The 243,793-nt window shown below is 37.3% G+C and overlaps 1 protein-coding gene across 1 annotated transcript; it reads right to left on the bottom strand.

Moving 5' to 3' along the window:
• Nucleotides 1-568: 568 nt before the first annotated feature.
• ADAMTS19 (ADAM metallopeptidase with thrombospondin type 1 motif 19) lies at nucleotides 569-142,160 on the bottom strand. The gene is made up of 23 exons (XM_032676746.1): nucleotides 142,076-142,160; nucleotides 140,473-141,083; nucleotides 116,455-116,620; nucleotides 106,958-107,130; nucleotides 105,972-106,055; nucleotides 103,674-103,831; nucleotides 92,970-93,013; nucleotides 67,786-67,891; nucleotides 53,658-53,798; nucleotides 52,280-52,430; nucleotides 46,165-46,266; nucleotides 45,073-45,203; nucleotides 43,377-43,546; nucleotides 40,263-40,390; nucleotides 38,214-38,334; nucleotides 36,490-36,570; nucleotides 29,437-29,594; nucleotides 28,570-28,723; nucleotides 25,532-25,667; nucleotides 22,075-22,279; nucleotides 20,018-20,170; nucleotides 3,779-3,956; nucleotides 569-1,819 (listed from the first exon to the last, which is right to left on the bottom strand). Exons 1-23 carry the CDS (start codon nucleotides 142,158-142,160, stop codon nucleotides 1,668-1,670), a joined length of 3,588 nt encoding a protein of 1,195 aa, XP_032532637.1. The 3' UTR covers nucleotides 569-1,667.
• Between the last annotated feature and the right edge of the window lie 101,633 nt (nucleotides 142,161-243,793).

The raw sequence follows: 243,793 nt of genomic DNA, 5'->3' as shown, positions 1-243,793 counted from the left end.
CAAGTGCGTGCAGAAGTATGAGGAAGATTGGGTGCTAAATATGAAGAAAATTTAAAATAATGATTGTTTCTTTTGCTTGCCAACTACAATAATTCTATTAGACTTTAGGAGTGATGCCCAAGAGCAAGTGAATTTTCTGTACATTGAAGCTTTTTAATTATACAAAATATAGTATCACATTCCATGATGTCAGTGTTATTTTCCTTTCCTTCTTTATTTTTTTAAAACCAGAAGATGTTTTATTTAAAATCATAAATTAGCACCTCATTAAAGTCGCAGTTTTTGAATTCACAGTAGTAAGATGCCAAACCGAAGATTTTGATAGTACAGCTATTTTAAAGCACATACGTTGATTTCAGCAGGAGTTAAGACTGAATCTAAGTATTTGAGTAGAAAATATGATGCCTTTCTGGCTTATTTCTCCAGCTGTCTTTAGGTTTTGCTCTCCTACATGTTTTCACAGCATAACTAAAGGCTTGCATTACAGAATGGGGGCCGAAGACCCACCAAGTTCAGTGGTGGATTCGTCTACCAGACACGGATACCCAAAAGAGGAAAAATTCAAATAACAAAAGGAGCTTTGCTTTTTATTGAAAATGTAAAAATCATGTGAATCATGTACAATATTTTCTCATAAGGAAAATCTTAGCTGTTTCATAATGTTTCACAAAACTGTAAAACATTTAATTTTTATAAAGACTTTTTCATTAAACAAAGATAAAACTAAAGTAGAATTACAAAGCTATTTTCTAAATCATCTACAGAGAACTGAGAATGTTTAACAGATTAATTCATAAAAGTGGCAAAAGAAAGGATTCTTCCATTTGTAAATCTGCAAGAGGACACACAAAGGTATAGAGGGGCATGGTTTTTTTTTTTTTCAAAATGTTTAAACTCAAGTGATGTGTTAAAACAGTACAGACATGGATTCATAGGATGGTATAAGTTCTAGGACTGTATTTCTCTACACTACCTCAAACAGTGCAACAGTGATTCAGTGTAAATCTCTACAGTGTTTCATTGATTCAATACTTGTGTTCAAGTATGTGTCCATGAGAATGATCAAAATCTCTACTTAAGCTATCTTAATTTTCTTGTTTATAATATGTTATAAGTTACAGTAGAATATCCCCTTCAGTATGTTTCTAAATCAAATGAACTAATTTCACAATACATTCTGTAATAAACTGTTCAATAATGTTAGCTTACTCACCTCAACATCTGTTGCAAAATACACAAGATCATTCTGACTCTGAATGTCAAAAATATAATAAAATTAAAAAGGGCTTTACTTCCATATACAACAAAACTATTCAGCTAAATTAAAATAAATTCAAGATAACATGACTTTTCTTTTTGCAACAGAGATGACCCTACTGAAAATAAACATTTAAAATACTAGTTACTATTTTTTTAGAAATTCTGATAATGCATTCAAATGTGTTCATATAAAAATTAATTATGAAAATGTCAGAGGATAAAACATGTTGGCTGTCTAACCAAAACCATTAAGGATGTCTGGCAGGCAAAAATAAATTAATTTGATTAAATTATATGTCATCTGATAATATTTGGTCTGAAAAAGCGTGTGTGTGTGTGTGTGTGTGTGTGTGTGTTTATAAATAATAATATTGCAAAGAGCTGAGAGCCAGCCAGCCTGACAGAGGTCAACTCTTTTGTTGCATTTTTTGCGCATAAAAGTCCCTGCACGTCTCACAGCATCGCTGATACCACCTCATGTCTTGACAGAGGTTCTTCTCTCTTATCACTCTGCAGTACACAGGCCACTGGTCTCCCAGGCACTTGAATGTTAAAGCAGCTGTGAAACAACAACCAGAAAATCAAATATACATTGCTGTTGCATTTATTAGTGAAGAATCAGGTAGCAAAGGAGACAAGGACAAAAGAAGTGTATCTGGAGAAGAGAAAGGGTAACGGATGTAGATATTAAATAAAAGAAACAACACCATCACCCCCCCTCCCTCGTCCTGTTGTCAATATGTTCAGCATCAAAATTTTTTAAGGCCAGCTTAATTTACAAATTAGATTAAGTTGCATTGAACTTAATTAGTTTAATGTCATGCAGCTATCTCCTCATGAATGAGCGAAGCCCATCTTCCTGCCCTGTTTCACTTATGGAAGCCTCTCAGAGAGCTTAGCATAGAAGGACTGTAGTACCAAATTTGGAACCTTGAACATTTAGTTTTTCAGGCTGTAGCACGTACATGGAATTAAAATGGAAAACCACTGAAAAATAGGGCAAAAGAACGAGATATCATCCAAAATCCATCATGAACACTGAACTGAAAAAAGAAATCAGTCTCAGATTTGAGCCACTCTCCTGTTTTAATAGAAGAGAAACCGAGAGTGCACTTGTGGAAGAGCTGGTGGTGCAACCCCTAACAGCTTTTGTTATCTCTACCCTCAAATCCGAAGGATCTCTGCTGTATAATATGAGTGGAACTGGAGGCCAAAATTATCAATATGTTGAAGAGAAACATTACATTATTTATTTTGGAGATGTTAATGTTTCTGTTGGATTGGATTCTGGCTCCATGCTGGATGACACTGACCTGTAGATTACTAATATCAGTGGTACCTAATCCATTCCATGAGTGCAAATTAGCCCAATCTTTTTTTGTGTGCTTCCCATCAAGTCAAATTTTAATGAATCTGACACTGTATTTTTTCTGTGAATCTTCCTGATTCACTTTACTTCATGACACAAAGCTGCTTATACCTCACCAGAGAGAAAGTTGCAGTGATGGAGTGATGGCCTCTTGCTTCTGAGAGATCAGTTGAGCAAAGAAAGATAAAGTACAAAGAAGAACTTTACAACAGTGAGAGGAGAAGGCCATGAGCTACAGCTGCCATCCCATCCAGCAAACTGAAACGTCTACTACACAGAAATGTTTAAAGGCTAAAAACTTCAAAGAGAAATACCCTTCACTGACTGAAATGCTGGACTTGTTCTCCATGCAGGAGAAACCTATTAGACAGGAAGGTTTATCTTAAAAAGAGCTCTGGAAAATCAGCTGGAAAGGGTATGCTGTCATACAGCAGGCCTTTGAATATTCCCCAGTCATGGTCAAATGCAGAAGAATGATTTGGGGAGCTAATGGTAGTCACCATCAACAGTGCACTAGAAAATAACAACAGAATTAACAGTTCTGTAATTATGCAATAATGTAATTTCTTTAAGAACAAAAGAGAATCTGAGTTCCTCCAGGAACAGCAAATCTCTTTGTGTTAGTAATTTTCCTTCACATATCCTAATAGATCAGGCATAGATTGTGGACATTTGAACTAAAGGCAAGTGGTAAGACCTGTCTGCATCTGAGGAATAAATAAGGGCCTCCTTGGTCTCACAAATATCAAGAGAACATAGTTAGCAGGGATTTTAAAGAGAAAGGAAGGTATTTTCTTAGTTTAGAAATGTTTGATAAAATTGAGTGGATGAACATATATAAAACCAAATATGTTTACAGTGTCTCTAAAATAAAAATATTTTCACGTAGGATATTTTGTGGCCACAATATCATACGGTCTCATAATATATTCCTTGGTTAACAAAAACCCTTCACCACTCTGAGGTACAGTCTGTGGCATACCCACTGGAAAACTGAGGCAGTGACAGGAGTCTCTGCATAGAATTTACATCTCCTGAGTATCTCCTGAGTCCTTGCCTTCTGTTTTTAAGCTGAGAGCATCATTAATCTACGGAGAGAAAGAACTGAAAAGGCATTTCCAGTGGTAACGTGCCATTTTGACTGCTTACCTAGCCTGGGTGATGTTATTGTGTTAACATTAATTTTCTCGTTGCAGGGGTGGAGATGACAGGGTCTGTAGGCTGCAGGCTTTTCTGAAGAGAAGCATTCATTGCCATGCCTCCCTGTGATCTTGTGCATGCACTGGATGACTCGGGACTGCATCCCTTTGCCACAGGTAACGGAGCACTGGAAGACACAAGAAGACACATTCATTGGAAAGGTATTTTTGCCTCTCATAATCGTGAAGATGAAATGCCAGTCCAGGTGATGTCAGTGGCTGCTCCTTCAGATGTCAGCATTCCAAGATTTCTGAATTCTCTTTGGTTAGCTAAATGAAAATCGATTAAAAAAGCACAAATAAATTTGCAGTATTAAGTGAAGGACTGATTCCAGCATCCTGTTGCTGTCAATGTCCATTTTGTAGAGCCTGTGATGAAACTGAAACAGCAATGTACCTGAAGGGAGCAGAAGCTGGTCTCCTGTATCTATATCCTAATTTATTAGAGGTGAAAGTGATGGGAAAAAAAATTGTTCACAGACTCTAACAGAGAATAGAATTTTTAAGTAAGACATTAATTAACAACTGCAAAAGTACTCTTTCTACTGAGCAGAGTGTATGCCTCCTCTCTTTGCATCACATCTTCATGTTTTCAGGTGTCCCACAAATGAAACACACTGTGTGAGACATGATGCCTAGTTTTTAATCAACCCTTCCAGCTTGTTGCCACAGAGAATGAGGTAAGGAAGTAAAAAAGCTGAGCACTGTAACACCAGTAACTTTCTACTCCTATCACAGCAATATAATAAATTAGAATGAAGACTTGGGCAGTGCTGTACAGATACATACAAAACCTATTCCAAACAAAAAAAACCCCCAAACCATGCTTTCCTCTTCACTGACTTTTTGTGGACAATTCACTGACTTTCTTAGGACATGAATTACTTTTGTGCCCATTGACACACATTCTATTGCTTTAACTACAAATCTGTTAAAAAAAAATTATATATTGCAATTTTCTTCTATCCTCTCATGATTTTGACTCAATTACCCAGACATTTCAGTAAGTTTTGGAGGAATGTACTACAGAGGACATCTTCAAACACTAATCAATTTCTTGCAATGAGTGATAAGAGCTCTGGCTGAAAATTTTTGCTTCTTAGTCCTGAAAATATTTTTATTCTGAAAAATCTTAATTACGTAAATATCCAGAATACATTTCTTTGTGAGGCTTCAAGAAGCATCTGAAAAAAAAACTTAAATGAGAGAGGAAGACAAGGAGAGGATGCTATAACAAAAGATGTTTTGCAACCATCCTGTCTCAAGATTGAGATGAAGAAGTATAGTTTTCTGCAAAGAATGAATAAATTTTCAGTGTAGGAAACACTGGAGGAGCTTTTACCCCTTAGTTTTGTTATCTATGTGCTTTTAAGTGACATTTTAAACACTGTTAATGGGAGAAGAGGTTTACATGTGCTAAAGAGGAAACAGAGAGCTTGCACCCAAATATGTACATCTAGAAGAGTGGGACTCCTACCTTTTGGACTCTTGTACCAAGAGAGGTACAAGAGACTAGGATATACTTGAAGGGTGTTTTCACATGGGACAGAACAAGTCCAAACCACACTTCCCCTTCTAGCCACATGAAATCAAACACTGGCATTCTATAAAGGCAGCAAGTGGACTTGATTTTGCTTCTGTTCTCAGTGATGTACATCGGGAGTAACTCTCACAGAGTCAATGTCTTGCTAAGTTAATCAGATACAGCCTGCTTGAGCCAACATATGTAAAGATATCAAATTACAAATAGATAGTTGTCTGTTCAATATCAACCACAGTTTAACATATGAACAAATATGCTGTTTGCAGGAGGGAAATCAGTTAGTACTGAAGCATTTTTGAAGTAGAAGTCTGTCATCAACTTTGAATTTAGATTACTGCTTTAAAACTGCATGAGAAAAAGCCTCTCAACAGAATTCCTTTTCCTGAATTCTCTGTGTTTCCTCTGTGCAGCTTAAAATAATCTGAATTCCTATAATGGCCAACATTATGCACATAGTCAACATGAATAATCACACATATACCTACACAATTTTTTTTAATAATAACAGCCAGAACACTGATCTTAATGTTGCCAAAATTCTAGCCACTTCTTGAATTCCTCTCACCGTAATTTCAGAGAGATTTATTTTTGTAATATATTAACGAAATTAAAATTGAAACAATGGAATATCAAAGTTAGTAAAAAAAAGGAAAAAGTCAAAACCTAAACTACAACAGAAAAAGAAAAGAAATATGAGAATGAAGGAAAGATGAAGGCAATATGATGAAGCTAGTATGCTGAAGATGTCTAATAAGATGAAGATAATATTTAAATATTAATATAGTGATCTTAATTTAGAGTAATATTGCACACAATGTTACATTTCTTCGCTTCAGTAAAACTCTTGCATGTTTATTAACCCAAGTTAGAGTATGTGTGAGCTTGCAGTATGTATGTATCTTCTTTTATCAGCTACAGAGGAGGAGGACACAGGCAGGTGGACCTGGTACATAAGATTCCTAACAATAATTTATCTGTCCTTAAACTTTGGTTATTCTAGGATGAGTAGGTGCAACCTAGACATTTGGAGTACTGGGGAGGGAAATGGGATTTGAAAACACTACACTTCTACTAACAAAATGGGCTTTAGTGGTTTATCTGCTAGCTAGTAATGACCAACAATTCATGTAGGCAGATGCCTTTGTGGAGAGCACTCTGTTAGCAGTCACATCATCTCTACATCAAATGAGTTCTGGCCTGAAAGGTTCTTGTGACTGCAACTGACACAATATGCAACAAACAGACAGATCTCCCTCTCAGCTCATCAGGGTTTAGGCCCTGAGTTTCTATGCAGAATCTGGCAAGATTTTGGCATTAAAATGGTAATTGGTGAATTAATACCCTTTTAATAACTGAGCCTCCACTGGCCTTTGTGAGATATTTCAAAGTGTGTTATGAAGGATTAAAATGGAGTTTTCTATCCAAAGATGTACAGAGCTTGAAAACAAAATTAGTTTTAGTCTTGCTTGACCTACTTATTAACATCACAACTTTAGACAAAGAAACTGATATCAAATGATGGTTAAATGAAATGTCTCAGTTCATACAGGAAATAAAGAAATTTGTCTTCTGTTCTGTCTTCTTTTCTTTTCACAGAAATGTACTAGATTTTAACAGTGTATTTATTCTTATTTTTAAAAACTTGGAACTCATTACTAAGTCTCGTAAGATGTTTGGGTAAACTGTGAAGAGGCAGGGCTACCACAGTGATTTGCAATCCAAAGCTTTCAAAACCAATCTGGTCAGTTTACAAGTAAAGCGAGATTTTTCTAAACCATTAGGGTTTTAAAATCAGTGAGGGATCTAATAGGCAAGTTGTGCTCTTCCATGTTCACAGAGCAGCAGCAGCAGCTGCAGCGGTCTGACTTCAGAATTAAGAATTTTACTGACTGGAAGCCTTTTTACCATATCTATATTATCCCATATCTACATTATCTTATATTCTAAGTAATTTGAAATAGTATGAAATAGGGAAACCATACATGAGGTGTGGCATTTAGCAGCGGACTTGATACCTACACAGACAAACAGTGAGGTTTCTGTCTCCATGAAGTGACCTTAAACCAAATTTGTCCTGCAAACACATCCACAAAGTGCTGCCACTGAATATGGGAGGATAAAAAGCCTTCAAAACATTTTTCTTCTTTACCCTGCAAAACTATGGACTTGGTCTGATTTCACTGGGAGACACCTCAACCTCTGCAAATCAGCTGGATACACTTTGGAGTAACAACTATGACCCTCATTTTGATACTCATTTTACTGTATATGTGCATTCTGGCTGAAGCAGACTCTTGCAAAACTGCTTCCCAACCTTGCCTCACCTTCAGATTTCTCTCACTGAAAATATTCAACCTGAGGTAAATACCTCTCACTGGATGTGCAGCTGTCACTTTTAGGTAGTGCTTATGGTATGTAGATAAAGCTGTACAGGTTCTGCATATTTGTGGAATTTACATGTTTAAAACTGTAACAAAACTTTCAATTTACAGGAAATAGAAAATATTTTCACTTTAATGTATTAAGCAGTTAAGAAAAACTGCTTGCAATTTTTATGTTTATATATGTATTAACATAAAGCTTACATGCATAAGTTACAGAAAATGCCCACTCCAAAGTAATATGTAGAATTTTCATTACTTTAGAAGATCTCAGATTAATTTAAACTCACAGTTTTTATTATTAGTGAATGAAGAATACATTTCTATATTTCTTCCTCGCAGCCCATCTACCTCCCAGATGTCAGTCTTGAATATGTGATATTTTATTTTTGTGGGAGGTTAATTGCATTTTACTTCTGACTGTTCAGATGACCTACACTTTAAGGCCATGTAGCTGATTAGCAAAAATTCCCGTAGGACAACTGTATTTGTAGGTTTAGACTAAATGTTCTAATACACAGCCAGAAGTTTTTTTATGTGGCTGTTAATCTGTGCATTTTGGACACAGTCCTAAATGTACTGTAAAATCATTCAAGCAGCAAGACATGTAAAACATTCCTGCTAAAGATTAGAAAAAAAATCCTGGGTAAAGGTACTTAACAGCTATTTTTTTTTTTTAAGTTATTCTTTCTTTAAAAAAAAAAAATCTACCCACCCTGTTTGAATTTTGTCCTACTTTTGAACTTCTTTTAGACATAATTTCAAGGACAGAAACTAGGCGTTAAATATAACAATCCTTTCACTTGGCATGCACACCCGTTACCCAAGATTCCTTCTTTCTGCTCCCTGCCAAGGATATATATTCTGGAGAGAATACATATTCCCAAGGCCAACAGCTGAGGAAGTTGCTGTAATGCATTAGCTGCTTCCAGCTGGCCTTTATAAGAAGTAGGAATTCCTAAATTAAGGGAAAAATTGTCACTGGCAGACAGTAACGGTCAAAATGCATCTTTTTGCCAAGACAACAGGCAATCACTGCAGAGGCTGATACAATCCGCAATGAAAAAGACAATCTGTGACAGTGTTAACAGAATTGACTCGGACAATTTATTTTCAAAAATAAATGGACAGTTCAATAAAAGGGTTTTACAAGTCTAAGTAGCATTCAGAGCAGAGGCTGACGTGCTCACAAGGAAACTCAGTGATGAGTTTTACTGGAAATTATTAGCAGAGCATTCCTAATCATTTATGTATAGGTTCATCAGTTCCAGCATTTAAGCGGTTTCAAACTTTTCATAAAGTGAGTGTGAAACAAGAATAGAAAGCAATCAGAATTTAGCAGCAGGATTCATATTTGCTGACATGCTTGCAAAATCTTTTTGTGTTTTATTTTTCTACAAAGTTTGCTTTTGAAGACAGGTTGTAGATAAAGCGGTGCATTTGTTTGCCACAAAGGCTTTTTATTGAGTCTGGCAATATTCTTAAAGGTTATCTAAATAAAGAAAATAATCTGCAATTTACTGAAGTACTTTTTTTTAACATAAAGGCATTTGTGAATAGTGTAACTAGTAGAAAAAGAAGGACTGATGGTTACAAGCATAAGATGGAGTCTGAGTTCTCCCATGCATCATTTCCAGGAAGGTCTTTGTGCCTCTCTCATTTCTGACACACCCAACACCTCAGAATGCCAAATTTAAAATTCAGAACTTGTGCTAAGTTTAGCTGAACAAATTCTGTTGTTGGTCTCTTCTAAGTTTAGCAAGTTTGAGGTGTCCCTACTTATTTTATTTTTATTTTTTCTTTTTTTTCCCCTTCTTCTGCACTTTACCCTGCCCCCCCTCCATTTTTTTTCTTTCTAGCTCTTCTTTCTGAAGTAAGAACTTGCACTGTGTAACTGTTCAAAAGAGATAAGATTTTAAATTAAGACAGACAGAACCCCAGCTCACCTTTGATAAGCTAGAGATAGGGTTCATATGGAGGAAGCCTTCATCACCTCATCTCAAGAATCTGGACCTTTCTTCCTTTTTTTTTTTTTTCCCTTCCCTTCCCTTTTTTTTTTTTTTTTAATCCTTTTTAGGCTCCCATGCAGAACAGTTCGATTGTTTGGCTAAGAAGGCAAAACTGCCTTTGGTATCAAGACAAGAAGCAGCAAAAAACAACTCATTTTTTCTAGGTCAGTATATACACGTCTATTCTTCAGAATATCACTACCCATCTACTCTGAATCAGTAGTGGGGTTTGACAGGCTTGAATCTGAACGGGCTCTCTGGACTGGGCTGAGAAGTAGCAAATTCTTTGTCTACGTTTGAAACCCAGGTTCTGTTCCCCAACTTCTTTCTCAGATGAACTAATGAAACACAATAATCCACTTCATCATTTAAAAATCTTGACTGTCCCAGTGACACTGGTTTGTTTTGTTAAAGGTATGACAACCTGGAGTCCAATTTCATTAAAAAAACCCATTCATTTAAAAATGCCTCTCATTTCCCCCCCAAGTATCATGGAAGGTATCAGCATTTTTCTCTCAGCACTAATGACTTTTTGAACTTTAGGAGGAAGTTCTTTGCAGAAAGAGTGATTGGGCATTGGAATGGGCTGCCCAGGGAGGTGGATCCTCTAGCAAGAAGTGGGTTTAATGGCACCTGCATCTCTATTTTTGTACCTCTGCCCGTATTCTGCTTTGGGAATGTCCCCTTAGTGAGGAAACAGAAGTAAACCTACTTTTTGTGTTTTAGCCATGGATTTGTGGTTGTCCCGGATGCCTGCCTGTGCTGACTCACACACGTATATATCATTGCCATTCGTGCTTAGTGATGAACAAGTCTTATTATATTTCAAACTTTCATATCTGATACATCATTCCATGGTGTTTTGGCAGAAGGTGACTTTCCATTCCTAAGTATCACACATGCAAACAAGAATCTGGAAGCAGTTAGATTTGATGGCATAATTACCTTTATCTTTCTGGTGAAATTATTTGGGAGTATGCTATTTGGGACTGATGCAAATGAACTCTTCAAAACAATCTGAAATATTAGCCTTTGAGTGCATAATTATATTAATATCCACAGCCTTTCCCTCATCCATTAGGCAGATCACCGTGTCATAGCAGATCAGGTTAGTCAAGCCTCTCATAAGCCCACGTGCTGACTGGGCCTGTACGTGCCATGGGATGTCACTCAGGATGATCTGCTCCACGACCTTCCCCAGCACTGAGGTCAGGCTGACAGGCCTGGATCCTCCTTTCAGCTCCCTCAGGACGCTTATGTGGATTTCCTCCAGCCCCGTGGACGTTTCCATGTCTAAGTGATGGAGCAGGTTAATGACCATTTGTCCCTTTGATTATGGGAGCTTGGTTCTACTTCTACTCCCTGTGTGTCAGCTCAGGCAGCTGCAAACCCACAGAACAACTGGTCTTACTATTAAAGACTGAGGCAAAGAAGGCATTAAGTACCTCAGGCTTTTCCTCATCCTTTGTCACTAGGTTTCCCACTGCATCCAATAAAGGATGGAGATTCTCCTTAGCCCTTGTTTATTGTTAGTCATGTATTCATAGAAGCATTTTTTTTATTGTCTTTTATGGCAGTAGGCAGGTTAAGTTCTAGTTGTGCTTTGGCCCTTCTAATTTTCTCCCTGCATTACCTCACAACAGTGTAGTGCTTGTACTGCTCCTGAGTTGCCTGCTCCTTCTTCCAAAGGTCATAAACTCCTTTTTTCCCCAGGTTCCAGCCAAAGCTCTCTATTCAGCCAGGCCTGTCAGCTCATCTTTCAGCATATGGGGACAGCCTGCTCCTGCACCTTTAGGATTTCCTTCTTGAAGAATGTCCAGCCTTCTTGGACTCCTTCACCATTCAGGACTGCCTCCCAAGGGACTCAGTCAACCAATCTTCTAAACAGGCCAAAGTCTACCCTCTGGAAGTCCAAGGTGGCAGTTCTGTTGTCCCCTCTCCTTACAGCTTTGAAAACTGAAAACTCTACTGCTTCATGGTTTTTGTGCTCAAGAGAGCCTCTGAAACAATTATTTCAGAAGAAACTTTCAAGATTCAGTTATATATATATTTTAAGTATTTTCATTTTACCACTAGTTATAAGCTAGTAGAAAACAGTGAGAATCACACAAGTTAAAAGTAATAAAAGTAACAAAAAAAACCTAATAAATAATTTTTAGACAAAATGAGTATTTCATAGAAGATCAAGTTTATCACAAGATTAAACTCCCGAGGCAGTATTTTCTTTAGCTGCATGAAATATAGGATAAAAAAAAACATGAAAGAAAAACATTTTCGAACAAAAAAAAAAAATCAGCTATATCACATGAGAGTAGATGGATTACATAAATTCTAACAGAACCCAAGTGAACCACCTGAAGGAGTTATGCATTGGCAGATGATACAGTCAGAGATGCTGAGGAAAACATTTGGAAAGGGAGAGAGATGATCTTAGAGGTGTAGATACAACAAGCAAAAGAACATCTAGTGGACTGAGTCTCAGCACTAGAATGAGTAATTGAATTTTCCTGTACACACTAAACACTTTGGAATGACTTGTCAGCTATCAGAGAAAAAAAAATAAATAAACCTAGGCATTATCATGAACACTGATGAAATGAATTCCCCAATGTGTATCACTAAACAAAAGCAAGAAAGACCATTAAAACAGAAATTACTGAGCATGCAGCAAATGTCTACACTGAAAAGATAAAAAAATATGTGATTCAAAATGTCAGGGAATTGGTGTTCTACTCCAAATTGTGGGACCAGCCACAAAAAGTCAGACAAACTGCAGTGTTTTCCAGCTTGTATACTGTCTCACAATGCAGAGTCAAGTACTGCAGAGTCCCAGGAGACAAGGGGATAATGTGTGTATCCCAAACACCAATAGCTGGTTGGCTCTGGAGCCAACCAAGGATTGCTGGTAATACCAGACAAGGATTGTTGATAATAACCAAGGAGTGTTGGTAGTAACATGCCATGGGAAAGAACAACATGTGGCTGGGGACAGGGGCCATGCAGAGGTACGGCAGCACTTTCCTGGGACAAACATCTTTGTTTTAGTTCCTGGAGATAAAAATAATGCAGTACCATGCAAGCGCAGGGATGAGACCAAGAAGTGCTCATGGACTGTAGGGGGGTGAATCAAGACCACCCAAGGTCCCCAAAGCCCTCCAAACCATTTCCAGAAAGGTCTCCCACCCCTCTTTTTCTGTCCAACGTTACTTCTAATTCCACTGGCTCCTTTCTTACTTACTTACTTATGATGTTGTGTGATGGTGTTTTTTTGCACATAAATTCAGCATAGCTCCTCGACACTGAAATTCTGGTAGTCAGTGTAGTCCTTATCTTATAAAATCTCTTGAGAATAACCTTTTCAGACCAAGCCTGATTAAGCAAGAATTAAGTGTCAGAACACGGACACTGATGGGATGCTCAGATACTACTCTTCCTCATTCAGAAGAGTGTTCTGGGATATGCATCCTGCTAGTTGGGCTATAAAGCTGTGCATTGTACTGGTTGCAGAGTAGAATGTTAAGAGTAAAGATTTCATTGGAAAAGCACCATTATCTACCTGCTGAATCACGCATCAGCCTTCCAGAAGACTCAATTCAAACATCCCAGCACCCTCAACAACAATTGGTGGGCACCTCTAGGAAAGCACATAGCAGATACAGGACAGTGCTTCTATTCAGCAATTACCAAGAATGTTTTTCTTTATTTGTATCAACGATTATATGCATTTATGTGCATATGTAAATCTCCTGCAGCAGTAATGCGTGGCCTAGCACTGTAAGACTCACAAGCAGAAAAGTCAGGAAATTTGTATCTGCCTGGATCTAGACTGCACTAGAATGGCTTGGAAGACATCAGCAGTGCCAAAGGAGGTGATGGCAAGCTGCCTGTGCTATCCTCTGTGACTTCTGCATTTGTAGCTGGATGACACATCCTCCTGCTAGGTGTGAATCTGTCTCCTTTGCCTGGCCTTCCAAGAGATCACTACATCCACAAGCCAAAAGCCAGCACAGAGCAAGCCTCGGCAGAAGCAAGTGGGCTCCTGCTATCTTCGTGAAGATTTTCAGTAAATTGCATGATATTTAACAGTTTAACCAAACTTTCTCCCTGAAGAGTTATACCTTTGTATTATTCTGTAAAATTTCAATAAGTCTTTCACATAGTTGTTCCAAAAAAAGCTATTCTAAGAAGTTATCCAGGTAACAGCGTCTTATTCGACCAACCTACTTCTCAAGAAAACATCAGCACTTTTCAGGCTACCAAGGAACAAGCCACAGTGTCGCTTTTCAGTAAGGCTGTAGGAAGAGCAATTTCTTCAAACACAGTCATTTTTACAGAAAGAAACCTGTCAGATTACAAAGCTCCATGGACACCCTGGATCTTTGAATCCAGTGTATAACTAAAATATCTATTCCAGCTACCTATTCTTTTGGTCAGTGCTAGTTTGCCAAATCTGTCAATTCAATAAACAGAGAAGCTCTCAGTATGAAAGGTAATTACAGAAGGTAGAGGGACAGTTAGTTGTCAGCATTAGAAAACAGCAAAATAGGGGTCACATGTAGAGTGTGGATACTAACAGTCTATTCAATTTAAGATAAAATGGGTTCCATTGTATAGTGAAAAGCTTTTTAAAATTCATGCCAACTGACATAGCAATTTCTGCCTCACATGAAATAAAATTCCACTTTGATGATGTAGACCCATCTTTCTCACACCTGTAAGTCAGAGCCCAGTCAATCACACTTGTCAGCTTCAAGTAGTGCCATAAGAGGGTACAGGAAGTAGCAGCCACACTGCTTTGCTTAAAGCAGTGGTTTCAGTCTTTAAGTAGAACCACAGAGGATATGCCTCGAAGGAACACCCAGAAAATTTGTAGAGCTGCCCAAAAGTTCAAAGTCAACAACTGCATACTAATACTAACAATATTTAGTTCTGAAATATTGCTGGGCATAAGTGGAAGAAAACAATTTATTTATAATGTTATCAATTATATATTTTGGTAGCATTTTTATAATTTTGCTTCTACTACCCCACCTTGTTCAACTGTATTTCAGATTTCCTTTTCTTCTGGAATTTCCTAGATTTCTTCTAACTGTTCACATCTATCAAGGTGACTTGGAAGTCAATCCTTTCACCACTGATTTGTGTCTCCAGCAGGCACCTCAGCCTGCCTCCCTGAAACCCACTTTTTTAAAATCAGGAGAATCCGAAACAATTTCATACAATTGCTGAAATTTATCAGCGTTACCCTTTTCTCTCTCTGACGAGTAACAACAGCGGCTGTGTGAGTGAATCTCCTCTTTCCCCACACCACTCTCTCAGGTGGCACCATGCTGTGGTTGTAAGCATGGGGCTTGCAACCCATTCAAGCACGGAGCTGTATTTGCCTCTGCTATGTGCTGCCATCTTCCAGGCATCATCCTCTGCCCATGAGGGTTGGCTTTCTGCACCTGTTCCCATTCTTTCTGCAATATACCATCTGTTGTGATCCATGGGAAGGTCGTTGTGGGCACGTACTTGTTCACTTCTTGATGGAAATTTTAAAAATTAATATATAAAGGTGGTACCTTCTGCTTCAGACCTACTTTCAGGACACATAGGCAAAAATAGAGTAGCTGTTATCAGGTTTGGATTAAAAATATTTTTTTCTTTCTTTATCTATTTGATTAGATAGTTCTCCCCCTACCATGTCACTTGTCAGATAAGACTGGAAGCATCTTTCAGCAGGAACTGTTAGCTTCTTTTACACTTGTTTCTTCTTGCTTTGTTTTTCTATAGGGCCTAGGATGGTTCAATTCTGATGTTAACTATTAAGATGTACCGCAAATTAATTATTTTCTAATATACCCCACTTACAGATAATGCAACTCAAGAGACAACACAACACCCATTCATAATTAACTTTTGATTCCAATTTGGTGTTCTGAAAAACTTTGTTATCTTAAAGATGCTGGTAGCAGAAAATCAACAGATGTCCTAGTAGATCAAACTGTAATACAGATACTGAATTTCCCATTTATGTCTGACTTCTTGTGTGTGCAAAATGAGTAATGTCTACTTCTAAAATCTTTTTCAGTTTTATTAAGGATGGTCTTGTTCTGTTTTTCTAGAACTTAACATGACATTTATTCCGGACAAAATACCACAGTATATTGAACTAAAAACCCCACTTTACCCAAAACAAAAGATGTTAATATTTTCGATATTACAGGACCAGTTAGAAACATGCAAAAACCTACCATTCTCATTTCTTTATATTGGCATCTACCATATTATTTTCCCATGTTTCATTTCTGAAACAAAGACATACCTAATTTGCTGGAAAATAACTATAATTAAGTCAATATAAAAGTGATTAACTTGATGCCAGTATTATTTTGGCTTCTATTATTTCACAAAAGTCATGTAATTTGTTTGTCTGTAAATCTATTGATGGTGTCATATTTTGATGCATGGCCAGACCTATTCCATTCCCAGATTCTAAAAGAACTTAACAATTTTGGATGGAGATCCAAGGAATAAAACCAAAGCTAATTACCTTGTCAGTAAAAAGTAAAATTGTAACATTAATATTATCCAAATTCTATTTTTTTTAATTGAAGGAGATTAAATCAGCTGAGTTTGTTTGCTGTGGAAATTTAGGGACTGTCCAAATGTTTAAGCACACAGTTTAAAGGTTGAATGTCCCATGCTCTTGAATAGTTGCGTAAAAAAGAGGTTTGTTTTTGGTTTTTTTTTTTCTTCTCTCTATTTTCACACGTTCTTTGATTGGACAGAAGATAACCTTCATCACTGACACCTGCTTTCTGTACCACTCAATTAGCAAATCTCTCAGTGACTCTGTCTCCCCCCAACAGTTGGAGACTTGAGTTCTTCTCTGTACACACACACATTTTCTAGGGGGCACTGCATATATTTTCTGAAATAAATAATTCAGAATAGGCCACGAATTCTGGGACTTATTGGTGTAAAAACCAAGGATTGCTTCAGATGCCCTTTCAGACTCAGTAGAAAAAAATGTAACAGATGAACCTTTGCTTCACATTTTTCTTGTTCAGGCTATAGACAAAGTGAACTCCATCTCAGCTATTGGGACCACTATTCCAGATGTCATGTTTGACTTGCTTTCATCTCTGGTCTAACATATAGATACTATTTAGAAATTCTACCACTGCTCCTTCTTTACTTTCTACAGAATGGGTGCTCTTTCCAGTCTTTTTACAACTTATGCCACATTATCTTCTCTGGTCAACTATGCACACATGCTTTATATTTTTTCATCTCTACAAATGGCTGCTCCTACAGTCTACTTCTTTTTCCAGTCTTTTGATCCTGTTATCCCTTGCTGAGTATCTCCAAAAGTTTCTGGTATAATAGCATATCAAAATTAGATTTTTAATTATTATTTTCAAAACCCACTCTCCAGATTATTCTCTGCTCCAAAATTCATCCTGCCTCTCATGCTGCATTTATTCCAACAATGTTCTGAAGAGTCTAGATAATAGAATCAAAAAATATACACAGCTTCCTACATAAAGTACCCTGGAGATGACCTTTGAGCATCCTACGCTGTTGATATATAAGTCTTTTTTGGAGGATGACTTCTACAATTATGTGATCTCTAGTAAACCAGGTAGATGTACAAACATGCAATTCATGTGTATTTTATTTCACCTCTTCCCTGCCTACTTGTTTATCCTCAGGCGATGAATTCCTCGGAGCGTGACCCTCTCCTCATATGGCTTTGAGATGGGCAGTCAGAGGGCAGCTTAGTAAAGGACACTGCTGCTAATAACACCTCACCCTAACTGGTGCTGGAATAGCTGTGAGCTATGAGCATTCCCCATTTGAAGGTAAATCTCACATGGTTAAGAGGGGTATTCCAAGGACGGCATTCACTGGGAAAATACAACGTAACTGTGGTAATATTACTGGAATAATATTAAAAGCTCAGTTTGAGCTTTTATTCTTTGCTTTCTCGTCATACCCATATTCCACATGAGGGTGAGCACAGAGCCCAACTGAAGTTAAGAATAGTGATGTTTAGTGTATTGACACACCTTCCAGACTTAAAAGCCATTACAGATTTTAATACTGTGTACAGGCCAGGTTACACTGATTTCTTTTACATTGAGTTTTAGAAGGATTACTGTGTTTATTGACCTATTGGAGCTTGGAATTTTGATCAAATTTTCTTTGATCCTGGTATTATTGTTAAAACATTTGATCTCTTATGTGACTATACCTCTAAAGCAAATTAATTCCGTTACGGCACTACTGTGATTATTAATCATGTTATCTTTTCAGTAATACAGCAATTTAAGATTCATTTAAAATTATGCTTTAGGAGTTCAAGGGAAGCAGCAAATCCAATAAGGATCACATTAAGTGTCTTGTTTCAATGTGTGAGAAGGGTCATTTAAATTTTTCAAGCCAAGTCTTGGCATTAGCTTGGGGGAACTTGGCTCTGCTCAAAGGAACAGCCTTCTGTCAATGTCAAGAACAATCCTAAAGAGTAAAAACAGTGAACACAGAAGGCTACACTGAACCTCTGGGTTAGAAACAAACAGTGAGCAAAGATTAACATTTATCTGAGCTTTCCATTTGTTTCCCCCGTTGCAGACATATTAACATGTATGCCATGACTTCATGTTGCTATGTACTCTTGCAATGGAACAGAAGAGTAACAGAAAAAAAAGGAAATCCAAGTGTATTTTAAATTGAACTTGTGACTCTTGAGAAATTAAAGTGTCTATTTTTTGGTATAAGTCTTGGAAAATCTCTGCTGCACAAGTCACAGTCAGTCTGTACATTAACTATTAAAAAGATTTTGTTAATTCCATATGAAATATTTCCTCATGTCCTAATTTTGAAGTTTAAAGCACAATTTAGGTGATGGGGTTGCAGCTTTGACCACAGGAGGAAAACAGAAAATACAAGACTGTCAGTAAATATTGAACGGGAAGACACAAGTTCTTGTACATTCGTCTTTGACATGTTTGTGAAAAGTACTGAATTAGAGACTAAAGTTCTTCTTTTCTCCAGAGGGCACTGGGAACACAGTGTAACTGTCTGAGCATCCCTGTATTGCCTCAGCAACCCCAATTTGAATGACTGCTTCAATTAAGAAAGCAGATGGTAATTTCTCCATGGTTTACTTACTATTGGTGCTAGTGCTAAATGATGTGGGTTTTAACTGCAGTTATGAGATATAGAAATGCAAATACTAAACTTTATTGCTGAATGTATCTTTGTGTAAAAGTAACACTGCTACTGTAAGTAGCTGTTAGTTGCTTCTGTTGCTTAAAAAATGAATGGTTATTCTATGTGCTTTTGAAGTAGCTGGTTACTCACAGAGTACTTGCAGCTAATTCTTGGAAGGCTGGCTAGTCATACACTGCTGGCTTTAGTCCTTCTTTCCAGCTCCTACAGCACATGAAAGACAACTAAAAATACATTAAATACTTCTCCATACAAGCAAGTTAGAAAAACTCTGCAATAATTTTAGGTGCTAAAAGTTATGAAAAGAAGCAAAGGAAAAACAAAAAGAGATCACAATCTTTCTGCTTAAGTGTGGTCTGTGATACAGCAAGAGAAAATCTTGACAAGGTTAAATTTCAGAATTTCAGCATGTTTTGGATATTCAAATCTGCATCAGATGTTCAAGGTAGCAGTCCAATAATACACTTGATCACGGGTCCAACCAATATCGTTTGTTAAAATCTGGCCTATGCTTATGGATCTCACTAAAATCAAAACCCATGCCAAGGAAATAATGTACTGACAGTTATGTCAAGTTTCCAGAATAGACAGTAATAGATGCTTCCTAGACGTTAAATGGTCTCTGTGGAAATTTAATAGGCTAAAGGTGCTTCCTTATAAGGCTGGAGGGTGTAGCTTGTTGGAAACATAAATAAAATATGCAAACATAAAGTAATGAAATACGCAAACTGTAAGGTTGGAGTAAGCTGCAGTTTCTGGAGTTGTTTGCCTGCCTGCTGAAAAAACCAACAAATTTATACCAGATTTGCATTATTATATTGAATATTCATCTCACTTCACCTTCTTCATATTTCTGATTTTTATTTATACTGTGGCCTCACTGTGACTACCAGTTCCAGGTTGGGTTTGTTCCTTTTCAGCCTTATTGTTCCCTCAGCTTGGGAGACCTGTACACTTCCGATAAAAGCAATTCTTACAAAGAACTCAGCTTGCAAAATATATTATGCTACGGGGCACTACTATCGAGGATTACTCACCTTAGACCAGTCTCCCATTCTCCAGACGTAGCACTTAGAGTAGTCCTCACAGTCCTCTGCTTCTTTAGGTCTTGTGGACAAAACACATTTCTTGCGTGGGTTGGTGCATCTCACAGTTCGATGTCGTACTCCCCTACCACACTTTACAGAGCACTGTTGGAAAAAGATGATTTTCAGGACTTACCCCCTTTTTTTATCCCCTTATAGTGACCTCTGCCAGGCCAACAGAAGTATTTCACGGCTTCAGTGATTTCCTGACTTCCAACCCTCAATTGCATCGACACCAGATTTGTTAAAAGCTAAAAACGGAGCAATAACTCCTTATGAGGCATTAGGATAATTGTTTCATTTTCAGCTAAAATTATATAATTGGATAAAAAATTATTTGCTAAAGGAAAAAAATAAGCTTTTGAGTATGGAAACATCTAAAAATTTATGATTAAGTGAATGCAAAATGTTATACTAAAAATATTTGGCAATCTTCTATAAATAAAGGAAATACAATGAAAGAAAGTCAAAATAGTGTTCATAAGAATAAGATATGAAGGCACTTCAGAAAAGCTCTGCTAGTATCTAACAGAATTTTTTGAGGGGAGGAGAAAAAATTAAAATGGAAAAGTAAATATTCTAAAACTGTGCAAGAATCCAGACTGAACTTCAAAATTCAAAGTCACTGTATAGACAGCATGTGAAAACTCTCCTCAAGTTGCACAGGAGGTCCTAATCTATGGTTTTTTCCACGATTCCCACTTACACTGCCAAAATTATGCCATTTTCTTCTCCAAACATTATCACTGCTTTTGATCATCCCACTGCTTGCAGTTCAAAACTCTCTTTTGCCAAGCTGATTACTGCAGGAAGCAGTATATATAATGGTGATAGTAGGAATGGGCCATGGGAAATACCTCACTCTTCAAAATATATTTTTTGCTTCCAACAAAAACATGTTCACCCATTTCTCATCTCTGAAGTAAAACAAATGGACCAAACAGTCCGTGTGTCTCTTTTTCTCACCTCTGTAATTGAATGCCACTCTTCTCACAACCAGCCCTTGCCTTATAAACCTCTGTGTACCAAACCAGGAGCTGCTGCTATTTACTTCTCTACCTTAATATCTGCTTTTCATCCTTCAAAACATTCCCTATTTCCTAGCTCTTTCTTGCTTGGGGATCAAGTGGGGCTGCTGAGTAGAGCAGTCCAAAGAAGGGACTGCACCCACATTCAGAAACTGCTACTTGTATTTTGATCAGGGATGGATTCATAGCACAGCTTCTAACATGGAAGGCAATCAGAGTTGCCTCTAATCTTCCAGTGAAGGCAGAAGTTCCAAATAACCCCTTTATCTTGTCCAGATGGCAGTGGTAACAACACCTTTCTTCCTCCGTGGTCAGTTACTTTTAGAAGTAGTATAGAATTTTAGAAGAAGAAAACAAAGTTGAAGAAGAAAATGAAGATGAAGAAAGCCAAATGGACAAGCACATTAAAAATCTTAAATTAATAACGTTTTGTTGAACAATAAATGCGTTCTACAGCAATCCTTCAGGATGCAATATATGTGAAATTGTGTTATTTACAAGCCCTTTAGCCTACTGGTGTTATCTTGGAAAAAGAGGTGAGAAGAGAGAGGAAGGGAAGGAAATGCCTTTCTTTACCAGCAGCTTCCCTTTAAGCCTCTATGAAGCAGGATGGCATCAATATCCCTTGGTACAAAAGTACATCAGAGATGTTGCCACTCTGAATCCAATGTCTTGTAACTGATAAGTGATGCCTTAATTCTATTTGCCCCCAGTTACCCACTTCCAGAGACAGGACATACTTGATTATACGTGCTTCAAAACCGGCCAAAAGAAACTGTTCCAGAACATTGACTAGGTAAAATGTAGTAGTTCTACACAGTTGGTTTTCCTAGTCCCTGAACCCTTTGCCAAATCATTGCATGAGGACCGTGAAAATCATTAGGCTGAGCTGTGCCACTCGATGATGAAAAAATATTATTCCCAGAAAATATTAAGGCACAAATAACCACTATGGACTATTTGTATAAATAAATGCAGCACCTCAGACCAGACTCCCGCCTCCCACACAGTCATGCAATCCTGGCCTTCACAGCGCTGTGCAGAAGCAGGCTTTGGTCCAAGACAATCCCTCTCTCTAGCTCTGATCAGGGTCCCATTCCTGAGCTGCTGTGTGCAGGCTACTTGTCTGTTCTGGGTCCCTTTTCCACATGTCCTTGAACATGGTGTCCATTCTGTCATCATCCACCTGCAAAGAAATACAGGCAATGTAGAATCAAGAAAACAGGAAGGGGAAAGTACCACCACATTGTCTTACTGTCTTGCTCACCGGTGCACACACCCAAGACATACTTCCAAATTTTCAGCTGCCTTTAAATTTCCCTTTGCTAATGGACATAATCTAACATATTTTACATTAAATATGGTGTTAACGCTAATTCCCCAGCCCACTGTCCCTATGTTTTCAAAGTACTTTCCTCTAATTTATTCCAATATAAAAAGTTCCGAAACACACGTACATTTTAGAGATGATGAATCACTGATCTGCCTGCCTGTTATTCTCTGTCTGCATGGCCATCTATGTCAAATGCATGCCATGCATGTAAAGTCCAACATTCCTTGAAAATTCTCCATTGCAAGAAAGAATCACTCCAGTGTGAAAAGCTCATTGCTCTGGAGAAAGTATAAAAGCTCAGAATTCTTCACGTTCTTTACGGTCAGGCCTAACTCAGGGTGCATGGTTTAAATCACAGCAGCAAAGAAGGCTGATGCAGTTTGGCAGAGCCCACATATTTGGAGAGCAATCATTCTAGAACATAATTTTCCCCAGATGTTCTGTAGATCCAGACTATGGCTATGTGCCCTTAAAAATCAAACAGCTCTGCCCTTATGTAGTACACGAGTGTATTCCAGGAGACTTAGCTTGCAAGGAGAGTTTTTTGGAAACTGAGATTTAACAAATGTGTTTCAACCTTCTGTCATGCATTTGTAGCAAGAAAATAAAACACTTAACTAAGGGGGTTTTTTGTTATCAGTCCAGATACATAATTTACAAACCACAGCCTGTCAAGATAATGCAATAGTTTAAGATACTTCTTCAAGTGCCAATAACAAATAAGTAGTTATGCAAGCATATGCTTTAGTTACACTGTTGAAAGCTAACAATTTTTATTTTGTAATGATCACTTACACTGTATTAGAAATTGGATCATCAAGAATACATTTCTCAGCACAGCATCTCTGAGTATCAATTAGCAATATTTAAGCAATTTCATTTAATAAGCTGGAAAAGCACACAATGTTGAAAACTGATAGTTGACAATGCCTCAGAAAAAGATCAGACTATTCAATTTCTATACAATAAGTGCACAGTGATGTTAATAAAATAAAATCTGCTCAAATATGCATATAATGAAACATAAATAATCCCTCCAAACTGTTATGCCCTAGTCTGGGGAAGTCCAAATGTCAGTGCTTTTGTCCTACTTAAAATGTATCATACCTTGCCTTTTATCAATTTCAGTACTTTATCCTTTCCAAGAAAGCTATGCCTTCCAGTTCACTTTGCATACTTTCTTCAACAATGTTTGCATTTTATTTACTTTGCATTGTTTTGTTTAAAAATACCCTCTACCTGTCCTCCGGATGACTGCAGTAGACTGATCCCAGTGTTTCTCCTGGGGATGCTAGCCAGGTACTGCTAGCTGTTCCCCCCTCCCTTGAAAGGTGGCAGACACTTAAAACAATTCCACACGATACTTGAGGATCTCCTTAGCCATAACTCTTAGCTACTATACGGAACCTGGATGGCAAACTCTGAAATGTGTTGCTGTGCTGGCCTGGCCAACCAGTGAGAGGAGCAGGCTGCCAGTTCAGCTGCAGGGACACCAAGTGGGTGGTGGGTGCACACTGCAGCTGCCTCCTGCTTCTTCCAACATTCAGCTGTCAGAGTCTAGTTCAGCCCATTGATCTCTGTACAAAGGGACGGGGTGAGAGGGAAGAGAGGAGTGAGGGGAAGGCTTTCTATACGTCAAGTTGCATAAATGTAGAAAACATGATTATAAGGGGTTTATTTATTTATTTATTTATTTATTTACTCTTTAGTGTACCTAGAGCTCATAGAGAGCTTTTAAAGAATCATAGAATTGTAGAGTCAGCTGGGTTGGAAAGGACCTCTGAGATCATCAAGTCCAACCCCACCATGGTTACCAGACCATGGCACTGATGCCACATCCAGTCTCATCTTAAACACCTCCAGGGATGGTGAATCCACCACTTCTCTGGGCAGCCCATTCCAATGCCTGATTACCCTCTCTAGAAAGAATTTCTTCCTAATATCCAACCTAAACCTCCCCTGGCAGAGTTTAAGACCATGCTCTCTTGTCTTACTGATCACTGCCTGGGAGAAGGGACCAACCCCCACCTGGCTCCCCCCTCCTGTCAGGGAGTTGCAGAGAGTGAGGAGGTCTCCCCTGAGCCTCCTCTTCTCCAGGCTGAACAGCCCCAGCTCCCTCAGCCTCTCCTCACAGCACTTGTGCTCCAGTCCCTTCCCCAGCCTTGTTACTCTTCTCTGGACCTGCTCCAGCCCCTCAATGTCCTTCCTGAATTGAGGGGCCCAGAACTGGACACAGCACTCCAGGGGTGGCCTCACCAGCCCTGAGTATAGGGGCAGAATCACTTTCCTGCTCCTGCTGCCACATTGTTCCTGATCCAGGCCAGGATGCCATTGGCCTTCTTGGCCACCTGGGCACACTGCTGGCTCATGTTCAGCTTCCTGTCAGTCCACACTCCCAGGTCCCTTCCTGCCTGGCTGCTCTCCAGGCACTCTGTCCCAGCCCGTGGGGCTGCAGGGGGTTGTTGTGGCCAAAGTGCAGGACCCGGCACTTGGCCTGGTTGAACCTCATCCCGTTGGAATCAGCCCAACTCTCCAGCCTGTCCAGGTCCCTCTGCAGAGCCCTCCTGCCTTCCAGCTGATTGACACTGCCCCCCAACTTAGTGTCATCTACAAATTTGCTGATGATGGACTCAATCCCCTCATCTAAATCATCAATAAAGATATTAAACAGAACTGGGCTGATCCCTGGGGGACACCATTAGTGACTGGCCACCAACAGGATACAGCACCATTCACCACCAGAGGAGAAGCCTTGATTGAAAGAAAAAAACCCACTAAAATATATCATTAATTAAAAACATGGGATTAAATCCCATAAATATCTTTATATAAGGAGCATTTAAATTTCAATTTTGCAGCACAGATCAGCTGGTGAGAACACTTCCTGAGGAAATGAACTGCTTTATTGAATAAGAATTGATTTAGGCAAGGGCACTCTTTCATTAAAACTCAGGGGAAACTACAGCCAGTGTTTCTGTTTTCACTATATTTTGCATTACACCATTTTGGATGCATGTATTTACAGCATATTCATTGCCAGAGGCAGTCAACTCTACGATTTTTACATCGAGATATTATAGTTTAATTTAACCAAATCATTATTACCTGGTCTGGCATGGCTGTTCATTGCACTTGCGGATCTGTGGTTCAGGTTTTGTTAAATATTTGCACTTCTTGTTGTCCACCAGACTGATATTCTTGTTCATAATCTTTGTGCAAGAGACTGTTGTCTTTCTTTCACCTAGTAAAAAATGAAGCAGGTAGAATAAAGAAGAAACCGGGAAGATGTAACGTGGTTAAAGGAAAGACACAGATATAGCTATCTCATGTACAGTTTGGCTAAAAGAACTGCAAAATTGGTATTAGAAGTTCAAAGGTAGCAGAGAGCCTAAGAGAGATATTGCAGTTTGTATGGAACACTGATTTCCTAATCCAGTCTTTGTGTACCACTGTCAATAGAGTTTTGCTGCTTTATTCCTGTAACTAGTCATAGGCCAAACCCTTAGTCTTACTGGAATAATTTTCTTTCCCAACTACTGAAACCTCAGCACTGAGCAAAGTTTGCAGAAAAACTACAAAGAAGAGAATGCTTGTTAATTATTATATAAAATGAGGAAAGGAATGACAAGTTGTGGCTGGCACCCAGATAAAGGGAATCAGTACATGCAACTTTCAGTAGCTTGCACTATTTCCCATGAACTAAAGAGGACACATGGCCTGATCTGTAGGGTAATCATTTAGGAATCTGGGTACTGCCTGGAGAGACCCAGTGCACGCTGTGTACAGAATCCTTGCCTGGATGGATGACCAGATCCCGGCATCTCTTGAAAATGGAAGAATTAGAAATAAGAATTCAGTGTAATACCTACCACAAGCAGTAACTTGTAATTAGACTGGAAACTAATTTTTCGAAAACTAGCAATCCCTGAACTGAAGATTTCAGTAAGTACAATTTAGGCTCATACCCATTTGTTCCTACAGTTACTTTTTAACACTCTGTATGGAAGTTTACTGACAAAGAGGGTGCGTGCACGAGCAGGGCAGACTTAAGCACACGCATGTTCACCAGAAGTCAAAAATGAGTCTGCGGATGGAGCACTTAAGTTATAAATGCACATTATGTGCGTGACCACAGCTGACATTTTAGACGGCGCTTGTGTATGTGAGAGCACATTCAACTAATCTATCATATCACAGCGTTTGAAATGTTTGACAGTTCTTTCTGCATTTATATATACAATCTGTGTATTCATATTCTCTCCCACACCAAGAAGCTTTTCTTCAACACATGAGGTCACAGACCAGTTACATATATAAACATACACGAAGCCACAGCGCTTCATCAATAGTTTCATCCTGACAAACACTTTGAGCATTTAAGAAAAACTCTTGATAATAGTTAATTATTTATTCAGATTAATCAAAATATTGATATTAAATTTGAATCACAAATATTTAGATAGGGTACAAGCTGCATCATTTCAATTTCATTATTGCTTGATATTTAAGCCAAGAACTGAAAGAACAGTTAAAATAGTTTTGTCTAAAGTAAGAAAAAATCTTTTGCTTGTATTTCGGAACATTTGCAGTAAAAATACCTTTTATGGAACTTTGTATTAGCTCAGCTATTTTTCACAATAACATAAAATGAAGGCCAGTTACAACAGAAAAATATGATAAACATCACATTAAAACATTTAAATATTTATTTAAGCATTAATGTAGAATAAATTACCAACATACTGCATTTTAAGACTTCTGCAGATGAGAGGTAAGTTTAGAAATATTTGAGGCACTAATGACAGACTGCGGTAGCATTAAAATTATTCTAAAAATACTTCAGGAAACTGTAAAAAGCATGAATTCACAAGAGAATAGGAATGCACTATTAAGAATCAGAGGATGCTACTAGCACCACTTACAAAATACCTTCTAGGGAAGAAGCTTTCTTACCAAACCACAAAAAGCATGTTTATGGAAACTACAGCAATCTTTCATGACACCAAGGATTGTTCACAGAGTCAAAGGAGCTAGAACAGTGTGTTCCTTATGCTGCTGTTACGAGAAAGTAAAGCATTTCCAGGCCTTCCTATTCAATCACAAGGTGCACAGCAGTTCTCAGAACTGCTGATCAGAGCAATCACGACTGTCAAGGTTGTAAGCAGGAAAGACAGGTATCAAAAATCAATAGAGTGTTCATATCTGGCTAATTTGCACAAGGTATGAACACTTCAGTGTAAGTTGCATTCATTAAAAAAATTTCTGAAGTGTTTTTTCAGTGTAGTTATCTATTTGAATAACATCTTCTAGACAGCAGTTTTGAAGACTTTTGTTACATCAGTACTGTTCATGTTCCAATATTTGTTTTCACAATCATACTTTGTTCTTCCAAAATCGCATTTTTTATGGTTAATAAACATAGGAAAAATATCACATCAGCATACTAATATCTGCTGTTGAAATATTTGTTCCATATGTTTCTGGATCATCCTCAACTCATGTTACTAACTGTACATATTTGATCTGAACCTGGGATTCAGCTTTTCTGTGGTTTGAAATGTCTCTTACAGATCGTTTATCTTCAGTAGTTCCAAAAACAGAGTGGAATGTGTATGAACTTTCTATTCTTGTTCTAGCTCTTGCATTTGTATTTCTTCTTGGAAACTGTGTCCTGAATTTGCTTTCTGGTCTAGATTTTGTTCCTTCATCACCATCTTTTGCTACTTACTTTATTTAGTTTGAAACTTTTCCTACAGTTATCACAGATTTTTAATACAAACAGAAGGCATGAGACTGACATACATCCACATTGTGTGGTGTCATACAAGCCACAATGTTAAATATATTTACTATATACTATTAATACATAAATTGTATATTAAATATTAATTTAATATTTAATATTAAAATTATATATTTTAATGTTACTACTAAATTAATAGCTGTAATTACTATTATGGATATTACTATTAAATATATAACACTGATCATCAGTCTTAAATATGTATACACAAGGCATATACATATAGATGCATATTTTATACACACATTTGCACTGTGTATACACATGCATATTGTATATGCATACTCATTTTTAATACATGGGTGTGTTTGTGTGTTAGCACGTTTTCCTCATATTTTACCTCCTCCACATACAGCATCACAGTCCTCCCAGGTAGAATGTGTCCACATGAAAAGAGGCTCCGGTACTTTAGAGCTCTGATTTTCAGGAAGGGGATCCAGTGGGATTGTGTACTCATAGTGTAGACCATAGCTCTGGTCATGGAAGAGCAGCACCTGCAAGACACAGAGAAGGAAAACTTTTCCATGTACACAGGCACTGTGGAAGACAAACTCCAAGGAGGAGATAATCTTGAAAAGCACAGAAGGATGACTTGATGCTCCGCTGCCTTTCAATCCTCTTAATGGATATGGTAGAACAAATTAATGAGAGCATACAAATCAAGCCAATGGGAAAAAATATTTTGCTTTACCAAGAAAAGGTCTTGCACTTGAAGGATTTGAATTATGAAGTACTCTCTCATCATCTCTCCCTCTTTCTGGTGGCTATTAACTTTTCCCCTGCTACACTGAAATGCATCAAGACTCTACTTCTTCATGGAGAACTTGGTGACTGAAATTCTGAAATGGTGATGCTGTGCTATAGTCAGCCAGGACTAAAAACATCTGATTTAATTTGAATCACTCTCCTTAACTGGCACATTGGCTTTTTATGACATTTGTAGGAATTCTAAGACCTTCAATCCTGCCTCAACAACGTAAAGATTGTTCTTGGATTTAAATGCATTGTTTACAAGCCTGCTGACATATATATATATATTTGTGTATACATATATATATTTTTATATATACCTGATTTTGTACATGCATATATAATCACAAAAGCAGAGGTATCTTACATAGATCTCATTATCTTCAGGAGCCTGAAAAAAAGTATTAGTTAACATGCTATATGATGGGAATCAAGAAAAAATCCCAAATTTTCATACCAGTAAATGTAAAGGTGACGTTGTGGGACCTTTGGCTGATATTTTCTCCCAGAGGCCTCTCCGAACATAATGGACAGTGGTCCCAGCGATATTGAATGTTCCAGAATGCTCTATCTTCCAGTCACTATTGATTGACTGTTTTCCAGCATCCCGAAGAGCTGCAAAATATACAAAAAAAAAGACCAATATAGAAGGCGTCTTTTCGGTAGTGATTTGGTTCTCTTTTCACTCTCTGCTTGGATAATTTAACAAGTAGGTGAAAACACCTAACTCTGACTGCAAAGATATTTCTGGATCCTACTGTACATGAACACCAATTGGAACATGCCTCAGAAACACTTTCTAGAGGGAATGCTTGGCAAAACCATGTGTATTTAACATCAGTTGAAGTTAATATCGGTGTTTTAATGCCTGAAGAGACTGACAGACTCCAGCATAATTTGTAACTTGAACACTGAGTTAACTTAAGGCAAAAGACCCCCAGGGGGGTCATTTCTATAATCCACAAAGGCATGGGAAACACAACTTTCACAACAGGCTCTTCAAGATTTTTGGAACAAGGCTAAAACCTTACAAAAAAATCTAGTTCAGAATTTTTTCCCCTCTAATAACTACATTTGCCTTTTTCTCCATCTCAGAATGTGATAATACTTTATACACCTCCACGTAATTGGATGTTGCTGACAAATACGAAAAGCTCGTTCTTTTTGGCTGAATCATTCCTCATGTTGACCTATTTTATATTTAAAAACAGCATCAAGTCAGGTAAGATACATTGGATACACTGAGAACAGAGGATTTTACTTTAGTTTGCTGCAGTAAACAGAATAGATTCTTCTGTAAATTATTTGTAATTTTATTTTGTTTTACTTCATTTTATTTTGTCCCAGTCAGGTGTGAAGTAGAATATACTTGAAGTCACCTTCTGGACAAGAAGTTTTACACGTTTGTCTTCATTGAAAATATATGTTTGGCATCAGTTTGTTGTAAGAGAACCTCTACATGTTCCAAAATTTCCCTTTTTAAAGTTGTAAGTTAATGTGAGTCACTTCTGTAATCATCTCCTCTCCTATTCGTATTTATACTGTTATGTTTTGTTTCTATGGGAAACAATGGCAACACTCCTATGGACTGGCACAAACTCAATTGAATAAAACACCACTGATGTGTACCACTGCAGCACTGTGCAGTAAATGTTAAGACTATAAAAGCCATTAACACTATAGAACAGTGCTGTACCAAAAATAACCACTGATTTTACAAGATTTAAAAATGGGCAATTTAGTTTTAAGCATTCTATTATTAATGGTAATTTAGTCTTCAATCTGGAGGGGATAATCCTCTTCTCGGTGGAGAAATTTAAAAAAAATTGTATTTGAAAGTGCCAAGGTCCAGCCGGGTCATGCTGCTCAGATGGAGCAGCATCCTCTCCCCAGAGAGCAGCAGACATCATTTTGTCCTGTCTTTAAAATGAATGCATGTGCCATAGTATGCAGACAAGTGCAGGAAACTGGAATCCTAGTTCCAGAATACAGATATATGCATTTTCTGCTTTCAGATTCCTCACTTGAGTCACTGGTGTTAGAGAAAGTACAAAAGGGTATCCTCGAGCACTAAATTTGGACTTGGAACTCAGGTAGTCCAGCTTCTATTCTTGACTCTGTCACACCCCATAGGGTAAGAAAGTTCACTGAGTTTTATTCCCCACCACACGTATTCCTATCCTTAGCTTTTGACAGAGGACATTGTCCTGTACAAAGTAACCCTCTCAGGCAATTCAAGCAATACATCTACAACTAAAAAGACAGCCAAAGCTAACTTGGGACTGGGAATCCCTACAGCAACTGTAACCATGACCACAATGTCAGTGTTAAACCAAGGTGGGTAATTACAAGCGTATCTTTCTAAAGAAACTATAAAAATAAAATCTGAAATTCAATTCTAAATGAGACCACAGGCAGTGATATATTTTGCCAAGGAAGTAATTGTTCCACTTCCATTCAGGTTATCAGGTGTCCCTTCAAGCCATCTTAACAACATTAAGGCTTAAGATTTGAGTAACTTTTTGAAAATTTCAGCTGACATAAGGCTACCAGTAGGTAGTTCCCAGGACCCTCTTTAGTATCCTTTTCAAAAATAGTGCAATATTCCCTTCTCTCCAGTCCCTGGGGACTTGACCTGACTGCCACAACTTTTTAAATATGCTTGAGAGTGGCTTGGCAACTACATCAGCCAGTTCCCTCAGGACCACGGGATGCATGTCATTAGGTCCCATATACTCATGTATGTCCAGGTTCCTCAGGTAGCCTCAGATCTGGTCCATTGATGGGAGGAATTTAATTCTGCCATTCTCTGATTATCAGGGACTTGAAAGATGTGTTTTACCATTGAAGCTGAGGCGAAAAAACCTGCTAAGCACTTCAGCCTTCTCCATGCCCATAGTCATTAGTTCTCCTATCTTACTTTCCAGAATGTGTGTGTGTGTGTGTGTGTGTGTGTGTGTGTGTGTGCACATTGACTTTAAAACTTCTTTTCTGATTAAAAACCTGTAGAAACCCCTTGCACTGCTTGCCAAATTCAGCTCCAACTGTGTTCTAGTTTTCCTGATCCTATCCATACACATTTGAGCAGCATCCCAGGATATTTCCTGAGCATATTTCCCAGGATATGTGTCCCTGGTTCCACTGCTTATGCATTCCCTTCTCACACTTCAGTTTGACCAGCAGGTCTTTACGCATGCTGGTCACCCTGCCCTCCTTGCTTGACTTCTTATATGTTGGAATCGAGAGCTCTGGCAATCTAGGAAATATTATTATCCTTAATCCTTATTAAAACTATTATTCCAGATCCTTAAAGAGCTGCCAGCTTCGTTTTGCTCCTGTATACCCAAGAACAGTTTCCCAGGGATCCCATCCATTAACTCCTTCCACAAATGAAGGTTTGCTCTCATAACATTCAGAGCCCTGCCTTTAGTCTTCCCCTAGCCCATATCCCTCAAAATCATGAGTTCTGCCAGAGCATGATCACTGCAGTCTGGGCTGTTACCAATCTCGATCTCTCTTAGCAGTTCATCTGCATTGGTAAGCAACCAACAAGGTCCAGTAACTCTATGACTGTAGTTGGGCCATCTGTCACCTGGATTAAGAAATTCTCTCCATTATATTCCAAGAGTCTCCTGGTCTGTTTACAGCTTGCTGTGCTGTTTCCCCAGCAGATAACAGGTTATTGAAATTCCCAAGCCAGACCAGAGACTGCAAGAGTGATGCTTCCTGTAGTTGAAGTAAGAACGCTTGATCAACAGACTCCCCTTGGCTGGGCAGCCTGTTGTAACCCCAGCCACGAAATTTCCTGTGTTGGCCTGGCCTGTAATTTTTACCCAAAGACACTCAACCTGCAAAGGCTGCCCTGTGAAGTCAATCAATTTTTTTATATAGAAGGCATTTGTCTAATCTTGATGTAAAATGATTCCAAAAGGTGTTACTTGTTAACCATTTTCTATAGTCCTCTACATTTGAAAGGAAAACAAGTTTAGTCTCAGTGGACTGTGGTCTCTCCTTTGGTTTTGGGGGTTTGGGCTGAGGTTCTTACTGGCTTCCCTTGAAATCTGAAATTACACAGCCTACACAGATTACACAGTTTTGGTTCAAGGTATTTTAAAACTATTAACATTGTTAGAAACTAGGGATTCAAAATTTTGTACTATTTGGCAGAAACCATCTGCCTTCGTACACCCTCCTCTCTCAAAATGTGGCCCAATATGTTTTTTTTTTTAAACCAGGGGAGAATTTCATACAGAAATTCACACAGAACACAATACACCTGTAGGCTGGATGCCTATAAGAGCATTGGCAATTACAATGTCATGCTGTGTTACATGGGGCAGATTCAAAGGGTCTACAACCCTGAGGCAGCTTGATCACATATTTGAGAATAATGACACAGGTAATCCACTTCTTTAGTTCAGCTGAAAACAAAGAATTTCTCTCACTTCCGATTAACACAGAAAAAATCCAGGGTTTAGATTGTAAGTCATTTCTATGGTTATATACTACTAATCAGTCACATTAATTCATTAGAGGAGCTGGAACTGTCATGCCATTATATGTGTCACATGAATGAGCTCTCTGATTTCAAAGCCTAGTATATCTCAGACAGAAATATTTTAATTTTCCTTTCTGTATCCTGCATTAAGAACCTTTTTCGAAAAAAGCTTGTAACACTTGCCAAATATAAATGAAAATTTAGCAATAGAAAAGGCATTACCTTAGACTATAGGAAGCTAGAAAATGCTTGAAGTAACTTTTTTATAGCATTCTTATAATATTTTTTTTAAGTATCTGACAGTGAACCAAGTCTCAAAGATGGTTATAAACAGACTATTATCCCTGCTAGTTTATTCTTTAAAAATAAATCACAAAATTACTTCTTAAAATAACGACTTTAATACAAATATTCATAAGTGTATTCTTCAGGAAATATTCTCAACTTAAAGAAACACTCCCCTCCCTCTGTATGCTACAAATAATTCCTAAAAGAAGGATCACGAACTCTTATACTTTTTCCAAGACAATTTCAGCAAAGTGGAATGCTTAATGTTTGGCTGTATCACTGCTCCTACTTCTTTACAGGTGAGAAGAGACAGGACAGTCATTGACAGGTCAATTGGTTCAGCAAATGCAGTTGCAAGTTACACTTTATCTTCTGGGATGCCAGAGCTCCTGTTACTGTGGTGTATGTTGATATATTTCCGATAAAGAAGATATCTGGGGTGTTAAAGTACAACATCTCTGAAGATTTGCTTCAACAGCACAATCACCCAACGATGCAACTGGTTTGGGCTGTACCTTTATTAATTAATTTAGCAAAATCATTGCACTTTCCAGATCATAGTGATTCTGTTTTCTGACCACCAAGTAAATCCAGAGAAGTGCATTGTATTTTGACCCCACCTGTATTTGACCTGTGCTGTTCAACAAGGATCAAATCTTCCTTAGGTTTAAACTATCTTCTACTTTCTAAGCAACAGCTATTAGTGTAAACTGGATTAAAATTGTGTTTACAGATGTATCTCCAATTATACAATTATTAATTGTATAGTGAGTGATATTATTTTAAAACCTTAATCTTAAAATGTGTGTAAGACAAATAGCAAAACAGAAATAGTGTTGGCCTGTATTGATTAATTTCAAGTACAGAAATGCAGAGAACAAAGTATGGTGTCACCTAAAATTAGCATACAGAACTGTAAGATAGAAAACCAATCAGAAACACATTTTACAGAAGCTAATCTGTAATACATTTTACATTTTTAACAACAGCATTTTGAAGATTATTGTCTCTAAGATCAAGGACTTAAACTTTCTCCCCAAAACCTTCATTATGTTACGTTTTTTCAGATTTTGATGCTTTCAGAATACATCGCCTATAAATGAAGAAAGTTTAAATACTTTACATTAGCAAAAAAAAAAAAACCAAACAAAAAAAACCCAACAAGCCAAAACTAAAAAACAAAAATGTGCAACGACAGAGGTTTTAACTCAAAATATGGCAGTGGACCTGTTCCTGATTCTCCATTAAGGCAAAAGGGCTTAATAAAAAAAATATTGCAGAGAAGTACTGGCTGATCCTCATTTAAACCTAAATCAGTGAAATTAAGAAAAGTAAAAATCAAAGTAACAAGCAATTAAGAGCTAATCAGCAACTTCCACAAATGAGCAGCATGACTGACATTATTTCATGGCCATAAAAGACATTTAATTCTTTTTGTCTTTTGTAGGGTAAGGGATAAAACAGTTTGCTACTCATGAAAAAGGAATAAATTTTGCTAAATATAATTCCAACATTTATTTATTTTTTGCTTTATTAAAAAAAAAAATAGTATTTCTGTTGCCTACATGACCCTGAGATTATTTCAGTTGGTTAAAGCATAGTGCTACTAATGCCAAGGTTGTTGGCTCAATTCCTGTATGGGCCATTCACTTAGGAGTTGGACTTGGTGATCCTTGTGGGTCCCTTCCAACTCAGAATATTCTGTGATTCTGTGGTATGTTAACACAGTAGACAAATTTCAATTACTGTTTTGGCACTCTTACATATCCATGCCTGTGGTCCATTGGAGAACAATTAAATAACCCAGATCTCTAAACCTCCTGTGATATCTTACTAGGGCAAGTGCAGACCTCATGATAAACCAGCAATAACCCACTGATAACCTAACTTCTCATAGTTAAGATTCACCATCCTCAAAGTTCTCTCAACTCAAGTACTGAGAACACTCAGGTAAAAAGTTTCTTAAAATGTAGATATTACTTATGAACATAACTAAGAATAGTGATCAAACCACGGAAATTTTCATTTCTTTTTTCTATTTCTCATACTGTATCTCTCTCAAATTTAAGCATTGCACAGAACACCACCAATTACAATAATTTCATATATTCACTTAAACACTGTAACATGGTAACAAACTCTCCTATATGATATCTATAGACCTCATTAAAAGAGAAAAACTTTTTTGTCAATGAAAGACAATTTCACATAAATAGAAAAAATAAGAGAAAAAAAATCATTCTGATTAAGTTTGTTCACTAAAACATTCAGATAATTCAAAATAGTGCAAAGGAATACCTTTCTGCTTTTTTAGTCTTATTTTAGAACTTCTCTTTGACTTTGTTGGTGAACTACTATATGAGTTTCAGTGTGTGTTTTGTTGTTGTCTGAGCACAAATTATTCCATGTTTGAGCATAAAACTCTTTTCACTAGTTTTAATGTGCTTCCCATAAGAAAAATTGAAAATGGGTGAGTATGCAGAAATTTTCTTAAATCATCTAAACACATTCTTTGAAATACTCTCTAAACAAGACAAAAGATGAAAGTTCAAAATAAAACCTATATGAAAAATGGTCTATAACCATTCTTTTATTTCTTTAGATAAGTTCTTCACAGATCTATTTTTCCACTCAGAGTTTTGTTCAATCACAAAAGCACGTTGAGCTAGCACTTTTCAGTGTTGACCAAAACAGGACATTAACAGTAAAACATACAACATTTACCTAAATAACTATGAGCGGGTTTTTCTTCCACAACTTTGATTCTCCTTGCTCCTGCAGGTATCACCAAAGCTTCCACATAACCTAAACATGAAACCAGATGTCCCCAGTTAAATAGGAAAGCATAGAAAAGTCCATCTTATATGTTTATTAATTTCTTCTCCCCTATTTTGCTTTTTAAATATATCAAGTTATAATTTATAAGCACTACCTGAGGATTCTTGCAAAATACTGAAACAAGTTATGAAACTGTGCATTGTGTGTAATACATATACAGTGATACACAATTAAAAGAGTACAGCACAGGAAAACATAACAAGAACAACTGAGACTGGGCAGATTGGGGCTGGAGCAGAGGAAGTTATCTGTGGTTAAGTAGTTCAATGTCATCATCACCACCAGATGACCAAAAAGGAATTCCAGCTTCAGTCAGCATGTAAAGACAAATGATACGGCATTAAAATCCAAGCATCCTCCTTGCTTTGTTTTTGTTTTGTTTTACATATTTTATGCTCCATTTCCTTCTTGCTTTAACAAATTCAAACCCTGTTATGACTGGTTTTTTGTTTGAAATCTGCTTATTAATTATTTGCTTCAAATTAAGATTGCTTTCTGATCATGTGGGACTAAGAGGATGTTGAGCAATTTGCTTTAAGTAAAATGGGTTGAAAAGGCAATGGAAGTGGAAAATACTGTGTAAGCAAGAATGTTACAAATCAATAAAAACATATTTTAAATTATCAAGATGAATATCATAAAAGCAGCAATATACCAAACTTTTCTTATGTGTAGCTATGTGATGTCCTACAAAAAAATACTGAGCTTTTACAACACCTTTTCAATAGTCCTGAAACATGAAAATTAAGTTTTTGCAAAGCAACAATCTTTCATTTCCTTATGAGCTAATAACACTTTCTAAGTCTTGCTCACAGATTCTTGAGAAGGATAATAATTTATGCAGTTAAGATGACAGTACCACAATATTGAGGACTGACACAGAACACTGAAAAATCTTGAAAATGTGTGGATATAGCAATAGAAGAGAGCTGACATAATGTGATTTTACTGGCAGGCACCTTCTTCGCAGTTTTTTTATCATGTAGCCCTCCAGACTCATCTGGGGTTTGTGATCCTTGCTTTATTCTCATTTGAAGTACAGATCACACCACTATTTGGTAATCTCATGTTCATTCTGCATCAGAAAATCTATTTGCTTTTTATAATATATAATTAGTAGTATAAAACAATGAATAATGAAGAGATACTAGATTTTTTTCTCACATTCGGCTTTATGATCTCTCACTGCCTGTCTTAGTTTAATAACATTAACTCTAGGTAATGGATCATAATTTGGGTACTTATTTTGAAGAACACTAAATGAATCTAAAGGCTACAAGAATTTACAGATCATTTATTTGCTAAAATTATAAATTTCATTTCTCATATTTCTTAAAAATCAGGCTCTTCTATGAAATGAAATAGCACGTGTCTTAATGGAAGATATTTCCTTAATTTTGTGCTTGAAATATTGTGCAATAATTTCACAATAAATTTGAAAATACGCATTCTTATCTTAAATGTCTTATCGTCTTAAAAAAAGCTTGATCTGAAGTTTTTGTGAGGAACAGCATAATTTTATGAAATACAGCTTTCTAAATTTCCCAACGCTCAAAGTAATCAATAAGCTACTGGTTTCCTGAGTATTTGAAATAAACAAATAGGCTTACCTGCTCCTCTGGTGTGGTTAAAATCACCTTTAATAACTTTGCATGACTTTCCATTACCGTTGCACACACCACAATGATCTTCACGAGCCAGAGATCCTAATATGCCATCACAGCCAAATTTCTGTGGGAGAAGAAAATAAAGCTGTTGAGACACAGGCCATGTTTTTCATAAAGCTGCCTTTAGTATCAGGCGTCTCACCCTTCTGCAAGATGCCTAACCCACATGACCTAGCCCTGCTCACTATGAGGGCTGCACTAGCTCATGTGCAGAGATTCCTCCCATAGTCAATTTTCACGTGATTTTATGTAGATTCTGGCGTCCACTCTTACTGTATGGTTAGCTAACTCCACCAGCTGCTCTCCAACAGAAACATAACTGCATTCCCACCTCCTGGTGAGGCCTGTGCCTCTGCAGAGCCACTGTGCAACACCCAACCTCAGGTCTTCCAGCTAAGTGGCTGCAACGTCTCCACCACTTTTTACTCAAAACATGGGAGGTCCTTTGCCACACACACAGTGATAAAATGCTGATTAGGACATAAACACATCTAGAGTATGTAAATATAAAGGGCATTTGTGTTTTGCTAAAAATCATCCAGTTTAAAAACAATTATGTTTACTCAAGCAACTCCATATTACTATGTTAAACACATATCTATGAATTATTGTTAGTGGTAACTTGACAAAAGCAATAAAGTTAATATCATATGCTGGCCTGACATGAAATAAAAGCCTTTCTAGGTATAGCAAAGTCATCATAGGGTAATCTTGTGCACTATATAATTGCATTTGGTAAAACCAATTATACTTCAAAACTATTTTATAAATAATGAAGATGAAAACTAAGTTAGGGAGAAACTAAAGGGTTTTTTAAGAACAGAAATCATGGTCTATTAAGGAGTCATTAATTTCCAAGGACATTAGGATTGTTCCTTTACTTTATGAATGGGATTTTTATTAGAGTTCTTCTACCTAAAAAAGCAATACAGATTTCCAAATACTAATTGAAAGTATTTGATTGAGCTGTGTATCCGTTATGGCACATCTACAAGATATAAATCTCTAACTCTTCAGCTGTAGTCCACAAGTTCTTAAGAACTTTCAAATCTGATTAGCACCTATCTCTCTGAACTCTGATATGCCCAGAAGTCAACTCAATCTTAGTGAGGTGGGTTTAGTTTGAGGCTTTTTTTTGATTTTTCTCTGTCAGTTGTGAAAAGTGAAGGATAAAAACAAGGACACTTTTTCAAGAAAAATGGGCTATATATCATCTTTGTGGTTAAACATGTAATTGCTGCATGGTGAATGCAAATCAGAGAAGTATTTATGTGTATTTTTTCTGCACACACTCAGGTACTTGTGAAAGGATAACTGTATGTGCATATATGCATCTATAAGTTAATTTGTTGAAGTTATGACAGTATCTAGCAATATTGCTTGTGTGTTAAAGGCTGGGTTTTCTACTGAATTCAGTGTTTTAAATGAGAAGCAGACAAAAGAAAAACCCCAAGCCTTATATAGAAGAGTTTCCATATGAGGCAGTATAAAAGTGACAAAAGAACTTCTATGAACCAAACGAATTCTTAAAATCAGGAATAGCATAAGCACTCATCTGTGCTTATTGTAACTGTGTGTTATTCTGCATATTTGCTCTTGGTTTATTTAGGTGCAAAATTGTGCACTGTTGAAAAAGGCAGAGTAATTCATGTGGACATTCACCTGACAGCAAAATTTCTCAACCTGTTGAAAGCTTTTCCCTCAGAAAATGAAATCAATTACAGTAATTATCTGCTCTGCAGGAGTTTGTTATAAGCATCCTTATCATTACAGATACACATTCCCCAAACCAAACCTTCTGCTGCTTCACATGTTGTGCTGCACTGCGTGAAATTAGCCTAAAGTATTCTAATGTGATACAAAAAAGGAGTCATTCACTCTTGGCCATGCAAACTGCAACAGGCTGTCAGAGAAATAACACGCACGTGTAACAAATGTACGCTCTTGCATACCTGTGTCTGAATATCTAGGTCTGAAACAAGTAATTCGTACCTGGCATCTACCATCTGCACAGATATCTAGTCCATGCTGGCCACAAGAAGTCCCATCCATCACCTTTTCTGTTAGAAGAATGGGCTGATCCTTTCCAGCCGGTGAACAGAACAAGGCGCAAGGTTTTTCTGTAGTAGCAATGATGGAAAAACCCACGAAATCGGTAAAAGGTCACTTCAGAAACACCAAATTATCATCAACATTATTGTTAAAACTGATGTTTATTTATCTATGTAGTAGGAATTTACGTTAGCATAAGAAGTTAGATACAGTGAAAGCAAAAAGATTTTGATCTATTTCTCAGCTGTCTGAAAAACTCAAGGTTTTTTCCTTCTTAGAGCATGCTGTTGCTACAAACGGCCTACGTAGTACTCATGTCATGTTCATTGTTGCAATTAAGAGTATACACATTACAGCTGTTGGAATATTTTGGTCCTAATCTATACTTTCACTCTCCTATATTTTTGGCAGAACATAAATATTGGTTTAAAAAGAAACTTAACACTTTCCAGATTTCATAACTATGCAGGTCAAAGAGAAAAAAAATGAAGTAACTGAGTTACCCTGGGAAAAAATATAAGAATTTACAAAGTACACATTAAAAAACCAAGAAACCACAAAACCCCTGGAAGCATTCTTTCTAACATCTTTACCAAGTTCAAGGAACTTTCTACTAAATTTCTAAAACATTCTGCAAATAATTTCTGATATTGAAAGACAATAAAAACGTAGTAACATCCTGGTATTCATGGTCATCACTCATAAACAATGAAGTTTGTTTCACCATTGTGAAAGTGACAGCAAATAAAATAAACTAAAGTCTCTTCTCAGTGGTTAACTGAGCACAAAATTACATGATTTTTTCATACCTTTGTTCACAAACGTACTGACTCAGAACTTCTTCCCAAATCTGTTGCAGATTTTTGAAAGAATAAAGTCAATCCTGAACCTGAAACCGATTTCACTTGGACACAGTCTATGCCACTCTGACTTCATACTGACTTCTAGATTCCTGGAGTGCGTTTTTATTAGTAAATTAAACAGTTCCAGGAAACATTCATGGGCACTGGAATCCTACTGTCTATACAGCTGAACTGTAAAACAGTCTACACCACATTTTTTTGCGTGTGCTAACTAGCACTAGCTCAGTCTAGACTGGAAATTGCCATCTGCAAAGGACTGTTTTCAGAAAAGCAATTTTAGCATGCAAAAGAGTAGAAAAGCACAGACAGACAAAGTCAGTGCCAGCTGACTTACACATCAGAGAGTGGTCTGGGCACATTTAATTTACCGAAATGGACAAGCCTCTGGGTATCACTAGAGGACCAGTGCAAACAGATGTGATCTCTTCTGCCAACATGTGAAGCTAGTCAGACACAAGCATCCCCAGCTAAGAAGCTGCCTGTATTTGTGCCCTCCAGATTCCTGTTACACTCCTTAAATAGTAACCTCAAAGTTCCCTGGGGGCTTTAAGCATGCATCAGCCTTTTTAAAGGAATACAAGATTTAAATTACCTAAACATTATTTTAAAGACACTGAACTCAAAGAGGCAGCAACTCAACAACATCAGACAACTTCAACAGACTATAGGAGCACTCATTCAAACACAGCAACTGTTTTGGACATGGTGCACAGTCTGTGTCCACTAACGGCTAAGAGAGCAAACAATTAAGGATTTGGGAACAACTTATACTTGAATACTGGAACTCTTTGGCTGGTATCCACTTATGCTTCTCCTAAGGGACACCTCAAGACAATAGGATCATTCAGAACAAAGTTAGATGAAAGCCACCATCCACACTCCTTTACATGGGGCAGGAGAGTGCCAAGATTTTTCATCTGAATAAAATCAAATTATTCCAAGTCAGACCTTTAAATCCCTTAGGATATAAATCCTGTGTTCCTGTGCTAAAATGAAATTCAGTAAAACAAACCAAAATGAATTGACTTGATATAACAATTGGAGAGAATTCTTCTTACTATGAAATGAGCTAACATACAATAATATCACAAGTTTTCACTTTGGCACCTTGAGGAAAGGCTTAGAGGAAAAAAAAAAGCCCTTATTCATCTAGGCATATATTAAAGCATGTGTACAACAAAATAGTTTTCTTAAAATCTATGCTTTCTAATGGTTTCTGATAATTTGTTTCAAGAGTTAAAAATCAATTACAGTAATGAAGTATTTAAAATTTAGTAACACATACTTACAGTACTCCTGTGACATTCCAGGGTTGTCTTTATTAAGAGTTGCTATGATTTTGTTAATTTATCAAATTAACTGTTTTAATAACTGATGTATTTTTGTGGTTTTTTTTGTTTTTGTTTTTGCTTTTAATTTAAATAAATTTAAACACAAAATTTTAAACAGAAAATTCAGTGGAATGGGAACTATTGTTCACATTTAGAGGAATTTATCCTCTAGTCACTGATGTTTTACACCAACATTATCGTTGCAGATACTGTAAATTTGACTTCACTATACTTCCACTTGAGCATTCTCATAATAATATGATAGGTAAAGAAGTTTTTTGCATGGAAGTATGCATACAATATGCCAGGACTTTGCATTAGGTAGCTGTTAGGATTTAGAAAAATCTTATGTAAGTTTGTAGTATATATTAGATATGGATTTCTGCCAAAATCAAACACTGCTATGTGAAATACTCACAGTGTTAAGCTAGAAGTGCTCTCTCCTTCCTCAGAAACAGAAGCTCACAATATCTGCATTGTCTTTTTGGCTTTGTAGACAAAAATATAACTGATATATGCATACTTAATGATGTAACATTAGTCTAGAAATCTGTATTTCTCAGTCACTTCATACTACATTTCTTATTAAATAAAACAAAACTGACACTGAACTTTCATTCAAACATAGTCTTTACTTATTAAGAAGGACAAATTAAATAGGAATAAACGAAGAAACATTCCAGGGCATATGAAAATACCACTAGATCTTGCCTATTGAATTCAAATTATTCACCAAAAATATGGGGCTTGGTTTTGTTTGTTTGCTTTAGTTTTTACCATACCTTTCCTAATCAACAACATCAACAAGCTACAAGCTATGTAAGCAGATGATAAGAACCTGGGAGGTGGTCTTTGCTTACCATCATCAATGACAGCTTGCCACTGGTGCACGTGCTTCTGATACGAAGATCTGACACTGAAAGCTTGGCACTGCCAGTCCCTGAAGGCAGGCACACCAGCAGGACAAGAGGGATTTTCACATACCCTATACTGCATTGTGGGCCCGTGACACTCTCCTTCAAGGCCTGAACTAGAAAAGATGGCATAAACATAACCCTTTACTGTTGGTAATGTTTTGTTCAACTTACAGCACAGTTTACTTACGCCAGGCACAAATTCGATTTAAACAGCGGGTTTTTTGTTGGCACATAACATCAAAAAAACCACCCATGAAAAAAATCAAAGTCTCAGAGCAAAACACGTTTCCCTTCTCTTTGTACTGGTCACATTACATGTAAAGTGTGGTTGGTGCTAAACCATAATTTACACTTGGCCACAAGGAAGCACTAGGACTAGAGAACCTCAACTACAGTGTTGATGTAGTTGAGATGATTTTTCTCTACCTGGACTTGGTCAAACATGCTACAGAAAGGAAGTAACACCTGCAGATTGTTTACCTCTCCTTTTCTTAAAAGTAGGGTGTTACAATGTTCAGAAAAATGCTTTGTTTCTTTCTAGTCACTGCATCTGCGCTTGCAGTTCCTAATGAAAAAAATGCAAAAGAAGAGTGGAATGCATAAACTGGAGCTAATTATTTGGAATCTTGCCTGTAAAAATTAATTAATGAGAGTGAAATTGAAACATCCTTAAATTCAAGAAATAGCTTTTAGGTATACAGCTGAAAGTGGTGTTTACATGGCATGAAATATGAAAGCATTCTGCATATCTAAGTTGTCTGTTAAACTACCATGCTTTTGCATAGCCATATCCAACTTCTCCTCAAAATTCTTTATGCAAATTTATTATTTTTAATCACTATCTTTCCTATCATCATATTTTGCCCCCCCCCCCCAATCTACTATATTGTCTTCCATCTTTCTTTATTTCTCTCCTTTCTTTTTTTATTTTCCTAAACCATTGACTTGACTCTATTCCACTCTGGTTTAATCTTCTCTATACTTGTCTTCATTACTCAGCTTTATTCTGTTCCCACTCCTATGCCTATTTATTCTCTTTCACTTGGTGTATAAATGATCCACAAAAAGAGACATGGTACTGAGTAATTAAAAGGAAAGCACCTTTTGGCTGATCACTGAGATAGAGTGAAACAAACCTCAGTCAAGTCAAAAGTAAAAATCTTTTTATCCTCAATGGCAGAAGGTTTGCATTTGAACAAGATATGGAATCTAAATACTGTTTACAGATAGTCTATCTAAATGTTTGTGAAACTGGCAGAAAGATCTCTTTGTAATAGTTGCAATTCCTTAGCTCTCCAGATGAGACAGAAATCAGCTTTCTCCAGTAAAAAAACTGAAAGAGTAGAATTACAATGCTCTGCAAGTCAGAAAGTATGAATTTTAAGTTTCTGTTGCTTCTTCAGGTAAAGCTTAAGAAGAGAATTTATTCTCCTATTAGTATTACTTAAGCTATTGACAAAAGCAGAAAAGATGAAAAGAGTGTTGCCACGCAACAAAAAACCCCCCTGAAATTATCTTATTCTCCTAAGTGATTCTCAGTGTTCATGAAAGATGAATTGCTTAATGGGTTTCCCCACTCAAGCAAACTTTACTCAGAAATTCTGGTGAACACCAAGGGAAACCTGAACTTGTTTTTTACCCAGGGCATTTGCGCTGTCGACTGCTGATTCCAGTGTTGCAGGTACGGCTGCAGGTGCTCCAGGCGCTCCACTCCCCCTCCGCGCGCTCCGCAAAAGAGGTCCGGTTGATGCACTCTCCAGCCTTACACCACTAGGTGAAAATTCAGCTCTTAGGTAAATAAATCAAGGCATATGAAAAACAACTCACTGGTCCACAGCACACGGGAAGCAAAACACGAACATTTGGTTCAATACAGAGGTTTTTTTCGTATATTTTTTTTTCATATATTCTGAAAATATATTTTCAGATATATTTTTTGTTGCCCGTTGTTCCCCAAACGTTTTTTTTTTTTTCTGTCCTAGTGAATGCAAAAGCCAGGGACCTTTCTCTGGTTCAGCAGTCAAGGAGCAGGTGCAATTCCTGTCCACAGCCTCCAGCACAAGTTAATTCCCAATAAAGGACGCCTCCTAGAAATGGTCCCCAGACCTTGCTGTCCTATTCGTTTCAGACTGGGCATTGCCTAGGAAAGCATTTTTGGGCCCAGGGATCAACCAGCTGAACTGTGCAGATCACAGCACAGTGTCCAGGGCTGTCCTCAGGACTTGTTTCTTTCGCATTACAGTTCCCATCAGGGACTGCATTATCTCTGATTATTCAGTGACAATTTCAATTGAAAGATATAAAATCTTTCCCTATAAAACTTATCCTGAAAGTTTTTCATACAAATCTGTATCAATTTCTTCAATGAGACTATTTCTAAACCTCAGATCATAGCTGAACTCTGTATCTTTGAAAGCTTATGTTGCTATTTACAGTTAGAAGTGCAATAACGGCATTCCATTCATAGATAGGATACAAAATGAGAAAGAATTTGAAATAAAACAGTGTAAACATTAAAACATCTGCAGTTTTGGCTTTTTTAGGAAAATGTTCTTTTTCATATCTCTATAATATAGTGTATGACACATAATACATTCCATTATACATAGATTATTTTAATGATAATTGAGGTAAAGAGGAACTGAAAACAAGTGCAAAGACTGATTCAGCTTGTTTCCTTAACTGTTATATGTTCAGTGTAATTGATACTGCTTTTACACCAGAAGCATACCTTTCCAGTGTCACAGTCTGTTCCATCCATTGGTGGATCCAGTTTAGTTTTGCATTCCTTCTCACTCTCCACCTTACACCACAACCCAGTGCAAATGACATGCTGAAAACCAAACACAGAAGTAAGCACAAATTCCACCTTATGCATGCAGCCCACTAGTGTTGTCACAAAGTTACCAGTTTGATGGTACTAAAGTATGCTTAAAGACAGGTTAAACATGCACAAAAACCAAAGTGGAAAGAATCTGCTTGGACTCCTACTAATCATGCTTCTCTAGGTCTTCCAGATCCCTGGTGTCCATGACAACCCAATGACTGCTGTCTTATGCTCTTCCAATGATTCCTAATTCCTCTAGAATTCATCTATTCCTCTAGGAAAAAAAAAAAAAAATCTCAAGAGGCATCCAACCTGATATCCACAGAGGAGACACAAAGTAACCTGACAAAGGAGGATGAAATGTTTTTGCTGCAAAGAACAGAAGGGAGATGACAGGGGGGGCTAGTCTGTAGTGAATTTTAGAGTGGGAAAGAAAAGCTCCTTATTCTGTCCCTCTGAAGGACCAGAACAAAGCAATTTTTATCTTATTTAAGAGGAAGTACAACCTTGTGGAATGCTGGCTCCTGTTTCCCCAAATTTCCCTGGCAGTTTTCCCTATTTTTCTCTAGAAAGTTCTCCTTCTCCCATGGTTTTCAGTCATGACTTCATTCTCCTTGCTGTCTGTTCCTCCTCTTAAGAATTAAACCATGTGGAAGTGAACTGAGGACACGTGGGGCTCAGTTGTGTGTCCTGAATATTATTGTGTATGCACAGTGATTCCCCCTCAACACATGTATCACCCAGAGAGGGGCAAGAAGGATCAGGAGAGAGGAATGAGATGCAGAGGGGATAAAAGATAAAGGGCAGCTGGAGTTTTTTTTAAAACAGGGTTGCCAAAAGACATACTTTTTCTGGAGGAAATTATTTGCTATATTGCTACACCCAATAAGAGTCTCTGTGCCTTTTATACTACACATGAATAACTTGTGATAAATCTTACACTACCTTGAAAAAAGACTTATGGCACAGGAAATGTCATTTAACAAAAGATTATGTCTCAACCAAGGAACAGGACAGTTCTAGTGGGAGTCTTGCACATAAAAATGACTGTAACATCAGTGACCAAAAAGAGTCAAAGATTGTAGAGGTCTGAAACATTGCACAAAAACAAGAGACAAGGATGGTAGCAGTCAGACTCACTCCTGATTCATCCTGTAACAGTTTTGTGCTGAAGCTGAACTAAAAAGACAACAGCAAGCTCATGCATGTCCTAAAAAACCAGCTACAGAAGTCCTATCCTGCTTGTGAACAATTTTAATAAGCATTTTTCAAATATCAAACTGCAATTTCCGTTAGTTTTCATTGTTTTTCAAACAATGTAGATGAACACAATAGTAGATGAGACAGAATGTCAATGTTCATGACAAAGTGCTTCCATACCAACTATGAAATGAGAGACATACTGTTGGAACTACTCAATAAAAATACATGTTAGTTTAATATTCCTAAATAATATATTTTTTCTTATCTTCAAATCTTCATTTACCAATTACTACAATGGAGGAAAAGCCATCCAAATTTCTCCAAGTTTTGAAAAAGTAGGCAAATTTTCCTTCATGTCATCACATTTTTAAGTACGTGATCCCTTTTTTTCCCTAAACACTATGATCTTATGCTTAATTTCCCTTGCATATGATTGCAGAATGGCTTACAACAAACCCACAGTTCCTTACAAAGTCAGAAACAATTCTCCTCAGTATTGAAAGGCATTAAGTCAGCTTTACAAGGATTTGGGTACCTGAACACACAGGTGAACTCGAGCTCTGTAAACTAAATTAAGTAAATCAAATCAAGACACTTCACTTGCTAATGCGCATTTTATTGCTTCTACAAATACTTGTATACCACCTCCCTATGAACCATGAGCCTCACTTCCCCAGGTAGAAACTACTTCGAGCCTTAAGTCGCTCCATAATCAGACCACTAATTTCTAAACCAGAAATCTACTCCTCTGGGGAGAAAGTTTTATTCAATCAAAATCAGGATAGCTAAGCTTATATTCACAAAGGTTTACTAGTTGAACAGCCATTGCAGCTTTTTAGACTAGCCAAAGGAAGTTAGTGGAGATTAAAAATTTATGATATTGGATTATTCACAATCTGTAAATTATTTCTCTGTGTGTACATTGGAAAACAAAGTACTGCCAAGCATACAAAAAGGATTTTTTTTTTCTGAATGAATGTGTTAATCATGAGTTTTTTACAGCAAAACCTTGTAAAATACAACATGAAAGTCACAGTGTACTAGAGAAATAGCAGAGGTCACTACAGCTTTTGGGTTTTGTTTAGTTTGGGGGTTTTTTGAAAGAAAATAGTGAGGTGGGTCTGTGAGGGTCAGCAGGGTGCATTTCCAATTATATAAGCATATGGAAATAAGATCCAGTTGGGAGGAAAGACCAGAGACAAAAGGGGCATTTTAGAACAGTACTTGTGCAAAGTCAAGACTCTTTAAAATGTGGTGGTAGAGATGAGGTCAGATATTTCACCAGGGCTGTAATATTTCCATGCCTTTTTGTTCTTTTCATTGTGATCATTCCCTGAAATGCCTTAAAAATCACCAGGAAATATAACCAGTCTCCTACTTCTTTGCAAAGATCACAGCTGTGTTATGACAAGAATTGTTTTAGTGGAACTGACTAGATAGCATTCGCATCCTGGACTTTAATCTTAAAAGTCAACATTTAATAGTTCAACAATTATATTAAATTGTCAAGCTCTACAATCACATTTAAACATCAAGAACTACTTCTGGGCCATGATCTCACTATCTGTTATGTGAAACAATGTTAGGAACTAATTGATTCTTGTGTGAGACATCATGGGCATAAAAGCAAACTTGGCTCCCTTACAAGATAAGCACAGAGACACAGTATAAATCTTGAACCTGGAGATCCACTCACACTTTTCTCAGGTTCCATAAATTTTGCCTGGAATATGAAAAAAAAAGTCTTTGAAATAAAGATGAAAGGGAAAAAAATAAAGTCTGGATGCCATTCATGAAAGAGGATGGGAAGGGCTCACTTAGGAAAATACGGGAGTAAGACCTCAATGGTTCCTTCAGTCCTTTGCTTCAGTCATTGCATTATAAAGAGGAATTCTTGATAGCAAGTGAAAATCATTTACACCTGTTTCTCAGAGGTTGCCATGTAACATGACTTTATTATCTTTAAGTGCTGCTCAGTAACAGCACTTGTAAAAACTTTGTCTCAGCAGAAATGCATTATTGATTGTAACACTGATATTTGTAGAATTAGAAAGTTGTGTACCATCATTACTCGTTTGATTTCTTAGTTCAATAGATGTTATATATTAAAAATAGTTGCTTAATGTAGAAGATTGCATGGAACTCTGCTCATCAAGTTATCTTCCAGTCACAAAAAATGTAAGACAGTGACATAAGTTCATAATTTATCTTTTACACAGTTATACTGAAGTGCATGAACTGTTCAGCAAGTAGAGTGTGTCCAAGAAATCCTGGGCTATAAATTGCTGGATTTACTGATTTTTAAATGAACCTTAGAGGAGTATGTTTCTCTCATTTCCTGGCTTGTGGACAACATGTATAACCATAATAAACTGCCAGTTACTGGCAGAGTAGGAGAGAGTATACAGAGACTAAAGGAAGTAGTATGGATATCACAGAATATTCAGTGGTCATCTATGTATAATTAAATGATTATTTAAATTAATATATTAATGAAATACTGTATTCAATTTAGGAAGGTCTTCTAAATGTTCACTTCTCCAGTGGCAGCCACAATAATCTGCACAATTAACACAGAGAATTTTGAATCACCTTCATAATAAGTAAAATGCAATTATTTGGAAGGTTAAAATCAGCAGAGTCATTATTTGCATCTAAAATCCTTGCATTTCTGAAGGAGATGATATGATAAAATTAGCTACTAACAGCCCGTCACGGTATACAGTATACTAGTATACAGTAAACTTTTGTGAGGGAAGAGATAAATTTAAGACACAGAGCACAGAGCACAAGGAGGAGATCTGAATATAGTGTCTAAGCTTGCTGTAACTAGCTCTTCAGGGCTACAAACCAAGGATTAAGTCTCTTGGATTTTTTTGCTGGGAGGAAGATGAGAGTGAAAATTTATCTTCCAAAGAAAAGAAAGCAGACGAAAACCAGCAAGGTGACTTTACAGAGGTTGGCAGGGAAGCTTCGGAAAACTCTTCTACCTCAATACCCTCTCCATGTTTTCTCAATTCTGTCCTTAGTGTCATTTATTCATTTATATGACATTTTTAATAGATCCAAAGTTCTTAAAAATTCATTACAACAATTTTTTTTGCTTCAGTATTTGACTGTATGGTTTCCAGTTCAGGGTTGCCAGTTTTGCAGAGGATTTTGGAGAAACTGCAGAAGGTTCTTCCCCTTTTTCTCTTTGCAGAAACTCTTACTGGGCTCTGTTTTTCTAGTTGTTTAGATCATAAGGTTATCAAGCAACACAGTTTTATGAAGAGAACTAAAACTACTTTGCAATTGATCAGGAAAAAAGAATAGTGGAAAAGACTACCGGCCTTTTGTATTGTCTTGCATCACTACTATGTTCTTTCTTCACAGCAAATCCACATCATCTTTTCAGTTACAATGTCATGTTAATATGAATATTTAATATGAATTTTCAGAAACTGGTGATTTTAATGTAAATATAAATATTCAATACAAATATAATGATCCCGTTAGTGGGAAAAAGCAGAAGGATTTATTTAGATGAAGATCAGTGATTTAGCTGAATCATACATACAAAATGCCAGAAGAGGGGAACATGATTGAGGATGACTAGAAATGGACAATTAGCTACCAGCACCAAGAGCCTGTGCAAATAGTTGAACACCACCTGGTTAATATGCACTAAATTTAACTGACATTGACTTCTACTCCTCATGTCTGGAGTGAAAATGTTTCCACAAACAATAAGACAGCTAAAACAGGGGTCTTTTTTTTTTTTTCTTCTCAGCTGTACCACTCCCAGCACGTGTTAGTCATACATGTATTGCAATGTTTCCTTCAAGAACTTTTAGATAAAAATTAGGCTCAGTGAAAGCCTCTAAAGAAATAGTACTATGTCCAAGCTGAAAAGAGGGAGAGAACTAAAGAACTAAAGGAGAAAGCAATTATGCTTTCATACTAAGTACTCCTAACCTTTCCAGGCTATCAGACCCCTGATTATGATGAAATTTTATTTCACAGTTCCTCCTAGTCCCTGTTCTATCAGCCCATACTCCGTGTTCTTTATACATTTGTAATATCATCTCCCCATCTTGTCTTAGTTATCATCTCAAGGGCATCCAACATGTTTAGTCTGTCCTGTTGGTTTAAAGAAGGTTGATTTTTTTGTTAAAACCATTCTTAAACTGCTTCTTCAGTCAGATGTTTAATATTTATTAATAAATATTGATTTCTGTTTCATTATGAAGACCTCTTCAGTTTTGCTAATCGGTGTTTTTAAAATTTATATATAGTGACACTGCTTCACACAATGGCATGAAGCAATGTCAGGAAACTCAGTTTTTGGAACTCCTGCTGTCATGGCACTGTACAGGTCTGCCTGGGCTCACAGGAGACTGCTGGGAGGCAGGGTACACTCAGCAGTGCAGAAAGCCCAGCTAACATCACTATTCTTCTGAAGGTCAGATATGGAGGTTCAAGGACCCAAAACATAATAAAATGGAACCTACGCACAAAATCTGGTCCCAGTGGAATAAATTGCAAATGTTCCATTTGCTGCAACAAGATATTTTAACACGTCTTCTATTCCTAAAGTACAAAGAAGGTATCAATGGCACGATATGTTAAAACATGTTTCAGGATATTTGGAGGCCCAAAGCAAGCCTTACAAGATAAATCAATGAAAATGTGCACAATAACTTTGGAGAGCGAGTGTCAACTTCTTACTTCAAAGGTGCTATGCTCTCTTTCTATCTAACACATGTACAAAAGTCTCTCTCACACAAAAAATTATCTGGTAGGTGTACTTTCTGCAGTACACACACAGTCTTACCTGCATTTCTTGGCAAAAGGAAGCAGTTGGTCCAAAAAGAATCTGACACTGTTCATCTGCAGTGTAGGTCATTCCTGGGAGCTTGGAGGGAATAATCACAGAATTGAGGCTCTGAGGATTCGTCTGTACCAGACAGTTACTGGCCTTTGACCTGGTAATATGCAGAGATTCATATGCTGAGCAATCCTAAAGAATCTGATTGTCACACTGACTTGATCCTGTGTACAATGTTAGAAATATGTGGACTCTTAAGAGCTTTTTATTCATCAGCATTGTCTGTCATTCACACATAAATTAACATGGCTTACTTGTTCTAAGTTAATGGTATGTGCTGCTGTTGCAGCACATCTGCAGAAAGGCAATATAATTTATCAGCTATTAAAGGCATTTCAGGAAAGCACTGGTCAGCATTTTAGTTTAAAATTTACTTAATGGATTAAGATTTAAACAATTAAAAAAAATAGAAAAATTATAATGCATAGAAAAAAATCACGTAGCTTAGTTTTCACATCCAGGTGGACTTCAAATTAATAATTTCAAATTATTTATATATATATACAAACACACACACACACACATATATATATGCATTTAAAAATACATATGTTTCCGAGCTGGTAGCCGAAAATTTAACTTTTCTCAAAAATTGAAGAAAAAAATATTTGAAAATTAAGCCTGTTAAAGCACCAAGTCATGATTCTGATTTCTGTCTAGATTCAGTACAAATGTATCATACTGACTTACGTAAGCTACACTGACTATTCTATTATCCTAGAGCAGACCTTCTTAACTGCTGCAAGTAAACTGGCAACTATATATATCTATATATATAGATATAGATATATCTATAAACTTTATAAAGGAACAGAACTCTACGGAACAGATACAATTTCAGAAACTCAGAGTGAAACTAAATGTTTCATTTTCTAGGTATACTATTCTCTATTAAGTATCTCATAGTAAATTTGTATTTAAAAATTAACAAAATGTAATTATAGTGCAAGGTTTTATATTGAATGGCACAACGTGGATCAGAGAATCTACAGTGTTCATGTATCATTCACTGACCAACACTTCAGTACACAACATATTAATATACTGTAAACATATTTACATATATAAAATGTGTATATAAGTATATAAAATTATAATCATGTGCATTAACACACAAAAATATAAAAATAAATATAATTGCTGAAAACTGATTTTAATAAATCTGTCAAATATTAGATTATGAGATTTCAAATATTTTGATGGATTATGCAGTGCCAAATCTCTGATAGAATTAAAAAATATTGAAAACTTATGATTTCAGGATATTTATTGTAGCTATTTGTAAACGACATACAGTAAGAGTTCTTTTTCTTGAATTATATACCTGAGAAATCTTTCCAGATCTTCCCTGCTGCACTGAGACCATGAAACATCCCCAAGATTCTGCCCTTTAATCCACTCCCCAGACATGATATGGACGCCATCTGCACAGGATGGGTGGTCGTTGTCGTGGTTTATCCCCATGCTGAATTTTGAAGTTATTAAAAATAAAACAGAGCACAATAAAATAACAAGTTATTTTCAGCATGTTTGTAAGCTAAAACTCTTGCAAGAGGCTACAAAAAACTCATATATACCATGTGCAGGAAATATTTTCTGAAATTTTCCATTATATCCTTCACAGAAGTACATGGAACCATGTGTAGAGGACAATTCTTCAGTGAAAGATGAAAGTGAGGCTGCATTTATTTGATGGGAAATATGACATTTCTAATCAGTTCAATACATACACTGGACAACTTTTTGAATGTTCAGAATTGCACAGCTAATGGAAGTTTAATTAATGCTACTTCTCTTGTTAACAGGCAACAAAAATACTGAAAATTTACTTCTGGAGGTTAGTGAATATTTTGGTAGTGATTCTACCTTCATTCTATAGGGAACTGGTGGGTTGAAATTTTATAGAATAGTAAAATGATTACTAGTGTAGTGTGTAATGATTTTATCTAAAGAAAAATCACCTAAATACATTCTCAAGTTCTATTGTTAGAAATAACAGTGAAGAGGAAATTAAATTGATTTTGATTTTAATGACTTAGCATCCATATGCATCCCAGTGAATTCTCACACTAAATGCACTGCAATGAAAAATTCTACTAAATGTCTGCTTGAAGCTGCTGTTTTAACTGAAGGCTCACTGTCACTCTAATTCACAATAATCAAACAGAGAGGAAGAAGACAGACTTTAATAAAACTATGACTTTTAAAATTAGCTAAGTCGATACATGCTTGACTAGCATTACAAGAAAGAAATTTAATGCTTTCAGCTGTTTTTGAATATTTGCAAATGAGTATGAGACTACTCTCCAGAGCACTGGACTTAAAGTAGTGCTGGAATTTTGCAGCACAGTCTGCCCTGCAAAAAAGCAAAATTTCAGGATTAATAAAGCTCTATACCTTGTATTGATTCTTTCAGCCAAAGAGTACCCAAATCACTTACAGACTGCAGAGACAGAATAAGTTTGCTCTTTCTGTAGAAAAACTAGATTACATCATGCTTCTCCATATTTCACCACACCACAGTGCCAAATGGCAAAAAAGGCCTGCCTCCCATCATTTAAAAACATCAGCTCACTTTTCTTCTACATTCCATCCCAAAACCCCTGCATGACTAGATCAAATTTTATATAATTTTGCAAGCTATTTTACCTTGTGCTTACTAATGAAAGTAATTGAAATATCATGTAAGGCTTTGCGTGGCTGATAGGAGTGCTCAGTCTCATACACTGATTTGTACATCCCACAATTTGGAACTCTATAACAGCTGCTTCTGCATAAACTGGATAATGTTGCTAGCTGTAAACAGTATAACTGAGGTAAACAAACCTGTCTGACTTTCATCTTAGCCTCTGTCTTTTCCTGAACTGCCTGAATGGGAAAGTGCCTCTGCACTTGCCCTATATTCTTCTTGCATGCCTCATGCAGAATTTGAGATGTCTCTGTCTCCAGAGATATTTACATCTACTGGAACTAAGGAAGAAGACACAGAAAATCTAATGAGACTTTACTTTGCTGACTGCATGAGAATTAAATTTTGCTTAGAGCTCTTTGAGTTATGTACTTCCTCAGTGCAAAAGTACTCATTTATCAGTATCATATACACACTATGATTTGAAATAAAAAAATTTACAACATAAAGGTACATAAAATCTTGATAAAATTTATACAGAATTGATGGCTCCCATCTATACAAAGTGAAATCAACACAATTATATGTTATTTAAATCATTTATTTAAATGAAAAATTAAAAATCCCTTAGTTTCTGGTTACTATTATTTCCCATTCACTCTGAAGAGCAATTCTTGAAGCCAGACTTTGTCACAAAATATTCCGTAAAATCACCCAGAAAAGTGTGTGCTGAGCTGAACCATGATCTTCACTGTTCCAAAAAGCAATTATACTGTTGCTGTCTTCTATAGCATGGTAATGACTGCATATTTTTATCTGACCTAGTATCAACTACAAGGCCACATAAAAGTCAATGCGCAGTAGAACCAATTTCTGATTTCTTTCCTCACATCACATTATACGTGTGTGGTAAAAGGAAGAAGCTGCACAGTCATTGCTGCCTTCCTATTCAACAAGAGAGGAAGCAATGGAAGCAAGTATACCTGCTTCTTTATTAACAACCAAGAATGCAACAATATTCAATGCTCACAGTGGTATTATAGTGGTATCATAGTATTATACATGATGCTACACAGCATGTAATTGCAGTTTGTAAATTCACTGCAATTACTATCCTATATTTTCTTCTATTCTGTAAAATAAATCACAAACATAATGAACTCTATTACCTTAAAAAATAAAAATAACTTTAAAAATATTATTAATTACAAAATTTTATCTTCCTTATTATTTCCACTGTTTTCTTTTTTGTCATAATTTTGTGTAATACTATGCTAAAATTATCAAAACTTCCAAAATTATGGACTCAGAAATTTCAAAGTTTAAAAGCTTATATGGCATTTAATAGTACAATGATTTTCAAAACAATTTATCTAATCTGAAATTTTGCGTATCTCCGTATTACAAGGATGAATTGTTTAAGTGAAAACAGCACCACTTATTTGATTATCACAGACAGGGAGACAATAGCTGCACTACTCTCTCAGTACTTGTATTGCACCTTTTCAACAAAATATTTTATCACACTGCTATCTTTATAGAGAAAAATATATACCCCTCCAAACTTAGTAGGTTTCTATAAGTTATTTTAAAGAATTAATGCAAAAATACATATTACTGTATGTTGGCTTGTTGGGTTTTTTTAAAATCCCAATAATAGTAAATGCTGTATGATTTTTTATATGTGTTTAAAACATATGAAGGCTTCACAGATCATTGCATAAATGGGATAAGACACATTTCTACCAGTAAATAAATTATTTAGCCTAAAGTGAATTGAAAGGCAATTGACCCAGCCACAGAAAAACTATGATGCTAGAAGGTAAAAGATGATTTCTTTTGGAAAGAATTTATCTTCAAATGAAAATCTACTGAACAAGGAAATCTCAGTCTTCCTGTTAATAACTAGATGATCAGAAAAAGTAAAAAATAAGTATCTTTACACAGTTACTATTTCTCTTTTGTGAATCATTACCTGTTCTGCACAATGTTGGCAGCTCAGGTCACTTTTTCAGTCTGAAAACAATTGTGCAAAAAGTACAACATGCATATTGGGATACAGACACTAACATATACTGCTTGCTGCTGTCCAGCTGACTTTGTAACTTCTGCTCAACAGCTACTTTCCCCTCTACCACGCCAATACTTCTACCACTGTACTTCACGATGGACCCAGACAAACCACAGAGTGATGGCCCTTTGATTTAAGTATACAAATAATTTAAAGCTTTGCTGTGACAGATGTATTTAGCGCCATTAACATGAAAACACATATTGCCCCTTGCTGAAGGTTTTTTACAGATATTATATAATACAGGGGGAAGCATTTGCTTCTGCCAAATACAACACCCATGCCACATTCTGCAAGCTTCAGTATTTCAAGATAGACAATTCTGTCTATCGCTTATGACTATAATTTTACACCGTATTGACATATAAAATTTCTTCAAACTGAAGAAAATATGTAATCGGGAAAAAGACTTTTAGCCATCACGTACTCAGACACAAAAAAAATAAGATCATTCTGTGACTGCAACTGGAGTATGCAAAACTATTTTTTTTTCATGTTTTTATGTCACCATATAAATTTTGAGTAACCGTAAGCAGAAAGTATGTAACTAACTTCATTCTTTTCTGTCATCTGTAATGATAAGTGTATTTTGTTGGACCACTTCCAGGCCACTGGGAAGTTTTGTATTATACACCCCTCTGCCCAATAAGATCCTAGGCTGATTAAATTTTAAGTATATGACTGTGGAACACAGATGTCCACTTTACATGGATGGAGGGGGACAAGAGACTATCAATTTTTAAGGAAATTACCCACTAAACCATGAAAACTGAACGACAGAATCTAAGGTGATCTCGAGGACTTCATGACTGCTTTTCTTGGGAAAATGCTATTTTTGCCACTACTTTATATATGCTATCATTGAAGGGGTATCACACGCCCTGCTTGCATCGTCGAACATCTAATACATAATTTGAACTTCATTAGAGTAGTTTAAAAAAAAAAAAAGATAGTATTAAAAAAAAAATGGAGCAATTTAATTTAAAAAAAAAAGGAAAATTTTTTAAAGACCAGTCACTGCACTGTGAGTTTTTTAACTGCGATGGTTTAATAAAGTTACCTCAGGGATTCTTTTCCTAGTCTATCTGAAAAAAAAGGCAGTGATGAAAATACTGGCGTGATTCTGTTGTAAATTTTGTTTGAAATAGAGAATATGAAATGCTGAAATGCAATATAAAGTGAAAGCCTCCTATTACTTTTTATTGAATCAATAAAGCAAGTAGAAAGGAAAAAGGAAAGCATTGTACCTTCCTTGTGAAGAGTAAATTTAAGAAAAGCAAGTTATTAAGTAAGTACTGTGTTTTATAGATAAATTTCCCTGTAAATTTTCATTTTTTTCAACAGAGAGGATAGAAAATTTCACAGATACCAAAACAATACAAAAGTAATATAAAAATCATAGAATCATAGAATGGTTTGCATTGAAAGGGACATTGAAGATCATGAGCTCCAACTCCCTGCCATGGACAGGACACCTTCCACTAGACCAGGTTGCTCAGAGCCCCATCCAGCCTGGTCTTGAAAAACTCCAGAGATGGGAAGTCCACAACCTCTCTGAGCAATCTGCTCTGGTGCCTCGCCACCCTCACAGTAAAGAACTTATTCCTTACATTTTATCTAAACCTACTCAATTTCAGTTTAAAACCATTCCCCTATGTTGTAGCACTACATGCCCTTGTAAAAGGGGTGCTCTTGTAGGCCCCCTTTAAATACTGCAAGGTGCTACAAGACCTTCCCAGAGCCTTCCCTTCTCCAGGCATGCCTATGTTTTATGTAGCTATCCACAAAATTCAGAGAACTATAGCCATTTTTCTGTAAAGCTGTCAATAACACAAACACATTCACGGGAAAAAAGACTGCTTATACTTTGTTGTGCATTACAATCATTACAAAGTCCAATTTTGCAAACAGCAGCTGTGCTTTTCAAACTGTTGGGCTCCCCTGTCTACACTTCAGTTGGCTTTATTTTGAACAAAAATCTCAGTGATAACGAAAACTAGTCAAAATATTCAAAGCTCAACATCTCTGACAGTCAGGCTGCTTCCATATCCAACTACCTGAATATATGGATATTTCTGTCCCTACAGATAGGGACAATATCCATATCTATGGGGTGGGAGGAAATTCATGTGGCCAAAGCTCAACTGGAGTTGAAGCTGGCCAGAAGCTGGGGGGACAATAAAAAGAGTTTTTTCAAATATATTAATGGCATAGGCAGCAGAGAAATATAATTTGTTACAGGATGAGGATGGTCACCTCATAAACAGAGACAGAGACAAGGCAGAGGTGTTTAATGCTTTCTTTGTCTCTGTCTTCAACACGGATGATGGACCAAGGGGGTCTCAGTGCCCTGAGCTGGAGGACCACAACTGTGAGAATGATCAACTCCCAGTCAACCCCAAAATTGTAAGGATCTGCTGCTCCAGCTGGATCCTTGCAAATCTGTGGGGCCTCAAAGAGCTGGCTGATGTCATTGCACAACTTCTCCCAATGAGTTTTGAGTGGTCTTGGGAACCCAGAAAGGTCCCAGCTGACTGGAAGCTGGTGAACATTGTCCCGATTTTCAGAAAGGGCAGGAAGAAGGACCCTGGAAACTACAGGCCTGTCAGTCTCACTTCAGTACCTGGTAAAGTTATGGAGAAGATTATCGTGGGAAGTATTGAAAAACACCAGAAAGACAATGCAGCCATTGGTCACAGCCAGCATGGCTTTGTGAGAGGAAAGTCCTGTTTATAAAACTCAATTTCCTTTTATGAAAAGGTAACCCACCCAGCAGACCAAGGGAAGTCAGTTGATGTCTTTCACAGGATCCTGCTGGACGAAATGCCCAGCCCACAGCTGGATAAACACACCACGTGGTGGGTGAGCAATTGGTTCACAGGTTGGGCAATAGTGAATGGGGTCACATCAGACTGGAGACCTGTCACTAGTGAGGTTCCACAGGGCTCCATCTTGGGCCCTGTGCTCTTCAACATCTTCGTAAGTAACTTGGACACAGGATTTGGAAGTGATATTAAGCAAGCTTGCAGATGATACAAAACTGGGAGGAGCTGTTGACTCCCTGAAAGGCAGGGAGGCCCTGCAGAGAGACCAAGACAAAGGAGAGAACTGGGCAATCACCAACCATAGGATGTTCAACAAGGGGAAGTGCTGGATTCTGCACCTGGGATGGGGCAACCCTGGATGTTCAAACGGATCGGGGAATGAGAGGTTGGAAAGTAGAGCCCTGGAAAGGGCCATGGGGGTCCTGGTCGATGGCAAGTTGAATCTGAGCCAGCAGTGCCCTGGCAGCCAGGAGGGCCAACCCTGTCCTGGGGGCATCAGGCAAAGCATCACTAGCTGGATGAGGGAGGGGATTGTCCTGCTCTGCTCTGACCTGGGACAGCCTCACCTTCAATACTGTGTGCAGTTTGGGGCACTGCAATATAAGAATGATACTAAGCTGTTAGAGAGTCCAAAGGAGGCAACGAAGGTGAAGAGCCTTGAGGGGAAGCCGTGTGAGGAGCAGCTGATGGCACTTGGTGTGTTCAATCTGGAGAAGAGACTGAGGGGAGAGCTCATTGCAGTTACAACTTCCTTGTGAGGGGAAGAGGAGGGGCAGCCACTGATCTCTGCTCTGTGGTGACCAGTGACAGGACCCAAGGGAATGGCCTGAAACTGTGTCAGGAAAGGTTTAGGTTGGATATTAGAAAAAGGTTCTTCCCCCAGAGGGTGGTTGGGCACTGAACAGGCTCCCCAGGGCAGTGGGCACAGCACCAAGCCTGGCAGAGTTCAAGAAGCATTTGGATGATACTCTCAGGCACATGGTGTGACTCTTGGGGTGTCCTGTGCAGAGCTAAGAGTTGGACATGATGATCCTAATGGATCCCTTCCAGCTCAGCATATTCTGTGATTCTGTGAGAAACCCAGCTTTAGACCATTAGCCAAAAAGGACAGAAAAATTAAGGAAAGAAGCAAAGGGGGGAAAATGAGAGACTGTGTGCAGCTGGAAGGAGGCCACAATGACAAGCATTTCCCCTCCACCTTCTATCCAATGCTCTTGTAGCCCATGGGGATTTTTGGGAGAGAGAAGGATGCAAGTAGATTATTTGGGAATAGGTTACCAGCACAGCCTCCAGCAACACAACAGCTCTGCAGCAGCTTCTCTCTTTTCCAGTAGTCAATGCCACAGGAATGCCTGACATTGTAGGACCACAAGATAATCTGCATGAAGATGCTGGGAAGCAAAAGGCCCTGAGACTAAGGGACTTCAGAGTGATATTATGGCCACTACTGAATAAAGTGTAATTATCAATAAATGGAGTAACTATCCTAACATGTCAGATCAATATATATACCCTTGGTTAAGTAACCTGCACTTTGCAAACATATTTAAAGTCATTAATTATTTTAACAAGTCAGGTTGGCTTAATACATGACATCATGGTATCTCTCTTATGCAGATCTACTTTAAGAGAAATGTTATGCATGGCATATAAAAGACAGATATACCTAGAGATTCATTTATACTTTCTAGAAATTTAGTCACTTGTTTTTTATGCTTATAACCATGAAGGAATTTTCTCACAATAGAATGTTCCAGTGCTTGGAATGATAGGGTCCAAAAATTTTGCTAGCCTGTCTCCTTCATGCTAGCATATGGATTATACAAAAAACAAGAAAAATATCAGCTAGCATATGAATTATACAAAAAACAAGAAAAATATCAGCAATTTTAAGAGGATGCATTTCAGTTTGAAGGCATTTGTCTCTCTGTACAGCAACTACAGAAGAGCATAACCTGAAATAAGAAGGTCTTACCAACTGTAAAGCTGGTGCTTTAATGCCAAAACTAAAAAAAAAAAAGAGAGAAAAAGAAAGAGCCTTTTGTGGGTGGGAAGAAATCAAATTTCCCTGCCTCCTAGACCAATAAATTCAGAAATGCTATTGGCTCTTAAGTTTATAATTACAAAAAAATGAATTAGTCAGTGTTATTGAGGGAAAAAAAAAGTCTAAGGCTTAAAAATTCTATTATTTTAGAAGAGAAGGCCTGAAGCTGCGGAAAAATAATTAAAACCACTAATAAAGTAAAATCTAGTCACATTGAAGTTAATAATTTTGTATTTTCATTCTTTCACTCAAATCAAAAATATGAGTAAAAGGCTGCAGGACTAACTTGGGAAACACACTCTTCCATTTAAGGCATTTGCAACGGACTAGCACTTGTATCAAAACATTTCTGAAACCCAAGAACTACAAAAAAACACCTTCAGTTTGGTTTTTTTTTTTCCAAACTTAGTCTTAAACTTACTACATCCTGCAGTTATTCCTGCAGAAAACAGCTTTTCAATTTCAAAAATTGCTTACCTCATAATTTCATACTGTGGTCTACTGTCCTGAGATCATATATTAGTTCATTAATGGTTCAGTTCTAAATCAATTAAAAAGTTCTCAGCATTCATAAAACTTGATTTGGTTGCCTTCTCAGATCAGAAAACTGCACTCAGTTACAGGTCATTTTTCTTCCTTTGTGGTAAACCAGCATTTAAGTGTCACATCTTTTCTTTCTGATTTATTCTTAAAAAAAAAGCACCTGACAACAACAACAACAAAAAAACCCCTCATCCTACATTCTGGAATGTAAAATAATTAAATTATTCAAATAAGAACAGTACAATCTGCTGCATGGATAGAAGTTACCTAACTCATGTAAGGAGACAAAGGCCCTGTAGAAGCAGGTAATTTCAGCAGTATGATTCAAATCATGGCTTGTTCATCTAAAGTCTGTTTTCAGGAATGAAAACTGCAACCAGTCAACACAGATACCAACAGTTACAGTTCTAATATGGATAGGTTTCAAAAGCAAGCCACACTTATCATGAGTCAGTAGGAAATACAAACTCTGCCTTTGAAGTCTGTCCCAGAAAAGGGGAAGACCCATGGAAGGGGAGATGCTCTTTCATCTTTCATAAAAAAGGCTGCTGCCACTGACCAAGTACTCAAAGAGTTTTCTTCTTCTATTTTTTTTTTTTTCCAAATGAATCTCCAAATCCCTGTCCTGATGAAGCCAGCCTCTGAGAAGTTCCTGGACTAAGAGGTAAGACACTCAAAATTCTTGGTTTACCCCCGAGATACGTATTTACAGAAGAGGAAAACAGTGTACTAACCTGTAAAATCTCTCTACACTTTTTTCTCAAGATAGTAAAGTAATTAAAATGTAAACAGTGGGTGGTCTGTCTGCATATCCACCCAATTATGAAGTAAGGTCTCATTCATTGACAGCCAAACAATAAGGGATCAAAATAAATGCTAAACAAATACTTTGAATTAACATCTGAGACAAACTGTCATGTGTCAAATGCTTTAATGTTCTTTACTAAAATGAACCTTATTGTTCACAGTTTTATCAGCAGAAGTGACCACTACTGCTTCTGAAATTTCTTATTATATTGGATGATTTTCAAGATGTAAGAAGATCTTCTACCATCTAACTAATTAATATCTTTACATTCTCTGTACTAATCTTGTTCCTCATCTAAACACAAGTTCAACTGTATAATTCTACTTTAATCTTATAAATATCCACACAGCTCTTCTTTCAGCTACTTTAATGGTATTTCTTACTCCACATTAGTATCCCATTCACGAAGACTGGTAGACTCTTGCTTTTATTACTCTTGTTGATTTTATTGTATTCTGCAATCATATTTTGCACTGTGATGAGAAAAATGCGTAGAGCAACTGACTCTCCATTAGCATTTTCTTATCTCCCATTCAAAACTATCTTGAAGTTTCACTAAATTTCATACAACTGTAAATATATGCTGTTTGCTTACAAACAGCTAAGTAGGTGATTCAGAAATTTCACAGACTCCCTGTTTGGAACTACAAAATTACCTGGTAGAATATCCTGAATTTTAATAACAGGTACATTTAATATTTCATAAAATGCTTACCAGGAAAAGAAGGAGGATTTGTATAAAATTGATTCTGAGAAATTCCACCAGTGTCTCTCTCCACTAGCTGACATGACTTTTAAAGTGCATTTAGAGTAATTAATTTTGAGATACAGCAGTTGACACCAATTTTTTATTTCTCCACACATCAGAAGGAGCCATATCCCACAGAAAGCCATCATGTAAGTAAAATGACAGTGTGCTATTGATAACCATAACAACAGCATTCTCACTCTTCTCTCTGTTCTCCACATGGAGACAATGTCTTTTAATTCATTGTTGTTAATTTTATTCTGTCATATGACCTCATTATACAATTATCTAATAGCTTATTAAATTTAATAAATAGGATTTTTTTAATAAAACCATGTTATAGTTTCTAATCTCTGATTACAGAGATGGAGCTCAAAAATCAATTGTTGACGTACAACGTTAATTTCTCAGTGTTGTTAAAGTATCATCTGCTTTCAGATACACATGGATAGAACAAAGACATTTCATATTGCAAAGAAAGGTTTAGTTTGCCGTTGTATTTAATCATGAATACTTCTGCTTTAATTGGAAAAACTAAAAATTCAACAACACAACACTTAAGAAACATCCATGTAGCAGAAGTATTCAATATAATGATCTCTTCTCCCAGGCAACTAATGGCAGGACAAGAGGACATAGCCTTAAGCTGTTCCAGGGGATATTCAGGTTGGACATCAGGAAGAAGTTTTTCACTGAAAGTCTGGTTAAGCATTGGAATTTTTATATTAATCGATACAATGGCAACTGGGAATGTATTTGGTTTTGCTCTCAGGCTGACCAATAAAAATCTATATTGCAGAAGTTTTGAGTCTATTTGAATGACAATTTATGGGCAAGAATAATATTTGCTGTACAGAAGGAGAAAATAAAAAGTTTTTTTTTCTTTATATTTTGAGAAGTAAAGTCTTTGAGAGAGTTTTTACTTTCTCTCTGTTGCTGAACTGGACCCTTTCCATAAGAGCAGCTAGAATGATTAAAGACATTACACACACAAAAAAAGTAGGTAATAGTTAAATGACTTTAAGATTCAAAAAGAATTTGTGAAAATTGTCTAGAAAAGATGATGTGTTGAAAGAAGAAAAGATTTATGGCTGATCTTTATCATGATCATTTAACCTGCATTTCTGAGACTGTTAAGAATGGGCAAGACAAATCTCTATGAGAAATACTCAAGATATATTTGAATCTACTGAGGTCCTTTTCAATAGGATCTCCATTTAAATGTTTGTCTTCCAGTATTTTTATGTTGTCTCTCTGCAAAGGATCAAGTACTTCTAGTGTTTTCTTTGCCATTGCCAGGGATGACATGGCAGACAGTCATGCAGAAAAAACCAAATGTCTCTAAAACATCACCTTATGCTCTTTGGTGCAAGACCACTGTACCTCAGATTGCAACAGATTGCAACAGCTGAGGACTCTGATTCCATAATGAAGCAAGGATCAAGCTGAAAGCCTCTGTGTCTTTTGCAGTGGAGGCTGGCTTTCTTTTTTCGTGGCCACTGCTTGTGTATCTCAGGCTACCTATCCTTTCACTTTTGAGGTAGTCTGCCTTTTTTCAATGTGGTTTGTTACTAGACTGGATGAGGTTGAATTTCTTGAGGAAATGTGCGGTTCAAACGACACCTTGTCTTTTATTATGACACAAGATTAGATTTATTCTTTATTTCCACTGTTCTAAAATGTCTACTACAGAACCTGCAGAGAATTGTGAGTATATCTCTAAGGACATCAAAATGCCATTATTACTGTAAGAAAATGATGGTTGGGATACTATAAGAATTTATTTTTTCCTAATTTATTTGAATTAATATGAAGCAATTTGAAAGTTCTGAAATTTCATGGTGTAGCCTTTTCACATTTTTTTTTCCCCAGGATTCATATATCAGCAATTTAAATTTTATGTCCCTGTAGGAAGATCATGAGAAATCCATTCTCCATTGTAATTCAAAAGCAATGAAAAGCCATGAAGATATTTCAAGTTCACAAACAAATGCAACAAGGGTTAAAGAGCCTGGCCTATGCAGCAGTCTTGGAAGAACTGCTGGCAGCAACAGTGAGCTTCTCTGTCTACCTTGTTCCGTATACTGCTTGGCGTCTAGCGGACCTTAGGATGTCAAAGCTGGGTTTGACTTGTTTGCTGCAAGACAAAAACTTTATAACTATAGGAACATTATGAGGTCAGTATCCTGTGTTCTCAAATTTGCCATTCCACAACCAACACACCACCCGTAATTTTCCAAGAATTTTATATATCACCATTTCTCAGGAACAATAAGGTGTTACATGTCTTGTTGATCAAGATGTCTCTTTATTCAAACCTGGTAATTCTACTGCCAAGGTTTTTATTCTCTAAGCACATTTTTACTGTGCTGGGCATAAAACAGCACTTATATCCGTTATTACCATACCTGTCTCAAACTATTTGCTAATTAACTCAATCAGTGAACTTGTCTGTGGATCATATTCAATTATTGTTTCTTTCCCCTTACTTTTGGTCATAAGAACAAGTGTACAGAAAATAAGTCTTCCACTATCCATTCCCACTTCCAAAACCAGCAAACACTACCGTGAAAAATAGAAATAGAATGGCACGTGGCTACAAAATACAAATAAATTTTCCTTTTGAAGGCTTTCCTTTACTGTATATTTCACTCAAACAGGCTGGCTTATATTAACCTGGGGTTGGTTTTTGCAGTTACGAAAATGAAAAAAAAAAAAAAAGAAAAAAACAGAAAAGAACAATTTCATGCAGCAATTTATACTTGTGACAATTTTCATAAAATTGCTTCATATTTACTTAAATTGCATCCAGAAAAAAATTTCAATAGAAATATTTTAGGTTCCAATTTTTTCCTGTCAGCTTCATGTTTCAACATTAGATGCTACAAATTCCATTCTCAGACAGCTTTGACCAAATTTAAACCAAATCACTTTCAGTTCAAAGTGTTTGTCCTCAAATACCTAACCACAACATTCAGAGGTACAAAGGATTTACTAAAACATCCCTCTCTGTTGTCACTCTGAAGCTGGTGCTCTAACATGAATACACAGATAGCTGGAGCAGACACTGCAGGCAAAAATGACAGATTAATACATACCTCTCTTTTATTTTATTTCATTTAAAAATAAGACTTCTCCTATTTCGTTTTCTTTACAACTACTGAAGCCAAGAATCAAATTCAACTTTTATTAGTAAATTTTATTAGTGCAAAATGAGAATTTTTCACTCTTGGTTCAAAATATTTGCCATTGAACGAGTAAAAACATCCAACCCAATTGTGAAAGACAGTTACCTTCACCTTCATTTTGCCAACTTTTTCTACTACAAGGAAGAAAACCAATAGTAATGTTGTAATGGTCAATGACTACTATACACTTTAATGGGACCTGAGAAAGCCAGATTAAATAAGGGCTCTTCAAACTCATGATCTCAGTAAAATGTCTGTTGGCAACAGCAGTTAGAGCTGGATCTGATACACAATATCACAACCTGAAAAGAAAACACATTTAAGGGGCACCTGTTTGTCCTCTAGACAATGTCAGTCTTTCCAATTAATCTATTTATTTTGCAGCTTTAAAGATTTCTGGTTTACTTTAAAGTGTAGATATTTTCTTAACTTATACACTATATATCAATACAAGTTGTTATCAGCAGAAGCACTGTCTTCCAAATTATTCCTTCCTAATAGAAAAAAAGAAAAAACTGAAGCACACAATCAGAGTAGTCAAATCATAGCAGCATTGCATGCAAATGGGTAGTAGGCTTTGTTGTCCACATACTTACTTATGACCCATTTCATGGGCAATTGTAAAAGCGAGATTCAGACCATTGTCCTCTGCAATTATACATTTTCGTTTTTCACTGCACATTCCACTCAGATATGCTATACCTAGGAAACACAATCACCACATTCAATTATTTTGTTATTACTAACTGTATATATTACGGCATAATTGACCCCAAACACGACTGAAAATTTATTATGGTCAGAGCCATCCAAATATATAAACAGACATCAGATAAAGGTTTACTTACTTGAACAATTGACTTTAGCACAAAATTGTATCAAAGACAGCAAATAAATTGTATTCAGTGGTAATATTACCTCACAGTAATGATTACATAGATTGTCATGTAAGGAAATGCAGTCTTTAAAAGCATTTCTAGGTACCTTAATGAGATGCAATAGAACACATGCATGATTATTAACACTGTTGTAAATGAAAATAGATGTCTGCAACAATAGGGCACAAGTCTGAACCAGTATTTTCTCTGACAGACTCAGAAGAAGTGAGTGCAAAGCACAGACCCATGCCCCTACATTTATCACTGCTAAGTACTGATAAAGAGTTCAGCATGTTAATGATTTTAAAAATGTAAAGAGTCAGATTTCATAGAAGAGTTCATAGGAGACTGCAGCCTGACAAACACATTCATTGTAGAGGCTATAATGCCTCTACTATATAGTACCTTAGTTTGGGGGATTTTTTGGGTTGGTTTTTTTTTTTAAGAAGTTCTAAGCGTAAGGTTTTGAGTTCAAGTTCAATTCAGCTTCTAAAAAGCAGAATGCCTGTAACTGTAAAAGCTTGAGGAACAGGCAGTTTAATTTGTGTAATGGCAAATTTTTTCAGAGCACAAATACATTTGTTGGGGACCTATCATCATCAGTCATTTGAAAATTCAGAGGAAGCAGTCAAAACACCGTTTCAAGTGTTTGGCCCTCTTCCTTTTGATGGAATGATTCCCTGTGGTTCAACACGTTTGCTGGATGCTTGCATGTAAAGGTCAAAGTTGAAATGTTTGACAGTATTTGAAATTTAGTCATAATTATCATTCTGAGTTAAAAAGATAAAAGTCATTCTTCTTACAGTCCAAGTGTTTGTCAGTCTGTGAGCACAACGCCTCATCCACAGCATTAAATTCGAGTAGCAACCCCATCACTATTCTGGTGGGGTTGGCCTTAACAGAACTGGCTGAAAGCTGTTGGACACAGAACTTTAGACAAAAAGTGTTGCTCAGGCCTGAACAGAACACTCATAAAATGAATAAGGCAGAATATTTCAAATTTTACTCTTTGTTTCCAAAAAAGGAAGAAAAATTGAGTGGGGATAATAGTCAGCTGGGATACAAAAAAGGGTGGCAAGCAATTGTTTTCGTTTGCATTACTTGTCTTTTTTGGCTTTCATTTATCTCTCCCTGTTATTTTCCTTTTCATTATTATCATTATTAGTATTATTTTTATTTTAATTAGGAGACTGTTTTTATCCAAACCCATGACTTTCCTCACTTTTACCCTTGCAATTCTTTCCTCCCATTCCACTGTGCAAGGAGAGAGTAGGCAGCTGTGTGGTGTTTTGTTGTCAGCTGGGGTTCAATCATGACACTTACTGATGATGGCCATTCGCAGTTGGATAAAATTTTCTTGCTGGGATCTACAGAAAGAGAATTCCCAAACCTCTATCTGCCTGTTGATTCTCAGTACTAACTGAAAACTACTATATTCTTTAGTCTTTTAAAAGGAAAAGGAGTCCCCTAATGTTAAATTAGATTTCTAATTCTAGAAATGCCCAAAAGCATCAAAAGCAATTAATGCTTTATGACTTTTCCCTTATTAAACAAAGCCAAGCTCGTATGTGCAAGCCACACTCAACAGCAGCTACTAGATGCAAATCAGCCAGTAAATCAGGAAATAGCTGTTAACTCATTTCACATCTTGTCCTTGATTATGAATTTCACATGTAGTGAAAAAGAAATTGACTCCAGTGAGCAGCTGCTCTTGCTTAGTAGTCTATGAATTAGGTAAGAGAAGGAATTTCTTCTTCAAACATATTTATAATCACTGCAGCTTCCTGTGGCTTATTAGCACAGCTCAAACTGCTCCAAGGTTAAATCCACATGAAAAAACCGAAAACCAACCCCAAAACAAAAGCAATGAACAATTCCTCCCTTGTTAAGGTATTCCTAGTGAACCCTGTAACACACTGCTTCAAATAAAACACTTGGTATCTGAAAAGTCTTGGACAGAAAGCAGTAATGTCATCTCACTGACAATTTAAGGAAGGATCCTATTATTTAACTATAAAGAAAGCTGCTTTGAAACAAACAAACAAACAAACAAAAAAACCCCAAACCTGGATTGAATACATGTCAAATGTAAAATATTCAAACTACTTCCCTCTGTGAATAACTGTTTCTCAAGTTAATTCAGAAGAAAATACATGCCACATAAATTTAGAGAGTAAAGCTTTACCATTGTGTCTTAGAAGAATCACATAAGGGACTACATTTTCTTATCAAAAATGTAAATATTCAAATGAAATACAGGCTGTTTCGGGAAAGTACAACTTTTCCCAGTCATAGCAGTTGTTTCTTACTACTACCATTACTGCTACCTGTAGACATCATCATTTCATTCTACATACTGTGTTAATTTTCTGGTTTATTAATGAACGTCCTCATCAAATCACCAAACTATTTATTCTTTCAAAGCAGGCACACCTTTACAACTTCTCTGTTATAAAGCAGTAGTTCAGCTGACAGGGATGTTACACAAAATACATCACCAACTAAAGTATCCAAGCAAGTCCGTCAGCTTTAACTATAACATGCAGGTATGACTTGAATATGTCTGGATGTGTAATAGTGCATTCTAAAAGGTTATAGAATGGTTATTATTTTTCCTCTTGCAGTGATCTAATGAAATAGAGTTAATATTCTAAAAGTCTGAATCAAACAAATGAATTACCTAGGCAATTTAAATTTCTTTTCCTCCGAACTTCCTTAGTTTCACAACTCATTCAATGTTGGTTTGCCATGCTATTACTGTGTGCTTATTCTGAATCCCAGACCTCATACCTGCTCCAAAATCTACTCGCTAATTTTAGATGCTGTTAAAACAAAAGAGACCCTTCCACATGCCACCAGTTTAATCTGTTGATCACCTGGATATCACCTCTATGCCTTCCTGAGCTATTTCACAGCTCTTCTGTACTGGGAACAGTAATGTTCTGCCCAACATAATTTGTTTTTTCTAGATTATAAGGTAATAATGACCATAAAAATTACAGAACAATGTTCTTGTAACATATTCTGTGATGAAGAGGGATAGGTGATCACCCAGATATCCCTTGTACTACTGATAAAAATCAGAGTCTACCTGAATTTCCAGTCTGTATGAAATAAAAATTTAATAAAAAACAGACATGTATGTTCTGTTTCCAACACTTGAAAACACAAGCTGAAAGAACTGAAAAGTGCATAGACTTGTATAGCAGAGTTCATGAAAAAAAAAAAATCCATTTTAAAGCATTTTTTAATGAAGAAGTATGTTATAATCTCAGGAACATAGGGATAGCATACTCCTTGATGTTCTATCTATCCATCAGAGAATAAAAATTGTCGAATTTGATCAAGATGAAAAACAGTAAAACTGCCCAGATTCCCAGCATCTACTGCACTTCCTGTTGTCTAGGTAAAATAATAAAGCATACTATTACTGTTGAATGCACATTAAATATACTTTCAAGAATATTGAAAATGCTCATGAATGATGAATCTATTTTTATTAAATTATTATGCATACAACTGATATTGTTCAAACACATACTATGAATAAAAGTAATATTTATGTATGGAATTTTCTTCTGAAGTTTCTACACCAAGTTCCATAAACAACAGTACAAACCACTAATGAAATATAGATAATCCTGAAATGGATAGAAAACATGCAGAGAAACTCATGATGATTTGAATCATACAGTGTCAAAAATAATCCTCAGCCTTCAGAAGGTATCATGCAGTGACACACTCCTGAAAGCATGACCTTAATTTGAATTATTGATGACACACAGAATTAGCAAGCCACTGCATTAGAAACATAATTTAATGCCCTAATACATCTGGCTTTTGATTCAAGCATAAGTATTTTTCAAGTAAAAAGTACTTTAAAAACGTATTTAAAAGAACTGGTAAATCAGTGAGCCAGTGAGTATAAAGGACAGTATTTAACTGCACTTGATTACTAATCTAACAAATTACTTTTTAGCAGACCAGATGATTTTCTTAAGCAGGAGAAAAAAATTTTCCAACGAGGTGACACTTAAAAGTTTAATTAGCACAAGCTGTTCTGAAGAGAGTCACAGATGACTTCCAGGAAAAACAAGTCTTGTCAGTTGTCAGTGAATGAGCAGCTCTTAAACATGGCAGTAATCAAAACAAGACAGTTAACAAACAGGAATCTCAAATGCAAAAAGAAAAACCTGGGATAATTTCTTTTTCTCAAGTGAGAGATATCGACAGTGAGAATAAATATATCTATACATGTGTGTGTATAACAATACAAATACAAATCAATGCAAGACATCAGAAAAAATAATGGGATAAAACTAAATCAGTTTATGTTGGATTTTACCCAAAGGTAAGTCAATTTTTTTCATGTCTTTTGTTAAGTTTATAATCTATCTACATATTAGAAAATCCAGTGCTTCTCTAGAAAAATATGTTATCAATAAGTACACTTACATATATAATATATAAATATATATATATACTTGCATATATAATATAAAAAAATGTTATCAATAAGTATACTTATTGATACATAGTAATGTGGTTTTATGGTTCAGAATAGACTACTAAGCTTACTTTTCTGCCTTGAAACAATCTACTGCACTCTAATCTTTAGAGCAGGGAAAAATTCTAAAAATGGAAAGGGCATAGGTATGCCATAGATGCAAAAATAAATTTTTAATGTGTGCTTCTACACAGATTTAGGTGCTTAGTTCTTGCATCTTCTGAAGAGTCCACAGACATCTAAGAAGTTATTATAGGGATGGTAGAACTGCTAGGAAATACTAATTTTCTTCTAAAATGCAGCCCACGTGGAAAACATTCCTCCCAAGATGAATACACAGATGAGACAATAAGTGAATTTTCTCCACTGTCCATTCCTGGCCTTTGCTGGAAATTCATGCAGGGATCGTGTGAGCTAAAGCTGCATCCACACTCTCATCTTTTAACAGTCACCAAAGTATTTATTCTCCACATTTGAGTATTCTTTCTTCACATGCATCAGTTTGTGTCCATAACATGCGACGGCAAATAACTCCAGAGTGTAACTGTGTACAACAGTACATGTTTCTCTTTCTATGAAGATTGCAAAGGGGATATTCTAACTCAAATTCCAACTCTATTCATCTGCTCAAAGCAGTGGTTTTCTTCCTAGATCTCTGTCAACTGCAATGGCAGACTGAGAAGCTCTAGCAAATTTAGCAACTCCTCAGGCAGAAGCCAACTATATCCATTTGGCATCTCTGCATACCTTACCTACTCTTGTTCTTTTTGTCAGTCTTTCTGACTGACACAGGTGTACCATGGTTAATTGAAGAGCAGCATTACAACTTTTCCATGGTTCTCCATTCTTTCCTTGTTGATTCTAACAGTCACTTTACTTAGGTGATCGGGAGGGCCAGTGGTGTCCTGGGGTGCACTGGGAAGAGTGTGACCAGCAGGTTGAGGGAGCTGATCCTCCCCCTCTACTCAGCCCTGGTGAGGCCACATCTGGAGTGCTGGGCTCTTCTGTACAAGAAAGACAAGGAGCTACTGGAAAGGGTCCAAAAGAGGGCCACAAAGATGATCTGGGGTCTGGAGCATCTCTCTTGTAAGTAGAGACTGGGAAATGGACCTGTTTAGTCTAAAGAAGACTGAGAGGAGATCTCATTAATGACTATCAATATCTCTCAAAGGCAGAAGCCAAGAGGATGGTGCCAGACTCTTTTCAGTGGTATCCAGCAACAGGATGAGGAGCAATGGCCATAAAAAGAAGCAGAAGAAGTTCCACCCCAACAAGAGAAAGAACTTCTTCACATTGAGGATGGCAGAGCACTGGAACAGGCTGCCCAGGGAGGTCATGCAATCTCCCTCTCTGGCAACATTCAAACCCACCTGGATGAGTTCCTGTGTAACCTCCTCTAGGTGACTCTCGGCAGGGGGTTGACTCATGATCTCCAGAAGTCCCTTCCAACCCTAACAATTCTGTGATTTTCAGAGAATTGTCTACTATCATTCTCTGATCTCTTTCCTGAGTGGTAACAAAGCCTATGGTTTCACACATATAAGCTAAAGACTAAATTGTTTTTCTTAATATGCATTACTTTGTTTTTGTCAACACTTCATCTTCTCTTTCATTTCCTTTTCAGTATCATGATGTCCATTAACAATTCTTCTTCTCAGCTTTATACTGAACTATCCAGATGGCTTCAAACTGTATGAAAGCACACACAGGCCACCACTATTCGAAATACTTTAGGAGGCAAGGCAGCTCTGAATTCAAGCATAAAAACTGACAAATAATTCCCATGTCTTGTTTTTTAACTTCTTAGCCACGTATAAAAAACTTATTAAAAATTAAAAGGAAAATATCTAAAGCAATAATGCACTGTAACATTGCAGCTGAATACAGCCGGTATAATTTTAAAATATTTTAATTGCCTTTTTTTGTTTGTTTTCTAAAGGCAACATCACCAAGTGGAAAACTTGTCCATAGAAATATGAATAAACAGGAAAAGACTCAGATGGAAAAGAAAACTGCATACTGTAAAATGAAAAGAGCCATAAATTGAGAAAGAGAAGTTACAACTTCCTTTTCTCCTCGTTTAACCTTGTTTTGCATCTGTAATCCAGGAAGATAAAAAACCCCAATACTTGATTAGCTTGCATATAATTGGAGTTGGAGAGGTCCTAAGTCATTCTGCTCAAAAGAAAATATGAAAAATAACAGTGTATGGAGTAATATGTAATAAAAATTTTCTTTGCTTCATATTTTCTCATACTATTAATATGAAAGAAAAAACAAATGTAACCTTTCTAAGAAATAACTTAATCTTCTAAGAAGTTGAACTAGTTTGATCCATTACTTTAACTTCCTCATGGCATGGTTTTCATGAACAATTTTTCTAGATGTTTGTTTTACCTGGCATAGAAAATTATTAGGAATCTCGATCCACATTTATAAATTAAACTTTTGGACAGAAGTAGAAAAGTCTATTTTTAGGACTTACACAATAAAGGCTTTCGGTCTTTAAATTACATGGGTAAATTATAAGAGTGCCTTATGAAAGCTTCATAGAACTCTGCTGTATACAATCAAATCAGATCTGACTTTGAAAAGGAGACACCTTACTGCTTTGGCAGCAAAACTAAATGGGGCTTTCCAAGTAGAGGAGAAGCTTATTACTTAAAAAGCCAAGACCAGGTTTCAAGCTGATCACCAGCCGTTTCAGAACAGCTCTCACCAAATACATGCATAAATAAATTAATCTTTAGGTTATGCTTTTCACTGATGCATTGGACAGACATGACAGATACACAGCTCACTTTGAATGAGTACCACATACCTCAGATCATGAGCTGGGGCCTGCATCCTACTCTGTACATTGACAAAAGTCTTTGTTATTCTACGGACAAGATGGTGAGATGATGACAATGAACACTGTGGTACACCACAGGAACATATTTTAACAACTCAGACTTGCTTTCTGTGTTTTCCAACTTGTTCTACAGCTACATTTCCCCTAAAAGTGGGCAATGTGACAATGTTGTTTTGCAACCTTTCAGGCCGTACTTGTACCTTTCTCTATCAATCCCTTCTGGAGTTCACATTTTTATCTCGGGCAAAAACAAAGAGTGAAAGTTATTTTTGTGAACTAGCCATTTCTAGTCCTCATGTTATCTAAAAATCTGGCACTTCTGATCCTGCCATGAGCTGTAGCAAAACAGGAATTAGAATTTACTCCTCACACAGAATTTTTTATCATTGTCCATTACTGTCTTATATATATAGCATATATATACATACAACATTAAAAAGACCATTAGGAAGAAATATCTTTTAAAAAATTATTCTGGATAAAAAAGAGAGCTAGACTTACACTTTTCTTTGACAGAATGAGCCCTAAACCAGAAGCTAAGGAAAACTGCTATTAATGGATCATGATAATGACTAGGAAATACAAAACCTAAAGCATACATTTCCCTTTTACTTCTTTACCTTTGTGACCAGATACACCACTATTCCATACTGGCACCTGTATAGTGCTACACCTGTATAGTGTTACAAGGTACACATGATATGAAGGCTGTGTCTATTCATTTGACTAATTGCCTCTACATTTCTCTGTAAACAAATGCACGTTTTTCTTTTTCCAGTCTTTTGATCTTTATTTAGTCAACCTTTCATTTTTATTTTCCACACCCACTTTTCTTAAATAAACCTGTTTATTAAAAAAAAACCCCAAACCTAAATAAATAAATTAAAAATTACCTTTTAGTTTCTGGTCAATAAATCCCTAAAACACGAGTTAGGCAAGGGTCATGGGCTTATGAAGCTGAGGGAAGAGCATAGGGGCTGACCACAGCTGTTGCAAAGAAAACTGAACTTAACACAGAAGGGATTGGAGGGTTAGTTTTAGATAAATGCTTCTATCAGTTCAGTGGATTAACTGATTGTACAAATGTGTATTCTTGAGTTAATCAAAGGATTGCGAATGGCTTCTTGAATCAGCCAGCCCAGCAAGGGAAATGTGCATATGTTGCTCAGCCCCACTGAGAGTATAAAACTGAATAACTCACAAAATGAATTTTGAAAAGATAATGGGCTTGAGCTGACTTTAACTCACATATTCCTTCCTGGTACCAGCATTGTCCAGCATCACGACAGTGAGGATATGAAGACCAGTAGTGAGGATCAGATTGGTACTGTGATCCCACTGTACATTGCAGTGGCTATAGCTGCTTGATTTCAGCATGTTGCCGTATCACTCTGCTAAATAAAAATCCCACATAACATCAAATGTCTTCAGATGAGTAAATTTCATTTTAAACACCAAAACCTCCTCATAGTGAAACACCTGATAGAGCCTGGCCAGACAATTCTGACCCTCTTGCATTTCATTGCTCCCCACAGGGGATATTCCTTCAAAGGATGGAAGAAAAAGTAATACTGATCTATACAGTATCCATACAGAATTAGCCTTCTCTAAAATACATTTTTTTCTCGATTGCTTTCTTTTTGAGTCAAGTTCTGTTCAGTTGCTGGCAACTAATCTCATGTCAGAGCATATAGTAGCTCTTGAAAGTGTCAGGAAGCAAGCAGAACCACTGTGAACATCTGGAATATGTAAGTGGCTATCTGTGTTTAATAATCCTACACAAAAGCTTGAGGGTAGAGGCACTCTTGAAAGTGGAAATTCTCTGTGAAATTCTTTAAAGAGACGAATTATTCTTCAGATCATTTAAAAATAAATGCCCAATTGTAAGAACAGATAACAGGAGAAAAGTACTACCAGGCCTACATTTCTCCTTCTAGAACAATTTTTTAGAAATTAAACACCTGATTCATGGCAACAAATCTTCAACGCTTAAACAGACTGATTACTATTGGATGACTCACATCTGGTATTTGTCCATTCAAAAATCTGTAAGAGTTAGATGGCATAGATTTACCAGGGCAAGTATTTTAAAAGAGTGAACTTTCATAGAAAGAGAGAACAAGTTCATTTTCCAGTCCAGTATAAATATTTCATGCAAAATGTTTCAGAGGCTTGCAAACTGAAGTTACTGCCAGGGTATGACTTTAAAAGGAAAAGCAGGAATAAGAGATTCGAATATGAATTCAAAGGGAGGTACCTTATCTAAAAGGGTAAGTGAAATTTTAATTTGCCAAGAATATCACAGTGTAAGAAATTACAATATGAATATTTGCTAGTATTTACACAGACTGACCTCATTTAATGAAGATAACTCTTTCTAATAATTTAGCACACCTTTCCTATCAGACACTTTCTTGCTGCTGCCAACTGTTTAAATTACTTTTTTTTAAAAAAAAATGTAATCGCTATTTTAAACATACATTTACAAAAATAACATAAAGAAAGGCTTGGTCAATTTAAAAATATTTTAAATGTCTGGAATACATTAAAACACTCAAACATTTTCTTTTAAAGTACTTTTTTAGAAAGCCTCATCATTTAATGTCAAGGGCCCTGGCCCAAGGGAATAGGAAGCACAGTGCACAGAAACAGCATGCTTATGAAAACACTGATGTAAGGGTAGGTTCAGACTTCCAGGAGAGCTACACATGTATCACATGAGTTACCCTAAAAGTTACCCTAGTTTTCAAGACCAATTTTGAGGTAGCCTTTGTTTTTTAAATGGAATTTTGACATGATTTCTGTAACCTTAAGAAAATTCTGGTGACCTTAACTCTTGAGTGTATATGTCATTTTAAGAAGATTTAATGTTTTCTGTTATTCATTAAAAAAAACCAAATCAGAACATACTTATCGCACCCCTGTTTTAATACAAATGCTGTGTTTTTAAAACTGTCTCTGATTCTGGGACAATTTGACTCTTCATGAGAAATGTGATGACTACATGTTATCCTGGAACATAAGATGGTCCAATTAATTGTTAGAACTCACTCCAGTGCTGTGAAGTGTGAGTTTGCTTTAAGATATTTTAAAATATTATAAGCCCACAACTCTGTACACTTGGATCAGAATATATTAGCATCACAGAGTAAAATATATAGTACAGATAAGTAAGAATTATGTCACTATATCCAAATACTGAAAATATTCACTCAGGTGTTTATCTCGCATCTTGCCTTCCTGACATCTGGGCTTCATTTCTCGCATTCGTACAATGTGCAGCTGCTAAAGTTGCCCCCATGTTCTGTACATCTACACACATTGCAGTGCCTTTGAATTCACCTCCTGTCTCATTCCATCATATCATTTTTTAGCTGAACATGCTCCCAAGCCTTGTGTAACATCAATTCCCCTTCCCAGTTTGATGTATTTCTAATACATTAGCAATGTTTTCCCTGGTCTTACAAAGATTCCAGTCTTGATACCCTACTAAGTTGATTCTCCTGTAATTTAGTTTTTGGTGCCTTTTTCCCAGAAGAGAGTTGGTACCATCCCCTATGCAACAAGCAGGTGTGAAATTGCTCATGAGACCATATTATTTGCATTCTAACACACATTCTTTAGACCTACTTTTATTTCTGCAACAAAATAGTAAGAACACAAGACTGTCTTGCTTTCTTTTGCCATTTATTTTATCATACCCATTATTATACACATGCCATGGAAATGATACCGTGTGATAGGAAGATAAAACTGTTCCTTGACTAACAGGGCTTCAGCACAGTAATACATTTCCTCATTTTCTGCAACCTCGGTGATTTCTGTAAAATATTTCTCATGTTTTTATGACATAATCAAGTTAAAATTGATTATTCTACTGTTGCTGAGGTCCCACTTAAAGAAAATATTTAGGAAGTTTTTTCCTTTTTTTAAAGCATGGTGTAATTTGCTCTCTTTTTTATGTGGGACGAGGGGCAGCTAAGGAAATTGAAAGAGGTCATCTGGATTTGTTTGTTTGTTTGTTTTTAGAATAGTGTACTACTCTATTGCCAAAGTTTTGCCGTTTGTGACCTTTAAGATTTTTGTGTGAAGAAATTATACTTTGTTTCACTATTGCATATTTCATTACTTTGTGTTTGCATATTTTATTTATGTTTCCAATAAGCTTCACCCTCCAGCCTTATAAGGAAGTACCTTTAGCCTATTAAATTTTCACAGAGACCATTTAACATCTAGGAAGCATCTATTACTGTCTGTTCTGGAAACCTGACATAACTGTCAGTACATTATTTCCTTGGCATGGGTTTTGATTTTAGTGAGATCCATAAGCATCTTTCTCTTGTTTCACTAAGAGAAAGATGCACTATGAGAAAATGACAGATCTTGGAACTACTTATAGAATACACTAGTAGCACATCTTCTAGGAAATGTGAATTAAATAGCTAATTGTTCCTTTATACAGAAAACACTGACTAGATGTGGATGCATAGCTTAGCTAGTGTCTTTTGACAAATGAGAACAAAGAAAAAACTATCTTGAGGATAGTCTTCCATCACACCTCTTTTCAGACAAAATTATTTCATTTAAAATTACTGTGGTTATGTGCAGATACTCATCCTGTATTTCATCTTCATTAGTATAACTAAGAATACATTGTTTCATGATGAAAGTGATTATGCTGCCTAAGAGTCAATGTAAACTGATCAGTGGCACAAGTTTCTTAAAGTTCATATCTCAATGTTCTTGCAAACTGTTCCCAGTTCATAAACTCTTTGAGTTTGTTGGGATTAATCTCAAAAAGTTTAAACTCAATGAAAGACAGCTGAAAAGGCTGAGTATCAGGTCTTTCTTCTTGCAGGGCACCTATTATCCAAAATAACCTTTGCAAAGTCTGCAAAATGTAAGGGAATCAAGAACCAGAGGAGGCTCCTGTATCACTCATGTACAGCACTAGTCCCCCCTTGAGCAGGCTGAGTAAATGATGTTTTGTTCAGGGTAGGGTACCATAATCCTCAGAACATAAAAACTTCAGTACAGACTCAAAACAGAAATACAAAAGAACATGCTGCCATTTAAATGTCACAAAAGGGAGCTACGAAATGGATTCGAACGTAAGATCTTCCCCCAGGCATTTAAATGAAGAGTGAGACTTGGCCCTGTCGCTCTGTTCCTTTCTGCTGGCATTCGTGGAGCACTTTTCTTTGTGTTTTGACAAGTTAGATGCAGTTGTATAGATAATCTGCAGTTCTCTCCACAAATATGGAGGTCATTTTGTTTCCTCCTCACTTAAAGGACCCATGTACCACTGACTACTGATCCCATTGTTCAAAATGAAGGAAAAAAAAATGCGTTAATGCATTTTTTACAATCTAATTCCATCACACTGACATTTTTTTTCCATTATATAGCTAGTATGGCCAGTCTTCGCGAACGAAGATTTGGGAAGGGTCTTTACCCTTCGAGCCTGCGCAGTGGATTTTTTAGGTGAGACACAGTGTGCGCTGAGCTGAGCCCACCCTTTAATCCTGAGGTTCATCTGCCGGGGCCGAGCGAGCTTGGACGGTGGCAGTGAGGTCCTCAGGACGTAGGTTTGTTTAGAGTGACCTTCTCTTAGATGGATGGCCTTACAGGGCTAACGAGCTCCATCTACCCGGGGGACTGGTCTAGTGGTTAGGATGCGGCGCTTTCACCGCCGCGGCCCGGATTCGTTTCCCATTATATAGCTACAGGACACAAAAATTGTGCATTAGTCACAAGGAGCTACCTGTCTCTTGTCTTCTGAAAACACTTCCACTGAAAAACAGTGGGATTTTCCAGTGCAAAACACTATACAGGATTGTCTATTCATACAAAACTTTGCAAATGTTTCTTTCAAAAGGATAAAAACACTACACAAAAGCATCTCTACCAAGAGCTAAACACAAGACTAATGTGAGCAAAATGGCTGGCTAGCTAGGAATAGTATTTTACAGCCATCTATTTTGAATGTCTTTAATTTGTAATGTTTGACACCACACTTTATTTTTCAGTTTTAAAATTTAATTGCAAGCATGATTCTTGAAGTGAAGAGCAATTCTTCATACAAACTAATCCAGAGTGCATATTGGTATTATAGCACACAGAGTAAATTATTACTAATGCATGATTATTTACAGCTGCCAATGCACATGATTTTATTATGAATGTACACAAGATTCATCTAAATGTTTTTCACATAAAAACAACCTATAAAAGATGAGTAGTGAAGTTGTAAAATCCAGGAGACAATGAAAGATATTTTTAAGTGCTCACAGCTGCTTGGACCTCGTTCAGTTTTTCAACAATTTGGATGAACAAAGTGACGCAGAACATAATTCACTGTTTAATGCAGTGAGAGAGTCATTAAATCACTCATTCATTTATCTCTTGCAATCCAACTAGCAAAAATGGTAAATTTTCTCCTAGTGAAAGAATTTTAGCCTAAGCTTAGTTAAGCCATGCCCAGTTTTGTCCTCTGTTTTGTGTCTCAGCACCCCTCCATGTCCTTGGCAGTACTGCCCCGAGGCTTCACTGATCTTTCACTTTTGAATCCAGTATGGCTAACTGAAGGATTCACACATGAAGTTAGAAAGTACACACTATTCACAAGACAAACACAAATTATAATGATAACTAACTTGCTAGTTGCTTCTGTTTTCTTTAACATATAGTAAATATGCATTCTATAATATTAGGGATTCTTTTGTCCTTACTTTGGAATGCCCTTTGCCTGATGGCCACAGAAGTTTTGGCTATGAAAGAAATTAAAGTTCCAGTTCAAAACATAAATATTGTAAATGCTATTCAATGTAATGTTAAAATTCTTATATATAGTAAGTCTCTCTATATTTTAAATCCTTTTAATACAGGATTTTAAATACCTCTGGTAAGTTCAAACTAAATACAGAAAACACTAAAAAATAAAATAAAAAGTATACGTAGAGATGAACCAATATAATGTGTAGAAAATGACTGTCTTATTGCATTTTCACAGAAGAGATATGAAATTTTGAGGATGGATGGATGGCACTGTGGTGCATTATAGGACCACTTACTCAAGTCAAGAACTAAATTCAGACATTGAGCTTGTAGCTGAATCTGCTCAGATTTAAATGTATGTTAAGAGCAATCATCACATGCCACCTAAGTGAAAAAGAGCACAACTAAATGTGTCCAAACTGGAATGCACAACAAGAATTAGATATGTAATAGTTATTATTAGAATGTAAGAAATATTGTTAACCTCAGAGATATTTCGAGATAACCACAATATCTGAAAGAGTTGATTTCTTTAGTAAATGAGGAATGATTGCACATTTAATGCTATCTTAACTCCACCGTATTTATTTTTTATTTATAACTATTATACAAATAAATAATATTAAAGACAACCGTAAATACCAACACTATCAACAACACACAAAATTATCCTGCACATCAAATGAGCAACGTTTCAAAAATTATTATTCCTTGACATCCAGAGGCTAATGGAAGTTCAGTACAGAATGCCATAGATTTTCTGAGCTCTATTGAAAATTTACTTATGGATTTCATAGTAAACTTTCAAAACTGGATGCAGACATGAAAATTAACCTTCCTCTCTTCCTACAATCAGTTAAAGGCCCTACTGCTTCCTAAGACAGACTGTTAACACATACTTAGTAAGAAAGCAGTAAGTGACCTCTGTAGTATAATCTGAGAAACAAAACAGAAAATATCTTTTTTCCATTACTTTCAGCTCTCTAAATGCATTGGCTAACTACTTCAAAGTAAAGTAACATAAAATAAAGAAAACGGAGTTGCCTGAAGGGGTAAGTCCTTGATCAATTGTTTAAGGAGGAAAAGACTTGGTTTTTAAGTATGGTAAGTGTTAGTAATTAAAAGCTCAGTGATTATGAAATTGCCATCAGGAGTCCATTCAGAGAGATTTATTCAGTGTTACCCTACTACTGTTGAGATTAATTAAGCTTTAAACACTTAAAATAAAACACTGGAAAATAAAACAATCTGTTGTGTTGTAACCTTGTTATTTTGTGTCCGAGTTACAACACAGCTTGAAAACAAAGGTTTGCATGTCTTGATGTGAAAACTTATGTCTCTGGTCTCATTGGAGCCTTAACATTTAGTCCAACTCAGTAAAACAAGAGGCAAGGTAAGATGGGACTGGATTTTAAAAGTTCTTCTGGAAACATGAAGTTTAATAATTTTTAGAACTAAATTTAATAAAAGAAAAATAAAGTTGAGGCTTGTAACAGCAATGCCTGGATTTGATGACTGAGCACATGTGTTGTAGTCCTACATTCTGCTTTCCTGAGAAACTTCACCAGGCATGCATAATTCATTTGACATTTCATGACACGAGGTAGACTAAATTCTATTTATTTTTCTTTGGTTTTTTTTTTTACATTTATTGGAATTCATATCTAATTAGGTTCTGTTTTACCGTACTTACATGTAACTCAACAACAAAAGCAAATTTTATTCTGCAGGCTGTAGCAGTCAAAATTTTCCTGATGATTTAAAAAAAAAAAATCTGGTGTTTTAGAGGTTTCTGTATATTAGATACACTGGACTATCATATGGATATCACTTCCTAGGGAACTTCTGCATTTCTACAGGAGAAAATCAATGTTCAGAAGCCACATGTGAAAAATCTAGCTACTGAGGCATTTGTAGCTACTGACCACACATCTGGGCTACAGTACTTTAAAAAAAAATACCCCAAAGTTCATTAAGTGAAATTGAGTGAGATTTCTGTGGTAGCTTTTCCACAAAAGCATTTAAAAGATGGTCCTGTTCTCACTGTATGAGATGTTCCTCTGTATGCAGGTCAGAGAATTTATTATCATGATCTTGCTGTAAAAGAACATGTTGTAAGAACGGAAAATTGTACATATTCTAAAGTTATGTGAATGGCTTAGATTAGGCTACACTTTGGAAATCTCCACAGGAAATCTAGAGAAGATTAAATGGTGAGCTCAGTTCTCTGAATGTCAGCAATGTTACTGAAAAAAAAATCTTTACGTAGGATACGTTTAGAGTATCTTTTTTTTCAGTGGGGCCAATAAATTCACACAGCAAAAACTCAAATCTTATAAGGTTCTTGCTGGTTTTGCCAATTTTGTGTAGCAACAAGCTTGGAGATGTGTCAGAGATCATTTCTGACCTAGGAAATTTTACAGACTGTAGCTATGCCTTCACTGGGAGAAACATTGTAGTTGTTTCTCATCATCCAGTCTGTCCATTCTGCTCTCTGAATTCCCATGGCACCCAGACCAGTGACATTTACAACAAAACAATGAAAATTAATTACACTACTGATGAATATCAGAAAAAACTTCTGGTCACAGAGGTCAGCCAGAGGGCTAGGTGTACATCTCTCCAGCTATGGGTAACCTCAGTCAACAGCATTTTAAAATGGTAACCTCAAAACATAACACTTTTCACCAACATCCAACTGGACTGTGCAATGCTGAAATGTTCAAAACCCCAGATGTATGCAAACACCTTAAAAAACTTATCTTTCTAACCTCTCCTGATTTCATCCTCCTACATTTCTTTCTGCAAGACTGGAAGGATCACTGTGTAGTAGTTATGCACCTATATATAGGTTCTATGTTCTATTCTATGAAGAAGTAGTTCTTGCCTAAACCCTACTTTCAGCTTTATCTGACTTGTGGGGAAAAACCTGTTCCCAAACTTTCAGACATACCATAAATGACAAGCTTCAGGATTTATGGATTCCCATCAGCCTTCACTGAGAAGAAAACCTCTCTTGGCCCCTGCAAGTGACAGCACCTGGACAGCTTACAGTGTTGATTTGGAGCTGCATTTGGAAGCACATTTATTCTGTAGTTGTGTCTCCTCAAAAGGGAAACAAACAAAAAGAAAGACCAGCAGAAAGTCTAACGCTGCTGACATGGCTTGCGTCACAAGGGCTCCTATTCTGCAGCCCGTGGGCACTTGATCTAGCTGTAAATTATTAGCAGCACCAAGTGCCTGCAGGAGTCCAGGCACAGCAGCACACAGCTCAGCAGGAGGGAGTTCACTCTGATTCTCAGCAAACTCTTACCATCCAGTTAGGCTAAGGGCAGCTATGCAAGACTACAACTGAGGGATTTTCTGGATTAGAGGAGGGACACCAGATGGATGAATCAGAAGAAGATGCAGAGGGAAACAGAGTTCTTAACTTTACTTCTGCTGTGCTGTTGCCTGTGTTCTGTGTAAGTTCCTGGGCTGCTTGCCTGTTGGTAACTGGCCCTAAGCATTTAGCTTCACTATTTCCAAAATTAACCCTCACTGGACATGGATAGTCTGTCCAATTCCCTGTTTTTGATGTATCTCTTAATGTGTAGGACTGATCTAAATCTTTGTCTCTGGGGGTAAAGTTTGCAGGAAAAGTCCAAGTCCTTAGCATTGAAGATCAACAGCTTTCATATTAGAAAAGTAAATAAATCTATCTTTGGCATTTTTCTAAGTTGGATGAAAGATGTGTTCTTTCACTTCATTTTGGTTTGTGGTCTTTATTATGTAGATGTTTGTCTGATTCCTTACCAGGCATCATTTAGATCCTTTGCAACTGTACAAAGACCTGATGGTGCCTTAATTTTCTGCTATTGTTTCTGTATATGTAACACTAGCTTTACCAAGTTTAGATTATTTTAATATACTGTACCTGTACCAACCCCCCAAAACAATCTGACAAGAGTTTTTAAGGGAATTCTGTTTACAGATTGCAACGTCAGTGTTTTATTGGAAAACGCTCTCTAGAAAACAGTTTAGATGAAAATACACGTTCTTATGTTGCTGTTTTAACTAAAAATGATACAGCATGTAGTTTAAAAAAAAAAAAAAGTATTTTTAAGGGAACCCTGCTCTTTTGGGATATCATAATTTGCCCCAAAATTTGATTTTTTTACCCAGCATGCAACAAGCCAATAACTAAACACCCGAGACAGACGCGGGTTATTTGTGTCAGAGCTGTGCGAGCCTGGGCGCTCGGTGGTACTGCACAAATCGAGCACAACCACCGGACTTCTCCTGCCATTATTCACACAGAGCAATTCAGAGTCAGTGACTTCCCAAGTGCAGCCCCTCTGGTACAACTGGACAGTAAATTTCCATGCGAGTTACGTAACCCACGTCAGGGGAAGGGTCTTCCCCTGGCCAGGGCTCTTTTTGAGCTCTAGGCGTGAGTTTAAGTTTCATAATGAACATAGTTCAGCTACAGGACACATGGACCGTGAGCATTTTGCCAAGTTAGCAAGGTATACACGGACACACATCAACACCTTGGTTTACTGCATCCTTAAAACTTGTGGGTTCCCGGATGTCCCGGATTAGGGAATGCTGGCTGCTCCCTGTTCCACCGATTAGGTCTCCTCTCTTGCCTATTAGGCTTGAAAGTATACAGAGATCTCACACCAAAGCACATCCTGATTTAGTATAATCTTGACATGGTCCACATTTGCAACAATAAGATACAAAATATTGACTGAAAAGAGCATTTCATCACTTTCTCTCCAAGAGACCACAATTAGAACATTGCACCTGCACTCCTCTGAGATGAGTGAAGTGCTGAAAACCTTGTCTTTCATAAAGCCCCACTTACTATACCTGAAACATTCTACTGCTTGGTAATTTTTACCGGGACTAGGAGTATGAGCATGTTTGTACAGAATAATACAGGTGTGTCAGTAGAAGATGTATTTATAAAAAAGAAGCCTCTCCCTGCCGCAGTAAGAAGACAGTAATGAAAAAATCAGCCTAGGTCACTATTTAAGGCAAAAGCTACCTTCAAATGACTCATAATTCTGACATATTAGGTCAAATGGAACTCGATTCAGACATGCTGAGAAAGTTCCTGACCTTCCTTTGACAGAGGCATCTTTTTTTACTAAGTGCAGTATAAGACTTATGGTAACTGAATCTGGAACTACTACTTTTTGTTTTCCATTTTGTTGCAATCAGTGTTACTAGGACATTTTACTGGCTATCATAAATCTTTCAAAACATTAAACATGGTCACAATTTTTTACAGAGCACATGTGTTGTACACCTGCAGATTTTGACCAGGGATGAGAGAAATATTACCTGAAGAATCATATAGTGTAGGACAATACACTATAATACAAGGATTCAGGTGCTTAGTGTCTGATATTCTGATATCTGGAATGGTCTATCTTCAATAAAGACTTTGGAAAAAAACAACTACCAGCGGGAACTGCATTATACTCACTATAGGATAGCATTACTAAAGCAACAGCTTTCAAATAGTAGAATTTTTTTTTTGTCTGCAAATTGTTTTCAATTTCTACATGTTCTTTAAGGATGAATTTACTTGTAGCTTTACAACTTACAGCAATATGACAGCACACCAACACTTCAGATTTTTTAAAAGCCATGTCATAGGCACTAGAAATGTAGACAATGTAACAGGCTGAATGGAGAGGAAGAACATGCTGGGTTCCCCTCTTGATTCTCTCACTTGCTAATTCATTGGTCTTGTGCTGGGCATTCAGCCTGTCAGTATTTCCAACTGCAGCAATTATGCTCATTGCTACACCTTTTGATAACCATTTTGAGATGAACAACTCTCAGCATCCCTGAACACTTGAGAAGCTCTCAAGCATTCCTGCTAGAATCTATCTTTCAATCTAACCTACAGCTTTGACACAAATAGGGAGCTGCATGGAAGCCACAAACAAAATTTTACAGTTAGTTAAGTAAACAATCACAATGTTCACTAAAGACAACTGCAAGTTTGTGCTAAGACTTGCTGAGCCATTTTGCTGGCACAAGGAAGGACTGCAAAAGGAGGCAGAGGGATGCTAAAACAAGGCAGTGAGCAGTCTCAAAGCAGGGCAGTCCCAGAAATGTCACTAACTCTCTTAGAAAAATCACTACCTCAGTTTCTGCAGATTACAAGGCTCCAACACAAGGCAAGTGTTGTGATGCCAACAATCTGCCCACGCCTGTAACACTGCACACCAAGAACTCTATTACAGTGTTTCCACAAAAGACACTAACTAGCAGTAAACAGCAAATCTAACCCAAAAGAAATACGCCTCAGAAACTCAGAATCTTAATTGCTAAAGTGGAAATGCAAACAAGAGGAACAGAAATTCAAATGTGCATACACTTGCTTCAAGAAATAGTCTTCATGTGTTTACTTGTTAGCCTAATTCTTGACAAAATATCTGTTTATTTCCATCTGGTGGTACTAAGGTTTGTGCAATACCCCACCAACAAGTTGCCCTATGAGTCACTGCTCATCTCAGTTACTTAAATATGATAATACCAGAAGATTCACACACAAGAACAACAGAGCATGTGCAATCCCACAGTTCACATTTTGTTCTGTTACTATGGACTTAATTTTCTGAAAATTGGTAATTGAATTATTTATTAGATTTTTCAGAAATCCACTGGAACATCCACACTCATAATTTTACCTGTCATCAGCACAGGAAAAAGAACAACACTCCAAATTACAACAAATTCAAAAGCTAGTTCTCTCTGACTAAGATAACAAAGCCTTTTCAGAGGAGAGACATGCCATGATCCTAAAAGTCAGTTGTCTTCTGGAGGAAAAGAATCTTAGACAATTACAAATCTAATTTTTCATTAGCTAAACTAAAGTTATATATAAACATCTTCATATTCTTCCACCCTCAGAAAAGTCATCTGTTCCAATCATAATATGTCCCTAATGATTGTACTGTAAAGCAATGTTTGAAACCTCTGTTTAAGCTACAGAACTGTGAGAACCAGTGGTGGAGAAAGAGGATCTCAGTTCTATGCAGAATAGGAGACAGTGAGAATATACATGAGCAGAACAGGAGGGAAAACAGAATAAAATAAATAAAAAAAAAGAAAAGAGTGCTGCAGCCAATCAACCAGAGGAAGCTCAAGAACACTTAGGTCTGGTCAATTTTGAGCCTAAAACAGTTGCTTTGTGGTTCTCCACCCAGGAAGAATTTGACAGGGGCTGCAACAATTGACAATGCTGAAATCAGAATAGCCTAGCTGAAATCAGTTGATCTGGGCTGACTGATACCACGTGAGAGTCTAGCTTGATGTTTTACAGAAAAGTGGGATTAGACAAGTATGGCATTAATTTGAGTTACTCTGGATTTACATTATGAAGTAAGAAAGCAGCCTCACAACTCCCCTGCCTACAGTAGAGACTTCCAAACATTTCTAGCAATAGTACAATACTTAATATTGAAAGGCATAGAATAAATACATTCTCCTTTCTAAACTTCAACACACTTTGGGGAATCAAATAAAATTCCTGAATTAATTCTTGTCTTTCTGACTACTTTGCAGAACTATAACATATGAAGTATTAATATGTTTTAGAATTGTCCTGTCACTATCTGCCTGCATAAAAAGTCCCTCTCCCTCCTTTAAGTACTGGAAGGCCACCATGAGGTCTTGCCAAAGCCTTTGCTTCTCCATGATACACAATTTTTGCGCTTGAACACCAAGATAGACAGGTTTTTTTTCCTGATTAAGAATTTAAAATTCTGACAATCAATCCAAGTCATGTTTTCTATAATTATGGGAAAAAAATCTCATATTTATCCACCTTAAATGTTTTTGTGGAGGAATATTTAGATTATTACCACATATTTTGTTCAATATCATTAATGAAATACATTTTCGTATATTTCTAGGGAGGTTTCATACATGGTTTTGATTTGGAGTAAACATTTTTTTCTGATTGAGTTCTCAGGTTAATTATACCTTTAAACGATTAAATCTTAATATAAATCAGTGTTATTTTAAGAGACAATGAAAAGGTTCTAATTGAAGAGTGCATAAGCTCTGTACTTTGTTTAGAAGAAGACTGGAAGGACAAAAAATGCATTATTTGCCACCTAAATCACGAAAACTTTGTCTGTATAACAAAATACTGGTACTTACTGTATCTGGCTTAAGCGGATACTCATGTCCAATCTGAAAACTGTGAGACTAGGTATTTAATGACTAAACAATAAATCCAGTATTTGTCTGCTTAGTGTCCAGCACTAGGAAGAACTATTATCCAATAGTTCCAATAAAAGGGTCTGTCCTGTACATGCCCCCTTCTCATGACTTCCATTTCTGGATTGTGTAAATTGCTTAAGCTCATCTCGACTGCCTCACATACATGTAGAGTTATATCAATATTTCACAGAGCATTGCTTTATTCCACTCTTTATGGTAGACAAAAGTCTGTATCGTGGTGCATTCTTCTGGGTTTTATTGGGGAGAAGGTGAAGCAAGCTCTGGACATCTGGGAGTTGTAAAGTGCATTAGCACTTCTCATTTACTGTCTTTGGCAAATTCTGTAATTTACAGAATGTTATACATCCCTGGAATGCACTGTCTCCTTTTGCCTATAAACTTGTTGCATGAATATCTACAGTAAGATCGAATTGCCCTTCATTTCCTCTCAACAAACTTTCACTCATGATCTAACCTAAAATCACCCTTTTGGTTTTCCTGGGGTAATCAAGAAAAGATACCAAAATGAAAACACCTTCTATCTACATGTACTTTCAACAATTTGGCATTATAGGCCTGCTATCCTAAAAAACATTAATACATCGATAATAATATATTCATGATATATGAATATGTAACATGAGTGGTGGTGGACAAGATGGTGGTGGACAGGAGCCTCAGAAAATTTTCTTCTTAACAGTGAGCATGGACTCACAGTACTGTAAATGGGCATGGAAGAAATTACTCACTGAATTTATGGGAAGGTGCTGTATTCATCTGGGAAACTAATGATTCAATTCACCTAATAAACAATGAAACATCAGGAAAAGAACGACCTTAGATTTGCTGCACAATCGTACCTACATGGAAAGAACCACACACACAAACTATATTTCAATTCCTGAAGAAACCTCTCAACAACAATATGGAGTGTGGGAAAGTCCACAACAGCCATTCCATGAAGTGCCACATCAGACGGTCAAGGTCTCTACTTCATTTTTTTTTAATCAATATATTAAGACTGCAAACTCTTTACTTCCTGTGCACTTACAATCAATGCACTGCCTCATTTTCAAGTTTTGTTAAAGCTTCTTCATGACAGAAATGTGAATGACCAGTACTTGAGTCAGTTCAATCTTATCCCATTTAAAATTCCATGGACAAATTCAGAGACAAATAGTCCCTCTATTACCTCCAAGGTTCAAGCACAGAGGAAACATTGTTCATCATTCAAATCCTTGAATACATTCACTTCATCTGTGAAATCCAGACAGCAGCCTATCCTGATTTAGATATACTAGGAGTACTCCAGACTTAATCTTCAGTTTAGATCAACATAAAATGCTGAAGACTTCTTGTCACATTGCTTCCTCTTTCAGCTGGAAGGAAACATATTCCCACTAACAGGTCAAAAATAAATGCCCCTGAGCACCAAACACTCATACAAAATTCACTTAAGACCAATATACCAATTAGTGAAAGAATATGATGAATTCTTAATCTTTAACTGCTGCTCCTTCATTTAGAAGGATTTAATTGATATCCATCCCACAGGCACACTCACATACACTTGGGATACAGCAGCAAAAGAAAAAAAGACTATCAAGTAGTGAGGTAATACAGTTGACATAAGAATTCTCTCCAAACTCTTGCAACTGAAATGAAACAGGAAAAGAAAAATCTACTTCTCCTCTACCCATGAGGGAGCATAAGCAGGACAATAGTTAATAGTCCATTACTATATCCTAATTCTGAAAAAAAAAAAAAAAAAAAGGTTCTGAAGCCTTGTATTTACATGTAGAACTGGTAAGACTTCTCTTAGCCAGTTGAAATTCTAGGGTAAAAACATGCCATGACATCCTTCATTTAGGGTCATGGCATGTTTTCACTCAGAATTCAAACTGAACAGAACAACTGCTACTTTTTGCTACCTTTTCCACCAGACCTTTACACTGAAAAACTGTCTTCCCAAAAGTATGTGAACTGTATCAATGACTGGTGATAGAAAAACTCAGTTCAGCTAGCACTCAGTTTAATTGAAGATGTCAGAAGATGCCTTTCACAATAGCTCACATCCTGTATTCTTCTGAAGTTACATAGTTCATAAACTCTGTATCACTCTACTATATTACATTGGAAACTTCTTTTATACGTTGTAAATATATTCTCACCAAAGATAAATCCATGCCACAAAAAAAAAAAAAAAAAATCATAAACACAATTTTTTAGCTTCAGAACTTAGAATAGTAAAACAATTTTTTATTAGTTAGTCAGGGAGATTAAAAAGAAAATAGTTTTAGAAGTCTTTTCTGTGAAAGAGATGAGAATATTGTACTTAAAGGCAGTACTTTGCTAGAAGCATACATAAATCTAACAGTATTATTAGCATTTAAGATGTATTTTGCATTTTATCTAGTTACTGCCTTCCGTCACCAATTCTGCTGCCACTTTTTAGCTTCACATTTGTATTTACATAACACGTACTTTATTAAGCAGTTTATATACAGTCTCTTACATTTATTTACTTACCAACAGTATCACAGGGTTCATCTTTATGTACACAGAAATCCTTCCTAGAATTGAGGGGGGAAAGGAAAAAAGTTAAGCGCGTCAAGCTTTCAGAGGGTAACAACTGTGTGACCTATTTACAAACATTTTGTACAGCTCAATTAATAAACACAGAACACCATTATCTCAACAAAGAGCAGGGGGAAGCAAAGGCTAGGATTACACAAGCACTGAAACTCCAGTTTATTTTCAGAACAAATTAAAGAGGAGTCAGGTGACAAAACAGGTACCGTATATTCAAATTGCATTGTGCCTAATTTCTGTGTTCTGTTGTTTTGCTGTTTTTGTTCGGGTTTTTTTTCTTTTTCTGTAAGCATCTTGAAAAGTAACAAGTCTAAAATTAGGGGGTTTTTCATTTGAAACGAAAATATTTTCAGTGTTTAACACCCTATTCAAATGTAGCACTGTAATCCAGCATTTAGACCAGTGACAGAGTCAGCGAGCTTTTGTGCTAGCAGGTCAGTGGTCAAAATCACTAATAGGAATATATTCTGGAGAAGCTTTTCTGCTAGAACATCCCATTACAACAGAGTTATAAATTAATTCACAGGGAGAAGACCACTCTATCTCCATCACATATTTTAATCCAGTCATAGCTCTATAAATAAGACTGTTCTGTTGCATAAAGTAGGATAAATACTTCAACTCTGTGTTAAACAACACCTGCATCTGAGATTCATTTTAGTTTCATACCCATTTCACTTGTTCTCAGGGATACAACAAAGTTACCAAAAGAGCAAAGGGAAAGCTGCTTTTTTACTGAAGTATTTGGAATTCATATTAATTTATTATTTTAAGTAAAAAAAGGGCTGCTGAAGTATGCATGAACTGGAGAGACTGGGAGGGAACCAATGAGGAAGTAACAACATGTTTAGCAAATTCACAAATAAAGAAGTTCTGTTTTTAGCTGTGCCACGGAGTAATGGTCTCTGTTTTTAGAAAGAGACCATATGGATCAGAGAAATTTAATTTTTATATTCTGTATATGGAGGTACCTAGATATACACATAGATTGATAAGGATAAAGATACACACATAGAGAAACACCAGTTTTCCAAAATTCTTGGATTCTTGATATATAAGATGCCGATACTTATCATTCCTACGAATGTAACTACTCCAAAAGCTGTTTGTTTGTTTGTTTGTTTGTTTCCCAGAAACGATTCCTACAGAGTGATTTAGACCCAAAAGCAATCTCAAGAGGCTGGCAAAGTTCTGACACTTGTTAAAGGCTACAACAGATAGATACATGAGGTTATATAGCTTTTGATTAACCAGTCATCACTGCCAGATAATTACAGAGTAGAGAAGAAAAACAGCAGTGCTGTAAACTGATGAAGTTGTGAGTAAAACTGATAAAGTAGCTCTGAGAATACACTCAAAGACGTCCTGGAAACTGAGCAAAAGGTGGTGAACAAGAAACTGTAATCAGACACAGAAGAAAGTTATTTTTTCAGACCTGAAAGAAACTGATGAAAATAAAGCACCGGGTTGTAACACAATTCTTTGTTTTTTGCTATGTGACACAAGGGACTTATTGTCTTGTTAAGCAACATGACAGAACAATTAGAAATATGGGACTTTTGGTGAAGCAAGAGAACATGTGTAAAGACAATCTAAGGACATAGACTGCCTTCGACACACACCCATCCAACCACCATAAATATTAACTGATGTAATAATAAGTAAAAAAACAAACAAAAAAAAATAGAGCATACCTTCAAGTGTAAAAGAATACCATCTGACATTTTAAAACTGCCAATATCCAAGAGGTTTCTGCTTATGTAATAGCTTTGTTCTCGTATACTTACTGAGCTGTTTTTGTTTTGTTTTTCCTTCTTGGCTGAATCTGGCTGTGGTTATGCTATGTATCCAGGGTTTCGTTATGGGACTTGGGGGAAATGGTACTGCTATGATTTGGCAAGAGGGAAATACAGTAAACCATTCTTAGTTCCTGATTTACATTGAAAGAATGTAATACCTCCTTTAATTTCCAAGAAAATGAATGCATTACATACATTTGAGACTATGCTCCTTAGTAAAGATTTACAGTTCTATCTAAACCTACCAGTGACTCCCACAAAAACTTCTCTCTAATTCCCACATGGTAAGTTACATATTCCATCATAACTACATTCCTGTATGTATATATAAAATACATATATATATATATATGCACAACTGTACACTTTATATATATATATATATATGAAATTGGCATACTGAAGCTATACAAAATAGAGGATACAGACTCTTCCAAGTACGAGGAGGTATAAAATCAAGTAGTGAAGCACTGTGCAAAGTCCTCAGACAATTTGCCTTTGTCCTTTTCATCCTTCCTCTTAGTAAAACAGGACGAAAATATTGGCATTACCATTAGTGCATATAGAAGCTTTTTGTGGCACAAGTTAGTAACTGAGTCTGTCATTGAAAGCAAGAAACTGGTTAAAGCACATTGAGGTCCTCCTCTATCCAGTACACAGCACACCACGTTCATTATTCTAAGAGGTGACCCTACACACACACTGAAAACAGATCCTTATTTGACCAAGGGAAAAGAGGAGCCTTCATGAGACTTGAGACTGAATTCTGCACTTGAATGAGCTGACAAACTCTAGAAGAGAATTCTAAGCAAGGATTAGTAACCACTAATCCATTGTTTCAGAAAATTATATTTAGTTAGTACATTTCAATTGACTACATATAGCACTATGAAAGACCTTCACAGCAAACAAAGGCTAACTAATTTCTAAATATAAGGTATCGCTGTACATTCTCGTTGTTAAAATAAATCCTGATGTGTAGGTGGGATGTACAACAAAAGACATCAAGAACAACAGAAGACTAAAGAAAAATCCAGTCTTTTCTTCATGAATAATTTGCAGCACCTTGTCATTTTAGATAAATTTAACACTTGTTTTAAGCAAGTCAAAATAGTCAAAAGGTCTTGTCCAAGCTGGTATATAATTTCTTTCCATATGCTAGATTGGAGAAAAGAAGAAACAGAAGAGGACACCAAATGGATTTCACCCATCTACCAAATCTTCCTTCTGGCTTCATTCTACTCTTAATTTCACAATTTCTTTAATGTTTGTAATTTTGAGAAACGTAGCATAGGCTTGAAACTGCAGTCTAACTCTTGCTATTATCAATGCTGGGACTTACAACATTTAAAGGCACATTTGGGGCTTATTGCCCAAGAAACAAGCTTTTATAAAGAATGGTTGCAATTAGTCGCCCTTGTGGCAAGTGACATTATCCTCGAATTACAAATGCCTTCATTTGCACTGTGCTAAGTGAATAATGACAACACTGAAGAAGTTCTTGTCTCTTCACATAACAGGAATTTCTGAAATTATTCTCACGTATAAAGTAAGCACATATGTACTAATAGATGCACATTTAATGAAAATAATTAAATTTAAAACTATTTTGTTGTTAATGAACTACAAGAAAAATTACATATTTAATATTTAGTTGAGAATTTAAATAAATGGACAATGTTACTAGCAGAAATGCTATTTCAGAAACTGTTTATTATTTTGAGGGTAAATGCACCAGTATGAATTGGTCAGTGTATTATAGCAAAAAAAGGAAATACTATATTTAAATATTTAAAATAGCTAACAAATCACTCAGGCTCTGTAAAGTTGAACTGAGATTAAAAAGGATAATACAAATAGGCCTTCTAAAGTTCATGTTTCAGTCAAAGTGAAAAACAACAATTCATAAATATAGCAAGTGAATAACTGAACTGAAGGTGCAATTAACATATCAAAATAGATATGGAATAGTTAGGAAGCCAGGGAAGGCATTTTTGAGTGGAGTCCAAAAGAATCTAGACTCAGTATTAGCATTAAACAATGAAGTAGAAGAAAATAAAAGAACATTACTGGTGAAGTTTAAAAATTAAATTAGGTCTGATAGAATTGAGACAAAGCAAATTTTAAAGATGACTCATCTGAGTAAATTTTCTTTTAATGTAGCCAAAAATGGACCCTCAGACTTGACAAGACACAACAACAATGTGACAACATTAATAAAAAACCAAACAAAAATCCAAACAAACAAACAAAACACACACACACAAAAAAGAGAATTTGAAAATAGGCAGTAAAAGGGCACAGCATCCTTGGATGAAGATTGAGGAAAATATAGGAACAGCACCACTACAACTGTTCCCACAATACTGTGTCCAGTTTTGGTGCTTATGCTTGAAAAAATAACTTTGTAAAGAGGAAAAGGTCTGGAAAGAGCTGAGATAATAATTACATAGAGTAATCTCTGTAAATTACTGTAAAAGAAAGAAGAGTTGTGACTTGAGCACAGCCTACAAGTATTTCCATAGAGAGGAGCTTTTGAACAGTAGCAAAGGGTACAAAGAGACCCATGGATGAAAACTGAAGCAACAAAAATTAGAAATGAGACCAACTGTCCATTCTGAAAGTAAATAACCCTGCCAATAATCTGCTGCAGAACACATTTAATATTAATTTCTTTTAAATCTTTGTTGCAAGACTGTCTAGCTTTCTTATTCACCAGACAATTTAAAATGTAAAAGTAACTGTCTAAATTTTATGTAAGGGTCTTGCACTAGATAATCAGAGATATTAAATTCACTTTAGGCCCCTGTAATCCTACGGAACAGATCTGTACTAGTGAATGGAACATATGTAGCCTAATTACCAAAGTTTAAAAGAATAAGCTGACAGAAACAAGCAGGTTCATGAAGTTTTTCCCCAGATGTATTACTACAAGCATTACCACTTCACAGACTCAAATACCTTGAACATAGAGAAGAAAAAAACAAAACAGAATGTGATGACTTGAAAGTAGTGTGATTTTTAAAACACACAAGATAAAATACATGTCTTAAAATTCAAGTGATAAATACAGGAGATAGAGGCTTTTCTAAAAAAAAAAATATCTTTTTATTCTAAAAATCTTTATATTCTAAAACAAACTTTTTTAACATTTCCCTGCTTCTTTCTGCATTTACAACCCTATTACAAAATAATTAATAGTAAGGCCATGCAAGATTCTCATGAACTTCCTTGGTGTTTGCTGGTGGTGTCAAAAAAAAAAAAAGAAACCAGTGAACAGTGTACAAAAACATCAAGAGATTTGGCAGCATGGAAATTACACTCATGAAGACAAAATTAAGAATAATCTCATCTCTCACCATTCTTATTTGCAAGAACCCACTTTTCCAGAGCTGAAATTCATTAGGAGTTTAAGAACAGCAATAGCAGCTTAATAACCAAAATCTCTATCCCAATACATATCAGCAGATTGAAACTGCCAAACACTGCAGCCTTTTGGGGTGACCCTGTGATGTCAGTTTTAATCATGCAGGGATCATTCACAGTCTTCTTCCTCTGACTTTCTTGAGGAGGTATTTTTGGTTCAGAAAGGTAGTAAAAAGAGAAGAGAGAAAAAGAACTGTACTTTTTCTTGTATGTATTGGAAGGTAATAGCAATGCTTAAAAAATACTTGACCAAGCATTGGGGACAGTTCTGGAGAGTGGGAATTATTAGAAATTAAACAGTATCTATCAAATCCAGGTGCTGTTTATGCCACTGTGTACTTTTATAGAATGGGACACTTTCTTATAGTGACAGTGTCCCACAGCACTGTTTCAGTTATGTGTCATCCAGAGTACAGAGATTTCAGATGCTGAAGGTCAGTATGAATAAATGGCTGATGTACACAGCCAACATGATGAACATGGAATATCACTGTCTATCTGAAGAATATTGAGAAAATCAGAGATCTACTTTCTGTCACAAGCACACGTGAAAATATCAGTTCTGAGAAAGAGAATAAAGAATTTGGGGGTTTTTTATATATATTATTCTTTTTATACATACTTGTTTTTCTAAAAACCACTGTGACACAAAAGACTGATTAATGCACTGGAAAAGCAAAATGATGCAAAATTTTCAAGTGAAGATAGATTTTGCCTCCCTCTTGTATACACATTTTTTTTATACACTCCAAAGCTTTCATTACCTTGTTTGCAATAGAGGTAACATAAGAACTTCAGTATCATCAAAGAACAAAGGGGGATGAGCCTTTTCCTGCCTTACTTTCAGTTACCTCATTCAGGTCAAGCAACCTATCAGCAACTGGCAATGTCTTCTCAGTGCCCATCAAAACTGGGGCTTGTCTTTGGGCATTCACACTGTAACTTAAAAGGCAAGGAGGATGTTGATGCAACATACTGTGTCCTGTCCTCAGAGAAAAGTAGTTCCTGATAATGTCTATTTCTAAAGTAACAATGCTAATTTATAACTGTGGATACAGTAAAACTTATCTGATAAAACAGGTTGTTTTATAAAGAAAGTCCTTAAAATTATTTCTGTCTTTATCACATTCTCTTTATATCTAACTTCCACAGGGATCTTTTCTAAATACACTACAAACTCTTTCTGCCTTCCCTTTACTTTATGGCACTATATTTTATACATTTGTACATTTTATACATTACTTCACTGAAATAAGCCAATTTAAAGGGAAACTAAACAAAAACTCAAAGGCTGAATTAAAACCAAAATAAAGTGAAATTAACAACTTGGTAGCAGATTCACATGTATCATTACAGACTATCTGGGCAGCAGAGAAGGCTGTGGGGAGAAGCTGGTCTTGCTTTCGTTTTTACAAGACAGATGCAAAAATAAGTTTTGAAAAGTACCTTTTTCATGAAAAGGCTATGACAGCTCGTTGACTGTTCAACAACAGTCTCTATAATGTCCGAATTATTGTCTTTGTATTTAGGCATTAAAAATCAGCTCTGCAGAACACTCAATACTTAATTTCTAACTCTTTTGGTTACTACACACAACAGGCATGTGAAAGCACAGGAAAGGTTTTAAAATGCACTCTTGCTGTTCTATTATTATGCAAGACAAATGAGGAGGTGTGGTAAGTTTTAGGAAGTCTGCCACAGAATGTGCTGGATAACCGAAACTTTGCATTTTAACTCAAAAAACACAGTCTGTGTTCATCTGCCTAAACAAAATTATTTCTCTCAATAAAGCAGATCTGCTGTCCAAAGCTCTTTGGAAGTTGTGACAAAGGAGTTTGTTCTGTGTTTGCAAAACAGAATGAGATTCAGAATTAACAAAACACACAAGTAGAGCCACACATGGGGTTAGCTATATCATAAACCTGATGATGTGCAGAGGGAGCCTGGATTAGCAAAACATTCCCACAGTCAGCAAACCACACCAGTATGATTTATTAGCAGCTAAAGCAGCTCTAAGGTGGGAGGCAGTACAGGCTAGAGAATAATACCACTGAAAAAATAAAAATGTCAGAAGAACAGATCTTTAATTTCTGGCTCCAGCACTGACTTACTGTCTGACATCTAACCAATCACTTCCCTGCTCCCTACTTCAATTTCCTCAACACTAATCAGAGATTTAATTAAAAAAAAAATTGTATTTAAACTTACAGGTAAAAAAATTGTAGATGATGCCGGAGCAAGTCCAGAGGAGGGCCATGAAGGTGACCTGAGGGCTGGAGCACTTCTCCACCGGAGACAGGCTGAGCTGGGGTTGATGAGTCTGCAGAAGGGAAGGCTCTGGGCCGACCTTACTGAAGCCTTACAGTACCTGAAGGGGGCCTACAAGAAGGCTGGAGAGGGATTTTTTGCAAGGGCATGTAGTGACAGGACAAGGAAGGATGGCTTTAAACAGAAAAAAACTAGGTTTATATTAGATATAGGGAAGAAATTCTTTACTGTAGTTATGAGACACTGCAACAGGTTGCCAGAGAAGATGTAAATGCCCCATTCTTGAAAGTTTCCAAGGGCAGGTTGGATGGGGCTTTGAGAAATCTTCTCTAGTGCGAAGTGTCCTTGCCCATAGCAGGGGTTTGGAACTAGACAATCTTTAAGGTCCCTTCCAACCAAATCATTCTATGATTCTGTGAAATCAGAATATCATTATTTACAAAGCACTTCAGAAAAGCACATCTTAACATACAACTAGCGTTTTGCAAAGGTTTTTTACCATTCAGAATCACAGAATTGTTGGGGCTGGAAGGGACCTCTGAGGCTCATCTAGTCCAACCCCTCAGCAGTCATGGTGTCCTAGAGCAGGTTAACAGGAATGTGCCCAGGAGGGTTTTTGAATGTCTCCAGAGAGGGGGACTACATGACCTCCCTGGGCAACCTGTTCCAGTGCTCTCCCACCCTCAATATAAAGAAATTCTTCCTCATATTGAGGTGAAACTTCCTGCATTTTAATTTATGATCATTGCTTCTCATCCTGTTGCAGGACACTGCTGAAAAGAGTCTGGCACTGTCCTCTTTACAACTGCCTTTGAGATATTGATATGCACTAATAAGATCCCCTCTCAGTCTTCTTTAGGACTAAATAGGCCCATCTCCCGCAATCTCTCCTCACAAGAGAGATGCTCCAGACCCCAAATCAGCTTTGTGGCCCTCTGCTGGACCCTCTCCAGTACCTCTGTGTTTTTCTTGTACTGAAAAGCCCAGAACAGGACACAGGACTGCAGATGTGACCTCACTAGAGCCAAGCAGAGGGGGAGGATCACCTCCCTCAACCTACTGGCCACACTCATCCCAATGCACCCCTATCACTGGCCCTCCTGGCCACAAAGGCACATTGACAGCTCATAGTAAATTTATAATCCAGCAAGACTCCCGGAATGCTGCATTAAATTCAGAAAGCTGTGTGGCCAAATCCACCAACTGCTGAAGATATCTCCAGACCGCTGCCTCTTGACTACTTAACTAATGCCTTGCTTGCATCTGTTCAGAACGCCTCTGTCTCTTCCCATGGAGGCTGATTAAGGTGGAGATGAAAAAATGAGAGGGAAAAGTTTTTACATGCTTTATTTTATAGTACCTTACAAGTATACACCTCACAAGCTGAAGAATGCAGCCCTAGGCTCACTCTTGTGGCAGATACAGGCTTGAAACATTCAATACTCCCTCAAACTGCTGCAGCTATTGCAGATACTGCTGGCTGCCTCAGCTGCCTCAAATAACAGAGCCCAGGTATAGGCAACAGGTCACTCAACAACCTTACATTTCCAGCAAACAAGCAGGTTGCAGTTGCTCATTATCCTTGGACAGTCAAAAAGTACAACTAGATGTAAGAACATGCATCCCCCCTTAGCCATGCTTATTAACTCAATGCCACATGATAGTCAGCCATCCTTTATGCCTTGGCTGAAGTTTACTCCTTTCTACTCCTCACTTCTTTCCTTCTCCATCTAGACTTTTCTCCCATCAACACAGTCACTACTACTAAAATCAATTTTGGATCTTAATCGGAAAAAATTATTTTTAGTCTGTCCTTACAAGTATGAGCTGATGAAAATCATTGATGAGCTAATGAAAATTTGTTGCAGAGAACATTTTTTCTCATGTCTTCCACTGCAGTGGAGAGGAGCTGGTGGAAAGGATTGCTGCTTAGTCAATGTATAAATGTGTAACAAAAACTAATCCTCCCCCTCAAAGCCTCAACAATCCACAGAACAGATATACACATTAAATAGAGGAGGATGGCACAGGGGTTTTTCTAAGAAAAGATAAGGGACTTAACAGCAAAAGTAGCAACAAGGCTGTCATCACAGACAATTCAGACTTCTTAATTTTGGCTTCCAGTGTGTGATTGGCTCTTAAAACTAGGAAAATTTAGGGCAGTGTTTTTCTACCTCAGAAAACTGAAATACACTCTAGATACTGGAGTACTCAGAATGTAACTAGTTAAAAAAAAAAAAAAAGCATATAGTTCCTAGTGAAAGTGCCCTGAATAAGTGGTGTAAGACTATACATAAGGGTAAATATTACACATGATTTTAGGATACCACGTCACCACCCAGCATGGAACTGAACAATGATATTATGATACAGCCAATCACAGGAATTTTCTTTGGAAAGGAACACTGAAGATTATCCAGTCCAAGGTCCACCTCAAAATTGTACTAAGTCCCACCCTAGTCTGGCTGAACCATCATTCTGTCCTTTCCTTTTGATTGTGTCTGTATGTTTTCTGAACATCCAGATGCACCCCCCTGTGCACCACTTACAGCCAAAACCATACCAGTGTCTGCTTGGAAAGACAGAGCTGAGCCGGGGGCCCATTTCCTACTCAGTGTGTGAAATACCTGACACTTCAGAGTTACAAGGAACTGCAGATCTGGAATCATAGCCCTGTGGCTGCAGAGTACATACTAACGGTGTACACGAGGTGCACACAGTGAAACACATTAGCTCTAGATCCATAAGAGGGAAGCATAACTCAGTAATGTGCCTAATGCTGATCCAGCCCTGAGTGGTTTAAATATGGGTTTGTGTTTTGAATGAAAGTGTCTACAGGTCTGCATGTGCTGCCTCTTTTAAATGAAGGCTCATGGAGGAAAGCATCCAACCTTACCTATATGTCTAAGGCCTCAGCCCTATAGACAAAGAAGAAATAAGAGAGTAACCCATTCATCATTTCAGATGTTTACCATCTGGTAACTACTGCCTGAACTACTGTTCTGAACTATCACTTTACCACCACCTTTGAGTTCAGGAAAGACGCCTCAAGTTGCACACTTCCTGGGTTAGTCATCTATCAAGTCCTTTGAACTATGTTCATATTAGGCTGTTGCCTATTTTTAATGCTCATCTTTTATTATTTTACCTTGTGATCAGTATGGCTGCATCAATTGAAGACATGTCTTCTCCCCAGCTTGTTGACATTTCTAAGTGTATATCATTCTTCTTGCCAAATTCTTCATGTTGCCATTTACAAAAGCTTTCCAGCATTTTTTCCCCATGATGTCCAATATACATATCTGCCTGGAAATTAAAAAAAAATTAATGTTATTAAAATTATGATTCTCTAAATAGAATTCAGATGCTTCTTTGACTGAGTTAGTAAAAATATTCTGCCTTTTATGGCATAATATATTCAAAGTGAAACAACTCAAACTTCAGGATCAGAGACCACCTTTTTCTCATATCAAAGATACAAATGGAGACAGTGCACTGAGAAGTGTACATGAGTCTCTTCACATGAACTCTTATCTTATTTATTTTCTGATCTTTCATTATCCACAGTGAACAAAAGAATAAAGGTGTGAAGATCCAGAATTTGATCACTAAATGAGATTTCTTCAACTGCTGAGAGGAACTGAAGAAAGAAATACTTACTTCTTCAATGGAAAAATACAATATTTTAAAATTAGAACCATAAATAAGGGAATCTCTTTTTCTTATGAACTAAGTAAAGTATGAAAGGATTTGCATAAGATTTTGTAGAAAAGAAACCAAACAAGCAATCAAGTTGACATTGTCCTGAAATAAGATATAAAACCCACAGGTTAATGGAAAATTTCAGTCAGGGTATCCACTGACTTGTCTTTCTTCAGAAAAAAGAACAATATTTGCGATGATGTCTGAAAAGGGTAAAAGAAGTGCTTTATCTTGTCACTTTTTGTTTGTCTAGGGATTAGCTAACGAAGAACGTCGGTACTCCTTCTACTGCCCACTTGGTTTAAGGGGGATGACTTTTGTATTGAACCATACAAGGGCACAAAAGGCAGAGCAGAGGCAGACTTTGTTAAGATCCACCTGATTTCCACAAGGAAACTTTGATTGACTTTTAACTGCAAAAACAGTCTCAATATATCATCATCATGGCTGGGCTTCGTGAATGAAGATTTGGGAAGGGCTCTACCCACGTTTGTTGCAAGCATGTTGGTGGCTAAAAAGGCCAATACGAGACAGGCATGACCGGTTGCAAAAGGCACAGCAGAAAGACTCCTTAGGTGGTAAATTCTGCAGGATACGATTCTTTCTGCGTTGCCTTTTCTCCTCAAGGGTGATCCTGCTGCGTTCCCAAAGGCATCAGCAGCGTTATAGATGGTGTGTCTCCAGACCTCCTGACTGGAGCCCAGAGTAGACCAGTTATGTTGATCAATATGGCCAAGGCTGAGATGTTGTTTCAGGGAGTCCTTGTGTCTTCTCTTTGGGGCTCCTCTCTTGCTGCAGCTGGTGGCAAGTTCACCATAGAGCAGGATCTTAGGGAGGCGGTGGTTGGTCCTTCATCCTGGAGACATGCCCTGCCCAGCACAGCTGTGTTCTCAGCAACATGGCCTCAATGCTTGTGACTGCTGCCTGTTCTAGAACAGATGTATTGGTCACATAATCTGACCAGTGGATGTTTAGGATTGTACGGAGGCAGCGCTGATGGAAGCGTTCGAGGAGTCGCAGGTGGTGGCGGTAGATGACCCATGATTCAGATCCATATGAGAGAGTAGACAGCACTATGGCTCTGTAAACACTGATCTTGGTACTTTTCTTCAGGTGTTTATTACGCCATACTCTTTAGTGGAGTTTTCCAAAAGCACTATATGCCTTTGCTAACCTGTTGTCTATCTCCCCATCAATCTCACCATCCCAGGAGATGAGGCTGCCCAGGTAATTAAACTGTTGGACTGATTTGAGCTCTGATTGGCCAGTGGTGATGTGGGGATGATGGGGGACTTCCTGAGGTGCAGGTTCATAGAGAACTTCTGTCTTCTTTAAGCTGACTTCCAGCCCAAAGAGCTCAGCAGCATCTGCAAAGCAGGATGTTAAACGCTGCAGAGCTGCTTCTGTGTGGGCAACAAGGGCGGCGTCATCAGCATAAAGCAGCACATAAATTACAGAGTCACAGAATCACTGAGCCTGACTCGCAAGTGAATGGTTTGTACAGAGATCAAACCCATGACCTTGGTGTTATCAGCACCATGCTCCAACCAACCGAGCTAATCTCAATTAGGAGAAACCTAATCTTCACTGGGGCTGCCCATCAGTGAAAATCACTAAGTAATGCACAAAAGCTAACTGAGGAAATTTGCTAGCCACTAAAGCTGGTGGATATTGCAAGCCTTTGGAGCAACAAGCTAAGTAGCATTACCCTCAACAGGCTAAGACAAAGGTAATAAATACTTACTGGAGTCTCATGAAGGAGGACAAGCTTAGTCACTCGAAGATTTACTTGTAGTCCAAGACTCTTGTGCTGGAAAAGGTTAAAAACCTAAGATAAAAAACAGCAAATAAAAATATGTGCTTGTATTGCACACAACACACTGTATACTAAAAATAGTAGAACCTCAAAACATTCTCATATTCCACTGTGACTGCTTTAATATTCCAAAAATTGAACACAACATGAAGTTAATATACCGTGTTGGTTTTCTGAAAGAAAAAAGAGAGCTTAGCCAGTATGCATTCCAGGAGCACAAAAAAAGACCTTTCCCCCTCAGTGACCATGACCACTTTACAAACTGTAATCTGTTTCTCCAAATATTTACACGTGCATTTAATACTGTTCACATGAAAATTTCTGTTCAGTTAAATCCACAATCAGGGCCCAAGTGGCCTGAGCCAACCTCTAACTCTAACTCTCTGACTTTCCCTATCATTCAGCTTATGCTCCTTCTTTAGGACAATCTCACCTTGTACATTACAGATGCTATTTTTTCCATGCTTTAAGCACCAGATGAGTGCACTAGAGCTCCAGATAGAGCTGTGAGGGAATGTAACTGTCCAAGTCCATTCCTCTTTCATTTTTTTAGGCCACTAATGACCACAGAATCCTTTTCTACAACATCATGTCTTCATAATAAGCACAGATCACCAGAAACCATCCAACACCACAACCCTTCCAACAACACCTTGGACTTCCAACCAAAAAGTAATCTTGTTCTCTCACTTTCAGGCTTCCCTGAAGATGTATGATCAGACAGCACAGACAAGTCTGCACCACCATGGTTTTGTGCTGCAAAACTTATGGACTAAGTCCTGACAGTCTGATGATGGTCATGTGCTGATTGTCCCTTACAGGTGCTCAGTCAGAATCGTCAGAAGGAACAATGAAATCAGCCCCCGGTGCGTGCATTGTTGGCAAAACATCAAAATTCATTTTAAATTTCCTACCATGTTTAAGATGGTTAGAATAAATCTTCTGGCAGCATCTGTTCCATGATACGAAACCATAGCTGGATCTGCCACCACAACAGTTTCTATATTGTACTCCTGAGGTAACTTGTAAGAGTATCGCTTTCCTCTTCCATTTTCTGATACTTTTTGATTCTTGGATTTTCTTTTGTCTGTAAAACAAAACATTGCTTGAGAAACTCATCCTTCAAACTACCCCTACAGTACTTTTGAGGATTTGTTACCCTCGATTATGTTATAACTCTGTGGGATGTTATAGAAATGAACTTGAATATATACTTACTTGCCACAGCCAATGCTAAGGCTCATACTAAAGGTCTGTACTACATATAAATATTAGTTCACACCAAGAAAACAAGAATTTATCCATCTGTTCAAATAAAGTCAGAAACATTCTTTGCATTCTTTTTACCTAACATATTAATAGGAGAATATGTATGTCTCCTAGTTTAGTTTGTTGGAGAAAACTAAACTCATGCTAGGTCTGAAAGAAAAACAGTCCCACTGACATTGCAGAATTGGTGTCCGTCCATCTTCACAAATCACAGAGAAAACATCTTGATGTAATTACATTTTAGCAGCCAAGATGACAAATGTAGATTTGCCACAAATTCAGCATTAGGAAAATACATGGGACAATTGGTGATTTGCAAAGATGAAAGAATATTTCAAATGAATGACAGAGAACGATATGTAGGACACAGGTTTGTTAGAAACAGAAAAGTGAAGTCCTACTGGCATGACTTCAAAGTCAGTACTGCTGTCACCATAAGCAGCTGAAGTAAAACAACAAAACCAAACCCTGGAAACAGACCTCTAAATCTACAGAAAGCTACAAATCAAAACCATGTTACATTTATGGTAAGGTAGAGGTTACTGCTGGTGTTAATTTTAAGTTTCCTCTCCAAAAACACCACAAAATCCCTATTACTACTACGATACATGTGAAAAAAGAAAAACTAGCTACACTGAAACAGTTCAGGCCAGGTGGTGGTCAGATATACATACAGAAGTTAGCAAAAACATTTTAAATAATTTAATACAAATTTAAATTTTAATACAATTCAAAATAATTTAAAACAAAATACGGAATGGAACCCCTTGTAATAGCCAAAGTTTGTTAGATTCTGTTGAGAGGAAGTAGAACTTATGAGACTGATCTCATTGAAGTAATTGAAATCAAGCTTTTTTCACCATCTGTAATGGAATATTGGGCTCTATGTTTCCAAAAAAAGTGATGCCTGAGATGACAATTATAAACACATGTTCTAGAAACAATCAAATATTCAGAAATTTTGAGGAAATATTTTGCAATTAATCAATCTCATATTTAACAGGAAAGTTCCTATGGTTCTTTTTATAACACTACTCTCCAAAAAAATAAGTCACTCTTCAGGAAAGTGCTAAAAATATGCCTTAAAAGCCAATAAACTCACAAATTAAACTCAAAATATAAGATAACAGTGGAAGATGGGTCTGTGATGGTGCAACAAATTTTTTTTGAGGAACTAAGGGACACTTCCAAGTCAACTGGAAGTTGTACTTGCAGGGGACTTCAACTTGCCAGAAATTGACTGGGAGCATCACACAGCTGGTTCAACCTGGGCCAGAAGATTTCTAAGAAAATCTGCATGACTACTTTATGGAACAGGTCCTAAGGGAGCCAACTTGGAAAGATGCCCTCCTTGATCTGCTGCTTGTCCAAAGAGTGGATCTTGTGAGCCAAGTGGAGATTGGTGGCCTCTTTGGCCACAGCGAGCACAAAGTGATCAAATTTAAAATCTCCACTGACAGGAACAAAAGTGCCAGCAAAACCTCAACTCTGGACATGGGGAGAGCAGACTTCAAGCTGCTCAGAGAATCTGTAAGTAAGGTCCCCTGGGAAAATGTTTTTGCAGATGCTGGGGTCCATCAGTGCTGGTCACTTTTCAAACATCACCTCCTAAGGGCACAGGAGCAGACAATTCCCAAACGTTGGAAGTCAAGCAGCTGAGGCAAAAGGCTGGCTTGGCTGAGCAGGGATTTTCTCTTGGAATTAAGGCAAAAAAAGGAAGTTGTATAGCCAGTGGAAGCAAGATCAAGTGACATGGGAAGAATTCAGAGATGCTCCTTGCTGCTGTAGGGAGAAAATCCATGCAGCCAAAGCTCACGTGGGGTTGAAGCTGCCAGAAATGTGGGGGACAATAAAAAGAGTTTTTTACAATACATTAATGGTAAAAGGTAGTATAGAAATATCATCAACCCATTACAGGATGAGGATGGTCACCTCACAAACAGTGACAGAGACAAGGTAGAGGTGTTTAATGCTTTCTTTGCCTCTGTCTTCAACACGGATGATAGACCAAGGGGTCTCAGTGTCCTGAGCTGGAGGACCATTTACTGCCAGAATGATCAACTCCCAGTCAACCCTGAAATTGTGAGGATCTGCTGCTCCAGCTGGATCCCTACAAACCTATGGGGCCTGATGAGATTCATCCCAGAATCCTCAAAGAGCTGGCTGATGTCATCACAAAACCTCTCTCAATGATTTTTGAGTGCTCTTGGGAGTCCAGAGAGGTCTCAGCTGACTGGAAGCTGGTGAACATTGTCCCGGTTTTCAAGAAGGGTAAGAAGGAGGACCCTGGAAATTAGAGGCAGTCTTACTTCAGTGCCTGGTAAAGTCATGGAAAAGATTATTGTGGGAAGTATTGAAAAACACCAGAAAGACAATGCAGTCATCAGTCACAGCCAGCATGGCTTTGTGAGAGGAAAGTCCTGCTTATCAAACCCAATTTCCTTTTATGACAAGGTAACCCACCCAGCAGACCAAGGGAAGCCAGTTGATGTGATCTTTTTGGGTTCCAGTAAAGCTTTCGATACTGTCTCTCACAGGATCCTTCTGGACCAAATGTCCAGCTCACAGCTGGATAAACACACCATGTGCTGGGTGAGCAACAGGCTCAAGGATCAGGCACAGAGGGTAATAGTGAATGGGGTGACATCAGACTGGAGGCCTGTCACTAGTGGGATTCCACAGGGCTCCATCTTAGGTGCTCTTCAGCGTCTTCATAAATGACTTCAACACAAGACTGGAAGGGATACTGAACAAGCTTGCAGATGATACAAAACTGGGAGGAGCTGTTGACTCCCTCAAAAGCAGGGAGGCCCTGCAGAGAGATCAAGACAAATGAGAGAACTGGGCAATCACCCAGTTGTTGAACAAACATAGGATGTTCAACAAGGGGAGGTGCTGGATTCTGTACCTGGGATGGGGCAACCCCAGATGTATCTACAGTCTGTGGAATGAGATGCTGGAAAGCAGTGCCATGGAAAGGGCCCTGGGGGTCCTGGTTGATGGCAAGTTGAATCTGAGCCAGCAGTGCCCTGGCAGCCAGGAGGGCCAACCCTGTCCTGGGGGCATCAGGCAAAGCATCACCAGCTGGTTGAGGGAGGGGATTGTCCCACTCTGTTCTGACCTGGGGCAGCCTCACCTTGAATATTGTGTGCAGTTTGGGGCACTACAATGTAAGAAAGATATGAAGCTGTTAGAGAGTCCAAAGGAGGCAACAAAATTGGTGAAAGGCCTTGAGGGGAAGCTGTGTGAGGAGCGGCTGAGGGCACTTGGTGTGTTCAGCTGAAGAAGAGGAGACTGAGGGCAGAGTTCATTGCTGTTACAACTTCCTTGTGAGGGGAAGAGGAGGGGCAGGCACTGATCTCTGCTTTGTGGTGACCAGTGACAGGACCCAAGGGAATGGCCTGAAACTGTGTCAGGGGACATTTAGGCTGGATATTAGAAAAAGGTTCTTCCCCCAGAGGGTGGTTGGGCACTGAACAGGCTCCCCAGGGCAGTGGGCACAGCACCAAGCCTGACAGAGTTCAAGAAGCATTTGGATGATACTCTCAGGCACATGGTGTGACTCTTGGGGATGGTTCTGTGCAGGGCTAAGGGTTGGATATGATGATCCTTATGGGTCCCTTCGAACTCAGCATATTCTGTGATTCTGTAAAGAAGATTTAATGTAAATATAATGTAGATATATTTTTTCAATGTAACAAGTATGACTTATGCGTGCTAAAAAAGGCTGTCCATCTTTTTCTGTAGTCATTTGTAAAAGATTATGTATGTGAGTGATTTAGTCCATCCCACTACATGTTAGAAAGGCTTACTGATTTCTATACAATTGGTGACAATGTAAAACACTGATAAGTATACACATTTACTAAAAGAAAAAAAGTATATATTCTCCAGAAATAAACATTTGGTGTTTGATTTCCTAGAAGTAGAAACAGTTTATAAATTCATAAACTATCTAAGATTAAATTTAAATTTAAATTTAAATTTAAATTGTGAGCCTTCAGACACGTGCTTAGCTTCATAACTTTTGCTAGCCCCTAGCCTTATTCACGTTTTCTAACTGTGGATCTACAGCCTAGTTTATAAAGCATTATGTGTGTTTTCATCACTCTTTTGAGGATAATTTCTCATGAAGTTTCAGTGTCAGTATTTGTGCCAAAACTCCCACAGTCTAAAAGCTATAGTACTATGATTTAATGTACAAACATTTAATGCTGCAAGAATAAGCTATAGATCTAAGTTTAAACAGTTGACTAATTTGGGTTAGAAAAGATCCCTCAGAAGCCATCTGGTCAATCTGCCTTCCTCATAGGCACAGTGATTGATTCCAGTGCAGTTTCCAGGAACAGTTTATTCATTCCTCATTTCTTTGTAAAAAACAGCATCTAGCCTGTACAGAGCAGTCTGTTAACACACCTCTCTAAAAGTTATAGCTAGGAGTGCAGAATTGACAGTAAGCAGTCCACAATAAAATACAGCATTGTGCTAAACACTAAGGTCACTGTGGTCCCATAAACTGCAAACTGTTGAAACCTCTGCTTTTGGGATTGTAGTGGATGGGAAGACTACACAGTTCTGCAGACAAGCTGTCTGCCAGGGGCTGTGCCCATCATTTGCCTTAGCTATCTGTCCCATTAACAAACCAATGGACAATCTGTTCTTGGCCAGCCAACCTTTCCCAAATTGCTGGCAGAAATCCCCATCACGAGATTTCATTTATCAGAAAATTGTAGCTCTTCCCTAAGAACTTCAAATAAATGGAATTAGTAATTTTGGTACTACTAGTCAACAACTGTCATGGTTGCTGCCAGATAACAGGCAAAACAGGCTTTAGGTAAAAAAACTTGCTTCTTTATATAGTCATAAATATAATTATAAAGTCATAAAAATTATAAAGAAGAGGTCATTATTGAAGGTACAGTATGTAAGAGATAACAACTCCCGGAAAAAAACCACCTACATCAATACCGCATGTGCTAGCAAGATAAAAGTCTGATTAAAGATGCACAAATTCATCTTAATATTTGATTACATTGTTAAAATAAAAAGTAAATTTAACAGGAGTGTTCTGTGCAATAAGACTTCTATTTTGTGCACACATCAATTTATTACTTAAACTCAATTGACTGAAAGGAAAGCTTGGAATATTGCAGTACTCCAGCAAGAAGGCTACAAATACTGCAGCAAGTACATCTGGCATTCAATAGGCAATTAAGAGAAAATAACAAGAGTGTTAACAAAACAATAACCCCACCCAAAACCCCAAAAGGTATTTAAAGCCGGCTACTATATCCACAGGTTACATAAAGTATCTGAGCCAACACCAAGAACAGGCTGTAACTACAGGACTGTTGGACCCCTACAAGTCCTCAGGCACAAAAACATTTCCTGAGTATAGGCTCATGAGACCCAAACTACAGAGCAATCACCGTCACTCACCAGGCTTTCTTTTCCCAGGGAAAAGAAAAACCGGTACCTGAGTCATATGGAAATTGTAGTACTCTGTCCAGATAGGGAATACTCAGGAACTTAAGCAGCCATGAGCTATACCTCCACTACAGTTTAAATAGGGATTTAAATACCTTCCTGCAGAGTGATAACTTTTTTCTAATCCAAGGAACAGAAATGAATATCTCAAGTAGCACCAGTCTTCACCTCATAGGTCCAGAGCTATGACCAAGATTGTTTATGCATTTTTTTTTCCATGACTATCACATAGAAACAGGCTGCAGAGCAAGAATCAACACAGCTCTCCCAGCTGAGTACCGAGTCTACATCCCAAAAAGTAAAACTTCACCTTTTGATTCAGTGAAATTTAGCAGGCTTTTTCCTGCAAAACTGCATCACACTAAGAGGAGAAGCATGCTGGTAGCCCAGGACAGTATACTGTTTATTGCCAGAACTAAGAAGTAGAAGAGGAGTCTTCCAGTCTCAAAAATTCAGATGGGATTCAAAATTCACACTTAACATATCCTGGACGAGGTCTCACTTCGTGTAAAGGAATGACTACTTGAGAAGATTTTTTTTTCCCCAAAGTTTCAGATTAGGTAGAAGGAAAATAACTTAGCTTCCCAATGTGGCCCTTTGCTCTAATTACAACCTCTCTCCCATTTTCTCTGTAACATGCTCCTGAACTGGTTGCTTTTAAAGGTTTCATGGGCTATGTGCTAAAGAAAGGTGTGATGTGTAAGGTCTGTGCATGTGCAACTGGCTTACATATGTAAATAAATCATACACACTTTCAACAAAAGTATGTACACGCACAATGTTACCAATCAAGAAAGCATCTGCTTCTGTTAGTATGATTCTCTCCCTCCCCTAATTACTAAGAAAACCACCCCATTCACAAAAACAAGTTCTTTGTTCTCTCCAAACAAGTTTGGCTGTGTAGCAAATTTCAATCCAGCCCTCAACAGTAACGGACAACAAACAATACCTTCTTTGATTGCCTCTGCTAGTTCTCCATGAAAAGCTATTATTTCCAATAGTGATCCTTCAACACCTCTAGCACAGACATTCATTCCTTCTTAACGATGATTACAGTTCATCACTGGCAATACACATTTGCTTGATAGGTAGCCAGCCTTTGAGACCAATTTGGATCAAAACCAGCAGCACAAATACCTGTCCCAGAGCACCTATTCTGGGACAGCACACAAGTACTGTAGAAGCAAGAGATCCGGTTTTAAGATAGGTCCCTATTGCTGAGAAGTTTCCATATTACTGAGTTGCTCTATGCCACAGGGCTACAATTCTACCAAAAGCAGCTGTGCATAACCTGAGACTATCTCAGAAGCCCATATACTCATTTGTTTTATATCTGTTCAACTGATCTACTTAGTTTAGGATTTGACTTAGAATTTCTAAAATATTGATGTAAAGGCTTATCATTGATGCTTCAACCCACCTTTAAGTCTCTGTCTGTAACGTTAATATTTTGGTGGTATTAGCTAACTTCATGTCACACCAGCAAATTGCTCCCAGCATACACAGAGCATTTAAGCATGCAGCTTACTGCAGCCCCTCTTATTAAAATAACTTATACCTGCAGAGTGAGGGACTGGTCTTGCTAGTACAACAGCATCAGTGAGAAACAGCAGATATTTATACCCTCCGGCAATAAAGCTATGCCAGAAGATGCCAATCAGTTATGCACAGCTTGAACTATTCTGAAATTTAAAAGCTGGTAGTAGAGATAATAAAACTTACTTCAAGCAAATATTTGAATCTCTGTTGACAGACTATTTGCAACAAGTCAGAGCCTTGAGAGTAAGATTATTGTAAAAGAATAAGCTGACTTTTCTGCTTTAGAGCATAAGAGCATAAAGGATATCTGTCAATGAACATCACAGAAAAATAATGTCCTTACAGAAGAGTTTGCATCTTTACTCATTTTAATACCCATCATGGTTTGCTATTTGTCAGATGCCCCTCTCACTTCACAGTGTACACACCATGCATACTTTTCATTTTCTCTTTCTCATTCCCAAACACATGCAGGCATGGATACTCTTAACTTATTTATCATTAATAGAGAAGAATAAACAGTTTTACCTTATGTGAACAACTTTTGCTAATATAGAAATCTTCACTTTAAGATAAGCAGTGTCAACAAAATACAATGCCTAGAAGAGTAATATAGAGTCTGCTGAAGGAAGTTAAATGCTATTTGTTTAGTCCTGCTTCATAGCTACAATAACAGCCTTGTTTTGCTGATTTATCTTTGATTTCAAACTGTGGATGCATGCCTAACTATAAAAACAATACTTCCAAAATGGGGGGGAAAAAAAAAAAAAAGAACACACACACAAAAAAAAAAGGCCTGTCACAGTTATTCTGTAACCATATAAAATGTTCAGGAAGGATTAGATAGCCACAGCAAAGCACAGGCTGAAAGTGATCCCTGGAAGGCAGCTAGTCCAACCTCCTGCACTAGCCTGTTCAAATGTCAAAGTCTGATTAGCTCTCTTAGAGCCATTTCCAGTTACATTTTATAAATGTCTGAGGACATGGACTCAACAGCCTCACTCTTGCAGTGCCCAGCATTCTTGCTGAGATTTTTTTTTCCTTATGCTAATTGAAATTTCCTTGAATTCAAGTTACATCTGTTGTCTGTCACAGCATACCTCTAAGGAATGTCTGGCTTCATCTTCTCCCTGCAGACCCTTAGGCACCAGAAAACTGCAGCTGCATCCTTCCTTTACCTTTCCTTACCTATTTGAAATAACTCAGTTCCTTCTGCCTCACCTGAAATATACAATCCAGCTCCCTACTCACGTCAGTTACCTCTGCCATTTCTTTCACTTTGTCAGTATCTCAGTTATGCATGAAAAACATGCCTACAAATGTGCACTCATCCTGGTTGATTTCCTGAAGAAAAACAACTTCTGACAACAACATTAGAAACACCCTCAGCTCATGCTGAGGTCAAAAGAGTGAGATACCCTCTGGCCTTTGAAGAAGGTGAGCTGATGATGAAGCAGGAACAACAGAATGTCATCTGTCACAAAAGCAAGTTTTACTTCTCCATTGAAGACTATTAAGTCATCACTATGTGCCAAATTTTTGTTGAAACCCTTCTACTTCAATGGTTTCTTCTAGCTGTCATTGACAAAGATGCATTAGGATTGTTTCATACAGGTCTTATAAGTGTCAATCATAGAACCAGAACACTTATAAAAATAATTTCAATTCAGTGTCAGACACATTTGAAAGCTCAAGACTTATTACTAACCAAAACTAGGAAGAACTCTTCAACACACTCCAGCCTTTTAAAACAGAAAATTAAGTAGAAGCCTTGCATGTAGCGAGTAATTAAGCAACTATGAAGAGGGAAAAAAAAGAGATTGTAATTATTAAGCTGAAGGAGAAAAATGATCCAAAGAGTTCTACTTTCATATACGAATGGAAATTAAGAAGCAATGTCTGTTCCTCAGTGGACAGTTCCCTCTTCCAACAAGTAAAATTGCAGCCTCAGCTTGCCCACCTCAAAGTTCACCGTAAGGTATTGCTACGAGAATGATTAGATATGCTTTTGTTGTTTGGTTTTTGTTTTTGTTTTTTTTTTTTTTAAACTGGCGTCTACTTATCTTAAAAAACGTATTTGCCACGTTAGAACTTTTCAGTGCAGTTTGTGTGTTACCTGTAACCACACCACAGTACTGGTTCTGAGAAGCTGGCCTTTCGGTGAATTTCTCCTCTGTGGACCTTTTCCTTCTGTACACCCTGTGTGCGTGGCCTGTCACAGCCAAAGTGCGATTGAGTGGCTCAATAAATATGAAGTCCTCGTTAATCTGTATAAACCCCATCTGCAAAGGAAAACAAAAGGGACACACAAGACTTTACTAAGTTGCGCACAGTCCTGCAGAAGAAAAAAAAACAAAACCCACAAAACTCCCATTTAAGAAAACGCTTTGTTTTAGTAACCTTATGAGTAAAGTGACTACCTTTGTGTTTTACAAGCCTTCTACTTAGAAGAACTAGAATAACTTTCATTTATTTCAACTATATCTGGGTGGGTGGGTGGCTACCTGCCAGTAGCATATGCACAGTAAAAGATACGGAATGTTAAAAGTTTGGTTTAGGAGACCCAGGGGGTCATTTAAATACATACAGCATTTACAGAAAAATCTATACACTGGTTTTATTATTCAGTGTATTGTCACATTTTTAGGTAACCACATTTAATGAAATAACAGGAACAATTTAAGGCATAAGAATACATCCTGAATAAATGTGAAGGTGGAAAAGACATCTTGTGGCACTCCTTTTACACTTAGTCAAATTTAAAACAAAAAAACCCAATCCAAACCTATTAAAAAAGGCAGCAATCCCTCCTTAGTTGCCAGCAGTTACACCAGAAAAATATTTTAATACAGCCACTTATTTGTTTAGGTCCTCCCCATCCCAAAATATTTATACACACAAACATACATGAAAAGTTAACATACCAGATGCATATTTAATATTAACAGAGTGTGACCAAAGTTAAAAAAATACTATAAAACGTATTTATATAAATACCATACAAATCTAACTCAGCTCAAATTGGTAAGCTGCCAACACACACAAGTTCCTATCAAGAGTAAAGCAGGAGACAGAAAGATTTTGAGGGTGTTTTTTCCCACATCAGCAGCAGTGACAGTTACTTTACTCATTTTCTAAACTTAAAAAACCTATTAAACATTTTTATTACAGAAAGAAAACAAGGTGAAACATCTGGCTAAGAGAAGCAAAAAGTTCTTCTCTGTGTTTCTATGTTGCATCAATGGAGAGAAACAGAAAACAATTTTGTTTCTTCCGGCATTATGTAGGTGCCATTATCACACTGGTTATCCTGCCTGACACATGGATAAATCATCTAAAAAGTATTCTGACCCAAGCAAGAAAACAAACTCAAATTTCATATGTGGTACAAAACACAATTTCCTTCAAGCATGTGTGGGCATTACTTTAAAAAGAAAAAATCCAATAAAATCTTTCTGCACAATCATATGAAATAAATGTGAATACATGTATTTAATTTTTCAATCAGCTACACTAGTTACAGAATGCTGAACAGACATTGAAAGGTCATCACTAACACTGTACACAAACATAAAATATCTGGGTTTTTGGCTGTTCCTTTTCCTTCCTGCACTTGCTTTTTTAGGTTCAGTTCATCATGAGCTTTAAATGTTACAGATTAGAAGATCAGCTAGTTGTGTATCACTAGGTACTTTCTGTACACCTGCAAGATAACACTTCTATGCATCTGGAGTACTTTCTGTACACCTGCAAGATAACACTTCTATGCATCTGGAAAAATGTTATTTTTAGGTAAGAATTAACTTTTCTAATATAAATTATGAGTGAAATTAATTTTTATTTAAAAGGATAGTTCTCAAATACTAGTAAAATGCATAGACTACTTTTCATTTTATTTTTATGTCTAATGCTGAATTTCATTCAGGCACAGATTATTTAATTTTTTTTAAAGAATTATTTAGACTGTAAAAGACGTTGATAAACTCTGGGTATAGAACAGGAGTAGCAGTCCATTAGGTGGTGCTGCAAGTTTTCCCTGTCCACCAACTAAAAACAAGGCCTTAGTCCCCCTTACACAAAAACTCCTTCGTAGAACATTTGCCGTATTTCTCCTGTCTTCATTCTCTTTGCTGTAAATTGAAACCAGGGCTTTAAGATTATGCTCTTCAGAGTACCAACTGAAAAGATGTGCTATGACCACTGACATTTAATGTTTTCTTTCTGCTCCTTGCATAAACCGAATTTTAACTCAATGGTTGGGAAATAAAAAAAATATTGCCAGTTTCCTGAGTCAGAAGTTAAAAACCAGTGATGTAAAGTTATATGTATGCAAATGGGTAATTTTCAGACAAATCTGGGTAACCAAGTAATCTCTGTTATCATTCTGACTGTTTTTGAAAAAAAAAAAAAAAAAAGGCTATTTCTCCATCTATTGGACAATTTCACAAGTAGAAAAGGGAAGATGAAGCTGTATCCTTGCCAACCATACCCTTATTTTTCCATAACCATTAGAAGTGGAGTTAAGGAGATCTTCTACCATGGAAGTGAACACAGAAAGTAGAGAAAATCAAAGTAATGCATTAAAGCACCACAGTTTCCGTACTTTTTCAGACATTGAATGCCAGGGGCAATTGCAGCCTTTAGACTATTCCAATCGCAAAAGTTCCATGCCATGAAAACACACAGCAAAACAAAGATTAAAAAAAAAAAAGTAAAAATAAAAACCCCTAATATGCATCCGGAGTACAACTCTGAGTTCTGAGGAATTAACTCATTTTCCACCAGTTTCATCTGAGGAAGTACCACTGCTCACAGCTGCAACTGAAAACCCTACCAGGATGCTGGAACTTATCTCATGCAAAGGTAACATAACATGCCATTGTCATGCAGGTTACCCGAAAAAAATTAAGCAACCTTAAATGTAGCACACACATCTCAGTAGACTTCAAGCCCAGCACAGTCTCATTTGGCAACAAATTCCTCAGATTTTCTAAGTAAGGATGAACCAGGTACTTGCTCTGCTTTTTATGTACTTTGTGCAGTAAAGAGACACTTTAAGTCTAGGGCAAACTTCATCAAATGATGGGGAAATAAAACTTGGCCTACAGAAAATTAATTTACTGCCAAATTAAAACAGATTTGGATAGTAGAAAACAAAGAGAAATGAAAACATCTTCCCCCAGTACCCTGAGTGCCACAGGGTGGGTGAAGAGCAGGGGGTATGTCCAGCTGTAATAGTTTCAGTTTAGGACTTCCTGCAGTCAACTCTCCATTGCTTCATGAAGCAAATGCACACAAGGACAGGCTGTACAAGACTGTATTTCTTCATGCTCAGGCAAGTATCAGGCAAGAAAAAAGTGTATGGGTATCAGACGCAGAAAATGTACGTATCATTTAATACACATATTACAACCATCAGCACCAAAATATGAATGTCATCTGCAGTATAAAAACGAAAAGTTCTCTTCAATGTACCATGCAAAAAAACCCCTCTTGTTTACAAGTTCAATATTTATTTATTTTGAAACATAATCTCATAATAGACTTTGTATTATTTGTCAAATGTCACGGAACTGAAGATTTTTTTCTGAGTACAGAGGCAAAATCTTTAGTTTGTATATCAGTAACCCCATCTGAAGAATGTCTTCCTCCACGATTTTATAAGTCCAGACTAAATTTAGTATCATGATTCTAACAATGCTTTCAGAACCTGACTCCAGCTGAAACACAACAAAAATAGAATCTCCAGCTCATACTAAAGCGAATAATAAAGCAAGATAACAACAAGTTTACAAACTGTGTAAATAACAGTGTAAGAACTTCACACGCTCTTGTTATTCAAACACACTACTGCTTTCCATCTTTAAGAACCTCCACTGCTGAAGGCTGAAGAAATATGTCACAAGTGCCAGCAACTTCTGTCTTCAGTTGACTGCATTTCACGGCTCCGCACATCATATACACCATGCTTCTCCTAAAGGTTTCCTCCACCTACCTGCTCAATCCACTCTGCTGCACAGAGCTGGGAGACATCAAAGCAGGGAGAAAGTCAGTATTATCACTGCTGACATAGCATTCAATCCAATTCTTTCTGGGATCCGTTTTAATGGTAGGTCTGTGCCTTAAGAAAGTTCGCATACATGCACCTTATAGTACTGACAATGGAAAAACATTCAGACTCTTATGCAGAGACCACTGGGATAAAATCATGCATTCAGGTGCTAACCTCCAAATTCGAGATCTGAAGAAACAATTTTTCCATGGCTTTTAAATCCTTCCACGCTCCTGTACTTCCAGTCTGGTTTAAGACACACACTACTCTGAATCCTTAGAGAAATCCTTCTCTATAGGATGCTGTTCTCATGTTTAAGCTCATGACTACTTTTAGCAAAAGCTGATGTTGCACACACAAAAGAATTTCTTCATTTTTGTTAGATACAAATCAAGTAGAACAGTGAAGTGTCCAAAATTGAGATGGGTCTGCATATTCTGACACATTTCAACATATGCCATCATTCAAATAACCTTATTCAACCGAGAACAATCTCTCAAGACAACAGCAGAGAGTGAAGTGTAAGATGATCACAGAAAGGACACAAATCCAAACGAATCAGATTTCTTGAAAAGAAACTGAAGTAACAGAGACTAATGGATAAAGAAACTATAGGTATCAGGTCCATTGACAGGGTCTGTGGTTTTTTACCCCTCAAACCACCATCAGCCAAACGCCTAAGATGTTTGGCATTTCCTATAGATTCCAAATTTTCTGTTTCCTAACCAGAAATAAAATATTTCCTTTGTTACTACCTAAATCTCTCTCTATAAACACATTAATTGAAATCACTGCTGTATTGAGTGCAAGCGCTGGTTAAATTGCCAATATTCTAATATTTGCTATGATTTTTAAACTGTCTTCACAGTGCAGATGATATCTATACAAAGAATAGTCTACCTTAGAAGTAACCACAAACAGTCATTGACTACCACCACAATAAAAATATTTTAATAATCCTATGTGTGTAATGAATTATTTTGTTACACAAGTTTGCAATCTATCACAGGATGTTACCAGTTATTTCACTTATTATCCCTTGATTTTAAAATCACCTTAAACAACATATAACTGTATACTCTGAAGACTACCAGTGAACATTCCATGATACCATTTTAAGACATATCGTATTTTATATGAGGAATTGCAACAATATACAGTATTCCTCAATCCCTTTTCTTTTTTTCATAAAAATACTGTGGAAATCTATTAATCCTACCTCAACTTTTCCCTATTCTTCCTGATTTATGCTTATAAATTAAAAGTTCCAACTCAGAGTTAAATCATCTCTCCATTAGAATCCATGTATATTTCTTTATATGTGCAGCTAAGTCATAACTTTAAAGAGAATAATCCAGGATAGCAAACACCACAGCACTGCCAAAATACAGAACCAACAGCAACGCAAACTTTTATTCAAGCTTACATTCCATTTTTTTAGCTCTGCAACATGAATGCTACTTTCACTTTTTTAAATCAGCTTTACTTATATAGAGTAGTTTTTCAAGTAGAAATTAAATGTGGAGAAAACTCTTCCTTTCGTACCTAGAGATGAAAACATTTTATCTGGACTGTACAGTGCTTCCCACCTAGTGAAGAGCAGCAGAGAAGCATCAAATTTACCTGGTGGCAAGAATATCTCACCAGCAACACATTGTTCTATAGCCGTGTTCCAAACTCACTGCCTACAGGCTTCCCTCAACAGTTTCAGGTTCTGAATTTCAATTATTCAGTTCTCAGTAATGTGTAGTCTATCTCATTGAAGACTTGTGTTCTTCAAGTGGTATTTTTACAAAGTACAGCTCAACTGAGAAAAGGTATTTGAGTTTCAGCTGGGAAGATGGTGTCAGGCTATATTCTCTGCAAGAATTCCACAGCTCTGAAAAAACCTGCTCACCCAAATGGCCCCCAATAGTGCTGAACTTTTTCACTGAGAAGCTCACATTTCTTTTCCCTGCAGAAAAATCTGAGATTAGAAGGTAAACCTCTGTGATCTTTAAACTGCAGAGTGCACTCCTAAGATATAAGACACATAAATTCTACACAGCTTATTTAGACACTACCCACTTACAGAGTACACATAGTGTAAATTACATGACTAGTTTTTCACATTTGGGATGTACTTTTAATATATGCAAAAGGCATTTGCAGAAATGTCTCCATTGTGTTTAATGTATTCTTTGTGATGGCCTTAGATTTTATTGGACTTTAGACAAAAATGCTGCATTGTAATAAGAACTGTTATAGGGAAAGTTCTCATGTACATCTGAAATAATTAACTATCAAGCTGCAACCTGTCTGCACAGCTGCAATACAGTGTCTTTAAAGGTAAAGGATGCATTTCACACACTTATCTTAAGGTGATAAACAAAAACCCCACAGACATTTTAAATCTATAAGCATAGATAGTTTGACCTACGATTTCCCAAGTAGGTCAAAAGAGCTTTTCAATGTTTACAGGTAAAATTCTCACTGATAACACTAAGCTTTAAAGTGTTTCAATTAATTCTATCTTTAAAGAAAGGAAGAAAAAAGCTGCAAAGGCAGATATATCAACAAAGGTCTATGTCAAAAATCTATATGTATCACTATAATGTTCTAATCTCCTTATCCCTGTTTCACATCTGTTTTTTGTTTCAGGATTGTCACTTTTATCACAGGTCCCATGGTATCTGGGTTTACCATAAAAGCTCTCATCTCTTTTGCTTTCTTCTGGAGTTTTCTAAATCCACAACAACCCATGCCAAAGATGAAAAGCTGAAATATTCCCCATGATACAATACATGATCATAATAATAAATGTGCAATGGTGATATCTGATTTATATTTCATGGAATTTATACCTAATTGGCTTTAGCCTACATGATGTACAGTTAAGATTCCTTTTAATGAAGATATTACCTAAAATATGCTATGAACTGGTACACAATTCACAAGGCTAAACAAAAGAGCACAAATCCCTTTTTTCTTAAAGACTAACACAAATTTCAGAGCAAGTACAAATTCCCTAATTTCCAGCAGGGTATACCCATCTTTCATGATCATCATCTTAAGCAGATACTGGGGTTTTACGAATAATAACATTAAAATGCTGAAGTAGTTATTACACTTGCCGCACTCCTCACCCTCTGAAAAATCCACATAGATGCAGGAAAGTATTTGTGTTGTTACTCAGCAGCACTCGCTATGCTACTCGCCATTAAACAGGTGCTCACTACACACAAAATGAAACCGCAAATAAAAACCACAAAATTTATCAATACTAAACTCTCTCGTTTATTTTCAGTTTCTCTTTCAGACAAGAGCAAAAACCGTGCTTCCTAATCATTTTTAAAGCCAATATTCAGTCGCTGCTATCAGCAGTGAAACTCATGAATCAGACACAAGTCCCTCAGCTTTCTGTGAGGTGTAACAGGCTGGTCATCAGGTTAAAGTGACCACCTCTTCACATGCCAGCTACTCTCTGTTCTTATTACAAATACCAACTGGCTGTAGATTCTTGCAACCTATACTGTCCCATCACTCAGAGAGTCCCCTGGTTCAGCTTGTGCTGGTTCAGCTTGTGCCACTATTTTCAGAAATATCAATGCATTTTCAACTACTGTGAAACTACTGGCCTTTAACCTCCAGAAGAATTTAGTAGAACTGACAAACCAATTGCAAAGTGCTGAAATTAATATATTCAAACCCCCTTTCTTTTCCTGTGCCCAAGAAGCTCTTGCCTGGGTTCCAGCTGATTAAACCGTGGGTCAAAGGATCAAAAACTCCTGAACTTAGGAAGGATTTGTGACGAAGTAAAACGGGCCCCTGCACAAGAAGAAGCTGTGTATTCTATAAAAGGATAAAAAAAACCAGCAGGAAAAGACCACCTGCTACCAAGTGAATCATCTGGACTTCTTCAATGCTGATTGGAGCACTTGGTATTAACACAGGCCACACATATGATTCAGAACAAAGGACACTGTCTTGATGGAAGCACCAGCCGAGGGAACAGTTGGCTTGTTCCTCCAGTGACTTACCTAGCCCAATGGATTTTCAGCTTTCTTATTACTGTCTCAAAGTCATATAAAGCCATTTAATCTTCTTATTCTAGACAGGAAATCAAACATTTTAAAGGAAATTTATACATCACCTGTAAAATTGTAGGTTTGCTTATAAATGTCACTTGAATATTGAAACAGACTCAGCTAAACTCAACTTGCTAAGTCAAATCAAATTTCCCCTTTAGGTCATATGCAGCATGTATTATTGCTTTATTTTCACTATACCACCTAATTGTCACTGCTTAAGTCCTGTAGTACTGAAAAAAATGATGAAGAATTAGAAAGTCTAGGACAGACAATGCAAATTACCTCTGTATTTTAAATGTCTTAGATCCACAGAGCAAGTCCAGTCTTCTACGCATTCAAGATTTTGTAGAATAGAGGCTTTCTTACACTTACCCTTGTAACACAAATCCTTTGTCAGACTACATTTCTTTTTAATGTATTCCCTGCTACTGTTAATTAAAATAGTTTTAGCAGAATTGCTGCTGTTATTATTTTACTATTCTTATTTGAAACATTTCATATTTTTATCTTCTAACACTTGGAAATCTCTCCAATTTTCTACCTTTATTGATTCATGGTCATTTTTTTTAGATCCATCTGTCCCAGGGTCTACATTGTTTTCCTTCTGGGCCAGCTTTTCAGGTTCCTTGATATTCACGCCAATGTTTTAATAGAAGGTAATCATCCTGTATCACAGTTTGTGCTGTGTGATGATAAACGCACCAGCCTTTGACTGTTGCTTCATGAAATAGGCTTTACTACTAATTATCCTTGTAGCCACAATTGAATTCCTCTCTCTGAACATCAGCAAACAGAATTTTTACTGGAACTCTTTGTCTGTCAGATAAATTTCTGAGAGCTGGACTTTGGAGCAGTTGTAGGAAGTTGCTTCAAAGGTACCTCTTCCACTGAAAGGCAGCCAGCTTCACATGGAGAATGAAGTCTTAAAGAAGTGGGAATGTGAAGAACAACAGTAAAACATGTCATAGGACCACTGCATATAACACACTTCCTACTCTTTGCTATTTCCAGTTTGTTATTTTACAGTCATTGTAACATCTGACATTCAGCTTTTATAAAAATAACTTTTTCCATCTCAATTCCCTAGATCTAACTAGTTTTATCTGTTAATCTTTGATGCTACTTACTTTTATTAAGGCATAAGGCATACAATATGTTACTAGCTAGATACAGTGGTGAAAATTGCTTCACCTAAGTAATGTGCCAACAAGTTCATTACAACATCATGTATGCTTTCACAGTTTCTCATATAAAACCCCAAAAAATTAAGAACAACTTCCCCCCCAAAAAAGAAAACCAAACCAAACCAAACCAACCAACCAACCAAACAAACAAAAAAAATAAAAACCCCCAGCAAACTTTAAGAAGTTAACTGAAATTAAACATATGTTGTTCTTTTAACAGATCTATTGCTTGAAAAATGTTTGAGGGAAGCATAAAAACTCCAAATGCTTTTTTCCTGTGACCATGTTACACAGCTAAAATTACTCTGTAAGTAAATGTATTTTTTTACTAAGTTGCAACTATTGAGATTTTAAATATATGTCCTCCACAGCTTTACATCTATTAATCTGTCAAGTGTTTAGATGCTACATCCTTTCAAAGAGGAAGAAAATGAAAGGGAATACAAAGATGGTCCAGAATCTTGAGTTTACAGTACATGAAATTCCATTTTCTTTCACTTAAATAGTTTCATTTTCCCTCAAGAAAAGTATTGCACAATTACATCTTTAAAATCATAAATTCAAAATTATTAACATCTAAAGATTTATATTTATAAACTACAAATTAAAAAATGAAGACTTAGTACAGGCATGTTCTTACTTCTTTTCCTTATGAAGCACTCTGGAAGTTTATGATGAACAGAAAACCTACAGTGATTACAGGTGACTTAATTTACAAAATTTTAAAATCAAACTAGCATTTCTGATCCAGGCACTACAAGGCACTGTTGAAATGGAACTCAATGTATGTGACAGTCAACTTAAAACCCATTTTCAAGCCACATTGGGTTAGACACACTGAAAAAAACTTGACTTTTAAATTAACTTAAATCGAAAAGCTATTTTATTAATTTGCTACAGGTAACTGTGCAAGGATTGACTAACATAATTAAGAATAAAGACAGCTATTGGCAAACCAGACTTCATCAGCAGTGCAACTATTGTATGTTCAGAATATCCATAACTACACACAAGGCACACTCCATAACCCTTAAGAAGACAAATATGATACTTCCATCCTTAGATGCCTAAAACAACACAGATTTTATGGTAACCATGACTGTGTCACAAAAGACAACATCACATAGTTCTACCAACCCAATAAATTAATGATCTCTTTCTGATCATTTCTGCCTTCAATCAGTGGCTCCTACCCTTTATTCTTATCTCTCAAGTAGTTTGGTTTCTATTACAAAAGAAACAGAAGCCCTAAGAAAGGGCTAGAAAGCCTTAAATGTCTATTTAGTTCAGTGACATAAACAGAATTAATAAAATCATAAACTCATAGAATGGTTTGGGTTAGGAGGGACCTTAAAGATAATCTTGTTTCCTTCCTCTGTCATGGGTAAGGACACCTTTCACTAGACCAGGTTGCTCAAAGCCCCATCTAACCTGACCTTGAGTATTTCCAGGGAAGGGGTATCCCACAGCTTCTCTGGGCAACCTGTTCAAGTGCCACACCACCCTCACAGTAAAGAATTTCTCCCTAATTTATGATATAAATCTACCCTCTTTCACTTCAAAGCCATCCCCCCTTCTCTTACCCCATGTGCTTGTAAAAAGTCCCTCTCCAACTCTTTTGTAGGCCTCAGTCAGATCAGACATAGAATGTTAAAAGGGAAGACTAATGAGATTGTTGTGGAAAAATCATTCAGGATGATGACTCTCAATCTGCTCTGGTCAATATATGCTTAATAAAGCAAGATACAGAATTCCATCCTCTCTGTCTAAAGCCTAAGAAGATCCTGATCTGATTTCATATTGATTTAGATCAATGGCAGTGCTTTGATAGTAAATACAAAATTATTTTACATAATCAAGATTCTGAATTTATACTATGTAGAAAAATTCATTGCATATAGCTTTATGTAAAAAAATAATTTATTTAAAAATAATAAGTAATCAATGGAGCTAGAGATACTAAAGAGAGGAAAACTAGAAGGCCGTGTCTGTGCAAAAGTAACAAATTGGCAACCTAGTTTATTCCTCTTCACTTGCATGAAAAAATACTATAAATAGGAAGTCAATTAAATAAAAATGGAATTATTCTATTAAAAGAACATAGAAACTTCCCATACTCACAACTCCAAATGATCATCTAAAATCAGAAATTATTTCTTCGATGGTCTCTTAGTGTTTTGGCTTTCAGGTTACATATTTTGATCTGTCCTTATACGAGATCCAGAATTACCTTTTTTTATTTTTATGAGCTCTCATTTTCACGTAGGGTTATGTTTCAAGAAGCTGGAAGACACAGTAACAAATGGGCCGTGTCTTCACTTTGGTTCATGAAAAACACAGTGATCAGAGCTGCCTGTGATTCAAGCACAGCTACCACGTGAATGAAAAGAAATGACTACCATTACAAAAGGAAGCATTAACCAACTACTGAGGCTGCTAAACCAAAGGGAAAAAAAAAATTCAAAAATGTCATATGCTTGAGTCCTATGGTCAAATACCTTCATTTGGCCCCCTGCACAATCCTACATTAGACATGCATTGTATGTAGTTGCATGACTTCAACTCCATTGTTGGTGCAAGCACCAACTGGTGAATGAATGAAAATGCTTCTTGTCTGTTACCCCAAAATGTTCTGAAAAGCCTTACTTCATTTTGCTTCAAAAAGTATGCTGGAGCAATATTCTCAGCCAACCACAGATGGCTAATACAAGCCAATAAAAACTACAATAAAAATGAAAAGCAAGATAAAATTATATTTGAACAAGCACGATACAGACCTTTATTCGCAGAATTCAAATCAGAACTGACATAAATATCCATTTTCAAAACAGCCACTTAACCTGTAAACTGTGTCTATCATGTTTTTCTTACTAAGGCATAATGTTGGTAATCATTTGGTTTTGTTCATCAAGTACATGCTCCATAAAATGGAACATGACCGCTGACTTACTGTCAAAAAAAAAAAAAAAAATCACAACCCCAGCCGTTATCTCCTTTCCACAAGAAATACAACAACTTCTATAAAGTAAGCCAGGATTTAAAAAAAATACTATTCCGTAAAACTTAAGTTAAAAATTCTTTACAATGAACTGGTTTAGTGATATTTCAGATCACTTATTATGTAACAACATTTCAGCAGTTATTAATACTGTCTAAGAAAGTCTGTTTGCACAGCTAAACATGACCAGCTATAGAAAAAGGAACATCTACGGAACCATACCACCTAAGGAAAAAATCCTGGCAATTAAGACTCAGTGCTTGTAAAGATGTTTCCTTAGAACATTTTGATGTAATATGAGTAACTTCAGCAATTCTTGTGGAAAGACTGAAAACCACTTTTTGGGGTATGAATCAAAGTGCTACTACCTTTAACTAATGAAACTTCATTAAATCCGTTTCTTGATTTAATCCCATCAGAATGTGAAATGCTCTTTTATGCAGTAATATGCAAAGGATGAGCACTAAGTATGCTACAGCCAGTCCCATGCAGGAGACTAAAGCAGAAAATATCAGCAACTCTGCCTGTAACCTACTTTAGATAAAACACCTAGAATAGTACCAAAGAGACCAATAAAAGGGATCCAAGTTTAAATTGATTCATCCATGTAAAACACTCAGATAGTGCATACCAATGAGTTACCATTGTTCAGACCCATGTGCTTTCATGGTAGCCACAGAAGGACATGGCACAGTTCCAAAACCCGCCCCTGATTGCCCATAGAGAAATTTAATCTCTGCTAATCCTTATTGAAATATCTACCCACGACTCTATTATTTTGGTTTTCTTCTGAGAGAGGGGCTGAACTGCCTTCATACACTATTTAATTCAAGGCAACGCTCCACGAAACTCAGTTTCGTTCAAATCCGCAATTTGCCAAAACTACTAACTGTGGAAAACAGTAATTCAAGAAAGGAAAATAAAATATATTTAGAGGCACAGAACTACAATTCGACAAATCAAGTTAGTCCATCTGTAAAATGAAGTTATGCTTAGGCTTTTTATATCTCTGTCTAGAATTACATGAATCCAAAACAGGCAGCTTTAAGAGAAATAAACAAGACTCTCACAATTTTTTATAACTTTAGATTCACATTGCTTAAAAAGATTAAAAATATATAGAAGTCATATTCTTCTGTGACCCCATTCTTAACTGAAATTCATAACTAATTTTTTTCCAAACTACGCAGAGTTTTTTGTTTTTAACTTTAAACCTCAATTATCCTTTCCCTTTTTGAGGGAAAAAATATTAATTTACCTTTTTTTACAGACAGAAACTAAAGTTCTGCTACCCTTATGAGAGAAGATACAATATCTAATTATTTTTCAAGAACTATTATTTAAACTAAAAGGACAATATAAACCTGGGAGAACAGTTTTTTCCTTTTTTTTTTGTTTTCTTTTAGTTAGAGACCTTGATTTTATGTGCATAAGAATACAAAAGGTGAGCAGAATGGAGTTTTGATATTAGCATCTTGAACCACGTAGCATCAGTATGACTGGTCACTTTTAAGCAAATTTTTTTATATGAAATAAACAAAAGATTTATCACCCAACATGACAGACAAAAAAATGAATTATTTACTTTCATAACTTCCAATGCAAACAATCTAGTATTAGTAGGAAAAAAGCCCAAAACAACAACAAAAAACCCAAAAAAAAAACAAAAAAAAAATAAAAAAAAAAAAAAAAAACAAAAAAAAAACAAAACAAAAAAACAACAACAACAACAACAAAAAAAACAACAAAAAGCCAAAAACAAAGGGACACACAAAAAATTTGTTATTATGCTTCCTTAGATAGGTTACTACAGAAGAAACAGGTGATCAGACAGAAAAAGGGAAACATGCTAGAACTATCAGCCAGAAACTGGAAAAACAAGTTTTTTTATATGCCTAGTTGCATCCCTGTTAGTCTATAAACCCTCTTCTTATTTGAATTCCCTCACTCCCTCATGTGTTACTTAACAAATATTTGGGGTGAGGTACATTTATGGCGGAGAGGGACAAAACAGATTGGGGATTTCTTAGGCATAAAATCACCTAAGCAACTTCCTGTCTCCTAATTTACAACAAGGTTTTCCGTTCTCAGATTTTTCAAATTGCCTAAATTAGAAGAGTTTCATGCATAGCTTATGACAGAAACAGTTAAGAGAGCTTCAAGCTTAAAGTATTTCTTGAAAAAAAATTAAGCAAGACCGCAATTAAATATTAAGAGAGTATGTATCCCTTATCATGTTCCTTTTCTTTGCTGCCTCCCACCTTCAGAAGAAAACCAAAGCACTTCACACATGCCTTGAGGCAGAGCTACATCTGAGTTTTCAGGACATAATCCAATTGCCAGGCTAATCAGACAAAAAAAACCCCAAATCCGAGATCACTGAGAATTTTAAGCATATCTGAAGCACAGATATAAAAGATGTCATCATTCCTATAAAAGATGGCATTACTATAATGGCTGTAGCCATTACTTGGGCACTTCTCCCAGCCAGCACTCTCTGAAGCCCAGAGGGATATAACAGGACATTTACTTCGTACAAAAGCATAAAAAGTTGTCCCCAGCTGAATTAACATCATGTGCAGTAATATCTGTATTTTTCTTAACTTACTGCTATCTAAATAGGCTTGACCTGACTTGACCCAGTTAAACTTCTGACATATAATGAGAACTTAAGGTAGCACAGCTGAGATCATAAAACAAGCATATGCAATAGCTGGAAGATAATCACACAGAAACTTAATCACTTCACAAGTCAGTTTTGGGCACATTTCTACATTTTTGAACATAAAACTCATTCAGAAAATAATTCTAACTGAAGTGCTAGTAGACCCAAGAAAAACATTCAACAGCACAGGCTTCCAAAAATTTTACTTCTATTCACTTACGTGCAGATGCATGTATTATTAGCACCTAATGTTAGGATATTGATTTAGCATTCTAAATCAACTCTTCTACAATTAACACTAGAACTATTCTTCATTCTTTCCCTTCCAAATAAGATGGATTCCAAATAATTCCCTTCTTTGCTTATTTATACCATTATTAGAAGCATTAAAAATAAACAAGGCGGCCAGATTGTCCAGGCAACGACAGGTTAACAACAAAAGGTTAACTGAACTGTTAATGCACAGCAGGTGTAAATCTGATTTTAAAACCAGTATAGATGGTTTGGGCTATTGTTTTATATAAATTTGACCAACTACCGCCTGGATACACAATATAACACACACATGCACGTGGTCAGCCTATTTCACACTATTTTCACCTCTTCGCTGATTCTGCTAAACAAGAAGAAACCAAACAGCCCTCATGCTATGTCCCTGAAGTCACCTGTGAGACATCCAGGTGAGCCAAGGAAATACACACACTCTACAGAAGGACTTTCTGTAGACGTTTCATTTCTGCAGACTTTCTGCAAATGCTTCATTCTGCCCCAAATCCAAATGGCTTTGCCTCACCCCTTTCTATCCTGGTAGTTCTCTTTATCACCTTCAACATCTGAACACTACCTCCACGCGACTGTTGGTTTTCACAGACTCCTCACCGAATATTCTCACCTACCATAAATCCCGCAACTCTCACACCCAATGCTTTCTATTGTTTCCTCCCTATTTCCCAGCTCCCCCTGTTTTGTGGTATTATATCATGGAGATCGTGGATGATGCTCTTTTTTCTCCCTGCCACAATCCACCAATAAGTACCAAAATAATCTCCATTCTTGCAAGGAAACTTCTAAAAAAGAACAGTACTTTTAACATAGTGCTAAAAAGGAGAACATTTCTTTCTTTTAAAAATCCTGGTTCATTTGCTAAAGAAACAATTGGCACACAAATAAGATACGTCTTATTTCCTCAAGACAAAAGTCTTGAGAAAAATGTTAATTCCACTAATGATAGCAATGTAGCTGGGAGACACTCAGTGCTCTGTCTTTTCTTTTTAAAGCAGTTAACTTCAAATTAGGGGGTAAAAATTTCGCTAATTTAATTAATGAAATTACCCAGGTTTTCTGACTTACCATCTCACTTCTGTACCTTACAAAATAACCTTGATAATTTTATATTTATTTATATTTATTTATAATTTTATATATTACAATGGGCAGAAATCTCAAGTGACGCACAATAATCTTTTTTTTTTTTTTTTTAAATAAAGCCACTTTGGAGATAGTGTATTTCTCAATTATAATTATCACTTGGAAATATATTGCAAAGGAAGTATTTGCACTGAAACTAAGCACATTAGGAGAACAGTAGGCTATTATTAGCAGGATTGGAATCACAAATCAAACCTGTCTCAAGATGGAGTGACTACATGATTGTAGGATAGCTCTTAGAAGGAGAAAAGAATCATTACCATATGTTCTAAGGCATCATGGCCCAAAATCTCACATACCATGCCACAGTGTTTAATATTAGAAGAAACAGAGATAGTTATAGTTCAAAGGTAGTTTTGGCCTAAGTCAAAACTGATTTTCTAAATCTTTTAGCTTTACATTAACATTACTGTTCCTATGTTTAAAAGACTTATCCTTCTTATGAATTAACAAGAGTTCTCAGATACACAAAACAAAAATCCAATCAAATGATATCTCATCCAGAAAGACAAAAAGCAGCAACAGACTGCAGCATCAGAGCTCAGGAAAGAAAACAGAAACAAAGAGGTTTTATTCCTTTACCTTTAAACAGATTTTTGTTGTTTTATAGCTCTTAATGACAGTAATCAAACTTTTAAAGGGATGCCATCTCCAGTGGTCCCTTCCTTTATTAAAAAAACCCACAAAACCAAAACCACCCAAACAAAAAAACCCACCCATTCAACCTGGATTTAATAGTTCTGTTTGTAATCACCTTGTTTGTTAATAGTGTTAATAGTGTTCCATTTGTACATATATGCTTGGGTCTTCAGCTGGCCACAGTCACTTTTTGATTTTAGTTTTCTCAGGCTTTTCTACTGTGTATTCAGTTCTCCTTCATTAGATGTTCAAGGTGAGATTTTGATGAAGATATTTGAATATACCAGAGAGATTACAAACACAGTAGCTAAACTTTTGCTGGAGGCAAAAATGTGGCAGCTGTGCCTGTGCCTAAGTTTGCCAAAGTAACCTCATATTAACAGCTTGCTTTGTCCTGTTGGAGACCAGACTTCCTACAGGTCTTGGTTGCCCTTCCCTCTCCCACCTTCCACTGTGACATAAACCCAGGAGGAACAACCCAGTCCAGATTCAACAGAGACACTGAAAGAAGGCATTCTCCCAGGAGCATCTCCACATTTCATTGGCTCTTCTACCTTAAGCAGAGGTGGGAAGTACAAATTTTATTCCAATGCTTTATTTTCGCAGGGATGCTTGGTTTTGGGTTTGGGGGTTTTTTTGTTTGGTTGGTTGGTTGGTTTTTTGGGTTTTTTTTCTTTGTTTTGTTTTGTTTTATTTTTTTGTTATTGTTGTCGTTTTTGTTCCTGGGGGGAAAAAAAGACAAAAAACCCCAACAAACAAACAAACAAACAAAAAAAAACCCCAAACCACCACTTTCATAAAGGAGCAAAGCTGCTTTCTGTTCTGACATTTCCACTCATGCCCCACCTTACCCACCTATGTCTACTGAGGACAAATTTTACAGTGCCCATTTCAAGATGTTCAAAACACAAGTAAGGCATAAGTTAAAGTCAACAGATTAAATTTTGTTGAACCTGTGACCTCTCAGAGTGGGATACTCACAGAGTGCTCTCACTCACATATTTATTTCTGCCCCTCTCAGCAAAGTTTTATTTCTTTAACAAACTTGTAATGCAAGAGTAGGCAGACTGTTTGTATTTGTCCTCTCCTTCTTGGGTGGATAGAAGGAGAGAGCACGTACTTAATTTCATCCTGGCAGCCTGCAAGGATAATCCTATTCAATTTTATAATCCTCCTCCTACAATGTCAAACTTTAGCCTGTATGTATCAAATGGACCATAAAGATTGCTAACAGCCTCTTTTCTTTCCCCTTTTACAAAAAATTGTTGGTGATCTCCGTTTTCTAATGCTTACCACCAGCACAAAAGAAGCTGTAATTGTATCAAATTTCTTTAGGAAAAGCATCTGGTGTGGAAGTTACTCAATACCCATGTGTAACTGCAACATCACTGAAGTGGGGAGGTAGAGGCACTACATTTGTTTGACAAAAGGCTTGGTATTTAACCCATTGCATATTGGTACTGTATGATTCAGGATGTGTAACAGGGAAGTCACTCTCCGGCTTGATCAAAGCAGGAAGTCTATTTGAGAAGTCTCAGAGCCTTACCCCAAGAACTCACAATCTCTAACAGCACAGCTTCCCAGAGCAGTGTATGAAGTCCACGAGTTGCTTCTGACCACCTGCTTCCCTAGCCCAACAAAAGCAGGGGGCACTCACAAAGGCAAGATTTTATCCTGCACGTCCACTGCACAGCAAATAGACCCCTTACTGACACCAAACGCAAAGGGCCTATTCATCCTCAATCCATCTGACCCTGTGCCAGGAAAGGAATTGCAGCAGGTTAAGTATTGCACTGCCACTGAAAGAAGGTGTATAACCGAAGGGTTGTACTACCAGAAGGCAGAAGTTCAGCAGAGCTCTCCAAAACTGTCCAAGCTGTCCAAAAATTCACGCACACTCGCCATATCAGGCACTACTCTCACTGCAGGAATCACAAGGAAGTGTAACTAAGAATTATATTCATTGGGATTTTTCTCATATAAAAATGTTGAAACAGTGTGGCTAAAATCCCTCCCTAGGAGGAAAGATGTCAAAACGTATATTCAGCCTTTTCTCAGGCTGAATCCTATCCTAAAAAGTGACTCTGTGAAAAATTTAAGGAAAACTGAAATTTTTAAATTGATTTTATTACTATTATGTGTCCTCAATTGAAGGATCGTATGAATTTAGAACATCCTAAAAAATCTAAAATATTTTGAATCCATCCTGTGTCATTCCATTACTATTAGTTAATGACACTAATCTTCAAAACACAGTTTGTGTCAGAAGCAAATAAAATAATACATTTCCTGTAGAGGTGCTTCAGGAAATCTCAAATCTTACTGAAGTGCTATACAACCTTTCCATTAGCCAAAGAAGGCACATAGGTTTTTCATATCCTAATTTACTTCTGTTTTATAGTAAAAGTAGGACGTCACCATCAGAAATATTTGTTGAAATGCTGTTTTCCAGTGATATTTGACACATGCCTGCATGACACAGAACAACTGCCTGCATTTTTTTGCTGATGCTAGCAGCGCTGCTTCAGATAGTGCTCTTTAGGTGAAGTATTTGTCTATAATCTATTGATCAGCTTTTTAAATACCTACTTGTTAAAGGCAATGAGGCCTAATAAAAGCACCATACACATCTCTAGAAAGACCTTTTCCCTGGGTCAGATTAGAGATGTCTCAGGACTTGTTCCTACCCAAGTGACTATGAAAATGCACATTAATTTCAATTGCAAACAGTACTTGACACTGACTTGTTGGGTATTTAGAAAACTATAAATATGCTATTGACTGATTTACATTTTTAAGATCCAGTGATAATCAGACGAATTTCAACACTTCTCTCCAGTAAATTAACCCAAATGGCAATGCTGCCTTTTTTAGGCAGAACTCCAGAGATGTTCTGTCAGAATATGTGCTAAGCACTGAGATGAACAGCACAACTGGATGAAGCCGCATTGTCCTGTCCATCCTCTCTGCATACATTTGGTCCTCTTTGCACTTCCTGAAACTCTAAACTCACCCCATTGCTTTAGAAATAAAAAGCCACTCAAATCGCTTCCCTACCTAGCTGATTTCTACTTATTAGACTGCTTCAGTTAAAAGAAAAAGAAACATTGTGAAAACCCCACCTGACAGTACATAACCATACAGTGCTACCTAAGCAATTCAGTAGCGAGAAAAAATTACATTAATACCTCTCTTTCTGAAATGAAATGAGTAGGTGATAAAGCACACATCTGCCATGTTTACAGAACTATTTGGGAAAAGCAGTGAGGTTACTTTAACTTTCATTCTAATAATAGATGAAAAACCAGTAGTCAGATTTCTTAATTATAAGTCCACAGTAAGCTTCTCCTATAGCATGCTATAAAAAAAATTACCAGTTATATATATTACCAGCCACAAATAATACTGTTCAATAACATTTTATATTTTTTTTTTCTTATTTCAAATATTATATCCAAACACAAGCTGGCAGAGGAAACAACCATTTAAATAATTAATAGTCCAGCTCAGTCTCACTGCCACCATCAGGACTGTTTGCATCCTGGTATTTGGCTAACCATGAACAACAAGGAGGCAGTCAGCATACAGATGGGATAACCCCTGGAAACCTTTCCTTATTACTCTTCCTAGAGCACCAGTGCAGAATCCCCAAATGTACTCAGAGCAAATCCCACTGAGCTTCAAAAAAGATGGAAGAATCCACAAGCATTTTACCAAGGAGTTGGATAGGGCTGTCACCACTGAACTCTTGAGCTCTGATATGGCAGCAAGGTCAAAATGATGGAGTTTCTAGACAGTCCATGCATAGCTCCAGTTTGTAGCTTCATTAGAAAACATCCATTATGTTTCCTTCATTTTTCAAGGTAAGTTGCCAAATGAAGACAATGCTTGCAGTCAGGATATGGTTAATAATTATGTAGGAGTACAGCTCCCATTTTTCATTTGCGTTTTTGTATGATTTACATGGTATGTTATGAACCCCGTTATTATCACCCCTCCATACTGGTTTTGGATGAACAGCTTGAGAAAAAAACACATTACTGAAGCTCTCAAGAACTGAAATAAATGTGGGGAAGCTTCAATGTTGTGCTATATGTTACATGCTTTACCCTAACACAACCAGTGAAATATTCAAAAAAGCATCTCAATCCCATTTCAAGGGGATAAGGTGCCTAACATCTGCAACAATATTCCTCAGTCATTCTGTTTATAGAATTATCAGTTAAGACTTCTACACAGACAATTTCTTCAATTTCCTGATTATCACTGTCATGTCAGGTCTCTGCGCCTTGAGAGGCTGGAACAGACACCAGCATCCTGCATGGATGGTACAACAATTTCATCCAAGGCCCTTTTTTCATTTATTGAAGATACAGTAGTTTTTCACAAAACTAGCCCTACAGCAACAGCCATACATTTGCACTGCCACATATGACCCTCCCCTGCTCTCGATGGCCAAACCACTATATTTCTTAACGCTTCCTCCTGTGTGGCAAAATCACTATTGTCTGTCAGACTACACTTAATTTTCTTGGTGGGTAAAGAGATTCACTGAAAGAGCAGAATTGTGGAATCTAAGCTGCATTTTAGCCCACTTGCTTGACTTTCCCAAGTGTATGCAGCTTAGTAATTCTAACCCAAAATCTGCAAGGCTTTGATATGAGAGTACATCTAAGACATTCACAACTTATCTTCTCTGAAATGTCTTTATATTTAAAATGAAAAAATAAATTCTAATTGAGGTAACTACAATAAAATATTTGTAGGTTCAAGTTTCAATGAATTTTTGCATCTTAAAAAAGAAAATGTAGTTTGAAATACTGCCTGGCTCTATTTGCTGAGCAAGGCCTAGATGAAACAGGGTGGAATATGCAATTCATGTTACTGTGTTTTTTCAATACTCTTGGAAACTCAGCAACTTACATATGTAACAGAGCCCAAGCAATGACTGAATAAAGAATGACAAATAGCTTAGGATTTGTTATGACAACTTTGACATAATAGCACTGTGCAATTTCTCTAACTGTGCCTGACACAGCAACACTCTCAGGAAGAACAGCTGCTTAACTATTTCACCACAAACAAGACTGTGCAGTTGAGGATCATGACAACACCAGTCAACGTAAAAAAACCAGTTTCCAATTTTATTTGAGATACATAGAATACTTTATGTTCCAGCTGCAGTTTTCTGGATGGGGGAACATGATCTGGGCACATGCATGCTTAGATGGTCAGAGGGTTGGGAGCAAGCTGGTGCTCCTAGTAAAGTCTAATGGAATCAAAAATTATCAATGGGACTCTTAAGAAACCGTGGTCTATTTAAACAGTGAATTTCAATTTATAAAGCAAATCAGAGAAATTACAGATATGCAATGATGTACATCGCTTTTGAGCAGACATTTGTGACAATTATCTCCAACAATTTTTTTGCAGAGATTTTCTCTGACTTAATTTTACCCAAAGACAATGTAGAAGGAAGTAAAATTCTAAATATAATGAAGAGTACAGAAGTCAAATGCTTTTCCATAACACAAAATCTTTTACCTGGTTGCTTTGAAACAAACCGTCGGTTGACTTTCAATGTTTTTCTCCACAATTAATTCTGCTACCAGGCTTCGGAAAATCTGACAAAATGTCAATAATTAGATGCCAGCCACTTAGAGTTGTGTGAAACTTGGCGGTTTCACTTTGCAGGAGTGCAGGCAAATATTTTATTTGGTGTCAATCCACATATGTTCCCTCTCCACTACTTTCTGTTTGTGTTTTGACTTTTGAATACGTTCAAACAGGCAAATGAATAAGCAGTCAAAATTTCCACATTTTACCTGGTTTCACTTCATGGCCCTACAAATAAAAAGCAGGCAGGCATATCTTCATGAATCAACAATGAAACAAGTTAGATGTTCAAATTCAGAAAGAAATACAAGAAAATATCTGTCATGTGATTGTGGTGATTTACCACCATCTAGCCACCCAAAAAACCCAGGATCATGATGATGATAACTCTTCCTAGTGCCGTTACTGCTTGTACTCTATATTCTGTTAAGCACTGCAGGCGCATGCATTTATGATGCTATATAAAGGCCCCAAATGAGAATAATAGTAGCAATAATAATAGGTCTTGGTTTAAATCCTGTCAGCATTTTACATCATAACAGTTGCTTTCTACTCTTTGCATCCATCCCCAAATATCTTACGACTGTAGCTCAGTGGATCACCACTGCTGTTGTCAGTGTGCCCAGTTCTGGTCTTTATCTGGCAAAAATCATGACTGATGCAACAGAAATAACAGCAGGTGAAATTTGTTTTAAATAAGGTAGGTATGCCACAGAAGTAATAACCATTGATAAGGTCTGACTGTATTAACATTTCTGCTGAGAACATACTCACTGCATTCTTCTATGGAAGAACTGAAAGAAGCCCCAAATCCAAGTAACTACAAGTACCACATGTGGGAAGTTGTGAGGTAGAGCAGAAAAAGGCCAAAGGGATGAGAAGGATGAAAGAAAAGGAATAATAAAGTTTAGATAAGAGACATAAAATACTGGTAGAAGTAGGAAAGACAGAACAGTTTGAAAACAGAGATGCAGAAGACAAGGAAGATAACACAGATGAGAAAGATAATCTTAGAATACAGGATGGGAATGAAGAACAAATGGATTACAGATGGACTGGAGAAAAGATGATGATACAGGGAAAAGAAAGAAGAGTGAGGATGGAGGAAACTAATTACAGACATCCACTGAAGACCAAGATAAAAGATGGAGATGAGAGAACTTTTAAGAAAGAATGGTTTAAGAAGGAAATCCAAAACCGGAAATGTATGGGACTGAGAAACAGCAGTGTATCTGGAAATGGGATAAATAATATCACAACTGTACAGGATAAAGGCAGAAGGAGGATTTGAGAAAAGTTATGAGTGGGATAACAAATGTATGAATGGAAAAATGGTTAAAATAAGGATAAGTGCAGAGGTAGGACCCACAATGACATGAAAGAAAGAAGACCTTAGGAAAGGGATGGAAGTGAAAAGCAAGAGATGAAGCAGACACTTGGATAGAGATGTTGGAGATACCCCTGCATGCAAAGTCATCTTACCAATCCACCACAGGTACTGAAGGAGGCAAAGGAGCCTGGGTAGCGGAGGACAGCACCACTGTAGTAACAAGCTCTCTCAGGTTGTGACTGTGTAGCACTGGGTGGACTTTTGCCCTCACTCCCGAGCCGCTCCTCCACGGCAAAGCCAGGAGCCAGGAAGCGGCTGTCCCTCTTGAGCAGCAGGTACAGTTCCCGAGCAAAAGCTGGGATCCTCAGCAGCATCTCATCTCCATCCTCTGCAGGAGGTGGTGGCGGAGGGGACGGTGGTGGTGGCAACTGAGAGGCAGCACCAGACCCCTGGGGCAGGGGGGACCAGTGGTAAAACTCCTGAGACTCATACTCATCCTCAGTGTCCTCTTCCTCTGCTGCTTCCCCTACAGCCTGTGCCTGCCCATCCACCGAGGAGGAGACGGAACGCACCTCTCGGGAGCTGCCCGCCACTGGGCTCGGTGTGACAGGGGCACTGAAGGTGCCACTTCGGTTCCCACTGCTGGGGTCGGCGTTGCAGCCCCCACCACCACCACTGCCACCTGTTGGCTCCTGCTGGCCCGGGCTCCACAGTGCCGGGAAGACGATCTCCCACTCCTCAATTTCTTCCGAAGCATGGAGACCTGCAGGAAAGCCAGCAGATGCTTTAAATGAGTGGAGCACCCAGCAGAATCCAATGCCTGCCAAAAACCTACCCTATGCCCCCCACAACACGCTTCTTCTGACTCCCAGAGCACCAAGCATGCCACACAAAACACAGTGGGCTTCATTTGCCCCTTTCATCCCGTCCTTATACACAGCAGCTGAATGTGTCTGTGCCTGCTGATGCGTCTGGGACGCACCACAGTCCTGACACATTTCTCTCACTGAGAGAAAGCGGGACCCAAGCTGGGCAGAAGTTGAGTTTGTACCAGTAGCTGGGGATGTTCTTCCTGACCACCACCTCCACACAAGGAAAGTTACACTAACCCTTCCTCAGTTAGACAAAGTAACAACTTTTTCATATCGCTAAAAAAAAAAAAAAATAAATAAAAAATTGCTGGAGAAAACCTGAACAAATTTGAAAATTGTTCTCAGCATGTTTTGCAGGACCCATTACGATTTCCAAAGTTCAGCCAAATACAAACACACACCCCATGGCTGCACATTTGTGAGGGCACATACAAGTGGCAGTTGCATGCACATGGTGTATCACGACGGTCGTTACAATGAAACTGAATTAGAATCATTAATTAGCCATGACTTTGTATTACAGACACACACACGCTACATCACAGTATGACCAAAATTCCCAGCGTAAAAGCATTATGTTTATAAACATCTGAGTACACACAACCTCCACCGGACTGAGACAGGAAACAGTTTTATTTACACGTTCATCCCACACTCTAGGAACAGCACTGCCGAGAGAGATGACGGGGCTGCCTGTGGAAATCAGGTCCCGTACAGAGGAGCGCTGTGCACCCTCGCAGCCGAGGCGCGCACCGTCTGATCACCCACCGGTTACAGGGGGCGGGCACGGCTCTTAACAATGGGCAGGTACCGGCCACCGGCAGCCGCCGGGGCGCGGAGGCCGCCCCAAACTCGGCCCGTCCCACGGAAGGCGCGCACTTACCTGCGCCGAGCCCGCTTGACAGCACGCACAGCTGGTAGAACACGCAGCAGACGCGGCTCAGGCGCATCCTCCCGCCCAGCGCCATCGGCTCCGCGCCCGCGGGACGCCGGCCGGCAGGACACCCCGGGAGGGCCGTGCCGAGTCGTGCCGGGCCGGGCGGGGGGAGCGCCGCGGGGCGCAGCCACCTGGGCGCCCGCGGAGAAACTGCGGGACAGCGCGACCCGCGCGTCCCGGCGGGGCTGGCGGGCGGGCGGGCGGCGCGGGATGCGCAGCGCGCGGCGGGCTCGCGTGTGTCCGTGTGTCCGCGTGTCCCTGTGTCCGCGTGTCCGTGTGTCCGGGCGGGCGGGCGCAGGCAGGCAGGCGGCAGCGCGGCCCGTGCGCGCACACAGCGCCCAGCGGCGGGCGGGCAGCTGCGCCCCGGCGGCAGCGACCGCGCTGCCCCCGCCCGCCGCTCGCCCCCACGGGGCGGGACGCGCCGGGCCCCGTCCCGTCCGGCCCCGCCCCGCCCCGCCCGGGCGGGCACCCGGCGCGGCCCCCCTTCCTTCGCCCCGCCGCAACCCCGCCGCTGCCGCCGGGCCGCGGGCAGGCGCCCGGGCGGGACCGTGGGCGGGCGAGTCCGGGCCGCGACACGACACGACAGGACAGGACAGGACACGCGTGTCCTTTGCGCGGACCCCGGCCCGGACCGACGGCACTTCGCACCCCGCCCGCCCCTACCGGCCGCGTGCGCCCCGGCAGCAGGAAGGGTTCCCCTCATCCCCGTCTCCAGGAGGGCGCTCAGCGGAGCCTTTGCCTAAATTCAGGGAACGGCAGAGATTGGCCGCCTTAGCCTAGTTTCGTGTAATTTGATTCTAAGCTCCCTTTTGCCCCCACCACGCAGCTTTTCGTGGAAACCCATAACTTTCCACCCCGACCCTTGTCAGCAGAGTAAATGAGTAGTCGAGTGAAAAGCTTTAAACTGCACATGTAACCTCAGCATGAACTGCGGAAGCAACAGGTAAATACCTCCCTCTAAAAGCTGGGTTTTGTCGTAACTTCTGCTGCTTTACCTACTGTTGGTGGTGTCAAAGGTGATTGTTCTGCCTTAGGGGAAAGTAGAGCAATCTAGTGTGGTGAGGAAAGCCATCTGTGCCGTTAAGAGTAAGTTAAGAAGCTGCAGGAATTCTTTCTAGAAGTAAGTTGTGTAAAATGAAAAGCAAAACATACAAACAAACAAAAATCACGTGTTACGGCTCCAAATAAGAAACAGGTTTAAACTCCACAGAAGCTAAATGCAGCTGGCTTTTGCTTTCTGCTGTGTTCAATAGCTGCTTGAAACCTGTGCTGCGTGGGTAGGTATTCTCAACCGCCTCCAAACAGTATTTTTGATTTGTTGTTTTATTTTATAGGGGAAAAAAAGTTATCATACACTGTTCCTTTTTTTTTTTTTTTTTTTTTTTGCATCAGAGCCAACTTACACTAAGCAAAATCAGAGGGACTTAGTAAAAGCAAGATGAATTGATTAAGAAGAAGGGAGTTTTCAGAGAGTGTGAACTGGTATTTGTCGGATAATTAGGCAACCTTAAAATGCATTTAAAGTGAAGCTTTGTTTTCCCAAGTAAATAACAGCATACATACTAATTTACAGTGGAATTAGTTAATAGGCCAAATCCTGCAGCCTTTTCACAGCCAAGACTCTCCTTTCAACTGATCAGGAAGTGCTGCAAGATGTGGTTTATAACCTGATAATTACTAGGAACAAATCCTTATTGTATTTTTGTTAAAACAAATCAGTATATATAGACAACATGCAATGTCACATAGAGAACATCTCTAATGTGTATACAGTTACATCCCAAAATATATAAATGCACAACAAGCAGGAATGAGGTAAAAAGATATGGCATGTGTATCTCCTCATTTTAAAACTGTGAATTACTGTGACTGTTTTCAATCTGCTGAAGTTAGTCTCTTTGGACGAAATTCTGCTTCTCTTACTAACATGTATAAACTTAGTAAAAACAAAAAAGCATTGCTTTTAACAGTAAGGTAAGGAGAATTTGACCTTTTCAACACAAGGTGCAAGGGGTAAAGAGAGTAAGAAATAATTGAGAAATACTTTAGTATGTTTTACTTAATCACCAGCCAAAAAAAAGGAACATTTCGAACAGCTCCTCACATATGGATACAGGACAAGCTAAAGTCAACATGGAGCTGCAACGAATTTCTTCAGTTCATTTTATGTTTTATCATTTCAATAGTTTAAGTAAAAATGTAGGGGGAAGTTCTCTGTGCTTAAGTTTACAAAAGCTGTGCTATAAAACAGAGCCCTTACTGGTGTCCATTAGTTTTAACAAAGAGACTGGTCATAGGTTAATACTGGTAGACGATATTGTAGTCCACCACATGCTAACTGTTATCACTGTGAAACTAGTACAGGGAAGCCTATGTCTAAAACAATAAGAATTAAAGCAACAAAACAATGCTTTCATAATACAGTTATTTTGCAGAGAGAATAACATTGTATGCACTTGTACTGACTATTTTCTTGATCACAAAGTCATCAAAAGTCTTTGCAAAATAGTTTTCATTTTGCAGAATATATTGTGTATAGGCTGGTGTTAACTACACATTTGTAAAATTGGAAGAAATAGTATCTTCCAACTTTATATAGAGCTAAATGAAAAGAAACATCAAGTTTGCTCCAGTAAATTCTTAAAACTGCACTTCCTATCTGAAAGGTTGAAGCCCTTTGGCATTTTAAGGGACTCATGTGGAACTGTAACTGCATTAAGTACAGAATGTGTTAAATTTTAAAGTATATCAGTGATTCAGACTATCTCAGTGACATGAGAAAAAAAATTACAGAAAGTGAGGTAAGGAGTGTGTCCTCATCAGCCCTTCCTGACTGAGACAAATCACCCTAATTTTGTTGAAATCAAAAGAGAGTTGGCAATTTCCTTTCTTTTAGACGCCCCAATGTTATATTTACAGAATTCACATATATTTATTCACATATATTTACATCAGTCCCTTAGGGGCTGGCAGGGCAAGGATTCTCTCAGGCCCCACCACAGGCTGACTTCTCATTTCTTCAGAGTTTTCAGAGACCGTTCATGATCACTGATAAAAAACCACAGACATTTCAAGTCATCATTCGAAGACATCAATATCACTCTTCAACTTCCACAGCCTTCCCCCCCCCCATGTTTTTTTCTAAATCCTGCTGTAGTTGCTGTCTTACCTTATGTAAGCAAGGGCAGAATCCCTACTCTCCCCATGCCCCCATTTCACTCAGTCTGTTTAGAGTGATTTATTTCTGGGGATTAGGGTAAGTAGGGACAGATCATACTGTTGAATTCAAAATGTCAGCATCTAGCAATATAAACACCACCGTCAGCCAGGGACTTTCCTTGGTTTATTTTTTCTCTTTACGTAATCATCTAACTGTAAAAGCGATCAAGTTTGTACATACAAAACTGATTTAAGATTACCTCAGCTTTACATTATGTACAAGATTGCCTCTAGTAATTGTTATCAACCTCTCCCCCAAACCTTTAAACCTTTTCATAGGGATACAGTTGTTAATTATTTTTGCATGTGTTTTATATAAAAATATTGATTATGCCATTGATTTTTTAAAAATATTTCAGATTTGCTTCAAATTTTTACACCTTAACAAAATGTGCTAGATTAATGGAAAAAAAATCTATTCTGCTTTGAAGGGGGCTTACTACCTTAAGGCCACATATCTTATGACTACTGAGATTAGAAACAGAACTTCACATCTTCCTGTGTCTGAGGTGCTTTGCAAATGTTATCTCAGTATAAAGAAACTTGTTTAAAAGCAGATTAAACTAAATACTTTTTGATACTCAAGATATATGTGGACCAGTGGAAGTTTTCTCCACCTAAGCATGAATGAAGAGAGTTTTATTCCATTTTAGAAAATGTTGCCCTTCCACTGAACATTGAATTTCCACTGTCTATTAGCTCACAGACTCTGAATGTTTAGTCTGTAATTCTACAGTGTTATTTACATGCTCAAAACGAAGGGTTTATTTAAAAGGTATATATTTAAGACCACTTCAAACAACTTCTCTTTACCAGGTCTTGCTTCAGAGTAAATCTTGCATTTACATCTGAACTCCATCGTACAGTCAGATGACTTGCGGAGTAGGATATGTGTCGAACTGTTGTGAGCTTAATATCTCTGCTGGTTTAAAGTGCATCAACTTTAAAAGGGCAGAGCTAAGCCCATAGGAACTCAATATTATTATGCCACACCACTAATTCCTGTGATCCTGTTGAGTTTTGGTTAGTCAGTAAAATTTACTCCCAGGTCACCGTTGTTATCATGTGAGTTACCTCTTGAAGTCATATTGTGAGTTGATCAAGGTATTTGTGAATGGTATATATGAATAACTAAAAATATATTTTCAACACACTATATAGGTAGAATGCTTGTTCAAGTCACAGCTTAAGTAGAATAGGCTTTCACAACTCTTTCATTATATCCTTTTAATTTGGTAATTTCTTGTTCAGAAAAAAAATTTTGTGTGGTAATTGTTGACATTTTGACAGAGAGCTCAACTGTACAAGGAAGGTAGCAATTTGAGTATTCTACTCAAATTGAAGTCACTTAAAAGACAGCAAGACACTCTGTGTGAACCTGGGTTCCACACAACTTCCCATGCTAAAGTCTTGCTCAAAGAGGAGCTTCCTTAGATTTCTAAACTGAATCATCTAACAAGAAAACAGGCCACATGATCTGTTATGGAGAAAAGGCTAATCCAAAATGATCAGCAAATTGTTCCCATTTTTGGAACACCTTAAAAGAGCAAGACTTCAAATTTTATACCTGCAAATCATCTGATGGAGAAAAAAAAAATTACTGATTTCCAAGAATCAGAGAACCATTTAGGTTGGAAAAGACCTCTGAGATTGTTGAGTCCAACCTTTGAGTGATCACCACCTTGTCAATTGGACCATGGCATAAGCGCCAAGTCAAATCATTTCTGGGACACTAAAATGACAAGAGAAGCTGCTCAGAGGCAGAAATTAGCTCTCTAACCTTTGAACATAAATAGAAAGTTAAATCAACACGAGAAGAAATATACTAGGTCTTAAAACCTTGAATGCAGATTCCACCAGCCAACTTTAAATCTTTGCCCAATGTGACCAAGGAGAGACCAAGTAAGTAAAATTTCTTTTGTACATTAAAGATTTCAAAGCTTGATTCAAAGCTCTTCTTGATTTCTTCAGTACAAAGGCACATCCATCAAACTTCTGAGCTTCTCATCAAATTGAAACAACTAAATAAGAAACTGCATTTGCTAAATTTTCAAGAACATGAAAAAAGCATCCTTCTGTCTCTTTTCCTGATTAAGAAGATGGCAAAGCACAGCTTGATTTGCATTTTGGGAGTTATCTGAAAACTGTGAAGATGTAATCATTCATAAAAATGTAGAGTCCTATCTACGAACTTCTATCTCTAACCAGAGGAAAGGTAAAAATAACAGTTCAAGACCTTGTGTGGCATTGTGAATCTCTGATAACAATTATTCCCATTGACAGCAAAATGTACTTGCTTCATTTCTGAAAGAAATTACTTGCTTTGAAGGATTAGGTGGAAGGATGATAGAAAAATGGCAAATGAAAAAAGAAATTGGAAACAATAATTAGCCTACCCTTTAGGCTTTTGTTCTTTGCGGTTCAAAACTTTGTTATTCAAAAGGTAGAGCAGAAAAGGATGCTAGGTTTTAAAAAATTTTGAGTCAGTGACAATTAAGGTTCCAGGCCTTCCATGGTTTACATACATATTTGAATTTAAAAGAGAAAAGCTTTTGGGATTGATGTGTACAAGTTTAAAGTATTGATTTACAAGTGCTATTGAAATCTTGTTCCAATCTTTATAAAACTCTGCCTGTACTGAACAGCATATACAGTTTACTGCCGACATCATTACATAACTATTGCTTTCATAGGGTGTAGGGACAGCAGGCAGGAATAGAAGAAAATTTTTGGTAGAAGCTGCAAACACCTGGAACTGAGTAAAAAACTTAGCATTTATGATAAACCCAAAATTATTGGCAACTACATTAGTTTATTAGTAAATGTTAGGTAGATGTCTGCTGTGTTTAAACTAGTAAGTTTAAAAGATTCTATAACCCATATTTATCCCAGCCCTGCTAGTCAGCCAGTCTGTTTCAGAATTTATTCTGATTTTATGCAGAGAAATAGTCCAATCAAGTCAAGAATTATACACTGAGTTCAAAATACTCTCCATACTTACAAACGCAGTAATGCTGAGTGGTATTAACATCATAATCCATTTACAGCATTTTGTCTTGGGGGAAAAAAAAGCCAAAACCCCTGTTTTGTTTCTCAGTCACGGAATCAGTATAGCTTAGAAGCCTATGAACTCAAAAATGAAGAATGCAGGACTGGGAATGACAATGCAATGCAGGCAAATCTTGTGTGACTTGAAATATGGCTCCAAGAGATGTTTAAAAAAACTGAATGGATTCTAGACAGTCAGGCAGTTAAACTGCTGTATAGTCTTCATATTATCAGTATAGATGTGTTATTATTTTTATTATGTGACAATATATCTATTACATTATTAACTTGCCCTGAGACTAAGAAGATGACAGGCAGAAAAACGGATCCAGGAGAAGCCAGTGTAGAGGTGATTGAAAAGCAATCAAGGAAAAAAAGTCAAGTAAAACAAGAGAGGAAAAAGAGAAGATAATAAGATATCACTTAAAAACTGTAAGTCAAAGGAAGCAGTCCCTGTAGGAAGGTCATTTCCTTTCTGTTTTTTAAAGTAAGGCATATAAATAATCTTGCTCTTTCTTTCTGTGTAGATGTAAAGAGAGCATTCAATAGCATAGCTAAAAAAAGATAATCCCTTATTTCTAGACATCCATCCTCAGGTTGTTACCTATCCGCAAGCACTGAAGATATCATGAAGCCTTAGAGAAATGAGATTAACTAGTCTCCCCAGTCATTATTCATTTAAATGACATTGCGAATATCCCATTTGCACTTTCCCTTGCCGCAGGAGAGAAAGACTTCATTATAGCTACCAGATAAAAAGCAAACATTGTAGAAATGATTTATTTTCTCCTATCCAAAGGATTTATTCATAAGGACTGCTGTGTGGTGGAACAGGCTGCCTTGCTCTTTTAGCCTCTGTAACTGGGAAACCCATTAAGACCACATGAGTTGTCAAAGCACACGGTATGTTACATACCCTATGAGTACTGTCCACAGGCACTCGCTTTGAAGGCAGGCCAATGGCAAACAGTGGCACCAGGAGACCAGCTCAAATATAGAGAAATCAAGGTGACAGCACATAAAACACAAGTTGTGCAAGACCTCTGTTGAACAGGCAAGAAGCCAAGAACATATGGCTAAAGGGTTTCCAAGCTGCTCTCTAGAAGTCTTTTGCTCGAACTGAGGTGGAAAAAGAAATTACAGCCCTCATATGAGATGTTCTAAGTTTTGCTTCTCAGGAATTAATCTCTGCCCCCCTCTCCCTCCCATTATGCCGAGACAGATAAGAATAAAAGCACAAATGTTGGTGTATTTAAGCGAGGTCTGGCGGTAGAAATTAATAAATTGGCAAGTCACAGAATGGTGATGATGTTCCTGGCCAAAACCAGGAAATGTCAGTCAACAGAGAGCTCATAGATCTCCACTTTGGAGGAGGAGACATTAGTTTCTGTTTGCAGAGCCCCCTGAAGATTAAAAACGCTGTGTATCATTAATATGTAAAATGCTCAGTTATCCAATAAAATGCTATGATGTGCTGCCAGAAAACTTTGATATTACTTGTAAATACTTTTTCTGAACGAGATGATTTAGATCTGATGTTCAGGATTGCTCTTGCATTTTCTGCCAGTGCAAAAGCTTGTAGACCAAGGATTTTACCTCCATGCCTCGGTAACTGTGTAAGCCTGATTCATGTCCAATATGAAGGAAAGACATTTCCATATATTCAGATTAAGTACTACTGTATGACACCTGGGACAGACAGTATGAGTATATCACTAAAAAACCTAAAGAAATGGCTATCCTGCCAAGAAAAGACTGGAAATAGTTCTGATAATAAGGAGTTTTCTTATCAGTAGAAATATTTCCAATAGGACATCAAAGTTATAGCTTCCTACAAATACACTTAAAGGACTTCAAGGTCCCAGTATCACAGCCTTTTACAGTTTAAATTTACTCGCATGCCTACAAAAGCATATTTTTATCTTAATTTTTTGGTGAAAAAAAGCACATAGACACAATCTAGTGATCTGTTGAAAGCTACACAAATTGAGCTTAAAGTCACATTCATGACTGTGACCTCTCACTTCCAGTTATTTTGGCATTTATGTTAGGTAAGATAATATCCATCCAAAGTGTTATAAATTCAGTAATTTCATAAATAAGTAAGATCATCTGCACTCTGCACTTTTCCCCTCCCATGTTTTGCCTTAATTTTGGTGTGAAAGAAAGGGAGGGAAAGAGCAGGGTCTAGAATATACTTTAAGTTAAAATAAAAGGCCTATCTGGCCTTTGCTACTTAAAAAAAAAAAAAAAAAAAAAAAAAAAAAAAAAAAAAAAAAAGGGAATATACTTTAAAAGCTTGCAGTTACCCAGGAAAGGTAAGTATTAGCAGAACATAGATCAGAGAATGTTGGTGGGGTTTTTTTTGCTTCAAAAAACCTATGTTTGGTATTTGCACACTGGTGCCAAGGCAGCACCTCCAGTTTCCTTCTCAGTGTAGCAAGATTTCTTTGTACTACAGTTACTTATCCCCTCATTCATCAGTCTGCACATATTAGGAGAAAGCCTTCCTTTGATCTTTGGAAATAAAGACATCTCTTCTGGAAAAGTATTTCAAATGCAAAAAGGAACGAAAGAAATATTTTTTGCAAAGCAAAGAAGAAACCTGGCTGTGGGTGGAGAAATGGAGGCTTTAAAATACAACCTGTGAGGTACCAAATTCAAGTTATTACAGATTAAATCAAAGAGTGGGGTCCCTTGCCTGCTTAAATAGCTACCTTCTTTGTACCCAAGTGTTCTAGAACAAAAAGCCTCTTATTATTACAGCTACAACTGTGGGGGCTGTGAAGGCAAAAACTTACACAGGTGGGACTCTTCCCATTTAATAAAAATCTTAAATTCAACTTTAAACCATTGGTTGTTCAGAAGAAACTCGAGTCTAGAAACCTGCATTCAGGCTGATTTTAGTTCTGACAAGGAAGTTAAATATAGTTTTTTATATTACATATGCATCATGATGGCTATCGCTTGTATTTCACAGTCTATATAAAAGCATAATTGTTATTGTCTATTCTCCAATTGATATTTATGAAAAGTTAGATCAATTTTGATTCCTTTTTGACCTGAGGTTATGAAGGTTAGACTGCCTTAAGAAACATATGTGGTTTTACGTGCTAGGAGGACCACACATATATTCTCTTTTAGCATGACTTCTAGAAAAAAAGAGAGAAAGGCACAGCAAAAAAGCAAACAGGGATATGGTTTAATTGCAAGAAATTATGTGGAAAATGGCCAAATAAGCAAGCTCTTCCTCTAATTGTCCCTCCTGGCCTATGAAATGGCCATCTAAGCAGTGGAAATGAACCAAAATGAGCAAGTTATTCCTCCTCTTCTCCCTTTTGACCTATGAAAAAGCTACTGAGAGGGACCACTGCTTCATTCAGAAAAGGGAAATAATTAGAAGGCAAAATCTTCTGCTGCTTTTAGGCACTGCAGAAAATATTGTAGTAAGGTGTTCAGTCCTCAATACACCAAAGATCAGCTGCATTTGTTGAATGAGAACAAGGGTGCAGTTCAGATATGTCTGGCAGTGGAGTGTCATCTTGCCCATCTTAATACATTGAAATTTTTTCCCTACTTATTCTTCTCCTTTTCTTAAATACCTGCCAGTACACAAAATGTAGTGTCTCTTCTGTTAAGACTTGCGATTCATAAATACAGGGAAAACTGAAGAATGAACTACGAGACTACTTAAAAAAAAAGGGGGGGGAAATAAAAAAAAAGAAAACAAAAAAGAGTGACAACTTTTTCCCTGTAATGGTTATGAATACTGTAAGGTTCTTCCAGTGATTCTGTGGCTTACCAGCTTTCAGCTTGCAGTCTGCTGAAGTTTTGCTCCTGCTTTAGTAACCTACAGAGCTTTGCAAGAGACATACTATTTTAAAGCATTTTGGTCATTATATCAAACTTCTACATGCTCTGTTCTAAAGGAGAGTTTCTCTTTGAAGAAGAAAATTAATCCCACTTCTGTCTTTCAAATGATTAATTTAAAATTCCTGACATCTATCAGTAGGTTGCACTGTTTGTTTTCCCAGTATCCTCCAGTACTTCATATAATTTAAGAACAATAATTGCTGTCATTGTTTTTAGACAAATAGATATGCGACTCATAGTAGATCAGCTGTAGATATTAATGTGTCTTGGGGCTTGAACTTGGAAAAAGATTATTTCCTATCTGTTTTTCTGAGTATTCAAATACAAGTGTTTTAATAATTCAGTGAAGACAGTCATATATTAATGATATTGCTTAGTTTCTGTTCCTCAAAGCTTCAAGGTGACATTGGTTGAAAGTCATCATGTTAACTTTTATTATCCAGTTAATTTCTGCTTGATTTATTCCTACACATTCAATAGAAGATTTTGTTAATAATATATTTAATTTATTGAATTAGTAAAAATAAGAAAAGCAGCAAGCAAATTGTGATTGTAAGAAAATATGTTAGATCAAATCTATTTTAATCAATACAAATTGTAAAGGGCGTATGTATAGCAAATATAAGTAAAAAAACCCTTTTATTAAAAAAGCAAATGCCATCAGAGTGTTGCAGTCACGTTAAATACAGTAATATAAATACATATTCAAATTAGTAAAAAAATGAAAATTCAATTAAATAAATTTTCTACAAAAACAACTTTCATAGAAATGCTGAACTCACTTTTCATTAGTTAAGATACCTTTCCAATTTACCAATTACAAAATCTTAAGAACCACTTCCACTTTTATACACACTGAAAAAGAATTATCTCTCTTTTTTGGTAGTAACATAGTTGTCATTGTCTCTTTTAAGCACACTCAAAATGTTCATTGGAGAGTACAGGTGACTGCATATTTCAAAAGCTCCTTTCAGGAATCTTTTCAAGATAAGAATGCTTTTTCTCATCTCTTACGTCTCTCATAAAAATAATGCTCCTGCATTTTATAAATCTCTTTCAAAATATGTTTGATTCCCAGAATATCTAGCCTTAACTTCTGAAAAAGCCTCTGTATGAAGCAATGTATTTGAAGAAAACAGAGAGAAAAGCAGTTGTAGAAAACAAGCTGGATAAAATGACTGAACTCTGCTAGAGGGAGCTCTGCAGCTACGTATTTACTCAAGTGAACTTAAAAAGAATTTGCAGTCTATCTTCTGTTGTAGGCAAAGTTAGTTAAAACTTGGAGCTAGCAGCATAAATAATAGCTATAAATAATAGCTAGACAGAACCTATAGATCGTGGTTTATGATCTGGAGCAACCAGATTCCAACATGCTGACAGCTGAAACCGATCTGAGAGGATGTGATATTGTATAGGAAGATGACAACTTAACAACCTCTTAGTAAAAAAAAAAAAAAAAAAAAAAAAAAAAAAAGAAAAGAAATCAAACCAGCAGAAAACCAGGAAGACCCTGGACCCTTTTAATAGTATTGGTCCAAACTATCACTTGAAGGGTAGGGAACTTAGGTGATAGGAGCATAATTGCCCCGTGATTTCTTTGTTTGGGGTCCCTCATCAGAGACACCCAGCTCAAGCGTTAGCACTATTGATAAAACCAAATTTCAGCTTGCTGATTCAGTGGAAACCTCACAATGCACCCTGTTGTGGTGGCTGGCATGTGTGATTTCCATAACACTGCACAGAATTATGATAAATTAACTTGAACTGGCATACCTATGTTGTATGTCATCCCAAGCACAACAACTAGGTTACTGATGACCTGTGAAGCACTAGTTTTTGCTTTGAACACTATTTTTAAAAGCAAATTAGCATCTACTCTTAATATCTCTATCTTAAAATGGTAACTCTGTTATGGATGCAAGAACACAGATAATGTTATATAAAAAGATATAGACTCTCTTTCATACTTTCAAGCCTAAGTGTAGACAAGAGAACATGCTTTTGTACAAGAAACACAATGAAAAGCCTGATCCTATGTTAGGCAAAACATCCACTGGCTTTAGGGTAGAACCAGAAAAAGCATATGACCTGTGATAAAGTTACAATTTTTACTCGCGTGCTTTAAGTTGTTCGAGAATTCAACTCCCTTTTCTCACTTAGGCCCGTAAATTAGTCAGATTATCTTGGTTGCACTTCACCTGCCCATTTTCTTACACACTGTTCAGTTTGCTACCTCCGTACAGCTGTATTGCTGCAGCCTCTCAGCGTCTGTCTTGCATTAGTGTGCCCTGGCACTGCTAGAAGTCAAGGCTGCACAAAATGCTCTTGTGTGAAACAGCTTCAGTGCAAAAGCTGTGTGAGACAAGAAAATATTCTGACAGTTTACCTGTACTAAATGTTCTAGCCACTGAACTGTGTTGTTAGCAGAACTACTTCAGGCCTGTTTCAGAGGGCTGTTTGCTACACTGCAGTGCTGTGCAGACAGATGGCCTCTGAATGAGGTAGAATACAAAATAAAGATGTGTCTCAAGACAGTTTTCTCTCACGAAGTGAGAGAAAGCCCAAATGTTTGTTAGTGCTTTGGCTTTAATAAAAACATTTCATTTATGAATCTTTGCAGAGACATAGTTTATCTCATTACTGATGACTGGCTGAATCTCCCTCTCATATACATTTTACTGAGCTCAGTGTTAAAAATCAGAGAAGGAAAACTGACTATTACAAGATATTAGTCACAGGCTTCAGCTTCCTATGCTGTGCTTAGAAGTTTATTGTAAAACTTCATTAAATACAAGGTAGCAAGTGGTTCCAAAAGGATCTTATTCCCATGAATAAGAGAGCACATAAGCTGTTACAAAGTAAATAAACGGACAGCATGATCAAATTTCCCCACCCCCTTAAAAATGGGAGAATACAGACATTCTAATTTAGAAATTATTTAAAGAGAGTATTTTTGCAAAGAATTTGTTGCTCAAAATATCACAGAAAAAGATCAAAATAACCAGCTAAAACAATGTCCTCTTGAGTCCAAGCATCTTAACAGATGGTTTCTATTACACTTCTGTTGCTTCTTCAAGAAGAACCGCTTTAATGTCTACTACTATTTTATTATTATTATTATTGTTATTTTGAGAACATACCTACGGTATTTTAGGCATATAATATAAGGCCAAAACTATGCCAAAAATGTAACAGAAGCATTTCTTACAGCCTTAACATCTACTCTTTTTTTTCTGTTGCTGATTCAGGTCACGTTTTCATTTACTTTTTACTACTGTTTGACTTGATGAACAATTCTGTTCCACAGGAGGCTCTTTTACCACAGTTCAGTTTCTCTTCAGTGTTTCCTCATGCTTTTCTTCAACAGCACACTTCAAGCAGAAGCCCATTAAAATATTTTGTTTCCTTGGATTTTAAAGAGGAGAACTATTGAGGACGTACAAGAAGGCATCCAGCAACCCTTATGGAAACTTGTTGACGTAGAGTTTGGTCCTGATCCCAGACAAGAAAACTCTCATGACTTTAAATCTTTTATAAGCACAAGAAATAACTATGAAATGTACTTATCTTGTATTATTTCATAGGAAATGCATTCCAAAATGACAAAATGATGTAAGTCAGTATTGGTACATTGTATTCCAGGATAATATACAATTTTTTTTTTCTAGAATAAATGATATACAAAAGCAAAGATACATAGAAATATTGTAGATTTTGCTATACTCAAAAGACCACTGAAAACAAGGCAGTGAGGGGAAGAAATGTGGCACACAGAGCTCTCCTTGATTTCTCCTATTTTGCTGTCAGAGTCAGATTAAGAACAATAACGAGGGCTTCCTAATATGTCCGAGTGAGGTATATTCCAAGTATTATCTGGAATAAACTGTGTATAAACTTCCACAGTTTGTATTTGAGGGTGTTCTCTGCCTCTGCATGATTTCCCGTATCTTTCAGGTTCAGATGAGGAAACATCACCTTAGCAGACTCTGTAGTCATAAGCCAGACTGATGGCTGTCCACATGGGCCTTTTATTAACCTGTGGCAGCTATAAGTCCCAGTTCTTTCAAATGGCCTTCAGTTTCCATTGCTCGTGAAAATGGTAGATGCTATCTTTTTAGTAAACCTCTGTCTCAATTTTATAGCTAACAAACAAACAAACATAATAAGCTTCTAAAAATATGAGACTGTAGACTACAATTTTTAAGTAAACAAAGTGTAGTAGTTCCACAGAGAGCACAATACTTACTAAAAAAAAAAATAAAAATTAAAAAATCACCTGTACCTATAATAATCTCACCTTACCTAGTCTAACAGCAGCAAATACAATGGTCTCACCAAATGTCTGCCTGCAAAAACATCGTGGTTACTACTGGTATTAACTTTTTTGGGAATAGTTCATGATGCTTGTGTGAAAGGAACTTAAACTGAATTTTATCGGCAACTTCTATTCTGGTTTTCCCAACCTCAAGGTTATGCAACCAAGAATAGAAAATAAATGTGCTAAGAGAGAGCAAGCATATTTTCATGAGCCCTGCTCTGGAGGGAAGTGAGACATTTACTGGAGAGGTCAGGTTCTCAAGCTCTCTAAGGGTAGTTATAAAGCTTATCATCATCCTCCTCCTTTAGTTTTCTTATACATTTTCGTTTTCCTTTGTGTCTTCCCAGAAACCACTCAGAACAACCTTCCTGCTCCTCATGGCAGTGTCCAGCACCACAGTGATTAAAGTAAGCGTTTCATACAGAATCTGATATTGCTGTCCCTTAACCTTTATCATGGGTAGAGATACAGTGCCTACAAAACACGTGGATACATTTTGGGCGTGTACTCAATAGCAAAAAGAAATTGTGTATTTTCTGTGTGAAAATCTAGGAGCAGATACAAACTTACAGCTGCATGTGAAACTAAAGTGCTGGAGCATGTGGCAGTCAGAGATGATTCGCTGTTTTTACAGTAGATATATGTCTGAATTAATTGAATAGAATCATGAGGTTGAATGATAACAGGGCAAGATCACAGTGACTCTCTCTTATTCTCCAAAGTACAGACAACTGCAACAGTCTGGAGGAAAAAAAAAAGTCTTGTGCTAAGATAAGGTAATTTCAAGAGAGAGCTAAAACCCCTAAATATTCCATAAAAAATCACTGATTGGAGTTACTCAGCTCAACGTGGGAGTTTCTTTAAAAGAACAGAGAGGAAACACAGAACTTTAAGTATAAAAACAAAATAGCCAGAGAGTATCTTAAAAAAAATACAGGAATTCAATGCTATCAGAAAAAAAAGTAGAATATTTGTTCAGTCAGGGACAATGAAAGACTGAATTTTTTTATAGGAGCTGTCAAGTCTAAAGGAATTTTTAAAGATTATTTAAAGAAAAAAGGAAAAAAATCCCACAGCAAAACCACAAAAGTAAACCTGAAAACAAAACTACTTTAAGAACCAGGAAACACAGAACTTTATTAGAAAATTAGATTACTAGTAGTAGCTAGAAATAAAATAGCAGGTAGAATGAACACTATGGAAAGCTGTTGCTAGCCTTCTAGCCTTTTTCACCTTTTACCCTTCGAAACCTCTCCTCTGCTTATATACAGCCATCCAGATGGTAGACTTTTTCATTAGCTTCAGTGGGAATCAAGCACTAGCTGATTCTCACTGGCTGTGGGATCAAGCACTGGCTTTCGCTACCTAAAAGCCTGGGCAATTCACTGGACAAAAGTTAGGAAAGTAGTACTGACAGAAAGAGAAAAAAAGTTTGATTAAATATGGTTTTAAAAAAGTCTGAGACTGAGACTATGAACAAGATTATTTTTATACCCATATTTCTTTTCCAAACTTTTACGTACTTGGACATCTAGTAAGATAGCTAATGTCTTTTGAGCTATTTATTTATTTATTTATTTATTTTATATACAGTGGGTCAGCTACAGTCAAACCTGGTCTAGTCCCTGTCCATGGCAGGGGGATTGGAACTAGATGATTTTAAGGTTGCTTCGAACCCAAACCATTTTGTGGTTCTTTGTCTATGATTGTATGAAAGAATGATTCTATGAAATAGACAGTTATCTCAGTGAACAATTAATTGCATTTCTTTTCTGCAAAACCTTCTCTATTCCTTCATATGTAGGTGTCATTTTTTTCATTCACTGCTACCACCTGGGAGCCAGTATTGCATTATATTTCACCACGGTTGTCATAAATTAAAATCTTATTTTTACAACACCAAGTGACAAGGATGGGTTGTAATATGCTCCTAGATGGGACATTTTCATATACCAATGTATACCTGAATTCTGGCACTTGCTGGTGTCTTTTCAAAACTGATTCATGTAGGAACAACTTGGGATTTTCCCCCTATCGTGTGATATTTATTTTAAATGAGTTCTTGTATAAGAAATAAAGGTACTTTATCTTGAAGATTTATTTTCTTGGTTTTCCATACTGAAGTTGTTTTGCTTCATATGGTTTTTCTTTCTTTTTGGTGACAAAAGACACTGATGTTTGCAACTTCAGGTGATGTGAACCGTTTAGAAAGACTCAGTTTTCATTTAATCAATAAAAATACAGAATCAGTAGTGAGCATACTGTGTTTGTTCATTGTCTCAGGAGAGGCATACCAAGAAGTTTGTATTTTTCTCAGTACAAACTGAGGATTCCAGTTCTGAAGTGCCAGGAACAATCTAGAGGTATGGCTTAATTGCACGGAAAGATATTTGCCTGAATTGCCATGTTTCCCTTCAATCATAGCAAAGTTTTGAATTTGTGCCATGAAAGTTAGAGTGAACTCAGTGTCCAGTTTTGTTCTGGACATATATTTGAAGTTAGTGTTAGATTATGTTCAATAAAAACAAGGATACCAGGAACAATTTAAAATCCACTAAGAGCATGAATATTTTTCCCTGGGCACACCCCCAAATACAATACTTTCAGTAGGTTTTAGTAAGTGATTGTGAAAGGCATCTGGACCAGACAGACACACAAAAAAAATAGTATCTTATTATTCACTCCAGAGGAAGAAAAAGGGTCTTTTATAAGGTAAGGATTTGAGTGTAGGGAAATTTGGCTACCTAGATGGTGTGAGGGGTGAATATGGGAACAGGAGGAAAAATAAAGAAATGGTTGTTACAGTAAAAGAAGAGAGGCCTTGTAATAATGATGGAGACAAGCAGACTTAGTGCTACAAATGTCAGCTAAATGGGAGTTGAGTAAAACACATTGGAACAACAGAATTTACTCCAAAGCCCTGCATGTGCAACAAAAAGACAGACACTGGGAAGTATGCTTAGTGATGAACAGGAGTTGATGCAGGAGTAGAATTGTGTGCAGGCAGTCCTGTCTAATCCCATAGGAAAAGGAGTGGAGAGTGCCTGAGTATTACACTTAAAAATATTGTCCAAGGACTAGGCCCTTTGGTCTCACTACAGTACAACAAAAACAGGACATTGTTTATTTGTAACCCAAAGAAGAGGCACATAGAGATCAGAGGGCAAGAAATAAATCAGTCTTCTTTTGTCAGTTCTACCAGGATTGTGCTAGTAATGATTACAATTTAGCGTGGTCAAATTGGAGTTCCTTTTGTGAAAAACAGAAATTTCCTAAGAATTTCACCCATTAGCATCTTCACAAAAGACCAGAATAACCTCCTCTGGGATCTTTAACTATGGAGAACCTTTCATTAAAAAAGACTTCACTTTCCATTTCTCATGAATAAACAGTCAATCTTAGCTTGAATGCTGAAGACCTTCTCACCTGTCCTGGTAACCCCCTTCTGAGAGTAGATGTCTTTGAGTTACATGGGAACCAATGAAATTAAGGAGAGTTCAAAAGAAAAAAAAATGTTCAAAAGCAAAATAACAAGATCAAAATAGAAACCCAAACTTTTTATTATTACATCTGGAAATTAAATGAATGCTGAACATTGGAGAAGTGTTCTTTCTGAGAAATGCTGCCTAAAAATCTTTGTAATCCTCTCAGTTGAAAGCTCTGGGACAGAGTCCCCGGTTACAACATCCCTAACAGAAGGTAGGACAATGCCATTAACTCTTATGATGAGATTTTATGAGGCTAATTCTGTTTATTTTCATTCCCTGTGAGCTTGTTTGCATACCTGCCCTGAACAAAAGAGACAAGATTACTACTGTTGTTGTACCTAGTTACAATATAAAGCTGAGTAACAGATACAGACACTACTACTTTATCACCATCACAAATTCTCTTGAAAACAGAAGTACAAGACCCAGAAGATTGTTCTTAGTCTATAAATAATTTAAATAAATTACTCCAAGCTGGTTTTATCTTTGCATGTTTGACTATAGTTACACCGCCTTTTGTTCAATAAGCATCAATAAGCTAGAGTTTACAGTCTACTCCCATTTATTGTGAGGTGGCAAGTAAGCATCAAGGATTGGCACAGTGTTGTGCCACAAAACATAAAACATGAGAAAATTAAGTTTCTAGATTTTTTTTGTTCTGAATACATGTGTTGAACGAATACATAGGAGGAATGTTTGATAGCAAGTTGGTAAACAAAGAATTTGTCAGTGCACAGAGAATTGAGAATTAGAGCAAGTTTTCATGAGTTCAAATGAAATGGTATCTTGCTTTCTCCCAATAATCTCATTGATCAAAAGCAACTTGTGTGTTTGGGCTTTTTACCAGTTTGAAACTCCCCCAGTGCTTCTAGAGTCTCACCAAGAGATACTGTTGACCAAAACTCAAGCCAAAAAACATTTGTCCTTTCTGAAGCCAGTCTTTTTCTTTGCAAGCCAAAAGTCAATTCTGAGTTTTAGTGAGTTTATCCAAGTATAACAAAAAATTCTCATCATGAAACACTCAACCAACCCCAAGAGTAGACAATTACTTGGAACTAGTCACTGACTGAGATTTTACAGATGTCACGGAAAAGGAAGCTAACATATTTTTTTTCTTGAACAGTCATGGCATAAAACAGTCTTTACCAGCATCTTTGTCACTGACACTCTAGTTATCTCCTGTGATACTTCAGGATATTGCTATGCTAAGTCTTGAAAAGGACTGTTAGGTAGCATTGCACCTATAACTATGAGAACAATGGTTTACTGGAGTCCAATAGACAGCAAAACAAAGGCTTTTCAGAGCTGTTTACAACCGGTCTGGACCAGCAAGTGACCCAGACTTTAACTAGGAAATCCTTAATCATTATGTGTTTGCGTTATTTCTAATTGGAGTTTATATATAATATGGATTCTGTGTGCTGCACTGTTGCTATCTCCAGTCCTCTATGAAAAGCAAGATCCAGAGAAAGGCACAATAAATAAGCAGGGTCCTTAACGACCTTAATTATTCCTTTCATTGCTACTTACAGAAAGTATGAATTTTTGAAGCTGTTCAGAGGATTTGTTGTTTAGATGGGTACTACAATTGCCCGGTATAGTAAGTTTCCTCACACTTGATCTGTTCAAGTGGAAGTATTTTACTCAGCTAAATGAAATTATTTAAAAAATAAAACATTGCTATTTATTGAAATAGGAAATGGAAAAACTGTAGAATAAATATGTCTGGTAACCTACTGGAGCAAGGGAAATTCATTGGTCATTTCATTTTGTCAGGATTCCACCCATGGTATATGCCATGCAACTATAGTTTTAAGGAAGTGGCTCCATAAATCAACAGCAAAATGCTATGAACTTTTGATGGCAATTCAGAAAGGCTGAGGATATCTCATGGTCAATAATGTAATTAAACATGCAACTGGATAGTGAAGTTAGTGTACTGATAATGTACCACTGGTTAACAAGTGGTGCCTGTGTCTAACATTAAAGTAAATGTTAATGTTTGTAACTGCACCTGAAACTATAATGTTGTATTAAACCACTACTCCAGCTAATCCAACAATAATATTAAATGAGATATAGTGTGTGCAGAGAGGAACCAGAATTTATAGACACTGTTAGGCCTGTTTGGGCTTGGAATCAGAAATGCCAAGAATTCCCAGCAGGAAAAGAAGCAGCAGCAGCACCTGGAAAGGTGGAAGAAATTGTGGTGTAACCTATGTTGGATGAATCCTGATGCAGTCAGCCTAGCAAACAGGAGAAAATGACCTAGCTGGAAATGAATGAATTAAAATTTTGATTTTATTTTTGTAAGAGTACAACCAAGGTACATTACTTCTACCATGCGTAAAAAAAAAAATATGTCTGTGCTGGTTTTGTCTGGGGTAGAGTTAATTTACTTCACAGTGGCTTGTATGGGGCTGTGGTTTGGATTTGTGCTGAACACAGGGTTCATAATGTAGAGATGTTTTTATTCTTGCTGAGTAGGGCTTACACAGAATCAAAACAACCTCTGCTTTTCATGTTGCCATGCTGGCAAGGAGCTGAGGATGTATGGGAGGTCAGGAGGAGGCACAGCTGTGACAGGTGACCCAAACTGACCAAAGGAATATTCCAGACCAAATGACTTTATGCTCAGTGTATAAACTGGGGCGGGGGGGCAGGGGGGGGGGGAGAAGAAGGAAGAGAGGGACATTTGGAGTGATGGTGTTTGTCTTCCCAAGTTACAGGTGATGGGGCCCTGCTCTCCTGGAGGTGGCTCAACACCTCCCTGCCCATGGGGAGCAGTGAATTCCTTGTTTTGCTTGTGTGTGCAACTTTTGCTTTCCCTATTAAACTGTCCTTGTCTCAGCCCACAACTTTTTCACCTTTTACCCTTTGAAACCTCTCCCTGACCCAGCTGGCGTGGGAATGACTGAGTACCTGTGTGGTGCTTGGTTGCTGGCTGGGGTTAAACCACTACAATATCACAGTGACCTACAATTACAGGACCTACAGAATACCTACAGAATCTACAAAATTCTGTTGGATCATGTCGTCAAGCTTACATAAAGTCAATGAAAATGCACACGACTCAAGAAATGAACTCTTCATTCCATAAAAAAGATGAGGATTTCTTACACTGTAAAAGTGTACTTTCTTATACTATAAAAGTTAGGCTCATATATAAAAAATTCACACACATGGATTATAAAACTTCAGCAGAAACTGCCTGTAGGTTCAGCTTGCAAGGTTGGAGCGTCAGGATTTCAAAGACAAATACTGAGGCATCTGCTGTTTCTATTTTGATTTTTTTAAAGCTGGAAGCCATCCCAAACTGGGTTTCCCTGCCCAAGGTGTCAGCACCTATATTCATTTACACTTTAACAGTTATGTCTTAAAATAAAATTATTTTTAATAAACACTGCAAATGTGACAGAAATTATGGACAGACTTGACTGGTTTGGGCTGAGACAGAGTTAATTTTCTTCATAGCAGTTTGTGCAGTGCTATGTTTTGGATTTGTGATGAAAACAGTGCTGGTAACACTCCAATGCTTTAGTGATTGCTGAACAGTGTCCAGGCCTTTTCTGCTCTACATAGTGCCCTGCCAGCAAGTAGGCTGGGTACACAAGAATTTTGAGGGGTACTCATCTGGGGTGTCCCATACTGCCAGCTGGGATTAAACTATGACACAGGCTCAGGAACGATGCAAACACCTTAAGCTATCCTTGAGTATACGGTTCTTAGGGATGTGCTAGTAGAAGTCCCCTGATTGAGGTCGCTGTACCTCCAAAACTGGTACCTTTCAAGTTTTGTCATTTAAATCACACTTCGAAAAAACTCAGCAGATTACAGGTGTCATCCCACGTTCCTAGAAGTCTACCTGTGGTTCTTCCTTCAGATTCTAATATCATCGACTAAGCAATATCCTGATTAAAACTCTTCACTCAACCTTACTAATTTTTTTTCTCTTTTAGATTCTGTATATGTTCACAGAGACTTTCAGAGTAGAAATAATTCCTCATTTTTCTGAAATATATTATGAGGAAGAAATATTACAAGACTGTTTTCAAGAAGGAAATACAACTTCACTAACTTCACTGTTTGTAATGGACAAGAACAGGTCTCTACATTCTAAAAAGCACAGTACCAGGGGGGTCCTAATGCAGCACTGGACCCTGCTATCTGCTGAGCATGCCAAATAATATCATCCACAAATAGATTAAGAACCATTTCCAGAGTCTGTTTTCCTATCACTATTTCTACTGGAAAGTTGTTCTATAACACTACCGATGGTTAGAAATATTTAGCTTATAGATACCAGTAATTTATATGTATTTGCTTTTGTGTTGTTATGGCCATCGTTAATTTGTGAAAAAACCCCTTCTCATCACCATTCGCTTTGCACCGATCTTCCTTACATGTAGGATCTCACTCTGAATGGTAGAAAAGCAACAGTTCTTCTTGATCTCTGCTAGAAACAACTTTTGGTAAAGCTTGGGATAGCACCTGCTGCAATCACAACAATTTCCCATCACATTCCTATGATCAATTATCTAATCATATTTACAACCTTTTTTTTTTCTTTTCCTGCTTTCGAAAGGATAAGTTTCCTCCAGTTGAGGAAGGAAAAGTTGTTTAATAGTTCACAAACATGTAGCGCAGGAATCTCATGAACACAACTAATGAGCTTAGATTTTCACTCCATGTTAAAGACGTTCCTCTGAGCCCAATTGTGCCACAAGGGAGGACGTTGCAGGACTCTGCAATGAAGATCCTGAAGTTCTCCTGACCTAGAGCAGTAAATTAGTGAAATTCTGTTTTCATCTTTAACACAATAATTTCTAGTTCCATGCTCTCATGCCATCTAGCCAGTCTTCCTTGAACTCAGCTTTAGAATTGTTCTGGAAATGTAAAGGACTAATCTAATTCTCGTTTATTCCTCTGTTGTCCTCCCTTTCGATTCTGTGTTCACCTTTACGCTCCTTCTGTTTGCATGAGTAAAGAAATTTCACAGTTGATTCAAATTTCTGTGCAAGATCTTCAGGTTCTCTTTTTGACTCCACACAGACACATAAATTCTGAGACTATGGTACCCATGAAACCACAGTATTTGTTTGGAAGAAATTATGATGATGTTATGATTATATTTGTTATACTTATTAGATGGTTTAAAATGTTTTAGAATTGCTTTATTTACATAGAGAGGCATGCTGCAAGAATGCTGAATATGTTTTGTGAAGAGTAAACCCTTTGGCTGCTTGGTCTACAAGCAGTATCCTTGACTATAACTATTTATTGTGCAAACACATAAAGGGTAACAGGTTCTGCCTCATGATGGCCCAGAGCTGACAGTGAGCTGGGTCACTAAATCTGGACACAGTCCTGTCACTGTCCTGAAAGGGACATGAAAAAATACCAGTACTAGGATAAAATGTAGTTCAAACATGGCAGGAAATTTCTCTCTCAAGTTCTTTTTCTCTATGATTGGTGACTGATCTTATTCCTTTCATACTTATTATTGACATCCCTTAAGTAACTGCCAATTACATTAGAAAAGAAACAGATGATAAGGTACTGTCAGTTACAGATAATTTCACAGTGAGGCTGAGACTACATATAAAAAACTTCCAATGCTTGTGCCAAGAGAAGGGCTGGACATGAAATTCAAATAAACTCATGAATAATAGGTGAAGTGAAAGGAAGAACCTGTTATCTTCAGTATTTTTAAGCAGGCAGTCAAGTGTGAGGGAGTGTAAGGCAGCCCAAGACAAATGATAATAGTGATAAAAATCTGAATCCTGAGGTTACTGTGGGTTTCTTCTTGGAGCACTAGTAGTCATGCTGCCTATTGACATTTCATATCTCAAGAAAAGCTGAAGTTGTATTCTCTGATCAGTTCTACCAATATAGGAAAAAAGTACTACTTAAGAGTTTACAACTTGTTATGAATATTTTGGTACTATTGTCTTGGATCAAATAAATAATTTGTATATAAAATTGTGAGTAACTCAGATATTAATTACTTAAGGTATTAATTAAGTAATTACTACTGAGCCCACATTATAAAAGTTGAATTTACACTGAAATACATTGTCAATCACACCTGATAGCTTTTAAAATCCATTTTAAAATAGGATATACTAGATTTGTCAGTACAATTACATTTATTTATTCAATTTTCAAATTTATTCAGGAATTTGTATTTACAGGTCTGAAAATTTTAATTATTTTGCCAGCATTTCCAAACTCTCATGCAAACATTCTGGATGAAAATTATTCCATTTAAGTTTAACTACTTGATTCTTTCTGCATAGCATTCTTAATCATAAAACCATTACTTTAAATGAGTATGGAACCAGTAAAGTTGATTCAAAACAAAAAAGAAATTTCCCACCTGTAGTGTTTATCCAAAGGCTCTTTTTCCACTTTGCAAAATGAATTTTTATTGTGAAGTGCATATGATTGAAAGTGGCTCTTCAGAATTCCCTCTAGGGAGGCAAGACCAACAGCAGGATGAGAATGCCTTCTGGGAAAACCAAACCAGTAGACTTACTGGTATTTTCTTGAACAATCATCCTTTCACTGTTGATATCAATTTAAATCAAGCGAGAATCACAATATTTGACCCATTATATCTTGCTAGGGGTTTTTTTGTTTGGTTTGTTTGCTTGCTTATTTGTTTAACAGAGAGTAAGACAGGTTGCTCGGGATTTGCACCTCCTGCATACGCTGCAATTCTGAAGGGGGATAGGATTTTCAGGGAATATTGGTGGGTTCTTTACATTGTCCAGGAAAGATATTGCCTTGGTCAACCTTGAGGAAAAGGTAAGTATTCAGGTAGGAGGTGAAAACCTGGCAATAGGGATGATCTACTAGAGGAGTTCATCGTGGTTGCTCAGACAGTTGTTTTCTAAACCAACACCCTTTTTCATCTTGGACACAAGCAGTAATGGATGTCTTCTAAGTTAACTGTGAGCATCTTAAGCTGTGTGGGCTAAAATACAGCTCACAAGGTTTGTCAAAGCCAAGGTCAGCAGGCGCTCCCAAAAACATTAGATGAAGTTTTGAGTTTGTGTCCCAATAGATTTACAAGGTTAGAAAGGTTTTTTTGTATTGCCTTTCTTTTTTTTCTTAGAAGCTAATGAACTCTTCAAAGACAAAAATCTGTTTATTCCCATTGGCAACCAATAACCCCAATGAAATAGATATGTGTTTTCCATTGGGATTTATACCATTTGCTCTAGCATTTACATTACTGGCTTGTACAAAGGAAAGAAATAGTAGTTTGAGCTCATAATATGTTGGGCAAAATATCAAGAAGATTAGGCCACATGGTAGAGCAAAGTCTGATGGAAAACATACATTTACTGCAGAGAAATTGTTATGCCAGAATCTAAGAAATCCTACTGCAAAACAGTGTCTGTCTTGTATCATGGTGTTTTACTCCCTCTCCCTTTATAAGGTTTTCTTAGAGGGAAATGGGCCTTAGCAAAAAGGGTCTGAATAGCAGATTACTTCAAAAAAGATTAGGAGAGTTAGTGTAGGAATGGAGAAGGGGAAAGATAGAAATGGAGAAAATCTAGACTAATTTTTATTAGCAAAAATATGAATCTTTTCATGTTCCATAAAGTGATGACTGCCACAAATACTAAGGGAACTACAGATGTTGAAGGAGACCATCAAATGTGCTTTACGATGTTTATGATATTTATTATTATGACCTCATTTGAGATGGAGTCTAATATTAATTATGCTCTGCAGCTGGTAGTCCACCATTTCCATAGGGAATAAGGCAAACGCTTCCAATACATCACATCCATGACGAACAAGCTGCATGTTAGACAAACTGTTCCTTCACACGTTGCAAGGCTGCAACCTTCCTCTACCCTGCTCAGCAAAGACTCATAATGCAAAACACAGCTGCTCCCTACAAGGATGAAAAGCCCAACATCTGCCTCCTTCTCTCTAACCAGAACTACAATGATGGCACCCCTTTTCTTCACAGCTGTCACCCCAGGGACCATGCTGCCAGGAAGGCTCAGCAGATGTCCAACATGGCTGTGCAGGGCACAGCCTTTACTTTTAACTTTTGCTAAGGTGGGTTCAGAACCTGTGCGCTGCAGAACTCACCCTCACAAACGCTGCTCCCTCCCGTGCACTGTCTTCCTCTCAAATACATTTTGGCACACTGGGTAATATCCTGTTTCCTACTGATGCAGAAACGTGCTGGGGACAATTAGGTCTGTCTTAAAGCCTTAATGATTTGAATGTTTACTTTGATTTTTATATGTTCAAAGCCTTCAGCTCCGATAGTAGCGTTTGGTTATGGTTCGTTCACGGACTTGCCTTCCTTTTTTGTTGTACCAAGATACAGACAAAAGTGCGTTTTTCTGCCCTAAAACTAAGAAAATCACTAGTCATTCTGCCTTTCAGACTGCACTGTTGTGTCACTCTAAAAGTAGGACTGCCTTCCTGTTGCAGACTACACCTTCTGAATTCATTCTCCAGCGGTAGCAAAGTCACTCTTTGTAAGTGGAATCCTTTGCGGTGTGGTTACTTCAGTGAAATATTTACTGAACTTTGAAGAGGCTCTCACAGATACTGTACCTGCTGTGACATCTTCATCTATTTTTAACTCATCTTTGGATACTTCTGAACACAGTCTCAGCAATACACAAGTGTCTCCCGGAATGGGTAAGATGCAGCCAGCTACTGAAATTTTAACCTTTTAAGCACTGCCTAAACAGATGTCAGTACTCTCTTGTCAGTTCCTGAGATCTTCCAGCTTAGCTCTGACTCTTGCCATCACAACACCCTTTGCTTTCCTATACATCACTGCCCCACAGGACCAGCTTATTTCCCATAGCTTCTTCTAACCATTAAATCTTCTGCTCCACAGCCCTTTTCCTCACCCAGCTCAACTCCTGTCCCTGATTTTGTCCACCTCTGTGTCTTCCTCAGCTCCCTTGTTCTTATGATTCATACTCAACTGTAGGGGGGTTTGAATAGGAAAGAAAACTTGTATTGTATGGCCCTGGTGAAGTGAGGCTGAGGTGAAGAGATAGCATGAATAGTAAAACCACTTAATATGCATATTGAAAAGATCCTTATATGTACAGATTTGTATGAAGTGGTTCAACAGGGTTGTGCTCTCTTTCACTTGCCAAAAACTAGGAGGTTTTCATCCTTGACAGCCAACCAGCCCATTTGGAAATCAAAAACCACATAAAATATGCTGCTATTAAACTAAAACAAATACATGCAAGGTTAATTTCAAGCATATATGAACTTCTTATAAGAAGTAGAAGTAAGATTTAATAGACAAGCTAACCTAATTTTTCTGATGTGAACATAATAAACACCAGGATAGCATAATGTGTCCATTTGAGCATTTACTATATATTAAGCATTTTATTTCTGCTTTACTCAAAATAGAATTATAACTTAAAATGCTAGATGCCACACTGAGTCACAAAAAATTTCCTTTCTTAATAAATCTTCACTTTTTGCTTAATGCTTCTGTTAGAAAATGCAAAGGATAAATCCTGGTCTATCGGCTAATTTCACTGTGCTCAGTCACACCATGTCATGAGTAAGAATGGGATTTTGCATATGCTTTGGGTAAAGAAACTGTAAATTCTGTAATTGTTCAGTGCAGAGCATGATGGTGAATTATGAAGAGTACGCAGCTCTGTAATAAGTCTCAAGATTTTCAAGACCATGTAAGAAAGAAGGTATCTGTCACCCTAAAAATTCAAAAATTTGTTGCAACAACAGCAAGTGGGTTTATTTACGGAACCAGTCACAAATCCAGTGAAGGTAACAGGAATCTTTTAGTTTACTTGTGCTCTGTCTTTCTGGTAATTTTATTGCTCTGTACATTTTCAGTTGTACAAATATTGGCTGATTAAGTTTCGCCTTTTCTGCTGGAGGTGCACTCCTCCAGGGACTCTTTCAGATGCATCGGATTTAACCTGTTTACAGTTAAATTGTGTTTGGGTCTTCAGGTCTCTGAGTGCCTCTGAAGATCCCCAAGCTGCTAGCACAGCCACCTTACAGTCCCACTTTCCTTGCAAGCAGAATGAACCCAAGCCAAGTTCAAGATACCAAAAATCTTTGTAAGAGGTGACTTCAGGGACCTTCTCAGAAAAACAGCAAACCTTACTTACCTGTCTGCTGTCTGTTGTCGAGTGTCACAAGCAGGAAACAGAGGATACTGAGATCCATCCCTGGGCTCCATCCCTGTGCCCTCCTCCATCTTTGTGCCTCTCTCATCAGAGAATCATAGCATTCTTTGGGTTGAAAGGGATCCTAAAGATCATCTAGTTTCAACCCTGCCACAGGCAGGGACACCTTCCACTAGGCCAGGTTGCTCAAAGCCCCGTCCAACCTGGCCTTGAATACTTTCAGGAGTGTGGCATCCTCAGCTTCTCTGGGCAGTTGTCTTTCCAGGCATCAGTCTGCCTCACAATGCTGTATCGTGCTCCAATAATCTGCTCCTTCTCAGCTTTTCAGAGACATCTGAAAACCTTGACACATATTATACTTGGTCTCAGCCGTTAAGAGAAACTCTTACCCTCTTTGTGCTTTAGGTAGAAAACCAGACATGGGACTTTGTGTGAGGTTGGGATGGGCAGAAATTTACAGATTAGTAAATTCAAAACATTTGGTGCTTTTTTAATGCCATAGGACTCTCATTCAGGAAAGAGAGAGGCTTCCTACAATCCCTGGCAGTAAAGTAATTAATTAAACCAAGCAAAGAGATGGCCATATTGTTTTTAAGCTGGACAATATGTACATATGTTTCCCTTTTGTGCAAATCTGGATCGAGAAGTTATCTTGAAACTGAATTAAATATGACAGAACCTGTGTTTTGTTTTTAGATATGATGCTTTAGGTAAAGCCTGCACGGTCCTGAACAAGAAAAGCAGCTGGTAATGATTATATGTTCCTTCTTTATTTTCCTAAGAGATTCAATCCCCTTGATAGGTCATTTTTTGTTTCTGCCAAATTGCAGGATTGATATTCACCCAGCTGCAGAGCAGCAACAAGGTCAAGTGACGTGTGAAAAGCAAGAACACTCAAAAGTTGAAGCTTGTGTTCTCGACTATTCAGTTACTCCTGAGGAAATGAAGCAAACCCGTTTCACAAACTTAAACATAGCTTGAAAAAGCAACGGTGTGGTCAGTATATTAAAAAAGTCCTCATCTTTATAGATATAATAAACACTTTGTATAAAAGTACGTTCATTTGCTATGTTCTGCCTACCTGGTCTGTAAGAGTGATCTATTTGTCCTCTAAGTATTTTGTGAAGATTTTGGGTGGGTTTTTTTAGGGAAAGCTTTGTCAAGGAGAACATGCAGCATAAATGTTCATCATGAATGCAACAAGCCAAACATTATTACAGTGTGTTCGTAAGTTGGTTGCATCTCATAAAAGAGACACATGGAGGGAAAACAACTGAGAAGACAACTGGTAATGGGGAAGTAAAATAAGATTTCTTAATAAAGAATTTCGCATTCTGGGAATAGCCATGTCTCATGAATTAAAAACATGAGCACATTTCCCCTGCTGTCAGGGAACATGAGCACAGAAGCAGAACAAACTATTTTAATTTAGATAGTCCAAGAAAGAGCAATACCAAAACTCTATAACAGCACAATTGAATTTTGTAAGTTGAATTTTTATGAGACACAACACTGTTGTTAGTTACAGTAAAGCAACTAGGTGAGAAGCCACATTTACCAATGGTTTATGAGGATTATTATGGGCACACCTCTGTTGGTAATACTGAGCCAATTTATTAGAGTTTCAGGCCCTGCTAAACACACATAATATGGTATATTCTGTGTAGTTAAGGCAAGGTGTTTGAGTGCAGAGCACTCAAAGCGTATCAGATACTTTTGATGTACATGTGATGTGTCTCAGTGACTTGGACCTGTGGATTCCCCCTCAGGAACAAACAGTACTTTTGCTACAGATATTTAAGGGATCTCTGCTTTGGTAGGGGTGCTAGTCCTAATGTTCACACACTTAAGATGTTCTTGCGAAAATTGGCAGGTTCATATCACTCCTTCTCTAAATTTTTGCGAGATGATAGGATGATAGGACCTACCTTGCCTCAGTTTCTGTCTGTCAAATTTTCAAGACTCCACCACAAGCTATTAGTGTTGTTTTCCCCTGCGAAATGTATAGCACTTTTCTCTGTATGGGAAAGACCTTCAGATGCTGTACCATATTGATTATTCTGTTTGCTCTTTTTTGCTTTTTTTGTGCTTCTGCAATTCCTCTTTTCATCTGGCATCAATTTTAAATATTACAGGCTTACTGCATCCAGGTTTCTATTAAATATGACAGCTGTACTTGGTTGATGCCAAAATATAATTTGATAGAGCAAAGCATGAATGACGCCACATGATTTCTCTAAAGGTACTTTGCTACTGAGGTAGTTTTCCTGTTGGAGTGGGATCAGTGATTTCATATCTAACCCCGAGCTTCAGTACCTGAAGTCACTCTCATCGGTCTGTGCGTTATTGCCGCTATTTTAGGTATACAACATCTTGAAAAATAGAGTGCCAAATCATCTGTTTTCTAGCAAACTTATCTTTGGAAAATGAGATTTATGTGCTCTTGGGGAGGTTCCAGGGACTATAGCTTTACTGTGGGTTTTGCCAAATTGTTTTGGGTATGGTCCCACCTACCCCGAGTCAGTGTACCAGTTTTTGTCTGCTTAGCTTTGGGGCTTGAATGTTTTTGTTCAGACTGCAAAAGCTGACTATTATGGGTTTTTTCCCCCTTCATTTATGGCATATGCAGGAAAATATGACAGTGTCTTCTAAATATTTTGCCAAATAATGTTTATGGTTGTTCTAGAGTCCTCTCTCTGTTCCTGGACCAGGCCAAAATTATAGTCTGTAACTGAACTGCAGGTGAAGAATCAGATTAAGCCAAAATTTTACTTGCCTTTTGTGTTTACTTGCCAGTGTTAGCCCATATTATGAACATCTATCTATTAATTCCTGTTGCACCAAAATACTGAGCAAAATAAATGTTTTAGTACAAGGCAGTTATTAAAGTCACAGTCTGAAAATCTTAATATGTACTGGTATCCATTTATTTCTAAGTAAAAAACGAGGGACTCCTCAGCAACCTGATTTTGCCGGTCTTAATCCTCCAGCATCTCAGTTCCGGTCGCATCTGCGTATGAGATGGCTCTGGAGCAAGCTGCCATACCGAGCATCAACCAAGTACAGATGTCGTATTTAATAGAAACCTGGATGCAGTAAGCCTGTAATATTTAAATATGCTCCAAAGTAAGGTGGTTTTTAAAAGTCATAGCAATATCTCTGAGAAAAGAGTATGTTTCCTATTTGTGTCTATATATCTCTCTATATATTTTCCATATATACATATGTAGTGCTGTGTCCAGTTCTGGGCTCCTTGCTATGAGAGAGACATGGAGCTCCTGGAGTAGGTCCAGTAGAGGGCTACAAAGAAGATCAAAGGACTGTGGAGTGCCTCTCTTACGAGGAAGGGCTGAGTGTGCTGGGCCTGTTCAGCCTTGAGAAGAGATGACTAAGAGGGGACCTCATCAATGTGTATAAATATCTAAAGGATGTGTACCAAGAAGATGGATCCAGGCTCTTCTTGGTGGTGCCAGCCACTAGGACAAGAGGCGAACAGGCAGAAACTGATGCACAGGAAATTCCACCTCAAGATGAGGAAGAACTTTACTGTGCAGGTGAACATTGGAACAGATTGCCCAGAGAGGTTGTGGAGTCTCCCTCACTGGAGATACTTAAGAACCATCTGGATGCAATCCTGTGCAATGTGCTCTAGCAGTAAAACTCTTTTGCAATCTCCCTTCCCTCCCCAGTTTCCAACATGATGTCTAATGGTAATTAAAAAGCAATGGAATTGACACTTCATTAGAGTAATTATAAATTATTAGGTGGCAGATATCACTACTTCTGTATGGAAACAGGTAGTAACTCATCTTGTTCTTAGCTGCAGCTCTGGCTATTCTTGTAGAAAATATTCATTTTAGAGGTACACAACAACACTGCCTGAGCAACCTAAACTCTTTGCTGAAATTATGATTGTGTTTACATGGGTAAGCACGAGGGTTAGCTAGCAAACAATATTCTTCTTTTGCACTTTCAACCAATACAAGCCGTGTCAAATTATCGTGACACCATTCCTGAAATAATATGCTCTGGTTCAGACCAAGGCTTATTAGCCTGGGCTCTGTGATATTCTAATTGCAGTTAAATGGCTCTTGTTGGCTTAGGCTCTCAGAAGAGCATATTCATGTCTGTTATTGCGTGCCATTTAGCCATACCTCATGTAGCAATCATATTAATTAATTAATTAATTAATTAACCCTTACTCTAACTACTGCGTGTATCTTTGCAATTGCAGTTGTTGTTCCTGGAGCTCCTCAGTGTTACTGACTCTCAGGTTGGTTTCCTTGGGGGTCTGAGCTGAAATGGTTCAAGGAAACCTATCTGTTTAATTCTGCACTGAAGAAGTGCTTGTAATTCCTTATAACATATTGATTATGTCATGGTAGGTGCAAAGCCTACAGACAAAGCTCAGCAACTGCTTAAGCAATAATCAATACGTCTACATTAATCTGATGGTTCTCAAGCCTTTGTGTGAGTTGTACTGTCATCACATTCATAAGTCTCTTTCAAGCTGGTTTTTTTAGGTATATCAGAAAATCTTATACTTTTTGGTCATCAATTTTCAATTTTGTCTCTTTATTCCATCTTCATTGTTAAAAAAATAATCTTTATTTTGATATGTTTGGCTTCACCTTTTCACATCACACGATTCTATCTAGAAGTTGTGGTAGTTTATACCAAAAATAAGAGGGAAAAAATAGCAAGCTTCTAATCAGGTTGTTATATGGAAAAGACTGGCCTGTTTCCGCATTTCTAATTCTAAAATTATGAAGTGGTAACTACAGGTCAAATTCACCTGCGTTCACAGTATCTTATTTAAACCATTTTTAAATCTAACAGGTGAGCTTAAATGATGCAAAGTGTGATCACCCAAGCCTTTGCACTGGTATTTAATTGATATGTATACAGCAATGCTTATAGCAACCTCCAGAGAAATTACGAAATTCTGATTTATGATACCTTCTTTTACTTCTGTTGAGATACATTGTTCCCAGTTTTCTGACTGTCAGAATAAAAAGAGAAACAGAGAACAGCCAACTACTGTCAGTATGTCCTGTTTGATTTGAATATAAGAAGTTGTGGTGACCTTGCCATTATATGGAAGGAAAACACAAAGTTATTTAATCTGTCAACCTAACTGCAGCTGAAGAGTGTCCACCAAACAGATACTCAGGACTCATACTCTGATTATAAAGTAAGTTTCCAGGAATCTATTCCTTCATGCCTCTATCACACTCCTCTGTCATTTGCTCAGTCTCTGAAATATTCCAGACTTGACCTTGTCTCTGCTTTCTGTTTCTCTGTATTACTCTTCTACTGGCAGCTTTCATATACATGTGATGTTTTGTACTTCATTGAAAAGTCAGGGGGTTTCGTAAGTATAGTTTTCTGGATTGTAGCATCCTTATTACTTTAAATTAGAACTTACAGAGCAGTTCTTCAAGTTTAAGCAAAAGAAGAATTCCTTTAATTAATCTGGTGAAAGAAAGGATTCTCCTGTAGTGCAATTACATCCTCCTTCAGTTTGCAAGTCAACATTTTTAAAAATGAAAGAAAACAGATCTCACGTGTCATGAATTTTTCTCATTGTAACACAGAATTTATCATATAAAATATCTATGTTTGAATTATCATATTTTTTAATAAAGTGTCAAAATGTAGAAAGAATGAAATAAAAACCTTTTAAGTGTGGTTACAAGCAGGGATATCTGTTTCCATTTATTAGAAAGGAAGCTTTCCAGTGTAAGTTTGCCTAAAGGTGGGTGCTGGGGTAAATTTAAGGCTTGCAGCAGTATGATGTGGGTTTGACTGTCATATATCTGTTCTTTCAGATGGAAAATGCAATATCCCCATAGCCCTACAAAGGTTTTATAGTTTTATGAAGAGAGAAGGGGTCTTTACTCATCTTGAAAGGGACTTAGTGAAAAACTCCTCTCTACTAGAAAAAGTTAGTGTGGATTTTATTTAATTTCTTTATTTAAATTTGTTTCTCCTTCTATAAAGCATTCTCATAACTTATAAAATGCTTCGTAGTAGACAATTTTCATCAAATTTGTTTGAGATCTTGATGTAAAGATTTTTAAACGCCATAAAAAATTTAAAATATTATTCCTTGCTTAAATCTTCAGTTAAATGCATTGGTTTATGAAATTAAAAACCTTCAAATTCATCATACAGCTACAGATTTTATATTTTTATATATGTGTTTTTAGTGTGCACTCCCTTTTCAATTTAGAGGATTAAAAAGAACAAATCACAGAATCACAGAAGATGATGAGTTGATTTGAGGGTGACTCATGTAAACAAAAGCTGTACTGAAATCACATATGTTGGCTTAAGTCATCCAGTATGAAATGAAAAAAATACTGAATTGCACAGTATTATCTTTTTGTTTTATTCTGAAGTCTCATATTGGCAAATTCTGAAATACAGTTCTATATAGAGCAATATCATACATGAAAATCCAACAATTTATCTTAAAATAAAAAAGTGAGATTTATATTTACTTGGTCACAGAGGTGCTGCAAAGATGGGCAATTTCATTTATTTAGAATGAGACATTAGTAGTCAGCTCAAATGATGGAGCAGAGACAGGGAAGACATCAAGGGAGAAGAGTAAAGTTAGGTATAGTTGGACAACAATTTAATACAGTGAATTAGAACAATTTATCAACATTTTGAAAAACATAACTTTGAAGATGATTAGAAGGTCAATTTGAATGGAAAGCTACAGAATGGTCTGGAAAATGAAGCTGATGTAGTGGTGTTTACTGGATAGACAGAACTATCTGGCTATGATACTTCAGTCTTCCTGAAGTTGAGATAATATGGATTTATAAAGACTGTGAAGAGGGAATTGCAATAGTCCAGATAAGAAGTGATTGATGACTGACTGAGGATTTCAGCGAATGAAAGGTCATTGTAAGACCAAATGCAGTTAATGTCCCATAGGCTGAAAAACTAAAGGGGGGGGGGGAAGAGGGAAAAAGGTTTCGTGAAAGACCAAGATTATTCACAGGGCTTTCTTTTGCCTCAATATGGAAACTAAGAAGAATGAAAACAGCTTTGTATCTTAGGATTACGTTGTTTAAGCAGGACAACTTGAAAAAAAGTCATTGTGCAATACTCAATTCTTGTGTGACAGAGCTACTTTTCTCTGTTTTTACACTACTACCTCATAAGAAACGCTTATTTCCCTTAGTGAACCATGTCTGATCCATGAAGGCTACCAAGTGAGAAAATAATTGCTTCTATATAACTGCTATTCTCTTGATGAGTTTGTGTTTAAAGGACAGAACATGCAGCATTCACTCTCAAACTGTGATAGACACTGTGATGTGGTTTGCAGAAACTCTAACCTTCAGCCTCAAAATCATTATTTGGAAATGTAATGTTTGACCACTCTACCAGTTTTAGATTTTCTTTGTAAAAGGCAAGAAAATATTCTGCCATCCTCATACATACCTGTGTAACAGAGTACTGAAGAAGAAATAAAAGTATGTCAAATTCCACTTATGGAGCTACAGGACTTCTTTGAAGCTGTACATAAATGACAGAGGTGATTTAAAAGTGCAGACAAGCTGTATTTTTCAGTTCTGAGGAATAAATATATTTTATGGAGCCCTAGTTAGCCCATAGAGCAACAACAAAACAAACAAACGAACAAAAGACCCCAAGCAAATAGCAGTTCAAATTGTGTAATCTTCACAGTTCTGAATAACAAGGTAAAGATCAATAGCCAAAAACTGACTAGCTATACAGTTAATCCTTTGTTTTGATAGGACTCTAGAGGAAAAAGTATCCAGTGGCAGGGAGGTAACATTAGAAAAAAGTGGAACTCGTGTAATAAAATCTAAATTGAGGAAGTTAACAAATCAGCAAAACCAAGTGATTCAGAAAAGAAAAGAAAAGTATTATTTGAACAGCTGAAATAAGTAGTTGTAGGACTACTTTAAAACGTTTATTTTATCAGACATATGTACAAACATCAATATTCTTACCAGTCAGCTTGTATGGATTTTTTAAAGCAGATACTAGTACTAGCTAGTACTCACAAACTTTACTATTAGAATTGTCAGAATTTCCTTTGATATTGGTGGGAGCTTTTCTTTAATAAACTGCAGTTTTAAGCACCTTAGTCAATAAGCAAACAGAAAGTATATGCTGTGCTAGTATGTCTGTGCCTGTGTACAGTCATATACAACAGGAGGCAAGATCAGGACCTTGGACTGTAAGTCCTTTGGGGCAGAAAACTTCTTATCCTGTGCATGCTGGCAGAGTCTAACCAACAATACCATCAATAATAAAAGAAACGGAGAGGGTAGATTACAGCTTCCTCATGCAGTTTCAATATTTTGCTCTTTAATCTACCATACAGCATTTCATTGTAATTATAACTACCATGATCATTTCCAAAGAGTAGTGAGATTTCTGTACTCATGCATCTTTCTAGAAATGAAGATGCAGATTCACCAGTTCTGCTGATGGGACCCCATGCAAGCCATGCAGCCTTGGCTTTGGGTGAGCTGCAACAGTGGGGAAGCTGGACAGAGATTTTTTGAACATGGCCCTTAATAGAAGATCCTTGAACAGTGAAAGTTGTATACTGGTGTTTCAAATCCTTTTATTTTAATTTCTCTCTTTCTTTTCTTTTTATTTAATAAGACAGTTATGCGGTGAAAAAGGAACCAAATCCAAAATGTAAGTTGGTGGTAACTTATAACTACTGCTACTGTAATTCCGTCCAGCCATTTTTGGCATCACCTTTGAAGCAGCAATATTAACCCTGCATGTTAGTTGTTGTATACATCACAATGTGGACTCTGACAATATGTGGTTCATCTTAACTTGGTATTTCAAACAGCAGTATCATTCAGCTATCCTGTTCAATGATATAAAATTTGCCTTTGGCACTAAATCCTAAACACACCCAGTACTGTGTGTTTCATACTTTAAAATGAAGAAAAATCCTGAAGTTATCACATTACATGAACTCCTTTGTTTGCTGTAACATTATTGTCCTTTAGTCAGGTGAATTAACTGACACTGTTCAAGGGGGATTATGTCCCAGAGACCTCAGTAAAAAGCATATCACAAAATGACTGCAGTAGTCAGTAGCTTTTATGTACTGATTATGCTAATAGTGTGAACAAATCTGATGAAAACACCCTTATCCTACATTAGCCAGGCAGACATTATAACAATTGTTCATTCATCATCTGCTTCAGTATTCTGCTCCAGAATAACTCTCACTGGATGGTGAGTAAAGGGAAGAGGTGTTTTCAAAATTCTCATCACTCTCCAGCCAATTATGGTCCCAGTACCTCTGACCTTGGCTGCATGTGGAAGAAAGTACTGCACACTCCCTGACTGTTACCAACCAGCATGACTCCACCCCCAAATGAATTCAGTGAGGCTGTTAAGCAGTCAGGTTCTGGCAGAATATGCCCCTTCATCTGTTTGAAACAACATGGTTTCAATCAAAACACTTGAGGACAACTGTCCAGAGAATAGGCTGACTGACTACCTGGAGCAGAAGTTGCCAGTACAAAATGTACTACATTCAAGTTCATGAATAAATATTGGGGGAACTGCCAATGAAAAAAAAAGTATAGATGAACCTCCCTTTTCATCTCCTTTCTGCCATCCTCTCAGTGTCACTGTCATCAGTCTACCATTGGCCCTGCTGTTTTTAATTCCCTACGATAAACATGATAACAAGTTTGAGGACCCCAGTCCTTCTTGGATCATGATCACAGAAATCCTCCATGAAGGGAGGGAAAATTACTTCCAAAGATTAATGTTACCATTTTGCAGACACTCTGAGCTAAACCATGAGCCAGGACCCACAGGCCACTGAAAGGCACTGCGAAGTGAAAATCTGGGTGATTGTCTTCTAAGTGATTTTAAGTAAAACATTCATTTCCTCTGACATATTCGCTTAGCTGCAGTTTTGTTTACATAGGATTCTTTGAAATGCTCCCCACTACCCTCTTTACTTTTTTAATCTTAGTCCAGTTTCAGCTTTGTTCATTAGAAACCCATCAGTGAACTATTGTGTTTGAATTCTGACTTAAACAGTCCACTTGGGGGTACTGTGCTGTAAAACCAACAGAGCAAGCAACATTAAAGAGGCAGACATAATCTCATTCACAGCCTAAATTTGCACAAGGACACCTGGAATATAAATGTGTCTGGATAGGACTGGGGTTTTTGTGATTAATTGCCAGTTGTTGTCCACAGGAGACAGAACTATGCTGTGAAACCAGGAGAAAGCATTCCCTGGGGACACTGCTGCTCAACTTCAGATGTACTGGTGCAGGAAGGAGGACAGTGAAACTCACAAGCAGAAATAGACCTTTTCACAGGAAAAAAGGACCCAGTATTGATACACTATTTATTTGCTCTCTTGTCATGCCTATTCCCAATTAAAGGTTTATACAAGGTTGCAACCTGGTTTAATTGCCTTTGTTTTTCCAAAGTTTCCTTTTAGAAAGTATACCTTGCCTAACCATAAATTCAATTAAGAATCACAAGCTGTGCTATTTAAGCATATAAATGTGGCAAATGTCTGCTGAGCCTCAACTTGTGGAGTACTGTCAGCAAAAACAATAGTTAGCTTAAGCTGTCACTTCAAAACTAGTCTAAAAAATAACAGATGGTAATTGGCAATGTTAAAATAGTAACAAATTTTGATATGTGGTTTTGATTACTTGAACAAATACAGAAATAGCAAAATTGCCTAATATTTCACAACTCTGTAGTGCTTCTCATTTAAATGTTACAACTTTATACCGTGGTAAAATAGGTAACAGATTTCAGAATTATCCAATTCATTAGACATACAAAAAGAAGCTGAAATATCACATCAAATCATATACTGAATCATAAATCATAACATATAAAATACATCATACTATCAGAACATATCTATCCTTTTCTGCTGGCCTTCTAATAAAGCAGTTCTTTTAAAAGAATATTTCTCTGATCATGCTATTGAGCATATTATCATACAAGAGCTATTGAGTACAGATCTCAAAAGCAACCAGATGATATCGGAAAAGAAATCCTATTCCTAGTAGGAATAGGATTTATCTCTTACTTATCTAAGAGAGTGGGATATAAGTTACTAAGTAGCAATTTCTTGAAAATGGACATTTAACTTTGATACTTTTCAGTATTTTAGACAGCAGTTCCAACTGGGTATTGTGCTGAGCACTATCCCTTTCAAAAACAGACTCTCTTGGGTTAAAGACTTAACACTTTTTCATGTGTTTATCATGCACTCCATTATCTTGCTCTAATGCGATGTAAGAACATAAAACTGGAAAAGATCATCTTGAAATATTAAATCTAGACCCTTTTTACTACAAATAATCTTCTTCTGTCCTGCCTTCCATAAATACATAAACTTCCACTTAAAATTAACTCGTCCCTTTTTAAACCTCCAGGAAAATTCCTCCAAAACGTATTCCTTGAATTCTTAGAAGTATAATTTTCATTCATTTGCTTTTCCTGCATGTATACCTTCTCCTTATCTGATATATTCACAGAGGTCAAAAGCTGGGGTTTTTTTAAAGTCAAGTTGGCTGTGTGAAAAATATTTTAGAAACACCTTTAGAATTATGTTAACCTTCAGAAAGATTTGTAAAGATCAGATGTTGCAGGCACTGAAGATCTGAAAACTAGTTTAGTTTCAGCTGTATGCACCTTGCCAAATTAGAATCAACACCAGTGTGCAAATGTAGGCAAAAAAAGATAAGCTTTCTCTGCTCAACTGCTGAGTAGATGATTCATTAATCCCTTTAATCTAATAAATTCAAAAGGGCAGGGGTTTTTTCAATGGTTTTCAGTGGGTAGTCATTTCTGTTTATTTTAACAGCTATTGGTAGATTTTGTGATTTGGAGTAAATTTCTCTTCAATGAGTTACTACTTCTTTAACGTGTTGCCAACAAATATGTGTGTATTCTGGATTCTGCTCTATTTTCTGTACACACAGCCAGAATTTCTCACACACGTCCTTTACTGTTTTAATTTCATTATGAATTTTAATTTGTACTCTGAGACTATGAATACATCAGAATCTTACTTTTCTCTTTTTGCAAAACAAAGATTTTATCTCATACCATCTTAAAAATATATTTTTTTTGTTTCAGTCAGTGGTTGCCTAAACAAATGGCTTCCAACAAGTCTCTAGGAAAAAACCTCAGGTCTAGAGAATATCTCAAAATGAACTGCCCTTCCTATTTTCTAATTCCTGGGAGCATACAGCTAGAGAATTTTTTTTTTGTACTTTTCATATGAAAACCTTTTTTTCCCCTGAAAATAAATGTGTCCATCCATTCTATCAGCAATATATGGTATAGCCATGCCATATCAATTCAATAACCCTCTCTATCTGAATTGAAAGTTCTTCTAGAATCACCACAACAATTTGTACATCTCATAGTTTCACATAGCCTGGGGAAAAAGAAACAGACAGAGCTGTTCAGAGCAAATTCCTCACAGAACTTTTAAAAACTGCAAAAATAAGTCTTATAACTTGTCATTAATATTGTCAGACAGCAGATATCAAAAAAAACAAACAACAAACCCCTCAGAAATTTACTGCTTGTTCAAGTCATGCATTTGAATGAAAGCATGTCTTTGTTATGCTTCCTTGGAAACTAATTAATGCACTTTTAAAAGAAAAAAACCCAACCAACCATTCTCTTCTCCATCTGTAAAATTTTGCAATTGGTACAGCTTTGTTTAATACTTGTTTGACTGAAATACTTTGTACAAAGAGAACTAACAAGAGACACGTGGAAACATGTGTGATTTTCTAGGTACTTCACGGTGACAGCTGAAGAAGGGTGAGATTTCAGCAGAAAGTAGCTAATCTGACTAAAGATAAACAAAATTGATGAGCCATATAACTGGGCAGGCTTGACATATTGGCAGTTTTGCAAATAATTGTACTGAGCAGTTTATTATTGTGAAAACACACAAATATTTTAGAGATTTTTTTTTTTCAAGCAGAAATAAGCCTGGGACCTATAATCAGAGTCTCTCTTCTTCTGCAGTCATAGAGAGCAGGGTGACCTTGTGTTGGACATGAGTAATAGCCATAAAAGCGTTAGACGTAAGCACAGTGCTTCAAGAGAAGCTTGTTAATGGCCTGTCTGGTCTCTACAGCCAGCAAAACTGTCTTTAGCAGGAAAGTAAGAAATGGATTTTGAAAGTAGACTGTGATTTACTATTTAGCAACAGTGTCCCATTTAAAGAGGGTGATGTAGAAAGGAGGAGAGTAGAAGGATTTAAAAGTAGAGAAAGACTGAATTGTATAAGACTTCTAGGGCCTTTTTTGTATGAAATGCTGAGATATTAAAGATATTAAAAGTTAGAGATGGGTAAAATATGTGCCAGAAGTAGACAACCACACATGCTTTTTAAATTATTTTTTTAAAACTGTCATCATTTTACAGACATTTTATACACATAATTTATTCATAAGTTTTCAGAAAACCAAAATGATATATACATAACTTGTATGCAGGTGGTCTGAAAAGAGAAAGGAAAATATTTGTGATGCTTTGACTTGTGCTTTCTAAATGAGCAAATCTAACACACCGTGTCAGAGCTCTGCAGTAAAGTCTCCATTTGGAGCTACACGGCGTTGTTTGCTCTTACTTTACACCTGGCACTGCCTGCTACTGAACAAAGCAGAATGCTTGCAGTGTTGGGCTTAACCAGTGTTACTGGTGGCAGAGTCCTTTCATAGTTCAAAAAAATTCCTCTTACAACCAAAGTGTTGCCCGTAACGAAAACACAAACCAACAGAGTGTCGGTTTATGCGGTGCTTTATTTAGGGCCCGGGAACCTGAGGACTAGCGTCCCAAGTCAGGATTCCAAAGACCCTCATTTTTCATACAGCTTTTATATTCTCACACAAACATGTCTACGTGCAGTTCTTACTTGTAAGCAGTTACACTTAGTTACAAGCACAAACTCATATTTCATACTGATAACAATTGGTAATCATCTACTTTTAATCATAAATCTGTTTAAGTTGTCTTACTCCATAGAAACCCCATAGAAACTGTTCAGCAGACCCTTACTATATCTAAGGTAACAAATCGTTATATACATGCTTGGTTAAATCCTTTGATTATTGTTCCTACCTCTTCAGTACATTCCATTCTCACGAACAAGGTTGCTAACCTACTACTTTGGAGTGCTGCTCTCTAGGCCTACTCCCCTACTAAACCTTAGCCATTCTACTACTAAATTTGAATCATTCTGCAACAAAAGTGTCAGCTCTCCTGAGGGCTGGAAGGGTGGTTAGCAGCCTAAGTCTGCTGCTGTCTCCTACAGACCATCGTTGAACCAAGGTGCTTCTGGCAAGACAACAGGAACTGATGGAAAGTACCAAAGGGGCAGTCCTAGTGCCTGCCCTTACACCCTAAATCAAAGGTATTTTACTACTCTGTTTACTGAGCTGATGGGAAGAGGGCAACCAGAAATGCACAGAGAGTGGCTGAACACCTGTCATAACGGAGTAGGGCTTGGATGAACTCAAGAGTGAGTGAATCTGAAGAAACTGCGTGTCCCCACCAAGTTGAGAGCTGTTGATAGACCTTTTTGTTCTATTTTGCTTGGTCTCAATCTAATTGTAATGGCAAACTGGTGTCCTGCTAGACTGAAAACATGAACATCCCCCCAGAGATGGCAGTTTGCCATCTGTTCAAGATAAAGGCTGCAGAAAGCATAGTTTGGGTTTGATTATTCTGCTTTTGGCATAGGGTGGATGTATATTTCACCAAAAAATTCCCAACACCAGCAAATTTTAGGCAGATTTCTAGTTCTCTGGCAGTGAGGTAGCCACAAATGAGTCATTAGGAGGTTGAGTGGTTTTAGTCCCACACAGAACAGAATGCAAAGGCTTTCAGGGTTTGCTGGTGTGTTGTCTTTCCCGCTGGATGGATGCTGTAGGCACTGTGGTTTCCAGGATACACAGTGGCTTTGCTGTGCATCTGAATGGAGCTAAAGGTATGGGGCAAACAGAGCCCAAATCTGCCTCAGGCTGCCTTGCCACCCAGCTCTTACTGCCCCAGCTACAGTTATGTAGGGATCTCAGGTTGGAATTTCATTTGTTTCAGAAGAGAACCTCAGCAGGAAGTTTCGGTTTTTTTGGGAAAAAAATTAATATTAAAAAATATCTCAGCTTTACAATGTGTTTCCCTTCACTGAGCCAAACTTAATTTAATGGAGAGTTTAAGTCTCCCAAACTCTTCATTTAAGGCACAGGCAGTGAAGGCATTTGAGTACGTTTTGCCACATGGATTTGTTATTTTACAAATTGTGTTTTGTATTTGTCTATATAGGAAACAAGGTATTTCCATGCACTTGTTGGTAGTCTATACAGAATATAATGATTTGTTTGCACTGAGAAATTGTTTGTCAGAGTCAACATGATGTTCTGAGTAGTAAATGTACTCTTTCAATAACTTTACAGTAAGATTTTATGGCCTTGTGTTATCTTGCCCAAAGGCAGTTCCCTACGAACAACTTCTCTAAATATTTCATGGTACTTTTCCTATCTTATTGCGCCAGGAATACAAATACCAGTGACCAGGAATAAAAAACACACTTTGAAAAATGCTGAGCAGCAGCAGCAGCTACTTTTACTTCTTTGCTGCATGCTATGGACATTTCTCTAACTAACACCACATGTCCCGGACTGAACCCCAACACAATTGCAGCATTCTTAGCTCTAATGGAGAGAATGTGTTAATTCATCTCTTCTTTCTCGGTTTGTAGTTCTATTTTTTTCTCTTTAGCTTTTTGATCAGTTCTCAGGAACTTTGGAGATTTATGTTTCTATTGTCTTGCTGCTCTTTATCTCCATATATAATGCTTGATTCTAAGAATCAAAGAAACATGTCCAGCTTCCATAGCACAGAATCACCAAAAATATATTCTCTAGAGTATTGCGGTCATACACAGACTTCTACAATCCTCAAGTCACCACAGTTTAGCTGGCCATTTAAGGTAATTTGCTTAATTTCTATTTTTTTTGGAAAGTTTTCTGAAAATTGATTTAAACATTGAGACTAAGATATGAAAAATGCATTACTTAGCCACAGTTCATCCCCTGCCCCCTTCCCCCTGCTAGCAAAGTTTCTCCTTACAGCCTTCTCCCTCTCACCCCTAACAAGATCTGGTTGGCTCTGGTGTCAGATATTTGCACTGCTTGATCAGTGGGTAAGGTATACTGGATCTGGAGGAGGTATATTTTGAATTAATTAGCTGGAGGATATAACTAGATGTTTGTGTAGTATTTGCCATGAAATTTGTCACCCATGGTCCCACTTGCTTGTGTTTATTCTATTCTATCATAGTGGTGGTGGGGTCTTACCCCATACATGTCTGTGATGCTGGGTCTGTCACCATCAGTATGGTCACCCTCATGACTTAATTTGGCTTGGTTCCCAGTGGAAACAGACTTTGTTTTTTAACATGAGTCACTGCTGTCAGTAAAAGATTAAAACAAATTACAAATCTCTGCACCAGGATAAGTGGCAGAGGACTGTGCCTCAAATCTCAGAGTCTGAGGAAAATGTCAGGTAAAGGAAACCTGTTTCCATGGACATCAGTGTGTAAACTCTACCTTGGTGAAAAAGCTAGCCATCAGGAGATTTATGTTAGGCAAAGAAACGCCAGGATTATTTGAAAGCATTCAACTACAGACACATATTGGGCTGTTTCTAGTTGTTTTGGTATAAGTCAATGTCTCATTATGATTCAGGGGGCAATATCTGACATTCAGAAGGTGTTTTCATCCTTCTAACTGCAGATGGTGCACCCACAGAAGGGTACAACAGCTTTTATTAACATGAATTTCCTTATGCATGTCAGAACAATTTGATGTATAGTGGTGTATACTTTTGTCCTCTTCTCTGGCCGCTCCTGTTTCTGTGAACGCAGGGAAATGTACTTCTCCATTGCATTTTAGACTGACTCATTGCATTACAGTGAATGCTTCACCACCACCTCTGTACATTGCAATATCACTAGCTACACCTCTCAGCACAGAGCTTTCCCTAGTGTAAACAACAGCAGCAACTCCAGATGTACAGACAGAACTGGGAAATGAGATGCTGGAAAGCAGAGCCGTGGAAAGGGCCCTGGGGGTCCTGGTTGATAGCAAGTTGAATCTGAGCCAGCAGTGCCCTGGCAGCCAGGAGGGCCAACCCTGTCCTGGGGGCATCAGGCAAAGCATCACCAGCCCAGGAGAGAGAGGGGATTGTCCTGCTCTGCTCTGACCTGGAGTGGCCTCACCTTGAATATTGTGTGCAGTTTGGGGCACTGCAATGTAAGAAAGATACTAAGCTGTTAGAGAGGGTCCAAAGGAAGGCAGTAAGAATGGTGAAGGGCCTTGATTGTAAGCCGTGTGAGGAGTGGCTGAGGGTACTTGGTCTGTTCAGCCTGCAGGAGACTGAGGGGAGAGCTCATTGCAGTTACAACTTCCTGGGGAGGGGGAGAGGAGAGGCAGACCCAAGGGAATGGCCCGAAGTTGTGTCAGAGGAGGTTCAGATTGGATATTAGAAAAAGGTTCTTCCCCCAGAGGGTGGTTGGGCACTGCACAGGCTCCCCAGGGCAGTGGGCACAGCACCAAGCCTGACAGAGTTCAAGAAGTGTTTGGACAATACTCTCAGGCACATGGTGTGACTCTTGGGGATGGTCATGTTCAGCGACAGGAGTTGGACTTGATGATCCTTGTAGGCCCCTTCCAACTCAGCATGTTCTCTGACTTGGTGATTCTGTGATTCTGTGAAGAAGCCAGAATGTCCCTGATGCTGAGTCCCTCACCACCACTATAGTTATGCTTGCTAATGGATGACATTCAAGTTTACCTATTTCACTTTAAACACCTTCTTTAAAATAATTAAAGGGATGGAGCACCTCTCCTACAAGGAAAGGTTGAGAGAACTGGAGTTGTTCAGCCTGGAAAAGGGAAGGATGTGAAAGAGGAGAATGAGATAAGTAATCTTGAAGTTGATTGCAGTAACAGTAACGGCAACAACTAATTTTTTCCCTTTTTTTTAATCTTTTCTGTTTATAATTAAGGTAGTTTAAGTTAAGTGTATGACATCTGTTTTCTTTTCTTTACAGTTGAAATTACATGACTGAGTCTCCGTGGATTTGATGTTTACATAGCCTTTTAAAATTTTAAAATCTGTATAGCATACATGTTGCTTGTTTTTAGGCATAGTATTTTTTTTTTAGCAAAGATTATAAACAGCTATGTTGAATGGGGAAGAAGATCCTAGGAAAGTGGCAAAGCTATTAGAGATAATTCTAAATGTCAAACAGTAGGATTTAACAAGATGACAAATAAGACATTAAACAGGCCACAGTCTTTGCAGAGATCTTGACATTACTTTGTAATGGAAGGAGGATTGAAGATATGAATTGAGTTCAAAGTCTTCAAATGGGTGCAGGGTGGGGGAGACTCCTTGGTCAATAAAATTCTGTATGGTTTCTGATTTAACCCTTGGAAAGCAAAAAATCTGCATGAACAAAGTGAAATAAAATAAAATAATTTTAAAATCCTGAAAGACCAATAAGTAAAACCTAACCTCCCTCCCCAGATACACCTATCAAACTGCTCATTTGGGGTTCTTTTTTTTAGGATAGTTCATCTAGCTCCATTGCCCACAATATTTATATCAGTATCTATCCACAATGTGATGCTCTTCATAAACTAGATACAAACATGCAAACCTCCAAACTCATAACTTGAAAGAATGATCTTTAGGAAAGGAGCTTGCATGCAATTTGGATCAGAAAAACCAAGGAGAAAAACCTACCTGCCTGGAACAACAATACACAAACTACCTAGTGCAACTGAGTATGAAGTTCAATTTTATTTATTCTATGGTTTCTCTGTTGAATTCAGAACTCCCAGTACTTTAATTACTATGAAACCAGCAGCACTGGGTTCAAAATGACATAGTTACAAAAATACCAGAATGACTTCCACTATGTTTGTCATCCAGAAAAAAAACAGCTATAAAATTTCATGTCTCATGAACTTTTCATGTTGAATGCTTAGTACTGACATTTCAAGGACAAAAAAGAGTTATCATTTTTCATTCCTATTTCTAGATTGACAAGGGTGTAAGTACAACTCCCAGTAGATCAAGCACAAGTATTACTTACTATGAAACACAGATCAGTTAATTCTGCTACTGAACTCTGAATTCTCTATGTGGCTGCATGGCAATATAGATAAGTTATTTGAATTACCATTAATAAAATTGTCAGTCTATTATTTAGGAAATAAGTTAGATGAAAAAATAAAAAGGAAAAAAAGAAAGCATTTTAACCTCTTTGGAAAAAAAGCAATTTCTAAGTTGTTTTCATCTGGAGTTAGAACTATAAAATGTGGAAAAAAGCTAGATTTGAACCAATTTTGATTTGTTTTCTTTTCCAAGCATCCTAAATGAGATTAATTAACAGTCAGAATATGGACGAAGAGGGAAAGGCACTAAGCAAACTAGTAGTCCACTGGACTTTGCACATTGTCACATAGAAGCTATGATGCAGAACCACAGAGTCGTTGAGACCTGAAGGGAATTTTGGAGGTAACTGGTCCAACTCCCTTGCTCAAAGCAGGGGCAACTGGAAGAGGTTGTCAAGGCTGTGTCCAGACAGGCTTTGGATATCTGTAAAGGTGGAGATATTATTAAATACTTTAATAGATGCACATTTAATGTGACTGACCTCTCCTCACAGCACACATGCAGAAGGTATTTAGTCTTTCACTTAGCTGCTTCAAGAGTCTGTCAGGCTGACATTATGAATCCTCTTTCACCTATATCCTTTTATGCACATCATAGGGACTGTTGTTATTGAATACCAAGCAGCTGCTGCTATTTGACATCCATAATAGCTTTGTAATCTCACTTAAGAAAACATAGGGTTTTGTGAATATAGTATAAAACTCTTATAATTTTGACTAAGGAGACACTTGAAAGCTCTAGACAAAGTTGTAAGTGCAACACCTAGGGATTTCAAGAAATATATATACCTTTGAGAGTGGGAAAGTGTTTGCTATTAGTGGCAGTAACCTTCCAGAATAAACAGTTACTCCAAAGGGATCTTACTACGTTGCAAATATACTGACTTTTTATGCAGTCCTGCATTGCTGTAGTGGGCTAAGTGTTATACGTACACTCTCTGTAGGCATTAGATGAAGTTCCACTCAGTAGCTTCAAGAACGAAATAATCAAATGAGACAATAAAGTGTTGTAGGGAGCTCACAGTGCTTCTTGTGAGACTTTTGCTAAAAGCTTACAGAGCAACTCCTTCAGATGCACTCGGATAATCTGTGCCAGAGAGAATGAATCCACTGGCACTCCTGAGAAAATTTTGCCCTTTTGGAAAAGTAAAGACTGTAGCAGGTGTGAAATATTTTCTTATCGTATCCACAGTGAGTATGTAAGTATACCAGCAGAAAACCAAGAGTTTTCCCCTTCATCCTGACCACCACTTTCTTGCTTGCAGTCAGAACTGTGACTTATGCAGAGTTTTTGGCTGCCAGGCTGCAAAGACAACAAGGAAATGCCACATCCCCTCAAATGAAGTACGTATCACCCAGGTAAGGAATTGCTCTTCCGACTCAAGTGGAGAAGAAAACGAGCTTATGATATTTATTTTCATCTGTTTCTCACTCCTGTTTTGTGTGGGCTAGTGCACTGTTGTCAATAATCTTCTACTCCAAGAAGTGGAAGGGTGATGATTTGTTCCATCTCCTCCCCTGAGTACTTCCAGGTTAAAACCTGACCTCATATCATTACATTTAGGTCAGAATAGGGAAAGAAAAACAAAAAAACCAGGAAGACAGGATTTCTCCCACAAAAATAAGAAGTGGTAGTAGAAGTTCACCATGTTTACTTTATGCAAAAAAGGTTTCTTTAGGAAAAACTCCTCATCTTCTTTCTTAATTTTAGACCTGAATACCTCATGGTGATAATAAATACTTTTTTCTTGACGCTAAAAACCGTTATTGGTGGTCAATTATTCAAGGGAAAAAAAGGAAGTTTGGCAAAATCTACAACTTCGAATTATAGTGTCTGCACCCTATTAAAAAGAAAAAACAGTACTTCAGATCTTTAAATCTCTTTACTACCTACAGGATTATTCATATCTCTTTGCAAAAGAAGGAACTGTTAAGAGACAAGTGACAGAAGATTGACTGCATGAGAAGCAGGTGGTGTCTAAGGTCAGGTCATCACTGTTGTGTAGTCATTCTGAGCTGTTATTCTAATTTAACAAAACCTAAATTTGTGGGTTTTTTTAAAGCTCCTAATATTAAGAGAGTGAGTATTGTAGTTTTGATATCAGTGGAAGAATAAGAAGGTTTTAGATAATAATAATGATGATAGCAACAGTAACAACAACAACAACAACTGCTACTACAACTACTACTATTACTACTACTACTACTAATGTGTCCTTGGTATTTATTAACCAGCATTATGTTTCTGATTCGATATCTGATGTTTTATTGAATACCTATTACTGTTTACATTTGCTGTTATAAACACACTTTAATGATAGTTTTGGTGGTGTTACTAATTTCATTAGATATGGTCATAGTTGAGAGGTCATAATTTTATTTAATTTAACAATTGATGTAGTCATGGATGAAAAGATAATTCCTCATATCTGAGAAAGTAAAAAGCATCTGAAATCCATAGTGTCTTCAGAGGTGAAAGTTCTCCCTGGCAGAAACTTCTATAACTTGACCTAGATGTTTTGCACAGTGCCAAAAGAAAAAAAAAAGCATTGAATGAGACAAGAACATTTTGAATATTCATAACATAGACGGTAGTATGATAAATAAGCTTCACAGAATGCATAATGATGCCCTATAACTATTAATCTTTGTCATCATTTATTAAATTCCTCCCCCCTTCACCGGACTGAGTCAGGTAGCACCTACTCATTTCAGGGTAGGTGTCTGGTATTGAAATACATGCATATAAAGCCCAAAGCACTGATATCTGGAGAAAAGGAGTTAAGAAAAAAAATCATTTTCATGGTGGAAAATCCTCATATGATACAAATATATTACTGATGTTTAATACACAGGTAAGTGGCTTACATAGAAGTGTCCAGTTCATCCATCTCCTGGATTTCCTCCACCTCATTTCTGTATTTTTGCTAAAGAGGTCAGAGTTTGTCAAACCTGAATTTTTAGGTATCCCAGTCACATGCTGACCAGAAACCAATGACACCTGGGTTCAGACTATCTGCCTGGGAAATCTAGCACTATTCATGTACTGTCATTACTTGGAAAGATTTTAGTCTGATCATTTAGTTTCGATTAAAATCTGTGGACTAAAAACATTTATACTTGTAGCCCAGATTTTAATTTTACCTGTTACGAAATGTTTAGAAAATAAACCATAAATACAAATCTAATTACAGGGAACCCATATGAAGCTAACGCTGGGTTTTGACCAAAAACTTAGGGTCCCAAAGGTCAACTGGGTTTACACCTGTAGCTAAACAAATCCTGAAGCAAAAATGCCTGTGCTATGAAGTAGTAAGGATTGGAAGAACAATAGTCAACATAGTGGAAAGAATGAACAATAATATAAAAGTTAAAAAGTAATATATATTCAAATTCACAGATTTTTTTCCTCTCAATTTCACAAAATCTGAATATGGTTCAAATATTCTTTTCAAAATCAATTTTGTCTTGAAAAGTCTATAGGAATGACCCAAATGGCTTTTGCATGGGAAAACACTTAGAACTTACTAACTAACTAGTAACTAACATTAGTGCTGTTGACTTGGTGTTTTGTGTACCAGTTTTAGTTAAAAATCCATTTTCCATGGATAGAAGCCCTGAAAACAATGATTTACCATGGAAATATTGACACAATGCAAAACACAATAGGACCAGTTCTACTTTGAGGCATAAATGATTCATACGGCAGTGAGTCACTGTTCTACACAGGGGACTTGATTTCCTGGCTCCATCACTCCTGGGTTTAAATCCTAAAACATTATGTTTGAATGTTTGCCATGATATTAACTTGCACAACTGTAATTATTAATAAAGACCACCAAATTATCTACAGAGGTACATAAATTGTTCTTTTGTGTCAGAGATTTAGATAGCAATGCCATGCTTCATTGAGAGCTTCTCATTCTTGTACTTTTGAAGATTAGGTCAGTATGCCATATGGTTAACCTCAAGTTCCCTCAAGGAAAACACTTCTTTATAGTCAACATATCTAAGAAGCTGTAATTACTTGGCCTTAATTCTTTGGGATTATTTCAGCTGTACTCTCTTGTGCTTATTTGTTATTTCTTATGGTTTATTGAGAGCTAGTTGTTTGTCTGATGCTGTGCAGACGTGAAGAAATAGATTGAATAATGCACTTCTTTATTCCTAATGTTCTTTTTTTTTTGTGCAATAGGGTATTGTCATTTTGAGGTTTCACATAGACACTTCTAACACAAATTTGAACTGGGAATTTATATACAGTTTTCCAGGATGACCACATGTAGGCAGATATACAAAAGACATTTATTTCAAATAGACAAATAGTTTGTACTTTCATGAGCTAAAAAACGCATAAACAAAATACGAAATTGTCCTGCTGTTACAAAGAAAGACAGCTTGTAACAAAACTCCACTTCCAAGTCAAAGGCTTTTGAAAATTTCAGTTCACATTTTCAGGCTGCAATCCTTTTCTAGCCAGAGTTTGCCAAATCCTTCTTGATTTTAAGATGAAAGTCAACAGAATTAAAAGAAGGAGAGATCTGGCCAAATAATTTTTGGTGTAAGATGATTTCTAGTATCTTGTAAAAATGTTTTGGACAAGAGTGTTGCTAACCAGCTCGTGCTTTATGTGATCAGAATGAACACCTATTTGCTTGCAGGCTTTGCTTCAGTTATTATTTCTTCAAGCTTACAATTGGACATCTTGCTGGAAAAGGAAAACCACAGCACAAACATGAGGTGGAAGTACAGCTATGCCTCTCTAAATAATATGAGGCATGGCAGTCATAGCTGTTCAGTTATTCCTGCTCAGCATTGCAACAGTAGGGAAAACCTGATGAGGAGAAAAGTTGCCACGTGGTGAATTATCTGTTCTGTGAAATTCTGAAATAAATGAATTATACTTTTGCTAGCATTTAGACCTTTCTTTAAGAGAGAAGAAAAAAAAAAAAGAAGTATCAGCCACAGCCAAATGCGTCAGGCAGATGTGGCTGGAGAAGCTACCTGAGGTGCCAGCTGGATTTATACTAGCATTCTTGGAAAGACTGAAGACATGAATGGCTGCTTTGAATTTAATCTATGTTATTTCCTGCCTGCTGGCATTACTTACAGGACATTTGCTGTCCACTCTGTTGTGCCCTTCAAATGTTTTTGGTCTGGTTTTTTTTCCCTACAATTTTAAAATTAATTTTTAATATAAATTTTTCATTAAATTATACAATAATATTAAATTATTGCCTTAATCATCTGGCTCCAAACACTTTGTTCTTAACTGAAGAGGGACAGCAGTTCATGGTAAAGAGTAAAGACAAATGGTTAACACATTTTAAGATAGATTTTTGGCAATAAAAGAAATTTGTGGAATAGTTTCTGACTTTTTTTCTGAACAAAGCTTCTTTCTAGAACTACTAGAATGTTTTTGTGATACTATTGCCCTTACAAAGCTTATTTGCAGCTCACACTGTATTTATGTAATATGAGTCCTGCTAGTTACAACCAATATAATATATCAAGAAATTTTATTTATAGAAATCAAATCTCTAAGCTTTACATTAAAATTGGCGGGCTTGACCCTAATCTTGCTGGCCAAAAACTATTCTCCACCATAAAGAAGGGAAGTGGCAACGAGTTGTCCTGTTGCGAAAATGCACTGGAAACACCGAGAGCACAGAATTTGAGGGGTTTTATATGGACTATGTACATCAGCTTATGAAGATGCAAGGATTAACTGATTCGTATGCAAGGATGCATAAATATCTGTGTGCATGTGCTTGCATGCATGTTGGATGTGTGTATTGCTTCCTCAGAGATGTGTTATGCACAGGTTTGGATGGTGGTGAGTGTTGCACCCCGTGTTTTGTTTCATCGTTTGAATAGCTCTGTCACAGGCTAATAGAATTATAGCAGGTTTGTTCTTCGTTTGGGTTTTTTGTGAGGTTTTTTTGTATTTTTGGTTGCAGTTTTTTGGTTGGCTTTTTTCTTCTTTCCCCCACTATTTATTTTATAGAATGGTTAAACTCCAGTGCTTTGCAGTGCTGCGCAGGCATATCCTCACTCCTGCCTGCAACCTGTCAGGTCCCTAACTATCTTTTTTTTGACCTGATTAACTCATCAAGAAGTAGCACACACTGTGACTTGGTGAAAATTGCAGCCATACCAACTGACCAGCAGCTTTCTGTGAACTTACTGCCCTGCTAGTTGCTGTTTCTTGGCTGCTGGGTGAGCCTAAACAGAGCAACCCAACTTTGACGGATCAAACAAACAGCTCTGGAGCCTGAATGAGTCCCCAGAGCAACATTTTGTGCAGGCTGGTTGAAAGAGTTTAGTATCTTTGAAAACTCGATGTCTGTCAATTTTTTTTGAAACTGTCCAAGGCACTCCAGGGTACCAGTGAGAGAGACACAGACACACAGAGAGCATGACTGCCTAAGCCTTGTTTCCTCAGGAAACCAGGCTAAATGTGTGCCTGGAGATATTTTTAACATTGCAAATTGTTAAGCAGTCCTCAAGATGATGAAAAGAATTACCTATACTTCGTATTATTCGGAGGAAGATTTCAATGTGCAAAATGAGAAGAAAAGTAAAAATCCATTCACTGCTGTACAAACCAATGATTTTGGATCGAAAAGGTGCTTTCCACAACTTACATTTGAACAAAATCAGCGCCAATAACTACAACAATTGTAAATGGCTATTCATTATAAATGCTTATAAGACAGTTCATGGCAATACCCTGTCTCTTGTTGAAGCAAGATTAATTTTATTAGACCTGCTCAGAACGTCTCACTATGTAGCTGTCCTGATACTCAGTGAGTTTTGCTCGTGACCTTCATCACATCCTGTGTTCTTAATTGAAGAGAAGGCTTATGTATCTTGAGTATGACATACAAATTAGCAATTATGGATGAAAGAGTGTTCTTTTTCTTCGTGTGAGAGTGACTATCCAGACATACTGTCTCAAGAACCTGTAGTGCAAATATGCACCTGTTACCAAAGGATGAAGGACAACTGTCAAAAGATGGTGAGAGGGTAGAGTTTAGGCAGATACTGAAGATACTGCCTTGTGTCTTTATAACTTTGAAAATGTGAACAGTGCCATTGATATTAATGAAATTAGCTGCAAATTTACAGTTGCAGACCTTCTAAAGAAATAGAATTCAGGTGTATTTGATCAGACTTATCTGGGAAAATATTCCTAACAGGAACTAGTGACCAGATCGTTCCTTCTAGAACTGAAGTATAAGGTTTAGAAATGTGTATCAATCTGCTTTGCCACTGGAAAAAAATTTTTTCTCTTTCATCACATATTTGCATTTCAGAAGGCACCAACTACTTTTCTTTCCAACAAGACGACTGTTCAGAATAAGGTCCAAACAGCACAAAACCAACTCATTGCAAGAGAGGGGTAAATCAGCAGACCCTGCCCTTTCCACAAGATCTTGTTTTCAGTAGGGGACAGCCTTGAGTGAGTCCTGTACTGGCACTTCTCTTGCAAGGATCCCAAAAGCAAAAAAGTGGGGTGTGTGATAATACAGAGAGTGTATGAATTCTCTCCGTTGCCTGTCTGCACTGCTTTGTCATTAGGATGCTCCCTGGCACTGTTTTGCCTGAGGCCAGCTTGTGCTTTCCCAAGCATAATTTGGGGGATAGCAAATTCCAGGAACTACTCAAGTTGGGAAGACCCCAGGGTGACTGTCCTGTTTTAGGAGGTCTAGCTGCAGACAGGAAAATGAAAGTTTAGATGTGTGTATTCAACCTATGCTTTGCTGCTTGGCTTTGGAGCCAGAATGTGAGCCCTATCTCATTTAGCAATCAAACTTATTTAACTTATTTAGCAATCCAAACTAAGCCTCAGTGCTTACATTTGGACACTTAATAGTGCGTGATAGTGCTCAAGCCTACTGTGGACAAGCTGACATAGGAAAAGGCAGTTTGTCTTCAAAGAGAGACAATTTCAAATACAAAGGCAATAGCTCAGAAAGGTTTGCAGGAGCAGATAAGAGCTTGCAGAGCAACCCAGCAATTTCCCTGGGCCCTATAAATATTCTGCCATCATCCACACGTTCCATGGATAGATCACAACAGAAACTGTGCTGCAGGCACAGAATCTGTAGATGCAGCATCCAGGGTGAAGTCTGGTCACTTTCTTATGGAGCTAGTAGCTGTGCCTTTGGCTGTTTCACAACTCTGGTTGAGCAAAAGACGCAGGAGTTCACTCACATTTGCAGTGAAAACTGTTATTGTCTTGGAAATACAAGGAAAGGTGGTAGAACTCTTTGAAAATTGCGTCCCATCCCAAGTTACCTGTAAGAAATTAATGAAAATTTTTCTTTCCTTTAGTATGTTGGAGTATTTACATTTGATGAGAAGATTCCCTTTCATGAATCATTTCATTTCACTTTGAAATGCATTTCACTTTGATATACATTCCTTGATACGAATTCTCATGTGTATTCAGTAGAATGCATAACCAAAGAGATGAAAATACTTTAAATTATTTAATTAGCAGATCTGTTAGGATATAGACTCACAGATTTCTCTGAGTCTCCACTGTGCCTTTTGTGGCTACACTTGAGGTACATTTAGGCTCTCTCCTTTGCATGTTTTGCCTGCTGCTTTATATTAGATATCCACAGTTTAATTCCCATGTGATTTTAACACACACATGGCCTCTAGATTACTGGGAGACTGGATATGTAATGCACCATTTCAGCAGTTCTTTTACATTCATTCTTTATGCCAAAAAAGAGCATCATAGTCTACAACTTCCTTGTGAGAGAAAGAGGAGGGGCAGGCACTGATGTCTTCTCTGTGGTGACCAGTGAGAGCACCTGAAGGAATGGTCCGAAGTTGTGTCAGGGGAGGTTCAGTTTGGATATTAGAAACGGGTTCTTCCCCCAGAGGGTTGGGCACTGAACAGGCTCCTCAGGGCAGTGGTCACAGCACCAAGCCTGGCAGAGATCAAGAAGCGTTTGGACAATACTCTCAATCACATGATGTGACTCTTGGGTGTGGTAATTACACATTCAGAGAATATGCTTGTGAGTGCCAGTCCTTTGGAGTAGCACTCCTATCTATCGAACCAAATAATTTCCATGCTTCCCAGGTGATAGCATTCAGACCTCTCTTACATGTAAAACAAAGATAAGTGCAAGTAGCCTTGTAGCACTGTTTTCCAACCTGTTTTGTAACTGGAGAAAATAAGCAATGTACTGTAGCTGCTCATGGGCATCTGCCACTTCTTGTTTGTTTCCTTCCCATCTTCTTTCTGTGGCCATCATCTCTTTCTCATCCCCATCCATTATTCAGTGATACGGTGCAGCTGCTGCAGAAAGTGCATTAATAAATTGAACTGGGCCCATGTTTAATAAATTGAACTGGGGTTGTTTCCATGATAAGCTCCTGCTATAGGGAGAGTACAACAGGGACACTGGAACTGGTTGAAGGCATGGTATATTTGCTTGAATTCCCCATCCTACACCAGTATTGCTAGGGACAGCTGTTGCCTTACCTATCTGGAAAGGCACATAGTGTTTTGTATTCCTATGCTTTTAAGGTGGGGTTTTTTCCCCATTATCTTCAGGCATCACATCTCCTATTAAACATAATTTCAAAGCAAATTAAGTATTGTTGTTCTAAAATGTAAAAGATCAAGTTTTAGTCAAATATAGAATCACGAATTAATTTTTTAAAATACATTTTAAAATCAAGCTGTTTAAAATTTTTTCCATCTTCATTTAAATGCCAAAAGCCAATGAAAGCTGCTCGTTGTTCTTTCTTCTGTTGGTTATTACTTGGGGTTTTTTTGGGGTTTTGTGTTTTTTGGTTTTTTTCCAGTTGTAGTTGATGGCATCTTTAACAAGCAAAGAAAATATCAAGAACAAATTTGGACTGCTGCTTTTGTTGTTTGTGGTGTTATCTGTTACAAAAGAAGAGAATTGCTCTGAACTCATCTTTTGGCAGACAAAAAAGTTGTTTACAGTGTTTTGTGTCTTGCTTTAATTGTGCTGAGAAGACATGCTTATAAGAAACGTATTTTTATTTCCATCTGTTTGTTGTGACTACCAGTATAGGGTTTAAGTAGTTATTTGCAAATCATTTTTCCTCGATGAAGAAATATTTCTGACGACAGTGAATTTCACATTAGTTTTATATGTATTAATAATACCATAATTTACAGTTCCTTTCACAACAGAAGGGGAATTGTTTTCATGTAAGTTGCAAGACCCTAGCAGTAGGAGCCAAATGCAACTGCATTTACGTTTAATACTTTTAATCCATAGGAAATTATTTGATACCACATACTAATAGTTCAGGGTGTAACATAAAAATATTGGTAGCAGTTACTTCCTGAGGACGTTTCTAAGATTGGTATTGAGTACTTACTGGCTACCCTCTGCTTTGTTTCAGTGGTACTGGAAATTATCCCAGTTACAATGAAAATCTAAGAACTGTAACTTATAAATCTACAACACTATATAACGTACTTCTCCAAATGAGACATGGAAGATATAGTGTTCCTTTGAAATCCCCATTGTTAGGGGGACAGTGCCTTTTTTAGTGGCATCTTTTTTTTTTTTTACATCAGCCCATTAAATTCAAGGAAGGCTGTGTACACCTGATGAAGTTTCTTTGCAGATCTGTTAAAAGACTGATGTAAAAAACACTGTTTATATTGATAAATAATTTAAGTTTGATTAGATGCATGGTGAAAGAAACAGTGAAAATAACTTATTGGATTTTTTATCTGTCCAGATAATGTGAGACTATCCACAAGTGAGAAGAAAAATAAAGTAGAATCATCTTTTCAGCGTTGCATTTTAGTATCACAAAATTTTAAAATGTGAGTGTACACTATTATGTCACTAAGAACATCATAATGGACACAGAGTCATGTGTTTATATGTATAAACACATACATAATGTGAGATACCTCATTTCAAAATATAATGACATTTCATAAACAGTAGGATGAGTGTTTAAGTCCCTCCTCCTTCGAAAAGAAACCAGAAAAGTAATCTTGAACTTTTACAGTTCATCAGGGTCAGAAGAGGAACTACAACTGAATTTCCATTTAAAAAGAAAAAATCAAAAATCAGAAACAGGGGGACAGAATTTGAGTGTATTTTAATCTGGCTCATTGCTAATCTTTCACTCATGAGTATGAAACACTATGAGTGAGAAGTTCACAACAACAAAGACTCAAGACAGAAACATAAAAGAACTGGAATACTAAGGAATACCATTAGCATGAGATTGATAAACATGAGTGATCTTCTACAGTTACACTAAAACTCTTGTGTAAACTGATTAATCATTGTCATGAATGTTAGTAGGTATGTGTTTTTAAAATAGCAATTTGTCAAAAAAATATACTGTTTGTGTATTCTTTGAAGAACAGTTTTACTGTAAATACGTATTCTTCAAGTACTTTTAGAGCCATCTGTTATGGCACAATTTAATGCCATGTTAAAAAAATGTATACTAAGAATTCCACATAAAGTGATGTTCAACAAAGGAGCTTGTTGTTCCTTCCTTTGCCTTATTGAAGGAAAAATGAATGGAACATATTAAAAAAAAATAATGTGGATAATTGAGATATAAGATATGTTTATTGTTAAAAAGGATCTGAAAATGTTACTCCAAGTTATGTATTGCTATGTGTTTTACATCATTAAAGTCACATACTGGGAATAAATGTTAACCTGGAACAAAAGTTATGCTTGTCCTCATGCAAACTTTGTATCTCAAATAGAAAAGTAGATTAAGTGAAGTAAAAGTAAGAATAGCAATCATGAAAATATATGCTATTTTTCTCACACTCTTAAAGCTGGGAGGCAAGTAAACTTGAATTGTTTAATGATATTTTCTTTATACTGTATAAAATAACATATCTACTATTTTATTCTCTAGATTTCTAGTAACTAGGATAATTAGAAAAAAGTATGTCTTGGAAAAACAGCTGCTTTTAACACATAAACTTTATTTTCCAAAGCCTTTTTATTGACCATGAGCCCGCCTTGCTGTTTTATGCCATTGCACCCAAATGTTTATTAAAAAGCTAAGTCATTAGGTCACCATGTGAATTCACTCACTAGAAGTTAAAATGGGGGCAAAGATAGAAATTTTAGGGGATGATGAAGAGTATCTCAGGCAACAATGTTACTCTGAAATGTATGCGTTTGGTTCTTTGGAGGGGTATTCCTTATAACCATTTAAATATAAAGGTCATCTTTAAAACTCTCTTCTGGACTTAAAAATGAACTCCACAGAATAAAACAGCAACTCAAAATAGAAGAGATGGAAAATGCTGCAAATTATTACAGCATGTGAAAGTTTGGGCCCCAACAGGCTGAATGAACAAAGGTCAAGAAGATAGAAAAGATGATCTGGATTACACAATAGAAAAGCCTCTTTTGCCTGTGATGCTTTAATTCTGTGAAAATTCTAACCAGACTATACCAGAATTCATCTCAAAACGATTCATACAGGCTGAAACATACTCAGTGTGATGTTTTCAAAGAAGTGTAACCTCTATTTTCATATGAACAACTGATCTCACCAGCTTCTGAATCCCTCTGAAGGAAACAATCCTTGCTTAATAACTGAATCAGAAATTCACTCTTTTCTCCACTAAAATTATAGGTTACACTCCAATGAGTACCTTCAAATACATATTTTCTTCAGTCTGGAGAAAATAGAACTATGAAACTCCAGTTCTTCTTGCCATCAAGGCAGAAGAAGAAAAATGTCAGACCCTGATATTCTTAAATATGAGGAGTAAAAAAAAAAAACAAATATAGAATTATAGGAGTTCTATCTGCTTCCTAAACAAAACCCCAAAGTCTCTCTCATCTGTAAGTATCCTCTAAAAGTAATAGTGTTTACTTTACATCTACATACAAGTACATTCACAGACTCTTGTTAAAGAAATTGGGATAATAAAATCATTTCATTTTCACTTGCTACTACAGCTAGATAAATCCTTCACCACATCATTACTTCTCCAGTTTTGAAAGGAACTGAGATCACACATATTCATTCCACGATAGTAGATCTTTTCTGAAAGAAATATAAAAGTTTTAATTCTTTGTGAATTTCAGTCAATTACAGTTCAAATCTGTAAGGAAGAGCTAAGTATAAAAAGCTTAGCCATATAATTCATTGATCCCACTGCTTCACTATACCATTCTAATAAGTCATTAAAATAAAACTCAAACTCTAAAATGGTGTTCAATTAGGGAGACAGATTTTTAAGAGTCCACAAGAAAATCATAACTGAAAATGGATAAGAATCTCCATCTTTAGCACTATGTATAAATATTCATATATATATATGTATATATATATATATAAAATACGTCATCAGAAAACATATCTGAAATATATATCTATCTAGAATAGTCTGGTATTGTCAAAATAGACTATACACTGAGAGATGTCAAGCTATTTTTAAGGATCAGAGTTTTCCAAATTACATGAAAGGCTTTTTTTGACCTCTGCAAAAGCCATGGAAAGAAAATCTCCAGCTGCCACGTAATGAACAAAACAAGATCACAATGATAAACTGACATTAGCAGCTGCATAGCATGTGTGAATAAACAACTCCTTAATAAAACAAATCTCTTTATTGTTGTAAATGACAGAACACATATTTCATGCTGATATGACCTTGTAAAAAAAAAGAGTTTTATCACCATTTGTTTCAGCCACATGTTCTCGTTCACAATATTGCTTATAGAACTAAAAAATATTTATCTTATGGATTAGAAGGCTGATTTCCAGCAGATTCCACAGCTTTACAGACACTGATGAGGTGAATTCATAACACTAAATATCATAGTCTCTTTACTAAATCTTCACTCAACCCTAGAACTAAAATACTTTTGAAGTACTATTTGCCTAATTTTCTGATCATTGTACTACATTAGAATAAGAGACAGAGAGGGAGGAAGTCATTAAAAGAAAGAAAGGAATGAAAAGAAAAGGAATCGTGTATTCTTTCTATGTCTGGTAGGTTTTCACACCTTTAATCTTTTCTAGCCTCACACTTGACCAGGTTTTGGGGAATAGCAGAACCCTATTCTGAAGCCTACAGGGTCATTTAAGAGGTGGTAGCTGATTTCTATCCTTTTTTAGGTACTGACCACTCATTTCACAGTGATTTTTAGGTTATTACTGGATTATGGACTTGCCAGACACCGGCTGAAAAACTGAAAGGAAATAGTGAATTTGTTAGCAACTTTACAAGACTTTGGACAAGCGAAGGAGTTCAGTGTTCACTTCTAAAATATTTTTGTTGTTTGTTGTAAGGGGGGAGAAAATTTATCAAGATGAACTCCGCCAAAAAGGAAAGGAAAAAAAGAAAAAATGAAAAAGGAAAAAAAGGCAACAAACCCAACAATCTTTCAATTAAAAACCTGTAAGACTCAAAATTTTCCTTTTACTGAATATACATTTCAGGACGTGGCAGTTAAGACAAGTCCTACAGTAATTTAGCATTCAACAATCAAATTCAATCAATTGTTCTAAACTCGGCAAAACACCTTCATTCCTTGCTCTCCTCTCCCCAAATAAAGGACACAGAAGCAAAACTAAGCCTTACGTTTTCCAGTTTCCAAAACTTCCTAAGCAAAGACCAGGTGCATAGTCCGTAAATCCTAGAGATGAAGGAGTTTCTCTGATGTGATAGGGAATCACAAAGAAACTGTGCACAGATTAAAAGAGGGAATTAATAGAAAGAAAAAAAAAGCGAAGCCATGTCTAACATAAATAATTCCTTTGCAAATTGAAAAGTCTAAAACCAGACTCATGCCAAGGTGTTTCTAAATTACCAAAGGTATGTGATGCTTTAGATTGTACACTGTCACTGTACCCTCTGGAGTTCTGAAGTTCTGCATCTGCAGCTTCAATGGTGAAGAAATTAGGACATATAGGAAAAATATCCTCTAAAGCCTGTGATTTCAGTGAAACTAGCTATGGACTGAAGCACTGTATGGAGTTCAACAACTATGAAAACTCTGAGTCTGGCAGAACTTGTTTTCCCGATCTGTATCAGACCAATGCTTGTGACAATATTTAAAGAACTTATTAAACATTATAAATTAAAATGAGTGAACTGGCACTTGTTAAAATTATCAGCTTTCTCAGCTAATGATATATAATATCATTATGATGAATTGCTGTTCACCTACTCTTTTCCAGTTTTAAAAGGCTGGTAATAATAGTACTGATATATATAATATCATTTACACTCTTATCTGATTCATGTCCTTCATTCTTTCATGGTCTAATTATCATCTACATTAAATACACATGTGCAATGCAAACATATTTTTTCATTATATTTAAAATCTAAGATCACTGTTATAAAAATATTCATGAGAAGTGTCTAAAGATATGAACTTCAATAAATGCAGACTTTTGAAAAATTGCTCTTAAATGATTATTTTCTTTTTACACTCAACAGAGTTTCAAACATAGGAGTGAATTTTAGGAGGATAGGGAGAGGATATGGAGCAGTAGTAGCAAAATTAATGTTAGAAGTTTATATTCTGAGTTAAAATTTTCATTCAATCACAGACATTCAGTAGTTAGGATTTTAGGAAACACAAAAAACCAAAATGCTGCAACATAAGCATCGTGTGAACTGGTAGCACTGCTAGTGTTCAAGATTTGTCTTCTAATGTGTTAGAGATACAGAGCTTTCACTACGTCTTGAATCCTACGTGGAAGGCTGTGACCACCACCTGAAACGTGAGGAGCAGATGTGCTGTCTGCTATGTCAGGTCACTCCTTAGAGTCCTAGTGAGAAATAAGCCAGCTAGGAAAGTGCTCACTGGTGCTGAAGACAGAAGGAAATAAAAATAAAAATTGTATCAAAAAAGAAGACCAGTGGAGAGCCAATAAAAATCATTAAAAGATTCAATACCTACAAGGCTCAGCTGTGGGACTAGGCCTGTCTTACACTGGACTAAATTTTCATTACTTTTTAACAATTATTTTTGTGCTGAATTGCTTCTGCAGGGAAGTACATACACCATTTTAGTGATTTAATACCTATCACTACTTGCTCATTGCATTGCCAGTAAATAGAAGAATGGCTGAGGATGAAGAGTATCTTTTTGGTTTTTATTTCTTGAAGTATCAGCTGTCAGCTGTAATATCTGACTGTCAGTAAACCCTCAGCATAGTGCCATACACCATATAATGCATATGCACCATATGTGGCCATCTGTTACATAGGAAATATCAAAATCATGGAAAAGTTATAAAATATATACACGTTATTAAAAATAAAATACAAATATTCACTGCACATACTTTCTTGCAATGACTATACCAAACCTTATGAGTGAGTTTTAAACAATTATTTGATAGTTGTTTTTCTTTGTTTTATTTTTTTTTTTTTCAAATGTAGCTCTTATAAAGATGGGCAAGGGAAAGAGGAGAGGAAGGCAGAAAAGAATTTGACCAAATTCCCTAACTGCAAAGTATCACCCATTAGGAGGCTGTTACATGCTAAGAGCTTTATCCTGCAAAAACAGTACTAATTCTACATCAATAAAACTGTCTGCATGAATACTCGCAGCTGGGTGATAAAAAGGGAAAGAGGAGAAGAGCTGGAAAGCAGCTCAGCCTTTCTTCAGTTGTTTATGGATCTAAATGCAGCAGCTGGGGACCATTGATCTGGTATGTGCCGTATGGGTGCGGGATGTCAGACTGCTCTCTGAGCAAAGAGCACTGCACCACAAACAGCTGGTTTTACTATCGCATTCATGTGCTTCATTTACTCCATTTCAGTGTCTCTCTCCCTCCCACTGAGCCGAATTTCATAGAAGAAAGATATGATCACAACGCTTGTCTGGTTGTTAAACCGCAGATGGTTTGACTACTCTAAAGTTTACAGAGAAAGGAGAGTGGAAACAACAAAAATACCCATTGCCTCATTATTTATGTATGTTGGTAAATATTATGTTGTATCATTGTTGGAGGTTGATAACATCACTGCTATCCCCCACACTGTCAATCTTGGAAGTCAGGCAGTATCTGAACTGCTTGTTCTTCCAACAGACCTGTAAATTTGCAAAGGTAATAAAATGGACGTTATGGATGTGTAAATAATTTCCTTTGTATTTCGCATGTGATATTTTGATAGATTTTTGCAATATGACAGGCATCAAAACTTCACTGCATTTCTTCAAATTTTTCCAGAAAAGCAAAACAGATAGAATATGGATCAACTGATTTCTGGAGAACCTTAGCAAGGACAATAGTAAATAGAATGAAACTGAAAGTTTCACCTAAGAAAAATCCTTGCAAGCAACAAATGCATTTAAGCAAAAATAATTCATTATTTTTCCCCTCAGTAAATAGAAAATATCTTGAATTCACTTAGTGCCAGAGAACTTCTTGATAGCCTTATACCTGTTTTGTTCTCTGCCAGGATACACAGGTGAAGCCCATGTGAGAGTGCTCAGTACACCTCTGCAGATGTTTAGGTGTACCCTGTGTAACAGGGAGACAGAAAGCTGGTTGCACTATTCCAATCACAAGACAAGGGCTTTGCCTTTTGGAGGCAGCCATGATGAATACTGCAAAAAGAATCCAAGAATAGCAAAACAGCCTCCTGTCATACGGAAGACAGAAAATAGTGTACCACTTACAGCAGCAAAGAAATACAATCAGTTTGAAAGACTGCACATACACATACATGGACAGGAGGGTCAGATCTAGACACAGCAAGTCAAGAACCAAAACTCACAGAAGACTCTCTCCTGTGAAAGGAATCTGAGGCATTATGGACTCCCAGTCTGTACCTGTACTGGCTTAGGAGCCCATTTTTAGGCATCCTTTTAGAAATCTAGCACTGTCAGTGCAGGAAATGAGAGTTCCCCACTGCAGAATTCCTCAGGCAGCACACCCTTTTGTGTCTGTTGGTAAAGATGTTCATCTGGTACTCCTTATCCTTTTTATCACTTAGTTTACAGTAGCAGAGCAGATTTCATAGAAAGCAGGTTGTGTAGCTGTTGTTCCAGGATCTTGGATGGCAGGTTTAAGCAAATGGTACCCTCTAGTATGAATGCAGTGATGCACATACTTTCCTTTTTTCACAGTAAGAGAGCAAGAGAAGGTGGATGTGAACATATTGTTTTGTAATTCCCTCAGAAATAATAGTGACTTAAAGGTCTTTATAGTAAAATTGTTTCAATAACAGTGTGACTAATTAAAAATAAATATTAAAAACTAAGCTAAAATCAACAACAAAAAAAACCTTCATGAGAAACCATAATCTCCCTGAGACATCTCCAGAATTTAAGCGGGTATAAGTTGCAAAACCAGGCTTCATGATTCTACAGTGACATAAGAAGTAAAAGCTGGAAAGAGAACAGTCTTAATCTAATCATAAGCAACTACAGAAACTCTGTGTCCCAGCTGTGATCTCAGGAGAACCATGTTAATGTAGGGGTGTTGCTAAATGTATGTGTCCCAAATAGCTGAGACCCATGGAGACCAGCCTTAGATAATGAGCAAAAGAAGGTTCACAATTGCTGAATATAAGCAGAAAGTAGCACAGTTCCACATGTATCTATCCCCATACCACCTATAAAACTTGAACTGCATTGAACATAACATTTAACTTTGGCTGAACTTGATAAACAACTTGAACAGGCTAAGAAATGCTTAAGTAGCCTCTCCTGCTTTCTCTGCTAACCCACTAATAATTCAAACATATTTAGGCAGCTTCAACTGCAAGACATTCCCAATATGTCCTTAACCATTCCAGTGCTAAATACTGTGGCTCAGTTCTACAGAAGTGTTTACACACACAAGCCCTGATGGAGTCAGTGATGTACAACTCTGGGTGTCTAGCTGCCTAGACACTTGTGTCAGTCTTTGGACAGGTATTTCTTTTTAGAACAGGTTTTTGAACAAAAGAGAAGTCTAGTACCACACAAAAATCACAAAAATTGGTATGATTTGCTTTTTGTTTAATGCCATGTGAATCTTTATATATATATTTTTTATATTTTTTTAATATATATATATATATGTTGTTTAAAGTATTAAAAGGTTGTTTCATCTTGGTTTTCAGCTCTTCACTCACCCATCTACCATTTTGTCTGGTCCTCCACATTTGCATATTTTATCACTGGGAGTTTATTATCTTCTTCTTGAAGAGGAAAGTGAGGCAATAACTGTGAGCTTCATAGTGAATGAGGGGAACATGAAAGGCAGCAGAGCCCTGTATGGAACTGTGTCTCAGAGCTAAGGAGATCTGTGCACTGCTGAAGTGATTTCTCAGGAGATATTGCAACAGAGGTAGGCCTGTGAATTTTCAGTCCAGATTTGTTCATAAATTTCCTGTCCATTTTATTTTGACTTGCTGACATGTACCTAAGCCCATTCAAAATAGTACTGTTGATGTCTGGACTAAAATAAAGGATGTCTGGACTAAAGTAAATGAAAAAGACATAGAATGGTTGCTCCTAAAACATTTTTTCAGATCTTTCTAACTTTTAATACTTCTTTTTCTTTGTAGTCAGGTGGAAGAAATTAAGCAGTTTTAAGATAATTTGTTTGGCTTTGTACTAGAAAGAAGTGGAAGAAGAGATAAGAGTGGACAAAAACTCATTTCACTAGTGTGCCAAGTGACCCCTGCACTAGATGCAAACAGGCAACGTGCAGCTGAAATCGATGCCCAAACTCTAATTGTTACAGCTGATTAAAGTGAGTGACCTTGACTTTTCCCCTAAAGAAAAACTGCAAAGGTAGTTTTATCTGTCTTCACATTCAGTGAGGTGAGTGGCATTTTTTCCTCTTACACCTGAGGGGATGTTTCAGAGGGGATGTGAAAAATTACTATAACTTGTATACACTTCAAAAGCCAAATCTGACAGATCTGTCTTGGCCAGAAGTCCAAGGTCCATTTTGTTAAGCTGAAAAGTGCAAAATTATTTTTATTACTAGTTATTTTTGTTCCACAGTTCCCTAAAATGTTGGTGAAGTTTGACCTCACAGAGTGGCTTCTCTCTTAGTTGCAGCAGTTTCTGAAATAGAGGTGTACATAAATTTACTGATGCAGTGACATAATCTTTTATGTTACTGGTGGATTTTGTGTCATGGTATCACTGAGAAGAGGGGAAACCAGTTTACAAAAAAAATAAGGAACCCATTTTACCCCTATGACCTGAACCTTCATTCTTTTCTCTCGTGCCAGACCAAACTCTCTTGCAGCCTTGGAAATGTTTGTCTAAGTGTTTTCTTGCCATTATTTTTCATTGTTGCATTCTTCTGCACTTGTGTAAGGAGAACTCAGTGACAAATGAAAAAATTGTGCACTGCAATAAATATGTATGTCAAAATTTTCCAAGCAGAAGAAAAGTGCCAAAAAGCTAGGTAAGATTTAGTGATAAGCAAAAAAGCCCTTAAAATACTGCAACTCTTAGATACAGAAAAATTTTGTTTTAAGAAGACAGTGTTAAATAGCTTTGAAATATATGACAAACATGCTTCTGTTCACAGTAGAAGCTCTTAACTATTAGGAGAAATTTCTTCAGCATAAACTGAATTTAGTGGTTTAATTTGTATTTATCCAGCTAAAAAGGCAAGAAAGAAGTTAAATTCTTGAGATGTGCACATCAGTCTTTATGTAATTACTTATTAATGTTGTTTCATTTTTTTCTCAAAATTCCTTGCAGAGAACAATATTTTTGTATTTCTTAATATCTAAAAGAGTTTGTCAGCTATTATCCGTGAAAAATGGGTGAAATGATCCACTCAGAGTCAAAAATTTTGAAGTGAAAGGATGCCCTTCCCTAAGATCAGCCATGTTTTTTCCCCACTGATTTTCTGTTTAATCCTAGATGGGGATTTTTCTTTTTCTGATCCCAGTTTTCTATAATGGAGCACACACCGCAGGATGTAGTATGTTACAGAAAAGTTATGTATGACAAATATCCACTCCTTGGTTTTCTTTCTCTGAAAAATCATTTTAAGGAGGTTCAGTCACATAACTAGCAATAAATAGTGAATACAAGTGATGTTCATGGTTGACCAAAGCCCCTTTTTTGCGAGTTTATTTCAATACTTCAAGTTTTGATTCTTTTACAAATTACCCAGCTCTAATTACTAAAACATTCAAGCTTGACTGCAGATTGGACAACTTATGAGTCGCAGTGTTGACAGTGACGGTGGAACAGAAGGCTCTACCTGTGGTTCAAGGGCTGGGCAAGGCTGTAGAAAATGCAAATTCCATTGTTCTTCTGCCCCAAAGTTCCTCTGTGGTCTTTGACAAGTCATTTTAGCACTTGGTACAAGTCAGCCCAGTTCTAAAATATAATTTAGCCTTCGGAGCTTCCATACTTGTTGTGACAGCAGTGTGACTTGCACAAGTAACCAAAATAAAAAAAAGAATACCTGGACAAAGAGAAGTTGTTTTGCAAATCACCTATAAAGAGAAGCAAAAGTCACACAGTTTTTGGACCCCAACCCATAACTGAACCCATGTGAACAAATCTGTGAGCTTTCATGGACTTTTATTGTCTTCTTCTTCTTTTTTTTTTTTTTGTTTGTTTTTTTTTTGCTTTGTTTTGTTTGGTTTTGTTTGGGTTTTTTGTGGGGTTTTTTGTTTGTTTGTTTTTGTTATTTAGCTTTAAAGCATCTACCTAGAAGCTTGGGACTCCACTTGTGATGCTCCATACTCTGAATCAGGACCATCAATAAACCTTTTTTTTTTGCTTACAGTAGATCATGCAAACAAACAGCTAAGCTATGGACTGAATTGCATTCCCCAAGAAAATAACTTCTGATATTGTAACAGTGAAGACTATTGCAGAAGGCTGACCAAGAAAACTATTAACAGCAAGACAGAACAAAACAAAATATACTAGTGATGAAAAAAAAGATAGCAGTGGTGAACAACTTCAGCTCAGATAGAAGGATGAAGTCAAGTGTAGTGCTGTAAGATGAATGTAGAAATACCAGTGAATTGTATGGAACAGCCCAGAGAAACCCAGACAGTTATTTTTTATGCTCTGGCTCACTGGGCAAACCCAAATTCCCCAGTGGCCATTCTCCCAACAACTTTCTTCTGAAATGACAGTAAGAGAGCTAAATGCTGTCATGTTTCTTCTGAGTGAAATCTGGGTGCAAAGATGGAAAAAATCATGACAAGAAGTTCGCTTTACTGAACAGTGGGGCATATCTATACACCCACATATGCACACAGCTCTGATTATATACAGGCATAATTACTGTGTTTGTATCTTGTTCCAACATACAGGCCCTTTGCTGAAATGAAACACCTAAGAGAAAGACTGTAATTCATTTCACTGCTTAACTTTTGTTACGTTTTGGTGTGTTGGCAGCCACCTTCATATCTCAGGCGGAAGCCCACAGAGCAGACTGAAAAGATACTTAACCTCTTAAATCATGTCTCTTATTTTCTGTTATCTTACAATTCTAAAATTTCTTGGCAAAAGTGTGAGTCTGTTAACATCAGAAGTTCTTGTTTGTATATTGTGCTTTTGCTTATGGTGAAAATAACAGCCTTTAAATGCAGGTTCACAAACAGGATTCCCTTTAGCCCGAGCATATCAGGTCTCATTCAGTCAGCTCCAAGCTCTTTCAACACACCGCACGATTTGTGAACTTCCCATTTAAATCTCAGTGCAGTTCATTAAATGCTGGGTCTTACAGTAATTACCAAGTTCAGAATGTCCTTATACTTGATTTAAAATTCAACTCTCTAGTTCCTCAGTAAAAAACCAGTGGGATGTGGTGACACCAGAAGAGGGTTTCCTTCCATGCAATCATTAGAAGTCAAATGTTATGTTGTATTTACCTCCATGTTCACTTCCTGTTCTCTTTTTAGACCCGTACACTTCTTTCTAGGTGTATACATGGATTTAGGTTATATTGTAAAGAGTTTACACGCATGTAAAAGAAATAGCTCAAGAAGTAGAAATACTTTCCCATTGAGAATGAGATCCCTCAAAAGTATTGTAAAAATTAAAAAGTCTTAAAGAACTTCCATTAAATGCAGTTTGGAGAACATCTGGCATAAAAAAAAAAAAAAGGGAAACAAATCAGAAGGACAGAAATTTGAAAAAATAGAGCCATCTTTTTAGTACACACTGACCTGAGACAATTTCTTCAAATATATGTTTTCCCTGAAAGCTGAATTTTCCAATATTTTCATTTATACTTCCTAGATTTAAATCATATCAGAATAGAGAACTCTGAAATAATATTAACTCTACTACTGACTTGAAATTGTATTTCTTTCTGGAAAGCTACATATTTTAAAACAGACAATATGTTTGTTTCTAGGAAAAGATAACAGATTTTCTAAATTAACTTTTCAGTTCACTTTCAAAATTGACTGGACATTATGACTTTTTAGGATTTACCCAGTAGAAGTTACGTAGTGCCTCAAAATTATTAGCGAAAGGAAACTTTCCCTACAGGTTCAAAAAGAGTAACTGATGGACTTCGAAATTTTTTTCTGCATTACTGAAAGATTTATTTGTTTCTTTCACAGTGCACATAATAACTGTGAAGCCAAACAGCTGGAAGTCAGGCCAAGTGTATATGTTACACTCCATAAGTTATTACTACCACCTCTGTTAACAAAGTGCATTCTTTAACTATATCCTTCTCGTCAAAGTGATATTTCTTCAGGTCTTTGACACAATGTGATCGATGTTCGCCACCAAAAGAAAAACAAATGCTGAGGCTTTGGGGGATGGTGCCTGGAGAACAATTTTTTTTAAAATGTCGATCCAAGTTATCTACTTTTTAGTTGATCTTGTTTTATCATGTTATCTACATGCTAGAAAGCCTCACAGTAATTTGTCAGTAATAATAATATGGTAACACACTATATATCTAAAATGATCCTGCAGAAAATAAAATGTATACAGTATTTCCCTTTAATTTTCTAATTACATCATTGTAGGGAGGACGGATATACATCATTATATAGTGAGTAACTGCTTCTACTTTTAGGTGGACTAAACAGGATTGAGTTTCTATAAAAAGGCTCAGAGGTTTACAATGAATTTGGATGCCTACCTAGAAAGCAAAAACTCATCTAGAAAATCAGCAAGGAGAGTGTACCTCTAGATACTGTAAGGACTTCTTACTCCTGGATGGGGCACAAGCTCCTGCTCCACTTTTTTGCTGGGAACTTTAGATGAGTCAGGTGTGGAGGGCAATGAAAACAGATGTCCAAGATGACCTTCCACCTCTAATTTTGAATGCCTTGATAACTTACTGTCAACATTAAGACAGTAACATTTCAATGGCAGAGATTCCCTGCACTGAGTTCCATCTTTGGTGGGTTTTTTTCCCTATTTTAATTTACAGATATATTTATTTGTAGATGATAGATAATATATTTATTTATCTATCTATAATACTATATATATTATATTTATCTATATTTTTCAATTTTACATAAATATATATATTTATATTTATCAGTTTATACATATATATATGTATATAGAACAATAGAATCCTAGAAGAGCTCGGGTTGGAAAGGACCTCAAAACACCACCTGGTCCAACATTTCATGGGAAAAGGAGCCTAGATGAGATTATCCATTCTCCTGACTAGTCATGTCACAGAATCTTCAGTGATGGGGGCTCCACCATGTCCCTGAAGAGGTTGTTGTAGTGATTATTGTTCTCAATGTAAAAAGACTCTTTCTTCTATCAAGTTTATATGATGGTTTACTGTTTCTAATTTATTCTGTGAGGTCCTATCTGCCTAAAAGGAAGCTAAGTACAATTAAAACTACTGCTCACTTGGCTAAAACATACCCATCAATAATAGCCATCACTCAGGAGACATCACCTATATCTGCTTACCTCTTTTCCCTATTAGCTTCTGTATCAGCAAACCAAAACAGAGAAGGTAGAACTTTTAAACAATCTCTAGGACTAAAGAAGTAGGGTATTGCTAAGATGTTTGCTTACACTGATCAAATAATTCCTTTAAAATAGAGACAGACAGGCAGCATTCCCCATCAGTGATAAGTAAACAGTTTAGGATTAGATGAACAATACTTCAGGAGTCATATCATTCATCTGGGAAGCTCCATTAGGACTTCAGAGAAATGCTGAGAGATGGGGAATGCTCTGAGATAATAACCATATACATGTTCCTTCATCACAACCTTTTTTGCATGAATCATTTCATGTCTCTCTGCTACCTTCAAAAGGCAGTGCTCCAGAGTGCCTCATTTCAGAGAACAACCACACTGAGAGAAGACATCAGGCACCATCCAAACAACGGAGAGAGGTGAGAGAGAAACCATTTTGAACAGTGGAGGGGATCAGAAGCATGGAAGTATAATAGAGGAAACTCTAACTTTGCAGGTAAAGAGATTATATTACTTTATCTGACCTACTGGGGAAAATATTTTTACAGATAGTGAGGAAACTGCATTTTGTGTGTATGAAATGATGGTTGCTTATTCATTCTGTTCTATCGACTCATCTTCCTTCCTCAAGAGTTGACAGTACCCTTAAAAATGTAGCAATCCAAAGGAAGAAGCCTGAAGATGTTTCCAGTTCCTCCTTTTATTTCATTTTGGTTTGCATTATTTACAGGTTTTATATATGTCTGCTTCAATGTCTGCTGATAAATTTTACAGCCTTGTCAGCCAGTGCCAGTCTTTTTTCTCTAAATGAGTAATTCCTGACCCACTGACCTAAATCTTCAGCCATGGCACGGTTGCTAGAAAACTGCTAGTCTGGTATGACCACAGTTCATTAAAAGACTACCATATTCATGTTTTCTTCCTCACTTCATCAGCAAGAGAATAACACATCACAGTTCATTAAATAAATATGAAAGAAAAATATGAACTGCTTGTACCATGATTTAAGGCTTACACTATTTTACACAGTTCACATCTAGGTGAATTACCAGCTAAATTTTTAATACAGTAAATGAAAAAATTGCAACTGCTTTCATGCTGTCTGGCCACAGCCATCTGCCAGAGGAACCCAAATAATGGCCATGGGGGGGAAACCTGAGTTGAAGAGTACAAATAATTATAAATCTCAGATACCAAGATCAAAGTAGAAGTCCACTTTGGACAACTGTCCTTAAGGAGAGGGTTATATTCTGATATGATTTTTATTCAAAGAAAAAAAAAAGTTTATTATTTTCTGTACCTAAGGATGTTCAGTTAAGTTGCAGTGTTACCCTATGTATTTTCACCTCACTACATGATCAAGGATGTTTCAGGGAAGGTCTGCGCATGAGATTGGTATAGTTATATTAAAAAAATGCTTAATTCAACACTGACAACTTCACCACATGAGGTCAAGAAGTGCTGACATAATATCCCCACAGGGTTTTTGGAAATAATGAAGGCGAAGACAAGAGAATGGAAACAGTATGTAAGACAGATAGATGGAACAAAAAGAACAAGAGACTATTTTGTAGAAGTGATTTCCAGAGTTCAAACAATTACTGCACATCTAACTAAAATCCAATTGTTCTCATCCGTGATGTTTAAGGCATTTCTGCTTCTCACAAAAAGTTACACAGAATATTTTTGTTTTCTGTTTTATAATCCATTAAATCAAAAACATATGAATGAGGTTTATGCAATGACATATGGAAGTCATTAATGTTGCTTTCATTCTCAACTAAGTACCCAGTTCTGTATTCCTTAAGTAGGAAAAACTCTTACTGAAGTCACTGTGAGTTTTTCTTGCATAAAAGGAAAAAAAAATCGAGTAATAAACATAATGATCTGTAGGCTACTAAAATGGCTCAGTGACCCCTATGTCAGTCCCTTTTAATAATGGATACTCTTGTTTGCAAGATATAAATTCTCACTATACAGTGAGTGATTGTTTTCTGTTCAGCTGGGGACCAATTTGCTTTCCACAAAATCAAACGCAAAACTCCAACCGACCTCTATAGGAAGTAGGATTAAGACTTTTACACAGTTCCTTTATAAGAAATCTCCTGTCTCCGCAGGCACCACCTTCTCAGTTAGCTACAGATATGCCTGAGTGCTGCATCAGTGTCAGTCACACATTTCTTGACAAAGAAAGTGTGGGAAAGCTTACTTGAAGCTTACAAGGTGAAAGTTGCAAAAATCAGAGACACTCAAACCTCCATATATTTTCTAAAGAAGGCCCCTGTTAGCCTTTTAAGGAGATGAGCAAACAAAAAACAATCAGATAAATTTTTTTTCCCCCCGATCAACAAATACCTCAAGTACTATTCATCTTGATCTCAACTCAAGCTTATGGAAACCAATGTCAAAGGAAACCTTTCACAGCAGTAAATGGGAGAGGATTCAGAAATGTTTTTGCCCTTGTGAAGTAAAAAGTGTAAACAAGAAATTCCATAAGCGTTCCTGAGTAAAGATAGAAATGTTGTTACAAGAAGTCTCAAAATCCGAGCATTCTGCATCAAATGCTGGTCACATTCCCCATTATCCTCTTCGTCTTTGTGTATTATTCTTCCATAAATTGCTCACCTTGGTGATTCTTCCAAGGCATAAGATCTTTGACACTGGAAGCTAAAGATGCAAACTGAAGACTAGAAATAATTTTCAGTAAAAAATATTAAACAGTAACATGAAGTGTACCGACCTTCATGTGTTACCTACTCTGCTGAACAATGGCGTCTACATATCTGTAATATAACAACTGTATATTTGTGAAAATATATGTGCAAAGGACAGATTTATATAGACTTACATAGTCTCTACAATCCATTAGAGTATTTAACCATGTTTAATTTAGAAGATAAAATCTGTTCTTAGAAATTGGAAAGGAGAATTCAGATAACACTGCAGTACAATGATTACTTGTTCCAGTGTTTTTCTTGGAACTGGCTGATGATTCAGATCTCTGTACATTCTCTAGTACTTCAGAAATTCATTGCAAGATTTGATGGAAAGCAAGAGACATAAAAGAAAGAGGCAGAAAAATAGGGAGAGGGGGAGGGACAGGGAGAGTGACACACAGAGGGACAGGGAGAGGGAGAGAGGGAACTTACTTAATGGAAAGTGATTTTGTAGGTTACTTCATAACATGCTGATTGGATTCTTCGGAAATTCAATGTGGGATGTCAGAATTTCATGAAGAATTACGTCTTCTGTTTTCACTGGTACAGATGTACACCACAAATTATGGGAATTCCAATGTACATTTCCTTTGAAGTGTTATTTTAGCGTATTCCTCATAGTCATTTCCATCACATATCATTCAATACAGTGTTCTTCGATTTGTACTTTTTTTATGAGAATCAGATTACATCTAGACAATATTCTGTAGGGTTCTGAGAAACTAAATGAACCAGCACTCCTCCTAATGGGCCATATATGTCTTGTCTTCTTTTCTTTTTCCCCTCAAATATCTCTCAACTGTGAAAAGGCAAGGCTATAAAAGCCTCCAAATATTTTACTATTCCAGAGTCAGATTTTAACATAATTCTATGCTGTTGTGATTACATATTTACTTAGATGTGGACTACACAGAAATCACTGGGTGGGAAAAGGCCAACTCCAACAATTTTCCAGCAACCTTTCCAAGTTAAATCAAGGGAAATGTTCAGGCAACAAAGAGCTCTTTACTTTTGCAACCAAAGCTTAACTACCTTAGGGACTACTGAGTAAGATTCCTGTTTCCTGGTAGGTTTCTTATAGATTTTGAAAAGATATTTCTGAAAGGTCAGGAGGATGATTATTAATTTGAATGTGGTTTTGTCAAAGATGTAGGCATGAAATGTCTGTGACCCATATCCTCTTTCTACTGTAATGAAAGGATTTTTTTTTTCAGGAACAAAACTAATTAGCACTTTACTTATCAATTAACTTATAATTAATTGTCAGTAGCATCAAATGATCTTATCTGCAACCGAAAGCAAAAGAAAAAAAAACACTTTTCTGACACGGACATGGCAAAAGTCATAGAGCTAATGTTTCCTTTATTTTCATTTTACTAGATGGTGAGAAACAAGAGAGGGTGTTCTATCTCAGTGAACAGAAAGGCAAAACCTCTGCTGATTGCAGTGGTTCCAGAATTTTACCTGTGAAGATCAATCAGAGTGGTAAGTATTGCTGGATGTGCACACTCCTTGTAGCATTTCATAAGAAAATGCTATGGCACAAAGTTTACTTTTGCTTTACTTAAGATTTTTTAGTACATTGGAACATTAAGCAGTGTTGAATGGGAATACAAGGTATAAAAATTATGATTTCTATGCCGTTATTTTGTTCACCTCACACATTTAAAACCACTTCATGAAAAGTAGTTAGAATAAACATTGAAAGAGAGGGTCTGAAACTCTCAGAGTGGATGTCGTGTTGTAGCTTAGGAAAAGATGTAGACGCTGATTGGAACAGCATGAGGTTTTGTCACATCATGAGTTCCCTGTCCCTCTAAAACTGCTGCAGATGAATCTTATTATCCCTTCATGGAAACAAAATTAGGTCCCACGATTTATATCCAGATGCAGTTGAAGAATATCTAAGTGATGCAACTGGAAGTCAAAACACAGTCAGACAGAGCTGGCCCACTGTTCAAGTCTGTAGTTATCTTTGTATTTATATACATATATATATAAAAATATCTGCAGGTATAAAAATATATACGCATATACCTGTATATATGTATCTTTGTGCTCACATACATGCTCCCTGAAGCCCTAAGAAATTTGCTTTTTTCAATAATTTGGCTCTTTTTCTCACATTTCCACGACAAATTACACAATTGTCTTGTGTTCTCTTACAGATTAGAGCACTGAGATCAGGTGTTCTGCTGCCCACTTAAGAAAAGAATTAAAACAACTTAGTTAGTACCCAGAAAATGAATAAATATCATCACATACCATTATCCATGACTCTTCCTTCTACTTTTTCAGCTAGTTTATATCCAGTGTCTTTCCTCATGGTGAAGTGAATACTTCATTGTAGTAGCTTTTACTACAGAGATGGAAAACATCCTATTTCTCAAAATTAAAGTAGAATTTTTAATGAGTTTCATAGATTAAAAATTATAACAGGTAAAGACAGACAGCATGTCCTCTGTGCTAGCAAAGACACAAGGTGAATATTCAAAGATGCAATAAGAGAGTGTAATTATATTTTATATGACACATTCTGTAGAATTACCATGGACAAATGCCATAGGAATACACGTACATATTATGTATACAGAACTACAGATAATTTGTCATGGCTGTAGGAATGCGTGACGCACCCATGAAAGAAAGGATTCACCAGCAAATGTTTCCAGTTCTCAAAGACTGAGCTGAGTGTATTGTCCAGCTCAACCAGTGGCATGTCATTGTGGTAACTTATCCCAAAAAGTATCAGCTCGTGCCTGCTCTTAGAACCCACACAAAAGCCATTTAGGGACTTTAAAAAGAAAGGCTCTGCCTTATAGTTCTGTGTGATACACAGAAGACAGAAACTTTCAAAGAATTTCAGTAAATGCAAAAATATGGTTAGCATATTTTTAGCATCCTGGTCATAAGCATCTATATGGTAGCAAAGAATCTACATAGACTATGGCAGACAGTTTATGAGACATATGTTTTAAATTGATTTCAATACTTACTGTAAATGACTTGAATTACTCTGTATGAATTAAATCTAATGTAATGCAGATGTTGGATGTGTTAAAATTACTGTTTCAGGGACAGCAGTCTCTGAGCACATTCTGTCAATGAACCTAATTCACACTCAGAGTGTCAAAAGTAATGGCATAAATTGTAACATTGGTATCCAGCAAGGGATAGTTTAGTATTTTCTTATCAGCCCCTTGGCCTGTGAGGCATGTAATACAAGGTACCCTACTTTTTTCTGAGCCTTAGGTCCGCTGAAGATTTCCTATTCTGCAGTGCAGTACACCCTTCCCTCCTATTAAGCCTCATCTAGGAGGTTATCTTCTGCCAGGTACCTGCAGGATTGAGAAATATTCCTCCATTAAATCTCTATAAAAGAAGAAAGGCAGTTCAGCAAGCCAAACAAAACCTGTAGATAATACACTCTTTTATTTAAACAGGAAGTCCATCAGGAAACGTATAATCACTTAATGAACCAAAAGCTTCTGACACTTTTTCAGGGATTAGCATTCCAAAAGTTCAATTTTTCTACTTTCCTTAGCATAAGAACAAAATTATGGTGCTTCAGAAGGCTCGGGTGAAAAAAAAAATTCAAGTTTTACACCACTTCTAGGTTTGGGCAAACCAGTAAGAATGCACATTCTACCAAGTCTTGCATATTAAGCATATTTAGCAAAAATTACTTTTTAAACTTAAAGAATGTTATGTTTAACATTCAAAGAATTAAAGGCAAAGCTCAGTCAATTGCCTCCATTAAACTTTTAACTCTAGAGAGGCAAATATTCAAACCAACTATGAACTTAATTTCCACTCCCCTTAGCCTTGTCACATCAATGGTTAATTTGGTTGTTTTCGTTGTCATAGGAGTATTCATTCTCGGTTTTGTGCCCTACTGAGTGATCCTATTAAAGATAATCCCATTTATTTAATCTCCTTTCTGAGCAACTATTTTATTCATTGCCTTCTCTGCCACAGTCCTGGAAGTCTTGCCCTGCCTAGGAGGGTTGCAGCGTAGATCAGAGCTTTCCAGGTGTGCTACTTCTAGGGAAAAATGGGATTCACTGTTCTTTTATCCAGCTATTGAGGGAGACTATTAGTAGGCAATGACAATATTACTGAGCATAGAATAGTGTTCTACTTCCATAATCTTGGTTACCTTTGCTTTTTTTTTGGCACTGTCATTAGAAACAATTAAACTGTGAAGCATTTTAAATGAGCCAAATAACTGAAAAGTACAGGGATCAATGGTGCACTTACCAACTAAAAAATGATGTAGTTTAGAGGAAAAGACCACCTGGTCTGAAGGTCACTCCTTGTTAAAGGTTCAAATCCACTTAAATCTGTGTATACATTTACAACATTCTCGGGGTACATCCCAACATTGATAAATAGTGGCAAAAAAAATCATTAGCAAGCCTATGAATTATTCTGTAAAAACCTACACCCTTGCACTGTAGCAAACTAAACTTCTGAAATAATTGATGTCTGCTGCCAAATGCAGCCGGATGCCTCCCCACCATGTAAGGGAAAGTTTGTGCTCCTGGTGATGGGAGCCCTTGGTGGGTTATTACAGTACCCCAGCCTGCTCACTCTCTCATTCTCTGGGAGTGGTGATCTACGAGCTGTGAAACTAATAGCTTTGTCATTCATTGCGTTTCCCCCAAAGCTGTGAAAAATTAATGAACTGTTCAACAACATTCACATGTTCTCCATCTAAGGCTCCGATCCCTGCGTATAAATCTTCGCAGAGCTGGTTGGCTTTTTGCCTCCCTGGGCCCTGATGGTAGCAGTGGGATTCTGCATGGGTCCAATGGAGCACATTCACGAACAGGACTGAGCCTGATGCAGCCCCTCTCTAAACATAAGTCTCTATGTAATACCATGAGTGGTTCACATGTTCAGAAACTGCCTAGCAGGTGTAACTCTTGGGTAAAAGCTTTTTTTTTTTTTTTTTAAGTAAATGCTTACCTCCCTTGGGCTGAGACAGATATTTGCAAAAGACTTCTTTGATTATTTTCCAAATAAAGGTTTTTATGTAGTATTTTAGTTTGGGTTGGTTGTTTGTGGTTTTTTTTGGTGCAAAGCAATGAATGCAGGCAGTTCCTACATATTTATTTCCATTGTCCAGAACTTTAATCTAGAAGCCTAGAAAGCTATCTTGTATCTCAGCTCTTTTAATGTAACTACAGATAAGGAATCAAATGCACAAAATAAAATGGAAATACTACACAGTCAGAGAGACTATGTTTCAGAGGTATCACTATCCATTTTTCTGAATCCTTCTATGTGCAGTTATCTGAGTATCTATTCTCAAGGCATTACAGGGCTCAGTTTCACTGTACAACACTCAGATACCCTAATAGGATGTGGGAATATCACAAAGACCAGGTACCCATGAAGAATACAGGATAATAATATTTTTTTTATATCTACCCAATAGATTGGTGACTTGAGATTTCAAATATATCAAACCAGTTTAATAAAGAATTTTAAATACCAGAATTCTTTTAGTCTCATATTTCAGTATATCAGGCCGAAGTGCTTTCAGCGAAAACAAGGTGAAAGAAGCAACAAAGGTGTTACAGGGATTTAACATAATGAGCAAAGGGTAGTAGAAGCTGGTACAAGATATGCAGGAACAACTCCCTTGAAATTATTGATGAGCATTAGTATGGTCAATCTGAAATGACAAAATAGCTAGAATGATTTTTGCTTTGGTATACAATGTCATTATTAGAACAGAATAGCTCTTACATATCCATATTTGATTTCAGCAAAACATATGATTAATTAGCAAATTAAACATTGTGTTGTTGCATTTATTATTAAAATACATTTAGCTGTCACGTGGAAGCAAGTAATCAGTTGGGGCAAAACAGATGAAACATTTTTGATCTCTTAATTAACCAGTAATTTGTTGATACAAAAATAACATCACAACACTTTCATCTCTCAAATACCAGTTACTCGTTATTGTAAAGCAAATTAATTTGTTCTGCATTTCAGTTAATGCTCTAGGCTAATTATATGGTAATGATTCTATTACTATCAGCTCCATTTTTTAAGTCACTGCTGAAATTTGCAGATAAGGCAGAAAAAGAGTCCTGCTAAGTAGATTGGAGGCTAAATTTTTTGCTAAACATAGTGTCTTTTCATAGAAATCCTCATGACATCTTTAGTGTTATGCTTAATATCTGCTATAAAGAAAATACTAGACATTATTTCTTTGGATCATTTCTTCCACCTCCCCTAACATTTATTTAGCTTTCCCTACATAAACAACTTCATCTCCTACCAGATCCAAAACTGTGATAACACCTCCTGCATAGGCCAATTTTGAAGTTTTAAAATTAATCACACAAAAAGTTGATCGTTCCTTGTAACCTAAGTGTGTTGCCAAGATTTTCTGGTGGGACCACTCAGATTAATAATCTACTTCTGTTCTCCAGTTTTGCCAGACCTTCTTCCTGGCTGAAAGTGCAATCTGTGATGATAAACAAAACTGCAAATAATTCTAAATGTTAGTTTCTGGGTTTTGTCAAAATGTCAGATTTGACCAGCTATGCTTTCCACACGTCTCTGAGGGGAAAACAGAGAGCCACAGGAACTTCTGAGGTATTGATCTCATCAGAGAAGAAGGTTGAAGGGTGCTGGGACTCAGCAGGGAGTTTGAGAACAAAAGTGCATCTGCTCTGTAGTGATATGAAGATCGCATTTCTGTTCTGGATCGACTAAAATAAACCAAATTACTGTTTTTATGTATTGTGTCACCTCAATTGAGAATATTGGCCCAGGCTCATATCTCAAAAACCTCATGTTTAAGCCTTGCAGCTTTGCAACACTTGTAATTAAATGGGCCTATTACTTCAGCTCAGTGGTCACTCTGACGAGTTCTAAAAATCATGTTGCAAATGTCTTTCCCTCATCTAAACTGTTATATTTCAGCAAAATGATTTCTTCAGACACTGCAGAGCTGTGTGGCCTCCAGGGCTGCAGTGGAGAATAAATATTTTTGCTTTAGCCCTTTGAAGACTCACGGCAATAAATTCCTTTCAAAGTAATTCAAAGACAAGGGCTGTTAACTTTATTACCTTTGAAAAAATTTATTTCTGCAAGCAAGTAAATGAACTGTATAGGGGCAATTATTCTCAGAGTTCAAGTAAATTGGATTATATCTATCTGTAAATAAATACTAAAAATTGGATATTGACATTATGTGTGTTTTCCACTATGAAGTTGCTAGGTGATACCAGTACCATTTTATTTATTATGCCTTTTTATTAATATTTACCTATGCTGTCTTCAATATAAGCTGAATATAATGTATCTATCTCTAACACAATACATAAGACCAAATATCATAGAACAAGCAAGATATTGTGCTGTGTTCCTGTATTTCAAAGCATCTCTGTAAAGAGGTAACAGTCACCTGATGCATCCTAACAGAACTGATACATAGACAATGTTCAGTATTTCTTAATTTTTACAACTGGCATGATATTGAACTCCTATAAGTTCAATAGAAGGCAAATATCAACAAGCCCAGAGCTAGTGAAAAGAGCAGGGAAGGGTACCCAACACTCTAAATAATATGCACATTTGCCAGGTAGTGCTTCTTAAAAGACAAGTTGTACTCCTTAATCTTAGATCTACATGTTCCCCCTGACACCAATAAAATTCCAAGCTTCAGACAAGGGGAAGAAGCCATCAAGATTTTGAACTCGAAGTAATTAGTCACTTCTTTTATTATTGTCCCATATTTAAGAAAATGGAAGTATACAATATAATTGATAAAGAACAGGTGGATTAAATACCATTATATTTGGATTTGCATTTGAACATGATCATATCTAGAAAGAGCTTTTGTCACTTACAATACTGCTTATTCAAAGATAGGTAGCTTCACAGATATCAGTATTATAATCCGGAAAATAGTTAAAAGTTGTGAAATGCATTTGGAAAGATAAGAAAGTGATTTACATGGAATAATACAACAAATCATTGAAAGAACAAGAGATAAAAGTTAACAGTGCTGATTGTTAGTCGTGTGGTCCCTTACTATTCGTAACAAGTCCCACAGTTACGCTTTTATGTTGAAATCAATCAATCTACAGAAATAACTAAAGGTCTTCAAGTTTACTGCTGAAAGGGTCTCATTTGTTGTCTACATACAGTAGGTGAAGAAGTGGGTTGTTTTCCAGATTAGAAAAGGAAATGGCATTAGTAATTTTGAAATCTATCCAATCTCTTAAGTGTTTATACAGTAGCTGGTAAAATGCAATCGCTGGCCTACTGCTGAACTGAACAGGATAACTGATCTAGACATATAGATACAGATGACAGAACCTTAAATTACACTCTGCTAGTATGTATGTTGCATATTTCATACACTTAAACTGCCTAAGTAGACTTCAGTGAGCAAAAATGCTAGGACAATTAAAATATTTTCTCAAAGAAATCTGTTTTCATAGCATTGTCTTCTAAAATTACTTCTTACGATGTTATGCCTAAAGTAGTAAGCTTTAAATGCCACAGCACTTAAAGTCAGAGGGCAAGTTGTTTTTGTTTTCTACTGGTATCTTGTGATCTCTACTGAGTCCAGTTCTTCCTTCTCACAGTACAAAACATCTGATCTTCAGGTGAGGATCTTCATCAAAGTCAAGGAGCCCCAAGCACAAATCTGTGCTCTCCAGCAGAGACAAAGAGGAGAAAGAGCAAATTGGGATGTCTTTCCTCACAGGGAAATTCATTCGTGCATTATAGGGGTTTGTAACACTCTTTCAGTTAGTTTCATGATCCCAAATATTTTATTAGATATTCAATATAAATAACAGCTGAGTGAAGGGTTCAGAATAGTTATTGTTTAAGGTATTCATTCATAAATATCCAAAATTGTCTAATGAATATTGAATTAGACAGAAAAGAGCGTACTTAAAAATATAGTAAGATTTATGATCTGAACACCATTCCTGAGGACATATGATAAGATTTGTCTTCTACCTAAAAAGGAGGGGAAGATATAAACGTTGTCCTCCATGGGTTAAGTCAACCACTACATAAAACAGTATGGTTGCTGGCAGCAGCAGTAGCACCAGTTTGGGGATATACCCAATATATTTTCTAACAGCTAGAATTATGTGCTAAAGTTAGCTCAGCTTCATTAATTTAACTCAGCTTTTCACATCTGTCAAAACTCCAGCTGCAAACTAGATCTGAAGAGAAAAAAAAAAGAGACTGAAAAGGAAAACAGGTAGAGGTGGTATCTCTTGCAGGTTTTCTTTGCAAGGTGAAGAAGGAGATCATTCTCATTCAAGTTGATGTTACGAAGCAAATATTTCCCACAACAGCTTAATAATTAGAAAGGGAATAGGTTGCCCATGAAGGCTGTAGAGTCTCTCTCCTTAGGTCTGGAAACCTCCCTCAGCAACCGACTATGGCCTTGCTGAATCAGGGGGTGGCATTGCTGTATTAGGTGTGAATTAGGAGGTTTGGACCAGATGACCTCCAGAGGTAAGTACATAACCCTGAGTTCAACATCTGTGAGGCCAAGGGGAAAGAGTAATCAAATATGAAGTAAGTAAATGAATGTCAGCTCTTTCAGTAAAACAAGATGAAAACAAGCCAAATTGCAAACTCCATCGAAAAACAAATCACATCAAGACAATCTCTCTTCTTCCTCAAACAGATTAATAGCCTCTTTAGCAAAGGAAAGCACTAATTGCATGTACTGGGTTTGTCTAGAAAAGCTTTCGACAATGTTGCACGCGACATTATATTCAACTACAGAAGCGTAAGCCAAAAGAAAACAGTACTGTGTAATGCCAAAGTGCCAGTTGTCATTGTGAGCACACTGCCGACATAGCTGCCTTGAGCACAGTTTCACGTCTGATTTTTAAAACATTCTGCCATTATTCACACTATGGGGGGAAAAATGGGGGGAAACCCCCTGATGTTTCTTAGATATACATCAAAAGGAAAGAAAGAGTAAGCATACCAGAGGAGAGTATCTGAAAACAAAGCTTCAAATTTGAAGTCGTGGTCTGAAAGGTTCTACTTACATGTATGAGTCTGTAACCCTTGTAACCCATAATTTATGATAGCTAGAAGAGTTTCATATGTGTTCAGATACAGATATATTTATTTGTGTATATTTATGTATATAGAGATACATGTGTACAGCTGCAAATACGTTTGTGTGTGTAAATACTTATTTATATGCTCATGTGTGCATGTGTGTTTATTTGTGCATGTGTACTTAAACATCACCCAAGGCAGGTGTTCAGTTTAAAACAGAGATGTCACGTACAAAATGCCCCAGAGAGGAACAGTAATTATTCAGTTCCATGGGATCTGAATCAACAGAGTTGAATCAACACTCTGGGAAGTTTTAGCAAATCTGCAAGATCCCTTAATTGAGTTACTAGCAACGTCTCATTGAAAAGGGAAAGGCTATGATAGATCTGGTAGGCATATGACCTTTCTGCTGAACATATCATTACTATCAAGTAAGATTAAGAGTTCTGTTCTAGTCTGTCTTGAAGCCTAAGTACAGTGGGGAAGAACATATGCTGCAGGAATCAATTTAATGTTGGAAACAAAAATACTGTTCAAACAGTAATGTAAGAATAAAATTTGTCCACACTTCTCCCCCCAAAAGAAAAGAATTGAAAGAACCACTTGTGAACATGCCTGCAGCATTTTCATAGCCGTACAGCTAAATAAAAAGCATCTTAAAAATAATATATTGAAATAGACTGTCACCTACATGTCTTGCTATTTTCAAATACTTTTTTGTAATTTTCATTCTAATGAAAATCCTGGCCCAGTTATCCTCCCATACCATCATTTTGCAATGAAGTGCATGGACATTTCCTAGACTTAAGTTCCATCAGGAAAAAAAACCACCAACATCAAAACCAAATCAAAAACCTGGGAGTCAACCAAGTATTGCTAAACCAAAATATGTGTTCTCCAGTTCTTGTTTACAATTCGTAGAATTTTGTTCATCCATATTATCCATTGCTTTGGAATTATCAGTTTAATTCTTCACTAGAGGAAAGAGGGTGTGCATTTTCAAAGCTCAACAATAAGCAGCAGTAGATGTATGGAACAACAGGGCAAGTTTGGTAGCTGATTACAGCTGATTAGTCCCTCCTGTTACAGTCACTGCAAGTAGTCTAACCAGGAAACTGGAGAGATTACCCAGAATGGTAGAGTTAAATTATTGAATCAACTTCTCCCACTTTACACATTTAAATCATATTTAGATGGTGGCAGCAGTAAAGGGAAATGAAGTAACAGGTCGTGATAGCACAGAGCTTGAGGGACAGTGTGGGTGGTTACTGGAGAGAAGATTGATCCTTTTCCAGATTTCTCAGCTTATACTCTGAAAAGTAAATAAGCAACTTGTGAAATTCATTTTAAATGCGTTTCAACTGCTTCAGTTTTACTCAGTAATTTCTAGTGCCCTCAGTTATGAAATATATGAAATAATTTTTCATGGCTGACTCATCCAGAATCAATCCTATAATAACAAAATGGCATGCACAGACTGACTGCACCACCTGCAGCATCTGATAAGATTCCCTAGACTGTCTAGAAATACAACATCCCTTCCTTAAACAGGTCCAGGTGCTACATTACAGAAACAAGGCACTTGATTATTCACAGCATGTTTTTTTAGGATAATCAGTGCCTGGTGAGAAGTCAGGTCAGTTGGACAAACACCACAATTTTTCCATGTTACCATATGTCCTTGGATTCCTTCCCTACGGATCAGTACAAAAAGCAGGTCACGTTACCTTACTTGAATCTTAGCATCTCAATATTCCTTTCAGCCAGGAGGGTAATCATCTCTTACATACATGAAAATTATTAAAAAAAAAAAAAAGAAAGTAAAGAGTATTTTCCAATATTCAAAACCACAAGCTTGTCCTAACTTTTGCATTAGTAAGACAGCTATCATATGGACTAAATGGTTTGGCAATGCCTGACATACCTACTGCATAAGACTTCACTCAGCCTTTCAGGAAGAAGAAGCTATGGCAGGAATTTAAAAAAAAAAAAAAATCAAACAAGATGGTCTTATTATGCTTGACAGGGAATGTCAGTATGGCCTTGCTAACTTTTACTTAGTCACAGCAGGACATGCTGCTGAGAGGAATGCTGACAGTGGGGGCTACTGATAGGTAAAAAAATGGAGGAAGGGATTAAGTATTTTCACAGAAGTATAGAAATATTGTGAATTAGCCAAACCCTTAAGAGCTCAGCTGTTGCAGATGTCTGTCCTTTGGGAAGAAGTTTTCTCAACGCTACCTTAAGTACAAGACTGTTCTACTTGACTGAAATAAAAAAAGTGCTTGGAATTGCTTACTGGCTGGCGGTGCAACATATTTATGAGCACATATGAGGCCCAACTGAAACAGATAATAAGCCATCATATTAAAGTACTGCAGACTTCTAATCATCACTGTGATTCTTTCTGCAAAGTGAATATGAAAATGAGATATTAAATGTGTAATACATTACTCATTAAATAGGTAATATAGTCACGGTAAAGAATTTCATGAAGCGAGTATTGATGTGAGAGGCATCTATAAATTATGAAAGAAGGCTAGCTGAAATAAAAGGAAATGAAAGACCACATGTCATTCCAGAAACTTACAACCTGAAAAGCAGAAAGCATCAAATGACCAAAACCTTTCAAGTAATAAACAAGAAAAAGCCCATTTGAGGAATAGATTAAGACCCTAAGAATACAGTCCATAAAAAAAAAAAAAATCTTTGTTTCCTTTAGCACTGGTGTGGAAAAGCTGATGAAATACATCAAACATGGTGTGCTGACACTTCTCTGTAACTTCTAGGCAACTGCTGAATTGCATCCACTTACTGAGGAGAATCAGCAAAGGTTTTCTTGTCTTTGAGTGTCAATTTGCCATGAATTCTTAACAAGCTAGCATGGGTAACACATGGTAATTTATGAATTACTTAGTTCAGCAACTGCCTACATTTACAAGTTTAAGGACACGCTGTGAACTTGCATGTGAAGCCAAATATTTAATAAATTCTAAACTATTTAATATATTTTTTTCTTTTCAAACAACTGCAGTTATCTATTCTTCATACTCTTAATGGATGCAAGACAGTAAAGTTGTTTTACTAATGTTGCTCACAACTAAATTCACCCAAGAAAGACAAAATGTTATTGACAACATCTAGGGAGTTCCTTGAATCAAAGATCAATTTATTACAAAGCATTCACCAAAGAGAAATAAGTAAGAACACAACCTGAAGAAATAAAATATTTTATATAACTTACTAGCAGCAAATGGTAGAGAGGAAGCTGGGTTCCCAAAAATGTGGTAGACCCTGCCAAGAGGAACAGCTCTGGGCAGCAGTGTCAGGTTTATACATTGCAACTACCTCTGAAGCACCAAGAAAGACACAAGATCTCTGTTTCTTAAAAGATGCAGCATGTAAAGGCACTGAGAGAAGTTATACATCCTTGGATGGGAATTGCAATATGCTGCTAAACCAACAAAGCTTTCGGACAGATATGATACTAATTGCACATTATATGTGCATTCTGTTCTGGAATATTTTAAGAATCACTTTAAAATCATATAATTAATTTATTTTAATTCCAGAATAACCGCAGACAGTTTATAATGAAGTATTCTGTATGCAATGTCTGGCAGGGCAGCTGTATCAATTAAGCTGAAGCAGAGGCTATTTGTATAAATAGGTGAATACATCTTGCCATAGAGATAGAACTTATTAACTGATAAATGAAGTCACTAAGAACATTACTGCAGTTAAAATAACTTCAGCCAAATGAACTGTTTCAAGGCCCTTTAATTTGCTTGCTGATCATTTGCAGTATTTTACCATGGCTGTATTTAGATGGTATGTTATGAGTAAATCATTCTGTGTTTCAAACTTGTGAGTCAGATTTACTATGTTCTTCTTTCTTGTCACTTAACTATTTTTTTTCTCCCTGCTAAAATTAGAGGGGGTACAGACTACAAAATAAGTTACTGGAACTATTTTACACTATGCTGCAAGTTGTTTTCTATTTCTATCATAACTATATCCTAACAGTCATGCTTTCCCTTCCCATTTTGTGAGATTTTGGGTTGCCTGTTATGGAGAAGAGCGATGAATACACCTTAAATGCAAAAGGCAAGCCCTGATATGACAGCAAAGTCAAATTGTCATTGATGCCTAGTATATTGTGTTTCTCATCAGCATTTACAGAATCACAGAATATCCTGAGCTGAAGGGACCCACAAGGGTCATTGAATGCAACTGCTGGCCTTGCACAGGGTTATCACTGAGAGTCACACCATGTGCCCAAGAGTATTGTGCTAACACTTCTTGAACTCTGTCAGGCTTGGTGCTGTGACCACTGCCCTGGGGAGCCTGTTCAGTGCCCAGCTACCCTCTGGGGGAAGAACCTTTATCTAATATCCAAACCTGAATCTCCCTTGACACAAATTCAGGCCATTCCCTTGGGTTCTGTCACTGTTCACCACAGAGCAGAGATCAGTGCATCGGTGCCTGCCCTCTTCCCCTCCCAAGGAAGTTGTAACTGCAATGAGGTCTCCCCTCAGTCCCATCTTCTTATAGGAATGTGGGCAGTTGTTGAAAGGATCTTAAACATACTTTGGATGCATTAATTGTAGCCTCTTAAAACTGATGTCAAGACATATATACTACCTTTCCTCTGCTTGTCATTTGGGAAATTTCATGGCTATACACATCAGTAATTTCAACACAATTATGCTGTTCTTAGTGGTTGTCTAGTATGGGCCAAAACTTCTTATTTAAACACTTATTCAAGTACAGATATCTTGCTACAGTGTAGATATCACAACATGTTCTTTAACAGGCAAGTGCCTCAGGCATTTTTCAGAAATTAACTAGCCATTAACAAAGACTGTGTGTTACAACATTCAGAGCTCTCATATTGGTTTTTAAATATTTATGTTAGATAACAAGAGTAATTACAAAGAGATGATAGCATGAAATGCATTTTTTCCATTCACTTTAATCACTGTAATAAAAGAAGCCAAATAGAATAAAAGGATAAAGCTGAAATGTACTGGAATTGAAGTGAATAGGAAAAAAAAAACCCTCAGATGTGAACAGTGTCAAAACATTTCTATGTTTTGTAGATGCAGAGGAAACAGTGGTGAAATGAGTGAAATTGAAGCATTAGGCTAATAATTCATCTCCTGCCAAAAAATCCTAAGATCAAACCAAAAACTCACAACCTATTAATCTCATTTGACTATTACCCTGCACATGAAAAAAATCTTTGAAATGCCTTAAAGGTGTCAACTAAACATCCAAACCTCATCAATAAAGATGGAAGAACCTCATCATGAAGGTAAACTTGCAGAGGCATTGACTGTGTGGTTTGTACTCTGAAATATTTTCTCTGTCTATGTATTAGTAACTTGCATGATTTATATATCAGTTGTAGAAATCTTAAACACTGCTACCACCTGCTGGTTAATTTACATTCAAAACTACTAGCTCATCAGCAAAGCAAGGAAGCAAGAAAGGAGGAAAAGTATACTTAAAACACTTTTCAAAAATAATTTAGCTTTGCTATTCTGTCAACATAGTCTAATTAATCTCTTTCTATTGTCATAGCTAAAAATTTTAGTGTCACAAGCTGAAAATCCTGTTATTATCTGCAGAAAGAGCCACTTCTAATAAGAGTGGCTTGTGATATTACTTTCCTCCATTTTCACTTTTATTTCCTTTAGTATGTCTTGTAACTAGGTCACCATTGTCTGCTGTGTAGAATCTTCCATGTTGAAAGAGACAAATATGCCAGTGCTCCATATTACTTTTTTAGCAGCCCAGATAGTGTTGAATTCACTTTTATGGTGCCTGTATTTCAGAAAAGAAAAGAGAAAAAAGTCTCTTGGAAAAGTTGTAATAAGCAGCAGCAACATTTTCTCTGTGTTAAAAAGATAGGGATACAGTAGTTGTCAAGACAACTGAAACTTGCAGGGTTTTGGCAGGAAAACTTATTATCCCTTAATGTTAATTAAAGCTAATGATGATCATTAAAAACTTACTGGATCTACCTTAGCGACTAAAATTTCATTCATAAAGGAAAACACTACTATCACGGAAAAGTAAACTGTTTTACTGGAAAAATGCAGAAAATGAGAGGCTGTCTCTCCTAAAATAATTTCTAACAAAGTTGTGATATCAAGGTGTTCCATCAAATATCCACATAAGAGGAACAGAAGCCCCTGATTAACTATTGGCTTGGAAATAAAAATAATCTGGTAGTGTCAGGCAGTGAAACCCACGTGCAAAAGAACAATGTGGAGTTTAAGACAGGCTGTTTGGATGGGAATTTACAGTCCTTCATATTTCCTTCACTTTCAAAGCTAGGATTACATTCTAACACAGATTACAAGTTCAAATCAGCATATATGTAGATTTCAGGTACTCTTGGCTGTCTCCAGCCATCTCTAAATGAGGTAGTTGTTCAAAAACTAGGAAAAAAATGACCAAGGATGGTGATGTGTGTTTGTCTAGTTCACCACTGAAGAACTGGATTGCTGCATAATATTGGTAATTGGTTTTTTGTAACTTTTTCCAGAATTCTGTAAAAACGTCTAGATTTCAGAATTTCCATCAGGGAGGAATGAGGTGCTATCCTAGTTCTAAAGTAGAGGTATTAGTAGGTAACTTTTTGAGTGTTATTCTCCATGGATTGTAATGCTAGTTTTTGGGACAAAAAAAAATCCACATGTTAAATTCTAAATTGTTTAGCACACGTGTATGATACAAGTGAAAATCCACTGAATAAAGCCAGCCCAGTCTTGCTGTGGTGTAACCAAGAACAGAATTTGAGCCTTCAATTTCAGATCAGATTTAAAAGGGGGGATTTTACCACTACATTCTTTCTTTATTTATGATCCCATTAAAAAAGCCCAGGCTTGAACTTACAGAAAAAAGTGCATTTAAAGCTAGCATTTTCAAAACATTTAAGTGCATGTTTTGTTTTACCTCTTCAAGTTTTAGTTTTGATGAGAAGACAAACAGCCAACCAAAAAGAAAAGACCAAAAGAAAAGTTTGTTACTGTGATCCTTTCGAGCTGGGCTAAAACAAAGATATGATAGCAACCTCACAGAAATGCCTCACTGCATTTCAAAGATTTCTAGGCCATTTTGTAGACTAGACAGCTCTGACCAATCATCCTTTTTTTTTACACTTATCTTAACAGAAGTACTGTATTTTTGTTTTATTAGTAAGTATGATGCCATGATGCATGGATAGCTTCTAAATTGCATAAATTTTTCCTACATTTCCTATAATCAGCAAATCCTTATAGTGATGAAGTAGTAAAAGGTACTTTGGCCATATAATATTCCTGGCTAACCAATCTAGAGAGTAAATGAATTAAAACTGACCATTAACTAGATGGGAGAAAAGAGGAATAATGAGAGGTTGCATGATTTGTAAGCTCTACAACAAAACGTGTTAAGGATAGCATTGCCAGCATGGACTTATTTGTGTTCCTGTTGATGTTAGAGAGGCAAAGAAAGGCCAGTGCTAGGCACTTTTAAAAATTCTACCCTAAAGGTTCAGATACACTTCTAACATGGTAACTTTTCGTTTCTCTTTCATCAATGCTAGTTTCAAAACAATAGAACCAAGAAACAAGTCAGTTACTATGGAATAACAAAATATTTTTGTTATGATTTTATGCTCCGTGGCATTGGCTGAATCTAAAACTGGAAGTTTCCTGTCTTACATCCACACATCTGTCCTACTGAGGGATCCAGCAATATGTGGTTTACACGAGAACATGAACCACTCTATCGTTTTTTCTGCTGAATAGAACAAGCTCCAAGAGGAGAACCCTTAAAAGTTTGGAAAAGTTTATTCCACTGAATCAGTTGTTCCACATTTGCTTCTTTCCAAATAATTCCTGGGGTTACTACTATGCATACTAACTAACCAACTATTTCTCAGCTGAGCTTGTTCAGGGTGGCTTTCTTATTTTACAACTGGAAAAGAACCCAAACCCCAACACTTTAACAAGAGTTGGATTGTTTAGACTTTCATATCAAAAGAGACTTTAGAAATAAACTGAGCATACAAATGGTTCTATTTCATTTATAGCAACATCTCAACACCTGATTAATTTCTTTAAATAAATCTCTCTTTGGCACAATTTGCACGTATCTGAAAACCACCACGTAATTTGGCACAAAGCAATACAGTTGGCAGACTGTGCTCAAGAGGGGTCCAGAACTGGAACCATGAGGGATACCACAAGCCAGCACTGAGGTCCATTAGGAGAGTTACATAGGGAGGATTTCACGGGGGCTGCTTGCACTGTGTCTGATCCAAGCTGTTCCTATTATTTTCTCACCTTCAGGAGCATTGAAGTTATGCAGAAAAATACATGTGTGTATCTAAGCCTTTCTCGCTCCACTCAGAGTCCCCCTCCCTACCTCAAGCCAACTTAGGAGCTGGAATTTTCCATTCCCCAGAAGAGATTTTCAGAATTATAACCTCCAGCATATAGAACTGTACAAGTGCTTTTATTCACAAGTAGTCAAGACTAGAATTTAGCAAATTCAGGCATTTGGCATTTTGCTTGGGCATTCATCAAAGCCTATATACTCACTGAACAAAGTCCTATGTCATAGTCATTGCTGAAGTTATGCCCAGTAAAAGTTTGCATGGTGCAAAATGAATTCCATTTCGATTGGGAAAAAAAAGTAATCTCTTTTGTGTTTTTATAACCTTAGACTACAGAGGGGAGAAATAACAACCTGCCCCCCAAAACAAACAAACAAACAAAAAAACCACCACAACCAAAAACCACAGCAAACAACAACCTCACAAGCATTTAAATTCTATAAATTATTAAAAGTTTTCCTAAATAACTTCATATTCCAGTTTGAGGAAGGAGTATCGTTGTCATCCAGTTGGTTGACCCTAACTTGCTTATTCCCAAGGAAAGCACAAAAAAGAAAGTAGGTAGAAGTGACAGCATCCTAACACCAGTGCTGCACCACCACCTGTTGCTGGTGCCTGGTGGCACAGAGGCATTAGCCCAGTTGTGGTTCATGCAGAAAGTAGCACTGTTATTCTAGGAAGAGTATTTTTATTAAGTGAATTGCACCCCAAATGATGTACCAAGTGTGCTGTAGTTTGGTACTCAATAAAATGTTGCTAAACTGCTTCACAATAATTAGAGGCAAAAACCAGATAACAGTCCATATGTTATTTAATACTAATTAATTTAATATTAGCTTGTTGATATTTATTGAATTCCTCTTAGGTTCATCATAATTTGATTATGCATCTTAATTGGACCCCTGAATCTTCACACTGATAATGTTGCCAATGGTAACATCAGAGAAATTCTTAAAACCTTTTAAAAGAGACAGGATTTTGAAAACGGTAGGCAAAGGACACGGAAATAAAGCCTTCTATTTGTGGTTCAGTGGAGATTCTGGGGACTGCTGAGGAGGAGGGATAAGTGGGGGAGGTGGTCCCCTGGGCACCTGAAAACAAGACTTGAACATCCTTCTCAAATGCTGTGGTGAGTGATTTGATTTCAACCGTGTGACACTTTCATTTCCAGCTGCATTTTGGGGACTCCTCCTTGAAAGAGGAGAATTCCTCTGCAGGCCAATTGGATGAGCTTGAAAATGCAGTGTTCACCTGGAAAAGTTACATGAAAACTACTATATTGTCTATGTTATATATTCTACACTAATATTTTCTCCTACTCTCCTATACAGCTCCGAATCCTGGGTCATCTACCGCCACCACCTCCTCGAACGCTTCCATCAGCGCTGCCTCCGTACAATCCTTAACATCTGCTGGTCAGATTATGTGACCAATCCATCTGTTCTAGAGCAAGCAGCTGTCACAAGTATTGAGGCCATGTTACTGAGAACGCAGCTGCGTTGGGCAGGGCACGTCTCAAGGATGAAGGATCAACCACTCCCTCCCTAAGATCCTGCTCTATGGTGAACTTGCCACTGGCTGCCGCATGAGAGGAGCCCCAAAGAAAAGATTCGAGGAGTCCCTGAAACAACATCTCAGCCTTGGCCATATTGATCACCATAACTGGTCTACTCTGGCCTCCAATCGGGAGTCCTGGAGACACAGCATCTATAACGCAGCTGTCTCCTTTGAGAACACACGCAGGATCACTCTCGAGGAAAAAAGGCAACGCAGAAAGAACCATATCTTGCAAAATACACCATCTAAGGAGTCTTTCTGCTGCGCCTTTTGCAATCGGACATGTCTGTCACGTATTGGCCTCATAAGCCACCAGCGTGCCTGCAGCAAATGTGGATAGTGCCTTCCCAAATCTTCGTTCGCGAAGCCAAGCCATGATGATGAATATTTTCTCCTACTATTTCAGTGAAGAAACTACAATCAGACCACACTAAGCCATGTAGAATTAGGGATCTTTATCTCTCTTGAAGATTTGGAAATGTGGATTCAAGTCCCAACAAATCGGTGAGAAACAATTTGCCCTTAGTAAAGCCGTGCTGGCTGCCCTGGATCACCTCCTTGTCTGTAATGTGCCTGAGCATATCTTCTAGGAGGATCTGCTCCATGGTCTTCCCAGGCACTGAGGTGAGGTTCACCAGTCTGGGGTTCTCTGGATCTTCCTTTCTCCTCTTTTTAAAAGTTGGAGTGACATTTCCCTTTTCCAGTCACTGGAGACTTTGCTTGACTGCCATGACTTTTCAATAATGGTGGAGAGTGGCTTGCAACCCGCATCAGCCAGATCCCTCAGGAACATGGGGCACATGTCATCAGGTCCCATATGCTTGTGGATATTCAGCTGCATCAAGCAATCCTGCACCCATGGGAGTGACTTCACTCCCCCACACCCTCACGGAGGATCAGGAATTGAGACAAGTGGGAAGCCTGGCTGCCAGTGAAGACTGAGGTAAAGAACTCACTGAGTGCCTCAGCATTCTCCATATCAGTCACCACCAGTTCACACTTCAAGTTTATTGTAGGGGTACACTCTCCTTGGCCTTTCTCTTCTGACTTATGCACTTACAGAATCCCTTGTTATTCTTCAAGTCCCTTTCCAAGTCCTGTTCTGTCTTGGCCTTGGCCTTCCTGACTCCATCCTTACACATTCAAACTGTATCCCTCTAGTCTCCGGAGGTCACATGTCCCTGCTTCCACTGGCTGTGCATTTCTTTCTTAGTCCTCAGTTTGAGGAGCAGATCTTTGCCCAGCCATGCCAGTTTCCAGCCTGCTTTGCTTGATTTCCTGGGATAAAGAGCTCTTGTGCTCTAAGAAAAGTGGCCTTGAAGAGCTGCCAGCTCTGGTCAGCCTCTCTGTCCTTGAGGACATTTTCCCAGGAGATGTCATTCACCAGCTCCTTAAACAGCTGGAAGTTCACTCCTGCAGTGTTCAAGGCCCTGACTTTGATCCTCAGCAGGCTCATGTTCCTTGAGATCTCAAACTCAGCCAGGGATTGGTTGCTACAGCCCAGGCTGCCTTGGGTCTGAATTCCTTTAATGAGCTGATCTGCACTGGTGAGCACCAGGCCCAGTAATGCCTCACCTCAGGTTTGTCTAATACCTGGACAAGGAAGCTGACTTCCAGGAGTCTCCTGGATTGCTTGCATCCAGCTGTATTGCTTTCCCAGCAGATGTCCAGGTGGCTGAAATGACCCATCAGGATGAGAGCTTGCAAGCGTGATGCTTGGGCAAGAGAGCTCATCAACAGGCTTACACTGACCAGGTAGACTACAGTAGACCCCCAAGACCACTGGTCGTGTCCCTGATTTTCACCCACAGGCCCTCAGCCTGTTTGTGGTTGTTAATATGCAGTCCAACAGAATAATGAAATGAGGCATTTGAAGGTTTTCCATTTGTTTTGTAGTGGGGTAGGAGAGTCTGGTAAGGATTTCTTCCTCTCAGCACTTTAGTAGAGATTTACATTTGCACTCCTAAGATTGTTCAGCATATGGTAATATCTTTAGATCTTTAGAAAGTTGGTGAATAATCCTCATAGTCGTTTTGTGCTTTGTACAGCATGAAATGGATTTTTTCTTGTGTTCTTGCAAGCCACAGCATATTCTTTTGCCAGAAGCCTTCACTGGCAAGTGACTTATTTTTTCTGAAGGTCAGCCTCATGTTCCACTTCCCAATTTAAGTTATATTTATTATCAGATTCTACTACTAAAACACCTCTTTTCCTGGCAGATTACAACAATAAGTGGGTATTAAAGTGGATCTTGGCCTACAAATGTAGAATGAATAACTCTCTAAAGGAGACAGTAGCTTTAAACTAGCTTGGAAGGGGGAAAGGGAAAAATACCAGGCTCGCCAGTGATGAGTGATGGGATGGTGTGCCAAAAACTTGAGGAAACAAGTGCTAACAGGATCCATCCAATCTGCCTAACGAGGTGTTGGCTACAATGTACCACACCTGAAATGTTCCTATACCAATGCACATAGCATGAGGAGCAAACAAGAGGAGCTCGAAGCTTTGGCCCAGTCCCAGAGATTTGGCATCATTGGCATAACTGAAACTTGGTGGGATGCGACTTGTGGCTGGAGTGCCCTGTTGGATGGTTACAGGCTCTTCAGGAGGGACAGGCAGGGCAGAAGAGGTGGAGGGATGGCACTGTGTGTAATAGAAGGGTTAGGAGGTATGGAGATCACAGCTGGCAGTGGCACAGTTGGGAGCCTCTGGGGCAAATCAAGGGGCAAACAAATAATGCAAATGTCATTGTGGGAGTCTGCTACAGACCTCCCAGCCAGCATGATGCCTCAAAGAATTATTCTTTGAGGAACTAAGGGACACTTCCAAGTCCTTATGGGCGACTTCAGCTTGCAGAAATCAACTGGGAGCATCACACAGCTGGACTACCCAGGTCAGAAGATCCCTAGAAAACTTGGATGACAATTTTATGGAACAGATCCTAAGGGAGCCACCTCGGAAAGATGCCCTCCTTAATCTGCTGCTTGTCCACACAGTGGATCTCGTGAGTGGAGACTGGTTTCCCCTTGGCCACATCAACCATGAATCGAGTTTAAAACCTCTGTTGACAGGAGGAAAAGTACCAGCAAACCCTCAACTCTGGACATGAGGAGAGCAGACTTCAGGCTGCTCAGGGAATCAGTAAGTAAGGTCCCCTGGGAAAATCCTTTTCCAGGTGCTGGGTTCCATCAGTGCTGGTCACTTTTCAAACATCACCTCCTAAGGGCACAGGAGCAGCAATTCCCAAATGCCAGAAGTCAAGCAGGTGAGGCAGAAGGCTGGGTTGGCTGAGCAGGGATCTTCTCTTGGATATAAGGTGAAAAAGGAGAGTGTATAGTCAGTGAAAATAAGGTCAGGTGACATGGGAAGAATACAGACATGCTACTTGATGCTTAGGGAGAAAATCCTTGCAAACCAAGCTCAAGTGGATTTGAAGATGGCCAGAAATGTGGGGGATAATAAAAAGAGTTTTTTCCAATACACTAATGGCAATAGGCAGCATAGAATATCATCAGCCTGTTCCAGGATGAGGATGGTCACCTCACAAACAGGAACAGAGACAAGGCAGAGGTGTTTAATGCTTTCTTTGCCTCTGTCTTCAACACAGGGACCAACGGGGTCTCAATGCCCTCAGCTGGAGAATCATGAGAATGATCAACTCCCAGTTGACCCTGAAATTGTGAGGGATCTGCTGCTCCAGCTGGATCCCTACAAATCTATGGGGCCTGATGGAATTCATCCCAGAATCCTCAAAGAACTGGCTGATGTCATTGCCCAAAAATCATCGAGAGACGTTTTGCAATCTTGGGACTCCGGAGAGGTCCCAGGTCACTGGAAGATGGTGAATGCTGTCCTACTTTTCAAGAAGGGAAAGAAGGAGGCCCTACAGGCCTGTCAGTGCCACTTCAGTGCCTGGTAGAGTCCTGGAATGGATTATTCTGGGAAGTATTGAAAAATACCTGAAAGACAGCACTGTCATTGGTCACAGCCTGCTCAGGTTCATGGGAGGGAAGTCCTGTTTATCAAACCTGATTTCTAGAAGCCAGTAGATGTAATCTTTTTGAACTTCACCTGAAACTTTTAATAGTGTCTGGACTTCTGATACCCTTCTGGACAACTGAAAGTGCTGGATTCAGCACCTGGAATGGGGTAAACCCAGATGTACAGACAGACTGGAGAATGAGATTCTGGAAAGCAGAACCGTAGAAAGGGCCCTGGGGGATCCTGGTTGGTGGCAAATTGAATCTGAGTCAGCAGTGCCCTGGCAGCCAGGAGGGCCAACCCTGTCCTGGGGACATCAGGCAAAGCATCACCAGCTGGATGAGGGAGGGGATTGTCCTGCTCTGCTCTGACCTGGGACAGCCTCACCTTCAATACTGTGTGCAGTTTGGGGCACTGCAATATAAGAATGATACTAAGCTGTTAGAGAGTGTCCAGAGGAGAGCAACAAAGATGATGAAGGGCCTTGATTGTAAGCCGTGTGAGGAGTGGCTGAGGGCACTTGGTGTGTTCAGCTGGAGAAGAGGAGACTGAGGGGAGAGCTCATTGCAGTTACAATTTCCTTGGGAGGGGAACCAGAGGGGCAGGCACTGATCTCTTCAGTCTTGTGACCAGTGACAGGACTTGAGGAAATGGCACGAAGCTGATTCATGGAACAGATATTAGAAAAAGTTTTTGCACCCAAGGGGTGACTGAGCACTGGAACAAGGCCCCCAAGTAAGTGTTCACTGCACCAAGCCTGTCTGAGTTCAAGAAGCATTTGGATGATACTTTCAGGGACCTGGTGTGACTCTTGGGGTGTCCTGTGCAGGACCAGGAGTGGGACTTGATGATCTTCCTGGGTCCCTTCCAACTCTATATATTCTGTGATTTTAAACTGAAAACTATCACGATAACTTATGAAATACCACTAAGACCTCCCACTCCTTTAACTGTGTGCACAACACACACTGAAAATGCCATGCCTTAAAGGATTTTTGCTATCTGATTGTTTCCCACATAACTTTAATATTCTCTCACGAAACCAAGCATAGTTGGCACCAGTTTATCAATTCAGGCACTGTTCAAACAGAAAAGCTTTGCTTTAGAGACCTTTGATACTCTTTCTGAAAATAAGGAGGAAACAATCACCAAGACAGTTTTATAAGAGTAGTTTGTTTCCGTAAGCTAGCTTTTTGTTTAGGAAATGTCTCCCTAGCGTTGTTAAGCCATGGTAGATGGTAGTAGATACTTATTGTAAATTGTCATCATGGTTTTATGGTCTCTGGAATGCAGAAAGAAATCAAGGTGCTTCACATTTCTGCACCCTGTGTTTACCAACACACTGTAGACTGACTTTACCTTAGCAATGAATGTGTTGTTTTCCGCCAATATTTCTTTGCTAGGTCAAAAGTTAAATGGTTTCTCGGCTATGTTTCATTGTAACAAGTTTGCCAGCGAGAACCTCGTCAATTTTGTAGTGAAGGCCAAGCCTAGTGGTAACAAAAAGTAATTTTTTCTTGATTTTTTTTTTTTTTTTAATTTCCAGTACACAGTAGGAAAAAAATGTATTTTTTTTTTAAGAAACCACAGAAAACCAAATAATTATGAGACAATAGACAGGGTTCATAAAGAATCTAAAAGTAGTTTTCTGCAAAGATTAATAAACACCTCTTTTTTCAAACTACTATGTACTACCAGATTCTCCATCTTTTCTCAGCAGGAAAAAAAAAGTATAAAAAGTTTCTAACATTACAGGGGAGAATTTAAGGACTGATCTTCTCTATGTGTCATCACTGTTTTCAGAAAACATAATATTACATCAAACACACTGATGTGTTTATTACTGCACCTCACACCAGAGCTCTGAATCTGGCCTTTTTGGCAAGGTCAGCTATAAAAATTCCCAAACTGAGGTCCCAAATGAAAATATCTAGAAATCACACTATTTCATCTGTAAATACAGATGCTTTGTAAGCCTGAACTGGTTATACCTAATGGTTCGAGTGTATCGTCAGAATCTAAATTTAGCTGTGAAGCGTTGCCGGATTGTACTTTGCTCCATCCCTTCACTTTTCAGCATTTAATGTTTTCCAAAGTGCTGCATGTGTCTGTTTCCAGAGTGACTTGCTCTACCATTCACATGGTTACTGATTAACCTATGAGTGTATCTAAAGGTTTATCCTGAGTGTAGACGTTTTCAAACAGATTTTATCAACTGAATGTGGTTTGCCTTTGAATGTCACAGTCGAGCTTTAGTTGATTATGTAGCCCTGAGCATGTTATTTTTAATTTCTGGAAGTGTGTGCAAAATAACTTTTTGATTGTCCACTGATTTCATGTATACAGATTTCATGTATTGCAGAAATTATTTGTTGAAGTAACTTCTGTTACCTTATTTTAAAGCATGAAATAACTGATTTTTTATATGTGTGGCCAGCCTAGATTTTCATGATGAGAACATCAAATGCTCATTAAACATCAAAACCTGTGCATTACAGATGGAGCATGCACAATCCTTTACATTAAAAAATGCTTTTTAAATTTTGTTTATGTCTGCTCCATCTGAATTTGGAGACATATTATTATTTCACATCTTGTTAGGCATCTATTAATTAATGATTTTGAAGTCCCTAAGAGCACC

Source organism: Chiroxiphia lanceolata, chromosome Z, assembly GCF_009829145.1.
Source record: "Chiroxiphia lanceolata isolate bChiLan1 chromosome Z, bChiLan1.pri, whole genome shotgun sequence".
Classification (NCBI taxonomy): Eukaryota; Metazoa; Chordata; class Aves; order Passeriformes; family Pipridae; genus Chiroxiphia; species Chiroxiphia lanceolata.
This window is presented reverse-complemented; position numbering and strand designations above follow the sequence as displayed.

Bases quoted from the DNA above. Each gene is read 5' to 3' on its own strand.
- ADAMTS19 (XM_032676746.1), bottom strand. From the start codon at position 142,160: ATGGCGCTGGGCGGGAGGATGCGCCTGAGCCGCGTCTGCTGCGTGTTC. The intron at 53,799-67,785 runs GTAAGTATGTGG...TTCAAAATTCAG, and splicing joins GCCCATGAAATGGGTCATAA to CATGGGGATAAACCACGACA. The intron at 22,280-25,531 runs GTAATAATGATT...ATTTCTTTGCAG, and splicing joins GAACAGCCATGCCAGACCAG to GTGGATGATGACAGAATGGA.